Below are 243,793 nucleotides of genomic sequence, written 5' to 3'. Positions count from 1 at the left end.
ATAGTACCTGATATTATTTGTAATTATCTATTGTTATATATTTATTTATTAACACTGAAAAGGTCTCTAATATCACAGGATATATTGTCTAATCTTTATTGACACAGATCGAATCTGTAACATTGTACGGTTTATTACGAAATGAAGTCCAACCATATGGAATTTTGATTGTGTGAAATTATTAGTTTGTTTGAGGTGTCGCTATTCTTCTTTGGTCATGCTGTTTGGAGATACAGAACAGTGAATTATTGGATTTTGGTTACTCACTTTTCTCGAAATGCGATGTAACTGCGGTGTATTTACTTAAAACAGTTCTGCTGTTCGTGCAAAAAAAAAAAAAAGAAGTCTAGTTTATTCCTAGTAATAAGTGTGCTTATTGAATGCTGTGATATTAATAGCAATGCATTTTCTACGTAGCGAGATTATCTCTGATGAAACTGATTCTCTGGAATCGAAATGGAGTGGTTTTTATTTTTCGGAAACATCTGACTTATATCTGATAAGCTGCGCGAAATACTATACTTAGTGATATTTCTAGCAAAGCACTGATCTACGAATCTTGACTCAAAAACCTGACATGATTCATCGTTTCCCTTTCACGTGATTAATAGCGAGAATGTGTTGAATCATAATAATTGACTATTGATTGTATTCACGTTGTCATCCGTTATAGCATGCAATTAAAACACACATTTTATATTAATGGCAGTACTTTAATTCAAAATACTGCGAATCTTGGATTTGTAGCAAAACGAAGGTAATCCGATTTTCATTCATTTTTGTTTCCATAGCAGTGGTAACAATGTGTAAAGCAGAGTTCGTATTCAATTTTCCAGATATTTATTACATATTTAGGATCTATAAAACTAAAACATATTGCAAAAGAGTGCTCACATGCCTTTACGAAAGTGTGTAATTACATATAAACCGTTTGTTAATTCAGCGGCATCAAGGAAGTTTTTGCAGTATCTCGATATTTTACTGACAAGAACAGAACCTTGCAACATTTAAGATTTAAAAAAAAAAAAAAAAGTACATATTTTTGGAATAAGCTACATCCACTACAAGCTACCCATTTAAAAAAAAAAATGTACATTCAGGGCATTACTTCAATTTTCAAATGGCATATGGTGATAACAGTTACCTACAGGGGTGTTGTCAGTGTATGGCTGAATTTGCATAGAAAGTTAAGCTCAGAAATGATTAAGTTCCAAATTTGGTCATAATCATTTGAATGATCCTGTAGGTACCTTTCATTTAACTCTGATTATTGTAAATAACCCCAAAAGTAATTTTGGGGCATTTTTCACTGATTTCCAAGATTTTTATGGAGAACCCATCCATGCAAGGTTGGTCAACCTATAGTATGCCAGTACTGTAGATGAGCAACAAGGAACTTGTTCACATTTGACTTGAAAAGCTGTGGATTGCATTCCTTGGGAAACACATGGTGGAAAATTTATCTAGAGGGCAGCAGTGGAAGAGGTAAATGATGAAGCAGAGAAATTTGTTCTGTGGGTTTAGAGTTGAAACGTTAGTTCAACTCTAAACCACGTTAGTTGGTTAGATGCTGTATGTGTTTGGACTTGTACTACTAATTTGAGGATGGTATACTGTCAGAAATGGAGAGAGAGAAATTTTCTGTAAATTATTATTATTGTTATTTGGTAACCTCCATGGAGTCAACAGACTCATTATGGTAGGCTCATTCAACCAGCAACATGTCTATCATAATGAGCTTTGAAGTATTTACACTACTTGCACTCGCAATGCACTCAGGCAATGCATTCTACTCACTAACAGTTCTGTATGTAAAATAGCTCAGTGGATGTGGCGTTTGCCAACCACGGCGCTTGGCCGCACGAAGGAAGACTTGGTTTCGAGTCTAGTCGGCGACTAGAGGAAATTTTTCTAAGCCTTTTTTTGACCGGTTCCCGAGTTAGTCGATCTCTGGCATGGGCAAGCAGGTTTTTCCTCCCGGAAACTCGGGTTTTTCGTCCTGTAAACTCAAGAAAATCGACCGTAGAACCCACATTATTTCAGACATTAAATATATTGTGTTAAGGTTAGGGACCACGAGATGGCGGCACATTTGAGCCGTCTCTCTTCACTGAATACCGCTTAATTAGTGATAGCCTTGGGCCATCTATCTCTGATTGGTACCAGTGGAGATTGAATTGCCCACTCAGTCTCCAAAATTTAGATAGGGCTAAATGGCCTCGCCTACTCCCCGTATACGGGAATAAAAAGGCGTTAGCTGATTTTTTTTTTTTTTTTTAGCCTTTTCACCACATCTTTATACAACTTCCAGGGATGGCCTCTCATTCTTCCCATCCCAACATCCACTTTTTATAATTTCTTCTGTATTAATCTGATAGAATCCCTTAACTAACTTGAAGATTTCTATCATATCTCCTTCTGTCCACCAATCTCTGTAATCTACATTTCAAATGCTCTTCATAGACAACATTCCAGAGTCCAAGTCCTGACATCACTTTGGTTATTCATCTTGGACCCTCTCTAGTGTTTCTACATCACAGTGAAAGCTAGGTGACCCCACTTTTATAATGTATACATTTTCTATCATGACTGTATAAAACAGGCTACAGAAGTAATGAGATACAGTGCATATCCTTCATTTGAAGACAGTGAAGATTTTGAATCCATTTTGGAAAAGGCAATGATGACTGTGGTCTAGATAGAAAATTGGTTGGCCCTAGAATTCTCTACTGAAGATGTAAATGAATTACCGAACTCTCCAGTTTAGCAAGGTAAAATAGAAAGGTGTAAAAGAGGGGTGGGAAGAAACCATTAATGATAAGAATTGTGTCCACTAACAGTGAAATCAGAAAATGGTAGTACATTTGAAGATTTGGAAACTTTAATGTGAGGTTGAAATTAATACAGTATATCCCTGCTCTATGACTCCCCACTTTTATAATGTATACATTTTCTATCATGACTGTATAAAAGGCTACAGAAGTAATGAGATATAGTGCATATCCTTCATTTGAAGACAGTGAAGATTTTGAATCCATTTTGGAAAAGTCAATGATGACTGTGGTCTAGATAGAAAATTGGTTGGCCCTAGAATTCTCTACTGAAGATGTAAATGAATTACCGAACTCTCCAGTTTAGCAATTCATTTACATCTTCAGGAGCCTACAACTGAATTTAGTGAAATGGCGAAGCAAAGAATATCAAAGAGAAAGAAATTGAAGAACCTCTTACCATATTTACATTATAGAGACTTATCAAGCTTTGAAAAATTTTGATGTCTGCCTAAAAAATATTTAGACAGAATTCCTTAATAATAGTTAGGAATATCTTGTCACGCTAAATGGAAATAATTAAAAAAAAAAAAAAAAAGACCCCTTGTTTCAGAAAAAATGAAAACTACACTTAGTTTTTTTTTATTTTAAGAAGCTCTAAACAGTAAATTCCATCTTTTCACTTTTTCATAATTGAATGTGTTTATCATTTCCCTATTTAAGCTATATTTTCATTTGATGGCCATTCCAATATGGTATTATATAGTTTAAACTGTATTTCCAAGAATCTAACCTTATTTCATAACACTGAGTCAGGAAATTTAATTTAATTTATGACATCTCACTTAATGGCAGTTTTTCAGGACCAGTTAGGTTGTTAAAGTGAGGGAATCAATGATATAGCACATCTAATAAGATGTTGATTAGATCAGCTAATACGCTGATTGTGAAATGTTTAAACAAATTGGTTGGCATTTAAGAGAAAGGTGATCCTAATGGACACTTTAATTATAGGAATGTGGATTGAAGGAGGAGATAGTGTATGGGAACAAGGAGAGTCAATTGTTGAGTTTCTGAGGAACAACTATCTTAATCAGTATGTGATAGAAGAAACATGAGATTTTAGGGTGTTGGATATAGTAAGCCTCACAAGATGTGGTTGTGAATGAGGTATCAAGGCTACCACCAGTTAGTGAGAGTGATTGTGAGTTAGTGGTCTGGGAGGTGGTCAAAAAGGACAACAATATAATTTCTTGGCAAGTTTAATTTAATGGAATTTATAGAGCTGATAAGAGATGCATTACCTGATGCAAACACGAAATGGAGAAGACATGGGGTTCTAGAGGCTGGATCTGGTCATAGTAACCAATGTAACTATACTCTACTTAGGAGAAAGTGGTCAATGTGGTTTTGACTTGGGAGATTGCCAGACATGGAATTTTCTGTTAAGAAAGGATATGTATGGAAGTAGCTGATTATGACAAACTGAGGATTCAGCTTAGAGCAGTGACATGGTATAAGCATTTGGAAGCAAAAGATGTTAGCAGTTCATGGAAGATAGTCAAAGGGTGTTTGAAGAAAGCAGTATCAGACTATACTTAGAATTAGGAGTATAAATCAGGCATGAGTTAGATGGATAAATAGCATCATGAAGCAAGAGTTGCAAACAAAGCAAGTTGTGGAGGAATATAAATAGAAAGGTGATCGGCAACCCCATCACCAGACAAGGCACAGGCAAGAGGTGACCTGTATGGTACAGGAAGGCCAAAGCTGATTATGAGAGGAAGCCAGCTGATGTGGCCAAAAGAAATCCCAAAGAATTCTTTTGCTATGTAGCAACTAAAAGGAAGAATGATTATGGTAAGATGACTTTTAATGAATGCTGTGGTAGGGAGGTAACAGAAACAAATGAAATAGCTGAGTTACAGAGTAATCATTTTGCAAGTGTGTACTATCCAGGTGGAGACACACTATCTGATCTGAAATATATGGATGCCTGCTCCCCAACTCTAATACGAAAGGCATTAATATGGAGTTGGTCTACCATTTATTGGTATAACAGCCTTCAGTCTTCTGGGAAGCCTTTCCACTAGATTTAATTGTGCCTCTTGATAATTCCCTTCCGTTCTTCCAGAAGAGCATTAGTGGGGTCACTGATGTTGGACAGTTTGCCTGGTTCACAATTAGCATTCCAATTCATCCCATAGGTGTTTGATAGGGTTGAGATCAAAGCTTGTTAAGTTCTTCAACACCCATCTCCTCAAAGCATTCCTTTGTGGATGGGGGACATTGTCATGCTGATACAGGAAAGGGCCTTCACAGAGCTATTGCCATTGAGCATGAAGCACAGAATTGCCTAGAATGTTATTATAATCCACAGATTGTTAAGATTCCCCATCACTGGAACTTGGGGGGGGGCTGAACCATGAAAAACCAGTCCAAACCATGATTCCTCCTCCACCAAACTTGACATTTGGTACAACACACGTTCGGGAAAATAGCATTCTCCTGACATCAACCAAACCCAGACTCATCTGTCAGGCTGTCAGATGGTGAAGTGTGATTCATCACTCCAAAGAATTCATTTTCACTACTCCAGAGTCCAATGGTGGCAGGCTTTACACCACTCCACTCGACAGTTGGACTTGTGTGTGCAGCTTCACATCCATGGAAATCCATGAACTTTAGCTCCCAATGAACAGTTGTGGTGTTGGTGTTGCTTTTCAGAGGTATTTCAGAAGTTGATAGCAAGTGTTTCAGCTGAGGACAGGTGATATTTTTCATGCCATATACTTCAGCACTTGGCAGTTCTGCTCTGTGATTTTATTTGGCCCACCATGTCGTAATTGTGCTATTGTTGCTCCTAGGCATTTTCACTTCACAGTAAAATCACTTATAGTTGATCTGGGATGCAGGGCAGAAATTCTCCAAACTGAGTCATTGTAAAGGTGGCATCCTATGATAGTGCCATATTAGAAGTCACTGATCTTTTCATTGTGACCCATTTTTCAGTTAATGTTTATCTATGAAGATTGCAAGACCATGGCCTATCTTTTATTTCTGTGCGAGTCATGGTTGTGATACATAGCCATATCTACTGCTATGAAGGGGGTGTTCATGTATGGTTGATCAGATAGTGTATTCCAGTGGCAGATATGATATTGACTTATGGGAGAATAGAGATAGATGAATTGCAGATGCTTACGATATTGCAGAACCTTAATGCAAACGTAGCAGAATTAGATGACATATCAGCCTATATTACAAAAATGTACAAGGAAATTGGCATCTTCTTTGACCAACTTTGATCTAGGCCTGAATTCTGGGAAGGTGCCAAGGGAGTGGAAAGAGAGCAAAATAGTTCCATTGCATAAAGGAGGCTTCAAGACAGAAGTTGCAAATTATAAGTTCAGTCAGCATCTAAGGAGTTGTGATTATGGTAGTGGAGAAGTTGGTAAAAGACAGAATTTAGGACTGATGAAAGTTGTTTCCAGAGATCTGTAGTAACTTTTCTAGTGCTTGAAATTTGAATCTTGACTTGAAAATCTTAATTGCTTTTTCTATGTATTCAAAAGCTTTATCAAGTCCCTTGAGAGTGAAGGAATGAACAGGAATTTTAGCTGTTTAATCTCTTCTTCTTCCTTCAGCTTCTCCACATTTGCTATTTCAAGGTGTTCTTCATTTCCGTGTGTAGAGGCTTAAGTGCTGTGAGGACATCATGTTGGAGGCTTAATGGATTTTTTACAACACTCAAAAAGAATTAAAATAGAATTTAATACTTCCTATATTTCGTCCTAGTCACTTGGACATCTACGGGGATTACAAAAACAATTAATGTAACATATACACAAATAACAAACAATACTAAGCCCAACCACGTGGGTGACACTAAAGTCCTATCTAGGTAGAGCGCCCTCTAAGGGCAGTAGTAGGTGGCCTGGAATGTAAGGTGGGAACTCTGGTGATGAGTGTTTCCCAAATCTTCGGAAGCTTAATGCAACCGTATTTATTGAGATTTGGTTGGTTTTTGAGAGCTGCTGCTGCTTCTAAGAAAAGTCTCTCTTGAATTTTCTGTGGTGGAGCATCATGGTTTTCTTCCATGATACCCTGTGGGTGGTGTCCAAAACATGGTCAGCCAAGCCTGAATGGCCATAGTAATGGCCAATGTTTTGGACACCACCCACAGGGTATCATGGAAGAAAACCACCATGCTCCACCACAGCAAATTCAAGAAAGAGAGACTTTTCTTAGAAGCAGCAGCAGCTTTCAAAAACCAACCACATCTCAATAAACACGGTTGCATTAAGCTTCTGAAGATTTGGGAAACACTCATCACCAGAGTTCCCACCTTACATTCCAGGCCACCTACTACTGCCCTTAGAGGGCGCTCTACCTAGATAGGACTTTAGTGTCACCCACGTGGTTGGGCTTAGTATTGTTTGTTATTTGTGTATATGTTACATTAATTGTTTTTGTAATCCCCGTAGATGTCCTAGTGACTAGGACGAAATATAGGAAGTATTAAATTCTATTTTAATTCTTTTTGAGTGTTGTAAAAAATCCATTAAGCCTCCAACATGATGTTCTTCATTTGTGAGCTCTCCATTGTGTGTTCTTGAAGTAGATCAGTAATGTCAGTTGTGGAACCTGAAACTGTAAGTAGTTAATAATATTCATGACTGCTTTTGTGTCATTGTGTACAATCTCTGCTGGTTCTGCTGAAATCCTTCATAATTATCCATAAATCAAGGATGAAGTACTACATCAGTAAACTTAGCACAGTAGTGCTGTATCATATAGCTATGTAAGTGGTTTGAAATACATATTTATGAATATTTAGCATTCATTTATTGCAATTAATGTTCATATTTTCAATTTTTTGATACGTTAAAAAAAAAAACATTAAGTGGAAACAGCCTGTATTCTGTATTTTTTGGCACATATGTAATTTAACATTATTGATAATTTTTAACTGTATTCAACTACAACACCATATTGAATATTAAATTGTAACAAATATTAAATATGTTAAAAATCTAAATTTGTTGCTTGTCATTTGCATTGTGTTTTTTTTAGGTTTTGTTTTTCAAATCAAAATAGAGAGCTTTGTAATTTAGTTGGTATAGAAGAGTCCTTTGGTTGGAAAGATCTGGGTTTGAATCCCATTTATGATGAGAGAACCTTTATTGGATGGTTTCAATCAAATGAGTTGGCTGGTCTCATAAGGAGGTTTTGGGTTTTTCATTCCTCAAGACAGGCAACCCATCCCTATGAATGCACATATCTACAGACATGGGATGTCTGCAATTGCAAGATGGAAGAGAATTAATGCTCACCGTCTTATCTTTCTAGTGGACATTATGGATCTCAGGTCCATAATAGTCAACCACCTGTATGGAGATGACACTTGACAGGACACAAAATTGGTTTCCTAGAGAAGAAAAAGCTATCTCCATTTGAGATGAACACATTCTTGTTTGAAAAGTCTAAAATGTTTTGTCCTTTTCTTTTTATTTAAATCAGGTCTGTTCAGCCAAGATGCATTTATCTTGTCATCTCGATTACATAAAATATACAACCACATAACAACTGCAATCGGGACAGTTGTAGCTATAAGGTTTCTAAATTTATTATTTAAAAAATGTCTAATGCATTAAAGTTATTTACAGTACTCTAAAGTAATTGCTAAATAATAATGTCATATTTTACAGATGAATGGTGTTATTGCATTATGCCATTTTTGTGAGGTACATGGACCTAGTGTATTATTTTGCACTCAGACTTTTCATAATGCTGGAGAAACTCATCTCTCATCAAAGGAAACTAGCAGAAGTGAGAAAACTGCAAAATCTTGGTATGGACCTCCAAATCTTCTTCAGCGATCATCTCAGTTAGCTGCAACAACTCAGTCATCCACAACGACGCCATCAAAGCCAGTGGATCCTTGTGAGGTAAAGTAGAACATTTATGTTATTCATTTATTGTTAATTAGTTTAAATAAAGCTTAATTATTATTATTATCTGACCTTCATGGAGTCAGAGACTCATCGTGGGAGGTATTCACTATTGCACACAATGCTCATCCAACCATGCCTTAAACTGATTCAATGTGTCTACATTCACAACATTCTCAGGCAATGCATTCCACTCACAACCACTCTCCATGAAAAGAACCTGCTCCTCCATGTTGGAACATGGTATTAGTAATGATTAGTTCGTGTCCTGAACAGAAATCCAACAGGTACTTACCATTAGTTTTGCTCTTTTCGCCGAATTTTACCAAAATATTTCAATTTTTATTTATTTCTTACTCTATTCAGATCACCAACAAGAACCAACTTTTTTTTTATACATCAGCTGTCTTCTCTAATGAGTCAAAGTTTCCTCCAGTTCTTGCTTAGCAGAACCTTCTGTGGGATCTTGGCATAAATAAGTTTCATTGCCCAGCTCTCTATTTTTATGTATGCTCATTACTTTACCTGCTCTTTCCTGGCATTCAGCAAAATTATCTTTGTGTTCACTGTAGAATACTATAGATATTCCTTTGTTTCTCACTGATCAGTATTGCCTCAGTATAACATCTTGTTTATTTTGAAGAATCTAATAAGTTTTGTCTTCTTTGTTTTGATATCATCATTTATGTTCACTTGGAATTTTTAAGAGATATCTCAACTTTTGTTGATGTTGAATTGTAATTTGTTTGTTCTAGTAGTGACTATTTACTATTTGCTCATATTCTTCATTGAAAAAAACAGAGCCTTACTTAACCAGGCAGTGTCCCAAGACTGCTTTGATATTTTATCTTGTTGGACCATCATTATCTTTTGGTTTATGCCTATATCAAGTACAGTTTGATCAGCTATATCCCAAATTTCCATCTCATCCTCATTCTTCAATATCCAGGTAGATACCTACTAACTGGGCATCACAAGAACATGAGGATTGGACATTATATCAGAAGCCTTGGTGAGTTCTCTACATTGCTCAAAAGGTCACATGGAGATCTTCTCTCAGTTATCTAGCTTCTCGAGCAACTCCTATCTAAGTTACTTAGCTTATTATATAAACCTAATAAATGCTATGATTAGGTTTGATTAGTTATGATTAGGCACTATTAATCTTATCTGGGTGTCTATCAGTGCATGTGTATGTTCACTGCATTTTTTTTTGGTTGGAATTTGAGTTGCTGCAAGGAAAAATCCTGCAAACTCCATATGAGACTATCTAACTCACTCTCATTTAAAAGCCCTTATAAAGATTCCTCACCTTGAACAGGTTTCAAACTTGGTTTTCCAAATGAAACATGGAACACCATTGCTACTAGCTGCTTTATGGAAGTTAGCATTTTCTAGGGTTGTAATTTTTAATTTCAATAGTACATTTGTGAAAGGTGTCTAAATCTATAGTACAATAGCATTAATACAATGGTCTGGCTAAGGGTTAGATAATCTAGACTATATAATTTAGAAAAATGTTCCATAAACCAAACAGGTTTTTTTAAGTCACTTCATGCCTCCAGTATACACAGGACTTGATGACAGAAAAGACTTGTATAAGAGGGATGGCCTGCACTTGAATTCATTTGGCATCAGGAACTTGGAAAAATTACTTCTTGGTATGGAATGGGGAAAAATGTGTGTGAAAAGTTCAACTATGGTATGCAAACATGATAAAGATATGAATGTCTTTGAACATGGTTATGTTTGTGGCGAAGGGATGGGAAAATATGCTTTGAGTTTGGACCTTTTGAGCGGCGGAGAGAAAAGAGAGTTCTAGAACAAGACCAAATAGATTGTGTATCTAATTATAACAATAGGCTAGGTGATAATTTATTATGTCTATACAACGAACTCAACCCCTTTGTTTCTGATGCCAGGAGCATCAGAAACAAAGGGGTTGAGTTCGTTGCTTTATTGAATATCCTGTGACCTAAGATTGTTGACATTAGTGAAACCTGGCTATCAGAATCAATATGGTAACTGGGATCGAGTATAATGGGTATATTATTTTTTATGACAGAAGAGGAGAAGGAGTGCTGCTAATGATATCAGATGACTGAAGTCCAGTAGAAATGCAAGAAAGCAATGATGGTAACAATGTCCCATGTAGTTGTGAGTTTGAGTCTATCTGGTGTGAAGTGGAGGCTAACAGAATGAAATATATGGTTGGGTGTTGCTAGAGACCTGGCAACTCAGTTGCAGGGGACAAAGAAATGCATTGCCAATTTAGAATTATGGGTACCAAACGAGTGATCATTATGGGTGACTTTAATTTTCCAAACATTGATTAGGTATAAGAGAAATCTCATGATCAGAAAGAAGAGAAATTTATTGAATTGTCACGAGACAACTTTCTCAAGCAGCATGTGAAAGAAGGAACTCAAGATCAAAGATGTTGGATTTGCTCATAGTGTCAGAAGTGGTCTCTGTTAAGACTATGACTATTTTAACACCAGTTGGTGACTGATCATGGCGTGCTTTCTTGAGAAGTATCTAATTGTTGTTATTATTATTATTAAGAGAGACCTCCACGGAGTCAAGGACTCATCGAGAGAGGACACATACTACATACACCAGCTATCATACTTATTCTTGAATTCATTCACACTGCTTACACTCACAACATCCAATGGCAGTCCATTCCAATCACACACTACCCTATGAGAGAAAAATCTAGCCCTCATTTCTTCTTAGTGGCATTCATTCTCAACTTCCAAGGATACCCTCTAGTCCTTTCCCCATTCGCAATAAATTGAAAAATTCCATCAACTGAAATCCTGTATGACCCTTTCAGAAGTTTGTAAGTCTCAATCATATCACCCCTTCTTTCTCCTGTTTGCTAGTGTCTGCAGTCTACAAATTCTCAATCTGTCTTCATAATCAGTATTCCATAATCCAGATATCATTTTTAACACTCTCCTTTGCAATCTTTCCAATATATCAGAATCACAATGAAAACCAGGAGACCAGACCTGCACATGATAGTCCAAGTGAGGTCCTATCAATGCCTTTTTTCCAAAACTTCACCACCACTCCTGACACACTAATTGGTCAATAGTTGGATATATTGGTCTTTGTGCCACACCCTTATGCAATGGAATTACTATACATTGTTTCCATTCCTGTAGAATCTTCTCTGTTCTGAGACTCAAATTAAGCAGCCTGGGCAAAGGAATAACCAGTCCAGCCGAACACTCTTTTAGCACACGTACTAATATCCCATCAGTCCCTATTGCTGAATTCTTATTTGGTTTGTGCAACAACTCTAATACCTTCTCCACATACACCTGAATTTCTTCATCAATTGTATTGATGCTCCAATTAGAATAGGTTACATGCTGAACTACAAAGCTGGAAATTATGATCAACTTAGGAGAATACTATCTTTGGTCCCATGATATCAGTTACTGAATGGGATAAATATCAGCAATGCATGGAAATCTTTGAAAAAACGCTTAAATGGGACAGTATATTTGAATGTATCCCTAGTGTTTGAAGAATAAATATGTTTGGAGTGAAATGGATGTGCAAACTTATTAAGCAAGAGATCCACAAGAAGAAAGATGATGTGGAAAGAATATAGTGAGAATAAGAGTGAGAGGAGTTATAAAATATATAAAGCTCAGGCCAGAAAAGTAACGAGTATTGTGCAGAAAGCTAAATCAGAGTATGAAAAATGTATGGCCATGCAAGCTAAAGGAAATTCAAATGAATTTTATTGTTATGCTGCAAGCAAAAGAAAGAGTGAATGTGAAATTAACTTTATTGAATGCAGATGGTACTCTAGTGTTGGAAGCTAATGAGATTGTTCAATTAATAAGTGCTCACTTTGCTAAGATATATATCAACCAGGTGTATGTAACATGGTACACATTGATACTGCTACATTGGATGAAGAGTTAGAGGTTCATGAAAATGAGGTTGAAGAGCTGTTGCATAACCTGGATAAGAATTTGCCAATAGGGACAGATGGAATATCAGCCCATTTGCTAAAGAAATGTTCAGCCAGATTGACTAGGCCTTTCACACGTTTGTATAACTTGAGTCTCAGCTCAGGAATGATACCACAGGAATGGAAGGAATGTATAATAATTGCAAAAACTGGTATATCAACTCGTCAAAAATACGTTGTTCAAAGTGCTCCATAAAGAAATTGGCGATAGCAGGAGAAATAGGATTGCTCATTGCTGTTCCTTCGATTTGTTGATATTACTTGTTTTTAAAGGAAAAATAACTAGAATGTATTACAAAATCAAATATTTTTACAATGTCTGAAGGAAATTCTTGTTGCAGTAATTCAGTGCTTTCAGATAAAGGAACATTAGTAAATAATGAAACATCTAAACTAATCATAATATCCAAAACGTCCAAATGAAGATCCGAAATTTTATTTTTGAAATCTAAAGTATTTTTTATATAAGTATCAGTTCTTCTAGTTGAAGAAGTGAGTAAATTTGATAAAAATTTAGAAATTTTATAAGTGGGACAACCTATACAATCTATAACTGGTCTCAACAGAATACCTGGGTTATGAAATTTTGGAAGACCATACAATCTAGGTGGACGACCAAAGGTTTTAAGTTTTTTCTTTTGTTCTTCATCCCATGTAGATACATTATCTATAAGAGAATTAAGTCTTTTCAATTGACTTCCGGTAGGATCCGATGTGAGGGGCCTGTAAGTTGAATAGTTGCGGAGTAATTAGAGACATTTTTCTCTCATATTCTTTTCTATCTTGAATAACTACAGCCTTCCCTTTGTCAGCTTTCGTAATAATTAAATTATTATTATTCTTCAGTGATTTCAGTGCTTTGAATTCAGAGTAAGATTGATTAGGATGAGGAGGCTTGGCATTAAAAAGAATTTTTGCACATTGAAAATGTGTCCTGTTGGCTGTTTTTTGGGATAAGGATTGAATACCTCTGTCTATGTTATGAAAAAAAAATCCATCGGGGTACCTTATTCAGACCAATGGTGAAATTATGTCCTTTTGATAAAACAAAAAGTTCACTGTCTGTTAGTGAATGGCCGAAAACATTGATAACTACTCTATCTGTATCACTAACATTAGTAATGGATCTAGGGGAGGCTCACCAGTGATTCAAACTTATGCTTTAACTTATCATGAGAAGTGTTAAAAACCTTTAGGTATGAAGTCGAAGATATATGCAAAATAGTGTTAAACGTTTCAGCCACTAATACAGATTCTAGAGCGTTCTTGATATCAACAATTTCTCTATTTAAGAGGGCGAGAGATTTTTTTAGCTTTGTGCAGCTGATAATTTAAAAGTGACCTACTGGCTTTTAAATAGATCCGATGAGCTCTTTGAGTAATTTTGATATGTCTTCCTCTTCAAATACAGAAAAAATAACCCGTATTCCTATCCCTTATGTGCAAGGCATTAGCAAATGCATAGCAAAAGTTTTAAAACCACTAAATATTTTTGTTGCCTTTTGACCATTCAGAAAAATCTCCACCTTTCTCACTTTTTCAAAGGACAAGCTTCCACATCTCAGTTATCCAGGTGTCTACCAGATTCCTTGCTCTTATGGATTATCTTATTTCGGACAAACAGGAAGATCTGCCTTTATTTGGCTAGAAGAATACCAGTCTTATATTCAATACCTTGAACCCTGAACAGTCTGGACATGCAGAACATGCCATCAACACTAGACATAGAGTTCATTGGAACAAGACAAGAGTCCTTCACAAAAGTCATTTCCTCGTGGAATGGCTTTATAAAGAAACATGTGAAACTTTATTTCACTCTCCTAACTTAAATAGATCCGATGGTTTATGTCTATCCCCTTTGTGGGAGATAGTACTTTATAAATCAGCTAATCTTTCCTAACTTTTTTAATTGTGTGTATATATATATATATATATATATATATATATATGTTAAAGATACCAAGCTATTTTAAACCTGGTTTTACTCCATTTCCCAATTAAGCAAACAGACAAACAAGTCAAGTTTGCACCTGCAAGTCTAGCTGATTCTGCACATAGTGCAAGACCAAGGCAACTCAAAGTAAAAGTAGAATAAGCTCTGATCACTAAATCTTGATATTTACCCTTAATGCAAAGCACATCTCCTGGAGGAGATGTAAGATGCTTTGTATTAAAGGCAAGGGGCCACTACCCAGACTGGTTTCGACCTTTATTGAGGTCTCTACATCTCCTCCAGGAGATGTGCTTTGCATTAAGGGTAAATATTAAGATTAGTGATCAGAGCTTATTCTACTTTTACCATGAGTTGCCTTGGTCTTGCACTACGTGCAGGGTCAGCTAGACTTGCAACACTTGCAGGCGCAAACTTGACTTGTTTGTCTGTTTGCTTACTTGGGAAATGGAGTAAAACCAGGTTTAAAATAGCTTGGTATCTTTAACGTTTATTACACCCAAGGTAAAATACTTTCTACATATATATATATATATATATATATATATTTATTTTTTTTTAATAAGTTAGGAAATTTATTGACCTTCTTTAGACATTAGCTTTATACATGTACTGAAGATGCCTGTGATATTCAGGCAAAAATTCTACTAATAAATAATATTTTACATGAGTTAATTCCGTTATTATAATTTTAATTATTATGTCTATTCATGGTATTTCCTTACTGAAACAGATTTGAACCCACAGTCTGATGTTAGACAGCAGATATGCTATCAGCTAACCAGACCAGTAAAGCTTAAGTAATAAATTGCACAATTTGCGTAATAATTGTTTCAGATCTCTAAGAAGAAGAATCGCAAACATCCATGCCCACAGCGGGATTCGAACCTCAGCAGATACGCTAACCACTCAGCCAACCAGGCCAGCAAACAAACAAACTATAACATTTAGGATTTGAATTATATATATGTATATCAATTTCCTTTGATTAAACATGATTACTGGCAGAAGACCAGAAAACATGGACAACTTACATTTCTTTATTTGAATTAGTCTGATCTAGCAGAGCATATTTTCTCAACTGATTGAACCAAGGTTCTTAATAAAAGCTCTTTTAAGCATGAATACTGTAGGAAAATATAATCCTGATTCCCCCCCCCTCTTTTAAGACACTGCTTGTATTTTTAACTCAAGTGTTGGTTTCATCTGAATCCTAATAACAATAATTATTATTATTATTACTTGACACCTCCAAGGAGTCCAAAGACTCATCGAGGGAGGGGCACCTACCTCTACAACTCTCCATTTTCACCACTCAATCCACCAGTTACAGCAAACCACAACTATCATCATCATCTACTTGCCACCACCATTAGCATTTTCACAGAAAATCGCAAACATCCATGCCCACAGCGGGATTCGAACCCTCAGCCTTTTGGCTGGACAACGATACACTAACCACTCAGCCAACCAGGCCGGCAATCTTTCTCTCACACCACATTCAAGCAGACAAAGTGGTTTAAAGCAATTAACTTATGCATTGAAATTCTTAATTTTAAGTGATACATTTAATTTACAAAAAAAAAAAATTGTGGTAGTGTGTTGTTTTAATAGTTCATATATCTATTAAATGTCTATTTAAAAGATTGCACTCACAGTCTACTAATGTCTTTCTAAAAAAAGAGAGAAAGAGAAAGGCAGTTTCTGGTAATTGCTATTATGCTATGGATCTTAAACCTCGTGTGTGGAATTGACATATGGGAGGGAGGGGTTGGAATCTCATGTGAAAACATGAGATTTTTTGGCATTGCTCAAATTTCAGAGAAATTTACATGCTCAAATTAAAACAATAGTGCTGCCCAAGTATTATTTTATGAATTACAGGTGCTCTTTCTTCTTCTATTTTATGACTAGACTCACTTTTTCCATAGATATTTTGTGAAATGTCACTCTTCTCCATTGCTCTTATTTTGCTGAAAAAATCTCATTTTTCAGAAAACCTTGAACAACCTAAAAAAAAACTTACAAATTTCAGAATTGTATTAAATTAGTTGAAAATAAGACATGTTAAAGATGTCTGTGGAGAAGACAATTCTCTCCCTTCCTCTTTCTCTTTTATACACACACACAGCCTTTCTTTCATTTTTAGCTCTGAAGGGAGCTCAGAAACATTATATGCTAAATTTGAGTAAAATCAAGTGAATGATGTGATCTGTAGGTATCTTCAAAGGAAAAAAATTTCATGCCTTCCTATCTTCCTCCTTGACTTTTTTTTTTTTTTTACTTGGACTTAACAGTAAAAGAAATAGTGATTTCATGTTTTGTTTATTTTAACTATTGTAAATTCACAACATAAAAATTATAAGAAAATAATTAATATTTAACTTCTTTCCTGATATTTTGTTGGCGATAAACTATGACAAACTGTTCTTTGTGCTCTGAAGATGCTGGGTTTAACACCAGCAAATAAGTTAAATAAATATTAATTATTTTCTTATTATTCCTGTGTTATGAATTTGAAATGGTTAAAGCATACTGTATTGGTGGAGCTGTACTGTTAACACATAAGCCTTTCTACTTGTTTCAGGTTGTTGCTTGAGGATTTTGTGTGTGTGTGTGTGTGTGTGTGTGTGTGTGTGTGTGTGTGTGTGTGTGTGTGTGTGTGTGTGTGTGTGTGTAAGATTATTTTTTGACATCTTCACCATTGCAAACCCCTACTGCACATACTACTCCCACAAGTGGGATAAAGGATAGGTAAACAATAATCCAGAAACCTTTCCATAGAGCAACTTAAAATAGCTTAAAAAAGCATACTTTTTTAATTACTAATTATATGAAGAGCCAAAGGCTTCAATTCGGCGACATAAACTTATTTAAGTTAAGGGATATTGCATCCCATATTGTTTCTTAGCCGAATAAGAAACACAAAGAGTTTCATGCCGAATATAGAAACTATATAAAGTTTGGCGATTCCAAGTGTAAGCAAATACCTGAATAGTGTAGCACCTGACCCATTTGGTAGTGCAAACTGAGGCAACTCATAGAAAGGGTGGAGCAAGATCTGATCACTATTCTTGGTATTTACCCATAATGTGAACTTTGCTCCTAGGAGCTGTATTACTGTTCTACATTATGAGAGAAGGTCACAACCCAGACTGGTTTCAACCTTTATTGAGGTCTCATCAGAGAGTAGGTAGAATGGGAGTTCATGTCTTTCATCATCAGCCTTTGGAGTATAAAGATTGCTGAGGGTCAGCAGGTAGTAATAGCGGAAGTTAAAGAAAGGTAGAGTATGGTAGTAAGAGATAATAAAGAGGCATCAGTCAAACTGTTTAGCTATGTAACCAAGAGGTTGTGGCTGAACAGTTTGTACATGACATCTCTTCTTACCAGTTCTAAAAAAATACTTTAAACGTACTTTACTTTACCCCACAGCTTAAACTAGATTAAACCAGGTGTCTGAAGATGTCATCTTCTAACACCTATTGCTCTATATAAAAAAAGATGACTTAGATTCAATTAAACCAGGTGTCTGTAGACGTCTCTTGTTCCTACAAGAATGAGAAATGGAAAGACAATTTAAACTTAAATTATATAGGATTGAATTTTGGAATTTGACTAATTAGCTTAGTGCCGAATTAAAGGGATCCATTGTTTTGAAGGGCGACTGAGGGGAGAAAAATCTATTGACGTCTGTTCTTTACAGTTTACACTGTAACATATCTGAAATAAACTTTAAAAAGAAAGGAAAATAAAAGAAAAAAAATTATTAATCCTGGAGTTGGTCTGAGGAAAAGAAACCTGATATGACTTTGAAAGAAATCAATGGAACTTCAAATGAAATCTCCCAAAATAAAAAGCGATTGACAGAGTGCGGGGGGAGAACCTGGCCCGAGTGATGCAGCTCACAAGGAGCTGCACCACCTCGATGTAAGCCTTCGCAGCTCGGATTCTCAGGTCTACCCCCTCCTTTGTGGACTAATAATCATAAACCTGTTGGGGCAAGCAAAAAAAAAAATTATAATTTTTTTTTTTTTCCCTACCCCCTCCTGCGTGACTCAACTTTCTCAACTAACTCAACTTTCCTAGCTGTCGTAACCTTTGGAAGTATTTACATCCAAACCACTCAGCGTCTTCTTTGATCTCTGACTCTGTTAACTTTCTCAAAGTTCTGCAGAAGTACTTACTCTTGATCTATGTCAGACCCAAATGACCCATTACCTGGTTGGGCACGGCCGTGGCTATGTCCTCGATATAGATATCCTTCCATTTCATACTTATAATTCCTTTCCGAAGGAGGAACGTTGGCCCATCTTCTCTGCACATTGTTAAGAATACACTGTCTGCGGATTCAATGGGTCCACTCCATTTCTTTATTATTGCAGTCCCATTTTTAAACATATTTTCACCCATAACTAGTTTGATTTCTTCTACAGAAAATTCTTCAGCCTCTTCCTGTTTTGGTCTCCATTTCGTCAGTTTTTGATTTTTCCGATGAGGTTGTGTTACCTGGTTTTGATTTTTTAATGTTCCCTTCTTTAGGGCTTCGTGACTGCTTTTGTGTACCTTCTTTTTTAGTAGTTTCCATTTCTTCCTCCTTTCGCATTCTTCCTCTGCTTCGTATTCCTTCTCTGTATCTAAAGTGGTAGTTTCTTGTTGGTTGTGTTCCTTTATTTCTTCCACTGCGGTTTCTGGGGTGGTGGCTTGATCCTTGGCTGTTTCTTCTTCCTCTGTTCTTTCTTTGCTTGTCATTTCTGCATTCTTAATTATGGGTGCTTCCTTCTTATTGCGTTTTTGATTTCCTGTTGCTATTGTGTTATGTGCAGCCTTCAGGGCTGGGAAGTCTTCCCGTTCTGTGTCATTAATATTTACTGCTGGTGTTGCTGGGGCTGGCGTGATGGCACCTCCCATCCTTTCTGCCTGGTTTCTGGATGGGCAGGTGTCTACTTTGTGATCCATGGTGCCACATTTAAGGCAAGCTGATTCGCATTGTTCTAATGCATGGCCTGCTTGAAGGCAATTTATGCACTTAAGTCTAGGGCACTCTGCCCCAAGGTGGGAAAAGGTGCCACACCTGATGCATTGCTTCTTTACACCAGGGTAATTAACCATTATTCTGGCTGATCCTAAAAAAATGAAGTTGGGGATGGGTGTTTTCATCTCCATGGAGATGAAAACCTCCCCTGACTTCCATTCTGGGATGTCCATGTCGTCGGATATTGTTACTTCTCTAACTGTTCCCCATTTGGAGAAGTACTTTTTTATCATTTCATCTCCTTTCTCCAAATATTCTAGGGGGAACCTATCTATTTTAATGGTCTTGAGGATACTCCCCACCATGGAAGGATCAAGTTTTTCCCCGGCACATTGAACTCCTTGACAGAGTTTAGATTGTGTTCCTTCATTTTTGACGATGATTTGAAATCCCCCCCCCATAAGGAGTAAATCCGAAAATGTTTTCTGACCCCACACAATCTATCAGGGCTTTCGCGAACATCCTCTTATCAATTTTCGTGTTAACCTCAAACCCGAGGGTTTTTACTCGCAGTAAGAATGCCGCCATCAAATAAAAGAAAGGGAGACCACTGGCCAAGATAGGAACAAAAAACCTCGAATAATAAAAAAAAAAAAAAAAAAAAAAAAACAATATTACCAATCCAGGCAGGATAATTCTTGAAGGGAAAACTTCAGGACGATCATACAACAGGGCTAGAACTGGAAGTTGAAGCTCTCTTTCACGGTCGCAGGAAACTGGCAGACTGGAACTTGTAGGTAGACCTAGTTAATACCAAGTTTGTAGTGAACAGAACTTACATCCCTTCTATGAGAATTGCCAAGAAGGTGTCCTAATAAATTACTAATTATATGAAGAGCCAAAGGCTTCAATTCGGCGACATGAACTTATTTAAGTTAAGGGATATTGCATTCCATATTGTTTCTTAGCCGAATAAGAAACACAAAGAGTTTCATGCCAAATATAGAAACTATATAAAGTTCAGCGATTCCAAGTGTAAACATATACCTGGATAGTGTAGCACCTGATCCATTTGGTATTGCAAACTGAGGCAACTCATAGAAAGGGTGGAGCAAGCTTCGATCACTATTCTTGGTATTTACCCATAATGTGAACTTTGCTCCTAGGAGCTGTATTACTGTTCTACATTATGAGAGAAGTTCACTACCCAGACCGGTTTCAACCTTTATTGAGGTCATATCAGTGAGTAGGTAGACCTAGTTAATACCAAGTTTGTAGCGAACAGAACTTACATCCCTTCTATGAGAATTGCCATGAAGGTGTCCTAATAAATTACTAATTATATGAAGCGGATACAAATCCTTTGATGTTTATCTGCCAGTAAGCGAAACTCTAAGAACTAGGACTAAGATCTATGAGTTTCGTACCGAAAAACTATCGGCAAATCCAAGTGTAAGTAACCACTTGGTAGTACAACACCAAGGCAACTCGTATCAAAGATGGAGCAAGCTCCTTCACTATCCTTGATATTTTCTCATAATGTAAAAACACAGCCCCTAGGGGATGTAATACTGTAATTATATTATGAGGAGAGGTCACTACCCAGACCGGTTTCAACCTTTTTTGAGGTCTCATCAGTGAGTAGGTAGACCTGGAAGATAACAAGGTTTAAGTGAAAAGAACTTGCATACCTTCACTATACGAATGCCATAAAGGTGTGCCTGTATATTATAACATAGAATAAAAGCCAAAAGGCTATTTTTCTGGCAACCTTCACCTTTGTATCCCCTTTAGCTTTTATTCTATGTTATAATATACAGGCACACCTTTATGGCATTTGTATAGTGAAGGTATGTAAGTTCTTTTCACTTAAACCTTGTTATCTTCCAGGTCTACCTACTCACTGATGAGACCTCAAAAAAGGTTGAAAAACGGTCTGGGTAGTGACCTCTCCTCATAATGTAATTACAGTATTACATCCCCTAGGAGCTGTGTTTTTACCTTATGAGAAAATATCAAGGATAGTGAGTGTTGGATCCTACTTCTCAATCTATACTTTGGATCCGACATGATTACTATTACGATGTTCTTAACTAATTGATAAGTTGTAAGTTGATTTCTAACTCAAATATAAAGAAAATTTATATTTAAAGACTGTGCCACTTTATATTTGAATTAGTTCAAGAATTGAAGATAAACCAAATCTCAACTACCCTTCCTTTATACGTTGTTATTATATATACTGGCCGAGTATATTTGACTTACTTAATTCACCCGCTTTGGTTCGAATATTTTATGAATAGTGCAGTAAAAGAGATTCAGGCAAAATACAACTTTTGATTAACAAAAGCAAATATTTAATTTTATAATCACAAATTATACACTTAAGATCAAAATACTAAATAAGTTATTATAAACACTTCAGCCTTTCTGATAATACTGTCATACAAACTCAGACAATGGTAAATCTGTTATCTCTAATACAGTCTTCTCACAGTTCTTAAAGTTCCAAATACGACAAAAATTGCAGTAACACTTCTTCACAAACAAACACTTTTAAATTTACACTTCAGCTAATTTCCGAAATAATTACTGTTAGTATAGGGAAATTCTAGGATGAAACTCGCACACTTCTCTGTATAGGAATATTAATGATTGGAATAATCTTACCAATGATCTTTTTTCTTCGCCTACTTATACGTAAACACTTTTTATAACTGTAAACGCTTAAACAGTATACGGCACTCATTAAAATAATTCCTCTAAGCAATAACTGAATTAATCATCGGTCACAATACACATAAACAAACGTTGTTGCATAAAGTACTACTGATCACTCATGAAATAAGGCAACACACAATAATTCCTTAACTTGAGGTTTTATATGCACAGTTGTTCACTCTTCCGTCATTCAATTAATTCTTTAGACACTACAATTCTAAACACAGCTAATGGTAAACTTCAATTTTACAGCCTCTACTATTCCCTAGTTACTCGATGCTTTATTTCAAGATTCTGTGTGGCCTTGACAGGTCGGCCCTGAAATTATATCTCAATTCAAGTATCGCTAGTCTAATTAATAGTCTCTTAGCTGTTTTCTGTAGCTATAATTGTTATTCTACAACTTATTAGTAACTGCTTCTCGACTAGTAGACTTTATTAGCTGCTTGAGTGACTTGCCGACTCGCTATTATCGCACTGTGATTCCCGAATGCTCCGATTCCAACCTAATGCCAATCCTCTCCTTTCTCTCTCTCTTAATCTATCTAATCTCCTGCGTTCTTCCTTTTTATATCCGTTCTTCCTTTTTATATCCATTCTTTCCACCTAAATTATTCTCGTGATTTCTTTCTAAAACTCTTTTCAATAAACCTCCCCACGTGCTGTTCCAAAAACGTGCTCGCTCACTTACATACGTCTCCATGACAACAAAACAAAACATAATAAAATTGAGGTATTGCATAGCGCTAAACTTCTACAAATAGGAATAAATAAAGAATATTTACATTTCAATTAATGCGCAGTTAAATTATCAAATATAAATTCTATATTAACATAGAAATAAGCTAAATAGCTTGATAATATTTTAACACAGAGTTTTTCTACTATTAATACATATATTCTTGATTAAATAATTAAATATTAGATAAAATTAAAGGTAGTTATATGAATATTAAATTATAAACAAGTGATTTACATTAAATAATATTTACAAATGTAGCCTTTGCCATGGTGGATTATGTTGGATTCTGAGGAGAGTATTAATAATTTAAATTTCTCTTCATTCAGAATCCAACAGTGAGGGAGCTTGCTCCACCTTTGATACGAGTTGCCTTGGTGTTGTACTACCAAGTGGTAACTTACACTTGGATTTGCCGATAGTTTTTCGGTATGAAACTCATAGATCTAAGTCCTAGTTCTTAGAGTTTCGCTTACTGGCAGATAAACATCAAAGGATTTGTATCCCCTTCATTATTATTAAGGTTGCCAGAAAAATAGCCTTTTGGCTTTTATTCTAAATTATATGAAGTGTTCACATTATGGGTAAATACCAAGAATAGCGATCAGAGCTTGCTCCACCCTTTCTATGAGTTGCCTCAGTTTGCACTACCAAATGGGTCAGGTGCTACACTATCCAGGTATTTGCTTACGCTTGGAATCGCTGAACTTTATATAGTTTCTATATTCGGCATGAAACTCTTTGTGTTCCTTATTCGGCTAAGAAACAATATGGAATGCAATATCCCTTAACTTAAATAAGTTCATGTTGCAGAATTGAAGCCTTTGGCTCTTCATATAATTAGTAATTTATTAGGACACCTTCTTGGCAATTCTCATAGAAGGGATGTAAGTTCTGTTCGCTACAAACTTGGTATTAACTAGGTCTACCTACTCACTGATCAGACTACAATAAAGGTTGAAACTGGTCTGGGTAGTGACCTTCTCTCATAATGTAGAACATTAATACATCTCCTAGGAGCTAAGTTCACATTGTTGGTAAATACCAAGAATAGTGATCGGAACTTGCTCCACCCTTTCTATGAGTTGCCTCAGTTTGCACTACCAAATGGGTCAGGTGATGCACTATCCAGGTATTTTCTTACGCTTGGAATCGCCGAACTTTATATAGTTTCTATATTCGGCATGAAACTCTTTGTGTTTCTTATTCGGCTAAGAAACAATATGGGATGCAATATCCCTTAACTTAAATACTTTTTTAAGCTATTTTAGGTCTTTAGTAATAGGTTGGTAATAGTTTTTATCATTATCATCTTTGGATTAGTTTATGATCTTTTTTGCAGACATTTTGGACCTCAGTATATGCAGGAAAAGTATTTACAGTATGCCTTTATTTTTACTGTGGATGACTTAACATGCTTATAAAAGAAACAAGACTTAGATTTTGAACTTGAATTTTATGGTTTTGTTTTATTTTTTTGTTGTTCCTAATATTTATGTGGTGGTTATACTTCCATAAGTAATTGTCATTATGTAAGCAGGAGCAGTTGCTTATAATTTAAAGTGATATATATATATATATTTTTTTTTTTGCATATATATATATATAGGGCTGTACATCAATGTCTGGTAGCCAGCGAGGTTATATTAGCAATGACCACGAGGCATGTGTCAGTTACATCAGCAGCCAACATCCTTTGCATCCAGAAGTATTTAGTATTGTTAGGCAGGCATGCGTACGGAGTCTAAGCTGTGAGGTAATAATCCTTTCCTTTAGTGTTACATGATGATGAGCATTCATTTCAGTAAAATTATGGATATGACTGGAAAGGCTGGAATAGAACTGACTGGAAAGGCACCTGTTGCTCACATCAAAACATGGTATGAACGTCAATTCAAGGAGGCCCGGCGGGGGGGGGCTGGTGGTAGGCCAGGTCTCCTTGAATTCTGATGACTCGAATTTTTGAAGACTAGACACTCAGGGTAGCCCCTGAGTTTCAAAACGTGACATAAAAAGGCTTATCATTTTATATATATAGGGTAGATATACACACACACTTATATACTCCAGATGATGACCTTAATAGGAAGGTCAAAATGTCAGGAAATTAAAGTAATTATTCCTAACACTGTTGTAGTCTCCATAATTTTACTGAAATGAAGTGAGGTAATAAATCTGTTTGTGGTTTATTTTTAAGTGGAAAATACAATTTCAGAAGTACATAATCAATTTTTATATTTGTAGACTTTTTTTTTTTTTTTTTTTGCTTCTAAAAATTAATATAGTTAATGTAATAATTATCTACCATTTATTTGGTGCCCAAGTAATCCAAACTTCAGTTTACTGCTTGAGTGAGTTAACTTGTCAACTGACGTTTGAAGCAGCATTTTGCAACCACATATACAGTGAATGGGCAATAAATTAGTTTCCGAAACTTTAATTCAAACAAACAAAATGAATGAATTCTCAACATTTTTAATTAAAATGTATTCTTCCTTAAAAGTTAAGATTATTAAGATTAAATTACCTGATGGGAATCTTGGATAATATATCAGAGTAGAATACTCTTTTACTTAGTAAACATATCTATTTAATGAGCATTTAGAAAACACTACAATCAGTGTGTTTAGCATATATGTTCATGAGCATGTACACACACAATGATATGAATGTTATACTTACAATATATTAATATATTGTTCATCAAATTCCTGATATGTACCTTCAGGGGATGTACAGGATAATTATGATAGTACTACATGAAAAAGTTACACCATTCTAACTTCTGATCAGCAATTTTCCTTCAATTTAGTCTATTATCTGTTAAGAATCCATTATAAGATCTTTATATTTCTGTCTTTTAAGGCACGTTTTACTGCATCCATCTACATCTTGGTCTTCCTCTGGGTCTTTATCCTGCCAACCTGGCAAAGAACACTTGTTTTACTAATCTTTCCTCTTCCATTAAGTGACCATACCACCTGAAATTAGCTCTATTAACACATTCCTGGATACTAACAATGGCAAGTTCTTTCCTGTTATCCTCATTTTTAATACAATATTGCCATTGATGATGCTATCTGTTGACTCCACTAATCTTTCTCAAAACTCTCATATCACAGGTCTCCATTCTTTGAGCAAGTGTTTTTTTTCTAATCCAGCTCTCAGATTAATAAGTTGAAAGTGGTTTGAAGACTGTCTTTTATACAGCTAATTTAGTGTTTGACTAATTTCTTTCTTATTCCATATAAATTTATTCAGCTGTTCAGCTGACTTCCCACTATAAAAGCTTTACTAATTCTGTTGTCTATTTCCACGTTCAATTTGCCATCTTCACTAAAAATTCTGCCTAAATTGATGTTTTACTTGTTCTTGTTCCCCATTCAGGATACAGTTGAAATTTTCAATGTTTTTACCTATTTTCATTGTCTTTGTCTTTTTGTTGCTGATTTTCATACCAAATTTATTACAACCGTTATTTAATTTAGTCAGGGAATCTTGCATACTTATGCTGGATTTATTCAGAAGTATAACATCATCTGCATAAAATAAAGAGCTAAGATTAACATTGCAAATTTTGATATCATATGTAATACTGCATTCCTTCATAATGCGATCCATATAGATAATGAATAACACATGGAGATAACATGTACCCTTGTCGCACACATCTAATTTAAACATCAAACCATCTTCCTGTACCTCCTTCAATACTAACTGTTGACTTACAGCTTAAATAGAAACTATGTATTGCTCAGTATAATGTCCCATTTACACTATATAACTAGCATTTTGAAGTGCTCTCCTTTTGGTACCTTGTCATATATCTTTCCCAGTTCTACAAAAATTAGATACAGATTCTTGTTATATTTTCACGATGTCTTTAAGTGAAAATTGATCCTGACAATCTCTTTTTTGATCTAAACCCAGCTTGTTCTACTCCAAGTTTCCGTAATTTTTCTTAACTATTTCTCAAATATACTTGCATAAATCTTGCCAGCAATACTCAGTAGGGAAATACCTCTGTAATTCTTAAATTCAGTGTTATTTTTCTTTTTATAGGTGCATACTATGAGATCTCTGCTCCAATCATTTGGAATTCGACCTTCTGAATTTTACAATGCAGGCACTGTAAAACCTTTATACCTCCATATTTGAGCATTTCTGGCTGAATTTCATATCCTCCAGCTGCCTTTCCACATTTCAGATTTTTTGACAACTTTTTCTAATTCAAGTATGGATAAGACTGCTAAATGAAACAAACCATTTGGAATGTTTGTTTCATTTAGCAGTCTTGCAAAGTAATTACTCCAGACATCTGGAATATCTTTATCTTCAGTGTTCATGTCACAATTATCATCTCTTATTTCTTTTACAGTACTTTTGCCTCCGTTTCACAGCTTTTTTCATTTTTTCTTCAATGATGTTTTGTGTATTTGAGGCTATAGTTCACCTCTAAAGCTGCAAAACTTTGATTTATTTTAAAACTTTCTTACACACTCTTTTTTTCAATATGAAATTCAATTTGATCCTGCTCAAAATGAGATGGTGATCACTTCCTTCAAATCCTCTGTATATTCTTGTGTCCTGAACCAATGGTGAAACATTGCTATTAACTACAACATAATGAGACTGCTTATTTCTTGCATCTTCTCTCCATGTAAATTTATGCACATTTTTATGTTGGAACATGGTGTTAGTATTAACTAATCTATGTCCTGAAGATAAATTCAGCAGGCAATCACCATTATTATTAGCTTTGTGCTTTTCTCCAAATTTTCCCAAAACATTTCTATGTCTTATAATCATTTCCTACTCTGTTGTTTAGATCTCCAAGAACCAGTTTTTTCATTGTGTCAGCTGCCTTCTGTAGTGACTCAAAAAATTTCCCTCTTTCTTCCTTCTGTGGATCATAAGCACAAATAAGTCTTATTGTCCAGTTCCCCATTCTGATATTTTCTCACATCACTCTACTTGATATTGCCTGCCATTCAAGAAGATGATTGTCATATTTAATGTTGAATACTATGTCTATTCCCTGTTTTCCTTGATTGTTATTGCCTGAATATAACATTTTCAGAGAATATATTGTTTCATAAAACAAAAATAATAATAATTTGGTTGTGATCTACTGAACAGATTTCACAGTCTGCTGATGGTGGTGGTACAACCCCTAGTTTGGAAAACACTGGTCTAGACACTTAGAAAATATGCCTCTGCAACTTGCTAATGTCAGTTTCACTCACATGTCACAGACTAAAAGTAACTAATTTGAGTATATTAGGTTGCAGTTGGTTAGAGTAATATTGGAGTGGCAACATTGTAGAAATTACTAAATAAAATAAGTGACAAGTATGCTTTACAACAAGTATGTTAGATTAACAACAGCAGAAATGAAGTTTATGAGAAAAACTGCAAAATATACCCTATTTGATCACAAAAGAAACGAAGATATTATGAAAGAATTAAATCAAGAACCATCATCATCATCATCATATTCCTGCCATGCACCCTCAAGGGGTGTACAGGATATGACAGTACTACATGAACAAATTACATCATTACTAACTTCCTATTTACAATTTTCCTCCAAATCAGTCTGTTACTTGTCAAGACTCCAACATTATCAGATCTTATATTTCTATCGTCTAAGGCACTTTGTACCGTATCAATCCACCTATATCTTGGTCTTCCTCTGGGTCGTTTTCCTGCCAACCTGGAAGAGAACACTTGTTTTGCTAATCTTTCCTCTCCCATTCTATTTAAGTGACCATACCATCTGAGATTAGCTCTGCTAACGCATTCCTGGATGCTGACAATGTCAAGATCTCTCCTAATATCCTCATTTTTAATATGATATTGCCATTGATGCCATCTGTTCACGCCTCTAATCTTTCTCAGGACTCTCATATCTGCGGTCTCTAGTCTTTGGTCAAGTGTTTTACTTCTGACCCAGCTCTCAGATCCATAAGTTAAAATTGGTTTGAACACAGTCTTGTATACAGCTAATTTAGTGTTCCGACTAATTTCTTTCTTATTCCATATGAATTTATTCAATTGACTTCCCACCATACCAGCTTTGCTGATTCTGTTGTCTATTTCTATATTTAGTTTACCATCTTCAGTAAAAATTGTGCCTAAGTAGCTGAAATGTTTTACTTGTTCCACAGGTTCTCCATTCACAACACAGTTGACATTTTCAATGATTCTGCCTATTTTCATTGTCTTTTTATTGCTGACCTTCATACCATATCTATTACAACAGCTATTCAATTTAGTCAGAGAATCTTGCAGACTTATAGCGGATGTATTTAGAAGTACAACATCATCCGCATAAAGCAAAGTGCTGACATTAACATCTCCAATTTTGATATCAGGTTTAATACCACATTCCTTCATAATGTGATCCATATAGATAATGAATAACAGAGGGGATAATGTACATCCTTGTCTCACACCAGATTTAACATTAAACCATCTTCCTGTACTTCCTTCAATTCTAACTGCTGACTCACAACTCAAATAAAGACTAAGTATTGCTTGATATAATGCCCCATTGACACCATATAACTGCAGCGTATTGAATAGCTTCTCTCTTGGCACCTTGTCATATGCCTTTTCCAAATCGACAAAACTTAAATACAGATCTTTGTTATATTCCCATGCTTTTTCGACTATTTGTCGTAAAGTGAAGATCTGATCCTGACAGCCTCTATTTGGCCTGAATCCAGCTTGTTCTTCACCAAGCTTTTCTTCCACAATTCTTCTCAACCGTTTCTCAAGTATACTTGCATAGATCTTGCCAGGAACACTCAGTAGGGAAATACCTCTGTAATTCTCACATTCAGTTTTATTTCCCTTTTTATATATGGGTACTATGAGAGCTCTACTCCAATCATCGGGAATTCGTCCCTCTGTCCAGGCTTTCTGAACTATGCAGTGCAGCCACTGTAAGACTCTTATACCACCATACTTCAGCATTTCTGGTCAAATATCATCTACTCCTGCTGCCTTTCCACATTTCAAGCCTTTGATGGCTTTTTCTACTTCAAGTATGGATATGTATTCCTGACTGCATGCCTGGTCAGTGTTTTTTATCACTGTGCTGTCATCACTACTTGTTTCATTTAGCAGTTTTTCAGAGTAATTACTCCATACTTCAAGGATATCTTTTTCTCCTGTTTTCATTTCACCTTTATCATCTCTAATTCCTTTTACAGCACTCTTTCCTCCATTCTTAAGCTTCTTCAACAACCTCCAGAACATTTTGCCACCTTCTTGATATTTATTTTCTATATTCTTGCCAAAGTCCTCCCATGACTTTTGTTTAGCTAGTTTTACACACTGTTTAGCTTTCTTACATTTGTCTCTGTATTCTGTAAGAGTAAAAGCTGACTTATTTGCCAGGAACTTTTGATATGCTTTCTTCTTTTCCTTCACTGCCTCTTTAACTTCCTGTGTCCACCAGGGAGTTCTGATTTTTTTATCCTTGCACACAACCTCACCACATGCCTCTCTGGCAGAATCAATCAATGTTTCCTTCAGAGTTTGCCACTGAATCTCCAAGGCTTGATTCCTGTTCTCAAACTCTTTCATTTTCTTTTCAATAATATTTCTGTATTTTAGTCTACAGTTCACATCTGAGAGCTGCTCAACTTTTATTCGCTTTAAAACTTTCTTACATGTTATGCTTTTCAATATGAAATTCAATTTTATCCTGCTCAAGACTAAATAGTGATCACTTCCAATTTCAAATCCTCTGTACACTCTGGTGTCCTGCACCAGGGAGAAAACATCACTATCAACAATAACATAGTCAATGAGACTTTTCTTATTCCTAACCTCTTCTCTCCATGTGAATTTGTGCACCTTTTTATGTTGGAACATGGTGTTAGTAATAACCAGTCCATGTCCTGAGCAGAAATCCAACAGATATTTGCCATTATTATTAGCTTTGCTCTTTTCTCCAAATTTTCCCAAAATATTTTTGTATGTCTCACAATCATTTCCTACTCTACTATTTAGATCCCCAACAAGGACCAACTTTTCCTTTTTCATTGTGTCAGTTGCTTTTTCTAAAGCCTCAAAAAATTCCTCCACTTCTACCTTAGTAGAACCTTCTGTGGGACCATAGGCACAAATAAGTCTCATTGTCCAGTTCCCCATTCTCATATTTGCCCACATTACTCTACTTGAGACTGACTGCCATTCAAGAAGATTAGCCTCGTATTTTGTGTTGAATACTATGGCTACTCCTTCTTTTCCTTGATTGTCATTGCCTGAATATAACATTTTGTATTTATTGCTCAGAAAGATCTCACCAGTTTTGGTCTTTTTTGTTTCAGTCACCCCTATTATGTCGATCTGGTACTTATCTAATTCCTCAGCTAGCTCCATTTCTTTGCCATTCAGGCTTCTTACGTTGATAGTACCGATCTTTAACTCTGGTGATGTTGAGTTGGGGTTTGTTTTCAGATTTGTTCCAGTAGCTGACTTTTCGCTGTTCGCCCTGGTTCCCTGGCGAAAACAACGGGGGCCTTGTTTAACCGGGCGACGCCCCAGCCGGCATGAAATTTTGTCATGTTGTACCATCATTTTTTATTTTGGTTTAACCAATAAGAATACAATTTGGTCGGCTAAATCCCAAATTGCCAGCCCATCCTCGTTCGTTCAGTATCAAAGTAGATACCCAACAGGGTGCACCACGAGAAGGTGAGGATTGGACATTAGGTCAGAAGCCCTGGTCGGTTCTCCGCATTCCTTTAAAGGCTATGTGGAGGTCTCCTCTCAGTTATACAGCTTTGACCCTTAAGCACCCCAATCAAGAACCAGTAATAGAAAAATTAAAAAATATAAATATAAATGGATGGAACACGTTCAAAGAATGTGAACAGAAAGATTACCAAAACAAGCCTTAAAGTACAAGCCATTAGGAAAAAGAAAACCAGGACATTCTCTTAAACGATTCAACGATGACTTCAAAGGCCAGAACAGGCCATGCTAGGCCTAAATCCTTGATACGTATGATGATGATGACAACTATGCTTTATCTTATAATTCATTTCCATAGTACATTCAGAAATTCTGTAAGCAAAAATTTGTTTGCAAAGTTACTAGGCATGCACACTCTCTTAACCAGTGTGCACATGCACATAGTAGGAAGCATTGCTGCTTTCCTTAAATACCTATTGACTATTTCCCATGCACTATTGACACATATTTGGCAGTTTCTTATGTCATGGCACTGCTCCAAGCTTCTTCCTGAGTTTGCCATAATCACCAGCATTGTTGTTCCATTTGTATGCTTTTGTAATTGAAAATTTCATGTGCTTAGCCACCTCTCAGGTCTAAACTAATAAACTATACATCCCAGTTGTAGATGAAGTGGTTACCTTAATTATGGGCAAATTCTCTGATCCATACTATCAAACTCCAGGCATCTTCCATCACATGTTGTTTCGGTTAATTCTCTTTCCATTTCCTTCCTTTCTTTTCTCCTCCTAATCATGTCCCATGGTTGAATTTCCTATAATGATTACTCACTGCTCATTGAGCTAATCTACCAATGCATTTCATCAATTGTCAACCAACTATATATTTGGCGTTTTTTTATCTTACAGAAAATAGCATAATATGCACTACCTTCCACTTCTTGCTGAATTTCTATACTTTCTGGCTGAAATTCTTTTGCTGTAATTAGCAGTTTTCCTTTTCTCCCACTATGAAAACTTAGATAAATCTTCCACAGAATTTTGCAAAGGAAAATCAACTGTTTGTTAATTCACTTAATAAACATTAATTACTAAAACTCCATAGTTCTTTCTCAGGTGCTCAGTATTGCTCTTTTTGTCATATGAGTGTGCAAATCAACCAGTATAAGAGAGAATTTTATTTTACTAAATGAAGGGCAAAATGTCAGATTTTTTTGCTGAAATCACATTATTTTCTGACATGGTTCAATGAAATTAAAGTATTTATTTAATTACATAAATAAAGTATTTATTAAAGTAATAAATTACCTATTCATTGGCAGTGTATAAGACACTGGCAATCCATCCATGATAAAAATTTTCCAAATTTTTATCATGGATCTTTTAATTCTAATTCCTTTTATATCTTTAGGTTTAATATTCTAATTAACAGAAATATTTTTCATTGTACTCAGAAGCATTGTCTAATTTTTTTTTTTTTTTTTTAAACTTTAAATATTAGGTGTGCCCAGGTCGAGAAGGACCAATATACTTTGGTGATGATCACAGGGGTCATATTTTAAGTCATACGTTTTTTATGAAAGACAGTCAGGCCAGAGGATTTCAAAGCTGGTATAGCATTGTAATTGTAATGATGGATAAAATTTTCTTACTTAATTCTTGGCAGTTTTTGATAAAGCATTTGCAGCAGCTGATTCATGAACTTCAGGCCAAAGCAAAAAAGGTAATTTATTAATGTGACATTATTATTAAAACTTGTATCAAGTTTTGACTATTATTATTTCCATAAATTGGATGACTCATGCTAACTATTCTCTCCTTAAACTCATTCTTTGACAAAGTACTCATGTTCAGTGGCAAACCTCTTCAACTCATTCATAACTCTCCGAGCAAAAAATCTAGTATTCGTGCCTTCCTTAACCAGATTCTTGCATAACTTCCTAGATTTGATCGTCATCAATGATATATTTTTTTCATATTGTCTACTAATAATCTGATGTTATTTGTTATAGCATATATTTGACAAAATACCATGGTTGATCTCTAGAGAAGGATTACATGATGATGTGATCCTACTTCAAGGATCTGTGGTACGAAATGTGCTATAGGTTTAAAACTATTCATGAATGTAATTAGGATTGCTTAAGAGTCAAAATAGATAGGGAATAGATAGTCAAAATAGTCAAAAAGTAATGTAAAAAAATTTTGGTATCATTTTTGGTTACATTTATATAAACATGGCTTTTTTTTGTCTCTTCAAGCCACCATAAGTGGTAATGTTAAACACCAAGAATGTAATTCATCTTCCACCCAATAGTATTACAACCATAGGCTCCATAGCTCAGTTGATATAGATGAAGTCCTTTGGTCGGAAAGACCTGGGTTTGATTCCAGTCTATAATTTGAGGAACCTTTATCTGCTCTCACTAAAGATGAGTTAGCCAGTCTCATATAGAGGTAGAGGGTTTTTTCACCCTGGGTTTTTCATCCCTCACAACAGGCATACCAGCCCTTGAACACACGTATTTATAGTCATAAATACGTACTAAATCCCTCTTTAGGAAGACTCAACCATTCCTAAGGGACCGATGAGAAATGGGGGGAACCCCATACGAATAAATAAAAGTACTACAACCTCCATAGTGACAGTGTTGTTTGTAACATTTACATTTCCCATTCTGAAAGAACTGTTAGTACTTTTTAGCTAAAGGATGTTAGCTTATTTCATATGGAAGTTGCAGGATTTATCATCTGTCAAAACTGTAGCCAATTTGAGAACACCCATTACCTGCAAATGCATATATGCCTGTTTTTCATATGTCATCTATACTGTATATTTTGAGTAAACAGATATATTACTAGTGTCAGTAATTACTAGTGTCAATTACATGTATAATTGACACTTAGAAGAACTTATAAACTTCAAAAGAGGGTCTTTTCATAAGCTACCTCCATGACATTGGTAGAAGACTATATTACTCAAAATCATCATCAGATATTATCAGCTCATGCAAAATTCAAGGGGATACTTCAGCCAAGAAATGCATAGGAATATCCATGAAGTTTGCCCTAATATTGAAAGGATGCTATGGAAATATTAGCAGTCCAATGTATAAATAATCATCCTGGAATTCAAAGAGCTACACAGCCTTGGCTTTTCTGTGGAAGAGCATTGTATGCAAACTACATAGCAGCCATAGTAATCAACGGTGCAAACTACACTTGTATGAAGAATGTTATGAGTGTTCTGTAGATCATGATACACCCTTTTATTGATAAGTGTAGGTGTGGTGTGAATGCCTGAGGAATGCCTTATTGACTGTGGTGTTTGAGAGCAAAGATGTTAAATTTTCTGATACTGTTTCTCCTGGTATGAACTTTGGCCATTGGTTTTAGTACCTGGAAGAATGAATGCATGATGGATGCAACACTTCTTGATAATGCAGTGCTTCTTAGGTGTAGGTGTGATGAATGCATGAGGAATGCCTTATTGACTGAGTGTATCGGTCTGACTGTTTTATGTTGAGCCCATACACGAGAGGTTGGTTGATCAACCTATAGTATATTAGTACCATATATGGGTAGTGGGTTGGGGAAGGAGAAACTTGTTTACATTTGATTTAAAAGCCTGTATATTGTATTCCTTGGGAAATACATCAAGGGGAAGACTGTTCCACAGTACAGCAGTAGCAGGGATGAAGGAGGAGGAAAAGAAACTTGCTGTAGGTTTCAAGGTGTACTGTGAAAGGATGTTGGTTGGCAGCTGTACATGTTTCAACAGGCTTAGTACTGAGTGGGGGAATTATTGATGCTATTTTAGATGAACATTTGCTGTGGAAATATTTATAGAATACCCAAATTGCAGACCAACCGTCTGTGTGAAAGTGTGTATGTGGGTGGGGGGTTGGTAGGAGATGGGCCATTTATCAAAGCATTCTGAGGGAGCTTTTAGGAGCCCAACTCCAAATGTGAGAGCAGTATTCGATAGCTGGGTTGATTTGTGATTTATATAAGGTTAACAACTGTTTAGAGATGAAGTAACGTCTTGAGCGAAAGAGAAATCCTGGTTTTTTAGAAGCTGAGGATGCAATGGTTGTGATATGTTTATGCCAGGAGAGGCCTGATGTCAGGGTTATTCCAAGAAGAGAAATCTCAGCTTGTCTGGAAATTTGAGTGTTATCAAAAATAATACTGGGGGAAAATGGTTCTTTTTTGTGAGAAATAAGACAGAATGGATTTTACTAGCATTGAAATTGCACAAGTTATCTAAGCTCCATTGGAGGATGGCTTTGAGATAAGAATTGAGCTCAGTGGTGGTTTATGTTTTTCCCTAGCAAGGTTTGTCAAATGAAAGGGAGGAGTGCAATATGCTGTAATCTGCAAAGCTGTGTATTGGGTTGGAGGTCAACTGAAGTAGGTCATTGATATACAGAAGGAAGAGGATTGGTGAAAGAACAGAACCTTGTGGAACCTGGCATTAGTTGAGTGGTGAGAGGATAAGGAACCATCTACCATCACACATAGTGTGCATCCAGTCAGAAAGCTGGAAATCCAACTGCAGAAGTCCTGACGTAGTCCAAATGATAGGAATTTGCTTAGTAAGCTTTTGTGCTAGACCTGGTCAAAAGCTTTAGAGATATCAAGTGCAACCACTTGAGATTTGCCAAATTTCTTGATGGCATTCGTCCAGAGATGGGTGATATATGAGAGTAGATCTCGTAGTTGTTGAAAGTTTTTCTACTTGGTTATACTATACATTAAAGTTACCAAGAAATTATATACTAAGACAAATGAGGTGAAGTCATACCACCTTTACCATGAGTTGCCCCAGTCCTGAAAATACTTCAGGTGCAAACTTTGTTTGCTTACACTTGGATAAAGGATTAAACCAAGTATATAATTTCTTGGTAACTTTAATGGAGAGTAAATCTCCTGTTGATCAGCAGCGACAGAATCCGTACTGGTGATCGCTTAATAGCTGGGTGCCTTCAAGGTATTGTAGGAGTTGAGAATTGATTGTTTTCTCCATCACTTTAGCGAGGATTGAGGTGAGTGAGATAAGGTGATAGTTAGATGGCAGTGATTTGTCACCCTTCTTAGGAATGGGTTGAATATAGGCCAGTTTCTAGGCTTTGGGATAGATACCAGTTTGATAGCAAAGATGTTAAATTTTCTGATACTGTTTTTCCTGGTGGGCTTCCATAGCTCAGTCGGTATAGACGAAGCCCTTTCAGAAAGACCTGGGTTCAATTCCTGTCCATGGCATAAGAAACCTTTATCTGGTCTCTTTCGACTAAAGGTGATTTAGCTGATCTCATACAGAAGTAGGGGAGATTTTTTCACCTGGAAACTTGGGTTTTTTGTCCCCCAGAACAAGCAAACTAGCTCTGTGAATATACTCATCTACAGACATAGGACACACTGGGAGGCATATGGCCAACCACCTTATCCTCAAGACGAATCGCGGTTGTGAAGTCCACAGCTAAAGCATTGTGAAGTCCAATGGTTCATGAAAAAGCTTAAGACAAGACAAGTTTCTCCTAATATGAACTTTGGCCATTGATTTTAGTACCCGGAAGAATGAATGCATGACGGATGCAACACTTCTTGATAATGCAGTGCTTCCTAGGTGTACGTGTGGTGAATGCATGAGGAATGCCGTATTGACTAAGTTTATTATTCTGAATGTGGAGTTTGGTAGCATTGTGACAGTAATATAAAACAGAACATTATTTCATTACCAAATTATACTGGATATCTTATAGCAACATAGTTTGAGGAAAGTTATGTTAAAAAACTTGACTGGTCTGCACAGAGTCCTGATCCACACTAATGGAACACTTTCGGGATAAACTGGAACAGTGGGTATAGGCCAGATCACTGCATCAAACAACAGTACACAGACTTGTGTTGAGGGAAGACTGGTCAAAATACACAAATAATATGAACATGAACTGTTAAGTATATCAAGAAAGTGGAAAACATAAAGTGAAAAGAGGTATACACATTACTGAGGTATTTGCAATTTAGGTTTCTCTAAATACACTGCTCAAAACAATTAAGGGATATTTTAGTTTCTGTCGGATAATTATAAATTTTTGCAAATAATTATAACTATTGGGTATTTGATACATGAATAAATATTTCTTACTTAGGGTGTAATTGACGAGATATTGTTTAAATAATTGATATTAATTACAAATTTAACAAATTGTATAATTTGTTAAATTATACAATTTGTTAAATACAAAAAAATTATCTACATTTTTTGTGTGAAATCATTTTAACAAGAATAGCCAAAAACGCTTTTGTTAATTTTTAATAGGGCATATGGTCTCCATTAACAGCCAAAACAGCGGTACATCTTGATTGCATGGACTGGATAAGATGATCAAACAGTTCTTGTGGGATATTTCCCCAGTCTTCTTTGAGAGCAGTTTCGAACTCTTGAAGTGATCACGGTGACACCAGTCAAACAGAAACATGCCTACCTAAAGCATCCCAGGCATGTTCGATTGGATTACAATCTCCAGTGAACGGGCAGGCCAGTCCATTCGTTCAATAACATCTTCCTCAAACCGTTCTTGTACCAAATTTGCATGGTGTGGACGAGCATTGTCATCCATAAAAATTAATTCTTGGCCAATTGCAGCAGCATATGGGCAAACTATAGGTTCCAAAATCTCATCGCGATACCTTTGGGCTCTTAAGAAACCGTTTCTGATAAAATAGAGATCAGTAGTATGGCCATCTATACTTATCCCAGCCCATACCATCAGACTCCCACCTTGATGTTGAGATCTTTCATGCACAAACTGTGGCTTATTTCTTGTTCCACTTTCATGCCATATCAAGACACGTTGGTTATCTGGGATGAGGCCAGGTTCAGTCTGCAACTGAACCTGGCCTCATCATTAAAAAGTACACGAACCCAATCCTCATTTGTCCAATTGCAGTGTTCCTATGCCCAAATTCTTCAGTCTCTTTTTTGATTTTCAGTAAGGAATGCAAGCCATTGGTCTTCGAGCATAAACCTATGGCATGAAGACGATTTCGAACATTTCCTGTCTCCAGAAAGCGATTCCAAAGTCACGAAATTATGCTTTGAGATACACGACACGCTTGAGTGACAACTTGCTGCATTTGTCCAGCTTCTAATCGACCAATGGCTCTAAAGTCATGGATTTCAGGATATGTTGCTGCTCTGCCATTTTTAACAAAATAATGGGTGGTAGGTGACATAAGTTTTCAATTGAAGTGATAATTATGCACTGTGGAAGTGAGCGCAACAAGCCATGCTTTATACCCTCCACATACTAATACAGCTAAGACCCGTTTCGACAAGTCTTAACAAGATTTTGTATGCAGTTGTGTGTTCTACACTGTTGTATATTAAGAATATTTTAAAATAAATGTGTTACATTTGTAAATTATTTTTATAATTTATAAGAAAACCAAAATATCCTCTAATTGTTTTGAGCAGCATATAATGCTTTTCCAATATTTATTTCAACACAGTGTAATATACCTTGCTCATAGTTTTAATAGCTTTAGTGTCATCTGGCTAGTTATATCCTGGGCTGCTATGTAAAGATATATACAGAGGATTTTGCTGCTGCATTTGGCTAGTCTGCATGCAAGTTCCATCAGCATTTTTGATTTCTAAGGTATAGTCTAGTTATGTGCCATAAAGTCTGAATTCTATCTTGGTTTTTTTCAGTAAGATATTAGCGTTTGTTTTTTAAGCACCTATTTGTAATGATGCTGTTTTGGCTCGCACCACTTTTTGATATCAGGCCTGGTTGGCTGAGTGAATAGTGTTTCCGCTTTTCAGTCAGCATGGTACGGTTTCAGATTCTACTCTAGCATTGATGTTTGTGCCAGTCTTTAGATAGTAAATGAATTTAATTTCCTTTGAGACCACTCTCTCTGCCTTCCTCTTGGTGGCTGGAAAAAAAAGTGCTGTTGGCTCTGTGGAGTGAAATTCCTGGATTACTTTAGCCCACCATGGTAAATACCTGATAAATGTACAACCTTTCAGGTGGAATTCACTTCATACGCAAAAAATTAAATCATAAATTATATCATAAGAATAAAAAAAACTGACTTACATTGCTATGCTCTAATGGAACACATAATTTCTCAGCATTTTGAATTATTTTGCCTAATTTGGGTGTTTCTGGCCCAGTTTCAACCAAAATTGAAATCTTAGACACATTTTCTAAAGACCCACGTATAAAATCCATGTATGAAAAAATGCACCCATCTTATACTATATTAATTATTTTTCACAAAAGAAAAATAATTAATATAGTATATTGTGCATAATATTCTGTGATAAGAATTAATGATTATTTTTATTGGTATTCTCAAATTTTAAACATAATCAAATTCCTGATGTGTACCTACAGAGTGCATAGGATACTACACATACTGGCCACTGAATTAGAAACTTTAATTTTATGTATAGGCATGTGACTGCTGATACCAGTCCTCTTCAATTCCCTGGGCATAATTCGGCAAGATATGGGTCGAAAACAGCCTGCATTAAATGCTTCAATTGCTGCACACAGGAAGTTTTGTTTGTCCATGCAAGCCTTCTCAGACAAGAGCGATCTTGTTCCCTGCTTCTTAGACAAGTAATATGGGTTATTTTTCCACTGACTAACATCCATTATATCTCACCTTTTGAGAAACCAGTTAGTTCTTTTGATTTTGATTTCAAAATCATGGCTCCAGCCAGATGGGCACCCACAATAAGCTCTTTATTGAACTCCAAAAGAGTTTGATAAAGGACATTTTTTCCCCCATTGTGATCAACACTATTGATCATTACCAACCAGCAGCAGCATTCCTAAATATTGTCTAGAACACTTGATTATGCATGTGACCAAGTATTTTGCATATATGCTGCATAAATGATATTTATGACATCTGCATAAAGATTTCTAATTCAGGGTTAGGGCGTGTACGGTAGTGCTACATATTATTATTATTAATCTCCTATCAACAATTTTCCTCCAAATTAATGTTTGTCAGGACTATGGCTTTGTCTGAACTTATATTTTGTTTTCTAGGGCACTTCTAACTGCATCAATCCACCTAGATCTTATTCTTCCACTGGGTCTTTTTTCAAAATCGTGGCTCCTGCACCCACAATAAGTCCCTTATCAAGCTGATATCAAACACCTGTTTTGCTAAAGTTTACTCTCCCATTCTGTTTAAGCAGAGAATGTTTAATTGATCATATTACCATACTACTTGAGATTAGTTCTGCTCATATCTTCCTGAATGCTAACAATGTGAAGTTTCTTCCTGATGTCTTCATTTTATATGTGATTCCGCAAAGTGCCATCTGTTCACTCCCTAATTTTTCTCAAAACTCTCATAACCTAACTGTCAAATCCATAAGTTAAAATTGGTTTGAACACTGTCTTGTGTATTGCTGGTTTAGTGTTTTGATTTCTTTTTCTTCTTCTTCATTAGTCATTTTCTTCCACTGCTGGACAAATGCCTCCTCCAAAGTCCTCTATTCAGTCTCCTATTTTGTGCTTTTCCATGCCACTGAGTTCTATTCATCTCTTTAATCTCATCCCTCCATCATCTCATTGTTGAAAGTTTATTGAAAGTTTATTTTTCACTTGGTTAGAGTATAATAAAATTAGTTTAATCCTTTATCCAAGTGTGAGCAAACAAAGTTTGTGCCTGAAAGTATCTTCAGGACTAGGGTAAGGTGATACAACACCAGGGCAACTCGTTGCAAAGGTGGAGAAAGCTACCAACACTCCTATCTCAGTATCTCCTATAATGCAAAACACATCTCCTTGCGGATATGTCTATTGTTATGCATTAAGGGAAGGGCCACTACCCAGACTAGTTTCGACTTTTATTGAGGTCTCTTCAGTGGGAGCCAGGTCCTAGTGGAGATACCAGGCAGAAGCATTAGCAGGTCATCTCTACCTATAGGAGTTGCCAAATGGTGTGCCACCCTTTTTTAATAAATTACTCTGGATTTAGAGAAAGATGTTGAAAGTTTATTTTTCACTTGGTTAGAGTATAATAAAATTAGTTTAATCCTTTATCCAAGTGTGAGCAAACAAAGTTTGCGCCTGAAAGTATCTTCAGGACTAGGGTAAGGTGATACATGGTGTTGTATCACCTTTCTTCTAATTCCATAGTAAACTTTATGCGATGATGCAAGGAATTAATACTGTTTAAAAAGGAAGGTAAAGCGTTTTTGCTGTGAGGCCAAATAGTAAATATGTCATCTATATATCTTACCCAGAAAGATGGTTGATGCGAAGAGGACTTTTTCTAAATGTTCTAAATAAAAGTTGGCTAAAGCCGGAGAAAGAGGACTTCCCATGGCCATTCCTTCTACTTGGCTATAAAATTTGTTTTGACATACAAAATATCCAGAATGTATTATGAAATCGAATAGTTTTATAATATCTTGAGGAAAGATGTCAGCAAGTAATTTTAAAGTTTCCTTGAGAGGTACATTGGTATATAAAGATTCTATATCAAAACTAACCATAAGATCTGTAGGTTGTAATGAGACATTTTTTAATTTTTCTAAGAAATCTGAGGAGTTTTTTTAAAAAAGAATTAGAGTTGCCAATGTAAGATTTCAATAATTTAGCTAGATATTTGGCTATATGGTAAGTAGGAGAATCAATACACTCTACTATTGGATGAAGAGGATAGTCAATCTTATGTTGTGTCAATCTTATTGTGGAGTGAGTTCGATGGGCAAAAGGATCTATATAAGATGGATGGCTTGCATTTGAATGGTTACGGTGTAAGAAGACTTGAGAAAGTGTTGCTGAATGTGGTGGATGTGCAAATTCAGGGAAACTAGATTTATTAAGGGGGGGAGGAGTAGATATACAGTCCTTAGGGAGGCAGTTGAATGTAAGAATGAATATAATATGCCCGAGCAAATAAGGACAACAAATCAGAGTGGGATAGTTAATTTAAGGCATCAAGGTAGGGTTGGGGCTAATGGGGGTCTTAAATTCATGTACACTAATGCTAGGAGTATTTAGGAACAAGAAGGAAGAAAATCTGAAAACAAACCCCAACTCAACATCACCAGAGTTAAAGATCGGTACTATCAACGTAAGAAGCCTGAATGGCAAAGAAATGGAGCTAGCTGAGGAATTAGATAAGTACCAGATCGACATAATAGGGGTGACTGAAACAAAAAAGACCAAAACTGGTGAGATCTTTCTGAGCAATAAATACAAAATGTTATATTCAGGCAATGACAATCAAGGAAAAGAAGGAGTAGCCATAGTATTCAACACAAAATACGAGGCTAATCTTCTTGAATGGCAGTCAGTCTCAAGTAGAGTAATGTGGGCAAATATGAGAATGGGGAACTGGACAATGAGACTTATTTGTGCCTATGGTCCCACAGAAGGTTCTACTAAGGTAGAAGTGGAGGAATTTTTTGAGGCTTTAGAAAAAGCAACTGACACAATGAAAAAGGAAAAGTTGGTCCTTGTTGGGGATCTAAATAGTAGAGTAGGAAATGATTGTGAGACATACAAAAATATTTTGGGAAAATTTGGAGAAAAGAGCAAAGCTAATAATAATGGCAAATATCTGTTGGATTTCTGCTCAGGACATGGACTGGTTATTACTAACACCATGTTCCAACATAAAAATGTGCACAAATTCACATGGAGAGAACAAGCAAGGAATAAGAAAAGTCTCATTGACTATGTTATTGTTGATAGTGATGTTTTCTCCCTGGTGCAGGACACCAGAGTGTACAGAGGATTTGAAATTGGAAGTGATCACTATTTAGTCTTGAGCAGGATAAAATTGAATTTCATATTGAAAAGAATAACATGTAAGAAAGTTTTAAAGCGAATAAAAGTTGAGCAGCTCTCAGATGTGAACTGTAGACTAAAATACAGAAATATTATTGAAAAGAAAATGAAAGAGTTTGAGAACAGGAATCAAACCTTGGAGATTCAGTGGCAAACTCTGAAGGAAACATTGATTGATTCTGCCAGAGAGGCATGTGGTGAGGTTGTGTGCAAGGATAAAAAAATCAGAACTCCCTGGTGGACACAGGAAGTTAAAGAGGCAGTGAAGGAAAAGAAGAAAGCATATCAAAAGTTCCTGGCAAATAAGTCAGCTTTTACTCTTACAGAATACAGAGACAAATGTAAGAAACCTAAACAGTGTGTAAAACTAGCTAAGCAAAAGTCATGGGAGGACTTTGGCAAGAATATAGAAAATAAATATCAAGAAGGTGGCAAAATATTCTGGAGGTTGTTGAAGAAGCTTAGGAATGGAGGAAAGAGTGCTGTAAAAGGAATTAGAGATGATAAAGGTGAAATGAAAACAGGAGAAAAAGATATCCTTGAAGTATGGAGTAATTACTTTGAAAAACTGCTAAATGAAACAAGCAGTGATGACAGCACAGTGATAAAATACACTGACCAGGCATGCAGTAAGGAATACATATCCATACTTGAAGTAGAAAAAGCCATCAAAGGCTTGAAATGTGGAAAGGCAGCAGGAGTAGATGATATTCGACCAGAAATGCTGAAGTATGGTGGTATAAGAGTCTTACAGTGGCTGCACTGCATAGTTCAGAAAGCCTAGACAGAGGGACGAATTCCCGATGATTGGAGTAGAGCTCTCATAGTACCCATATATAAAAAGGGAAATAAAACTGAATGTGAGAATTACAGAGGTATTTCCCTACTGAGTGTTCCTGGCAAGATCTATGCAAGTATACTTGAGAAACGGTTGAGAAGAATTGTGGAAGAAAAGCTTGGTGAAGAACAAGCTGGATTCAGGCCAAATAGAGGCTGTCAGGATCAGATCTTCACTTTACGACAAATAGTCGAGAAAGCATGGGAATATAACAAAGATCTGTATTTAAGTTTTGTCGATTTGGAAAAGGCATATGACAAGGTGCCAAGAGAGAAGCTATTCAATACGCTGCAGTTATATGGTGTCAATGGGGCATTATATCAAGCAATACTTAGTCTTTATTTGAGTTGTGAGTCAGCAGTTAGAATTGAAGGAAGTACAGGAAGATGGTTTAATGTTAAATCTGGTGTGAGACAAGGATGTACATTATCCCCTCTGTTATTCATTATCTATATGGATCACATTATGAAGGAATGTGGTATTAAACCTGATATCAAAATTGGAGATGTTAATGTCAGCACTTTGCTTTATGCGGATGATGTTGTACTTCTAAATAAATCCGCTATAAGTCTGCAAGATTCTCTGACTAAATTGAATAGCTGTTGTAATAGATATGGTATGAAGGTCAGCAATAAAAAGACAATGAAAATAGGCAGAATCATTGAAAATGTCAACTGTGTTGTGAATGGAGAACCTGTGGAACAAGTAAAACATTTCAGCTACTTAGGCACAATTTTTACTGAAGATGGTAAACTAAATATAGAAATAGACAACAGAATCAGCAAAGCTGGTATGGTGGGAAGTCAATTGAATAAATTCATATGGAATAAGAAAGAAATTAGTCGGAACACTAAATTAGCTGTATACAAGACTGTGTTCAAACCAATTTTAACTTATGGATCTGAGAGCTGGGTCAGAAGTAAAACACTTGACCAAAGACTAGAGACCGCAGATATGAGAGTCCTGAGAAAGATTAGAGGCGTGAACAGATGGCATCAATGGCAATATCATATTAAAAATGAGGATATTAGGAAAGAACTTGACATTGTCAGCATCCAGGAATGCGTTAGCAGAGCTAATCTCAGGTGGTATGGTCACTTAAATAGAATGGGAGAGGAAAGATTAGCAAAACAAGTGTTCTCTTCCAGGTTGGCAGGAAAACGACCCAGAGGAAGACCAAGATATAGGTGGATTGATGTGGTACAAAGTGCCTTAGAAGATAGAAATATAAGATCTGATAATGTTGGAGTCTTGACAAGTAACAGACTGATTTGGAGGAAAATTGTAGATAGGAAGTTAGTAATGATGTAATTTTTTCATGTAGTACTGTCATATCCTGTACACCCCTTGAGGGTACATGGCAGGAATTTGATGATGATGATGATGATGAAGGAAGAGTTTTTGGCCATGGTTAGCACTTCCAGACCACAGGTTATTGGTATTAGTGAAACATGGCTGACTGTAAATGATATAGCTAGTGGGATTGAATGTGATGGGTATAGTGTGTTCAGGAATGACAGGGAGAATAAAATGGGGGGAGGAGTATTGTTGATGATAGCTGATGAGCTGCAGCCAAGAAGAATAGAAGTTGAATTGCAGGATTGAGAAAAGAGCACATTTGAGGCCATTTGGTGTGAGATTGTGGCTAGCAGAACTAAATATACAATTGGGTGCTGCTATAGACCAGGTGATGGAAAAGATGGTGGTGACAGTATGCACAAGCAAATAGAAGAAATGAGTGGAAGGAGGGTGATTATTATGGGAGATTTCAACTATGGTCGCATTGATTGGAGTGAGGAGAGGACACACGGGAGGAAGGAATTGGATTTTATGCAGTTATTAAGGGATAACTATCTGCGACAGCATGTAATGGAAAATATTAGGGGTCAGAGAGTGCTTGACCTAGTAATTACATCTGAGGATTTGGCTGTAACAAATATGACCACATTGCCACCAATCGGTGAGAGTGATCATAGGGTCTTGACTTGGGAGGTGGCAAAAGGTGTAGAATTTTCAATTAAGACAGGGTACATGTGGAATTATCGGGCTGGAAAGTATGACAAGCTTAGGAGTTTGATTGGTTCAGTGCCATGGCATGTACAACTGCAAGGACTAGAAGTCAATAGTGCATGGGAGGTAGTTAAGAAGTGTTTGCATGAAGCAATGGCTGACTGTATACCTAGATTCCGAATAATAAATCAACTAGGGGTTAAATGGATGAATAACACCATTAAGCTTGAGCTGCAAAAAAAGAAACAACTATGGAGGGAATTTAAGGAGAAAGGTGACCGGCAGGCACATGAACGGTATAAAGCGCAGGCCAGAAGGGTAACGAGTGTGGTAAGAAAAGCAAATAACGATTACGAAAGAACATTGGCCATGCAGGCTAAAGAGAATCCTAAACAGTTTTTTAGATATGTAGCAAGTAAAAGGAAAAATATACATGGCAGAATGATTTTAAAGAATGCCGATGGTAGGGAGGTAACTGAATCAGTTGATATAGTTGAGTTACTGAGTGAGCACTTTGCAAAAATATATCATCCAGGTGGTGACATTGCAGAAACGAACGTACCAGTAGATTATACGGGAATTGTGGTGAATGAAGTGGAGGTGAGTAGTCTATTGCATAACCTCAATGTTAATACATCTGTGGGATTGGATGGTATACCAGCTCGTATTGTATGAGAAGCAGCTAAAGAATTGTCAGTACCCTTGACCATTTTGTTTAATTTGAGTCTTGGGTCTGGGTTAGTCCCGAGGGGGTGGAAAGAGGGAAAAATAGTTCCACTGCATAAAGGTGGTTCCAAGACTGCTGTTGTAAATTACCGACCGATTAGCATATCAGGAATCATTGTCAAGGTCTTAGAGAAATTAGTCAAGAAAAGAATACAGGATTGGATAGATGAAAATGGGATATTGTATGGGGGACAACATGGTTTTGTGAAGGGTAGATCATGCCTCTGTAACTTGCTCACGTTTTATAACACAGTGATGGCTGAACTGGATAGGGGTAATGGGTTTACAGTAATACTACTAGACCTTGCCAAGGCTTTTGATAGGATACCACATAGAACCCTAATCAGTAAACTGGAGCAGATAGGGATAGATATAGGGTTGGTGAGATGGATAGGAGGGTGGTTGAAGGAGAGATACCAGAGAGTGGTTTATTCAGGAGTGGAGTCTAAAAGACAGCTTGTGACTAGTGGAGTGCCACAGGGCTCTGTTCTTGGACCACTGCTTTTCAATTTGTTCATCAATGATATAGGAAAGGATTTGAGAGGAAGTGTTCACTTGTTTGCTGATGATGCAAAGTTGGGTAGAGCAATTATGAGTGCACAGGATGTCAAAATTTTACAGGATGATTTGGATAGTTTGGAGGACTGGACTAGGAAAAATGGATGTCAATTTAATGTGGCAAAGTGTAAGGTTATGCACTTTGGGGTGAAAAGAATAGCAGCAGTATATCGCATTGGTGGAACCGTACTCCAGGAGATTGATGAGGCCAGGGATTTGGGAGTGTTGGTGGATAGGGAATTGAAGTTTAGGGGGAACATTACAAAAGGGACTAAAACAGCTCACCAAATCACTTGGCTTCTGAAAAATACTTTAACATGCAGAGACAAACAAGTTGTTGTTCCTCGTATCGAGCCTTGATAAGACCTCATCTGGACTACTGTGCCCAGTTATGGGCACCAGGGTTTCTTCATGATGGGGAGGAAGTGAAGAGGATCCAGAGACGAGTGACCAAAATGATAGCAGGTCTGTGGAATGAACCATATGAGAACAGGTTGAAGATTTGTGGGTTGCAGAAATTGGTCGATAGGCGAAGGAGGGGTGATATGATTGAGACATTCAAATTACTGAAGGATTTCTATAAGATTGATCCAGAAGATATTTTTGAAAATATGACTGGTGGTGGGAGGACTAGCGGCCATGAATGAAAGCTGGGCAAGAGCGTGGTTGACAAGGGTGTTAGAGCTAGGTTTTTTACTTGGAGAGTAGTGAATGAGTGGAATAAGCTTCCAGAGTCTGTTGTGGGTGCTACGACCGTGAATGAGTTCAAGGCAAGGTATGATAGATACTGTGTGAGTGTCGAATAGTTGTTCTTGACATGATGTTAGGGCCTCCCTCGATGAGTCTGTCGACTCCTTGGAGTTTCTCGGAACAATAATAATAATAATAATTATGGATTTTTGGAAGGCCATAAAATCTAGGAGGTCTTGCAAAATGAGTTTTAAGTCTTTCAGTTGTGTCTTTATCCAAACTGATGACTTCACCTATTAACAAATTGTCTTCTCATTTTCTTTCTCCTAAAGACAAACGCTCAACTTTATCTCTTCCTGGAGTTTATCAAATTCCGTGCAACTGTGATCTCTCATATTTTGGACCAACTGGACGTTCTCTTGAAAAAAGAATCCAAGAACATCAATCATCCATTCTTCACAACAAACCTGAAAAGTCTGGATTGGCTCAACATGGGATTGAAACTGACCACAGCATCCTTTGGTCCAGGACTCACCTCTTACATAGATCCCATTATAGGTTCGAACGTTTGTTCAAGGAAAGCGTGGAGGCCTTGCTCCATCGCCCCAACCTGAATCGTAATGACTGTATATCTATATCAAAAATCTGGGAAAGTCTAATCAAGATTACTCATTAATTAATTGTTTTTTTTTTTTTAAATAGCAAATTCAATCATGTTTCTACTTCAAAATATTCTGTTTCATACTTAGTGATATAACATCACGCAGCGTGTTCTAATTTTAACGATCTATTGTTAGTATTCTAGCTTGTATTTTTTAAACTGTTCTTGTAATACCACTGACGATGGTCTGCTATTTCCAGACCGAAATATTTGGTTAAATAAATATCTTTCTTGTGATTACGTGATTATATCATTCAGTCTTATGTCGCAAGTATCCTTGAAACAACAGAAAGTTATTTTCTTAAAGAAGATTTGGGCAATGTAGTTTGCACTGACTTATGTTTATTTTCTATGTACATCTTGCAGAGCTCACAGCTTTGTTTACATTCTGGTAGGCTTGCATACTGCAGTCATGGTTATGGTCAATATCTATGAGTTGTTTTTAAGTATCAACAGCTCAAAACTGCCTTATAAAAATTTTTCTATAAGGCAGTAGACAATTAGTCAGCACACTCTTGTTTAATGACAGTTTGAACCATAATACTTACTATGCCCACATTACATGTACATTCATTCTGTTGCCATGATAACTGCAGCTGATTTGCAATCATTCTGTCACCATGGTAACCACATCTGAAGCTGCTTATGAAGTCGGGTGTCCTTTGAAATTATAAATAATACAATTCCCAGCAAAAATGCTGTGTTAATTGAATTTTTAACCCATGTTCAATAAATTTTGGTATCAGTTTATTATTAACTGTGTTAATTTGTAAAGCATGTTATTAAAAACTGTGTTAAGTGAGGAATCCTATATAATTTTCAAATTGGCCCAGTCATAGAATGCTGTTTGTAACATTTCTATTGCATCAAAAGCATTCTTTAAATTGATTGATCTGTATGCTCTCCGGAAGCGGATATGCCACTTAACAAATTATTTTCTCTCTCTCTCTCTCACACATTCCATTTCTGTTTTATGCCTTTTATATAGGTATTATCATGGATAGTGCTCTCCTGTAGCTATCATAAATCATCCATTTCCTTCTGTTCTTGTAAATGCACAAACAGCTGTCAATCAACATTCCTAACAGCTCAAACTTAATGAACCACCTTCTCTTCTTTATTTCCATCCATTGCTATTGTTTGGGACAGCCTTTCCATTTGACCCATGGACTAAAACCTCCAGCATTTCAAGTAACACATCAGCAGTTTTCTTTTCCTTAACTGCGAGAGTGAACTGAAAAGTTGTGATAATCACCTTGAAGGAATTGAGGTAGAGCAATGTTACTTACACATTATTTTACATATTCCCCTTGAAGTGTTATACACCTGTTACAATGCTGCTGCATCATTTGCAATCCTTTGAGAAAAAAAAGTCTTGTTGCACAAATGATTCCTCGGCTGCAGATATGATTTCATCATCTGTGGTAAGTTTGGTTCCTTTTGAGTGTTTCTTTAAATTTGGGAATAGGAAATAGTCTGATGGGGCCAGGTCTAGCAAATAGACATTGAAAACATAAGTTTGAAAGCATTTTAGACATTGAAAGCATAAGATGTGTATTGTCTATTGAATTTCACAAGCAGTGTGAGCAGGTGCATTTTCCTGCAAAAGCAACATGTCTCTGCTCAGTTTCCTGCAGCGTTTTTCCTTCAGAGCCATTGAATAAACTGTTCCTGTAACAGTTTCACCTTTTTTGAGGTATTTGGTAAGGATTACATCATCCATATCCCAAAAAACAATGCCAGCAGTCCCTGCTGACTTTTGGGTTCAGAACTTCTTTGAATGTGGAGAACCTTTGTGTCTCTTGATCATAGTGATGAAGCCATGTTTCATCAACAGTCACAATACAAATCAAAAAAATTTGCACCTGATTTCTAAAAATGACCCTAAATCCCTTGAGATCACAGCACACATTCTTTTAGTCGGCATTCAAACATTTGGAAACCCATTTCACTAAGAGGTTCTGCATGTCCAGATGTTGGTGGATAATGACCCCAACTCATTCCCTGGATATCCCCAGAGTCTGCAGTTTTTCGGCTGGCATTCGTCTATTATCAAGGATTACTGCATGCACTACATTGATGTTTTCAGGTGTGATCTCTGTGGAAGACCTTCCTGACATGGGGGCATCTGTTGTCTCGGGATGCTCAGTTTTAAACTTGGCCACCCACCTGGAAACTGTTGAAAATGCTGCTGCACAGTCTCCTAAAGTCTCACACAAAGTCTGGTGAATCTCAGTCACGGACTTTTCTTGCAGCACAAAGAACTTGGTGACAGCCTGCACCTCTGTGTCTTCGAATTTCTTCAAAACCTCTGGCAAGATGTCTTATATATCTTAAAAGAAAAAAGAACAAATTATTACAATTTGATGAAGCATGGAAGTTAAAGGGTTTTAAGATATGTTCTTTGTTGTGGTTATATCAGGTTGCTTTAATATAACATTTCATAATATTCTGACATGTTCTTTAATGGAACATTTTAGCCTCCCCTTCCTTATACTTGTCTGCACATGGCACTGGTATGATAAAGGACTTGTGATGTCTTTTGTGTGAAGTTGATAAGGAAGGCTATAACAGAAGTAGGGAGTGAACAAATAACAGAGGTAAGATGGAATGAACAAAGAGGGAAAAAAAAATTGTTCTGTGAGTTTAGAGTTGAGCTATGAAGAGATGTTTTGTTGCATGTGTTTTAAAGATTTAGATGGTAGTAGGAGAAACACTGATGCCACTTTCAGTGAATAGTAATTGTAAAAATATCTGTAGAAATGTAAGCAGCTGAAACTGAACCATAGGAAAGAGTGGAGTGAATTGGTGAGAAATAACTCGTTAATCAGCCTAATTGCTCTCTTCTGTACTGAGTCAAGAATTTTTAGGAATCTCTTTTTAAGGACTCCATCTCAAACATGAGAAGAGTATTCATTGCTTGGAACAGTTTGTGATTTGTTTAGAGTTGATAGTTATTCAAAAATAGAGTAATACCTAATGCAAAATATAAATTATTTTTATTATCATCTGAGCTCCATGGAGTCAGAGACTCATCATGGGAGGTACACACTATTACACATAATGCTCAACCAACTCTGCCTTAAACTGATGCAATGTGTCCACATTCACAACACACTCAGGCAATGCATTCCACTCAAAAACTACTCTCCATGCAAAGAACCTTCTCCTCACACCCTCTTTATGCAGTTTCCTGCAATGGCCTCTTGTTATACCTCCTCCCCCTCTTCCATTCTATCGAAAATCTCTTCCATGTCAACCTGATAACAATCCTTGACTAGCTTATATGTCTCGATCATATCCCTCCCCTCTTCTGCTATTCACGAAGCTGTGCAACTTACATTTTCTCAATCTGTCCTCATACTCCACATTCCAAAGACCACTAACTACCTATGTGAATCTTCTCTGGACCCTTTCCAACATATCCTCGTAACCATGAAAACCCACAACCAAATCTCTGCACAATAATCCATATGAGGCCTGATCAAGGGCTAATACAATGCCATCATAACCTTTCTATTTCTGCATGTCAGGGGTTCTCCACATCATTGCCATTATCTGATGTGATGTAGTCACAAATTGTGCAATGTGAATCGCTCCTAGATCTCTCATCTTCTTTACATCCTTTAAAGTTTTCCCACCAAGTGTATATTTTGCATCCCATTGTTGCTTACCAAATCTCAAAACCTTACATTTTGTAACATTGAACTGACAGTTCCACCTACCTGCACATTCATGCAATCTATTCAAGTCCTCCTGTAAGGCCATAACATCTGCTTGACTCTGCATTGCTCTGCCTAATTTGGCATCATCTGCAAAGAGATGCATATCATTAGTTAAACCCATCCCAATTTCATTAACATGCAAATTGAACAACAAAAGTCCCAAAACTGACCCCTGTGGTACACCACTTGTTACCATCCTCTTTCTTGTTTCTTCACCCTCATATACAACTTTCTGATACCTATCCGACAGCCAGTCACTGATCCAACTCAGAAGTCTGTTATCCAATCCCATCTGTTTCAATTTATGTAACAGCTTGTCTTGTGGCAGTCTATCAAAAGCTTTTGCAAAATCCACCACTGTATATGCATCTCCCTTGTCCAAGGTATTTATCACCTTGTTCAAGTACCTAAGTTAGTTAGTAAAACATGATCTCCCTTTAACAAACCCATGCTGACAATCACAGAGAATACTGCTTCTATCAACCCATTTTATTCTACTTCACCAATCTCTCCAGTACCTTCATCACAACTCCAGATATACAGATTGGCCTATAATTTGTAGCTACAGGCTTGCGACCACCTTTATGCAGTGGAACAATTTTGCTGTCTTTCCACTTCCTTTGAGCCTGTGCTGTTGTAAGACTCTTATTAAACATGCATGCTATTGGCATGCCTGTTTAATACTACTAGTTTAATACTATGGCTACTGCGAATTCCTTGGAACATTCCCTTAAGATGCGTGACGATATGTCATCAAATTCTACTCCTTATTGACATCAAGGTTCTTTATTTTCTCAAATACCTCCTGCTCACTCACAATTAAGCCATCCTCTTTTTTTTCCTGTACACTTAAGTTCATCATGAATCCACCCTGATCAGGATGAAACACCCTTATAAATTATTCACTGAATAGCTCAACAATGTTTTCCGCACCAGTTACCATTCTACCATTTTCATCCATTGACATCAGCTTACCATGGTTATGCTTCTTTCTATTGCCACATATCTAAAAAAACTCTCTGGGGTTTTTCTTTGCCTGATTTGCCGATTTCTGCTCATACTGCACTTTTTTTCCCTTAGTACTGAGTCACTTTCCTGACTTGTTCCTTATACTCTTCATGTAAGTAATTATTACCATAATTCATCTTGTACTGGCTCCAAAGTACTTTCTTCTTCTTCTTTTAGATTTCATGCTTAAGCTCCTCATTCATCCATTTTACACCAACCTTATTCAGCCTTTTGGCTTGCAGAATACATTCACACATTGATGCTGTTATGTATTTCTTTGTCAGTTCCCAAGCAGCATTTATTTCCTTATTGCTGAACTCCTCATTCCATGCTATAGCTCCAAGCTGTCTCCTAAGCTTGTCACAATCGCCAGCCTTATAATTCCACATATATGCTTTCCTCACAAAAGTCTGCATATGCCACAACTCAGATGATCACTTCATGATCATTTTCACCAACTGGAGGAAAGTTTGAAACCCCGCTCACAATTACATCCTCTGACGAAATGATCAGATCTAAAACTCTTGTGATCCTCACATGCCTTCCTTTACATGCTGCCTGAGATGGTCATCTCTCAAAAACTCAAGAAATTCATTTTCCTTATTTCCAAATGCTGTCTTCATTCCAATCTATACCTCCTTAATTGAAATCACCCATAATTAATTACCCTTCCTTTGTTTGCTAATTCAAGTTGGTTATACATTTCTTCATCACCACCCTCTACATTTCCAGGCCTGTAGCAACATCCAACTAAATATGTCCTCTTGTCAACCTCCACATTACACCACACTGCCTCATAATCATTACCACTATTTCTCTCTTTCATGTCTAATGCCGGCCTGGTTGGCCGAGTGGTTAGCGTATCCGCTCTCTTCAGCCAAAAGGCTGTGGGTTCGAATCCTGCCATGTGCATGGATGTTTGAGATTGTCTTTGGTAGTGGTGGTGGTAGGGGGTAGATGGCGTTGGTATAGTTGCGGTTAGTTGTAGTTGGTGAAGAGTTGTAGAGTAGGTTCCCTCCCTCGATGATTCTTTGGACTCCCTGGAGGTGTTACGTAATAATAATAATAATGTCTAACTTATGTGGACATAATTCCCTCAATTTCAGTGGCAATCTCTCCCTCCCTTCCTGTCCTTTCTATCCTCATGAAAAATACTGTATCCTTCTATTTCTATTTCTGTTAGAATATCATCTTCATTCAACCATGTTTCACTTATTCCAATGATTTTTGGGGTGAATAAACTTAATGAAACCATTTCATCTCCTTTATTTCTGATAATTCTGATATTTGTAAAAAACACAGTAATTCATTTTTAGGTTTAATAACCTACACCTGAATTTAATCTACACCAGTCCTATCTAAGCCACTTTTTGGTTGTGATTTTTCCACCACACCTGCCAAATCACATTTTTATCACCATTTACTGCATATTCATGCTCAGTCTCAACTTCCTCCACCCATATCATAACATACTTCATCTTCATACACACATTCACTGCCACTTTCAACATCCACTCTCCCTGTGCCATATCTCTCTGTCCACCTGATCTCCTCCCAATTTCCCTGTTCCTCTTGCATTCCTGTTCTTTCTTCATCTCTCACATTATTGTTGTTTTCACTGCCAAGCATTTCTGTCTATTTAATACCACTTCTGATTTTTCACTTCATCTCTTGCTTCTGATCTCTTGCACGCATCACACACTGTACTTCCACACTCTATGCTTCCATCCAGCAACACTTTCTCCTCTGCACTCACTCCAAAGCCATTCAGATGCAACCCATCATGCCTGTATAATTTCATTCTTCCCACAAACACATGCCATATTCCACAAATGTACTCCCTTCTCCTCGCACAGCTCTGCTAGCATACCATTCATGATTTTGGCTCTTCATCACAGCTCATTATTGTCATGCCTCTACAACACACTGACAACCTTTCCCACTACACTATTATCTTTCACTGTTCTCAATAACCTCCTTAGATATCCATTTAGATAATTTTTCCCCACAATCACTACTAACTCTCTTGCTCATTTCTTCTTCATGTCCAACACCTGAATTATCCTACTCATTCTCTCTCCTGGATAGCAGACCTTATGAACTCTCTCATTAACTAACCTTCTAACTATGGAATCTCCATATACTGCTATTCTGGAATCACTTGTCATCTCTTTTACTCTTTTTTCCATTTTCAATAACTTTTCAAATTTTCAAATCTTGCATTCCAACAATTTCACTCTCTGATACTCCCTCAGTCTTGATACCTTTCGTTCTGCCGTACCTTACTTCCGTTTCCTCATTCATACTTTCTTTCACTTCCACATTCTTTTACTACCTCAGTTTCACTAGCTTTCATTTCATTTCTGTTTCTTTCATATATGCCATCTTCTATATTTCAGTTTGTTTCGCATTCATTGCCTAGTGGTCATAATATATCACACTTCCTACAAATCCATACTTTCTCTCATCTCCCATTCTTTCTCTCTCTCTCCACAAACAACAAACACATCTCTTACACTGCCATTGCATACATATTACACTTACAACATGGAATTATTTTTTGAAAAGTCTATGTCATTAATGCTACTTGATTTTCGCAGCACTCACCTAGTCGCACTGGTCGATCCCCATATGGTTGACCTCGTAAGTACCACCATTGTTATATTTAAAGAAGGCAATTTCGACTAAAAAAATCATGCAGATATACTTTGTTATCAAAAATAAATAGTACAACACTAAAATTCATGAAATGTTACCAATTATTACTCAAAATAGCACTTATCTTTCTGGAGCTCACTACACAATTTATGGCCCTTGTTAGCATTGAATTTGAAAACCTAAAGTTAATTCTCTTTAGGAAATACATGAAGAGAGGGAGAGAGAAAACAGAAAGGACAACAGTAGAGAGGTGTTGAATAACTGATCTTTCTGTTTTATCAGATTCAAAGGAGAGTGGGGATGTTACTGTACTGGAGGGTCATGATAGTAATGATTTGTTATATTTAAGAATAGGTTGAATATGAAGTAATTTTCAACCTGCAAAATAAATACCAGTAGAATAGGAGAGTATAAAAAGATGATCCTAAATAATAGTCAGCTATAAAACAAACTTCGGAACAGTTGGAAAAACGTCATCCGGACATAGAGCCTTTTTTTGATCAGACAGGACTCTTCTGCTCTCTATCTCATGAAAAAGGAAGAAAGGAACATTTCAAGTTTGGAATAGTAGGAAGACATTAATGCAAGAATTGGAGGAATATGAAGTAAAAATTTTAGCAGAATTATCTGACTGCTAAAGTTGCAGAAGTACGTTTGGCAAAAGTTACAGCAAGTAGCTTTGTCAAAATACAAGAAAGCATGGCTGTTTAGACATAAGAGTTTCCTGCTTTTGGTCCTTTGATTATCAGTTTTAATGGTAATTTACATTCAGTTATTTTGAGCTTGAACATAGGCAGTAGAGAAAGAAAGATTTCAATAAAAGCCAGTTATAACATGCTTCATTTCTCTTTAACAGTATCGACATATTTCTTGGATCCCTAAAGCTGGATGAGAATTTCAAATGTTTCCATTTGAAATTCTCATCCATGTAAGAATTCAAATACATGTAAGAATTGTTTCAGTGCAGAATGATTGAACAGCATATGGACAAGAGTGGCTGTGTGAGTGTTGCTCCGTGGGAGAGGGGGGGGGGAGATCAACACTAGATTGTGATCTGAACTGCCTGTAGGATAAATATCCAGAGTACACTTAGAAGGAGCATTGCTTCTAAGTGTAAGAAAAAGAGAACAAGACTATTTGAAACCTAATTAGAATTATCTGGTAGTTACCCGAATAATTTCAAATGATTTGTAGTAGAAAATGCCACAGTATCACCATCTACTAAATCAGTGTAAGTGGAAAAAGGAAAGCCAGTTCAAATTGTGAATATTGCTGTTTTTGAGGAAATTGACTTCACTATTTGGAAAATTTGACTACAGAAAATCAGATTGAAAGAAATAAAGGAAACAAGGAATTGGAATGTTCAGCAGGTTGATGGCAATAGGAACTCAAACAGAGACAGACAAATTCAGTGCTGGTCACTCTATTCGATTAATATCCTCAGTTTCCAGAAGTATCTCCAAATAACTTGTGTACAATATAGTGTGGCATTGTCATCCATAAAAATGAATTCTTTACCTACAATATCACGGAACGATCAAACATGATGTTAAAGAACTTCGTTGCAATATTGTTCACCAGTCATACTCCCTTTTCTCCAGTACTTGTAGCTCGGTGCATCTATTAAGCATAATGCCTCCCTACACCATATCCGAAGCACTGCCATATCTATCCCTTTCAAGAACATTCTCATGATGGTAAGCAGTACCACTTTCATGCCAGATCAAGTCATCTAGAAACGGAGGAAAGACTAAAACCATTTTCATTTGTAAAGAGTACATTAGCCCATTGGTGTCTTGTACAATTTTTATGGATAAAGCCCGATGAAAACATTCTCTACTATGAGCTGTGGATAAAGGGAAGCAAACCATAGGCCTTTGGACATATTATAGACCTATTTGTTGCACACATCTTGCCACAGTTTGTTGAGATATCTGTGTACCTGTGATTGAATGGAGCCAACTTGCAAGCTGACCTGCCATGGTATTTTGATTGCATTTTGCTGTTACAACCAAAAATCTGTCTTCATGCTCTGTGGTAGAGCTAGCGCAATCTCTCAGAAAACATCTGGAACACATTCCTTTGGTTTGAAATACTGCCCAGAGCGTGGATACAGCACTGTGTGAGATTCCAAACTCTGGCAATATCAGTAATTCTGTGGCCTACGTCAAGCTTTCTAATAATTCTTCCCTGCATGAAATCATCTTGATGATGTGCTTGACATTACAAGACATCCAAGTTTGCAACTTTATTCCATCAAACACAATTTGCTTAGTGCAGCCTTTTATCATGTTGAGTACTACCATGTGACCCTTTGTGCATGATTCAAAGATATGTATGTATACCACTTTCTACTCGAAAATATGATACAAATTGCCACAAGCTGATTCATCTGAATTTGCAGTTGTAATTTCAGAAATAGTGTTTGTTCTTGGGTTTCGGATACCAATGTATGAGAAGAGATAATGAGGTATATGAGTATCAAAAGAGTGAAATGAAACCAGTTCTCAAGAAGGTAATATAACTCTTTAATTTTTATGTTTCAGAGAGATTAATTCTTGAAATAAATAGTTTCTTATATTTGTCACTTTTTTTTTTTACTCTTATTATGCTAATGACTTAAGTTTACTCATGTATTAAGTTTGATAACTTTACCTTATAACTGTTAAGATAGTAGTTTTGAATAACATTGAATGTTATAGTTTACTTACAATTATATTTTTACCCTAATAATTAATGATTTGTTTCAGATGAACACTCTCAGTTTTCATCAGGATTTTTTATACTCTAATGTTATTACTGATATTCTTCTATTTTTTTAAAAAAAAGAATTAGAGTTGAAATATTAGCAAAAGAAATAAAAATGACAAAGTACTCAGAATAGACTAATATATAGATAGATTGCTACAGTTTGGAATGATTCGAAAGACTGAAATGGAAGAGCTCATTATATCGGAGACCTGACAAATAATACAACAGGTTTGAAGAAAGTTAACAGTAATCAAAACATTAGTCCTGAGATCTTAATTGTGTTACTGTTATATCTCGCACACACTCCTCAAAGATATATATAATTCTTGTTTTAACACTATAGTCATAAATTTTGCAAAGTTTGGTTTTTCTTTTGCAGTGTGAAAATTACTTGAAAATTGGAACAATTGAGTTAGAAGCAAACAGGTAGTCAGGACATGGAAAGATCAGAATTCTTTCTGATTAAGAAGCAGAGGTTTGTCACAAGAATTTGTTAGTCAAATAGCATCATTAATTACTTCAAAAGGATTACCTCTGAAAAATTTCTGGTTTGCCAATTATTTTTATAATTTTGTTCTTACCTTCAATGAGTAAACTACAATATTTTCTGGCATATACACACTTAAGAAAAACTAGGGGAAATGCTTGTACATGCTATACTGATGAAAAATGTGTGAGATACTCAATTTTATATGTACTCATTTTTAACACCATTGATACATTGTGCCATTTTCATTTTAAATTATCTCAGTAGTACTCTGGGGGAAAAACTCCCATGTCCCTCTATTGAAAAACTTGGGTTAATGTTCCATTTTGAAGATGAGGGGTCATTATTGAGTATTTCAAGTGGATGTGAATTAGCTGATCTCACATGAAAGGCAATGGAATTGATTTTTTGCTTGATTTCTTGGTGTTCATTGCTTAATTTTAATGCCATAATATTAAACAACTCTTAAACAAATTATATCATATTTCTTTTATGGGAGGAAATATTACTTTTATATAGCACTTATTATTATTATTCTTGAGAGAGATCTCCAGGGAGTCAGGGACTCATCGAGGGAGGCCACATACTACATGCACCAGCTATCATACTTATTCTTGAATTCAATCACACTGCTTGCACTCACAACATCCAATGGCAATCCATTCCAATCATGCAACACCTTAGGAGAGAAAAATCTAGCCTTCACTCCCTTCTTGGCGGCATTCATTCTCAGCTTCCAAGCATGCCCTCTTATCCTTTCTCCACCCTCAATAAATTTAAAAATTCCATCAACTGAAATCCTGTATGACTCTTTCAGAAATTTGTAAGTCTCAATCATATCACCCCCTCTTTCTTCTATTTGCTAGTGTCTGCAGTCTACAAATTCTCAATCTGCAGTCTCAATTCATAATCAGTATTCCATAATCCTGATATAATTTTTAACACTCCTTTGCATACTTTCCAATATATCAGAATCACAACAAAAACCAGGAGACCAGACTTGTGCACAATAGTCCAAGTGAGGTCTTATCAATGCCTTGTAAAGAGACAAAATGACATCCATATCTTTACATGTGAACATTCATTTCAGCATTGCAATTATCTTTTGAGTTGTATTTGCAATCTTTGCTGCATGGCCCCTGAACTTCAACTTCCTATCTACTGACACTCCAAGATCCCTAGCTTCATCAGTTTCTTCGAGCATAATCCCACCAATATAATATGACACTGGATATCTAATCACACCAAAGTGAATGACTTTACATTTACTGACATTGAACTGACATCCATTTTCACATGCCCACAATTCCTATTCAAATCATTTTGCAAGTACTGCATATCAGTAGCATTCCTGATTACCCTACTTATCTTTGCATCATCAGCAAATAGCTGTATGGTGCTTGTCAAATCCACTTTTGAAGTGTTATAATAAGTTATATATATGATACAGATTTATTTTAGTGTTAAAAATTTGTTTTCTTTAGTTAAAGTTTAATGCCAAATACTCTAAATTTTATTTGACAAGAAATTCTATTTTTGTTTTTATTCTTTACCTAAACATGATCAAATAAGTTTGTATGCGAAGTAATGTCACAACTATGCTAGCTACTTATGTATGAAAGCCAGGTGACTTCACTTCAGATTACCATAGCAACTATCCTATAATGTGTGCAGTACACATCCTTTTGGATATGTATATTGCTGTGCATTATAGGAAGGATCACACTCATATGATATATTGGTTATGTATAAAACACAGATAGCTGATAGATAAATCAAATTTCAATGTTTTCTTGCACATAGTTAGGTTGATAGATCAAAGAATAAAAAATTTCTCAGAGAAAAATAATTAAAAAACTGCAAATCCTCAAAAAAAGATGAATGCATTCCATTCTTGAATTTTAGTATACATTTCGCTGTCACTAACCTGTTCAAAAATTAGTCTCTTTTTTTTTTTTTATCTTATCAAGATATTGTGAGTATTTAAACACAATACTTGTTCAACCTCTAGCAAAATTTGGTTGTCTACACATAAAAAAAGCAAGTTGTGCTGTGGTGTTGTCAAATAATATGCATATATATTTTGTTGACATTTAAGAAACACATTATGCTGTATGAAATATGTATGTTATTGATCAAAAAAGTATGGTAATCATAAGTTGTAAAATGCCATTTAGACTCTCAAATTTTTTTTTGAAGATATTAACTTTTCATTTGATTTTTGCTAAAGGTTTATGACACTGAACAGTCTGAAACCTCCCAGCGTGCTGTTCGTTTGAATAGTGTCACAAGGATGACTCCAGATAATTTTCGACGTCAGAGAGGTAATGTAAAAGCACGATCTATAAAAGAATTAACAAATGATAAAGATGTGTTTCCATATTTACATTTGTGGTTCACCTGGATCTTGCAAGCTGGTGCCAGTCGCATAAAGGAAAGGTTAATGGAGGGCTTTCCTAGTGAGGACACAGTTATTGATTTGGAAAGACAAGAAGGTAAATATTAAATGAGGTCCTTTCATATAGTCAGTCTAGTATGCTCGATTTCCTTGGTGATGCGCATTTACTTATTTGAAGTATTTTAATTCTTGGTTAAAATCATGAATTAGTTGGGAATAATTTCAATTTTCTTAAATCTAAAAAACTTTGGAATAATGACAAAATTCTCTGTTGACTAAGAAATTTTAGCTAATATGCTTAAAAAAAAGTATTGGTTATATTTCTTGTTTATTTCTCAACAGGCTTGCGATATCAGTTTTCCTGATCTGTGAATTTAAAGTTAATTGAAATTTCAGTTAACCTTAAATTTCTTGAAGTAACATTTAAATAAATAAATATCAATTTAAAAAATAAATAAAGCTTACCACAGGCAGTTCAGATGTAATTAATGAATGTTCATGGTATTGTTAAATAAAATATAATCACTTAAACCTTGTTTGTTGTATTTATTATACAACTAGTGCCATGGATACAATGCTATTATAAAGAAAATTTGCTTCAGCAAATCATCCAATATAACAGTCTGTTATAATCTTAATTTCTGCCCCATTTTGTTACAACTATTTTATCTGTGCCTTTTGTTATAACCTTTTTATTTTATTATGTTACTTTGTCTCACTCTCGTTCACTCACTTTTAACTTATTTATTTGTTTATTACTTGCATAAATTAATTAAATGAGTGTGAATATGTGAGAGTCTTAAACTGTAATAAAATAAAAGTTATTCCTCTTTTCACCTAATCAATACTCTCGTGTCAGTGGCTTAAACTTATAAGTTAACATAAACTCAAATCTTTATCCTTCATTGGCTTTAGATACCTTCAGATTCTTAAATTATTGGGATTAGTGCATTAACATTTAGCATCACTGTGTTTTTTCACAAAAATTAATGAAGCTCATTATATTTTCAAAATGCTTAATTTAACTATAATATAAACATAGGTACAAGAAAAGACCAGTAAAAAGCATTCCATGTGAATCTATCATGAACTTAGTTTTCCAAAAATCCTAAGAATCCTTTCTCATATCCCATCTATAGTACAGTTTAAAAGCCATTTCTACTAATAAACACTTAGACATAACAAGCGCGAGCTCACTTAACATTAACAATGGACTGTTATGTTATGTATATTTCACTATACATAACTGTCCATTGATTTGTATTAGGCACTTATTTGAAAGTATCATAAACAATATGACATTTACACAACTGAATAGGGAACAAGAATGCATTACTTGAATTGTCCAGGAGCAATTATACATTCTCCTAGGTATTTTTGGGTGAACTATTGTCCATAGAATTCATTCTTGCAGGACAGTCCTTGTTCATTTCTTTATCTGAGCGATAATGTTCTTCTCCTTCCGGGTGTCTTCCTATTTCTCACTTCCTGCCGATTTCTTTGTCTTGATACCAATTCCCCTTTTCTCAGAATTCCTTCCCAGGCAATGTGAACAAACTTGGCCGGCTACGAATGTCCTTCCTATCAATGAATCCTTCTCCTTACTGCCAACCTCTCAGCGACAACATGCGCAGATCTTCTCTTGATCATCATCTTTACATGGTGATGATCCGAGAGAAGAAAGAGACAAGCTTCCTTCTTGAAGCAAAAACTTTTATACCTCAAGTCTTGCACCTAGTACTAGCATGCTCATCTCCTGAGATTCCCATTTCTGAGTCACGTTAACCATGAGATATGCTGACATCACAACTCATGCAGTACCAGTTTGAATAACATAAAATTTTGTAATAGAATTATATCATACATACAAAATAAAATTGTATTTTTATAAACAATGGTAATGATAATTCCTTTTATTTTTTTTTTACTTCAGACAAAACTTGTAAAAACAAATATGACACAACAACATTCATGTGAGATTTTACAAGGCTATTTCTTATTATTTCTTTTTTTTTTTTTTTAAACAGTTTTCAAGTGTGATTGTTTTTGAAGAATTAAAGTATTCGATTACACTTAATGAGGAAACAGCATAGAAGGTGAAAACATATCAGTAGGCCCTGTAATTTTTTTGTAATGTGAATTCCATACACAAAAGTATACTTATAGTATACTTATCATATTAGAACATTTGTAGGGCAAGAAGTCTTCTTTTTTATTTTTATGTGAATTCCACATACAGGTTATACACCTCAGTAGCTTTCATGATATTTGTGACATACTATAAGAGTTTTTATGTAGCTCCCAACCCATGAGAGGTTTATTTGTGAACCTATAGTACATTCATATCGTGGATGGGTTAAAGATTTTTTTATATAATTTTTTATTGATATGAATTTTTTTTTGTATTTTTTATTTATCTATTTTTACCTGGTCCAGAAACTATGATCTAGAGTCTAAACATGGAATTTTTTTTCAAGCACGTCAGGCCTCCAATAAGCAGGACAGTGGTCTCACACTGGGTGATGAAATTCATTTCCCACCTAAACTCAGTTACAAATCAATGCCCATGTCTGGATTCAAACCCACAGCCTGTTGGTTAGAGAGTGGATACAGTAGCCACTCTGCCAGTTGTGCCGGCAAAAATATGTATAAAAATATGTTAAATCAGTAATGATATTGAAAATTAGTGACAGGTATTTTGCACTGAAAACAACCTGTCATCAGTGAGAAATGAACAAGCAATTTAGATTGTAGGGTTGTTTGCAAATTGAGATTATATTAAAGCTTACCAGAATATCTGAAGATTGTAGGGAAATATCTGTTGCTCTTTTTGAGGAATTGTGTCTGGAATGTCAAATGTATTATTGTTATTGTGCAGGCACCACTATGGAATCCAAACATTTATTATGGGAGACCAAACTATCCACACAATCTATATTACCTCTCCTTGAACCCATTAACAGACAAAGCACTCACAACTGACTCTGGCAAACCATTCTACTCATTCACAATTCTCCAATCAAAAAATCTAGGTCTCACACCTCTACTAACTACACCTTTATTCAACTTCCAGGGATTGACCCCCCCCCCTTGTTCTGTTCACTCTAAAGTACTGAAACATTTTCCATGCATGTATCCTATAAAACCCTTTAAGCAACTTAAATGTTTCTATTATATTATCCCCTCTTTTTCTCTTATTCACCAACTTCTGCAATCCACACATCCTCAATCTATCTTCATAGGGAACATTTCACAGACCACTCACCATCTTAGTCACTCGCCTCTGAATCCTCTCCACTCTTCCTCATTCCCAAGAAACCCAGGAGATCAGACTTGAGTACAGTAATCCAGATGTGGGCATATCAAGGCTTTATAAAGAGTATTAACAATTTCTACTTATAAAAAAGATAGTAAATTACTAAGTCATGACCAACCCTTCACAAAGCCATGTCACCCCCTCATCCAGTATCATATTTTTATTCAAGAGATAAGGAAACCAAGTAATACCAAGTATTCTCATACCAAGTAATCTTATGGGCTACCTTAGCAATATGTCCTCTAAACTATAACTCTGTCTACCACCATCCCTAAATCTCTAGCTTCATCTATTTTCTGGAGTACAGTGCCATCAGTGTGATACATGGCTTGTAATCTATTATCCCAAAATGCATAACTTGACATTTCTCGACATTAAACTGATACGCATTAAATTTTATCCATGCTGACAGCCTATTTAAATCATTCTGCAGGTTATCCACATTGCCTTGATTAACTGATACTCTACCTAACTTCACATCAGCAAACAAGTGAATATTTCCTTTCAGGTTATTTTCTATATCATTTATATACAAATTAAATAGTAGTGGTCTTGGCACTGAGCCTTGCACCACTAATCACCTGTTTTTTCACCTGGATTCTGCTCCTTTGTATACTACTTCTTGATTATCTTTCCAGCAGTCATGCTCTTATCCACATAACCAGTGTCTTACCTATCCCCACTTGTTCTAATTTGCATTAACAGAATTCCATGTGGTATTCTGTCAAATACCTTTGCAAAATCCAGCAGAATCATCGTGTAGCCATTTCCTTTATCCAACTCTGCTATAATGCCTTAGTAAATTACTAAGTCATGACCAACCCCTCACAAAGCCATGTCACCCCTCATCCAGTATCATATTTTCATTCACCCATTCTTGAATTCTGTTTTTGACCAATTTTTCACCATCTTGACATTTGTCCTCTTTCCATTCCCTTGGAACTCTACCATAGCTGAGATTTAAATTAAAGAGCCTAGTCAGAGGTATTTCCAGTTCTGTTACACATTCTCACAAAACCTGAGCTGATATCCCATCTAATCCTACAGCTGTATTTACATGGAGATTCTGCAATATTCTAAAAACCTCCAATTCATCCACCTCTGTTCCCATATTAGTATCTGTCACATATATTAAAGCCGTGACCTCACTAGGATGATATACCTTTGCAAAGTGGTCACTCAGTAACTCCACTATTTTATCTGCTTCGGTCTCGAGGTGACCGAAGCAGATAATGAAAGAACTCTTTGGGATTTCATTTGGCCTGCTTGGCTAGATTCTTCTCATAATCTGATTTTGCCTTTCTTGCCATGCTAGTTACCTTTCTCTTTATATACTCTCCACACTATTTTCTTCTTCTGCAGTTCATGCTTAATGATATTACTCATTCATCTAACTCCTACCTGATTAACCCTCTTTATCTTAGGTATACAATTTAATATTGCTTTCTCTAGATAACCCTTAACTATATCCCATGCACTACTAACATCCTCTTGCAGTGTTTTATGCCATGGCACTGATTTAAGCTTCTTCCTAAGCTTGTCATAATTACCTACCTTGTAGTTCCACATATACCCCTTGTTGACAGAATATTCCGCATGTTGTACAGTCTCCCAAGTCAAGACTGCATGGTCACTTTCACCAATCAGTCACTTTCACAATGTGGTCACCTTGGTTATGGATAGCTCTTCTGATCAGGTCCAATACTCTCTTACCCCTAGTCTCCTCCACATGCTGCCTCAAGTAATTATCTCTCAGTAGGTATAAATTCCATTTCTTTCCTGCCAAGTGATTGTTCTTCATTCCAGTCGATATCTCCATAGTCCAAGTCCCCCATAATAATCACTTGATCTGCATTCGTTGTACTAATTTTGCAATTCATGTCTTTCAGATCATCTGTGGAACTCGGTGAACAAAGCTCTCTAGACACCTAACACCAAAACCATTTAGATGCAGTCCATCAGCATTGTACAAATCCTTCTTTCTGTCAAATACAGGCCACAGATCCACAAATCCTACATCATTCTTTCAGCACAACCCAAGCATAGACTCAAGCTGGCAATGCTCTCCTCCTCAGTTTACCTCTATCATCACGTGGTAGGAGACTTACAATCTTCACCTTCTCGCTCGTCAATACACCTCATAAATGGGAAAGTTTTGCTGCACTTTTTATAAGAGTCAATATAGGTCACAATGGGTATCACAGAGCAGTCTTTATGTGTTTTTGGAAGACACCATGTACCATCTGTGCACAGACAGAGACAGATGGTGCATGGTCTTCCAAGAAAATATGTAGATAGGAGATTTATAATAATGTAAACTTATCACATAGTGCTGCTATAGTAACCTGAACACCCCTGGTACATATCAAGAAACTGATGATGATGTGCCGACTGGAGGATATTTTGTTTTTCACCATTCATCGTCATACCTCCATGCTGCATAGATGATATATTTCCTATCTGGCCTCAGTCTACAAATGAACTAACCATTTTCTTACAATAAATCAACAGTCTGCAGCTGCAAATTCAATTCACCATGGAAAAGGAGGGTTGCTAAACATCTTAGTTCTTGGACTATTCTTAGACATCCTACTTACCCATACAATCCTTCATCCGAAGATACCACAAGAGAAATTACTTTTTTTTTTACTCCATTTTTATTGACAAAAAACAAAATTTAAATGATAATTCTTTTTTTTTTTTTTTTCATTATATTTATGTCATTTTTATTGAGAAAATGATTAAAAAGGATTCCCCATGATGAAATTTAGTATTTAATTTAATGAAATTTGCTTACTTAAAATTAATCAGGTCATTTTTATTTAAGCCATTTTAATAGCAAAATGAAGTAAAACCAAAATTAATTTTGTTTCATTGTCCTAATGAGTAATATTGTTATACAAGAATGTTATCCTTATTATTATTATTACAACAGTATGGCACAAAAAAAACAGTACTGAATAACACAACAATATATGTTATGGAGTAAATGGGTTTATTAACAAAGAAATATATGTTTACACTTGATGATATGTAATTATTCGCAGTCTGATGAACAGACTGCTCACAAACATGTTTTTTGCAAGACACATCCTATGCAAATCTTGGGCAAATGTACATCCACAACTATTGATGGAATCTTGGTCAAATAGAGCATTAATGACAGGAGATTATTCTTCACAGTCTGATGAACAGACTGCTCACAAACATGTTTTTTTTTTTTGCAAGACACATCCTATGCAAATCTTGGGTGAATGGAACTAAGGCATTCTCAATGTAGCATTCACATTCAAGGTCATGGTTACATCTACCTCTTCAATGAAGTAGGGCCCAATTATGCCATGGCCAGAAATCACACACCTTGCGGTGACCTTCTCACCATGAAGAGATTTCTCTTGGACAAATTCAGGTCTTGAGAAACCAAGAAACCTGTAGTTTCATCTGTTTACATGACTGATTAGATGGGAATGCACTTCATCCAAGAACCAGACATTATGGAGGAATAATGGATATTCATAGACCTGCATATGTGCACAGTATTCGTATTCCTGCCATGCATCGTAATTCATTGCTGTTAAACACTGACCCACCTCAGTGATGTACATAAAGACACCCAGCACCTTAAGTATTCTCTGTAGTGACTGCCCTAATCACCCAACTTTTACTGCTTTTTTTGGCATTGACCACATTTCAGAGACTGTAACACTTGCTCCAGCACACACACACACACACACCTGTGATTCTCATTTGTGTTAACAGTTCGTGTCTCCCCAAATGCTCTTTGCATTGAGGCAGAACACTCATAGTACATTAGAACCTCTTGATTAAGGTGATGATGACAACACTATTGCCGTGGGCATGCTTATGGAGGCGATGAACAGACTACTCACAAACATCTCTTAAGCTTGGACCATTTGTTTTACCAACTCTGTGTGAATGAAAATAATGCCCACCAATAAACGTCTTTTCTTCCAACGTCAACACCATTGCTACAGCTAAATGTAATGGTGTAGACTCTACATGTGCTCCTCTATTAATGTACGTGCAGTCTAACAGTATATAACAGTACTTTTTTCTTTTTTTTTTGTACTATACTGTATAAGAAACTTCCAGTGATTTAGGGATTCATTGAGGAAGGCCACACATCAATCACACCATGACATACATTCCCTTGAATTCATTTATGCTATCTGCACTCATAACTTCTAAAGGAAAGTCATTCCAGTCATGCACCACTCTATGATAGAAAAATCAAATCTAGCTCTTACCCCTTTCTTGACTGCATTCATTCTCAACTTTCATGGATGCCCTCTTGTTCTCTCCCCACCTTCCACAAAATGAAAAATTCAATCTCCTGGTAAGCTGTATGACTCTTTCAGAAGTTTGTAGGTCTCTATCATATCAACCCCCCCCCTTCTTTTTCTGTTTACTAATGTCTGCAGTCCACAAACATAATCTACATTCCATATCCTGATATCTTTAAGTCTCCTTTGCATCCTCTCCACTGTATCTGCATCACCTTGGAAACCAGAAGACCAAATCTGCACACAGTAGTTCAAAGAGACAAAACACCTTTCTTATTCTTACATGTCGGTATTCATTTCAGCATTGCAATTATCCTCTGAGTTGTATTTGCTATATATGCCTCTGAAATTCAACTTCCTATTTACTAAAACTCCAAGATCCTTAGCCTGGTCAGTTGTTTCTAGTTCCTGCTGTCATAATCCTGCTGATATAATATGCCATTGGTACACCAAAGTGCATAACTTTACATTTACTAACAGTGAACTGATAGCCATTGTTACATAACAAAAATTCCGGCTTGTTCAAATCATTCTTCAAATGCTGCATGTGACTTGTATTTCTGATTAACCTGCATATTTTTGCATCATCAGCATATAATTGTATGTCACGAGTTAAATATCATAATATACAAAGATTGAATAACAGTGGATTAGGTGCTGATCCCTGGGATATACCACTGGTCACCTTAGTGTAGACTCGCATTCCCCCATATCACTCTTTGATATCAGTCACTCAGCCATTCTCTTATCCAAACTAGTAATTTATCTAATCCCATATCCTCCAATTTATGCAACAGCTTCGATTCTGAATCCTTTCAAAAGCTATAGTAATGTTCAGAAATATATGGTGTATTCATTTCCCTTGTCTAACTCAATCATGACATTATTATTATTAACATCTGACCTCCATGGAGTTAGAAACTCATCTTAAACTGATTCAGTGTGTCTACATGTCAGATGATAAGCAGCATATTGTCAGTTAAACCTATCCCAATATCATTAATACACAAATTGAACAACAGTGGTCCCAATACAGACCCTTGCAGCACACCATTAGTGATTTTCATCTTTTGGAATACTGCACCTCCATATACAACTTTCTAATACCTATCTAATAGCTAGTCACCAATCCAACTCAGAAGTCTGTTATCCAATTTCATCCGTTTCAGTTTATTTAACAGCTTGTCATGTGGCAGTCTATCAAAAGCTTTTGCAAAATCTAAGTATACCACTACATCTCCCTTGTCCAAGACATTTGTCACCTTGTTATAGTACATAAGTAAGTTAGTAAAACATGATCTCTCTTTAACAAGCCCATGCTGACAACTACAGAGAATACTGCTGCTGTCAACCCATTTCTGTATCCTAGTTCCCATCAATCTCTCCAATACCTTAACTCTGGATATGCATATTAGATTATAATTTGTTGCCACAGCCTTATCACCACCTTTATACAATGGAACAATTTTACTTTCTTTCCACTCTCTTGGAACCTGTGCTATTGTAAATTTACGAAGTTAATTCAAACATGACCTTCCCTTATAAGCTCATTTTGTTCATTGCAAAGTATAGATTCTCTGTTAATCCATTTCTGTATGCAATCTCTTACCAAGTTTTCCAAAATCTTCATCACCATTCCAGAGATACTGGTATGTTGGTAGGCACATCACTCTTTGTGCCACCCTTGTGCAATGGGATTATTATACATTCTTTCCACTCCTATGGAATCTTCCCTGTGAGACTCAAATTATACAGTCAATTCATCTTTTAGCATCCATGCTGATATCCCATCAGTCGCTGTTGCTGAATTAATATTTAGTTTGTGCAACATCTGTAGCACCTCATCCTCATATACCTGAGTTTCTTCGTCCAATGTAGAAGTAGCAGTAACATCGAGCTCAATGACTGACTCTTCTGCATCACTCACCTGCATACTTTCTGAATTGATAAGAGTTTTTTTTTTTTTTTCATATTCGTGCTTTCCTTTACTTACAACATAATGATAAAATTCTTTTTGGGTTGTCTTTTGCTTATGTAACCAGTTTCAATTCATACTCATACTTCGTTTTCCATGCAATAGTTGTAATCTTCTGGCCCGCACCTTATAATTTTGATACCAGACATCATCCTTATTCATATGGTATTTCTTCCATTCCATCTTTTCATCACACATTTTGATATTACATCATTTATGCATTTTTTAAATACTTCCAATATCCAAACACTACCAATATTCCTCTCATCTAGCCGATACCATGGGATCGAACCTAGTATTCTCCTCAGCTGGTCATCATTTCCTGCTTTGAAGTTCAGCATATAATCTTTTCTAAATGGAATATCCATACAGTTAGTTACTTCCCACATCAGTACGGCATGATTACTAAAACCAACTGGAGAGAATTGTTACATCATTTACTGAATCCCCCTCTGACATTATAATCAGATCTAACACTCTTTGACCTCAAATTCCTTCTATCACCTGCTGCTAAAGGAAGTTGTCATGCAAACTCAATGTATTTGGCTTCTTCTTTTTCACTTTTACTTCTACTCAAGCAATATTCAGGTAATTAAAGTCACCAATGATGATTAATTATTTCGTACTCATTAATGTTATTTGGCAATGGAGTTCATCATCACTAACAGCTGATTCACTAGGTCTGTGGCAACATCCCACCATGTATTTGATCTTGTTAGACTCCACATCACACCAAATAGCTTCATACTCACTGCTGCTTGGAAAACTGTTACTAATATTGCAGTCATAGCTATCAACCCTAACTGGACTGAAATCATATAATATCATTAACTCCCCTCCCCTTCTCTCCTGTCTTGTCTATCTTTCCTAAAAATGCTGTACCTTTTACACTCAACACCAGTTAGTAAATCTGCCTCTGAGAGCCAGGTTTCACTAATCCCAGCATAATGAGGCCACAACATTTTCACTAAATTTCCTTGTACTCCTGGCATTTGTGCACAGACATAATAAGATATCTCTGGGCTTTCTTGTGCATTCTCTTTTGTGGATTATGTGATCAAGATGGGCAACTTTCAGATATCTGTTCATATCTAACTTCACTTGTGCAGACATCGATACCCATACTTAATAAACCCAAACTAGAGACAAAGAATACAAAGATCTTTTCATCAAAATCACCCCTATTATTGTGATCATATGTATCATTAATATAGTTGCATAACTTAGCTCTTACACAGAGATTATAGTCTAGTTTCCCTGACTCTCTGTATTAGATCTCATAATTTCTCAAGACTCCTGATACCAAATTCATTCAAGTGTCAACTATTCCTTTTATATAAATCCCTTCATCCTTCAAACTCGCTCTACACATTCAAGAATTTGCAGGCATTCTTTACAACACAGTCTACACATCGAATCGTTTGCATTACATTTTATGCAATATATATTTTTATTATTGTTGTCTGTGATTGTTTCCTTTCCTGTTTAGATTAACGAATCATTATTTATAAATCATTGATAACAATCCATTAAGTTTTTGTTGAAAAAAAGAATATGTCATCATCATCATCATCAAATTCCTGCCGTGTACCCTCAAGGGATGTACAGGATATGATAGTACTACATGAAAAAAAATTACATCATTATTAATTTCCTATCTACAATTTTCCTCCAAATCAGTCTGTTACTTGTCAAGACTCCAACGTTATCAGATCTTATATTTCTATCGTCTAAGGCACTTTGTACCATATCAATCCACCTATATCTTGGTCTTCCTCTGGGTCGTTTTGCTGCCAACCTAGCAGAGAACACTTGTTTTGCTAATCTTTCTTCGCCCATTCTGTTTAAGTGACCATACCACCTGAGATTAGCTCTGCTTAACGCATTCCTGGATGCTGACAATGTCAAGTTCTTTCCTAATATCCTCGTTTTTAATATGATATTGCCATTGATGCCATCTGTTCACGCCTCTAATCTTTCTCAGGACTCTCATATCTGTGGTCTATGGTCAAGTGTTTTACTTCTGACCCAACTTTCAGATCCATAAGTTAAAACTGGTTTAAACACTGTCTTGTATACAGCTAATTTAGTGTTCCGACTAATTTCTCTCTTATTCCATATGAATTTATTCAGTTGACTTCCCAACATGCCAGCTTTGCTGATTCTGTTGTCTATTTCTATATTTAATTTACCATCTTCAGTAAAAATCGTGCCTAAATAGCTGAAATGTTTTACTTGTTCCACAGGTTCTCCATTCACAACACAGTTGACATTTTCAATGATTCTGCCTATTTTCGTTGTCTTTGTCTTTTTATTGCTGACCGTCATACCATATCTATTACAACAGCTATTCAATTTAGTCAGAGAATCTTGCAAACTTGTAGCGGATTTATTTAGAAGTATAACATCATCTGCATAAAGCAAAGAGCTGACATTAACATCTCCAATTTTGATATCATGTTTAATACCACTTTCCTTCATAATGTGATCCATATAGATAATGAATAACAGAGAGGATAATGTATATCCTTGTCTCACACCAGATTTAACATTAAACCATCTTCCTGTACTTCCTTCAATTCTAACTGCTGACTTACAACTCAAATAAAGACTAAGTATTGCTTGATATAATGCCCCATTGACACCATATAACTGCAGCGTATTGAATAGCTTCTCTCTTGGCACCTTGTCATATGCCTTTTCCAAATCGACAAAACTTAAATACAGATCTTTGTTATATTCCCATGCTTTCTTGACTATTTGTCATAAAGTGAAGATCCGATCCTGAGCCTCTATTTGGCCTGAATCCAGCTTGTTCTTCACCAAGCTTTTCTTCCACAATTCTTCTCGACCGTTTCTCAAGTATACTTGCATAGATCTTGCCAGGAACACTCAGTAGGAAAATACCTCTGTAATTCTCACATGCAGTTTTATTTCCCTTTTTATATATGGGTACTATGAGAGCTCTACTCCAATCATCAGGAATTTGTCCCTCTGTCCAGGCTTTCTGAACTATGCAGTGCAGCCACTGTAAGACTTTTATACCACCATACTTCAGCATTTCTGGTCGAATATCATCTACTCCTGCTGCCTTTCCACATTTCAAGCCTTTGATGGCTTCTTCTACTTCAAGTATGGATATGTATTCCTGACTACATGCCTGGTCAGTGTTTTTTACCACTGTACTGTCATCACTGCTTGTTTTATTTAGCAGTTTTTCAAAGTAATTACTCCATACTTCAAGGATATCTTTTTCTCCCATTTTCATGTCACCTTTATCATCTCTAACATCTTTTACAGCACTCTTTCCTCCATTTCTAAGCTTCTTCAACAACCTCCAGAATATTTTGCCACCTTCTTGATATTTATTTTCTATATTCTTGCCAAAGTCCTCCCATGACTTTTGTTTAGCTAGTTTTACACAGTCTTTAGCATTCTTGCATTTGTCTCTATATTTTCTAAGAGTACAAGCTGACTTGTTTGACAGGAATTTTTGATATGCTTTCTTCTTTTCCTTCACTTCCTCTTTAACTTCCTGAGGTCTTTAAACTTTCCATTTACTAGGCCAGTAATCTCTCTCTTGGATTAAAAAAGAAATAAAAGGAGAAAAAATAACTTTATTATTATTATATGGCCTCTCCAACAAGTCCAAAGACTCCCACTAATTGTTATTGACACAATGCTTATACTTCTTATTCGTTGACAAAGCATTCGTGACTACCTCTGGCAACCCATTCCAGTTATTTATCACACACCAAGCAAAAAATCTAGTCCTTCATACTTGCTAACCACACTCTTACTAGCTTCTAGGAATGATCCCTTGTTCTCTCCCATTTAGTCATATATTAAAATTTCTTTAGTACAACCCCTTTAATAACTTATGATTCTTTCATATCCCCTCTTTTTTGCATTGCTAAACTTTGTAACTCAGAAACCTCCAATCTGTATTCATAGGGAACACTCCACAAACAAGCAATTATTTTGGTCACTTATCTCTGAATCCTTTCTACCTCTTCCCAAGAAACTCATGGCATCCAGATATGTGCATAATATTCCAGATGTGGTCATATTAAAGCCTCTCTGTAAGGCTTTAATATGCAGCCATGTTAAAACCTTATAAAGAGGAATAATACTTCCTGTATTTTTTAATACCCAAGGTCCTTTGAGATATTTTACCAGCTTTTGCAAATGTATGCTGAATGTCAGCTCTGTGCACCTTAAATCATTAAATTATTAACCTAATCAATTTCTTACAGACCCTACTTAATATGTGGCTGTAATTTTTTTCATCCTACAATGCATAACAATGTGCTATAATACACTGAATTAGCAGGCATTATCCTGTGTCCAGACTACCAGTCTATTTAGTCATCCTGTAGATCTCTGCATTACTTTTAATTATTGCTCTTTTTCATTGGCAACAATGGATATTCCTCTCCCCCTTCCAAATCATTTCCAGTATTATTATATACAAATTAACAGCACCAGACCTAATACAGAGCCCTGTGGCACACCACTGTTTTTTCCTGCCTTCTCTTTGATTCAGCTCTACATATACTACTCTCTGGTGTGTGTGTGTGTGTGTGTGTGTGTGTGTGTGTGTGTGTGTGTGTGTGTGTGTGTGTGTGTGTGTGTGTGTGTGTGTGTGTGTCCATCAGTCACCTTATCCATACCACCAGCTTCGTGTCAATCCCTGTTTGTCCCATAGTTCATACTGTATCCTATCAAATATCATTGCAATGGACAAGTATTTAATAATATTTTTATAGAAGGAATTCCATGCAATTTCTCTTTTATGATTGTTCAGTTTTAGTCAGTACTAGATACAGTGCAGTATTTTCATTTATTTGATGTAAATATTGAGAATTTTGAAAAAAAATGCTTTATCAGTTAGAAAAGAAATTTGAGATTTTACAGTACTATTTGTCCATAGTGTATTTCACTTACATTTTTGCTTGTAGAAACTGAGGAAGGATTTATTAAAATTCACACTAAAAAAATGTCAGAGTGCCTTCCATTATCAAACCAGCAAAATGAGCCTGAACAGGAACCACCCTTTCTTGAAGAAAGGGATTCTTGTGAAGTTATATCTCTGAGGGAGTTGCAAAAGGTATGCTTACATCTTGATTAAGTACAACTGCACTTTTTTACCCCCTAAAAATGCATAATCTAAAATGAGTCTATGGTTTATAATTAAAATTTAAAATCAGTATAAGAAAGCTAATTACTGATATATATCAAAGAAATTAGTATTGGTTCTTGAAGAGATTTTATTTCACTTTATTAAAATAACTCTCTTAAAAGTAATGATTATATATAGATCTTTGATTTGTTTTCAATTATTTTTAGAAATGTTTTATTTTCAAAATCACAAAGAATAACCAGCTCCTAAAATTGAGAAGTCTAATAAGTGGTGAAATTCAAATTCTTGGGTGTCACAACTCTCCATGACTATGGCTGTAACCACAATTGTTGCAGTCATTTTTGTGTGGTGGTAGTTTCTGCTTCTGTGAAATAGCTTATGGCCACATCACTGAAAGGAAAATAAGTAATATGTATTATTACTGTTTTTCATGCAAGAAAATCTTACTCCCTTTACATCCTTACATCTTCTGAAACGGAGGTAGAGATGGAAATGAAAGAAGAGGAAAAGCAGTTGGTTTGGTACTTTTGGAACTTGTAAATGAGTGTTGCCTAGCAGCTATTTTTACAGTTTTGGAAGAAGGTGGAGGAAGGATAGTGAGCAGTTCAGCAGAGCATTGTTCATGAAAGTACCTGTAGAATAGGCATATGGCAGAAACTGAACATCTACAGAAAAGAGGGATTGGAGCAGATCTGTGAGAGAGGGATCATCAATTAACCAGATTGCCCTCTTCTGAACATCATCAAGCATTCTTAGAGAGGATTTGCATGCACTTCCCCATATGTGTGAGACAATATTCCATGGTGGGGCTGATTTGGGATTTATATACTGTTAAGTGTACATGATGAGAAATAGTACCTTGAGTTAATATGAGCAGAAAAGTACACAGTTTTTTTTGTTTTGTTTTTTTTGTTGTTGCAGAAACTAAAGCTAAAATGTGCTTATACCAAGAAAGGCTGGAGGTGTAAGTCAGCCCAAGAAGGGAGATCTGATTATGTTTAGATACCTGAGTAATATCAAAAGTTATCTAATTTCTTGCAAGAAAGATAGAGATCTTTCTTGCAAGAAATTAGTGTTTTGTTCATTGAAGTTTACAAGATTGTCCTTGTCCCATTGAAGTATAGCAAAAGATCAAAGTTTAGTGTATTGTTATGGTAAATCTCTTGAAACTTCTAATGATTGGGTACTACAAAGTTTGTTAAATGAAAAAGAGAAATGGAGTGTACTGTCATCAACAAAATTGCATATGGAATTTGAAGTCAGTGAGAGCAAGTCATTTATGTACAGGAGGAAGAGAGTGGGTGGAAGTACAGGTTCCTGGTTGAGAAGAAGCTAGTTAACCAGTTGTAAAGGATACAAACAGACTATAGGATGATAGTTTACTGAGCATGCTTCTATACCAGAGGCATGCTCAGTAAACTGTTGAGAGCAACCAGATGAGTTGCACCAAACCTTTCCATTGCTTGAATCCAAAGATAGGCAGTGTGGATGAGATTAGCTGTTAATCGAGAATTATGAAATTTAGTCACTAATTAGCTAGTTTGCCTCCAGGTGATGAAAAATTTGCTCTTGATGAATTCTCTATGTTTTTAAAGAACTGAAATAAGAGCAATTCGAGATTTGTTGGGTGACTTTTCTCACCCTCTCTCCTTTTTTTTTAATGGGCTAAACATTTGTAGGTTTGTCTCCATGCAGTAAAATAGATGTCAGCTGAGTAGGAAAGATTAAAAAGGTGAAATGCTAGCTTGTAAAGTACAATCTGAATCTAAAACACTAGAATCCCCCTCTCCTGGATTCATACACCAAAAGCCAGCTATCAGCTATTGTCATCTAAATCACATCTGCCCTCAATTTATTTTCTTTCAATTCCAGGTTATACGTTCACCACCAAATCTGTCATTACTGTACTTTTCCATGTATAAGACGAACCCTACTTTTTCGAACCCAGAATTAAGAAATCACTATTTTAAACATCTCCACTGTCTAATCATACACTCAGTGGAAAGAGGTCCAAACTGTCTCTCTGAAGCTTTATTTCCATGTTGTTTTGCATAATTGATGACTTTTAACTTGAATTTTGAAGAATATGACAATCGTTTTTTATTTTCGGACATTTTTATGGGCTAGTGCTCAAAATATTATTAATGCATTAACTTACTCTGCCAACGAGCTGCAGGCGTATGAATGCTTTCAGATTGGTTTATTCAGAATCAGCTGTTAATGACGTCAATCAACAGGTTAACAAAGGCTGGTGATTGGCGGAAGCCTGTTTGTGGAGACAAGGTACCAGCAGTTTCGCCATGGCAACTGTGGGTCTCTCAACCAGTTACCCCTTGTGTATAAGATGACCCCCAATTTTTGGTCTAAAAATTTTAGTAAAAAGTATCGTCTTATACATGGAAAAATACGGTACATGGGAATTCATCTACAGTATCTTCTTTTTCTCCCAAGCAATTCTCTTTCCATGTTCCATGTTTGTTTTTGTTTCTTGTTTTAAATGATTCACTGAAGAAGTTCACAATGTGTTGAAAAAAATTCTATGAATAAATGATTATTATTATTAACATCTGACCTCCATTGAGTCAAAGGACTCATCACGGAGGTCTCTACTATCTCATGCAAAAGATCATCAAACTGTGCTTTAGACCCATTCACAGTTTCCACACTCACCACACTTTCAAACAATGCATTCCACTCACCAATCACTCTCCATGCAAAGAACCTGCTTCTCGCTCTTCTGCTCAATCATCCCTCCTTATACAGCTTCCATGGATGGCCACTAGTTCTACCCTTGCCTCCTTCTACTCTATGAATTATCTTCTCCACATTAATCTGGAAACAATCTCTCACCAAACTGCAAAGATGCAATATGATTGAGACTCACATGTCTCAATCATATTGCATCTTCTTCTCTTGATTGGTAAACTAGCTCTGTAAATTGCATTCCCTTTAATGTATCCTCATAATACGTTGACCTGACACATACCTTCAAGGGATGTTCAGACAACTAAGACAGCACTAGATTAGGCTTACATTATTGTTAACCTCCTGTTCACATTTTTCCTCCAAATCAGTCTATTACTTGTGAGCACTTCAATATTGTCATATCTAACATTTCGTGATTCTAAGCTGCTTCCTATTGAATCAGTCCACCTAGACCCTGGTCTTCCTATAGATCTCTATCCTGCCATATTGGCATCAAACACCTGTTTTGCTAACCTTTCCTCATCCATTCTAATTAACTAGCCAGTACCCCCCCCCCTTAGATTAGCTCTGCTTACACATTCTTGGATGCAAAGAATGTCATGTGTTCCTTCCTAATGCTTTCTATATTTAACATGATTTTCTCATTGATGCCATCTGTTCACTCTACCAGTTTTTCTCAGAACTCTCACATTTGTAGTCTTTTGTCTTTGATCAAGTACTTTATTTCTAACCCAACTCTCAGATCCATAACTTAAAACTGGTTTCAACACTGTCTTGTATACTGCTAATTTGGTTTTAGCTAATTTCTCTCTTATTCCATATAAATTTATTTAGCTGGCTACCCACTATACCAACTTTGTTTATTCTGTTGTCTATGTCCAGATTTAACCTGCCATCTTTACTAAAACACTGTGCCTAAGTAGCTGAAATATTTTACTTCTTCTTCAATAGCAGTGCTTCCCGAACATATGGATGTAAAAGGCCCCTTTGGAAAAATTAAAATATTTCACGGCCCCCATCGAAAAAACAAATCGTAATACAGACATAATAAATTTCTAAACCAACACCAATGTGTGATTTTTTCCATTGAAATATTAAAAAATTAACAAAAAAGAAATAATAAAAATTAAATGTGTTTCTTTTAAGATAAAAAAAAACTACTTCATTTTAAAACATTTTAAATTTGTTTTCATTATTTCACGGCCCCCTCAATAAAAGTAATGGTCCCCAAGGGGGCCGTGGGCCACAGTTTGGGAAGCTCTGTTCTATAGGATCTCCATTCAGAATGCAGTTGAAGTTTTCTAAGCCCTGTCTATTTTCATAGTTTTGGTCTTCTTATTGTTGCCAAATTTGTTACTCCTATTATTCAATTTAGTTAGAGAATCCTGGAGACTTGCACTAGTTGTGTTAAGGAGTACAACATCATCTGCATAAAGCAAAGAGTTAAGTTTGTCATCTCCAGTTCTAATATCAGGCTTGATGCCACTTTCTTTCATAATGTGATCTATATAGATGATGAATAACAGTGGAGATAATGTGCATCCTTGTCTTACTCCTGATTTTATATCAATCCATTCCTGTATTTTCTTCAATTATAACTGCTGACTTACAACTTAAATATAGATTATGTACTGCTTTCTATAATATACCATTTACCCTATATAATTGTTGTGTTTTCAAAAAAAAAGCTTTTCTCTGGGCACTTTGTCATATGCTTTATCCAGTTCCAAAAACTTAAATACAGATCTTCCCACAATTTCTCAACTATTTGTCTTAAAGTGAAAATCTGATTTTGACAACCTCGATTTGGACTGAACTCATTTGTTCTTCTCCAAGTTTTTCTTCCACAGTCTTTCTAAACCTCGTTTCTAGTATGCTTGCATAAATCCTACATGGAACACTTAGTAGAGAAATTCCTCTGTAATTCACACATTCAGCTTTATACCATTTTTTATAGATGGGAACTATTAGAGCTCTACTCCAATCATCTGGAATTCAGCCTTCTGACCAAGCCCTCTGAATTATGCTGTGTAGCCACTGCAAAACTTTTATACGTCCATACTTAAGCATTTCTGGTCAAATATCATCTACTCCAGCTGCCTTTCTACATTTCAAATTTTTGATGACTTTTTCTATCTCAAGTATTGATATGTTCTCCTCTTTGCATTCCTCTTGAAAATGTTCTAATATTGTTCTGTCATGCTTGTTTCATTTAAGTATTTCAAATTAATTACTTCAGACATCCAGTATATCCTTATCTTCAGTTTTTCATGTCACCTTTATCAAGTTTAATTCCTTTTATAGTTACTTAAGTATAAAGAGCTAATAAGCTTCATTTCGGCAATGAAAACATTACTTTAATTAAGGGGATATTAAATCCCACATAGTTTTAAAACCGAATAAGAAACTCAAAGATTGGAATCAGAGAGTTTCTTGCCGAATATAGTAAACTATAAAGTATCGGCAACACTAGCGTTAGCCAATGCAAGTGATCCTAGTACGTAGTACAATACCAGGGCAACTCGTTGCAAAGGTGGGGAAAGTTCAGATTGCTATTCTTAGGTATTTTCCATAATGTAAAAACACATTTCCTAGGAAATGTATGCTGTTATTACATTATGGAGGGAGGTCACTACCCAGATCGGTTTCAGCCTTTTTTGAGGCTTCATCAGTGAGTAGCTAGACCTAATACCAAAGTGTATAGCGAAAAGAACTTATGTACTCTGCGAACGAGTTTTCCAAACAGGTGCAACCATTAAGTTACTTAAGTATAAAGAGCTAGTACATAAGTTCTTTTCGCTATACACTTTGGTATTAGGTCTAGCTACTCACTGATGAAGCCTCAAAAAAGGCTGAAACCGGTCTGGGTAGTGACCTCCCTCCATAATGTAATAACAGCATACATTTCCTAGGAAATGTGTTTTTACATTATGGAAAATACCTAAGAATAGCGATCTGAACTTTCCCCACCTTTGCAACGAGTTGCCCTGGTTTTGTACTACGTACTAGGATCACTTGCATTGGCTAACGCTAGTGTCGCCGATACTTTATAGTTTACTATATTCGGCAAGAAACTCTCTGATTTCAATCTTTGAGTTTCTTATTCGGTTTTAAAACTATGTGGGATTTAATATCCCCTTAATTAAAGTAATCCTTTTATAGTACTTTTTACTCCATTTCTGAGCTTTTTTAATAGTTTTCAGAACAGTCCACTTCATTCCTGATGTTATTATTATTATTACATGACACCTGCAAGGAGTCCAAAGACTCATTGAGGGAGAATACCTACTCTACAACTCTCTGTCTCCGCCACTCAGTCCACTAACTACAAAGAACTGCAACTACCATCATCATCTACCGCCCACTATCACCACTAGTATTTTCACAGACAATTACAAACATCCATGCCCACGGCGGGATTTGAACTCGCAGCCTTTTTGCTGGAGAGCGGATATTCTAACCAGGTCGACAAATCTATGTTTTATCTTTGTTCCCACCAAAGTCTTCTTATGACTTTCGTTTAACTACTTTTAAATAGCTTAGCTCTCTTACATTTTTATCTATTCTTTTAGGGCATCTGCCAACTTATTGCTAGGGACTTTTTGGTATACTTTCTTCTTTTCCAGTACTGCTTCTTTAGCTTTTGAAGTACTGCTTCTTCAAAAGAAGCAGTACTTTTCCAGTACTGCTTCTTTAGCTTTGCCTACATACCCTCCTAGCTGATTCAGTTAATGTCTTCTTCAGAGTTTGCCATGAGACTCCAAGGTTTGGTTCTTGTTTTCAAACTGCTTCAAATTTTCTTCAATAATGTTTGTGTAGTCGAGCCTACAGTTTACCAGTAAAAGCTGCTCAACTTTAATTCATTTTAAAACTTTCTTATATACTATTATTTTCAATGTAATATCAATTTTTATCCTGCTTAGCACTGTGATGGATCACTTCCAATTTCAAATCCTGTGTACACTCTTTTATCCTGAATCAGCATGAAGATATCACTATCAGTAATAATGTAGCCAATGAAGATTTTCTTGTTTCTTCTCTCCACGTGAACTTGTGCACATCTTTATGTTGGAACATGATGTTAGTAATGACTAGTCTGTGTCCTGAACAGAAATCCAGCCAATATTTACCAATATTATTAGCTTTGTCCTTCTTTCCAAATTTCTCCAAAACATTCCTATATACTTGGTGGAACAGAAATCCAGCCAATATTTACCAATATTATTAGCTTTGTCCTGCTTTCTAAATTTCTCCAAAACATTCCTATATACTTGGTGGGATTCATTTCCTACTCTGCTGCTCCAATAAGAACCACTTTTTCCATTTTCTTCATCAGCTGCCTGTTCGAATGACTCAAAAAATTCTTTCTCTTCTTTGTGTCAGTAATGTGGTACTTTTCCAAATCTTCTGAAAATTCGATTTCCTTTCCATTAATATTCCTTATATTGATTGTTCCTATTTTCAGTTATTTTGACATTGGATTTGTTCTTCTTTTTCTTCTAGATGTTGAGTTGGAGCTTGTTCTAGTAGCTGACTTTTCACTGTTTACCCGTTCCCTGACGAAAACAGCAGTCCCTGTTTAACTAGGTGACACACACAAGCTGGCATGAAATTTCATCATGTTCTGCCATCTTATGCATTTGTAGTTCAAGCCAATAGAGAGTACAGTTTGGTCAGCTAAGTCCAAATTGCCTACACCAATGCCATCTACCGCCCACTATCACCACTAATATTTTCACAGACAATCACAAACATCCATGCCCATGGTGGAATTCGAACTCTCAGCCTTTTGGCTGGAGAGCGGACACGCTAACCACTTGGCCAACCAGGACGGCAAATCTATGTTTTATCTATGTTTATTTTCTATATTCCCACCAAAGTTTGGTTAGCTAAGTCCAAATTGCTAGCACATCCTTGTTCTTTCAGTACCTGGATACCTGCTGATGAGATACACCACATGAAGGTGAAGATTGGATATTAGGTTGGAAGCTCTAGTCGGTTCTTCGCATTCTTGAAAGGCAATGTGAAGGTCTCCTCCCAGTTATTTGGCCTTAAGTAAGCTCTAGACCTGACACTGACTAGTAAATCTTCTCTGGACCTTCTCCAATACATCCTCATCTCTTCTCCCCCCCCCCCCCGAAAAGCAAGCTACCCAATCTGCACACAGTAGTCCATATGCTACCTGATCAAAGCTTTATACAAGGGAACCATGCCCTCTTTGCTTCTGCATGTCATTGTCCTCCTCATTATCATCATAATCCATTGTAAAGTTCTTACAATTTTAGCAATGTGATCTCTAAACTTCAGGTCTCTGTCCACCATCATTCTCAGATTTCTCATCTCTCCATTTCCTTCAAAATTTCTCCACTAATTGTTAAATTTCAAAACCTTGTGCTTTGCAACATTAAATTGAAAGCTCCACTCATTTGCCCACTCACATGGTCTATTCAGATCTTACTACAAGGCCACAACATCTCTTTGCTTCTCATAGCTCTTCCTAACTTTTGCATCATCCTCAAACAGCTGCACATCTCCAGTTAAGCCAGTTTCCAATGTCATTAATGCACAAGTTAAACAATAATGGTCCCAGATTCCTGTGGTTGTCTAACAGCCAGTCACCTATTCCATCTGTTTTAGCTACTGGCTTATCACGTGGCAGTCTATCAAAGGCCTTTGTACACCACTGTATATGAATCACTTTTATCAACTGAATTTGTCACCTTGTTGTAATACATAAGCAGATTGTTGAAGTATGATCTCTCCCTAACAAACCCATGCTGACCATCATAAAGAATACTGCTATTATCAACCCACTTCTGAATCCTAGTCCTCACCAACTTCTCTAATACAACAATGACTCCAACTTCTATCATTTATAGCCTTAGTCTTATTTCCCACCCACCCCTCGGTTTGTGCAGTGGAACAATTTTTCCCTCCCTCCACTCCATTGGGACTTGCCCTGTTGCAAGGTTCATGTTAAATATTTGTGCCATAGGTGCTGTTAATTCCATAGAGTATTTCCTCGAAACACATGCTGATATGCTGTCAAATCCTATTGCCTTATTAATTAATATTAATAAGGCAATAGGATTCAAGTTTACTTAATTCCTCATATATTTCTTGCTCACTCACCATCAGTCCCCCCCCGCCGCCGCCATATCCTCTATACTCCATCTTCTTCTGTGGTTGCGATCATGAGGATGAAATGCACTTATAAACCAATCATCGAATAATTCAGTTATGTGTCTGGATTGGTTACAAATCTGCCAGTATCATCAACTAACATCATCCTCCCATAGTCACTTTCCTTCTACTTACCACATATCAAAAGAGCTCACTAGGATTTTTCTTAGCTTGATTGGCTAATTTCTTTTCATACTGTACTTTTGCTGCCTTTACCTTCCTGGCTTGCTCTTTGTACTCTTCATGCAACTGATCATTGCCAACATTCATCTTGTGTTGCCTCCACAGTGCCTTCTTCCAGATTTCATGCTTAATCTCTTCATTCATCCATTTTACTCCTATCCTATTTAGTCTTTTCACCTTTGGGCAATACACAGACATTGCTGCTGTTAAATAGCTCTTGATCAATGCGACAGCATCTGTATCCTTCCCACTCAATTCCTCTTCCCATGCTATAGCCCCCCCCCCAGAATGTTTATATATATATATATATATATGTGGAACTACACAGCCTTGTAGTTCCACATATGTCCCTTCTTTATAGAATTTCTCATGTAATTGGTTACAAGCCAGGTGATCACTTCATGGTCACTCTTGCCAACCTGGGGAAGATTATACACTCCATTCACAATCACGTCCTCTGATGATATAACCACAACTAAGACTCTTAATCCTTGTGTGTCCTCCTTTACATACTGCCTAAGATTATTGCTTTCTTAATAACTTGAGAAATTGATTCTCCTTATTCTCTAATGCTATCTCTTCATTCCAATCAATATTGCCATAGTTAAAATCACCCATAATGATCACCCTTTGCTTTCTCGCTAAGCCAAATTGTCTATACATTTCTTTGTCTCCACCTTTCATATTCCCTGGCCTGTAGCAACATCCCACCAAATATCTCATTCTAATAACCTCTACTTCACACTATTTTGCTTCAAAACCATTGCCACTTTTTTCTCCTTGTATCTCAACCTTGCGCAGACGTAATTCCCCTGCTGTCATCATCAGCACTCCCCAACCTTCTTGCCTTTCCTATCTTTCCAAAAAAACATCATATTCCACCATGTCTATTCCCATCAAGATGTCATTCTCATCCAACCATGTTTCACTTTTTCTATTTTCAGGTACGTAAACTCAGTCAATGCAACAATTTCATCTCCCTTATTTCTGATGCTTGTGGCATTTATAAATAAACATAACAATTCATTTCTTGGTCTATAACCAGTCCCACCCATGCTTTTCCCCATCTGTGACTTCTCCCTACTTGTTGCTGTCTGCTCATCTTCTGCCCTGCAAACTCCTCATGTATTCCTGACCATTCCATTCCTATGCTAACCATCCACATATATGCATTCATTACCACTTTCAGAATTTACTCTTGTTATACCATGTCACCCTGTCCAATGTACATTCGTTTTCTCACATTCTCTTCTCCATTCACAATCACTTCACTCTCACCTAATCCACTCTCCTGCTCATTCACAATATCTTTGAGTTCCACTGATACCTTGTTTGCATTACTCATTACACTTCCTTCCAGCAGCAACCTTCCCAAATGACTCACTCCAAAACCATTCAGATGCAGTCATTCTTGGGCAACACTCCTACCACACTGTTGTCTTTCACTCTCCTCAATAATTTCCTGATATCCAATCTCACATTCTCCCTATGCCCAACCAAATAATTCATCCCAACCACTAACTCCCTCACATGCTTACTTCTCATATCCAGTGCCTCAATCACCCTGTTTATTCTCCCTCCTGGAAAACATACCTTGTGTACCCTCTCATCCACCACACCTTTTATAATAGAATCTCCTTATAATGCTATTCTTGAGTCATTTACTACTTTTTTTTTTTTATCTCCACTATCTTTCATTTTAATTTTTCACACTCTTCCATTCTTATCGTGTAATTCATTCTGCACACATCATTTCATTCTTCAACTCTTGCATTCTAGCAATTGTTCCAGCTGTTGCTCTGTCAGTCAGACATTCTTTCATTTCCACAGTCATGCCAACTCTCTTGCTTTTTCAATCAGACTTACTTCTGCTTCCATAATTATCCTGATTTTCCTTTTTTAATAATTTCTGTATTCACAATTACATTCCACACTCATATTCTCACACTCACTCTTTTGGCTGTCATTCTTAGTCTTACGTCCATCATTATCTTTTGCTTTTAATCTGGCTTCACTTCCAGTTCCTGACTTTCATTCAAATCACTGCAATCCATTAACATATCACACTTTATACAGATCCTCATTCTCTCACTTCTCTGTTTCAATCTCTCAACAAACACATCTGCTATATTTGCCCATGCATACATATTACATTCCCAGCAACGAGCTATCTTGGTAAAATCCACACTACTTAGCACACTTGATTTTTGCACCATGTGTCTGGATGACCTTGTTCATACTGCCATTTTTTTGTCTCTGTTAACTGTTATTCTGAAAAAAAGTACTTCAGATTGATTAACTATGAAATGTAAACATACCACACTCGATCATAACTAAACCAGACTAAAATTACACTAAAGTTATATCACTAAGAATTAATATCGAAACTTATCTTTTTTTCGCAGACCATACTTCGCAGGAGACTGAATTGTATGCTCTTTAACAGTGAGCATACAGTTCTCATAAAAAAAAGAATAATAACGAATAAAAGTATATAATAGTAGTAATAATAATAGTATTTAATTTTTTATTAAAACCGAGGTAAGTGCAGTGCTTTAATTTTCTAGTTTTCTAAAAATAAATAAATATAAAGTAAAATACAATTTAGCTCCTCTAACAGTTAATTACATATGTACCATTCTTATCACTTGAAGGTTCTGACACTTCTCCAGGTAGTATGAATTCTTCTTTTGCTAATATCTTCAAAGCAAATATCAATTATCTACCTTTTCCCATCCACATTTAATGCTACATGTTTGTTAAACTCCTCCTTTCCACACTGTGCTTTTAATATAGGTAAACAAGAGTAACAGTGAATAATATAACAGTATATTATAATTGCCTTAAAAAGTTTCATTTTGAATTATTCCTTAACCAGAATTTTGTTACTTTTACACATAAGAGAACAAATTCTTAAACATCCTAGATAACTATTGGGATTTTTGGTTCAGTGTGCTTATTATAATTATCTGGTTAATAATTACAGTCAATAATTATTAACCTGCTAATGGTTGAGTTACTCAATATCAAGGCTGCATCCCTGCCTCCATGCATTTCGGTCACTTGCCTCACTCAGCAATTTGCATATTCCATATATATATATATCAAATGTAGCATTGTAGTTGTCATTGTTAGAGAGGAACCTATGTTCTGTAACTTGTGCATAAACTTAAGAGAAAGTTAATGTTCTCTCTCTACATCTAATGTGAAAATTTATTAATTTGGTGAAAGTTTCATAGCAGTATATGCATGTACACAGTAAATTATATGTGAACCATAGTTGCTTTTCATTGTGATAAAAGGGTTGGCTTCAATAACCATCCTTATATGCATTTATTACCTTTACCACTGCAACTGCCAGCCTGGTTAGCTAAGTGGATAGCATACTCACTCTCCAATCAACAAGTTGCAGGTTCATATCTTGCCATAGGCATGGATATTTGTGATTGTCTTTAGGTTGGAGATGAATTTCATCACCCGATGTGAGACCACCACCCTGCTTATTTGAGGCCTGAAGTGGCTTGTTCCATGTTTGTTCTCTAAAACCGGGTTTCCAGACTAGGTAAAAAAAATAAATGAAAAAGAATATATAAAATTAATAAAAACAGGGAAAAAACTGTTACATAATTTAATCCTTGTGTTTTTCCTTTTCCTCTTTCTTCTGGCCATTCATCTCTCTATTCATCACCATCATCAACAGTGCCCATTCATGTCTGATGCTCTTTTCACCATTTTTTGCCATTTATCTTTCTCTCTGTCCATTGCCAGATAACTCAAATCCTGCAAACTCTTTCCGCACCACTCCTTCACATCAACTGCCCACTCTTGTCTCGGCTATCCTCTTTTGTTTATACTGTACGTTGTATCAAACATCAAGGTTTTAATATTTTACCCATCCTGCAGATGTGCCCAAAAAGCTTTAGTTCCTTTTGAATTATTTTCTGCATTAGATTCTCTTTGCAGTTTACTTTTTATACAGTTCATTTGCTGCTTTGCACCCATTCATGTTAATTTAAAAGCCAGTATTCTTTCTCTCACCCCATAGAGTGCACTTGTGAAAATGCATGTTTCCAGCAGTCTCAGCATAAGGCAAAGCTTACTGGTTTACTTTTCCATTGCCTGTAGGTTTGTGTTTGTTATCTGAGATCTTATCTCTTTCTTTAAAATCTAAATCATGCCTCATGTTGCATCCTAGATATGCAAAGTTCTCAATCTCTCCCAGCTTATGTCCATTGACCTTTATTTGCTTTTTCATCCTCTTCTCTTCAAATATTATTAATCAGTGAAATTTCCATTACATTCTCCTTTATGACATCCATTGTTCTTTCCAAAAACATGATAAAGATGCTTGATGATATTGGGTCTCATGCCTCTTGCTGGAACCACGATTTCTCACAACAGCCTCTGCATTATCATTGGTATTCTGCAATAGACATGTCTGGTTCCTGTCCATGCCTTAAGATTCAAGTACAGCCTATGCCACTTTCTGATTTATACTGCTGAATGCTCTCAGAAAGTCAACAAAATAGGCACGAATATTTTTATGTAGAGCTTTCTCCACAATTAATCTTAACATTAATATTTGGTGCACAGTACTCCTGACTCTTCTGAATCCTGCTTGCTTATATAGATTTTGTTCCATTAGTTTCCTTATTCTTTTTGTTATCATCATAAATACTTTTCCCACATGACTCAGAGTAACTGTTTCTATAGTTTTGCAGTCCATTTTGCTTCCTTTTTTGTGAATGGGTATTAGACTTGACTTGTCCATTTTTTTTTTGGGTGCTTTTCTTTCATCCCATGTAATGTTACACAACCTGTGTAGTTCATCTATTACCTTGCCATCATATTTCAGCATTTACCACATCATCTCATCATTCCCAGGGCTTTTATGGTTCTTTAAATGCTTTGCAACTCATCCCTCAGTGTATCTGTCTCTCCCTCTGTGCTTAGTGGTAATATTTCCTTCAGTTCATCAATTAACCTCTTTTGGACCCCAACATCTCCCTATGTCTTATATAACTCTGAGCAGTATCTTGTCCATCTCTCCTATTTCTTCTATGTTCATCAAGATTTCATCCTTTTCATCTTTAAAGTTTTCTGATTCGGGCTCCATTTCTTGTTAATGTTTCTAACATCTTGTATACTTGTTCTATATTCACCATAGTGTATATTGATATTCCCACAGTGTTTCTCTAACCACTTTGATTTGTCTCTTCTAACAACCTTCTTCATTTCATTGATCTTGGTTCTATAGCTCCCTTCCATTTCCACAGAAATACTCTCCTAATTTTTAATGCTTTTTTTTTCTCTTTTATTAGCTTTAATGCCTGTGAGATCCACTTCTTCTTTGACTTCTCTCTCTCTGGGACTGTTTCTTGCACTGCTCTCCACTGGAAAAAAGAAATAACAGTGCAGCTGTTTCTATCTTCCAGTTCCTTTTCCATAATGGATTTCATTTCTTTCCTCAAGCGCTATCCCTGTAATTTCCTCACTCAGTGCCCTTATATCTCTCTCTGACACTGAAACTGCCTTCGTCTATCATTTGAGTTTCAACTTCATGTTGGCAGTTACTAATCTATGATCCAATTCAATGTGTTACTCCTTGAAACGTTCAATTACTGCTGGATTGATGTGGCCCATCTTATGAGTATCAGCTCTAGCATGTTCTTCCATCAGGTGACTGTCATGTCCACTTTCTGCAGTGTTTTTGCTGGAATTTTCTATTGCAAATTAATGTGTTATGCTTCAAGTCAAACTCAAACATTCTCTTTTCCTCTTCTATACTTTCTCCACATTCATGTTTGTTCATTATTATTATTTCCATTTCCTCATTGTCTGTTTCAATCTTGGCATTCCAATCTCCTCCAATAATCAGTGTATCCCTATTTGGTACTGATTTCAAGATAACTTCAAAAAGTTGCTATAGTTGCTATTCACCACTTCAAAAAGTACTGAAAAAGAAATAAACCTGGACCACTTTGTAATGTTAAATGGTCTTACTGCAAATCTTGCCATTATTCTTTCAATTACTTTTGTATTTCAGTAATTTTTCTTCTTCTTCTTCGCGTTATTCCTGCTTCCTATGCAGGGTCCGCGTGTTACTTAGATGCGACTACCTGTTAGTACTTCTCCCAACCGACCCGTCACCTGGTCTGCCGCTGAGGGGATATATTTTTGACTGTAGAGGTGTATGTTCACGGTTTGCCTGTTTGCGGGATGAAAAACGCCAGATAAACTGGCGGGAAAAAACCCTACTGACCGCGCCCAAGACCGGCTAACTTGGCTATGCCTGAGGAAGATCCTCAAATTCCTCACGTCTACAATGGGAATCGAACCTGGGACACTCCTTCCCCAGGCATATGGTTGCGAAGCGCAAAGCCACTAGGCTAACCGCACAGTCTATTTCAGTAATTTTTCTCTTTTACTGAAATAGAATCCAACCCCTGCTTCTGCTTCATGTTTTGTACTATTGCTAGATCAGACCACATGATTCTTCCATCTTTTCTCTCTCTTGACTGTCCAGCACATCTCTACTAATCAAAGGATGTCACATTGGTATTGCACATATTATCTACCTTGAATGGTCACCTTTCATAAAGTTTAAGACTTAAACTGAAAAAGTTTGAAATTTTTAGTTTTTTTTTGCCTCATGGGAAGTGAATAAATATTTTAATTCATGAGGCATATTCCGGTAATTGGACCACATTTTTTTTTATTAAGCTAAAAGCACAATAAAGAAATAAAACCCAGCAAGTTTCGTAAGTCATTTGACTTGCATCTTCAGGGGTAAAAGGTAACTGAAAGTTAAAACAACAAAAAAGAGAAATTAGTAGTTCATACTATACAGTTGTAGCCTTCTGACTGTTTATAAAATTAAAAAATCAGAATGCAGATTCAAAGCAGTGCTAAGTTTAAACAATGCTGGATGATGCCACATTCTGTTGTTCACGATCATAATGTCCGAGGTCTGACTGAGGTATATTTTTTATCAAAGCTGACCAAACTTGGTGTAGAATTAAGCCTTGGATTTTTTGCATTGTGCTGGAATTCTAAGCATGTTTGCAGCTTTTTTAAATTTCCTTATGTAACAGTTTTTTTCTATATAAGACATGTTTGTTTTCTGCAGAGTACATTGTGGCTGGTGGAAGTGGTATGGAAAGCTAGACCTGATTTGTGTTCTCTTCTGTTTTGTACATCCTTTTGGTGTTCGTTCACGTATTTCCCCAGATCTTCCTGTCTGTCCTATGTAGCAGATGCCGCAAGAACAATAAATTTTTAAACACCTGGTTTTTTAAAGGATGATGTAGAGGTTTCGGGGGATATAGAAATCTTAAAATTTTTTCCAGCGGCAGAAAGGCTACTTTGATGTTATGTTTGTTTAGTAATTTAGCCATCTTGTCTGTAACATTCTTGATATATGGAAGTGTGATGATGTTTTTGAAATCTTTTTCTGTGGGATGCTTGTAGGAGGTATGTGGAGGATTTTTTTGATAGACTTGGGTTCATAATCATTTTTTTTTTGAGGATCTGTGTTAAATATTCCAATTCTTTATTTCTCTGTTTTTCTGTGCTGTAAATATAAGCTCTGTCCCTTAGGGTTTTTATTAGACCTATTTTTTGCAAAGGGTGGTGGTGTGAGGCTGCATTAAGAAATCTTCCTGTGTTGGTGGGTTTTCTATATATTGAGAAAGAAAGTTTATTATCTTTTTTTCATTGACTTCTAATAGGATGTCAAGAAAAGGAAGTTTTCTAAGTTCTTCTTGTTCTAAAGTAAATTTTATATTCTTATGTAAATTATTCAGGTAATTTTTGAAAGCAATGAGTTCATCTGTTGTTCCTAGCCAAATGATGAAAATGTCATCTACATAGCGTAGCCAAATTTTTGGTTTTTTATGATAATTGATTAAAGCATTATTTTCAAAATGTTCCATAAATGATTAGCTAAAGCCAGAGAGAGAGAGGGAAGAGCCATTAGCCAATCCTTCTTTTTGTTCCCAAAATTTGTCTTGATACATGAAAAAAAGTATTATTTATGCAATGTTTATAAAGATCTACGCTGTCTGGAGGAAAGAGGTCTTCAAGGAGATTCAATTTCGTTTCTTGGAACATTTGTAAATAGGCTGATAACGCCCAAACTTGCTAAGATGTCTGAAGGTCCAATGTAAACATCTTTTACCTTTTATATATCTTTTATATTTTATAGTCAGATGGCTACAACTGTATAGTATGAACTATTAATTTCTCTTTTTTGTTGTTTTAACTTTCATTTACCTTTTACCCTTGAAGATGTAAGTCAAAAATGTATGAAACTTGTCGGGTTTTATTTCTTTATTGTGCTTTTAGCTTAATAAAAAAAATGTGGTCCAATCACCAGAATATGCCTTATGAACTTCTGAACCACAGAAACCTCTACTTACAAACATTTTAAAGTCTGAATTGTGCAGTGCAGCCACTGTAAAACTTTTATACCTTCATATTTGACATTTCTGGTCAAATAGCTATTAAACAGCCTTTCTACATTTCAGGTTTTGATGCCTCAACTGTTGATACGTACTCTTGACTTCATTCCCTCTAGAATATTTTCTTCCGCTGTTCTGTCATTACTTGTTTCATTTAGCAGTGTTTCTTGGTAAAAGTAATTACTTTCAGAGTAATTACTCCAGACATCCAGAATATCTTCCATTTTCATGTCACCTTTATCATCTCTCATTTCTTTTATAGTACTCTTTCCTCCATTTCTAAGCATATTTAATCTTCTTCTTCAGCTTTTCCCACTTAAGTAGGGTTGCTGTTCATGGTGAGTCTCCTCCACAACCTCCTGTCTTGGGCTGTAGCCACATCCAAGTTCTTCATCCTCAAGTCCTCCTCCACCATCTCCCTCCATCTCTTCTTTGGCCGTCCGTGCTTCCTCTTCCCTGCACATCCATCTGCATGATCTTTCTTCCCACATGCACTTCCTTCCTCCTCATCACATGACCAAACCATCTCAACCTTGCCTCCTGTATCTTTGCTCCTAAGTTTGTAACTTTCACCATTTCCCATACATAGTCATTTCTCAAACGATCCTTTCTGGTCACACCACACATCCACCTAAGCATTCTGATCTCTGCTATCTCCATCCTGCTGATGTTTTTCCTCAAGGCCACAGTTTTCATAGTATACGCCATAGCTGGTCTCACTACTGTCCTGTAGATTATTTTGCCTTTTAGATTGATCAGCACCCTCTTATTGCATAGCACTCCAGCCATCTCTCTCCAGTTCCTCCATCCTGCTTGTATCCTGCATCCCACTTCCTTCTCAGCCTCACCATCCACTTTCATTGTTGAACCTAAGTATCTAAAGTCATTGACCTTCCTGATGACATTTCCTTCCAGCTCCAGATCTGTCTCCTGGCTGCCATCCACTTTGCAACACATATAGTCTGTCTTACTTCTGCTCAGTCTCATACCTCTCTCTTCCAGTACTTTCCTCCAACTTTCCAGTTTAGCTGCCACTTCTTCTCTTGATTCTGCACACAGCATGATGTCATCTGCATAGAACATAGTCCAAGGTGCATCTTCTCTCACCACCTCCATCACAATAATAAACAGGAATGGACTTAATGCTGACCCTTGATGCAAACCAACTGTCACTGGAAAATTCTCTCCCAAGCAGGTTCGAACTCTTGTCTTCACATTTCTGTACATCTCCTGCACCAACCTGACATATTTCTCTGGTACCTTCTTCTCCCTGAGACAGCTCCAGACTTCTTGCCTTGGCACTCTATCATACGTTTTCTCCAGATCAATGAATACCAGATGTAGCTCTCGTTGCTTCTCTCAAAACTTTTCCATCATCTGTCGTAACCCAAAGATATCATCTGTTGTCGATCGACCAGGTATGAAGCCAAATTGCTCCTTTGCAATCTCCACCTCCTTCCTCAGTCTTCTATCAAGAGCCCTCTCTAGGATTTTCATTGTGTGGGACATCAACTTTATTCCTCTGTAATTCTTACAGTCCTGTGCATCCCCTTTACTCTTGTAGATGAGGACAAGAGTACTTTCCCTCCATTCCTCTGGTATATTTTCCTGTTGACAAACTTTTAATAACAGGTCCCACAGCAGGTCAATTTCCTCTCCCCCCAGTGCCTTCTAAGCATATTTAATAGCCTAATGAATAATGAGAACAGCCTGCACCCCACCCCATATTACACCTCATTTTACACCAGTATACCTCTCTCAGTTCTAATAATTATTAATAATTATCAGTCAGCTATTATAATAGCTGACTTACAGGTAGTGTGAAGGCTATATATATAAATATTCATGTTGGAGGCTTAATGGAATATTATCAGCACTGAGAAAGGATTAAAACTAATTTTAATGCTTACAATATTTCGTCTAAGTCACAGAGATATCTTCAGGGATTACAAAAAACTTTTTGTAACAACATACACAAATACAATACAACAGTGAAGTGAGGGATGGGGAAGGACTTGATTATTTTTTTAATTCTGTAATCATTGTAGCCATTGGAAAGAATCACTTAGCTCCGGAAACAGCCATTAACATCAGACTTGACGTAGCTAACATCCTCTCCCAGTCATCACCTCCAAAAATTAATTTATCTTCCAAACAACTCTCTGCCCTCAGAAAATGATGGAATAAAGAAAGTATCATCATCACCAGAGCTGATAAGGGTAATGCCATGGTCGTTCTTAACGCCTCAGAATATAATCGAAAAATAGATATTATTCTCCAGGATCGCACTACCTACATATCACTTGACCACAATCCCACAAAATCTCAAGTTAAAAAATTAAAAACCTACTTAAAAAAGTGTCCTCCTAGTCTCCTAACATTACAAAAAAACTCAAACCTTTCGGTTCTCGTTCCCACCGTATATATGGTTTACCTAACATCCATAAACTTAATTCTCCCCTAAGACCTATAGTAGATGCCACTCATGCTCCTTGCTACAAATTGTCAAAGCAGCTAGCTAAGTCTCTGACCCCCCCCCCCCCTCACTGGTCTTATCACATCTTATGTAAAAAACTCTACCCATTTTAAAAACTTAATTGAAAATCTTACTTTAAATAATACAGACGTATTGGTCAGCTATGACATCATCTCATTGTTTACCAATACCTAATTGACACTTTAACACTCTTAAAAAATGTTTTTCCTTCTGATATCTTAGAGCTCTTTTCCTTTACCATCAATTCTGATTATTTTTCTTGGAAGAACAAAATCTACAAACAGATAGAGTGAACTGCTGTGTTACCCCCTCTCACTCCCCCTTGCCAATCTTTACATGGAAAATTTTGCAAAACAAGCCATAGACTCTCCCCCCTCTAAATTCTTCATATCTGATCTCTCTAATCCTTTCATATCTGGCTAAGTTATGTAAGTGATGTGTTCTCTATTTGGCCTCATTGCCTAGACATATTAGACTCCTTTCTCAGTCAGCTCAATAGTCTACATCCAAGAATCCAGTTTACGATGGAAAAAGAAAATAACAATAGTTTACCCTTTTTAGACACTAGTAACATGCCTTCCTAATGGTAAGTTTTCTTTTCTTACAAGATACATTCACAAACTCTCCCACCACCACCACCGCTCTCAGCAATATGGCATTATTAAAACTCTATCCAGTAGAGCTCACAATCTTTGTTCCAGTGAAACTGCCCTTTCAACTGAACTCAAACACATACACAACACCTTCCTTTCCAGTGGCTACAATGATTACAGAATTAAAAAAAATCAAGTCCTTCCGCATTCCCCGACCATCTCTTCAGAAGGACTTCAGAAATGCCATCACCATACCTTACATTCGTGGTACATCAGAAAAAATAGCCAGAGCATTAAAAAAAAAGTACAACCTCCATACAGCTTTTAAGTCCCCACTGTAAACTTGCTACCCTTATCTGTTCCACCAAAGATCAGCTCCCTCCTCTCTCAGTGCCTTGAGTATATAGAGTACCTTGTTCCTGTAAACTGACTTACTTTGGACAGACAAGCAGATCAGCAACCATCCGATTAGAAGAACACAAGTCATACATACATCTGCAATCACGATTATGGTCAATCTGGCCTTGCAGGCCAGGTTTTGGATACAACCCACAGGATCTCCTGGCAAAAAAAACACTATGCTCCACCATAGTAAATTCAAAAAAGAAAGACTGTTCTTTGAATCTGCATCTGCACTCAGGAATCAACCTAATTTAAACAAATACAGTTGCATAAAACTTCACAAAATTTGGGAAACATTAATTATCAGAGATCCCTCTTTACATCCTAGGCCACCTGCAAATGCTCATAGAGGGCACACCACCTAGATAGGACTTTAGTTTTCACTCATTGTTGTATTGTATTTGTGTGTGTTGTTACAAAAAGTTTTTTGTAATCCCTGAAGATGTCTCTGTGACTGAGATGAAATATTGTAAGCATTAAAATTAGTTTTAATCCTTTTTCAGTGCTGATAATATTCTATTAAACCTCCAACATGAATTCTTCACAGCACTTAAGCCTCAACACTATATATATATATATATATATATATATATATATATGATTATCTGTTGTATTATTTACTCGGTATGAAGATATGTTCATATTTTTTACTAACTGTATTCCGAGAATTAGACAAACAATTAATTTTATTTAACACACAACATGTTTCGTTGGAAAGCCGACTTCTTCAGGCGTGAGAACATTGAAAGCAAACATAAAAATACCACAAAGAAACATTGTACCACTAAAAAAATCGACCGACTATAAACTACAGTTAAATTTGAACTGAAGCTACAGTCTGGGCTAAAGTTCTATTGTTAGGCATCTGCGGGCATGTGTCTTCACGAGTGCACAAGTATCTGATAGCAGAGCTAAACGAGTCTGGTAAATTATAAATAAAGTTACTGTTTATGTGATGAGAGTGAAGGCCTCCACATGAGATAAACTGGACCACAACCTTTAAATATGCCACGACGAGGTAGAATGCCACATAGTTGAGTATAAAGAAATTGTCCTGGACTCTCATCACATAAACAGTAACCTTAGTTATAATTTACTAGACTCATATAGCTCTGCTATCAGATACTGGTGCACTCGTGAAGTCACATGCTTGCAGATGCTTAACAATAGAACTTTAGCCCAGACTGTAGCTTCAGTTCAAACTTAACTGTAGTTTATAGTCGATTTTGTAGTGGTACAATGTTTGTTTGTGTTGTTTTTATGTTTGCTTTCAATGTTCTCACGCCTGAAGAAGTCAGCTTTCTGACGAAACATGTTGTGTGTTAAATAAAATTTATTGTTTGTCTAATTCTCGGAATTCAGTCAGTAAAAAATATGAACATGTGTATATATATATGTGTGTGTGTGTGTGTGTGTGTGTGTATATGTATATATATATATATAAACACCCATGGCAACAGTGGAATTTGAACCTGCATCCTTTTTGGTTGGAGAGCAGATATGCTAACCACTCAACCAAGCAAGCTGAGCAGTCAGTGGAAATGGAAGAAAGATTACTGTAAAAGGAATCAAAGATGATAAAGGTAACATAAAACTGAAGATAGATATTCTGGATTCATCATTCTGAAAGAATGTTAAATGAAACAAGTAGTGATAGAACACAGTGGTAGAAAATATTGAAGAGGAATGAAATAAGAAATACATATCAATATTTGGGGAAAAGCCACCAGAAATCTGAAATGCTCAAATATGCAGTTTTGCAGTGGCTACACGTTCATAATTCAGAGTGGTGAGTTTCAGATGATTGGAGTAGAGCTAGTGAATTTCAGATGATTCTGCAAAATGGCCTAAAACTGCATCTTTCACCTCATTGTCATCTGCAAATTTTCTTCCTCGAAGGTCTTTCTTCAGTTTTGAGTAGAGGTAGTAGTCACTGGGTGCTAGATCTTCATGTTGGGTGGGTATTCAATCTCCTGGAAGCCACAGTAATTCACTGCAGTCATCACAACAATAGCCACATGTGGACTGGAGCATTGTTGTGAAGCAGGCGAATACCACGACTTAGCATTCCTCGTCTCTTTCCCTTTATGGCATTGCACAATTTGTGAAGGAGTGAAGCATAATATCCTGCATTCACAGTGGTATTCCTTTCCTTAAAGTCAATCAAGAGACAATCCCAAAAGATTTGTTGCCATGATCTTCTTGGTGGACTGAATGACCTTGGCTTTTCTTTGGGGTGCTTTGCCTGGTTTGCACCACTCCATGGATTCCCTTTTGGAAAGAGGATCATAATAAAGAACCATGGTTTCATCCCTGATGACAATGGATTCCAGCACTTCTCTCCAATTCCCTTTGCATAGCTCAAAACTTCTGGGAAAGGTCACACAATGCTCTTTCTGAACTGAAGAGAGAAGTCAGGGTACCCACCTTGCGCTAACCTTCTTCACGTGAAGCTTCTCATGAATGATGCGAAAGACGGTTGTTATAGAAAGCCCCCTTGCTGAGATTTCTTTGAGCTTCAGCTGTCTGTCATTGAACAGTTCCTCCTCAACAAGAGAGAGAGAGAGACATTTTCCTCAATCATCATTTCCACAAGCCGACCATCATGAGGATCACCTTCAATGCTATTTCTTCCTAGGTGAAACTTTTTAGTCCATTCTTTCATGGTAGAATATGAAGGAGAAGCTTTCCCATAAACACCATCCAGTCATTGTTTGATAGCACTTGGAGAAAGCCTTTCTTTGGTGAAAAACTTTATCACAATGCGGTACTCAATTTTTAACATTACAGACACTTAGCATGCAATGTGTTAATCAAATAAGTGCCTCTAACTGAATGACACAGGTAGAAAGTTGAAACTGGTACACTAAGCTCCCCATAGATGGTGCTATCTGTCACACATGGTGGTGTTTTGAAATTGACGCAAATTCTGTATGTCAGGCCGGAAACTTTTGGAGCCTACCTCCTATATGTATGTTTCTCTCCCTCTCTATAATTTGAAGTAAAGGCCAAAGCAAATAATAATGGTAAGTATTTACTGAACTTCTGCTCAGGACATGGATTAGTCATTACTAAAACCATCTTTCAACATAAAGATGTGCACAAGTTCCCTTGGAGAGAAAACACAAGAAATAAGAAAAGCCTCATTGACTGTCATTGTTGATAGTGATATTGCTTGTTCAGGATACAAGAGTGTAGAGAGGATTTGAAATTGGAAGTGACCATTACTTAGTACTAAGCAGGATAAAAATGGATATCACATTGAAAAGAATAGCATGTAAGAAAGTTTTGAAAAGAATTAAAGTTGAGCAGCTTTTACAAGTACGAAGACTTGACTATACAAACGTTATTGAAGAAAAAATGAAACAAATTGAAAACAAGAACCAAACCTTGGAGTCTCAGTGGCAAACTCTGAAGAAGATATTGATTGAATCAGCTAGGGAGGTATTTGGTGAAGTTGTCTGCAAGGATAGAAAAATAAGAACACCATAGTGGACACAAGATGTTAAAAAAGCAGGTCCTGAAAAGAAGAAATCATACAAAGGTTATAGCAAATTATTCAGCGGATGCCCTAAAAGAATACAGAGAAAAATGTAAGAAAGCTAGGCTGTGTGTAAAAGTAGCTAAACAAAAGTCATGAGAAGATTTTGATAAGAATATAAAAAATAAATATCAGGAAGGTGGCAAAATGTTTTGGAGGCTATTGAAGAAGATTAGAAATGGAGGAAAGAATACTGTAAAGGGAATCAAAGATGATAAACAGAAGATAAAGATATACTAGATGTCTGGAGTAATTACTCTTAAAGACTGTAAACGAACCAAGCAGTGACAGAACCATACTAGAAAATTTTCAAGAGTAATGCAAAGAGGTGTACATATCAATACTTGAAGTAGGAAAAAAGCCATCAAAAACTTGAAATGTGGAAAGGCATCTGCAGTAGATGATATTTCAGAAATGCTTAAGTATGGAGGTATAAAAGTTTTGCAGTGGCTACACTGCATAATTCAGAGGGCCTTGATAGAAGGTCAAATTTCCAATGACTGGAGTAAAATTCTCATAGTACCCATTTATAAAAAAGGGAATAAAGCTGAATGTGAGAATTACAGAGCAATTTCTTTACTGACTATTCCAGGTTAGATTTATGCAAGCATACTTGAAAGGAGGTTGATTGAGCAAGATTGTGGAAGAGAAACTTGGAAAAGAGCAATCTGGGTTCAGGCCAAATAGAGGTTGTCAAGATCAGATTTTCACTTTAAGACAAGTAGTTGAGAAATCGTGAGAATATGACAAGAATCTGTACTTGAGTTTTGTAGATCTGAAAAAGGCATATGACCGGGTGCCCAGAGAAAAGCTTTTCAAAACACTACAATTATATGGAATGAATGGAACATTATACAGAGCCAGGGCTGGATTAACCATTAAGCAAAATAAGCACGTGCTTAGGGCACCATGGGAGGGGGGGGCACCACAGAATTTCTGCTTTAGTTAGATGACGAATTTAATTTAAATTAACGAGAGCCTGTGTAGCTCAGTGGATGTGGCGTTTGCACACGGTGCTTGGCCGCACAAAGGAAGACTTGGTTTCGAGTCTAGTTGGCGACTAGAGGAAATTTTTCTAAGCCATTATTCAACTGGTTCCCGAGTTAGTCGATCTCTGGCACAGGCAAGCGGATTTTTCCTCCCAGAAACTTGGGTTTTTCGTCCCGTAAACTCAAGAAAATCGACCATAGAACCCACATTGTTTCAGACATTAAAAATACGAGTGTTAGGTTTAGGGACCACGAGATGGCGGCACATTTGAGCCGTCTCTCTTCACTGTGTACTGCTTAATTAGTGATAGCCTTGGGCCATCTATCTCTGATTGGTACCAGTGGAGATTGAACTGCCCACTCAGTCTCCAAAAGTTAGATAGGGCTAAAATGGCCTCACCTACTCCCTGTATACGGGAATAAAAAGGCGTTAGCTGATTTTTTTTTTTTTTTTTTTTTTAGTTTTTCATTGTTTTTATCTTTTCTTACTGTTACCTACTTTGTTTCAATAAATAATGACATGTAGAAGGCCTAATAAAACTCTAACCACGTGCATGACTGTTCATTTACACCGTATTATTGCTCATGACGCTTTCTGGCACTACCATTGCGTCAAATGAGGTAATTTTTTATAATTAACATAACCATTTTATTTTTTATTTTCCTGTCTGTTTTAGGTCTTGTTTTAATAAATTATATCTTATAGAAGGCTCCAGAAGCAAATATAAAACAAATCACATGGTTCTCTCAGAAACGTGCCTCCGGTAAAAGTCCTAGCTTTTGCAGAAGTGCGACTACGGTAAAATAAGAGTTAATTAAAGCACAAAAGCACAAGATTCAGCTGTAAGCTGAAAATTAAATTGTTCATATGATTTTGCCTGCGATATGTGTAACTGTGTTGATTGCCACCTAATATTCAACAAAATAATCTTTTTATTTCTGTATTTAACAGATCCCAAGAACCAAGATGAAACGTGTTCAGTTAAGTGGTGCACAAAAGCGAAAACTATCAAAAAAGAAACAAGAGGAGACTTTGGAATTAGATTCCAAGACTGCAAAGCTGACTGATTTCTTCACACAAGTTCCACAACATTATATACCAATCTCCGTCATCAGAAGTGGACACAAATACCACTTTGATCACTTCAAAATCAAAATATGGTGATGTTGGAATCATCAAGATGTCACAAGCAGGTTCATCTAGCACATGTCTCACTACTGACCTCACTTTGTCTGTAAATTCTCTTGATATCTCTACTGCAAATGTTGATGCAAGTTGCTTTACAAAACATTCTGAGGTTGAAATAATTGCTGAAAATGAAAGTTTAGTGGGCCATGGTGATGGTGGTGAAATGATTCAGTCTGCAAAAGATGAAGTAAATATAGCAAAAGATCCAGGGTTGTGGCTTGATTTTTCTGCTGATGACGTGGCTTATTGGACTGCTTGTGGATCCAGTGACTGCAAATACCACAATGGGCCATTTGACAAGTCTTACTGACATTTCAGTAGTGGCAAACCAGTAAGATACTGACGCAGAATCTTTTTGTTGGGACAAAAGCCAATAGTGAGGAATACAAGAGAGAGTGGTTATTGTATTCACCATCAACAGGATCAGTTTATTGTTTTGTTTTGTAAACTCTTTGCTTATAAAAATTTCTCACATTTTGTTACAAGAGAAGGGTTCAGTGACTGGCAAAATACTATTGTAATTGATCAACATGAAAAAAGCACTACTCACCGAGACTCTATGCTAACATGCTTAACTCGCAGACAAGGTGTAGGGTTGGGACAACAGTTGAAAAAACAAATTCAGGAAGAGTATGATTACTGGGAACATGTCCTGAGGCGTGTCATAGCTGTTATTCGTACGTTAGCTGAACGTGGCTTGGCTTTTCAAGGAACAGAAGAAAGATTTGGATCATTGCAAAATGGGAACTTTTTAGGGCTGCTTGAGCTCATAAGTCTCTTTGATCCATTTTTAGCAGGTCACATTGTGAAATATGGAAATTGTGGCAAAGGAAATCCTTCTTATCTGTCCAAAGCCACCTGTGAGGAACTCATTCAACTGATGGTTCAAAAGTTCATGCTTATTGTTGATGAAGTAAAATCTTCATCTGTCACATATCCCTTTTTAACCTTTCTGGAAATGAAAAGCCATACCAGTGAGGAAATGGCAAATCAGGTGTTGCAGTACTTACATAAAGTTTGTCAGCTAAACTTTTCAAAATGTAGGGGTCAGTCTTATGACTACGCTGCTAACATGTCTGGGCGTTATAAGAGGATGCAGCAAAAAATTTTAGAAACAAACAAGTTTGCTATGTATGTGCCCTGTGCAGCTCATTCACTAAATTCGGTAGGCCGAAGTGCTGTTGACTGCTGTCAAGGGGCGGTTAATTTCTTCTCTACAGTGCGGTTGCTCTATACCTTTTTTTCAGCCTCAACCAGCTGGTGGACAATTCTTAAAGGTTGTATTGGAAATGAAAATGTCTTAAAATCCTTCTCTGATACCAGATGGGAGGCACATGCTATGGCAACAGCAGCAATTTTGAAATCTTTCCTTCAAATTTTAGAAATGTTAGACTGTATAGCTGAAGACCAGTCACAAAAGGGAGACACTAGAAGAGAAGCAGATAATATTGCAAATAAGATGCAAGAGCTAGAATTCATTTTTATGTTGAATTTTTGGGATGAGAGTTTGCAAAATTTTCATAGAGTAAGCCAAGTTCTACAGAATGAGGATGTCAACTTAAAAACATGTGCAGATCTGTATGGATCATTAGCTGACCAATTGAGCACTTCGCGAAATGAATTTGAAAAATATGAAGCAGCTACAAAGGAAGTGCTACCAGATATTGATTACTAGGCAGCTCAAACTCGCAAATGTATCAGAAAGAAGGTACCCAATGATGGAGATGCTCCAGAAGTATATCTGAATGCCAGAGATAAATTTCGTATCACCACCTTTTACACAATTGTTGACAAACTTGAAACTGAGATGAGAAGAAGAGGAGAGATATACAAAGAAATATCAGAGAGATTTTCTTTTCTAAGTGATGTGCCACATAATGCTACTTCAATGACTTCATCATCTACTGAAATTGAAAGGTATTCTCAGTGTTGTCAAAAGCTGATTGATGCTTACCCAGAGGACTTGAACACTAATTTCTCAGCTGAGCTTCAGCAATTTCACTCGTGTGTGTACCATAAGTTCAGTGCAACTTTATAAAATAATTGTAGAAGACAATATTGAGTGTGCCTTTCCAAATGTAGACATTGCCTTTCGTATATTTTTAACATTAATGGTCACAAATTGCTCAGCTGAGCATTCATTTTCTCAGTTGAAGTATATTAAAAATCCCATCAGATCAACTATGCAACAAGGCAGTTTGAATGCCTTATCTCTACTAAGTATAGTTCAAGGTGATTGTTCAAGGTAAAGTATATTGTATACAAGGTGAACAATATTGTTCAAGGTGAGGTATGATAGATACTGCATGAATGTTGAATAGTTGTTCTTGACATGATGTTGGGCCTCCCTCGATGAGTATAAGGACTCCTTGGAGCTGCCCATAATAATAATAATAATAGAAGCAGATGTGTTACGTAAGATTAATTTTGAGGATCTGATCAAAGACTTTGCAATTAAAAAAAAGTAGGAGAAAACTTTTCAAATCTAAATAAAGTTGAAGTATACAAAAATAAACATTATTTTCCATCCTACACTAAGTTTTGTTTCATTTTGAAAAATAAAAATTTATTTTATGGTTTATTATTGTTTATATTTTGAATTACATACATATGGAGCAACAAAATCTTTTAAGTGCTTAGGGCCTTTATGGGTCTTAATCCGGCCCTGCACAGAGCAATACATAGTCTATATTTAAGTTGTCAGTCAGCAGTTAGAATTGAAAGAAATACAGGAGGATCGTCTGATGTAAAATCGGGGTAAGACAAGGATGCACATTATCTCCACTGTTATTCATCATCTATATCAGGGCTTTCCCAAACACGGCCTACAGACTGCATGCAGCCTGCGGTTCAATTTTGTGTGGCCCGCCTGTGGATTTTGATTTTCATGAGCGAAAAAATAAAATAACAGTTTGAACCAAATGTGTATTAGAAATTTTAATTCTATCACTAATCAGTAATCTTGAGGATGGTTATTTTATTTGGCATTTTTACATCACTATATACCCACATCTTTTTCAAATATTAGATGTGTCAAATAAGCGTTCTTACACTATTTTGTTCTAAAGTTCATGCTCCGGGCACTCACGTTCCCTGTGAGCGCATGACTGGTTTGTTCAGCTGTCAAGGTTGTGTCGCTGCTGATCACTAATTACTAGATATGCTTTGGATGCAGCCCTCAGATAAATCTTTTTTTTTTTAATGCAGCCCTCGGATTATCTAAGGTTGGACCACCCTGATCTATATGGATCACATTGTGAAAGAAAGTGGCATCAAGCCTAATATTAGAATTGGAGATGTCAAACTTAGTTCTTTCCTTTAAGCAGATGATGTTGTTGTATTCCTTAACACAACTAGTTCAAGTCTCCAGGATTCTCTAAATTGAATAACAGGAGTAACAAATTTGGCATGAAAATCAACAATAAGAAGACCAAAACTATGAAAATAGGCAGGGCTTAGAAAACTTCAACTGCATTCTGAATGGAGATCCTATAGAAGAAGTAAAATATTTCAGCTATTTAAGCACTGTTTTTTTTAGTAAAGATGGCAAGTTAAATCTGGACATAGACAACAGAATAAGCAAAGCTGGTATGTTGGGTGGCCAACTGAATAAATTTATATGGAATAAGAGAGAAATTAGCTAAAACACCAAACTAGCAGTATACAAGACTGTGTTCAAACCAGTTTTAAGTTATGGATCGGATAGTTGGGTCAAGCACTAAAGCAATTGAACAAAGACTAGAAGCCACAGATATGGGAGTTCGGAGAAAAATTAATGTAGTGAACTGGTGGTATCAATGGCAATCATGTTAAAAATTCGAACTTGACATTATTAGCATTCAAGAATGTGTTAGCAGAACTAATCTAAGGCGGTATGGCCACTTAAATAGAATAGGCGAAGAAAGGTTTGCAAAACAGGTGTTTCATGTCAAGATGGCAGGAGGAAAAAAAACCCCAGAGGAAGAGCAAGGTCTAGATAGATAGATAGATTTAGTCAGAAGTGCCTTAGAAGCACAAAATGTTAGATATGACAATATTGGAGTGCTCACAAGTAATAGATTGATTTGGAGAAAAATTGTTGATAGGATATTAATAATAATATAAACTTAATCATGTTGTGTTGTCGTAGTAACCTGAATACCCCTTGGGGATGATGATGATAAGATGATAAATTTATTCAGAGAGTGAAAAGAAGGTAAAATTGTTCCACTGCATAAATCTGTATATCTGGAGTTGTGGAGAGGGCCCTAGAGAGATTGGTGAGAAGAATTGGGTTGGAAACATCCGAAGGCCAAAAGACTGAATAAGGTAGGTGTAAAATGGATGAATGGGGGGGGGGGTGCTTAAGCATGAAATCTGGAAGAAGAAGAAGGTACTTTGGAGGCAGTACAAGATGAGTAATGGTAATAATGAGTTTCATGAGGAGTGTAAAGAACTAGCAAGGTGAGTGACTCAATTAGTAAGGAAAACAAAAGTGCAGTATGAGCAGTAATTGGCAAATCAGGGAAAGAAAAACCCTATAGAGTCTTTTAGATATGTGGCAAGTATAAGGAAGAATAATCTTGATAAGATGATGTTAATGGATGTAAATGGTAGAATGGTAACTGCTGCAGAAGATATTCTTGAGGGTATTCGGTGATCAGTTAATAGGGGTGGAATCATGAGGAACTTAAATGTAGAGGAAATAGAGGATGACTTAATTGTGAGTGAGCAGGATATTTGAGAAAATAAAGAACCTTGATGTCAATAAGACATAGGATTTGATGACATATCACCACACATCTTAAGGGAATGTTCCAAAATTGGCAGTAGCATTAGCATGCCTGTTTAATGAGAGTCTTACAACAGCACAGGTTCCAAGGAAGTAGAAGGATGGTAAAATTGTTCCACTGCATAAAGACTATAGGTCATAAAGCTGTAGCTTCAAATTATAGGCCAATCTGTATATTCTGGAGTTGTGGTGAGAATACTGGAGAGATGAGTGAGAAGTAGGATACAGAATTGGTTTGAAAACAGCAGTATTCTTTGTGGTTATTGGCATGGGTTTGTTAAAAGGGAGATCATGTTTTAATAACTTATGTACTATAACAAGGTGACAAATACCTTGACCAGAGGAGATGCATATACAGTGGTGTGCTTGGATTTTGCAAAAGCTTTTGATATGCTCCCACACGACAAACTATTAAATAAATTGTTGGATCAGTGACTGGCTGTCAGATAGGTATAAGAAGTAGTATATGGGGGTGCGACATCCCATAAGAGGAAGGTCACTAGTGGTGTACCACAGGGGTCAGTTTTGGGACCATTGTTGTTCAATTTGTATATTAATAATATTGGTATGGGTTTAACTAATGATTTGCAGCTGGTTACAGATGATGCAAAATTGAGGAAAGCAATGCAGAGTCAAGCAGATGTTATGGCCTTGCAGCTAGATTTGAATAGATTGCATGAATGGGCAGGTAGGTGGAACTGTCAGTTCAAATTTGGTAAGCAATGATGGATGCAAAGTATACACTTGGTGGGGAAACTTTAAAGGAGGTAGAGGAAATGAAACTGGTGGTAGACAAGGACCTGAAATTCAGGGACCACATTGCACAAGTTGTGAAGACATCATATTGGATAATGGCAATGATGTGGAGGATTCTGACATGCACAAACGAAAAGGTTATGATGCATTTGTATATGGTCTTAATCAGGCCTCATATGAATTATTGTGCACAGATCTGGTCACTGGATTGGAAACAGTCCAGTGAAAATTCACAAAGATTGTCAGTGGTCTTTAGAATGTGGAGTACGAGGACCAATTGAGATGATATAAATTGCAAAGCTTCTTGATTAGGAGGAAAGGGGGGGGGGGGATATGATTGAGACATATAAGCTAGTCAGGGTTTGTTATCAGGTTGACATGGAAGAGATTTTTCATAAAATAGGAAGGGGTGGGTAGAACAAGAGGCAATTGCTGGAAACTGTATAAAGAGGGTGTGAGCAGAGGAGTGAGGAGAAGATTCTTTGCATGGAGAATGGTTGGTGAGTGGAATGCATTGCCTGAGCTTGTCGTGAATGTAGACACATTGAATCATTTTAAGGCATAGTTAGATGAGCATTGTGTGCAATAGTGTGCACCTCCCACGATGAGTCTGACTCCATGGAGGTTGGATGTTAAATAAAAATGATGATGGTGTTAAACTGTTTGAAACACTACAATGATATAGGTGTCAAAGAGACGTTTAATATATATATATATATATACACACATTTCTCTCTGTCTCACTGATAACTGTATAATAGGTCTCAATGAGACATTAAAAAAATTATACATAAATTTAGATTATTTGCAGATGATGTAAAGTTGGGACGAACTATGAGGAGTAGAGTAGAGTAGATGTGACCTTACAAGAAGACTTGAACGGATTGAATGAATGTGCACAGGAGTAATGATGCCAGTTCGATGTTGCAAAATGTAATTGTTTTAAAATTTGGGAAACAAGGATGGAATGTTGAATTTACACTTGGTGAGGATATGTTGTTGGAGGTGGAGAAAATAAGAGATCTTGGGGTGCTGGTGGGTAAGGATCTAAAATTTAGAAGACACAGTGCCAAAATTGTGAGGACAACACAGTGAATTTTGGGAATGGTGTGGAGGACACTGACTTGTGTAAGTAAGGAGATTCTTGTTCCATTGTATATGGCTCTGATTAGGCCGCACATGGACTACACAGATTTGGTCACCTGGATTTCAAAAGGATTATGAGATGTTGGAAAGGGTCCAGAGACAACTGACTAAGGTAGTTTCTGATTTCTGGAATGTTGAATATGAGGAAAGGTTGAGAAGATCCAATTTATAGAGTCTAGTGGATAGGAGGAAGAGGGTTGATATGATAGTGTGTACAAGTTGGTTGGGGGTTGTTACAGGATCAGTGTTGAAGAGGTTTTTCATAAAATGGTGGGAAATCAGGATAGAACAAGAGGTCATCCCTGGAAGCTGTATAAGGAGGGTGTGAACAAGGGCGTGAAAAGCAGGTTTTTTTTTGCATGCAGAGTTATGAATGATTGGAATGTCCTGTCTGAGAGTATGGTGCCTGCAGAGAATTCGAATGTGTTTAAGGCATGGTATGATGAGCTGTGTGTATAACAAAGGGATCTCCTAGATGAGTCTTTTGACTCCATGGGATCTTAAGGTAATAATATGTGTTTTTTTCTTTCTTTCTCTATCTCTATAATATCTCATTAACGCTCATATAATTGTAGTGTTTAGCATTTTATGAACAGTTTAACATCTTATAGTTTTTTCCAGATCATCGAAACTTAAATGCATATTCTCATGCTTTCTCTGCTGTTTGTATTAAGATTAAACATCCTGTCCTGACAACTTTTTTTTTAAGCCTGAACCTCAACTTATTATCTTACATGTTTTTTTAGTTTCTTTTTAATTATAATTGCATAAATCTTACTTGAAAACACTGAGTATTGTAGTTCATCTGTAACTCTTACATTATTATTATGTTAGTACTATGATAACTCCAATTTACTTCAATCATCTGAAATTCAATCCTCTGACCATGTTCTCTGAATTATGTGGTGTAGCTACTGTAGTTGGTGGACTAAGAATAAATAACTTACGTTTTGCAGATGATATTGATCTTCTGGCAGAAAGCGAAGAAGAATTACAAGAGATAACCAGCCGCATTTTCGGAACATTAAAAAAATATGGATTATACATAAACCTACAAAAAACAATGATAACCTCAAAATCAGACGTTGAATTCTTAAAGATACAAATTGGCAATAAACAAATTGAGAATGTAAACAAGTTCACTTTTCTAGGAAGCACGTTGAGTCAAGATGGTCATTCAAAAACCGACATTAAATACTAAATTGCTAAGGCAACCGTGGCCCTACAGAAGTTAAAAACATTGTGGAGAGAGAATAGAATAGCAATCACAACCAGACTAAGACTAATTGACACCTTGGTGAATTCTATCCTCTTGTGTGTTGTGAGGCCTGGACTTTATTGATGGAAGATGAGAGGAGACTCCTGTTTTTTGAAATGAAAACTTACAGAAGACTTTTGAGAATTCCCTATACGCTCACAAAACTCAATGAAAATGTTCAAAAACTGATTGATTCAATAGACAGGAGAAGAAGAGAAAATATTCTGACAGTCATCAGAAGAAGACAGATGAAATGGTTTGGACATGTGGAGAGGGCTAATGGCATTCCAAAGCAAACACTATAAGGAATCATTCCGGGACCAAGGGTTAGGGGCTGACCTCGATTAAAATGGACTGATAACATCAAAAAATGGACAAATTCCTCCCTTTTTCAACTGACATCAAGAACAAGAGACCGAGATAATTGGAGGAGGCTAACAAAGAATATCACCTACCAGCCATGAATGACCCAACAGTCCATTTAGGACTACAGGAGAGGAGAGAAGAGAGCCGCTGTAAAACTGCATTTCTCCATATTTGAACATTTCAGGTTTCTGATGACTTTTTCTACTCCAAATATTGATTGAATATTTCCTATTCACTCTTCTATCACTACTTGTTTCATTTAATATTCTTTCAAAATAATCTTCACCTTTATCATCCTTGATTCCTTTTAAAGTAATCTTTCTTCCATTTCCACTAACCACTCTTCCTGGTTGGTCAAGTGGTTAGTGTATCTGCTCTCCATCCAACAGGATGCAGGTTCAAATCCCACTGGACTATGTAAAAAATCAATGAAAATGGAAAAAAAGTTATAAAAAATTGACATAAAAATAAAAAAAAAATACTTAGCTGGCTCATGGTACTAATGTACTATCAGCTTACAATCTTTTGCAAGTGGGAGTCATATGCATGTATTGGGGTGGGGGGGGAGGGCTAAGCTTTTCAGTAGACTCCAAAACATTTTGCTTTCTCATTTAAGATAAGAAAGGTTTTCTCAAACCTTTCTTAGTAAAGGTCGAAATCGAAACCACTATCACTAGAGAATGGATCTCTCACAATGCATTGCATATACATGTCTGAAAGGGGGGGGGGGTGCTTTGCATTATGGAATACTAAGGCAATTGATATAAAGTAATCAGCTTCTATATATAAGTAGTACAGTTATTGAAGATACTTCAAGTGCAAACTATGTTTGCTTACACTTGGACAAAGGATTAAACCAATAATGTCATTTCTAGGCATCATTAATTTATATTCTAGAGTTTTCCTATGGCTTTTTTAGTTACTTTTACACATAGCTTTCTTCTCTGTATTCGCTCAGCAGCACTCCTGCTGACTTACTTGCCAGGAACTTTCAATATAATTTCTTCTTTCCAGAACCACTAAAACTCAAGTCCACTATGAAATTCTGATTATATTTGCAGACAACTTCACCACATACCTCCCTGGCTGAATCAATCAGTTTACTTCTGATTTTATCACTGGGTCTCCAAGGCTTGGTTCTTGTATTCAAACTAATTTTGTTTCCAATATTTATATTTGTGTGTACAGTTTTCGGTATAATAGTTATTTTTATTCTACTTGAAAACTAAATGATCACTTCCTATTTCAATTACTTATATGCTCTTGCATCCTGAACCAGTCTTAAGATATTACTATTGGGATTCATTTCCTGCTTTGCTGTTTATGTCTCCAACGGTATCCAGAAAATTCATTGAATGACAATTCACTGAAAGACAAGTTATCAAAAAAACAATTAATCAAAAATCCATTCATCGAACAACAGTTCATTGAAAAAAGCAATTAATTGAATGGCAGTTACTCGAAATAGCAATTCATCGAACAGCAATTAATAGAAAACATAATTTATATTTATATTTGTGTTTGAACTGACAATTCATTGAAACTACAAATCATCAGATGAACAGTTTCTGAAAAATTAATTATAAAGCAAGTGAAATGTATTAATCAAAAACAACTACAATTTTTAATGGATTAACTTGTGAATTGAAGTGTAGCATGGTATCCCTTTTATATTTGTTACGTAGCTGTGTGTGGCATTTTTTTTTTTTTTTCCCTTCAGGGATATTCCTTTAAGTCAGTATGTATTTTATGTAAAAAATAATTATTATTATTCCCCCCTTATCATCCTCTCTTTATCCAAATGGCTGGTGGGGTGGCAATGCTATTTTTAGGGAATAATTAGAGAACAAGATGGTTTCCCATTGTCTTCCTTATCCGGTAAGTGTTTTATGTCCATAGATGTGTGTTTGTGGAGTCCAGTTTGCAGGATGAAATGCCCAAATTTCTGTGAGTCAAAACCTTGCCGTCTCCATATGAGACTGCATTACTCACCTTTAGTTGAAGAGGACTGATAAAATTTTTCGTGTTATGCACAGAATTCAAATCACGTATTGATAACTAAAGAGCTTCATTTATACTGACTGAACTATGGAAGTTTCATTATTATTAACAGCAATAGAAAAAATGTGATGCCTGCACACACACACACACACACACACCAATTATGTGTGAATTTTACTCCGGTTTGGTATTTGAACTTTTTACAAAAATTGCCAAATCATTCCATTTTTAGTTCAGCTGTATTTGGGGCTATAAAGGGACAACATATCAAAATTATATATTGCAATAATTCTGACTTAGTGGAATACATGCAAATGTCAGAATTTGTAAAAAAAAAACACAAGAAATCTATGTGGTTAGTTCCAACAGGATCACTTTATTAGAAACTTTGGTAAAGAAGTTTTGAAATGATAATAATAATTTTGCTCTAGCTGGAATTTAATGATTTTATAGTTATGATCTATATTAAAATTTGTCAGTTTTAATATAGATCATAACTATAAATCTTTAACAGTGATTCAATCTGATCATTGTTGTAATGAAAAAATGAGGTGGTCAGTGACCACCTACATATATTGTCTACATCTTGGGTGCCATTAAGTATTCTTATTGAACACTTTAAAATAATAGTTTTCAAGAAAATTCATCTTCCAATGAATTCTAAAAGAATTTATCAAAAAATTGGTGAATTGTTTTTTTTCAATCAATTGCATTTGCAACAAATTGTCATGCGATGAACTGTCATTTGACGAATTGTTTATTTGATAAACTACTTTTTTGAATAATTTCCATTTGTTAAATTGTTTTTCGATTATTCGACGAATTGCTTTTTTGATTAATTGTCATTCAGTAAATTGACATTTGGTAAACTGTCTTTTGATTAACAGTTTTCAATGAATTTCCATGGAACTGTCTCCAACAAGAACCAGTATTTTTTTTAAATTAATTCTCTCTGAATCAAAAAACTCAACTTTTCTTTTAGTAGAACTTTTTATAGGCCATAGGAACAAACAGGTTTGTTTAATTTCCCATTTTATAATTTTTTTAGATCAGTACTTGAAGTTGCCTACCATGCAAGAAATTTTTCGTATTTAATGTTGAATACTGTAGCTTCTCCTTCCTTTTTTGGATCATGGTGGCCTGAATAGAACATCTTAGTTATTATTTAGGAATCTGCCTGTTATAGTCTTCTTTGGCTCAGTATACTAAAATGGTGTTTTTGCAATTGTGTTTGCTGTTAACTCTTTTCCATTAATGCCATCTTATGTTGAACTGATTTTCAATTTCATTGAGTTTAAGGATGATCATGATCTCAGTGGAATTTAAAATAGGTAACTGATCTTTTCCACTGTTTACCCTTGTTCTTTGATATTTATTTAACCATTCAGTATTATGTTGATCATGTTCCATCCTGTTTGTGATCTAATCCAATAATACAGTTTGTTCAGCTAATTTAAATTACCATTAGAATTAAATTTCAACCCTCATCCAATTGTATACATAATTACATGGTGCACCATGTGGAATTAAGAATTGGATCAGAAACTCTGTTTTCTGATCTTACATTCTATAAAGAATATAAGGAACATGAAAAATCAAGGCACATGAGAGGAGATCTCTAAACAGCCTATAAAGGCTGTTTAGAGATCTCCTCTCATGTGCCTTGATTTTCTCACGAAAATTTGTTTTGATTCTGATACCAAATTTTAGTAATATCCAGTCAGGAATAATTTGCTCACAGCAGGCACAGATAAAATGAATCTAATAAGTGCTTACATTTTCCAAAATTTGCCTAGGAAACGACTGTTTTGCATAACTGTGCACTAAAAGGTACTAAGTATTTCTACTTACCTCTCCTACTGAAGAAAATGAGTCATGATTTTGTATTGTAATTTTTATGCCTATTCAGTATTATAGGAAACATAAGCCACAAATGCTAGTCAGTGTCATATTGTTAAATATCTACAAACCCATAGACAGAGATCTGACTAGGCCTACACACAAAAAAAACAAACAATCTAATAAAAAAAGTGCCTCTCTGGACGGAAGAACTTAAAAAATGCTTACAATCAAAACATCTTTTGATACCAAGAATATATAGTGTTCCAAAGATCCACAAGACAGATATACCTTTAAGACCAATAGTAGATGGAAGAGATTCACCGACTTCCAACTTGGCGAAATACCTCACCAACATGATCTCACAACATATAGGAAAAACATCTTCCTTCATAAAAAATAGTAAACATTTTACTTAAATATAAAGAGCTAATAAGCTTCATTTCGGCAATGTAAACATTACTTAAATTAAGGGGATATTAAATCCCACATAGTTTTAAAACTGAATAAGAAACTCAAAGATTGGAATCAGAGAGTTTCTTGCCGAATATAGTAAACTATAAAGTATCGGCGACACTAGCGTTAGCAAATGCAAGTGATCCTAGTACGTAGTACACTACCAGGGCAGCTCGTTGCAAAGGTGGAGAAGTTCAGATCGCTATTCTTAGGTATTTTCCATAATGTAAAAACACATTTCCTAGGAAATGTATGCTGTTATTACATTATGGAGGGAGGTCACTACCCAGACCGGTTTCAGCCTTTTTTGAGGCTTCATCAGTGAGTAGCTAGACCTAATAATACCAAAGTGTATAGCGAAAAGAACTTATATACTCTGCGAACGAGTTATCCAAACGGGTGCAACTATTAAGTTACTTAAATATAAAGAGCTAATAAGCTTCATTTTGGCAATGAAAACATTACTTAAATTAAGGGGATATTAAATCTCTGATTCCAATCTTTGAGTTTCTTATTCGGTTTTAAAACTATGTGGGATTTAATATCCCCTTAATTTAAGTAATGTTTTCATTGCCGAAATGAAGCTTATTAGCTCTTTATATTTAAGTAACTTAATGGTTGCACCCGTTTGGATAACTCGTTTGCAGAGTATATAAGTTCTTTTCGCTATACACTTTGGTATTATTAGGTCTAGCTACTCACTGATGAAGCCTCAAAAAAGGCTGAAACCGGTCTGGGTAGTGACCTCCCTCCATAATGTAATAACAGCACACATTTCCTAGGAAATGTGTTTTTACATTATGGAAAATACCTAAGAATAGCGATCTGAACTTCTCCACCTTTGCAATGAGCTGCCCTGGTATTGTACTACGTACTAGGATCACTTGCATTTGCTAACGCTAGTGTCGCCGATACTTTATAGTTTACTATATTCGGCAAGAAACTCTCTGATTCCAATCTTTGAGTTTCTTATTCAGTTTTAAAACTATGTGGGATTTAATATCCCCTTAATTTAAGTAATAGTAAACATTTCATAGAAAAAGTGAAAGATATACATATTGGTCCAACAGACATCTTAGCAAGTCTCGACATTATCAGCTTGTTTACAAACGTCCCGAGACAAGAAATTTTGAATCTCCTAGAAGACCTCTTCCCTCCGGACATCTTGAATCTTTTTAAACATTGTATAAACAATACTTTTTTCACCTATAAAGATAGAATTTGGGAACAAAAAGAAGGGCTGGCCATGGGTTCATCATTATCACCAGTATTAGCAAACCTATTTATGGAAAATTTTGAAAACAATGCTCTTAAGAATTACCATAAAAAACCAAAAATATGGCTATGCTATGTGGACGATATTTTCATCATATTCAGTGGAACAACAGATGAACTTATCAATTTCAAAGATTATCTCAACAATTTGCACAACACCAGAAAATTCACTTTAGAACAAGAAAAAGATAAAAAACTTCCTTTTCTGGATATTCTATTAGAAGTTAATGAAGAAAGTAAACTCTCCTTCTCAGTATATAGGAAGCCTACAAACACTGGAAGATTTCTAAATGCAACCTCACACCACCATCCTTCACAAAAAATAAGCTTAATTAAAACTCTTCGAGACAGAGCATACAATATCTCCAGCACACAAGAACGATGTAATGAAGAACTAAAATACTTAACACAAATCCTCCAACAGAATGGACATGAAACAAAAACCATCAAAAGAATCCTTCAAATGCCTCCAACTAACAACACAATAAAACAGGATTACAAAAATGCAATCTCGCTTCCTTATATCAAAAATGTTACAGACAAGCTAGCCAAATTAATGAACAAACACAACATAAAAGTAGCCTTCCTTCCTATGGAGAAAATCTCAAGATTCCTACATCCACCAAAACCACCTCATCATCCTCTTAAAAATCCAGGCGTCTACAAAATCCATTGCTCTTGCGGGATTTGCTACGTAGGACAGACAGGAAGATCTGGAGAAATGCGCATGGCTGAACACCAAAAAGACGTACAATACAAAAGAGAACAAAAAACGGGTCTTGCTTTCCATGCCACTTCCACTGGACACGATGTACTCTGGCAAAAAACGATGATGTCATACATAGAAAACAACAGTTATATAAGAAAATTTAAAGAAGCTGCTAATATGCTAAAAAACCCAACCCAATGCAATAAAAATCAAGGTTTAATTCTCCATCAAGTGTGGTCAGCTCTAATAAAAAAATCTACCTCAATCTGAGCTCGGACTGTATGAACAAGAACAAGCACACGTGACATCATCCAGTATTGTTCAACGTGAATAACGTTATATATCTGCATTCTGTTATTTGAGTTTTATGAATAGCCAGACGGTTATAATTTGTATTTATTAATTTCTCTTGTTTAAACTTTAAGTTATACTATTTACCCCCTGAAGATGTAAATCGTACGATTTATGAAACTTGTCGGGAACTATTCTTTCAGTGTTTTATAGAACTGAATAATAAAAAAATGTGGTGTAATCACTGAAATATGTCTTTTGAACCAATTAGCCACAGAAGTTTATGCCTGCAATCTCTTACATAGTTTTCAGTGGTTTCTTCAGTCCTTAGATTGGCAAACAGCGTCATTCTTTTCTTTTCTATCTACAAAGCTAAAATAGAATTCACTCCTGAAGACAAAGGAGATGGTTGGAGAAACACACAATAACTTGCAAGCAGCAAATTTAAATTTAAAGTAATAGGACTATAAGAAACAAATAACTGCTGATGTAGTTTCACTAAGATAATTATTAGACAAGTATACAGTAAGCTTTCTACTCGTTTAATAATTATTATTAGTAGAAAGGCTTACCATATTTATTCAAATATAACTCTTGCGTATATCTCGCACCCCTAATTTTACTTTACGAAAAAAGAAATTAAAAAGTTTCACATATACCTCGCACACAGAAAAAGATTAAAACTTTTAGAAATAGATGGTAAATGTTGTTATGGCAATTTCAGATATTTTGAAATTCGGTTGAAGAGAATCAGCATTTTAACTTGACAATCGTTAGCTTGCCTGAGTCATGTGATCTTTTGCTAAGACTGCACCAGTCATATGCATAGAGATGGAAGTGAACTTTCTACGACGAATCAGAAGTCACAGGCTCAGAGTGTAAGAGACATCCAAATAAACAACAAGTCCCAGTCAGACAGTAAGGTAGAATTGACTGAGAGAAATATGGGCCATGGCCAACAGTCAATCTAAATCAGATGAGACCTCCTCATCGAGGAAAAAGGAATGTCCAGATGTGAACAACTCTAATGAATTTAAGATGCCCGTAAATACTGAAATTTCAAACGAAGAACAGAATACCATCTTCAAGGGGACGCTGGACGTCGACTATGTCGGCTTCGAAGGAAAAGGTAGGAAAAATGAGAGTGACAAGTTCATATCTCAGAAGGAGAACAATGGGCATAAAAATACAATTTGTATAAACAAGACTGTTAAGGATGACTTTGAATATGTGTTTTTACCAAGACACAAAGTTGAATTGAGACCCAAGCCAAAAGAGAAAAGGTTCTTCCCTCAGAATTTAAGGGATAGCAAAAAAAAAAAAAAAAAAAAATGTTTTTGAAAAAAAAATTTTTTTTGAGAAATGGGAGACCATTGTTCAATCTTGAATGGAGAATTTTATTTTTTAAACATATTGATTTATTCAGGATTCAACAAGAATTAGAAAACAATTAAGAGATACTTGAGCTTTAGTATAGAAACTGATTGTGAAAAGAATATATAGAATGAATAATTTATGTAAAGATACACAGCATGAATCAGATATGTCAATTATTCTGTGTGAAGAATTGTTTTTGTAAGTTGTAACGACCATAATATGTTTCTATGTGAAACGTATGTAATCCAAGGTTCAAGATGCTTGGGCAAGCATTGTGCTTGCGACAGTGTAAATTATTGGAAAGTGGCTCATGCTCGAATTCGAAGAAGACGCAAACCTAAGGAGACGCGGTGACCCGGATGGACTAGCGGAAAAGGAAGATGAGTGTCGGGCGAAGATTCGTAAGAGAAAAGAGGGCGCTAATGGTGCGAAAAAAAAGGGTTTGCCCCCCTTGCAGAAGGCTTTTTTTTAATCATCGTTTTTTGCCCTTGCTCGTGTCTTAAGCGTTTGGATTATTGACCTGCTCTTCTCGGACGAGCGGTTCTATCTTACCTCATGATGAATCCAGGATAGCCCATAGATGTTCAATATTGGCAGCCGTAGTTCTCATATACATGACCGCTGAGACAGCGATGTGGAATAGGGCAACTGACAACAGAGCCAGACCAGCGTGGACAGATCACCAGCCATGCTGAAGAAGCAGACGAGACGAACACCATGTATGGCCACGTGCATAAAGGTAGTTCTATGATGTTCCAGACCCAGTTTCAAGGAAGGAGAACCTAGCACTGTATGCAGAATGTGGATTATCTTGGTAAAGTAATGTTTTATTCACCTTTATGTTAAAAGAGAAGCATGCTGTAAAATAAGTGTGAATTGCAATTAAGTATTAAGTGTGAACGGACATTCTAGTAAGGAACTTTAGGTGATTAGCGTTAACTGCATAGGTTTATCTCTATTGGTAACTTTGTCTCAGATTGTGAATTAGGTAGAGTGTTATAATCGTGATTTGTAACTTTTAACATAGCTTGATAGGATAAATTGGGAAGATTAGAATTTTGATAAATGTATTGTGTATAGTCAAATGAGTGGAGTCTCAAAGGGAGCTTATGTTAGATTTCCAATTAAGTTCTAAATATCAATAATAGCTCCTCACCTGAGTATGACTTTAATCTAATAGTGAGAATGAATGTAACTGTGTACAATTTAGTGATCTTAATAAAATGTTCTTTATGTTTTAAACTGAAAATAGCCTGTGCCTGAATTCAACTCATTGTTCATAAAATTCGAAACTTAATGCGGAGTATATTTGAATATATAGGCCACGATTGCAAGCATCATTGAATATAATTAGTTTAGATAATTAGGTGCTGAAGGATAAGCATAAAGATAATCACCTCTGTATAATTTCTGAGAGAAGTTCCCTGGTTAAGGATTCCTCCTAACCTAAGGATACTAGCTGGCGCAGTGGAACAAATAAATTTGCCAGTATCTGATGGGGGAAACAACTCTAGACAGTAATTACAAAGGATTTGTCTCCAACAAGGAGATAGGCCCTTTGTCCGAGAAATACACGTGGTTACTCTTAGTATTCAGCCAAGTAGATAGATAGCCTTCTGAGTCTAGCACCATAGCTTGTGTTAAGATAAGATTTTCAGGGAAGTCAGAATTAAAGTAAATTGATTAACACAAGGACGAGATATTAATAGATAATAAATACAATAAAAAAGAAAAAAAACAACAAAATAACACCAGTCAGCGTTGCCAATTTAGCTCTTTTGGAGCTAGATCTAGCTTCTTTTTTTTCTTTCCTAGCTCCAAAAATTTTAATCTAGCACCTAGCTCAAAATCTAGTTCCTTGAGAACTAGTTTCAGCTCTTTTTAGTTGTTATTATAACTTACTGTTAAAGAAATTGTTTTAAAAGTTTTCCAGATGTTAGCATTTGATAAAGAATTGTATTGTACATTTGGTGCAAGTTACACATTGCAAATGCATGATGACATCAGTCACATGGCCCAACAGTCTGCCATTTTGTTGCCTTAAAGTTAATGGTACCACTACAAGTTAGTCTTTGCACAGTGTTCTGGCCAGTAGTTACGATAGTGAGCGGGAAGTTTTCAAAGGCTGATCATAATTCGTTGCAGTAAAGAGTTATATACCCTTCAAAAATGAGCAAAGAGAAAAATAAAGCTTACAAGCAAAAATTTAGGACGGAGTGGTTGCAAATGGGAATGTTTAGTAAATGGTTGTGTGAAATTCCTGGTGATGTTACAAAAGGCCACTGTAAGTTTTGCAGATGTGATATAGCTGCTAAATATTGTCAGCTTGTAAAGCATAGTGAAACTGAGAAACATCTTGCTGTAGTTCATATAAGGCTGTTCCTATTACAAATATGCTTGTGTAAAAGTCTGAGACTGCAAATTTTGAAGGTAGGTTAGCATTATTTCTTTGTTGTCACTCATCATTCAACAGTTGCAATCATCTAGTAGATCTTTGCAAAAATATCATCCCAGACAAAAAATTATGCTAAAGGTAAAAATGCACCGAACCAAGTGCTCAACCAAATATTTTAAGTGAGCATTTTGAAGATGATCTAATTGCAGACATTGAAGATGAAAATTTCAGCTTGCTAATAGATGAATCGAATGATATCACAGTGAATAAGATTTTAGGAATGGACATCATTTATTATAGCAAGAAATTCAACAAAATTATGCATAATTTCTGAGCATGGTTGTTCTAGAAAAGTGTGACTCTAGTGATATTGTGGCTGCACTGAAAAAAGAGCTCTTGACCAAGAAACTGGAGATTAAAAATCTCATTGCAATGGATACACACAACAGCAGTGTTATGGTTGGTGTCGATAAGTATTAATTAGATGTGTATGCCATTCATTACAACTGGCAATGTCTCACAGTTGTGCAGAATCTCTCCCAAGAAAATTAGAATTTTTAGTTGCCAAAACATAAGTGGTTTTCACATTCTTCTTCAAGACAAGCAGCATACAAAAAGCTGTATCAAACTATCAACGAAGATGATGCTCCTCTGAAAATTGTAAGCAACTGTGCAACAATGTGGCTCTCCATTGAACCTGCAGTAGGCAGAATTCTCAGCCAGTAGTTGGAATTAAAAGCTCACTTCGAAGTCGTGAGTGTGACTGAGAAATATTACAAAGCTCAAATTTTGTGGGAGATGTACAAAGATGAAAGGAATCTGTTGAACCTTTTATTTTTGCATCCTGTTCTAGTTCAAGTTCAGCAAGTTAACAAAATTTTAGAATCTAACTGTGCGAATAAGACGAGATTAATTGAAGACCTTTCTCATTTGATTCGCTCTACTGCTAATATGTTAGTGCTACCATCATCCACAGTCGACCCTCTAGAGTCAGAGATTGATGACTATTTGGATCCCAATCCAAATCTTGGTTACATATTTGAAAGAAAAATTTCAGAGTTGATGATACAAAAGAAAATAACGCAAAATGATGAGCAAAAGCTTAGAAGTATAGCAAGACAGTTTCTTCTTGGTCTCTTCAAACAGCTTAAGCAAAGGTTGCCTGAAAACTTGAATATTTTAAGAATAATGTCTTCTTTTTCTGTTAACAATACCCTAAAACATATAAAAGAACCTGTTACTCCCATCTTAGAAATAATGCTGAAAACAGAAAAAGATGTTGTTCTGCTGTTGCTTAAATACCAGTACAATATTATCCACTTAAATATAAATGGACAAATATAGAAAACACTTAGCTATTCTGGACTGAAGTATGAGAATAAAAAGATGCATCTGGAATGAATCCATATAAAGAAATTGCTCAGTGTGCAATAAATTTATTAATACTGCGAAATTCTAATGAGGAAATTGAACATATTTTTAGTTCCATGAATGTAGTTAAAACTAAATTAAGAAACAAGATGGAATTGCCAATGCTGACAGCTATTTTGTCAAGTATGGCCTCAGACATAACAAGTGCTTTACAGACTATCATTTACCAGCATCTATACTGAGTAAGATTGGAATGATGGCCACATATAATAAAGCTGAAAATCTAAGTGAAAACGTGGGTGAATTAAGCTTAAGCGCAGAAGACCACATGGAAGATGTATTTAGCCACTTATATGCAAGTATCACTTCAACATGAATAAAGTAAGTAACTTAAAAGTATCAGCTACTACTTTTAAAATTTTAGCTTCAAATTTTTATTTTTAACTCTTTTTTTAAGATTTAGCTGTTTTTAGTAATTTTCATTTGGCAACACTGCAATCAGTAGAATAAATGTGGGAGTGAGAGCATTGACTTCTACTCAATCTTGGATTGTGTGAGGATGGATTAAGAGACCATCATTAGAACTATTGCACAACTGGATTTTGAGAGCCTGGGACATGATTTTGCAAGAAATAATTAATTTAATTTTAGAATCATTGTTGCTAAAAGATTCAAATATATGGTGTGATGAAGGCGAGTGGCCGATTATGTAAATAACATGGATAATTAAAATTAAATGCATTCATTTTATAAATAATTTGAGTAATGAATACTGGAGATTTAATTATAAATGTCAATTTTGTTTTTTCCTGAAAAACTTTAGTTTTTGAAAATCCCTGTATATATCTCGTACCACGATTTTTTAACTGTAATTTTGGAAAAAAAAAGTGCAAGTTATATTCGAGTGAAGGAGTATTATTCAAGGCATGGTCTGCTTGACCGAAAGTGCCATAATGATAATGTGGAATGTATTTTTTTAAAAACATAAAAAAAAATAGAAAATACATTTGGCTCTATCGCTATGGCAAGTCGAGTCTAGCAGACCATGCCTTGGATACCCCTTCACACAGGATCAAATGGAAGAAAACAAAAGTGCTACACAGAAGTCATAACTCAGAGAGATTGTTTTTGGAATCAGCAGCAGCTTTAAAATATACTCCAAACCTCAACAAGTATGGCTGTATCAATTTACAAAAAATCTGAGAGACAGTCACTTTAAGATCTAATTAATACTTGTTTTCTCTTTCTTTATCCAACAATAAATGGCACCAATTAGGATCTTAGTTCTGCTGTTACATCAAATTGTTGTTGTTTCATGTACTGTGACAAACTGTTCTTGAAGTATCTTCAAAGCAGTATATGTTTGTGAACTGCTCTGAACATGCTGGATATAATACCAGTGAAATATAAACTAATAAGTTAATAAACATTAATTCTTTTCTTCTCATTTTGTGTTGTGAATCAATACCATAAAATAAATTAGCATAAAATAATTATTTTATTTTCCACCAAGGGTCAGACTACGGTACTACAGTTGACCAAGCAGTTATTCTCAGCTGCTGCGGTATGTACCAATGTAGCTTGTGATCCTGTGTGTGTGTATTCCTGAAGATGACCTTCATATAAAGAGTGAAACATAAAATTTAAATTTTAATTAAGAAGTACGTTCTTAAACATGATAGTGTATTAGTTATTCATAATGATTGCTGATCACCATGCAACTCTGAAAGAAAATAATAGTGAAATTAGTTGATCCACTTTATTTTCATATCAAAATATAGATTGATATATTGTTTACTCATATAAACTCTGAGAGATTTTTTATGATTATATTAAAATACGATAAAATAAATTACAGCTTGTTGGCAAGGATATATTTCACATCTTGGCATATCATATAGTAATTGGCAATCAGATCATCTTCAGAGCATCCTCCAAATCATTCGTTAGATCCCTTATTGTATGCTTGAAGGTGAGTATATTGAGGCATTTCTTGTCAAAGTTCTGCATGGTACATATATATTCTGCATAATTATTTTTCTTTTTTTGAAATTTTTAGAAATTCACAGAAACAAAGACTAAAACATTATTTTTTCAAATATAATTCAAGTATGTAATAGAAATTTTATTATTTCTTGGTACATATGGTAACTGAGCATATTTTTTGTTCATTACTCATGTTGCTCAAAATAGTCTCTATAGGTATTGTTTATGAACTATAAAGTTTATAAACAAATATGAGTAAAGTAGCTTGTTTGTATTTAAGAAGTATTTCATATATATTGAAGTTTTTAATATAAATATGTAAATAGTAGGCATAACTATCATTAAAGAGATGGGCTCACTTACATTAAAAATAAAAACATAAAAAAAAAGGTATTTAATGGGAACAAAACTTTCAGACTTGTTTCAAGACCATTATCTATTAGAGGAAAATAAAAATTAATGATTGAAAAGTGTAATGTTTGCTATAATATCGTAAAATAAATGTGAGAGGAGAGTTTGATCTGTAATCATTAGAATTCAAATAACGTGACATTCAAATTATTTAATAATTTAAAAAAAAAATACTTAATACAGTCATGAGGAGTATTAAGTAGGATAACATCCAAAAATGGGGGAAGTTTTAGGCAGTCATTCTTGTGTATATTCTTTGAATCCTATGTCTAGTAGAAAAATTGTCTCACTATACAATTATGGAAGAAAGTGAATTCTTGTTTTTTTTTTTTTTTTTCTAAATGCATTTGAGTAGACCTACCTGCCTGCCCATACAAGAGACTGAAACAGCAAGGAATTTCATGAAGACACTTGGATAGGAAAGTGGGAGATACCGTAGTTTCCCCTTATTTGTGGGTTCGCTATCCATAGTCAATCCCGGTCTGAAAATATTAAATGGAAAATTCCAAAAATAAACAATTTATAATTACATAAGGAAAGTGGATATTAGATCCAACATATTTCAGAGCCGAATGTTTGTAGAAACTACGAAAGTTTTGTAAGTTAACCTGAGAGCTTAAGAGAATACAATCCTTGGCATCCCAAGTTGCCTTAGTTTGCACTACCTACTTAAGTAGCTAAATGCAACTTGGGGATGCCAAGGATTGTATTCTCTTAAGCTCTCAGGTCAACTTACAAAACTTTCGTAGTTTCTGCAAATATTCGGCTTTAAAATAATGTTGGATCTAATATCCACTTTGCCTATGCAATTTTATATTGCCAAAATGAAGCAGTATGACTCTTTCTTTTGGTAATAGACAATTTGGCTGATCCCAGAGGTAGTACATCATCATCAGCACAATTCATTCCTAAGGTAGAGAAAGCTAGACACACCTTGCAGCCTTTTGGAAATCAGGAATAGCACACCTTTCTGAGTAGTTCTTGGTTATCAAATCGACTGCCGTAGTATTGCAGTGCTTGTGTTCACGTAACCCTTATTTTTTCTTGATAATGGCCCAAAGTGCAAGAGTAGTGATTCTAGCAATTTGGATATGCCAGAGAGAAGCCTTTATGGCTTCTCGACTTCATAAAATAATAAATAATAATAATAAAGTATGCTGAGGTTGCTAAGATTCCATTCATATTCAGGTAACTTTTATTACAGTATGTTGTTATAATTGATCTATTTTATTATTAGTTATTGTTGTTAATCTCTTATTGTGCCTAATTTATAAATTAAACTTTATCATAGGTATGTATGTATAGGAAAAAACGCAGTATATGTTGGGTTTGGTACTATCCATGGTTTCAGGTATCCGTGAGATGTCTTGGAATGCATCTTCTGCGGATAAGGGGGGGGGGACTACTGTACTTGCTTTACTTCTGTATACTGAAACTACCATTAAGTTGTTTTTGGATGAGAACATCCAGTAATGGAAGGTTCTTCTCTTCTATTTCAAGAAAACATTTTACTCTTGAATTATTATTTCAAAAGTAAACTTGAATTATTTTTTATGAAGAAACACATCAAACTCAGATAAAGAAGAGTTCCAAAATGCAAAAAAAGCATAATAATCCTTTTCCTGTTGCAAGTAGAATTTGTTTTGAAACTGCATATACTTTATTCAAATCTGTAACTCCTCAGCCTAGTTCAAGTAGAAATGAAATTGCAGCTCTGTTATCTCTTAAACATAACAGCAATACAATTATGAGTACTGATAAAGGATGTATTGTTGTTATTCAAGATTAAATTTGAAGTAAACTCAACTAATAAATGATTGCCTAAAACTTTCCCAACTATATCTATAATTAACTATTCAACCATAAGTAATGATTTACATTGGTCAGCATAGAATCAGGAATAACTATAATATTAATAGGTAGTAACTTCTAGTGAAGGAAAAAATTTTAAGATCTGGTTGGAGATGCGTAAAGGTTGATGCTACGCAACTGGAAGAAATTTCAACAGATTCACAACAAAAACCTGCCTAAAAATTCTGTGTTGTCCGGAGAACAATTTGACTCCGACAATCCCTCTTTACTGACTCACTTCAGCCTCTGTCTTGCACACACAGTTTCAGCATTGTCTGTTCTACAGGTCACTGCTCAATTGAACTGGCAACTATCATGCCTCTACTTCCTGTTGGACCTGTTAAAACAAGCAGCAGCTTACCCAGCATCCTTTTTTCAATGAACACACTGAACCTTCTTCTCTTCTTTTATTCCTCTGTCTTCTGAAAGAGCCGCCTTCCTTATAAAGTATTCCCAAATAACTACCTGTAACTCTTCAAGAAAAATGTCAAACTTCTTTTTCGATCCTTACCTGCATTCCACACGACACTGGTGTGCTTTATAGGGGATGTTTGACCTTTCATGCATAAGATCAGCTGCAAGAAATCCATAAAACCAACTGGGACTACCCTGACCCTATGCATAATTTTACCATCTTGTGATATGGATTATACATTGCATGTTCCAGCATGAAGTGTGTATAAATTCACATGAGGAAAACATGCACAAAAGTCCTTACTGATTATGCTATTGTTGATATTTTTTTTTATGTTGAGCCCATACACGAGAGGTTGGTTGATTAACCTATAGTACATTAGTACCATGTATGGGTAGTGGGTTGGGAAAGGAGGTACTTGTTCACATTTGATTTAAATGACTGTATATTGTATTCCTTGGGAAACACAACAGGGGAAGACTGTTCCACAGTACTGCAGTTGCAGGGATGAAGGAGGAGGAAAACAAACTTGTTCTGTGAATTTCAAGGTGCACTGTGAATGGATGTTGAGCAGCAGCTGCACATGTTCTGACAAGCTTAGTACTATGTGGGAGAATTATTGATGCTATTTCAGATAAACATTTTCCATGGAAATAATTGTAGAAATACACATATTGCTGAGACCAATTGTCTGGACGAAAGTGGGGTGTGGGGGGTGTGAGTTAAGAGATGGATCATTACTCATACCAAATTCCTTGTGAATGTGATATTTCTTATTTTGGACAAACTGGCCGTTCTGTGGAAAAAAGAATTAAAGAACATCAATATTATATTGATTACAACAAACCTCAGAAGTCTGGTCTAGCACAACACAGTATTACCACTACCCATAATATCCAGTGGGATAAAGCTATTCTCCTTCATAGATGCAGGTTCAAATATGAACACCTCTTTAAAGAAAGTTGTGAAGCTTTTTTTACACCGACCAAATTTAAATCGAAATGATTGCCTCTCTCTCTCTCGAAGATCTGGGAGACTTATTTTATGTAATCATTAAAAAACTAATTATCTTAAATATTAATTATTTATTAATTTCTTTCATTTCCTAGCTCGTGACAACATTGTATTTTAATAGGTGATCCACCGAATGTTCGTTTCTTGTATTCTATTCCTATCTGTTTGTAACACTGAAGATGTACTATTAGTTTTAGTATGAAATATCTACCTTATTTATTAATTAAAGTTATTACTGTGGACTTACGTGTTGTTTTTAATAATTAATAATTACTGTTTATAGCATTGTCTTCAAATGGTTTTAGATTTTTTGTAGTTCCCAGTCACGAAACGCTATAAATGTATAGTACATTAGTACCTTGAGTGGGCTAAGGATATTTTTATTCTAATTTTTTATTAATTTCAAAAAAAAAATTTTTTTTTTTTTTTTGCATAGTCTCCAGAAACCCTGCTCTAAAGACAAAACATGGAACTTTTTTCAAGCCACTTCACGCCTCCAATACACAGGGCAATGATTTCATACCAGGTGATTCACACCCATCACCCACCTAAAGACAGACACAAACAAACTCCATACCTATGATGGGATTCGAACCATCGACCTGTTGGTTAGAGAGTGAATATGCTAACCACTCAGCCAATCAGGTTGGCGATAAGAGAGCACACAGAGGATTAAAAATGCTAAGTAACCACCTACCTAGTGTTGGGAACGATAAAAATTAGTATCCTATGGAAAAGAAATTGTCTACTAAAGTTCTGAAAAAATAAAAGCTGAACAAAACAACTCTCAGATATAAATTGTAGGCTGAAATAAGTTTAACCATTTGAAAACAAGAACCAAACCTTAGAGACCGAGTGGCAGCTTGAAGAAAGTTGATTGAATGAGTTAGGAAAGTAGTTTGTGAAAAGAAATCATATGTGCCCTTATAGCATATAGAAAAAAATGAAAGAAAACTAACTTGTCTAAAAGTAACTGAAGAAAAGTCATGGAAAAATTTTGGAAATAATATAAGATATACCATGAAGGAGGTGGCAAATTAGATGTTGGAGTGATGTGTGGAGAATACCATGAAAGTTTTAAATTGAGAGAAAACATATCATAGAAAGATTCAAATATCATAAAGGTGATATAAAACTGAAGATAAAGCTATTCTGGATGTTTGGAGTAACTGGTTGGTTGTGTGAATAGCATTTCTTTCCTATCAGCAGGCTGTATGCATAAATGTGTGGCAATATACACATCCAAAAGGAAATGTGCTGTGCATTATGAGAAACTAGGACAATTTGATGTGAAGTCGATTGCCTCTATATGCAAATAGTGTAGCGTTGACTCTGCTTCACATAGCAAATTTTGTTTGCTCACTCTTGGGTAAGGAAGTAAACAATATAATTCCTTAATTAAGAGGGAGATGTTAAATCCCGTTTTATTTTATAGCCGGGTACGAAACTTTGTTATTATCTTTGTAGTTAACAATATTTAACAATATATAGTACACCACTTCGGCAATTCGATAGTAGAGGTATGTAAGTTTCTGTTCACTTAAAACCTTGATATTCTAGGTCTACCTACTCACTGATGAGACCTCAAAAAAGGTTGAAACCAGTCTGGGTAGTGACCGATTCTCATAATGTAAAACAATATATTTACATCTCTTAGGAGCTGGGTTTTACATTATGAAAGAATATTAAAGTTAGTGAGGGAGCTTGCTCCACCTTTGCATGGAGTTGCCCTGGTGTTGTACTATCCAAGTGATCATTTACTCTTGGTTCCGCCAATTGCTTTTCGGCATTGAAACTTTACGGATGTCGATGGATTTCGACCCGAGTTTCGTACCCGGCTATAAAATAAAACGGGATTTAACATCTCCCTCTTAATTAATAAATTCGCCGGTAAAATAGCCTTTCGGCTTATTATCTTTGTAATATAATTCCTTGTCACATATAATTTGCTATAGACATGGTTATTGATGCTTATAATGCCTTTTAGATGGCAAATTGATTTAATTGCTTGTGAGAACACCGCACAGCTTATTTGAGTTACTTCAAGTTCCATGTTTGATCTCAAGAGCAGAGTTTCTGGATTATCTAACATTTAGCCCAGTCATGTTATTTATGTATTATAGCTATATATCCTTTTATGGGTGGGGATATGCATTTAAAAAAAAAAAGAATTGAAAAGCACATGTTTAGGCTAAGATTTAGACTCATAATTAAATTTAATGGATTCAATAAAGCACAGAAAAATGATTAAACAGCAGGTTTATTTTTCTAATATTTTGTATCTATCACAGATAAATATTCAAGAATACAAGATCAAAATAGTAATAATGCACACAAAACTACGCATACAATAATTGAAAGAAATTAGACAATTTTGGACCTAAAGTTCTATGAAGACCATCTATGGGGTGATGTTGGCTAGCCTTAGCCACTGGGCAGGAGGCCTACGAATTAGTTTCCCAACTCTTGGGAAATCGTTTCGTCAAATCTTTTTGACAAAAAAGTTTATGACAACTTGTAGAGGCTAACTCTATGGCTGAGAAAAAGATTTGTGAAGGTTGTTATATTTTTAATATGTTTATCCTTTATTTTCTGATATTCTTGTTGAGCAGAAATATTGGAAAGAATAGAAGAGTTCATCTTGCAAAGAACTAATGGCTGAACAGTAGATAAGTATGAGTAGCAGTGATCTCTTCACAAAGCAAACCTAGCTCATCTGTAGATATGGAATGCTTTAAGTGAGTGAAATTTTATTCTAACTTGACACAGGTGGGTATAATTCCAGTGATTTTCCTGCATTTTTTTTAGGAAGGTTAGCTGATTGAGTTCCTTGGACAAATGTAGTTTCCACTTACCATACCATTTAGCTTTGCATACTATGTCAACTCCACTCAGAATTAGTAAATGTGTGTTTTAGGCTTAGGGGCTGGTTTACACTCAGAAATAAACAACAGGTTTAATTCTGATATTTCATCTCTGTCACAGAGATATCTTTAGGAATACAACATTAACACATTGTAATAATACACTTTTACAGCACCAAAAAGATCAACAAATTAGCTTACCCTCTCTCCATCCATTCATCTCTTCACATGTCTCTCAACATACAGCCTACAGTAATGCTGTTACTGTTCCCTATATCTGGGTACCTCAGAAAAAAAAAAACAGAACCTTAAAGAAATACAATCTTTACACTTCTTTCAAACCTCATTTGAAGCTGGCTCAAATGAGGTTTGAAAGCAGTTTAAGGTTCTATTGGGAGATTTACCAACATCCACCTTGGTGAACACAAGAAATCCATCCATTTCCACAACTATGGTCAGTGGAGTCTAGCTGACCATGCCTTGGATACTTTGCAAAAGATCAGATGGAAAAAACTGCTATGCTTCATCACATCAAATATAAACTTGACTTTGTTAAAATCACAGCAGATTTAAAAAAAAAAAAACAGTTTAAATAAATATAGTTGTGTTAAACTTCCCAAGATTTGGAAAACTAATTCTTAGATTTCTCACCCAACAGCTAAGGGTGGCCAACAGCACCCATATAGAGTGACCCCTCATAGGACTTCAGGCTCAAAATAGCCTAATTGATTCCAATTACCGTTTTTTTTGTGTGTGTGTGTGTGTGTGTGTGTGTGTTACAATTTTAAAATTGTATTCCTGAAGATATCTCTGTGACAGAAATGAAATATCAGAACACTTAATTCTTTTCCATTTATTTTTTCCATAAAAAGTATTTATTCTATTAAATTTGATTGTGACTTTGAAAAGCTATTAAATAAAGTAGCTGGCAGGAGAACTGTGATAGAAAACATCCAGGAAGAATGTGCTTGGGAGTATATTGTAGTGTATACTTGATAGAAAAACCATTTCAAGGATGAAATTTGGAATGGCAAACACCATAAATCAGTGTTTCTCAAACTTTTTTTAGTCACGGAACACTTTTCATCTCACAGTACATTTACAGAATCTTATTCTTTAAATAACATTCTGACAGTCTGTACTGCATCATTAGCATTGTGTAAACATGCAAGAACATGTCAGCAAAAGGCTACTTTGTTTCATCCACCTGAACAATGCATGATATTAGCTTGCTTCCCCCAAAAAAACACACACAAACTTTTGTACTCCAGGTTAAATTGCATATGAATGGCATTTTAGATCACCATGCTGTTACTTTTTTGTAGGTGACATTACCTCTACACACTTACTTCTCTGTGCAAAGGCTGTGCCAAAATAGTGTCCCACAGACTATCTAATTATTAGTCTATGTTAGTATATTAATAACTGAAAAAAAAAAAAATGTCAAAAATTATAATGATACAAAAGTGATGTCCACTACAAATATGCAATATTTATTTTATTTTCATCTCATCTCATCTTTTAATTATTAATTATGATTTTTCATGGAACTCTAGTATTCTGCAGAACACAGTTTGGAAAACACCGCTGTAGATAATATTCAAGCTGAAATGTCTAAATGTGGAGATATGAGTTTTTTATTGAATACACTGCATAGTTTAGTTTTGGGCAGAAGTTGAATCCATAATGATTAAAGTAGAGTGTTAATACTACATCTTTAATTTTATATTTATATATATATATATATTTCAAGAAAATATTAAATAAGGTATTAAGAGAAAAACTATTGGCTGACTTCTTGGCATTAGTCCTCTCCACCATTATCTTTGGATGATGTTACCTTGGTGACATCAGATGTGATGAGGAGAAAAGCATAAAATGTCAGAAGTTGTGCTCAGTAGCCTTGATTGCAGTATAGGCTGGTGCAAGAACTGGGAATTTTGACCTGAGCCACTTGAGACGTTCTGACTTTTTATTTCAGAATGTTTTGAGACACATATATTCATTAGAAATACAATTTTTCGGGTTTTTCCCTTATTTCAGCAGAATAATTTCAGTCATTAATTCAGAGCAAGTGTTTAGATTGGGAGAGAAAAAAAACAATAAACAAACCATGGAAAGGAAATGACAGATTTGATGATGACTAGAAAATGATAAAACATTATTTTGATCATTTTTTGACATGATGTGTACCTCAAGAAGTGTACCAGATTGGGCAACCCAACAATTAAGATGATTTCGTGACTAGTTTCAAATCAACAACCTTCTTCTAGGTTTGTTATTTGTAAAGCTCTCAAATCAGTTCAAATTCTAATACCTGCTTTAAATAGGGAAAAACAAATCTATATAGTACATTGATGTACTTATTATCAGTTGAAATATGAAATTTTCTCTTAAGTTTTCTGCTTGTTGTTTTTAACTTCTTGTAAGACTTATTTTGAGAATTGATAAACTATTTTTTAGATATCAAAAACCTGGGATTGAAATCCTAAAGAAAAGTCGGAATACTTTCTAGACCTTTTCTACAAATTTGAGGTAGTTTTTTTCAGTGAATGCTACACTTTCGTTTACTGGAAGAATATGGTTTCTTTGTTTTATTTTTGTAATTTTACTTATTCTTGTAGTATAATTATAAAACAATACAGGAAGATTATTTTAAAATAATTTTCAGGACCTTCTTCCTCGTGGTTGCTATCATCCAATTTTTTATTCTTCTACATATGAAGATTCATGGAAGTGCAATTTTTTGGGTCTCTCTTCTGATACTGCAATACCTGATCATGTTTTGTCTTCAAATCTTCACATCTGTGTGAATGTTACAGAAAAAAAGGAAGACAATAAAGAAAATATTGACAAACCTTCCTATAGCTTCTCTATGCATACTGTTGCAGCACTACCAGATAAAAGTAGGTTATTTTTTTCCTCATATTTTTTTTTTATCCTATAATCAATTAGATGTATTTTTAATGAATATTGTGCTTTAGGATTATTGTTTTAGCATTATTATGGTTCATGACAATATGAAGCACTCAGGTCTAATCCAAAGGATATTGTTTAAGTCTGGAAAAAACTGAAATATTCAAACGTCAACTATTGTACATACCAAATGTATGACTTTATGGACCTCTTTACTTTTGTTGATGTCTTGTGTACAAAATACATTTCTTCATTAGTCTGTTTCCTTGTTAAGTATCTTGAAAATTATTTATAGTGAAACCTACTGTTTATTTACTATATCATACAGAAGCTGTGGAAAGGCTGAATAGAAGATTTACAAGGCAATATCAGGATTATAGAATGTAAATTATCAGGACAGACTGAGAGTGTGTAGACTGCAGACCAGTAGACAGAAGAAAGAGTGGCAATATTATAGAGGTCTATAAACTTTTGAGAGGGCATTATAGGATATCGGTTAATGAAATTTTTCATTATATGGAAGTCGGGGAGAGGATAAGAGGCATGTGTGGAAGTTATGTTTGTGTGCAGTTAAGAAAGAGGTAAGAGCTAGATTTTTCTCTCATAGAACTGTGAATGAATGGAACAGTTTGCTTGTTGAACTTTTTGTAACAACACATGCAAATACAATACAACAGTGAGTGAAACTAAAGTCCTATCTAGGTGGTGCACCCTCTATGGGCTTTTGCAGGTGGCCTAGGATGTAAAGAAGGATCTCTGATAATTAATGTTTTCCAAATTTTGGGAAGTTTTATGCAACTGTATTTGTTTAAATTAGGTTGATTCCTGAGTGCAGATGCAGATTCAAAAAATAGTCTTTCTTTTTTGAATTTACTATGGTAGAGCACGGTGTTTTTTTCCAGGAGATATAGGTTGTATCCAAAACCTGGTCTGCAAGGCCAGATTGACCATAATCGTGATTGCAGATGTATGACTTGTGTTCTTCTAACCAGATGGTTGCTGATCTGCCTGTCTGTCTGAAGTAAGCCAGCTTACAGGAACAAGGTACTCTATATACTCCGGGCATCATCTCTTCAGAAGAACTTCAGAAATGCCATCACCATACCTTACATCCATCCGTGGCACATTATAAAAAATAGCCAGCTCATTAAAAAAGTACAACCTCCGTACAACTTTTAAGCCCCACCATAAATTTGCTACCCTTATCTGTTCCACCAAAGATCAGCTCCCTCTCTCAGTGCCTGGAGTGTATATAGAGTACCTTGTTCCTGTAAACTGGCTTACTTCGGACAGACAGGCGGATCAGCAACCATCCGATTAGAAGAACACAAGTCATACATCTGCAATCACGATTAATGGTCAATCTGGCCTTGCAGGCCAGGTTTTGGATACAACCCACAGGATCTTCTGGAAAAAAAACCACTGTGCTCCACCATAGTAAATTCAAAAAAGAAAGACTATTCTTTGAATCTGTATCTGCACTCAGGAATCAACCTAATTTAAACAAATACGGTTGCATAAAACTTCCCAAAATTTGGGAAACATTAATTATCAGAGATCCTAGGCCACTTGTAAATGCTCATAGAGGGCACACCACAGGACTTTAGTTTTCACTCATTGTTGTATTGTATTTGTGTGTGTTGTTACAAAACATTTTTTGTAATCCCTGATGATGTCTCTGTGACTGAGATGAAATATTGTAAGCATTAAAATTAGTTTTAATCCTTTCTCAGTGCTGATAATATTCCATTAAACCTCCAAAATGAATTCGAAAGGAAGGCCATGGAGACCTCAGAAAAAAGATATTAGATGGATAGTGACACCGGAGCAGACCAATATGGTCTATTATGATGATGAACAGTATACATAAATATATATGGTTATTGACTTTCGTATCTTAAATAATTAGATGCACACACACACACACACACATACATTTTTTTCTAATGTGAATTCCACTTGCCAAAGTTTGCAAATCTATTGTGCATTAGTATTATGAGTGTGTTTTTTAAGGGTTAAATACTGTACAAACCCTACTCTGAAGACCAAATATAGAACTGTTTCAAGCCATTTCAGGTTCACAGATAAATTTGGTCTCACATTAGATGAAACTCATCTCCCACTTAAATATACACTAAATATATATACTACAATTTCCACTTCAGGCATATTCAGTTTTAGAAGAAATATTCAGGGAAAAAATTACTAGATCTATTAAACTTAAAATATTTACATGGAGCAAAAAAATGTAGATGCACAGAATCTACATTTTTCTTTTTTGTAAAAAAGTATCCTCATCAACTATCTTTTGCAATTCAAATTCTTTAACAGTTTTCTATGATTTTTAAGGAAATTTACAATTATCTCACCTTTTTAACTAGTACACACAAACATAAAACATGTGAATATAATATATTGCCACTAAGTGGAATTACCAGAGAAGCAGAGTAGGCTATTTTCAGTTATTTATGTGTCTTAACATGTTCACTTCGAAAGTGTTTTGCACGTTTATCATACTGACGGGACTTCTCATTACCATTTGTGTACTGCTTCTGTGTTATTTGGGCAGTCTGAACTGACACAAAGTTTATACGGCATGTTAGTTGCAACCCTTTTGGTAGAATATTATTGCTGCTTATGTGCCTCTTCTGCATCAGGCTGGCAGGCAGCCTCACTGACACAAAGTTTAGGTGGCTGTTAGTTGTAACTCTTTTGGTAGAATTTTATTTTAAGTTAGCATTTGTGATCTGTCTTAATGATATCGAAAATGTCAAATGCAATCAACTGAACACTTATTTCATGTAATTGAACATTTGGAAAATGTTAGGACAATTGTTTTTAGTTAGATACTGTGTTTAACAATACAATAAACGGTTTTGCTTAGTCTATGCAGCATAGTTTCTGTGGGAGGGGACATGCTTCATTAGTTAAGTGCCGTTTTTATCCCAGTTGTCTCTAATTGCACTATTTGTTGACGAATATATTACACAGACTGCAAATGTCAAAAGAGAAAAATGTAAGCGAGCTAAGCTAATTGTAAAGGTAGCTAACAGAAGTCATGGTAAGAGTATGGAAAATAAATATCAGGAAGGTGGCAAAATGTCTCGAGTAATTACATTGAAAGACTGTTAAATGAACCAAACAGTGACAGAACATTACTAGAAAATTTTCAAGAGGAATACAAAGAGGAGTAGATATCAATACTTGAGATAGAAAAAAAACTGTTAAAAACTTGAAATGTGGAATGGCAATTGGAGTAGATGTTGTTCAACCAGAAATGCTTAAGTATGGAGGTATAAAGGTTTTGCAGTGACTACACTGCATAATTCAGATGGCCTGGACAGTAGGTCAAATTGCCAATGACTGGAGTAGAGTTCTCATAGTACACATCTATAAAAAAAAAAAAAAATGTGAGAATTTCAGAGCAATTTCTTTACTGACTGTTCCAAGTTAGATTTATGCAAACATACTTGAAAAGAGGTTGAGCAAGATTGTGGTAAAGAAACTTTGAAAAGAACAAGCTGGGTTCATGCTAAATAGAGGTTGTCAAGATCAGATTTTCACTTTAAGACAAGTAGTTGAGAAATTGTGGGAATATGAAAATAATCTGTACTTAAGTTTTGTAGATATGAAAAGGCATATGACAAGGTGCCCAGAGAAAAGCTTTTCAAAACACTACAATTATATGGGATGAATGGAACATTATACAGAGAAATACATAGTCTATATTTAAGTTGTCAGTCAGCAGTTAGAATTGAAAGAAATACAGGAAGATGGTTTGATGTAAAATCAGGGGTAAGACATGGATGCACATTATCTCCACTGTTATTCATCATCTATATGGATCACATTATGAAAGAAAGTTGCATTAGAATTGGAGATGTCAAACTTAGTTCTTTGTTTTATATAGATGATGTTGTACTCTTAAACACATCTAGTGCAAGCCTCCAGAATTATCTAACTAAATTGAATAACAGAAGTAACAAATTTGGCATGAAAATCAGCAATAAAAAGATCAAAACTGTGAAAATAGGCAGGAACATGGAAAACTTCAGCTGCATTCTGAATGATGATTGTATAGAACAAGTAAAATATTTCAACTATCTAGGCACAGTTTTTAGTGAAGATGGCAGGTTAAATCTGGAAATAGATGACAGAATAAGCAAGGCTGGTAAGGTGAATACTGAATAAATTTGTATGGACAAAGAGAGAAATTAGCCAAAACGCCAAACTAGCAGTATACAAGACTGTGTTCAAACCAGTTTGAAGTTATGGATCTCTGAGAGTTGTGTTCGAAATAAAGCACTTGATCAGTGACTAGAGATCACAGATATGAGAGTTCTGAGAAAAATTAGGGGAACGAATAGATGGCAATGGCAGAATCATATTAAAAATGAAGATATTAGAAAGGAACTTGACATTATTAGCATTCATGTTAAAAAACGTTTAATTTTCTTGACCAAAAAGCTCTGGAAAGACTTTTAATGGGATTATATTGATCAAGTGCATATAATAAATAACTATGTTATACCAACTAGTTTCACCAACTAAGACTGTTGGCATCTTCAGGGTACATAACTGATGTAAGGCACTAAAAAGTAAAAAACTGTTATAAACTATAATCAACCAATTCCAATTATATTAAACAAAGAACAGAGCGCGTACAATACATGCATAGAGCATGCATGATATCACTTGTTGTTATTTAGGAACGTTCTATAGTTGGCACTATAATTCAGTTCTGGTGACTTGAAGGATCTGATAAGAGTCTTCCAGATCACGGGCAAGATTTGTCCTTGGTTCCTGTTAAGGTTTTGTATAAGGTTCTAACCCCGATTTTTCTTCTCTGTTATTATTGACGTCACCTATGTGTTCTTTTTGCCTAATTTCAAGGCTCCTTGAAGTTTGGCTGATATAATTCAAGCCGCACGAGCAGGGTATGTTATAAACTCCAGCATATTTGGAGAAAGGATGGCTATCTTTTGGAGATCTTAAGAGTTGTCTAGTTTCTGTGGGTTTAAAGGCCACTCTTATTTTATGTGGTCTGAAGAGTCTAGCAATCTTATTGGAAACTGTCCCTAAGTATGGAATCACGATGGTAGAAAAATAACATATATCATCTTGTTGTCTTTGTTGGGGTTCAGAGAAAAGTATCTTGTGGACGAGTCTTCGAGGAAATCCATTCATGCTAAGGTTGGTGGATATCAGGGATAGTTCTTCCTGGAGGTCTTGTTGATCTGTTTTAAGGAGGGAGGCACGGTTCTTCAACATGTGTACAATACTAAGTTTCTGAGAAATGTGGTGGCAGGAAGTGAAATGTAAATAACGTCCTGTATTGGTAGGTTTGCGGTAAACTGAGAGGTTGATACCACCATTCGGAAGCTTCTTAAAGTGTCCAAAAATGATAATTGGTTATCTTTTTCAAGTTCTAGAGTGAATTTGATTGCGTGGTGTAGAGAGTTGATTTTGTTAAGAAAGTCGAACAGGTCATTTTTTGTGTGGTTCCAAACGATAACAATATCGTCCATGTATCTCCACCATACTGTGGGTTTAGGGTCTGTTTGAGTTAAGATTTTACTTTCAAAATCCTCCTAAAAAGATCAGCACAAGATGGAGAGAGGGGGCTACCCATTGCAAGGCCAGTCAATTGCTGATATATGGTTTTATTCCATAAGAAAAAGTTAGATGTTAAACAATGACGGAACAGAGAAGTAATGTCTTGTGGGAGCAAACTTCCTAAAATGTTGATGACTTCCTCCACAGGGATGTTAGTGAATAGAGATGTAACATCCAGGCTGGCGAGTAAATCCATATTGGAGATAGAGATGTTGTTCAGTTTCTCAATGAAATGTTGCGAATTTCGTATATAAGTATCCAAATTATGGATGTGTGGTTTGAGGAGGCCTGCCAAGTGTTTAGATAACAGATAAGTTGGCGAATTGATTCCATCCACAATCGGGCGTAGTGGTATTCCATTTTTCTGAACCTTAGGAGCACCATATAGTCTTGGTGTTAGTGGATGCATGGATTTCAATCTTCGTTTTTAGTCTATAGACCAGTTCACCATGTGACATATTAAATCGTTGGTATCATTGTGGTTCTTTAGTGTTGGGTCTGTGACTAGGACACGGTAGGTTGATGTATCCAACAATAAGCTGCTAATCTTATCTTCGTAATCACTGGTGTTTAAAATCACTGTTGAATTTCCCTTATCTGCCTTCAATATGATAATGTCTTTCTTTTTCTTCAAACTATACAATGTTCTTTTTTCTAGATTAGTGATGTTTTTGTTTGGAGTTCTGGAAGATGAGAGGATGATACTACTTTTTAATCTAATATCATTAGCTATTGGTTCCGGTAACGACGAGACTGCCTTTTCTATATTACAAATGATATCCACTTTAGGGACATTATGAGGTGTTGTTGCAAAATTAAAACCTTTTTTAAGTATACTGATCTCTGATTTTGTTAATACATGAACCGATACATTAAAAATAACTTTGCTGTCTGGTAGAGAAGGTTTTGACTTAAAATGTTTTGTATAAAGATCATTAAATTTTTTGATTTGGTTTCATTTGCTTGTTGTAAAGGCTTTATCAAAAATCTGATAACAGTCTAAATCTATTTGGTTTCAAAGAAATCTGGTATGCTGTATCCGTTCACATAGAAGTGCCAAAGATGTTTTAAAATAAATATGTTTCGCTCATCTTGAATGGAATTGTTCTTTTAAAAATAGAAACTTTGGAATAATCTTGTTGTTCCGACATCTCTTCAAAAAAAGTGAGGTGATTTAATTTATCGGATCATGTATTAACAAAACCAGAGATCAGTATACTTAAAAAAGGTTTTAATTTTGCGATAACACCTCATAATTTCCCTAAAGTGGATATCATTTGTAATATAGAAAAGGCAGTCTCATCATTACCGGAACCAATAGCTAATGATATTAGATTAAAAAGTAGTATCATCCTTTCATCTTCCAGAACTCCTAACAAATTCCTTGCAGATGTAAATTATTCATAATCCATTTTACAGTACTGAAAGTATTTTTATTCACACCTATTCTTTCTCTTCCTTATATCTGCCATTCTTTACATCTTTTACCAGATCAAGTATACTAACTAATAATCAAATATATCATTCTCTTTAATTAATGTTTAATATATTCTGAAAAGAAATTCCTTTTCACCTATCCCCCTCTCCTCACTGCGGGATTAGTTAGAATCAAGAAAATCGTTATGAAAGACGATCGGTTTGACACAAAATCGCAGGAACAAAATTGCTGGTAATTTCACTCGCTTCACCAGGTAGTTGGGTTTTTTGGTGAGCAAGCTACTACGCCCCGACCTGAATATGTTAAACATTAAGTCTAAGATACAATGAGTTGATTTTAGATAACTTTTCCAAAGAAAAAATGTGTGGCTTATAATTTGGTTGATTGTTTAGATTATTTCACAGAAATTAAGGTAATAAGGTAGGCATATATTATGTTTGTAAATTGCATTCCCTCTTTGACTAATTTGTATGTTTGGGAAGATGAAAAACCCCAAGTTTCAGAAATAGAAACTCTGTCAATTTGAGAACAGCTAACATCTTTAGTTGAAAAAGCTTTCATAAATTTATTTTTGGGATACTTTGTTGAATGTTGGGATACATTTCATAAATGTAAGTATCCCAACATTGAACTCAGATCTTTTCAATCCAAGGAAGTGATTATTCACCAAGAAATATGGCAATTAGTGGTCACTTAAGAATCAAAGCCGGATAACTGAGAGGAAACCTCCACATCACCTTTAAGGAGTGTGGAAAACTGACTGGACTTTTGAAATAATGTACAATCCTAACCTTCATATAGTGCACCCTGTTAGTAAGTATCCACTGGGTATTGAATGAACCAGGATGTGCTGGTAATTTGGGATTTAGCCAACCAAATTGTACTCTCATTTGACTTAACCCATAAATAAACATGATGGTACAAAATAATGAGATTTAATGCCAGCTGGGATGCCTCATTACACTAGGCCCTCACTGTTTTTGTCAGAGAACCAGGGCAAACTGTGAAAAGTCAGCTACTAGAATAAACTCCAACTCACCATCTAGAAGAAGAACAACAACAAACTTAATGATGGTTCCTATCTTCAGAACAACTGAAGATAGGAACCACCAACATGAGCAGTATGTTATATTCAAGCAATAACAGTCAATGAAAGGAAAGAGTAGTGATAGCATTCAGTACCTAGATGTGAAGATAAACTTCTTGATATAGCAATTTCAGGTAGTTATTTGGTCAAACTTCAAAATGTGGAAATGGACAATGAAACATTTGTACCTATATCCCACAGAAAGTTCTTAAGAAATGGAGAATTTTTCAAGTCATTAGAGCAGGCACTGACATAAAGAAAAAGGTGGTCCTTGTCAGAGATCTGAACAGCAGGAACATGAATTCCACCAGTCATATAGAAAAGTTTTTAAAAAAATTTTGCTGACAAGGCTAATAATAATGATGAGTACCTGCTGGATTTATGCTTAGAGTATGGACTTGTTTACTAATAGCATGTTCCATCATAAAGCTTGCACAAGTTCATGTGGAGGGAAGACACAAGAAATAAGAAAGGCCTCATTGAATGTGCTATTGTTGATAGTGATCATATGCGGAAGATTTGAAATCGGAAGTGATCATCACTTTGTTTTAAGTAGGATAAAAATGAATATCACATCGGCGAGAAGAGTTAAAAATGAGTGGCTTTTACAGGTAAACTGTAGACTCAATTATATAGACTTCATTTAGGAAAAGATGAAAGTTAGAAAACAAGAACTAAACTTTGGAGTCTCAGTGTCAAACTGAAGAAAACATTAATTGATTGATTCAGCTAGGGAGGCATGTGGTGAAGTTGTCTGCAAAGACAGAAAAATAAGAACACCTTGGTGGCAAGAAGTTCAAGAAGCAATCCTGAAAGAGAAGAAAGCATACCAAACAGTCCTAGCAAATAAGTCAGCAGATGCCCTAAAAGAATACAGAGGAAAATGTATGAGAGCTAGGTTACGTGTAAAAAGTAGCTAAAGAAAAGTTATGGGAAGACCAGTAAAAATATAGAATATAAATATCACAAAGTTGGCAAAATATTCTGGAGGCTATTCAAAAAGCTTAGAAATGGAGGAAAGAAGATTGTAAAAGAAATGAGATGACATGAAAACTGAAGACAAGTATCTTACCAAAAACACACATTAGGGAAATTCCTCTATAATCCTCACATTCAGTTTTATTTCCTTTTTTATAGATAGGTACTATAAGAGCTATTTCAATCATCTGAAATTTGACCCTCAGATTAGATCTTTAGAATTATGCAATGCAATCACTATAAAACTTTTATATCTCCATATTTGAGCATTTCTTGTTGAATATATCTACTCCATCTGCTTTTCCATATTTCAAATTTTTGACATGTACAGTACAATTGGTTACATTCTTCTTGAATATTTTCCACTACTGTTCTATCACTTTCATTTATGTCTTTCAAATTAATTACTCCAGTCGTTATTACTTTGAAAGATATAAAAATAAGAACAACTAATATCTTTAGTTGAAAAATCTTTCATAAATGAAAGCATACCAAATATACAACTATTGTGATAGAATGAAACAGTGATAGAACATAATGGAAAATATTCAAGAGGAATGCAACCAACTGTACTGTACATATCAAAAACTTGAAATGTGGAAAGGCAGATGGAGTAGATATATTCAACAAGAAATGCTCAAATATGGAGATATAAAAGTTTATAGTGATTGCACTGCATAATTCTCAAGATCTAATCTGAGGGTCAAATTTCAGATGGTTGAAATAGCTCTCATAGTACCCATCTATAAAAAAAAAAGGAAATAAAACCGAATTTGAGAATTATAGAGGAATTTCCCTAATGTGTATTTTTGGTAAGATTTATGCAAGTATACTTAAGAAAAGGCTAAGAAAAATAGCGTAAGAGAAGCTCTGAGAAAAACAAGCTCGGTTCAGGCCAAATAGAGGTTAGCAAGATCAGTTTTCACTTTATGACAAATAGTAAAGAAATCATGGGAATATCAGGAACAGTACTTAGTTTTGTGGATCTGGAAAATGCAGAAGACAGGGTGGTCAGAGAAAATGCTTTTCAAAATGCTCCAATTCTATGGGGAATGGAGCATTATACAGAGCAATACATAGTCTATATATTTAAGTTGTAAGTCAGCAGTTAGATTTGAAAGAAATACAGGAAGGTGGTTTGATGTAAAATCAAGTGTTGTAAGACCAGGATGCACACTATCTCCACTCTTATTCATCATATATACTGATCATGTTATGAAAGAAAGTGTCATTAAACCTGATATTAGAATTGAAGATATCAAACTTACTTAGTTCTTTGCTTTATGCAGATGATGGTGTACTACTAAACATCTAGTGCGTCTCCAAGATTCTGTAACTAAATTGAATAACAGCTCTTAATCTTCTCCACCACCTCCTGATTTCCAAGAAAACAAGGTGACTAAATCTGTACACAATAGTCAAGATGTGGCCAAATCAACATCCAAATAATCCTATGAGCTATTTTGCCAACCTTTGCAATATGCCCTCTGAACTTCAAATCTCTATCCACCTTCATCAATTTCCTGTAATCCAGATCATCCCTAAGTACGCTACTTTACATTTTGCAACATTAGATTGATAACCGTTGTCCATTATTCACACTGCCAATTTATTACAGTCATCTTGTAGGATATCTACACCACCTTTTATCAACTATGCCCTCCCCAGTTTTACATCTTTATCAAACAACTGAATATTCCCTCCCCTCCCCACTCATATCTTCCACTATATCATTAATATAAAAATTAAAGAGTATTGGTCGTGGTACAGAGCCCTGGGATTCTCCACTAGTCATGTTCATTTGTCCTGATTCCACCCTTTGATGTCTAGTAGCTACTCCACGCCACCCTCATATCCATTCCTATATGCTTCAGTTTGTGTAATAGTTTTCCAGGCAGTATTCTGTCAAATGCCTTTGCAAAGTCCAGCAGTATTATTATTATTCGTGACACCTCCAAGGAGTCTGAAGACCCATCACGGAAGGATACCTACTATACAACTGTTTCCACCACTACACCGAACCTCTACCAATCATCTCCATCTACCGCCCACCACCGCCACCACAACTAGTATTTTTTGTCTGTAAATTGTGTTTGTTCTGAAGGGCCAATTTGTCTGTATGTGGAATGAAAAATCCAAATTTCCAGGAGGAAAAAACCCTGCTACCTCTATATGAGATTGGCTAACTCACCTTCGATTGAAAAAGTCCCCATAAAGATTCCTTCCGTTGTGACGAGAATCGAACTTAGGCCTATTCCTTATACCTATTAGTGTAGCTATTTCCTTTATCCAGTTCTGCTGTCACTTTATTATTAAACATGAATAAATTACTAAGGCAGAACCTACTTTTTCCAAAACTATGCTATCCCTTATAGAGTATCTTCTTCTTCCTATGTACCCATTCCTGAATTTTACCAACTTTTCCAGTACTTTAACCACCACTCCAAAGACATTAAATGGTCTGTAATTTGCTACTTCTGTCTTGGAGCCACCTTTGTATAATGGAATTATCTTACCTTGGAACTTTGCCAGAGCTGAGACATAGATTAAACAACTTCATCAGAGGCACTGCCAGTTCTCTTGCATATTCTCATAGTACTCGAGCTGGCATACTGTCCAGGCTCACTGCTGTACTCACATTGATAATTTTCAATATGTTGAGTACAAGAAGTGAAAAGTAGGAGAATTTAAGGAGAATCTTTTCATCCCAAAGTGCATTACCTTTTACTAACAGACACTCTTGATTTAATAAAGTCTTACTTCCCTACTCCTCCCCCCCCCCCCCATGTGGTGATTGGGGTTAAAGAATAATCCCAATGTAGCCCATGCATGTTGTAAAAAGCGACTAAAATGGGTACCCAGTCCCGGAGGGGATAGAGCCAGGTTCCCTCTTGTAAGGTTGGGTCCAGGGCTAACAACTCTGCCCTGTAAAAACTCAACTTGTTAAGAAAATCAAAAGGAAAATTAACCAGACAGACTTCACAGAACGACCTGAATAACGGAAAAAGGATTATGAATATTGGTTTGGAAGCTGGAATGTCTTGAGCCTGAACAGACCAGAAGCAATACGGAGAGTGTGTGAAGAACTTCAGAGATAGAGTGAGAATAACAGCATTGCAGGAAGTGGCATATTTGATACCAGAACACATACTATTTTTTATAGTAGAGGAGATAAAAAAGCCTTTGGTATTGCATTCTTGGTTGATTAAAAATGGAAACACTTGGTTTTTGATTTTAAACCAGTTAATGAACGAATTTGTGTACTGAGAATAAAGTTTAAGATGTTAAATATTTCACTTATATGAGGTGTGACAATTTAATTCCCGGAATGCATCTGTAAAAAAACTATGTTCGGAACTATACATTAGTGGCCACTGTCACCTTCAGAGTAGTCCCCTTGTTTTATACACTAGTTTAGACGGTGTTCCCATTTTTGGAAACACGCCTGGAACTCCTTTTCCAGAATACTCTTGAGTTCCTTTATCACATTATGCTGGATATCAGTGATGTCAGAAAATTTTCGTCCTTTTAGCACAGTCTTTAATTTTGGAAACAGCCAGAAATCACAGGGAGCTAAGTCAGGTGAATAAGCAGGATGACCTAATTCAATAATCGATTTTTTGGCCAGAAACTCTCTCACGATGAGCACACTATAGCTTGGCACATTGTTGTGATGGATGATCCACTTGTCAGGCCACATTTCAGGTCTTTTTCTCTGAACAGAATCTCGTAATCTTTTCAGCACCTCTAAGTAGCATTGTTGGTTGACCATTTGTCCCTGTTCAATGAATTCATAGTGCACTATCGCCTTGTGATCAAAGAAACATACCAGCATGGTCTTGAACTGTGAACATGATACATGCTTTTTTCAGACGTGGAAAACTCAGGGTTTTCCACTGCATGCTATGGTGTTTTGTTTCAGGATTGTACTGTAAGCACCAGGTTTTGTCACCTGTAATTATTCTCAGAAACATGCTTATTTGCAAAAAGATCAATCACAACTTGAAGCCGCCTGCTGCTTCTGTTCCATACCTAATTCTTCAGTTAAAATTACCCTGACTGTTTCTTGATTCATTTGCAATTCGTCAACCATTAATCGCACAATTAATCATCTGTCAGACCATACCAAATCTCGCACTCTGTTCACATTTGCACGTGTCATTTTTGTTTTTGCCTGTCCAATTCTGGAGTTGTCGTTCACATCTTCTCGCCCACCTTTGAATCTCTTATGCCACTCAAAGACACTTGACTTTTTTTTTTCAGAGCATCCACACCATATGCCACCTTCAACAGCTCCAGTGTTTCAGTAGCAGTTTTGCTGATTTTCACACAAATGATGTTAACACGCTGTTTTAAATTTCGATCACATTTTTACGCCAAAGTTTACATGCAGATCTCTATTGTTTTTGCAATAGCAACTAATAGATGGCTCTATCACCTTGAGGTTTATGCACGCATTAGTTAAAACATGTACAAAGATGATTACTCATGTGACTCCAACCAAATCACCACATGGGCAACACTATGTAGCCGTTCTAGGAATTAAATTGTCACATCTCATATGTATACATGCACCAACCGAGGACTCTTGTGAAGAAACGAGGTGAACTTCTGTGAATCACTGGAGAGATGATTGATATGATCAGTCACCAAAACATGGCGTTAAAATTGTTCTAGGAGACATGAATGCCAAAATAGGAAAGGAAGAGACCTAACCAACAATTGGAAGAGATAGTGTCATGAAAAAAGTAATGAAAATGGCACAAGACTAATTGATTTTGCAAGTGGCAAAAATATTATCCTATGTACAATCTGTTTTCCACATAAAGTGCCTAAAGTTACTTGGAGATCGGCAGATGGAATAACTGAAAATCAGATCATGTAATGATTAATAGACATGTGACAGATATCATTGATGTAAAAAGTTTTAGAGGAGTGGATTGTGATATGGATCATTACTTATTAAGAATTAAATATAAATAAAGAATAAAAATTAATAAGGTGGGTAGAGGGAGGAGAACATCAAGATATGACATCCAAAAATTAAAAGATGGAAAAATCAGACAAAAATATGTTGAAAGATTGAGAGAAGAAATAAATGAAGAAAAAGAGGATGAATATGTCAATGATATGACTATAGATAAAAAATGAGAAAGGATTAAGAATAAAATTACCAAAGCTGGAGAAGTTCTGGGATTCAGAAACAGTGATAAACAAAATGAATGGTATGATTCGGAATGTAGAGAATGTGTTGAAGATAGAAATACAGCTTTTCTAAAGATGCTTGAATGGAAAACTCGAGAAAATGAGAATGAATATAGACAAAAACAAAAATAAGCCAAAAAGATGTGCAGAAGAAAGAAGCGCGAATGGGAAAAGGCAAGGATAAATGAAATTAGGATTTTGAAGAATACAGAACAAATTAAGAAAATGTATAATAAGATAAAGGAAATTAAAGATGGATTTCAGCCCAGAACAACTTTCTGCAGAGAACTTGCTTGGTGGAAAGGAGGATATTTTGAGACGGTGGGCAGAATATTTTGAAGATCTCCTTCAGGACAAAACAAGCTTGGAAACTAACGTTCCAGAAGAAGATGAGCTTAACGAATCCCTAGCAAGTATAAGAAAAGCTGAGACAGAGGAAACACCAGAGCTACACGAGGTGGAATTATCCGTAAAGAGAATGAAAAATAATAAATCACCTGGTCCTTTATTATTTAAAATAATAAATTAAAATTATAAAGGCAGAATACCAGTCAAGCTATTAAAATATAGTGGGCAATCACTATTTAATCAAAATCCATGAGTGCTTGTCAGAGGTATGGGAAACTGAGTCTATGCCTACTGAATGGATAATGCTATTATCTTCCCTGTCCATAAGAAAATTGACAAGTCTCTGTGCCAAAATTATAGAGGAATATCACTGTTAGCAGTGACTTACAAAATATTTGCAAGGATACTGGCAGCTAGATTGCAGCCTTTTATAGAAGAAATGCTGGGTGACTATCAATGTGGCTTTAGATATGGTAGATCAACAATGGACCAGATTTTTACAGTATGAATGATAATGAAGAAATGCTACAAGTTTAATATTAATCTGCACCATTTGTTTGTGGACTTCAAACAAGCCTATGATAATATTAATAGAGATAAGCTATTTAAAGTCATGAAGGAATTTCGAATTCCACCCAAATTGATAAGATTAGTTAAAATGACACTCAGAAATACCATGTGTAGAGTGCAAATACAGGGTGAACTCACACCCTGTATTTGTGATTGTGGAGTGATTGTGAAGATTTTAGAGAAGTTGGTAAAAACTGACATACTGATAGAAATGGATTGACAGACAAGCTATACTTGCAAAGAACAGCATGGGTTTACTAAAGAAAGGTCATGTGTGAGCAGTTTGCTCTTATTTTTGGCTAAGTTGGATGAAGGGAATGGGTACACTGTGATACTGTTGGACTTTACTGTGGCATTTGATAGGATTAGATACCACATGAAAAGGCTGTTGCATAAACTGCAGAATATAGGATTAAATTACTTTAAATTGTTAAAGGGAATGAATACACTATGATACTGTTGGACTTTGCTGAGACATTTGATAGGATACCACATGAAAAGTCTGTTGCATAAACTGTAGAATATGAGATTAAATTATAAACTGTTAGCTTGGATAAGTGAGTGGCTGATGGAGAAGTATCAGAAAGTGGTATATGGTGGGTGTGAATCTGCCACATTTAAGGTAACCAATAGTGTGTCCCCGGGATTGTTCTCTGGACCTATTGTTGTTTAATCTATATATATATATATATATATATATATATATTAATGATATGGCTGTCAGTTCAGTGTTAAGTATAAAGTTATGCATTTTGGTGTGATCAGTTATCCACTGGCTTATTATATTAGTAGGCTTATGCTTGGAGTAACTAACAAGGCTAGAGATCTTGGATTTATGGTGGATAGGAAGTTGAAGTTAACATAGCAAAAATTGCAAATACAATTCAGAGGATAATTGGAGTCGGTAGGTGTCGCACTGATATGATCGTCGGCTTGTCGAGAGCTCCTGAAAAGTTCAGTAGTATTTTATGTTATCATTGGCAATTTTACTAGAATTTTACATAGTATTGTTTGCTTTTCGTTTCTTAGTGTGTCTGTGCGATTTTTGTGTGTTTTCTGTGTTATTTTAATTATTATTTTTAAGATATGATAGCATCCATATAGCACCGATTAAAAAAAAAATGGCGGCCAGGTTGCCATGTTTGTTTAAGAGTTTTGATATAAAAGAGTTTATGCAATGTGCTGTCTGTGAGATGTATGCTTTGCGAAGAGCGGTTGGAGTCTGGTTAGTTGGTGATAGTGGAGTTAATATGTGCAGAAAGTGTAAGGAGAATGAGGATCTAAAGCGTGTTTCGGGTGGCGAGAGTGATATCGTTAAAGAAAGTCAGAATATAGAAAATAGTAATGTGATAAGGAATTGCGAGGTAGTACCAGATAGGTGTGAGAGCATCGTTGAAAGTGTAAATGAAGGTAGAAATACAGAACGAATGGATGATTTAAATGATAATAAAAATGGTGAGATAGATGCAAGTAGTGAAATCGCACAGCTGAGTGGACCGATACACAGAGCAAAGCGGCAACTGGAGCGTATGCAAAAATGTGTACCGAACGTACTGACTAATAAATGGCGAAAGTCTGATATGAAAAATAAGAGAATGTTCGTAAACGTAAATAAAATGAAGGAGCGGGTGCTGTACGGAGATTCGTTATTAAGAGGTGTGATAGTAAAGAGTTTGACAAATTCGTACCAACCAGGTGCGAACATAAAGGACATCAGCAAGCCTATTTGAGTGCAAAAACAGAGGGTGAAAGAAATGATAGTCGTGGCAGGAACAAATGATTTGAAAGAAGACAAAATGGAAATGATAGAGGATGTGAGGGAATTACTTGAGGTAGCAAAAGAAAAGAGTGAGAGAGAGTTAGGATGGTGAGTATTTTGCTGTGGTATGACAGTGAAGTGTTTAGAAGGAGGGCCATAATTGCCAATGACTTTATGTGTGGGTTATGCATGGAGAGTGGTGTGGAATTTGCGGATGTGTGGAGTGAGTTTGATGGGCGAAAGGAGTTATATAAGATGGATGGGTTACATTTGAATGGATTTGGTGTACGGAGGCTTGAAAAAGTGTTGATGAATGAAGTGGAAGTACAGACTCAGGGAAACTAGATTTATGAAAGGGGGGGTAGATATGCAGACTTTAGGGAGGCAGTTGAGTATATGAATGAGTATAATATGCCCGAGCGAGTACGAAGGACAACAAATCAGAATGGGATAGTTAGTATAAGGCATCAAAGTAGGGATGGGATTAAAGGCCTTCCGCAATTCATGCACACTAATGCCAGGTGTATTAGGAACAAATTTTTGACCTTGGTTGGCACTTCCAGGCCACAGGTTGTTGGTATTAGTGAAACATGACTGACAGAAGATGATAAAGCTAGTGGGATTGAATGCGATGGGTATAGCGTGTTCAGGAGTGACAGGGAGAATAAAAAGGGGGAGGAGTGTTATTGATGATAGCTGATGAGTTGCAGCCAAGGAGTATAGAAGTTGAACTGCAGGATAGAAAAAAGAGCACATTTGAGGCTATTTGGTGTGAGATAGAGGCTAGCAGAACAAATTATACAATTGGGTGCTACTATAGACCAAGTGATGGAATAGATGGTGGGGATAGTATGCATAGGCAAATAGAAGAAATAAGTGGAAGGAGGGTAATTATTATGGGTGATTTCAATTATAGTAACATTGACTGGAAGGAGGGTAATTATTATGGGTGATTTCAATTATAGTAACATTGACTGGAAGGAGGAGAGGGCACATGGGAGGAAGGAATTGGATTTTATGCGGTTATTAAGGGACAACTATCTGCGACAGCATGTAGTGGAAAATACTAGGGGGAAGAGAGTGCTTGACCTAGTAATTGCATCTGAGAATGTGGCTATAACGAACATGGCCATGTTGCCACCAATTGGTGAGAGTGATCATAAGATCATGACTTGGGAGGTGGCTAAAGGAGTGGAATTTACAATTAAGACAGGGTAGGGTACATGTGGAATTACCGGGCTGGTAAGTATGACAAGCTTAGGAGTGTGCTTGGCTCAGTGCCATGGCATGTAAAACTGCAAGGGCTGGATGTTGATAGTGCATGGGGGGGTGGTTAAGAAGTGTTTGCAGGAGGCAATGGTTGACTGTATACCAAGAGTCCAAATAATAAATCAAGTAGGGGTTAAATGGATGAATAACACTATTAAGCTTGAGCTGCAAAAAAAGAAACAATTGTGGAGGGAATTTAAGGAGAAAGGTGACCAGCAGGTGCAGGAACAGTATAAAGCTCAGGCCAGGAAGGTAACAAGGGTGGTAAGAAAAGCAAAAAGCAGATTATGAAAGAAAATTGGCATGCAGGCTAAAGAGAATCCCAAACAGTTTTTTCAATATGTTGCAAGTAAAAGGAAAAATGTTCATGGCAGAATGATTTTAAAAAATGCTGAGGGTAGGGAGGTAACCAAATCAGTCGATATAGTGGAATTACTGAGCGAGCACTTTGCAAGAGTATATCATCCAGGTGGTGACATTGCAGGAATGGAAGAACAAACAGCTTATACTGGAATTGTGATGAATGAAGTAGAGGTAAATAGTCTAATACAGAACCTCAATGTCAATACATCTGTGGATTTGGATGGTATACCAGCTCATGTCGTACGTGAAGCGGCTAAAGAATTGTCAGTGCCCTTGACCATTTTGTTTAATTTGAGCCTCAGGTCTGGGTCAATCCCAAGGGGGTGGAAAGAGGGGAAAATAGTTCCGCTGCTGTTGAAAATTACCGGCCAATCAGCATAACAGGAATCATCATCAAGGTCTTGGAGAAAATAGTCAAGATGAAAATACAAGATTGGATAGATGAAAATGGGATACTGTATCGGGGACAGCATGGTTTTGTGAAGGGTAGGTCATGCCTCAATAACTTGCTCACGTATTATAACACAGTGACGGCTGAACTGGATAAGGGTAATTGTTTACAGTGATTCTACTGGACCTTGCTAAGGCCTTTGACAGGATACCACATGGAATTCTAATCAGTAAAATGCAGCATATGGGGATGGATATAGGGTTGGTGTGATGGATAGGAGGGTGGTTGACGCAGAGATATCAGAGAGTGGTTTATTCAGGAGTAGAGTCCAAAAGATGGCCTGTGACTAGAGGTGTGCCACAAGGATCTCTTCTTGGACTACTGCTGTTTAATTTGTTCATTAATGATATAGGAAAGGATCTGAGAGGAACAGTTCATTTGTTTGCAGATGATGCAAAGTTGGGTAAGGCAATAGTGAATGCAGATGATGTCAAAATTTTGCAGGATGATTTGGATAGATTGGAGGTCTGGGCTAAGGAGAATGGATGTCAATTTAATGTGGCAAAATGTAAGGTTATACATTTTGCGGTGAAAAGATTAGCAGCAGTTTACTACATTGCTGGAACTGTACTCCAGGAAATTGATGAGGCACGAGATTTAGGAGTGTTGGTGGATAAGGAGTTGAAGTTTAGGGGGCACATTGCAAAAGTGGCCAAATCAGCTCATCAAATCACTTGGTTGCTGAAGAATATGTTGACAAGCAGAGACAAGCATGTTATTGTTCCTCTGTATCAAGCCTTGATAAGACCCCATCTCGACTACTGTGCCCAGATTTGGTCACCTAGGTTTCTTCTTGATGGGGAGGAGGTTGAGAGGATCCAGAGGCGAGTGACCAAGATGATAGCAGGTCTGTGGAATGAACCTTATGAGAACAGATTGAGGATTTGTGGGGTGCAAAAATTGGTTGATAGGCGGAGGAGGGGAGATATGATTGAGACATTCAAATTACTGAAGGGTTTCTATAAAATTAATTCAGAAGATATTTTTGAGAACAGGGCTGGTTGTGGGAGGACTAGGGGACATCCATGGAAGCTGAGCAAGAGTTTGGTTAGTAAGGGTGAGCTGGGTTCTTTACTTTTAGAGTGGTGAATGAGTGGAATGGGCTGCCAGAGTCTGTGGTGGGTGCTGTGACAGTGAATGAGTTTAAGGCGAGGTATGATAGATACTGTATGAATATCGAATAGTTGTGATGAACATGATTTGGGGCCTCCCTCGATGAGTCTGAGGACTCCCTGGAGTTGCCTGTAATAATAATAATAATTGCAATGTTGAAATGAACTTTAACATGTAAGGATATAGAAGTCATTTTGTCTCCTTACAAGGCTTTGATACAGCTGCACTTGGACTACTTTGCTCTAATTTAGTCTTCTGGGTTCAGAGAAGACTAAGAAGTTGTGGAAAGGCTTCAAAGAAGAGTTATAAAAATGATATCAGGATTATGGAATCTAGTTTATGAGGTTAGACTGAGAGTATGTGGGCTAGAGACACTGGTAGGCAGGAGAAAGAGGAGTAATATGATAGTCTATAAACTTCTGAGAGGGTGTTATAGGATATTAGTTGAAATTTTTCATCATATGGGGAGAAGACAAGGAGACATTCACAGAAGTTTGTGTGCTTTTAAGAAAGGGGGGGGGTGTTAGTTTTTTCTCTCACAGAACTATGAATGAGTGGAACAGTTTGCCCATTGAAGTAGTGAGTGCATCTAGTGTGAATGACTTGAACAGCAGGTGACAGTTGGTGTGGATGATGTATGGCCTCCTTTGATGAACCCTTGATTCCCTGGAGGTCTGATAATAAATCCAGAAGCAATTTCATGTACTTCTTTCTATATTCTCTACTGTTGACTTAACCATCTATGCCCCATCCTCCTGATATTGTGTAAGTGGAAAAAGAAGACTATGTGGGGTAGAGATCATTTTCCTGTGATATCTGTTATTCTGGCTCATGAGAATAGTCTTGAAGACTGTTTTCATAATGTAAAAGAGTTTTCTCATGAGAACAATTACAGAAACAGTCTTGTGATATCTGTAGTGGAGTATTTATTATGTACTCCATCACAAATATCACAGTGGAAAATTGATTAAGCCAACTGGAGCATCTTTTCACATACAGCAGATTTGATCTAGCAACATCACATTATAGAGTATAATTTCAACTGCAGCCATTGTATTTCCAAAAACATGTTGGTTTCCACTTTTCCCAAGACCTTGGCAGTGGAACTTTAAATACATGGCAATTAAGAAAGTGCAAAATAAAACATAGTTCTCAGGTATCCTATCATTATAAATTTATTTTAAACATGCCCAAGCTCACTACATCAGATATCAGAGCAAAAAAGAAAGAAATATGAATCCAATTTATATCTTCTATGGCTATTTTTTCAGTGTTTTTTTTTTTTTTTAACACAGTCTGGCTTCTGAAAAGATTCTACACTACATCACTTTATATAGGTGGGAACATTTATTGGAGATATTTAACAAAATGATTGTGTGGTGTCAGTTTCCTTTGATATAGAAATGGCATTATGATATTGTTTAAGATTTAGGATTTTAAGACGTATAATTTTGGACTTAGAAGGCATCTTCCCCTTTTCTTAAACTTTTCATGTAACTGAACCTTCCAAATGAGATTTGCTGTTTTTCAAGGTCTATGCAACTAAGAGTAGGCTGACTCATAAAGAACTGTTTTAAGAATCATATTGTTTTCTATCAGCATGAACTTAGATGGAACAACTTCTTCCAACCATAAGCAGTATCTTTTATAAAGATTTGTTCATAGAGGTTTTTTGCATTTTGGGTAGCATTAGAATCATAAAATGACAATTGCAACAAGTATTGACAATATTTCTACTTGGGTACTGGAAAATACATTCAGGTTTTTGCAACAGGAGGCTGTCTGTTTGTATATATTTTTGTTAAGAGATGTTATTATTCCAGTTTTAACAGAGGCAAAGTTCCTGTGGCTTAGCTTCAATAAGAAACTTGAAGTTCTTTCCACACATATATCAGTTAAGGAATAAGTGCAGGAGACAGCAAAGAAATTCTCAGTTCCCGTTTTCCATCTTGTGGGGTGGGGTGGGGATTGTTTTTTTGTTTCATCTTTAAACCATGTGTACCTATCCATTCCAAGCGTGATTGTAGGTTTGTAGGTTACAAACTTATTCTTCTGCCAGAGACGACAAATATCCTCTTATGATTGACTCCATCAGCATATCTCCTACTTCATTAGGAAGAGTGGTAGTTTATTTCCAGTGTTGGACCAAATCTAGCCTTCGTTCTTCCTTTGACACCAACAGTTATCTTTGCTTGATAAAAGGAAAATCTTTACCAGACTCCAGCAAAGACAAGAGTATGTTTTGTCCTGGGAACAGTTATATAATGCACATCAGACTGCCATCTGCTCCTTTTGGTATGCATATCAAAGAACAGATTCTAGCTCTAGGTATTATGTTAGACAATATTGCTGGCACACACACACACACCATCAAACCTTTGGCATACTTTTACCCATGCTATTTCTTATTATGCAGAAATAATTGACACTTCCTTCTGTTTACCAGCAGCTCTTAAAAACATAGAGCAGAATACCATGATTAGTTTGCCAGTTTACATAGATAGTGTTAGATTCATCAGCGAGATTTGCCATTCTTCCCAGACCGTGTAATATATAATTAGATCAAACTGAATGCATGAATTTTGCTGCTTAGCTACATGCCATAGAGCTTGCTAATAAAATTAAAATACCACTGAAAGTGTATCTTCTATTATAGCCTTGCTAAGTTCATTACAAAGATTACAGTCTTTGATATATAATACTCGCACTAGTACTTTCTCATGGATCCAACAACTCTCATTATACAGTATAAGTAAACTTCACTTTTCTAACACGTTTGTTGGATCCCAAGCCATACTGGCATCAATATAAATGAAGCTGCAGAGACTGCAGCTAGGTTTGCTAATCCCTTATCAGATCACTACCTGACTGTTCCCTATACTATTACAAGCAAATAAGACAATTAATATCCAGTTATTAATTATGACTTTATAGATTGTACTGGATAAAGCTTAAAATAAAACAGCGAGTTCAGTCTGTGCAGTGGTCATAAAGAAGTTGTTCTTTCTAGGTTCTGCATTGAGTATAGTCACATCATATCTGCTTTCAGTGGAATGACCTTATATACTCAGGCAAATTTTAGCTGAAACAGACATGTATATACCACGTTTTTACATGTTGTTAATATACATAAAAATAATCAATTATATTTTGAGTTTTAACATTCATGTTCTTAATTAGCTCCTGAAATAAATAAGCGTGTATGCGTGTGTGTACTAGGGGGGGGGGATCTGACGCCTATGGCACCCAACCCCCTGAGTTCTGGACTGGTAGGCCTTTCTCCTTGAATTCTGATGACTCGAATTTTGAAGACTCGAAAGGGTTTCCCCCTGGCGCCTACATCGTCCAACCCCTGCAAATTATTCTGAAAAAGCTATGAAAAAAAAAATTGAGTTATAAAAATTTTACTTACTTTGCATATGTTACTCACGTGCCACCTAACAGCACTATTCCACAAGGCAAACTACCTATGTGGTGCATACATACATGTATCTTCTTCTTTACTATTGAATATGGACATGCTCTTTATTTGTATTCATACACCTTTCTAATTTTTAGTGTTTGTTGGCACTTGAATATAGTGCAATCTTGACTAGAAAAAGAAACAAGTGGAAAAAGTAAATCCACATGTAAACACATGAAAATTGATCTACAAATAAAAATGAAAATTATAAAAAAAAAAAATAATTATCTGATAATTATATTTTAAAAATTCTGTACTAGGTACATAATGTCCTGCTTCTTATTTAGTTTTCAAAGTTGATTTTTACGAGTCATGACACGTTAAAAACGTCTTTACCATAATTTCCCCTCCTATGTGTGTACACAACATCTTCATGTAGGACACATCTGTAATATAACAATTCCATAATGTAGCACTTTTTGGTAAAGTTAAGTTTTTAAGTAGAAAGCAGTCAAAGAATAGATCCTAATGCTTCATGGCCTTAAAAAAAACTTCAGAGAAATAGGTAACACTTTTAGTCTGCTATGGGGAGCTTTATGAAGAGAAGAAAGAAGCTACTGTTCAGTCATCTCTTGATAATTTTATATGGAAGATTGAACAGCCAAATTTACTTTTTTTTCCCTTCCTATTTTCTGATGTTATTTATACTTTATTATATTGCTTTGCACTAGTAATTACATAGTGAAATTTAATTTACATGCACATCCTGTGAATGAAACTAATAGAAATAACCTTTAAAACATGTAAAAGCAATAGGATGTGATTAATGGGTGAGGGAAGTTAAATCTGACTTACATAAAATTCAAGTTATGTAAAGTTTGTTAAATGTAACTTATGTAAGTTGGGAATTATTTATATATGACATATGCCTGACATACAATTTTTAATCTTGGACATGGGACATTGGTCAAAATAGCCAGTGCTAAAAATTTGCCATCCTAGTTGTCCAAATGGTTAGCATATCTGCTCTTCAACTAAACTGATGCAGGTTCATATCCTTCCATGGGCACAAATGTGTGTGATTGTCCTTAGGCGGGAGATGAATTTCATTGCCAGATGCAAGATCCCTACTCTGCTTGGAGACCTGAAGTAGCTTAACATTCCATATTTGGTCTCCACAGCAAGGTTTTTGGACCGTGCAAAAATTTCTATAAAAATACCAAAAATATATAGAATTCAATTTTAAAAAATGGAAAAAATGCTTAGCCCTATCCCCTCCCTCCCCCACAGACACACAGTATTAATATACTATATGTTTACAAAAATCGTTCATGGATGAGAGTCAGCATAAAATCTGCCTCTAGTACTAAAAAACAGGAAATGGTAGAGAAGTCAAGTTGTTGACTCTATTCAGGTAAATATGAAGTATGTGAATGTACATATCAACTGAAACTTGATCTTGGCAAAAATTATATAGTGATGCAACAGCCTGTTTTCTTATGATTATTACAGTGCCTCAAGTGCTATGTGAAATGGAAAGAGTTATTGCAGATTCTTCATTTTCATCTTCTGCTTTGGAGAGTTTTCTCTTTACTCTGAAGGAGATATGGATGAAGTAAGTGATATGCTCACTGTCTGTAATTGCAAAATTTATGTTTATATTGCCTTTCTGATTTATGCAATAAATACCTTCTGAAAATATCATAATAATCAAGAGCTAATTTTATGTAAGAAATGAAGTTAAAATGGAAGTTGGATGCCTAGATAAAGTAATCTTCAGATTCATGTGGAGTTATTTGCTAGTTTGTTTTATTTTAAAGATTTTATTTTGGGTTTTGTAGTTGTTAAAATTATGTAAAAACTAGGTGATAAATAGTTTTATAGAGTTGTTTTAATGGATCTAAGTCAAAAAACATCCTTCTTTATGATGTAGTTCCTTATCTTGAAGAAATTATTAGAATTCAATTATGTAGAGTATAAGGAACTACTGTATATTGTGTTTCTTCCACGTCGAAGAAATACAACATAAATCAGCATAAAGACATGTACTTACCATAAAATATATAAATGAGTAGAAGGTCAAAGTGATGCAAGGTGACTGAACTGGATCATTGTTGTACACAGCTGTATATGTGTTGATTCAAGAGTGGCAATGCCATCCACTCAGCTAACCAGGTCAGCGATAGGTATAATTCTTTTAACTTATTTGTAATATCTGAATGAAAAATACCCACTTTCTTAACTCAGCTCAGCTAGCTAGCTAAGCTATCAGCTAACGCCTTTTTATTCCCGTATATACGGGAGTAGGCGAGGCCATTTAGCCCTATCTAACTTTTGGAGACTGAGTGGGCAGTTCAATCTCCACTGGTACCCAATCAGAGACAGATGGCCCATGGCTATCACTAATTAAGCGGTACGCAGTGAAGAGAGGCGGCTCAAATGTGCCGCCATCTCGTGGTCTCTAACCCTAACACAATATATTTAATGTCTGAAATAATGTGGGTTCTACGGTCGATTTTCTTGAGTTTACAGGACGAAAAACCCGAGTTTCCGGGAGGAAAAACCTGCTTACCCGTGCCAGAGATCGACTAACTCGGGAACCGGTCGAAAAAAGGCTTAGAAAAATTTCCTCTAGTCGCCGACTAGACTCGAAACCAAGACTTCCTTCGTGCGGCCTAGCGCGGTGGTGTGCAAACGCCACATCCACTGAGCTACACAGGCTCTTTCTTAACTCAAAACTTAGTTTTTGGAATTATAAAGTTGAGTTACCCCAAAAACTGAACTTATTTCTGAGCATATGAGTCAATAAAAAATTAATACATAAATAAATAAAATTTAGGCTATTATTGGAAAGAACCTATATGAAGTCAGCCTATATACACACAGAGAGAGAGAGAGAAAGAAAGAGAGTGCATTAGGTGTAACCTATTATCACTTTAGAGATACCTCACATCTCAATATCTTAATACTTTTTAAAACAAAATTTTCAAGTCCTCAATACCATACTTTTTTAATCCCATATCACAGTTTTTCTCTCCACAGATATCACAACTATTGTTAATATATCACCTCTCTTGCTATTCTTTAAACATTTTAACCAGCCTTGGTATTTTTGTTTAAATTATTATTTATATGAAATTAATTGAGAACAACATGTTTAATTTTCTGTGAATAGTAATCCATGTAAATTTGTCTTTTCCAAACTGATTAAAGAATGCATGCTATTTATAGACCTAATGCAGTTACCTCATAGCCTTAATTGCTTTTCAGCATCTGAATGACCTGGAGCTATCACTGTCATGTCAGGCTAAAGTAAATTTCCGAACTCTTTCTCAACACAGTTTACACAGAGTTAACCATCTGTAGAGGTCTGATCTGATCCTTTATACAGTATTTATAGCAGCTTTTGTAGAGCTAACAAAAAGTACTTTTAAATTTTAATCTTGAATCTTATAAACTTATAATGAGAAAATGAGATGACAAACTATTGGATCATCTCTATTGCTGTGTTAATACTGTGCATTATCCTCACCTACTGCTTTTATTGTACCTTCTACTACGTTTAGTTTTCATCTCAAGAAGCACCTGATCCTTATAGTATCAGTGCAATTCTAAATTCTATTCTAAGCTATTCTATTGTGAGATTGACTACTATTCTACTATTGCCTTTATTATGTACTGTACTTCTCTCTCATCCCCACACAGTTTATGTGGTGATGAGAGAGAGAGAGAGAGAATAAAACTGAAAGTGACATTAAGAATACTTTTAGTGCTCATAAACAAAACAAATAAACAGCTTGCATTGGAATTGCTTTTTATGAAACTAAAGTGTAAAAGTTTGGTTGTGTGTGTGTGTTAATTTTTTTTTATAGTTGTACAGCTTAAAGATTCAAAACTTGTGGTATGCTAGTAGGAGCAGTTAAAAGTACATTAAAAGGAAGACTTATTAATATTCAACAGAATGCAAATTGTAAATTCTTGATAAAGACTGATGGACAAGGATTGGTCCAAAAATAATCAAAGTTTCAAGAATAAATGAATGAAAAGTTATTCTGGCAAGGAACCATCCATCCAAAAATTACATTTTCGAAATTAAATAGTATTCAAAAATACATGTACAGTGAGATGATTATCAGTAGATGCAGAATTTAAGTCATTTCAATAATTTTTAGATATATAATATTCCAAGATATTCAGAAGAAACTGCCAATTAAAAGCTGTAAATTAACAGATTTGCATAAGAAGTGAATGTGCATGTCAGCTGACTATTAAATTTCTGAGAGTTGGTTCATCATTCTCAGTCTCTTTCATTATGATTAATCATCTGTTTGCAGTTTGTAATCCATCAGCTTCATATAAAGCATTGCAAAGTTGCCCATTCTCAGTTCTCTGCAGATAATGTCAAGTGTTGAGGATCATGTATAAATCATATATAAATAAATAACCATGGTTGAAAGTTATTTTGCTTATAAAACTGCAGCAAAAAAAAATAGTTATATTCATTCAACAATAGTTTAGTTTACCAAATCTGAAGAATGCAGATATGTAGCATATAGACCTCACACTGGTCACCCAAAGCATTATTGCTTTGAGTGACCAGCATGTGAGGTTAATGTTCATCAACTCAGTCTAGATCAAAGAATAAGACTAACATCTCTCCATTTAGTTACTTCAGAAATGAACATCTGATGATGAGATAAGCATTACTCATGAGAATCATCTTTGGCTGCTTTTTTGTTATATACACATACCTTTAAAGTTTATGAAATTTAAAATTTCATAAAATTTTACAAGGGATAAAGTCTAAAAATAAAACAATTGGACTCTTGTAATGTGGAAGAACGTACAGGTACCCTGGTCATACAACACATTAGGTTCCAGAAGGAAAAGTTGGGTCTTGTGATTTTAGAAATAATAAAAAAATAGATAACTTACAGTAGCAAACAAATTAATCCGAGCACACATTTTAAAGAACAATTTTAATTTCTCAAGTGTAAAAATTAAACTCCAACTTTACCTAATAATTTATATGTGCTTCTCTGTTCTTAACAAGTTCATTAATTCACTTAGGCATGGACTCTACCAACATAGAACACATTTTCTTATTTCTGCATCTCAAAACCATACTTTTTTTTTTAATGGATTGTATTAAGTTATCCTTTGCATCACAATTTAATTTTCTCTTTTTCACTATGGCCCATAAATTTTCTATTGGGTTAATGTCAGGAGAATTACCTGGCCACTGAAGCAATTGGATGTTATGATTTTTGAGGAACTCTTTCATTTTTATTTATTTATTTATTTTTGAAGTGTGGCATGGAGTGAGATCCTGTTGGAAAACGAATTCTTTGTCTTTCTGAATCTGTGGAACTACTCTTTTCTGCACTTTTTTTATGTATTGGCCACTTTTCATCATACTGTCAACAGGTACAAGTGATCCTGGACTGTCATGTGTAAAACAATCCCAGAACATCTGAGATTTTTAGCTGGGTGTTTAGGAGCTTGTTGAAGGCGGGTGGGTGGAAGCAGTCTTTTCAGCCACTGATTTGCAAACATAGGGTACCTGCTCTCTTTGGACAAAGAAATGGCTCTGATCTGAGGATGCAACTATCTTCCACTTCTCAACAGTAAAATCTTTGTACACCTTTGCCCACTGGAGCCTCTTTTTCTGCATAGCCTTCATCAACAGTTGTTTCTTTTTTGGCCTGTGGGCAGTCCTCCCCTGCTTCCAACAGTCTTTGACGGACTGTCATGTCAGCAACATTAATCCCACTAGCTGGCATCTCCATTTAAGTCTACAGTAGACAATCTCAGATTCATTTGTCTTTTCCTAATTTATAAATAATCTTGAGTAAGTCTAGTTTCCCTTATTTGCTCATATTTTCTTTTTCAGTCAGGAGAACCTTGTTCTCCTGACTGAAACCTCTTTAAAATAACTTTGAGTCGTGTATGTGTGTGTGTGCTGAGAAAGAGTACATATTTTCAGACACTTTCTTGGAGATCTATTCATTTTATAGCTACACAAAATGAATAAAATGCTACATATGTCAACTTGTTTATACTATTATAAATGCAGAACACTATTAATAAACATCATAGAGCTTTTAATTAAAGCAGTTAAAACATGTAGCACTCAACTAAAATAGTGAACCAAAACCAAAATTATTGTGAACTGCAACAAAAAGTAAACCAAAAACTGACAAAAATTTGGCTTGTTCATATTAATTTGTTCACCACTGAACCTAAAGGAAGAAAATATTAAAATTTTCATCCATGTATCAAGGGCATTCTTAGCTTCTGCCTTCTTTATAAGATTTTGTCGTGTCTAGATTCAGCAAAGGAGAGCGGCTTTATTTAGTGTTAATTAAAAATTACTTCAAATCCCAGAACTGTCTGAATTTGCAGAACATAGTAGGACTTCCAGTACAGGGTCCTCTAGAAAAAGGACTGCACAAAGCAAATTTCTTGTAGAATGATTTATATTGTAGAAAGATTGGGGTACATTCCAAAGTAATGCCTCCATTGTGATAACTCCTTATTCAAAGGAGATATACCAGTGAAATTAAGAAAAAAAAGAAAAAAAAATTGAAATTTCTACTTTATTTTTTGCACTCTTTCTCAAAATAACCCACTTCCTTTGCATTTTCTCCACTATTAACAATTTTTTCAAAGAATTCAAATAAAATGCTTGGTTTGGTTTTGAAATTTGACCTCTGTTTTTGATCTATTCATCATTTTAGGAAATAACCAGAAGTATGGAAATATCAAGTTAGGAAATAACCAGAAGTATGGAATCATATCTAGACAGGTCAAAGCAGAGGTTTGGAAAATAACCTGAAGACTTATTACAGCGGCATTGAAAAACATGTTAATACAGTGAAGAAAATGTATTGAAAGAGATAACGATTATGTTAGAAAATGGTGCATAAACATCTCTTGAGTGGGGAGCTATCGCAGTGGGGACATTAGTTTTGGATCAGCCCTTGTATATAGAGTTCTGAGGTGCTGCAACATAACTCTAATCCTGCATGACATGTATGATGGATTGTGTTCATTCTCATTGTGGGAGATAGTGCTCCTTAACACTGCTTGTTTCAGTTAATTAATTTTTTGTTATTGTTGTTGTTTTGCAGATCATTAAGACTTGTGTAAAATGAGATCATGCTTCTCTATTCCAACTCATTTCATATTAGCATTGTTGAATTTTCTGTTATGTATGTTAAGTGCCTTCATAATGTAATTGGAAGAACAATAGTACATTGTACCCTTAGATTGGAAAGGATCTGAGTTCGATTCTCGTTATAATGAGCAGACTCTTTATATGGGCTTTTTCGGTTGAAGGTGATTTAGTCAATCTTGTTTGGATATAGCAGGGTTGATGATAAACCCAAAAACTTGGGGGTTTCATCCTGCATACCAGCAAATTGGCCAGAACACGCTCAGTTTACCAACCAAACATACTATTGATGGTGGGCATTAGATGACATTGCATATAGATGAGGGTAGTGGAGTTCTTTGTAGTTGGGGGATTAAGTAAGTAGTGAAGATTGTGAAATTGTGTGTAGTGGAGTAAAATGCCCTCCCTTGGTGAGTCCTTGGACTCCTTGAAGGTTCATGTAATAATATGCTTACAAATTCCAGTCCGATTCATACTGAGGATATTCTTGATACAGACAAAAATTTTATAATAATATTTCCTTCTTTTATGCAAGTCATCCATTTTTTTTTAATTCTCTCTCTCTCTTTCCTTCCCCAAACTTGTCTACTTATGTTTCTGTTAGTAAAACAAATGGCAGTTTTCTTGGCAATTGCTGGCATTGTTATTGAATCAAAGATTGTCATCAGCTGTGAGATTTTTCAAGCTAGAAGAATAGTTTAGATCCTGAGATAATATCTCATGTCATCAGGTCTAAAAAAAAAAATACAAGAATAGTTGTGAACACTGCTGATGGGATTTCCCATCAGTCTTATCAACATCTGCATAACTTAGATAACAAGTTAATCTACAGTTTCTCTACTGGATTTAATCAACACAGAATAGATTGCAAAATTTATAAGCAGTGATCCATAATAAAGAGAAAACTGATAAACAGTGGTTATAATATAAATGGAATTATATTTGTTTTCTTGGACATATTTGAAGTGCTTAGTTTATTAAATGTCAAAAAGATAGTAATGTGCTGTAAAGGATAGCATGAAGCTCCAGATTACTTAAACTTATATAATTTTTTTCCATACAAAAAATTAAAATCATTTTATGTACTTGCTATCTATTGTAAAAATGTTTTTTCTTCTACAGTTGTGTCCATTTATGATAGTATATTTGAACAGATAGGAATATTATTAATCCATTGGCCAATAATTTTTTCATCCATTGAGGTTATAATACTGAAGTGATTCTGTTGCCATTGTATTGTTAACTGCTTTTAACTAAGGAATTCCAATTTTTGGATGAGTTGATGGAGGCTTATTGCTAAAATTAGTTTGGCCAGTTGAAAGTTAAAACTGAAAGAGGATGCTGAGTTTTTAGATTGCAAAATATATAGCAAAACAAGGATGTGTATGGGCAAGTGGTTAAAAAACCAGCAGATGTGTTTCTTCAGCATTTGGAGTTTGTAGGACTTAAGAAAAAAACAGTGTGGAGAAGGCTGTTCTAAAGAATATAAATAAATTATTCTATCTCATCTGTTTCTTTCATGTGAAAGAATACTGGCAAAAACATTTATAAAAATAAATAAAATGAAAGAAGAGAATGAGAAGTGGGTGCAGCAAGTTTGTAGTGGAAAACTGTGTATGAATGTCGACTAATAGTTGCATTTTTTTTTTACCAGATTAACAGGAAGTAGAAGAATGATAGTGTCCAGTTCAGCAGAATACTGCTCATTAAAATACCATAAGAAAAGGCAGAAAACATAGCTTTGAGAAAGTTATTGAAGTGAGTCTGTGCTTTTAACTGGGCTTCTGGATATGACAAGCATTTTTAGGGAGGATTTTGATTTATATATTATTAGCAGTTGAATAGGGGAATTAATAAAAGAACATCGAGTAAGTTTTTGAAGAATGAGGAGGCAATAGATACGTTATGCTATAGATATGCTAGAGATGTAAGCCATCTCAGCAAGAGAAATTAAAAGGTGGTGAAGTGAGATATTTTTTATGAGAAAGAAGACAGAAGCATGATTTGGTACGAGTAAAGTTCACTAAGTTATCCATTCCACTGGAGAATAACAAGATCAGTGTTTGACTTTGACATTGACTATAAATCTTGAAGCTTAAAACATTTTAGCATTAATCAGACTTATGACTATGCAGTTTAACTTAAGTATCAACGCGGATAAAATCTAAAGGGAATAGAAGGAGGGTTTTGTCTTGCTGTTTCATTCCGTTATTAGGAACTCTTTTGCAACTTTGTGCAACAGAATCAATTCGTTGATTCGTAACACTGCAGAAAGATAAGTAAATTTTTAAAATTTTTGCTAATAACACTGAGTTAATCTATTATATTTATTTTATAAGTGGACAAGATAGACCAGGTTATTTAGATTTAAGTAAAATGACTATATTTCTTTAAACTGCATATTGTTGGTGTGGCACCTATGCATTAGCAGAACAATGGTGACTAGTAAGCTAAATTTGCATGATTTTATCCAGTGTAAAATTTGTGAGATGAAGATTTTTGAGATGTGGTAAGTTATCTAATCTTCTGGTAGGCAGGTGAATAATATGTGTGAGAAGGTTATTTGTATGAATATGTATGATAGTGATATACCTTAGCATCTCTACTAACTGGTCACTGCAGTTGGATATAATGAAAATAGTATAATACATTTTTGAAATAGCTTTCATAAGAAGTTGAAACAAAAATGAATAGTTTCACAAAAGTTCTTTTATACATTTTTAATTTTTATTTTTCAAGTAAAGTTAAGGTCTTGTTTGCCTTTTCACGTGGAGGCCAGCGCTCCGTTGAAGAAACAACACAATTACTTCAGGTTTTGGGAGCTCAAGAACAGGATAAGCAGGTAAAAAATTTTGTTATAAATCTTATTCATTCCATTTGCTTTAACTTCTTAAGTGCCAAGTTGGTTTTTTTTCACCTAGGCTAAGGTTAATTACCCCCTTCCAGGTTGCTTTATTATGAAATCTATATTTTCAATTATATAAAAAACAAAACAGATATAAAACAGTATATATAGAACTACAGTTGTCCTCTCTGCAACAAGCCTTTGTTGTGTGTGTGTGTGTACACGCACGCATGAACATTTCATTGGTTCTTATTCTGCTCATTCTGCAAAACATATTTACAAATAGTTTATTTGCAATCAATATACTTGATTAAATAGAAACTGAATTTAGCAGTTTAGTCCATCAGGCTTAGAAAAACATTCTCTTGCTATTCTCCGTCTAATATAAGAAAAATGTGGTCTGTGAGGGACGTTATTCTGAAAGTAATACCTCCATTAGATATATTCCTACCCAAAAGTGATGTTAGAAAGAAAAAAAAAAACGAATGGTTTGATGTCCCTACTTTTTTTCATACACCATTCCCACATAATATCCCACCCTTTCAATACATTTTTTCTACTGCATAACAAGTTGCAGAGCCATCATAATAAAACAGTAGGTTATAGGAATTATGTTCTCACCTCTTCTTTGACCTGTTCAGAATGGATGCCCTTGATATGTTGCTTCAGTTTAGGAAATAAGCAGAAGTCTGCTGTAGTCAAGTCCTGTCTATTGGATTTGAAGTTGTAGAGGATGCCCATAACTTCAAGTCTGGTCTCTTTAACAGCCATTAAGTGAAATAAGTTGTGGAATGTATTCCCTACAGGCTGTAAGGAATACATTCCATATTATGTCTGTCACCACCCTCTTCTTATCTATGCTTCATATCCATCCTCATTTATTGCCATTTACATAATTTGCATATGTAATCCTGTCATGCACATTTGCAAAGTCCAGTATTATCATAGCCACTATGATAATGTTAGGCTCTACACTATGATAATGTTTCTTTCATCCAGCTTAACTGTCACTTTGCTTTCTCAAGGGTAAAGCTTTACTAAACTCTACATCCTAAAATCCTTAACTTTTCCCCAATCACATCTTCAGATACTGAGAGATGTGTAACTGCTGCCTCTGTCTTGGAGCTTCCTTCATGCAAAGGAACCGTCTTCCTCTCTTTCCACTTTGGAGACCTTTGCCAGAGCTAAGATTTAAACAAATTAGAGGCATTCCTAATTCTCTTGCACATTCTCATAATACACATGCCAATATTAAATGCCTGCATAGTGCAATTGGAAGAAAGACATAACAATGCACCCTTCAACTGGGAAAGAACCTTAGTTTGATTCTCATTGTGATGAAAGGAATCTTTTTTGAGCATTTTCAATTAAGGTGAGTTAGCTGATCCCATACAGAGGTAACAGTATTTTTCTCTCAGAAACTCAGGTTTTTCATCTTGCACACAGGCAAATCGGTTGTGAGAACACACATAATTTACAGACAAAATATACTGTTAGTGATAGTGGTGGACAGTAGATAGCATGGTGCGTGTGTGTGTTGATGTTGTCGTGTAATTGCAGGCTTGAGGAGAGGTAGGGGTTGTGTAGTGGAGTAGTGTTCCCTCCCATGATGAGTCCTTGGAGGTGTCACACGATAATAATAATATCCCACCCAATCTCATGGCTGTATTCATAGTTATATTTCATAACATTCTAAGCTACTTCAGTTCATCAATGTGCCAGTTTCTGTCACATCAACAACTGCATTATCTAAGCCCAGATGATGTACCCTTGCAAAATAACCACACAGTAATGCAGCTATTACTTCTACTGCATCAGTACTCTTTAAAGTTATCCTTCCACAATTATTTTGCCTCTTACTCACTACATAGAAATAATTGGCTTACTTAGCTAATTTTCTGTCATAATATAATTTTTCCCTCCTTACTATGATAATCACCTTTCTTGCCTGTGTGTTGTATGTCCATGAGTCTGCTAGTCACCTTTCTCTTTATCTAGTTGATTGCCTCTAGGGATAGGTCAAAAATATCCTTAAAGTCACCTGGATATGCTGTCATCTCGCATTCCTGTACTATATGGTAAATGGTTTGGGTCTCGGCTCCACAGGGACAGTAGAGATTTGGTATCTTACCCCACTTTGAAAGTAAGTCTCCACATACACCATGGCCTGTATGAATCCTTTTTGCCTTCTTCCATATATTCCTGGGCAGGTCAAATCCAGATGGTTTTTGGATCTACTCACCATACTGTCATTCTGGCTAAGAAGATTACGGGCGGTTTTTATGGTAGGTCTTCTGGATTTTAGTCTATTAGATAAAGCATATGGAATAAATTCATGTATTGAGAGAGTTTGGTTATTTAAAATTCCTTTATATTCACGAAGCAAGGCTTCCTGTCATCGCAGTTCTGGAGGTGCAATATGGCTCAAAGTGGGGAGCCATTGTAAGGGTGTACTCCTAATGCAGCCTGTTATAAACGCAGAGTGAAGTTGAGTATCTAGTTTATTGATATGGTAACTATTAAGCCAGACGGGAGCACCATACTCTGCTGCACTGTAAACTAAACTCATTGCAGTGCACCACAGAGTTGTGGCACTTGAGCCCCGTATAGTACCACAAAGCTTCTGAACTATGTTATTTCTGGTGCGAACTTTAGCAGCGATATTGATCATATGCTGTTTATATGTCAGAGTTATTCCCAGATATTTAGGTGTCGGATTAAACGAAATTAATGTTCCATCAGCATATATCTCTGGTTTTTGATTTACAAGACTATTGTTCAGGTGAAAGCAAGAACATTCGGTTTTACCAGAATTTTGTGTTAATTTCCATTTTTTATAGAACTGCCATAAAGCCAACAGATCATTTGTCAATATTTCTTCAGTTCTTTTGATAGACATCGCTGATCTCCAAAGCTAGTTCATCTGCATAAGCAAACTTCCTGCTGGCTGTTTCAAGAATATCTGCAATGTAAAGGCTAAAAAGCAGTGATGCGAGCACTGAGCCCTGAGATAATCCATTCTTAAGCACTCTCTGTTTACTGATGCTTCCTCTGGTGACTACCCTGAAATATCGATCACACAGCAAGTTGTTTAGGAGATGACCCAATATTTTACATGGGATGACCTTAAGAAATTTATATATGAGTCCCTCCCTCCAAACAGTATTGTAAGCAGCTGTTAAGTCCATAAAGACTGCAGTAGTCTTCAGGCATCTTTGAAATCCTGCTTCAATGTAGGTTGCTAACAGTGGCGGCCCGTGAAGCTTTAAGTGGGAGTGCTGCCTATACAAAATAATTTTTAAAAAAATTCTTTTTTTCCTAATCAGTAACCAATTTAGTGCTGCCTATACAAAATAATTTTTAAAAAAATTCTTTTTTTCCTAATCAGTAACCAATTTATTAATAAATTTATTAATAAATTGGTTACTGATTAGGAAAAAAAGAATTTTTTTAAAAATTATTTTGTATAGGCAGCACCCCCCCACTTAAAGCTTCACGGGCCGCCACTGGTTGTTAAGCTGAGAATTTGATCTGTGCAGCCGCGATCTCTTCTGAACCCTGCTTGTTCTATTGGAACACGTCAAAATTTTATCACTGATCCTGTTCAATATTAGTCTCTCCAACAATTTGTAGGTTAGGTGGCACTTATAAGGGCTATGGGGCGATAGCTTTCAGTTCTGTCTGCTGGCTTACCTGGTTTTAACACAGCAATGATTTTTGTCCTTTTAAATTCTTTAGGAACGCACCCATTTTCAAGTATATCGTTAAAGAACTTAGCTAGCCACAATCTTGCATAAGGTCCACAGTACATCAGGAATTCATTATGAACATTGTCAAATCCAGGAGCCTTCCCCATTTTGATATTTTGAAGCACCAAGGATATTTCCTCACTGGAAAAAAGCAGAGAGAATTGTTGATTCTTTTGAGTTACAGACTTCATAGCCTTTAGTTTGCATTTTACCTATTTAGTACATTCTTTATCTATCGGAGCTTTAGAAAGTGAAACAGTATGAGCAGCTATCTGATTCGGATCAACAAGAGGAGATTTCTTTGGTACAGAGGGGCTTGAACCAAACTTTTTAAGTAGCAACTAGGCTTTTCTACTAGAGTGTTTGTAATCTTGTAATCTATGTTTTCAGTTATTTGAATCCACTTTTCCCTACGAGCAGCATTGAGACTATGGAGCAGTTTTCCTATCTCAGGATCCTTACTTTCAAGGAATTCCCGATATAGGGATTCACTTTCATTGGTCCATCCAGGCACGTATTCTTTTTGGTAGTCAAAGAATGTGTATTTTTGCCACCACTATAACTACTCGTGAACCATGCATAGTTTTTGTAAGTTGGGGGAATTCTTCTAAGGCATGCGTCTAGATCCGCAGTGAAGTTTTCCCAGTCGGCTTTTTGGAAATTCCATCTTGGTCTAGGAAATGATATCACTGGAATTTGGGCTCCTAAATCCATAAAGATGGGACGGTGCTGGCTATTTGGAAAAACCTCAAGAATATGTCTGAAAGTCTGTAGAGGCTGATTTTCACTATCAGTGGAGACAAATGTCAAATCTGGGTCAAAGTTTGTCATAATCTCCAACTCGGTAGTTCCATATCCAGGTTGGTAGTGCCAGCTGGCCTGGTTGGCTGAGTGGTTAGCATATCTGCTCTCCAGCCAAAAGACTGTGGGTTCGAATCCTGCCTTGGGCATGGATGTTATGATTGTCTGTGAAAATACTTGTGGGGGTGGCGGTGGGCAATAGATGCCATTAGTGTAGATGATGATGGTAGTTGCGGTTCGCTTTAGTTCGCTGTAGATTAATAAACTGAATTAATGTGAAACTGTGTGTTTACGAATATTAATTTCTCTCATAATCTTGGAATTAGATACTGATTTTGAGACATCAAAATAATTATTTCAGTTTTCAGTTTATTATCGAAATATTTAATTTGAAATTATTCAGTTTTCCCATAAGATTTATACAAATCATTTGATTTGCTTAACCCCTTAACGTACCAATTAAAAATCACAGAAAGCGGTTGTTTTTCTGCCAATTTTTTGGGCGACGGTGATTTGCTAGATCAAATTCATCATTATTTGAAAAATAATGATGAATTTGTGCAAACGAAATAGCCGATACACGCCATTGGCAACTTTTCTCGGCTGAAAGGAAATAGGCACAAGATTGTCTAGCGTCTATATTCGGTTTTATTTATATGTGAAACCAAAATTCAAAATCAATTTTGGTGCAATAAACAAAAGACGTGTCACAGACATCTTTGTATGTTAAGGGGTTAAATTTATATATGAAATTTAGTACATGGTATAACTGTATGAATATCACAATAGCAACACCTCGTCTCACTCCATTTCAAAATTTAGGGTTCAAAGAACATCCCTTTAGTTTTTCCTAAATAATAGAGAAGAGATCCATGCAATGTTTGGTTGCCATTGGCTTCTGCAAGATACAGATAATTTAGAGAAACAAGCTTTTCTTGAATATAATCAGATATGCAACATATAAATACAATTTTCATCACACATGGGCAAGATAATATGCCACAAATTTTGAAGTATGTTATACTGTTGTGATAGTTATTACACCCTCTGTCCAAAAAGAAACCGAACTTTTGATATGAAATAAAACACAGGCCAATTATAATTATTCAAATCATTTATTTCAATCAATATACTCTCCCTCAGCTTCAATACAGCATTTGGCACAGTCAATTAATTCATTAAATGAGTTTTTTATATCGGTTTTTGGGATACTGTTGAGGGGCGTGGTTACTGCCACTTGAACATTTTCAGTGGTGTCGTATTGCTTTCTTTTCATTGACAAATGAAGTCAGGGGAAGAGAAAGAAGTCACTGGGTGCTAAATCAGGTGAATATGGCGAGTGATTCAACACAAACTTGGTTTTTGCTCGAAAACTGTCTCACAATGTTCGAGCGATGAGATGGTGCATTATCGTGCAAAAGTGACCAGCTGCCTGCATCATGATATTCATGCTGTACACGACAAATTCTCACTATCAATCACTTCAAAACTTTGAGATAAAACTCACCATTGACCATTTGGCCATTTGTAGATAATGCCTTTGGAATCATAGAAACAAATCAGCATTGTCTTTACTTTTGACTTCTCCAAGTGACATTTTTTTATGCCCCCCCATTCTGGTAGTCTCCACTCAGCACTCTGGTGCTTTGTTTTGGGCTCATACTCAAAACACCATGTTTCGTCACCAGTAATGATCGTTTCAAGGAAATTTGAGTCCTTACGAGCGGTTTTAATGAGGTCCTTGCAGTGTTCAATTCGATACATTTTTTGGTCGTCGGTCAACATGTGGTGAACAAATCGTGAATTCAATTTATGAAAGCCCAAATCCTTGGTCAAAATGTTGTGTACAGTTGATTTTAGAATCCCCAATTCATCTTCAATCAATCTCATGGACAATTTCGGGTTTTCTTTGATGAAATCACGCACTTTTTGGATGTTAACTTCGCTCAGTCCAGTTTTTGGACGGCCCGGCTTTTCGTCTTCCCCAAGCCTCACAACCACTTTGAAATTGCTTAAACCACTCATAAACTTGAGTATGGGATAAGCATTCATCACCATATGCTTTTTGAAGCATTTCATGCATTTTGGTAAAACTTTTACCAAGTTTAACACAAAAGTCATTCGCAGCTCTCTGTTTGAAACTCATTTTCCGACCGTTCGTCAAAACACAGTCACTCTTGGCACTATAACTCTTCTTCTAATGAAACAGATGTCATAAACAGTTGACGCAACATTAATGAAGGTTGCCACTTTCGACAACAAAAAGATGCAACAGGTGGCACCATTAGTTTCTTCTATTTTCGAAAAGTTCAGTTTCTTTTCGGACAGAGGGTGTATAATGGGTTTTCACGTGTAGTAAGTAGGCTGAAATGTATGAAAGGCAATAATAAAATAACAAGTAATAGCAGTACGAGTAAAAAAATAAGCTAATCAAATCAAACTCCACTATTGTTGACTCCCCCCCCCCCCGCGCTTTTTGTGTTTTGCCTTATTTTGTTTCTTTGCACTAAACATCAGTGTTATGTAATAGATGCATTATTGTTTTAGTTTTTCCATTTATTTAAAATCATACATACATTCACATTTGTATTGTATTGCAGGTTTTGAAGTTTTGGATGACTGGTTTAAGCACCCAGTATAAAACTCGGATCTTATCATCTTCCATGCAACAAGGAATTGCAAAGAGTGATCATTTGTAAAACCATTCTGCATAAATGGAAGATATATGTAGGAATTATTTATGACTTTTATAAGAATTGTACATTTAAATGTTACCAGTGTTCTACAATACCTTTTCTATGCAGAGTGCACCTTGAAAGTGCTTGTGTATCAAATGATCATGGCTTTATAGCAAACATTTGAATTAAGTGAATAAATTTCATTTTTAAAACATTCTTTTTTCAATGTACACAACACATCAGCATCATTGGCAGTCATGTAGATGAGTATATTTGTCTTCTAGACAGCTATTGGGGAATCAAGAGATTGGCCGATTAGGCTGATACACAATTTGCATGACTTTCCATGATAGTGACATACTTCCAGGAGGAACTGATGGTTGAGGAGCATTTGTCCATACAGTCTTGATTCTCTTTTCTTATTCTTTTCTTTTCGATCTCTAGCCATTTCTGTCATCTCTCTCTCTCTCTAAAACTTGATAATTGTAACCTTTTCTTCTAGGACTATACCCAAGTTCTTTTTTGGTCTACCTCTTAATCGTCTTCCTCCAATAATACCATTCAAGACTATATTTGATAATTTTTGAAAGGACATTCTCTGTAGGTGTTCAAACCATCTTAATTTCTGTTTAAGAATTATAGCTATGATATCTTCTCTGCAGTTTAATTCATGTTTGATTTGCTCATTTGTTTTGTGTTCTGACCAGTAAAGTCTTATTTATTTTTCTTAAGCATTTCATTTTTCGAATGCTCTGATTTTGAGAGTGTGCACAACTCCTTTTTTACTCTGAATTTCTGTTTTTATTTTATTAAATTTGGCAGTTGCTTTGGTATTGTTATAATAATTTGTAATGAAGGTTTGTAGTTCTGAATTTAACGTCGTAGATTTTAAGATGTTTATAATTTTGTACTTGTTAGTTGAATCAAATGCTTGTTTGAAGTCAATAAAACTGCAGTATATAGGTAAGTTTTATGCCTAGTACTTTTCAGCCATTCTTTAAATGTGTCATGCCCTCTCCTGGCAAGTGTGTTTCAGCAATACCTATTATATCCCACTTAATCTTTCTCTCTCTCTGGCTCTTTCTCCATTTCCATCTTTATCCTGGTTTAAGAAGAGTCCTTATATTCACTGTTAGAAGGTGCATTATTTTTTGAGCTAAGCACATAACATATTTCTCAACTGTTTCCTGTGATCTAAAAACAGTTGCATTAACTGTCCCCAGACATGATAACATTATCTTAATTTAGTAATGATTCTTTATTCATAGGGGTGTTGGCAGTTGTAATGCAGCTGGTTTGCCACTTCTCTGCTGCATTTGCCTTGTAGCTTAGCTGAGCATGATGGGAGAGAAGGCAGACTTCCAATCTACAAAAAGAACAAATTAAGATAGGAAAGATTCACTCCTAGCCCTCGAATACTCCAATAGCACTGGGGGAAGGAGTAAGAATATAAGAAAGAAAGAAGAGTAGGGGACCAGTCTACATATAATATATGTGAAATGGGAGGAGGTGGAGTAGACATGTAAATATGGCATAGGTAGTGTGAACAGTGGAAAAAGAAGTGAACATAAAGATAGTTGAATCTGGATAGTAGAATTAGCAGGAAGTGAAACATTAACTTTGACCCAATAAATGACTGACACGCTGAGGACTATAGAGAGAGAAAGAGGAAAGATTGCTGCTCAGGATTGTCTTTCAAGATAGAGAGCAAAATTTTTTTGCTTATTGCTATAGAATGGAGACATAACAGCTATTAAAAAATCAGATAGTACAATGAAAAGGACATACTGCAAGAGGTGATATTCAGAATGGACAAAAACAATATTGAATGGTATTCCAGAGATGGAAAGAGTTCTATTGGAAAATAAATAAATAAATATATATATATATATATATATATATATATATATATATTTGAAGGATGAGATTAAAGAGATGGCTGGGTCTTAGTGGTATAGAAAAACTCAGTATAGAGGAATGGAAGAATTTAAGGAAACCCTTCATCTAGCACTGGGCAGAAAATAGCTGAACAATAACAAGGATATGCTGCAATAAATGGGACATGTCAAGGCCAGAAATGGTAGTGGTTGGACTGTTTATTAACTCTCACAAATGAGTTGATAACCAGTGCAAGAATAGAAATGGAAATATATGGTTTTTCCCATGAGAACAGAATTAACAGATCTGTTAAGAACTGTTAATGGTAACAAAGGAAGTATTCCCTCTCAGCTTACATGACATCTACAAGGACTCATCATGGGAGAGCACTCCATGCAACACACTATCCATATTATTTAATCCTCATCTCTACACTATGCTACACTTCACTATTCATGCACACAGTGCCATCTGTCATCCACTAATAGTAATTTTCATCTTTTAAGTTATATGTATACTCTGGCCAATCTGTTTTTATGCAGGATGAAAAACTTGCATTTCCAGGAGAAAAGACTTTTCAATTGCCATATGAGATTTGCTAACTCACTTTCATTTGAAAAGTTCATGTATATTCCTCTCATCACAAAGAGAATTAAATTCAGGTCTTTTTCAATTGAAGGACATGAAGTACTATCATTCTTCCAGTTTCACTGCAGAAGCACTTAGTGGGATATCATTATAGGACTAGAAGTGTGGAGAATGATCCAAGTTAAATGTTTAGGAAATTAAAAATATAAAATAATTGGTTTGGTGAGGTGGAAAAGAGAGAGAGAGAGATTACGATCATTATGGATAGTTTAAATTAGAGATAGCATCTGAGACCAAGGAGAATGCACTTATTCAGTTTATGAGGGACTTCTGCATTAGCAAGTACATAAACAGAGCTTGTAAAGACCAAGATTCTTGAATTTGATAACAGCATTGTAGGATCTTATTGTGAACATAGTGCTGAATTTGAATCCAATTGGTGAATTGGCCATAACTGTTGTGTATAAGACAGCTATATGTAGGCTCCTTGTTAAGTTAAGGATATGCAAGGCAAATTGAGAAGAAATTATTATTAACATCTGACCTCCATGTATCAGAAACTCATTGTGGGAGGTACACACTATTGCACACAATGCTCATCCAACCATGCCTTAAAATGATTTAATGTGTCTACATTCACAACATAATCATGCAATGCATTCCACTCACCAACCACTCCATGCAAAGAACCTGTTCCTCACTCCTCTGTTAATGCCCTCTTTATAAAGTTTCCAGCAATGGCCTTTTGTTTTAACACTCCCCTCTCATTTTATGAAAAATCTCTTCCATGTCAACCTGATAACAACCCCTGACTAGTTTGTCTCAATCAATCCCCCCCCCCCCCTTTCACGAGACTTCGGAATTAACATTTTCTCAATCTGTCCTTGAACTTCACATTCCAAAGACCACTGACAACCTTTGTGAATCTTCTCTGGATCCTTTCCAACATATCCTCATCACCATGAAAATCCAGTGACCAGATCTGTGCACCATAATCCATATGAGGCCTGATCAAGGCTTTATGCAGTGGCATCGTAACTTCCTTTTTTTATTTCTGCATGTCAGGGTCCTCTGCATCATTGGTGTTATCTAATGTGATGTCTTCACAACTTGTGCAATGTGGCTCCTGAATTTCAGGTCCTTTTCCACCATCACTCCCAGATCTCTCATTTTCTCTACCTCCTTTAAAGTATCCCCACCAAGTATATACTTTGCATCTCGTTGCTTATCAAATTTCAAAACCTTACACTTTGCAACATTGGTCCACTAACCTGCCCATTCATGCAATCTATTTAAGTCCTCCTGCAAGGCCATAACATCTACATTACTCTCCCCAGTTTTGCATCGTTAAACCTATCCCAGTATCGTTTTGGGACCAATTGTTGTTCAATTTGTACATTAATGATATTGAGATAGGTTTAACTAGTGATATGCAACTGTTTGCAGATGATGCAAAATTGATGAGAAGTGTGATATCCCATAAGAGGAAGGTCACTAGTGGTGACCTTTCTCTTACAGGATACCACACTCGTATATACAACTTTCTGATACATATCTGACAGCCAGTCACTGATCCAACTCAGAAGTCTGTTATCCAATCTCATCTGTTTCAATATATTTACCAGTTTGTCATGTGACAGTCTATCAAAAGCTTTTGCAAAATCTAAGTATACCACTGTACGTGCATCTCCCTTGTCCAAGACATTTGTCACCTTGTTATAGCATATACGTAAGTTAGATAAATATGATCTTCCCTTAACAAACCCATGCTGATAACCACAAATACTGCCATTTTCAACCCAATTCTGTATCCTACTTCTCATCAGTCTCTCTCTCTAGTACCTTCACCACAACTCCAGATATACAGATTGGCCTATAATTTGAAGCCACAGCCTTATCACCACCTTTATGATGTGGAACAATTTTACATTCTTTCCACTCCCTTGGAACTTGTGCTGTTGTCAGACTCTTACTAAACAAGCATGTCAGTTTTACTGCCAGTTTCCTGGAATATTCTCTTAAGAGGTGATATCAAATCCTATTAAGGTTATTTATTTCCTCAAATACATCCTGCTCACTCACAATTAAGCCATCCTCTCCTATGTCTTCTACATTTAAGTTCCTCATGATTCCACATGAGGAACTTAAATACTTAATATCTAAAAAACTCTGTAAGTTGTTTTTTCTTTTCCTGATTTGCCAATTTCTGCTTGTACTGAAAACTTTTGTTTTCCTTACTAACTGAGTCACTCTCCTGGCTTGTTCTTTTTACTCTTCATGAAATTGATTATTACCATTATTCATCTTGTACTACCTCCAAAGTACCTTTTTCTTCCAGATTTTATGGTTAACCCACTCATTCATCCATTTAACGCTTACCTTTTCAGCATTTTGGCCTTTGGAATACATTCACACATTAATGCTGTTATGTATTTCTTTGTCAGTTCCCAAACAGCATTTTTTTCCTTACTGCTCAACCTCATTCCATGCTATAGCTCCAAGTTGTCCCCTAAGCTTGTCATAATCATAATCACCAGCCTTATAATTACACATATATCCTTTCCTCACAAAAGTCTGCATATGACTACCACAACCCAGGTGATCACTTCATAATCACTCTCACTAACTGGAGAAAAGTGTGAAACATCGCCATCATCAAATTCCTGCCATATACCCTCAAGAGGTGTACAGGATATGATAGTACTGAGAAATTTACATCATTACTAACTTCCTATCTACAATTTTCTCCATCAGTCTGTTACCTGTCAAGACTCCAACATTATCAGATCTTATATTTCTATCTTCTAAGGCACTTTTTACTGTATCAATCCACCTATATCTTGGTCTTCCTCTGGGTCGTTTTCCTGCCAACCTGGCAGAGAACACTTGTTTTGCTAATCTTTCCTCACCCATTCTGTTTAAGTGACCATACCACCTGAGATTAGCTCTGCTAATGCATTCCTGGATGCTGACAATGTCAGGTTCTTTCTTAATATCATCGTTTTTAATATGATATTGTTATTGATTACATCTGTAAACTTGAATTAATAACTACCTATATTTCAGCAATGTTACATTGCCATCTTCAGTGATCACAAAACAATGATATGTACATGCAGGCATTCACGCTAAACAAATGAAGCTGAAAAAAGGCAACTGAAGTCCGTCCTAGAGTTATAAAAGGTGCCCTGTAGCAGGCTAAATTGGGCTGACAGTCTTAGAATGTAAGATTCCCAAATTTGGGGCAGTCTCATGCACTGAAATTTGTTGAGGGTTGGGAAGTTTTTCAGGCTGATTCATGGAACAATTTTTCGTACTTGTACTTGCTGCAGTGTAATAAAGTAGTCTTCTTCCAGTGTATTCTGTGGTGGATGTCTAATGCATGGTCAGCAAGTCCTGAGTGACTATTGGTGGAATCAGATGGAGTCCTTGCGTTTGGATATTCTGATTTGGCTGTCCTGCCAGTATGGCTGTAGTAGAACTGTTTGCAACTGCAAAAGAACCTGGTATATTCTAGGTAGATCTAGGCAGAGGTGGCCGGTCTTTGATGGAGCTGATAAGAGATGCTAATTTCTTTTGTGGTTTGTATCTAGTTGTGAGGTTGTATTTTCTTAGGATTTTTGTTAGTTTTTCAGATGTATCCCAGGTGATACATCTGAAAAATGTAATGTAATGGTGATAGATTTAGAGTAATCTTTGCTATGAAAGGGGGGGGAGTTATGGCTAATTGATTTTAATATTTTTGGGGGGTTGTAGCCATTGGCTAAGTAGCCCTATTTCAGTTCACCATGAACTCAGACTGTTTCATTTGGCAAGGAAAATTCAACAAACAGAACAGATAGAGGAGACAGCCATGGATTATCTACTCTCCACCCCTGGCCAACTTCTTTATGAAGACCTTTGAAGAAAAGCATTAAACTCTGAGCAGTTCATAATGTTTTTACTTGGAGGATTATCAAATCCTCCAATGAAACATGCACACACAAAAATTTAAAGGATTTAGACATGAAGATAAGGTGACGTCATGACCAGTTCTCTAGAGAGGGGGGAACAATCATTGATATTTATTTGCAGTGCACAGGAAAAAAGTGGTTGAGCTTCATGTTATAAATGCATACTATACTGAAGTTGACATTATGTGAGATTCCGTGAAATTTCATCAAAAGATAGTTTATCAAATTTCAATTCTTTCAATGACAATTCACAGAACACCAACTTGTTGCACAAGAATTGATTTTAAAAATAATTGAAAAGATAATTCTCAGATCATCTTCTATGAATTGCTTTCATAATTCATAAACACAGTTATTTTGTTACAAAATATTGCTTTATAAAAACAGCATTTTGGATAAAGTTTTTGTTAAAATTATCTAAGATGCAATCCATATAGTGGGCAATCTTCAAGACTTTTACAAAATACTTTGTGTTTTAGAGCATTATTCTGCAATGTATATCTATTTCATAGCATACTTGATTTCTGTGAAATACCACTCTTCACCATGCATTCTGGACATGTTTTGGCCTAATTTTTTTTTCACAACAAATGATTTGATTGAAATCAAAATCAACAAACCAGAAGAATTATAATAGCAACATAATTATGCTCTTTCATATTAATAGATGAAACTTTTTCAGAAATTTTTCCAATAAAAATGATCCAATGTACATAAAATTGAACTACATAGACATCTTTTTTCATTTTTCCTAAATGCTGAAGAATATTAGTTTTGCTTAAAATGGTCTGATTTAAAATTAGAAAGACATATTTTTTGTTAAATTTGGTTTAACTCCATCCAGTCAATGAAATACAACACATAATTTGCACAAGGGCATTTTGTAAATTCTTATGCACCTAATAAATAATAATAATTGTTAAATATCTATAATATGGAATGCAGAGATTTCATGAGATACAAAGCGTCTGGTCAACAAATTGCCAATATTAATATTAAATATAATCATGTATTTTTTCCAAAATACAAAGTGCTAGTACTAATATTCTGATGGAAAGGTAAATGATAAGAGAAAAAGAGAAAAGCTAATAATAATGGCAAATATCTGTTGGATTTCTGCTCAGGACATGGACTGGTTATTACTAACACCATGTTCCAACATAAAAATGTGCACAAATTCACATGGAGAGAAGAGGCTAGGAATAAGAAAAGTCTCATTGACTATGTTATTGTTGATAGTGATGTTTTCTCCCTGGTGCAGGACACCAGAGTGTACAGAGGATTTGAAATTGGAAGTGATCACTATTTAGTCTTGAGCAGGATAAAATTGAATTTCATATTGAAAAGAATAACATGTAAGAAAGTTTTAAAGCGAATAAAAGTTGAGCAGCTCTCAGATGTAAACTGTAGACTAAAATACAGAAATGTTATTGAAAAGAAAATGAAAGAGTTTGAGAACAGGAATCAAACCTTGGAGATTCAGTGGCAAACTCTGAAGGAAACATTGATTGATTCTGCCAGAGAGGCATGTGGTGAGGTTGTGTGCAAAGATAAAAAAATCAGAACTCCCTGGTGGACACAGGAAGTTAAAGAGGCAGTGAAGGAAAAGAAGAAAGCATATCAAAAGTTCCTGGCAAATAAGTCAGCTTTTACTCTTACTGAATACAGAGACAAATGTAAGAAAGCTAAACAGTGTGTAAAACTAGCTAAACAAAAGTCATGGGAGGACTTTGGCAAGAATATAGAAAATAAATATCAAGAAGGTGGCAAAATATTCTGGAGGTTGTTGAAGAAGCTTAGGAATGGAGAAAAGAGTGCTGTAAAAGGAATTAGAGATGATAAAGGTGAAATGAAAACAGGAGAAAAAGATATCCTTCAAGTATGGAGTAATTACTTTGAAAAACTGCTAAATGAAACAAGCAGTGATGACAGCACAGTGATAAAAAAACACTGACCAGGCATGCAGTCAGGAATACATATCCATACTTGAAGTAGAAAAAGCCATCAAAGGCTTGAAATGTGGAAAGGCAGCAGGAGTAGATGATATTCGACCAGAAATGCTGAAGTATGGTGGTATAAGAGTCTTACAGTGGCTGCACTGCATAGTTCAGAAAGCCTGGACAGAGGGACGAATTCCTGATGATTGGAGTAGAGCTCTCATAGTACCCATATATAAAAAGGGAAATAAAACTGAATGTGAGAATTACAGAGGTATTTCCCTACTGAGTGTTCCTGGCAAGATCTATGCAAGTATACTTGAGAAACGGTTGAGAAGAATTGTGGAAGAAAAGCTTGGTGAAGAACAAGCTGGATTCAGGCCAAATAGAGGCTGTCAGGATCAGATCTTCACTTTACGACAAATAGTCGAGAAAGCATGGGAATATAACAAAGATCTGTATTTAAGTTTTGTCGATTTGGAAAAGGCATATGACAAGGTGCCAAGAGAGAAGCTATTCAATACGCTGCAGTTATATGGTGTCAATGGGGCATTATATCAAGCAATACTTAGTCTTTATTTGAGGTATAAGTCAGCAGTTAGAATTGAAGGAAGTACAGGAAGATGGTTGAATGTTAAATCTGGTGTGAGACAAGGATGTACATTATCCCCTCTGTTATTCATTATCTATATGGATCACATTATGAAGGAATGTGGTATTAAACCTGATATCAAAATTGGAGATGTTAATGTCAGCTCTTTGCTTTATGCGGATGATGTTATACTTCTAAATAAATCCGCTACAAGTCTGCAAGATTCTCTGACTAAATTGAATAGCTGTTGTAATAGATATGGTATGAAGGTCAGCAATAAAAAGACAAAGACAATGAAAATAGGCAGAATCATTGAAAATGTCAACTGTGTTGTGAATGGAGAACCTGTGGAACAAGTAAAACATTTCAGCTACTTAGGCACAATTTTTACTGAAGATGGTAAACTAAATATAGAAATAGACAACAGAATCAGCAAAGCTGATATGGTGGGAAGTCAATTGAATAAATTCATATGGAATAAGAAAGAAATTAGTCGGAACACTAAATTAGCTGTATACAAGACTGTGTTCAAACCAATTTTAACTTATGGATCTGAGAGCTGGGTCAGAAGTAAAACACTTGACCAAAGACTAGAGACCGCAGATATGAGAGTCCTGAGAAAGATTAGAGGCGTGAACAGATGGAATCAATGGCAATATCATATTAAAAATGAGGATATTAGGAAAGAACTTGACATTGTCAGCATCCAGGAATGCGTTAGCAGAGCTAATCTCAGATGGTATGGTCACTTAAATAGAATGGGAGAGGAAAGATTAGCAAAACAAGTGTTCTCTGCCAGGTTGGCAGGAAAACGACCCAGAGGAAGACCAAGATATAGGTGGATTGATACGGTACAAAGTGCCTTAGACGATCAAAATATAAGATCTGATAATGTTGGAGTCTTGACAAGTAACAGACTGATTTGGAGGAAAATTGTAGATAGGAAGTTAGTAATGATGTAATTTTTTTCATGTAGTACTGTCATATCCTGTACACCCCTTGAGGGTACATGGCAGGAATTTGATGATGATGATGATGAGGTAAATGATAAATCTGTAAAATCATACTGTGATATGATTTCTCATAAATTAGATGCACGTGGTGTTACTTTCTTATTAGATGCAAGTCCTCCTAGCACACTTAAGACATAGACACAAGTTGCTTCTTCAAGTTGCAACAAGTTGCACAAGTTGGTTGATACTTCTCGTATCAACCACTATTTTGATGAAGTTATTATTATTAAGAGAGACCTCACAGACTTAGGGACTCATCACCACATTCTATATGCACCAGCTATCATACTTATTCTTGAATTCATTCACAATGCCTATGCACACACAACATCCAATGGCAATCCATTCCAATCATGCACCACCCTGTGAGAGAAAAATCTAGCCCTCTTTTCCTTTCCCCACCCTCCATAAAATGAAAAATTCCATCAACCGAAATCCTGTATGACCCTTTCAGAAGTTTGTAAGTCCCAATCTGTCTTCATAATCAGTATTCCACAATTCTTATATAATTTTTAACCCTCTCCTTTGAACTCTTTCTGCTGAATCAGAATCACAATGGAAACCAAGAGATCAAACCTGAGCATAATAGTCCAAGTGAGGTCTTATGAAGACCTTGTAAAGAGGCAAAAATGACATCCTTAATTTTACATGTGAAAGTTAAGGGGCTATGTTTCAGCATAGCAATTATCTTTTGAGTTGTATTTGCACTTTCTGCTACATGGTCCCTGAACTTCAACTTGCTATCTACTAACACTTCAAGATCCTTGCCTGATCAGTTTCTTCCAGCATAATCCCACCAATGTAATATGACATTGGATATCTAATCATGCCAAAGTGCATGACTTTGCATTTACTGACATTCATTTTCCCATGATCACAATTCCAGCCTATTCTACAAGTACTGCATATCAGCAGTATTCCTGATTACCTTACTGATTTTTGCATCATCAGCAAATAGCTGTTTGTCAACTGTTAAATCCTTCCAATATCATTAATGAACAGATTGAATAACCATGGACCAAAGACATCCTTGTAGTACACCACTATCTTAAATTATCTTAAATCTTAATCTTATCTTAAATCTTGCAGACTCACATTTCCCATTTACCACTTTTTGATATCTCTGTCATTCAGCTATCCTCTTATCCATGTTCATATTTTATAATCCAAACCCATATTCTCCAATTTAATCAACAGTTTACCATGCTGTATTCTGTCAAAAGCCTTAGCAAAATCCAAAAGTATCATGGTGTATCCATTCCTCTTGTCTAGTTCAGTGGTAATATTGTTATAGAGTGTGAGCAAGTTGCTAAAACATGACCTTCCCTTAGTAAACCCACATTGCTCATTACAAAGTAGAGATTCACTGTCAACCCATTTCTCAATGCAAGCCCTAATCAATTTTTCCAAAATCTTCATCACCACTCCTACTAATTGGTCAATAGTTGGATACATCAGTCTTTGTGCCACTCTTGTGCAATGGAATTATCATACATTCTTTCCGTTCCTGCAGAATCTTCCCTGTTCTGAGACTCAAACAGCCTGGTCAAAGGAATAGCCAGTTCAGCTGAACACTCTCTTGGCATACATGCTGATATCCAATCAGTCCCTATTGCTGAATTCTTATTCAGTTTGTGCAACAGCTTGGAGAAGTTGACAGGAGTTCCAGGGAGAGTTGTGTTTTCTTTGTACGGGTTTGGCTCCCTGGAATCGGTTTGTCTGGAGATAGGGATGCTATCCTCATAAAGCACTGCTCCTCCTGTGGTGTCTGGAGTGCTCCTGTCGGCCCTTGAAAATCCGAGGGAGAGAGTGTGATTTTCGTGCTGGACTGTACCCATATCTGCAGCAGGTCTCCAAGGTGAACAGCCTCTAGTCGATAGAATAATGTAGGTAAGGGAAGTCAGCAAGACAGATCTGTAACCTCGGGACAAGGATTGGCTCTGAGGACTGGGCTGGTCAGGCTGGGGTCCAAAGCGGGTATGGCACTGCACTGGGACAGGGTGAAACTGTCCAGTAATGGAACAGTTGAACCTGGACCAGTGTCAGGGTCTTCTCATGGAATGCCTCAGCTGTGTGGCATACCAGATGGCCTGTCTGGCACGACCGTTTTGGCTGGCAACTAACAGCCTACTCAGAACTGACACAGACCAGGGGAATCCGACTGTCTAATTAAAGAGAAGCTAATTGAGATGGTTGTTGAGATATGGTGATGTGATTTCTGCCCAGTGCTGTGAATGTTTAAGTGAAAGAATATCAATCAAGGTCGGGGGGGGGGTAATCTGCAGGAGTAAATATGACTCTCCTTGAGGTAGACGTGTCGGATGGAGGTCTGGTCTGGCTGGTGAGGTTACCTACTACTTCTGTCGTTATATCATTAGGGGAAGCCTGATGAGTGCAAGATTGCACAAACCTTAAAATTCCCACTGAAGCTCTTTCGTGAGAGCGGCTTCAGTAGAAGCTTAAAGAGATATGCCTGACCGCATTGCATAGTCTGAGAAGGACTGGGCCATTGTGCTGTATTTAACGTGGGGAATTGCCATCCCACCCATGCACCTACACAGATTCCAAGATTATCGTAGGAAATTGGGTTTATCTGACTATCGTTGGTATCTTGGACTGGAGAGGTGTGCTCCATAATTCACACCCTGCCCCCCTGCCTAATTTTAAAAGACAGAATGAGTTACCATCCATGGGATTATGACTAAACACCTCTAAGTCAGAATCCTGTCTAGCCACTGCAACGATACCATTCGTGCCTCACGCATTGAAAGGCAGTGCCAGCTGGAGTTGCTTTTGTACTGTTATTGTGCGATCGCTCTGGCAATGAGGCCACCAGAACGGAAGCATCAAGGCAGCCGTTGAGATTATGCAGCAGCTGCTTCCTGTGCTGCACCATTCAGGTGTGGCATGCAGGCACCAAATCATCCACAGACGACTTAGGTACTGGTCTGGGTGTCGTGCTCAGAAAAGCAGCCACCATACTGCGATCTATTGAGACTCATCCTTGTCCTCACACACCTGAGTTTCTTCATCCAGTGAAGAGTTGGTAGTGAGCTCAGTGTTGCATATGCCAGGTTGATATGTCAATCGAACAACCTCATTTGCATTCAGAAGAGTTATTCTTTCTTTCTTTTACATGAGGTTGATATGTCAATCGAACAACCTCATTTGCATTCAGAAGAGTTATTCTTTCTTTCTTTTACATGCAGCATATCGATAGAATTTTTGTGAGTCATCTTTAGCTTTCATAGCCAGTTTCTTTTCATACTCAGTCTTAGCTTTCTGTAGAACAGTTGTGACTATTCTAGTCTGCTGCTTATAATTTTCATAACTGACATCATCCTTATGCATGTGATATTCCTTTCACATCATCCGTTTCTTACGAATCTCTTGCTTAATAAGATTACACATCCATTTGACTTGTACCCTATTTATTCAATGAACTTTCAGGACACATTCTGATATTATATCATTTAAGTATTTTTTAACTGATTCCCATGCACTGTCAATATTTTTCCCATCTAGCAACCAATACCATTCTGCTGAACTCAGTATACTCCTCAGTTGGTCATAATTTCCTGCTTATAGTTCAGCATGTAACTTTTTCTGAATGGAACATTCATAAACTTAGAACAACTGGAAGCAGAATAGTTACATCTTTAACTGAAACATCCTCTGACACTATAATCAAATCCTTAACCTTGAGTTCCTTCTGTCACATGCTGCTGGAGAAAGTTGTCTCTCAACAGCTCAATAACTTCAGTTTCATTCTTCTCATGAGATTCTATCAATATATGGATAATTAAAGTCTGCCATTATGATTATTCTTATCACACTCATCTTGTCTATTTGGTGATGTAATGGTAAATGCTTCTCAACGATTCCATCTGCTCAATATACAATACCCACTTATATCCTTTTATCAGAAGGAGATCCAAAAAGTCTAAATTAGACACAAAAAGTCTCCTGGCCCTGCTGGCATTCCTCCAGTTGTCCTGGAGGGTTTTGTACCAGAACTGACTCCTATCCTATGATGCTTGTGTATATACTCTCTTACTCTGCTGGTATCTATCCCACAGCCTGGAAACTGGCCCTATATATATATTTTCAACCTATTCACAAGAAGGGTGACAAATCACTGCCATCTAACTACTGCCCTATCTCACTCGCCTCAATCCAATCTAAAGTAATAGACAAAACCATCAATTCCCAACTAACTACCTTGAAGGCACCCAGCTATTAAGCAACCACCAGTACAGATTCTGTCGCTGCTGATCAACAGGAGATCTACTCTCATATATTATATTACCCATCTCTGGGCAAATGCCATCGAGAAATCTGGAAAATATCAAGTGGTTGCACTTGATATCTCTAAAGCTTTTGACCAGGTCTGGCACAAAGGCTTACTAAGCAAACTCCTATCATTTGGACTGTCTCGGGACTTCTGTAGTTGGATTGCAGCTTTCTGTCTGGACGCACACTATGTGTGATGGTAGATGGTTGCTTATCCTCTCACCACCCAACTAATGCCAGGATTCCACAAGGTTCTGTTCTTTCACCAACTCTCTTCCTTCTATACATCAATGGCCTACTTCATTTGACCTCCAACCCAATACACAGTTTTGTAGATGCAAAACTGTGTATTGGATAAACCTTACTCTGCACAATTTACTGAGCAACCTCCAATGGGGCTCAGATAACCTCTGCAATTTCAATGCTAGTAAAACCCAGTTCTGTCTTATTTCTCACAAAAAAGATCGATTTTTGCTCGGTGTTATTTTTAATAACACTCAAATTTCTAGACAAGATGAGATCTCTCTTCTTCTTGGAATTACCCTGACATCAAACCTATCTTGGCAAAACACATCACAACCATTACATCCTCAGCTTCTAAAAAACTAGGATTTCTCTTTCGCTTAAGACATTACTTCACCTGTGAACAGCTGTTAACCTTATACAAATCCACCCAGCTATGGAATACTACTCTCACATTTGGAGTGGAGCTCCTAAGAGCTCCCGCAAAATGCTTGTTTAGTACAGAGGAGAGCAATTAGATTGATTAATAACCCATATCTTACCAACTCACTCCTATCACTTTTGCACAGAGGTCTGGTTTGTGTAATTTGTGTATTCTATAAATATTTCCATGGCAAATGTTCATCTTTAATAACATCAATAATTCCCCCACACAGTGCTAAGCCATTGGAACATGCAGCTGTCACCCAACACCCGTTCACAGTACACCTTGAAACCCAGAGAAGAAATTTCTTTTTCTCCTTCTCCTCCATCCCTACTACTGCCATATTGTGGAACACTTTCCCTTGATATGTTTCCTAAGTTTCCCAACTCACCACCTATATACAGTGCTAATGTACTATAAGTTGATCAATCAACCTCTCGTGTATGAGCTCAACATGAAAAAAAAATAATAAAAGAAACTCCAGCCAAACCTGTTTAGTAATGTTTGGAATTTTTTAGAAACACAATTGTGAGCGTTCTAAACTTGTGGTGCAGGAAGCTCACAGTGGAGAGAATCTACTGATGTACGAGAGAAGGGGACACTCAGTCATTTTCTGCATGTTCTTATCTCTTTAATGTAGTCTGTCACACTTTTTCTTGAGTCTGTTTTCATCATTTAGATTAGTCATTAGTGACATCACTTATGCTTGATTTCTGAGTCTCTCATTTTGTTGCAATCAGAATTGATCGATAGCAAATGATAATTCTCCACCAGACATCCTGTAAGATCACTTCTCTGGATGTCAGCGATGCTTAATTTCCAGTAATACATGCTATAGCTAAGTAATTTGGCGTGCATTCCTTTTCTCTCACTCTCTAGTTATTGTCCAATATCAAACTTATTCTTTGCCAGGAAGATTAATACATGATAACCTCCATCTAATAAGAGTTCTCATTCACATCCCAAACAGCCAAAATGATAACCTAGCACTTGTCAGTCTTGATCAAGAAAAGGCTTTCGACTGAGTAGAACACAAGTACCTCTACAAACCCCTAAAGGCATTTGGCTATTGTCCTCTCATTATTGAAACAATCAAATTGCACCAGGACTGATTCTTCGATTGAATGTACCTGGTCAAATGAAAGACAGATATACCTAGGCATACACCTTGGCAACAACACCAAAATATATAATACACTGAACTGGACACAGCTGCACAACTGCTTTAAACAGGTGCTAGGAAAATGGAACAGCATATGTACATCTTCACTTACAGGAAGTCCTAATCATCAGCCAGATGGGTGCGAGAGTGCTATGGCATACCCTTAAAGTGCAGGCATCCCTCTCAAGACTTTCTCCATAACTTTCAAAAGGCAATCATATTTCCTCTGGAACAGTACTAACTGGACAATTTACTCTGCAAGCTGCTCAATAAGGGAGGTCAAGGCCTAATTTCTCTTGAAAACGAGATATTTTTCAGGATCATCTTTCTGCTAAAGACACTTCAGTCAAATCATACTTATGTAACCACCTTCAATTACATTATGAAATCATCCACCAGAGGACTTGCACTGTCTACAATCCTCCAAACAGCCATTTCTGCATCATCACCACCTAAACAACTACATTTTTACAGAGATGCTCTACATCGGTGGAAAAATACAGAACATCATCACACACTGACAGGATCAACAGAGTCAGCTTTACTTATAGAACCACTGTTTTCAAGCAGAAACATAAGTCTCACAACTTGCCAGCACTTTCTTTTCCCTACATGGAACTGCGAAGGAATAAGAATCATAGGGATCTCCTAACCCAGACCTTAAAATGGTAAATATTCACGTGCCTACCATTGAAAAACCGAAAAGCAATATCAACAGATGCAAGCTGTTATCATAAAAAGGCTTTTCGGATATCGCTACAAGGCATAGGGCTAACCACCTCGAAGTGTTTGTGGTTTCAAATCGTAATAGGCTATGCCCAGTGCTTTTTTTTCTGGAATAAAAGGTGCCGGTACTCACCATGAAGATGTTATTACAGCAACTTCCACACTTTTAACATATCCTCCGATATACCCTCGTCATCTCGCTTTGTATGCTGCACTTTCCTTATGATCGTAAATCTTTTTTCTTAATGACATTAATTGTTGTTCGCGAGATTCTCCAAAATGACTGATTTTACCATTTTCCCACTCCGCCGAAATTTTCGTTCCCATGTGTTTATCGATGGCAAGACTTCCGACACCATGACACACTTTACAGCCCAAGATTTTATTCTTAACATACAGCCACTCGTTTCTCTTTTGCAGAAGTCATTTTTCTGCAAAAGTGCCCAACATTCGGGCCAATCATTATCAGAATCTGCTTCCTTTTGAACATATGGATCTTTGGTCTTGGTTTCGTGATCCTCTTCACCAAGTGTATTTTCAGTGCTAGTTTTCTGTTTTACAGGATCACAAGTAGATTCAACAATTTCTGCTTCTTCAGCTTTCCTTTTTTTTGCTCATTGGCATAAAGTAACTACAGTACTTATTTTACCCATTTTGAAGAATGATTGCACTGATTTAACTTAGATTAATTCAAAACTCACGTGACTGCTGCAACCTGCCTATTGCAGAGTGAATATAGAACTGATAAACTGATATTGGAAGCAATCTGAAGTGAATACAACTTCCTGTTTCCGGTTGCGTACCAACCTATGAAACAGGAAATCATGGTAACAACTTATAATTAAAACTGAAAATTCAATTTTTGAATGCAGTACCATCTACCGGAATATTTATAATACATTTTGCTGTCAATAAATTGCAAATTATTAAAAACTTAAGGGAAAAAAGGTGCCGGTATTGAGTACCGCCAGAAAAAAAGCACTGGCTATGCCTAATACATGCATAAGGAGGAGTAGGATATCGCTATGCCTCAGGGAATCTGAATTCCTTTTAGAAGCCTCACTTCCAATTCTTCCTTCCAGCTACAAGAAAATGTACCACTTCCTCATGCCAGTGTCTCCAACTTCGCCCTTCGCAAATATTCATCCATATTTCTCTCATCTACAAACCTGCATATGCCACCCAGTTTTCAGTGGGATCTCCCATGCAAACCAAAGTGTACCAAACCAGATTCCAACATCTTAAAGAATCAGATCTGTGTCTCTTCTGTGAAGTTCCAGTTACCATGGAACACATATATCTGACCTGTCCTGCAAAAAAAGCGATGATCATCTGTGCCCCTCAGTACTATCTCTGGCATTGGTAACTACACACACAGCCAAGACGACTACTGGTATTTAGTCCATGTAGAAGAGAACAGACACAGATATATGCAACTTCCTCTTCATTTAGGCTAAGACCGTCATCTACAGCTACCTTAAGTGCATAAGAGATAATCATCATACATTAATCACTGAATCGGAATAGACCCTCATGTGGAACCTCTATGGAAAACTACAGGCTTTTGCTGGAATATGATTATCACAAAGAAACAAGAACTGTATCCAAATTCATTGAGGAGTGGAACCCAACTGGTAATCTGTTCTGGATTGCAGATGACCATACACTTCAACTGAAAGACAGCTAAGAGTGATATTGAACTATAAGGGTTACTCTTTTACTAAAAAGAAAAATCCTCTCTACTGCTCGTATCATTTGCCTGCTGTCTAATGTACAGCATATCCAAAAAGAAAATCCTTTTTCTCTGTAATATATTCATATAACATGAAAATAGTCTTTTTTTTCTTGCCCATCTTCTAATGTATATTTTATGAAGTTAAATAAAAAAAAATTCTATCTACATACTTATTTAATACTGATTTTTCCTGAGGCTCTCCTCATAAAATAACCATAGCTCTCAGATACACCACAAGAATATCTGAGCTTGTATCACAGCTCCAGGAGATACATTTAAAACTAAAAAGCAAAAAGAACAGAGCTGAAGTCAACAGGTGCTAACGCATACATTAGCTAATCAATGGGCTGGAACACACAATACCATGAATAATGAAGGAAATCAATCCATAGTCATCTTTCAAATCCACTTTATCATAATGGCTTTAAGAATTTTGTCCCTAAATGCAAGATGATGTGCATCTACCTTAAGCAAGTACTACAGCATCATGGCGATCTAATTCTTTTACAAGAATCAAACATCCATTCAGCATCCAAACTGGCAGCAAACTGGACATCATGGCCTTAAAAATCCACCACTCATCTGCTCAAATACCATGGAGCAGAAGTCAGCTTTGGAATCCATCATCAATCCCCCCTTTCTCCCTGCAAGCAGATTGCTGTAGTATCTGGCCATGCATTGTATGCCCAGCTTGAAACACACCAAACCACAAACACTCCATATTTTCAATATCTACTTACCACAGCAGGATGCACTGGCAATGGAAGTCTTAGACTTCATAAATGCCCATCTTTCAAAATTTGATCAAGAACATGTCATTACTGGAGACTTCAAGTGCACTCTTGACCCCAAAATGGACAGGCTAAACTGCACTGAGCATTGTACCTCCTTAACTAACACACTGCAGGAAATGGTGAATAACTGAACTTGTCAATGCCTTCCAGCACCAATATCCAGAAAAGAGGTCCTAAACTTGGAGATCATCTACTACAGCATCTAATTGACCTCTCTATCAGGCTCGACTGGACAGATTCTACCTCCCTAAACACACTGTTCCTCTGATAAGAAATATATTTCATATTCCATCCTACATCTCAGACCATTGCATCATTAAACTGGGACACTCATTATCCTACAAGGCATACAAAACAGAAAGCGCCTACTGATTCTTTAATAACACACCTCCTACAATACAGAATATGTACAGAATCTGTAGGTCTTGCTATTCAACTTTATTGAATCAAAATATACAACAAAACCTATGAAAACATGGTGGCTTAACCTGAAATCTCAACTGAACAAATCTACAGCAATCAAAAACATCAAAAGAGGAACATCAGCATTAGACAACTTGAACAGCAGCTTTAGTTCCTCACTGAAGAAAGCCCTGAAAAACAATCACATCCAAGCCGTACAAGTAGTATACCTAGAACAATCTGCTGAAGGTGCCCTCCTTAGATCATGGTACACAAATATAATCATGTCCCCCACAAAATACTCTGCCCTAGAAAAAAAAAAAAATGCCAGACAGCAGCTTGCATCTCAGCCATTAGACTATATGACAACATTCGGAAAAGCCGAATAAAATTACATTCGCAATAGTGAAATACTACAAAACAGCATATACATCCATAGGAATCTCTACTGATGCTATCCATGAAATGCCGAGAGGAACAAGAAAAGTCTCTTCTGCACTACAAGACAACCTGGAGAAACTCATCACCTTGGAAGAACTGAAAACAGCATTAAATTTCTGCCATAGAACAAATTCCATGGCCTGTACGAACTTATTTCTGAGTTCTAGGCATTCTGGGATCACTCTTTAAATTGCTGCAAGAGCTTACCTAAATGGGCTTCCACAGTCTATCCAACCTCGGTTACACTGGTCTGTAGTCTCTCTTCTTTGGAAGAGAGACTACAGAGACCTTAGAAACCAGCGACCTATATATCACTGATTAACGCAGGCTGCAAAAACATCTCCAGAGCAATCGCAAACCGTCTGAAGCCGCACTACCTGATGTCATTGGCCAGTATCAAACCTGTTCAGTGCCAGGAAGACTAATACATGATAACTTACATTTAATCAGGGATCTTATCCACATCGCAAACAGCCAAAACGAAAATTTAGCGCTAATCGAACTTGACCAGGAAAAAACCTTTGACAAATAGAACATGAATCTTCCTCGAAGTACTTGAGAGTAATTGGATAATGGCCTCTCATCATCCAAACAGTCCGACTACTATACAGAGAAGCAGTTTTTGTCTAAAAATAAAACCGGCTGCTCACCCGTACATTACGAAACTCTGGATAAATGTACACATTAGCCATTGAACTTTTCTTGAGTAAAATATGCAACACGATGATTACCAAACGAACCAACATACAAAAACTGCACATGAAGATCGGCATACGTAGATGATATCAAGATCATCATACTCAATGATGAAGAAATGAAAGCAGTCCTCACAGTTCATACACTAGCTTCTGGGGAAAAGTTAAATTCTGAAAAGTCTTCTGGCTTGTGGACAGGTAAATGGAAACCTAGAATGGACTCTCCAATCAAATGGAACTGGTCATGTGAAAGACAAAAATACTAAGGTATCTATCTACCTTAGTATTTTTGTCTGTTAATACTTTGGTGTGCCATAGCATACTAACAGTGCCATAGCCACCTCAATGCTTCCTCCATCAAATTGAGAAGATAAGACGATTCCTCTGGAATAAAACCAACTGGACACATACTCAGTACTTTGTAAGTCACTCAACAAGGGAGACCAGGGCCTGGTCTCCCTTGAAAAGAAAATCACTTCCTTCAGGATTATCTTTCTCCTTAGGACACTCCAGACCTATGCAACAATTCTCGAACATATCCTGAAAGATGTCACCAGAAGACTTGCGTTATTCACAATCCTTCGAATGGTTAATGCACAATCACCTCCCAAACTGTCTCCATTCTACCGCGATGCTTTACAACGCTGGAAAAGCACAAAGTCTCATCCCACACTAACTAGATCATCCCAGGGAGCAGCACTCAGAGAGCCAGCCTCTGTTCTCAAACTGAAACATTAAAAGTCTCATAACTGACTAACCTTTCCTCTTAGCTACCTAGAGTTGTGCCAGAAACTGGAGTGGAAAACTTTCTGAAGTTTAAGCTGAAAACCACCAAAGCAACAGAGCAATATCAACAAGCTCAAACAGCCATTATGAACGCCTTTTCAGACATTGTACATAAGGAATTCGAATTTCAACAAGAAATTCACAAGAACCCACCTTTCAAATCTTGTGCCCTGAAATCTTTCTTCCACTTCTGTCTATTAATTTCAAGAAAGTATACCACCACCTTACTCCAGTACATCTTGGTTCGCCTTTTGCAACTGCATCAGTATCGGAATCCTCAAACTCACCTGCTTATCTACAGACGCTTCCCAGTTTTTGATGGGATCCGTACAGAACAAAATGGACCAGGCCAGATGCAGACATACAGTGGAGGTTGTGACACAAAGGCTTACCGACCCCAACAAAACTCCACAAATTCCAAGTTAGACATCGAATCTCTGTCTGTTGTGTAATCCCTCAGGTAGTTTGGAGAACACCTAACTGACCTGTCTTGTCAATAAAAGAATCATCGCATACGCACTGGACACTCCCTCTAGCGCCTATAACACCCGCACAGCCATGAAAAACTACTGGCACCTATTACACACACACAGGGAGAGCAGAGAAGACACAGAATATGCAACTTTCTTTTCATTGTGGCGACAGTTTTTACCTAAAGAACACAAGAGAAAACCAGAATCTCTGAGCTACTGAAACCAAGCAACATCTCGTGCGCAGCCTACACAGGAAGCTGAACAGCCGACTGCTACTGGAATATCATCTCTAAACCAATTCAACACAGACTGGAACTTAAATGGTACTCTGACTAGAGAAGATGACGTGCTCTCCTTATGTAGAAGAAGTAGAAAATGTACTTGTGGACTCCAAGAGAACTGTGGTGCCTCCTCTGTCTTTAAAACTGTACTACCTTTTCGTGATAATGTGAAAATGTTTCATACTTGTGCCTGTTGCTTATGCTTTTGTTTTATTTTTATGTTTTATGTTATACAGTTTTATGTATTAATAACATGTAACCAGTGGCAGATTAAGGATAGTTGGGGCCCCTAGGCAAATTATATTTGGGCCCCCTCCCCCCAAAAAAATAATAATAAAAGAATTTTTAAAAAAATAAAAGTTAGGTGGCAAATAAATGAAATTTTGTACTTTTGAACTTCTGAATTTTTCTGCCCGTTAAAGGATTAAAGGATGATAAATAAAACTTTTTATTTTTTTTTAAAAAAAATTTATCAGTTTTTTTTACAATTTTACAAAGTTTTTTTTTTTACTTGCATTAAACTCAAATAATGAAAACACGAAAAGTCACACTGAAAAGTTATTTTTGAATCAAACACCTCACTCTTACACGATTCAATAACAAATGAAGTTAAGGAGCAACCAGGCGACACTTCCTATTTCGGCAATGCAATCAGTTTTCGTGACCTCGAAGCTGTCAACAGCGCCGTGCGCCGACATTGGTAATGCGGTTTAATTTAAAGCCTAAATAGCGCGCGCTGTTCAAAATACAAAATACGAAGCTTCTCAACTAGCGCCGACATTGGTATTGCGGCATTATTTAAAGCGTAGATAGGGCGCGCTGTTTAAAATACGTATTAAAACGTAATAATTGTTTTGAAAAAATTTCGCTTAAAATAATCAAGATTTTTATGATTTTTACTGAAAACATTAATCTATTTTAAAACACTATAGGAAATGTCTTGGCTTAGGGCCCCCAAAGCTTGAGGCCCCTAGGCACGTGCCTCATTGCCTTAATGGGTAATCTGCCACTGCATGTAACATGTATCAATATGCGTTTTAAAGTGTAAATATATTGTTCGTTTCGAGTTAATCAAATGTATATTTTAACAAGATTAATTTTTAAAATAAAGAATACTGATTATTTTAGTGGTTAGTTCCAAATGGTCAACTGTTAGTGTTTTTCGCGGGGAGGGTTGCCCTTTTTTGGGGGTAGAAGATCCTTCATGACGATTAGCGGTTTAACATAACTTTAATAAACAAAATAGTTTGAATTTCAGATTTGCCTGTATTTGCTACCTAAAATAAAATATAACAGGAATTCAAACATTGGCCTTGCACTTAAAAATAAAATAAATTTTTAAAAAGAGTCTGCCATATTGTTGGCTGAGTGGATAGCGTCTCTCTGCGCTTTCCAACCATTAAGTCCTGAGTTCATCCCCTCCCCACATTGGTATAAAATTGTTACTGAATGTGTTCATGTGGTATAATACGCCCACAGATACGAGACCCTTAGACACTTCTGCGCATGGAGAATCCAGTCCGATAATAGGGTAATTAATCCGTATTGTGGAATGAGTGTTTATTATTACACATCGGAAAATTAACTTCTCTTTTATGATCATTGTAGTTTTTAAAGTGGTAAGTATTTTACGTATAAAGCACGTGATTTCGCCTGTTGGTGACAAATTAGTTCATCACCTTATTTCTTTCTCCCCTTCAACATGAATTGACTCTTCTTGGCACCGACCCAACGACAGCTATCTAAAGTGTGGGCGTACTATAATGGATTTCATCGTTTGGAGCGAAGAACACCACCCTGCTTATTGGAGGCTTGCAAAGTTCCATGTTCGGCCTCTAGAGCGGGTTTAATTCTTAGTCCATCCGCAGTACTAATGGACGATAGGTTTACTACCTTTCGTAGGTAGGATTCATTTTTAAAAAAAGTGGGGAAAGGAGGAGGGAAGCTTCACTGTACCTGTCTTTGAGTGACATCTATTATAAACTAGCATTTCCCAAGTTTCACACTGGAAATGGTTTTTTCAGTATAATATTTTTTGCCAATCACTTATATATACATGGCATGCATACATGCAATGCCATGTGCGTATAATATATGTATGTATTCCTGACTGAATTAAATACGATTTATGATGCCAGTAAAAAATATTTGATATTTTTAATGGTGTCTGATATCAGATAGGCAACAGGCCTGAATTAAGTGAGTTTTTTTAATTAGTATGTAAATGTTATTAAACGGGGTGCGTAAGGGTCAAAACTGTATAACTGGGAGGAGACCTCCACATAGCCTTTAAAGGAATGCGGAGAACCGACCAGGGCTTCTGACCTATTGTCCAATCCTCACCTTCTCGTGGTGCACCCTGTTGGGTATCTACTTGGATACTGAACGAACGAGGATGGACTGGCAATTTGGGATTTAGCCGACCAAATTGTATTCTTATTGGTTAAACTAAAATAAAAAATGATGGTACAACATGACAAAATTTCATGCCGGCTGGGGCATCGCCCGGTTAAACAAGACCCCCGTTGTTTTCGCCAGGGAACCAGGGTAAACAGCGAAAAGTCAGCAACTGAAACAAATCTGAAAACAAACCGCAACTCAACATCACCAGAGTTAAAGATCGGTACTATCAACGTAAGAAGCCTGAATGGCAAAGAAATGGAGCTAGCTGAGGAATTAGATAAGTACCAGATCGACATAATAGAGTTGACTGAAACAAAAAAGACAAACTGGTGAGATCTTTCTGAGCAATAAATACAAAATGTTATATTCATGCAATGACAATCAAGGAAAAGAAAGAGTAGCCATAGTATTCAACACAAAATATGAGGCTAATCTTCTTGAATGGCAGGCAGTCTCAAGTAGAGTAATGTGGGCAAATATGAGAATGGGGAACTGGACAATGAGACTTATTTGTGCCTATGGTCCCACAGAGGGTTCTACTATGGTGTAAATGGAGGAAATGTTTGAGGCTTTAGAAAAAGCAACTGACACAATGAAAAAGGAAACGTTGGTCCTTGTTGGGGATCTAAACAGCAGAGTAGGAAATGATTGTGAGACATACAAAAATATTTTGAGAAAATTTGGAGGAAAGAACAAAGCTAATAATAATGGCAAATATCTGTTGGATTTCTGCTCAGGACATGGACTGGTTATTACTAATACCACGTTCCAACATAAAAATGTGCACAAATTCACATGGAGAGAAGAGGTTAGGAATAAGAAAAGTCTCATTGACTATGTTATTGTTGATAGTGATGTTTTCTCCCTGGTGCAGGACACCAAAGTGCACAGAGGATTGGATTTGAAATTGCAAGTGATCACTATTTAGTCTTGAGCAGGATAAAATTGAATTTCATATCGAAAAGAATAACATGTAAGAAAATTTTAAAGCGAATAAAAGTTGAGCAGCTCTCAGATGTGAACTGTAGACTAAAATACACAAAGATTATTGAAGAAAAAATGAAAGAGTTTGAGAACAGGAATCAAACCTTAGAGATTCAGTGGCAAACTCTGAAGAAAACTGATTGATTCTGCCAGAGAGGTATGTGGTAAGGTTGTCTGCAAGGATAAAAAAATCAGAACTCCCTGGTGGACACAGGAAGTTAAAGAGGCAGTGAAGGAAAAGAAGAAAGCATATCAAACGTTCCTGTCATATAAGTCAGCTTCTGCTCTTGGAGAATATATAGACAAATGCAAGAATGATAAACAGTGTGTAAAACTAGCTAAACAAAAGTCATGGGAGGACTTTGGCAAGAATATAGAAAATAAATATCAAGAAGGTGGCAAAATGTTCTCGAGGTTGTTGAAGAAGCTTAGGAATGGAGGAAAGAGTGCTGTAAAAGGAGTTAGAGATGATAAAGGTGACATGAAAAACGACAGAAAAAGATATCCTTGAAGTAAGGAGTAATTACTTTGAAAAACTGCTAAATGAAACAAGCAGTGATGACAGCACAGTGGTAAAAAACACTGACCAGGCATGCAGTCAGGAATACATATCCACACTTGAAGTAGAAAAAGCCATCAAAGGCTTGAAATGTGGAAAGGCAGCAGGAATAGATGATATTTGACCAGAAATGCTGAAGTATGGTGGGATAGGAGTCATACAGTGGCTACACTGCATAGTTCAGAAAGCCTGGACAGTGGGACGAATTCCCGATGATTGGAGTAGAGCTCTCATAGTACCCATATATAAAAAGGGAAATAAAACTGCATGTGAGAATTACAGAGGTATTTCCCTACTGAGTGTTCCTGGCAAGATCTATACAAGTATACTTGAGAAACGGTTGAGAAGAATTGTGGAAGAAAAGCTTGGTGAAGAACAAGCTGGATTCAGGCCAAATAGAGGCTGTCAGGATCAGATCTTCACTTTACGACAAATAGTCGAGAAAGCATGGGAATATAACAAAGATCTGTATTTAAGTTTTGTCGATTTGGAAAAGGCATATGACAAGGTGCCAAGAGAGAAGCTATTCAATACGCTGCAGTTATATGGTGTCAATGGGGCATTATATCAAGCAATACTTAGTCTTTATTTGAGTTGTAAGTCAGCAGTTAGAATTGAAGGAAGTACAGGAAGATGGTTTAATGTTAAATCTGGTGTGAGACAAGGATGTACATTATCCCCTCTGTTATTCATTATCTATATGGATCACATTATGAAGGAAAGTGGTATTAAACATGATATCAAAATTGAGGATGTTAATTTCAGCTCTTTGCTTTATGCGGATGATGTCATACTTCTAAATAAATCCTCTACTAGCCTGTGAGATTCGCTGACTAAATTGAATAGCTGTTGTAATAGATATGGTATGAAGGTCAGCAATAAAAAGACGAAGACAATGAAAATAGGCAAAATCATTGAAAATGTCAACTGTGTTGTGAATGGAGAACCTGTGGAATAAGTAAACTTTTCAGCTACTTAGGCACGATTTTTAGTGAAGATGGTAAATTAAATATAGAAATAGACAACAGAATCAGCAAAGCTGGTATGGTGAGAAGTCAATTGAATAAATTCATATAGAATAAGAGAGAAATTAGTCGGAACACTAAATTAGCTGTATACAAGACGGTGTTCAAACCAGTTTTAACTTATGGATCTGAGAGCTGGGTCAGAAGTAAAACACTTGACCAAAGAGTAGAGACCGCAGATATGAGAGTCCTGAGAAAGATTATAGGCGTGAACAGATGGCATCAATGGCAATATCATATTAAAAACGAGGATATTAGGAAAGAACTTGACATTGTCAGTATCCAGGAATGCATTAGCAGAGCGAATCTCAGGTGGTATGGTCACTTAAATAGAATGGGAGAGAAAAGATTAGCAAAACAAGTGTTCTCTGCCAGGTTGGCAGGATAACGACCCAGAGGAAGACCAAGATATAGGTGGATTGATACTGTACAAAGTGCCTTAGACGATAGAAATATAAGATCTGATAATGTTGGAGTCTTGACAAGTAACAGGCTTATTTGGAGGAAACTTGTAGATAGGAAGTTAGTAATGACGTAATTTTTTTTGTAGTACTCTCATATCCTGTACACCCCTTGAGGGTACATGGCAGGAATTTGATGATGATGATGATGATGTTATTAAACTTGAATAAACGATAGTTACATTTTACCTTGTAATTTATTATTTTTATTTTTTTATATATACGGGTTGCGTATTTTAATTTTATATTTTCTCCAAGGAATGTACAATTACGGTCCTCAGAAACACTTTTGGAAACGCTCTTTCCAAAAGTGTTTCTGAAACACAGTTTATTTATTGTGATATGTAATATATGAATGCGAGTCATTTTCAATAGCCTTTGTCAAAATTTGCCACTAAAACTGTATGATTTAAACCAAACTTGAAATACCTCGATAAACTTTCGAAGATCGTAAATACCATATTTGAATAAAACTCGTTCCAATTTGAGCGAAGTTATTATCGGAGGCGAACAAAGCGAAACGAATCATGTGAACAATAATGCAATTTTGCAAAACTCACCTAAATATTACTTGATCGTATAGAAATCCATGATGATATGTATTTACGGCTGAAGCAGTTAAAGTTACAAGGCCAGTATATTATGTCTGTTAATTGCAAACAATTAATTGTGTCTATTAATTATTCTAGCCGGTTTGCCTGTTTTGCAAAATGAAAAATCCAAGTTTCTGGGAGGAAAATAAAATCATCCGCTATCGTATGACACTGACTAACTTACTTTTAGTTGAAATATATCCGTTATAATGATTTTTCTTATCTTAGACGGCATCCAAACCGAGAGCTTTTCAATTAAAGGGAATCGTCGAAACCGACTGAGCTGCAAAGGCTCAGGTATGAATGCATTGATAGAAATTCACATCAAATAAAAGGCATTGGGAAAGTTAGGGAATAGTTTTGCCTATTATCTTTTTTATGCTTTAAATCCAAACTGCTGCCACCCTATTTGGTTGGTTGACTGGCTTGGATATAAGGCCTGTAAGGTTTATTTACAAGCCTGTGTGCGTGTGTGTGTGTGTGTGTGTGTGTGTGTGTGTGTGTGTGTGTGTGTGTGTGTGTGTGTGTGTGTGTGTGTGTGTGTGTGTGTGTGTGTGTGTGTGTGTGTGTGTGTGTGTGTGTGTGTGTGTGTGTGTGTGTGTGTGTGTGTGTGTGTTTTCTTCTTCTGACCGCTTTGTTAATTTTGTGATAAAAAAAAAACGAGTTTCCCAGAGGAGAACCCTCCTCCGCATGAGATAAGCTAACTTACCTTTAGATGAAAGGGCCCTTATAAAGTTACTATGTGTGGAGAAGGGGGGGAGGTGCGCGCGCCTGCATGAGACACAATACATATGCAGGTGAAAAAAAAAAGGTTCGACGTGATTTTTATCGACAACTGCTAATTACCGCTCTCTCTCTTTTCCTCTCTCTCTCTCTCTCTCTCCCACTCCGAAAAGAGTTCTGAAATCAGAATCCTACGATTTTTTAAATAATAGTAATAGAAAATGTGACTCTATAGATTTTATAAGTAGCGAATTATTCTTATTATTACCAGAGACCTTCATGGAGTCAGGAACTAATCGAAGGAGGCCACATATCATCTACATCAGCTGGCATGGCTCTTCTTGAATTCATTCATACTACCTGCAGATGCACACTACCTTTGCAGGTGGTAAGCTACCTCCAAAGACAAACCTTTTAGAGCAAAATCTAGCTCTCATTCCTTTCTTAACTTTTTTTTTTCGTGGATGTCCTATTGTCATTTTCCCATGAAATTAAAAATATGTCTACTAGTATCCTATATGACATTTTCAGAAGTTTATAGGTCTGTATCGTATCATCCATCTTTCTTCTGTTTGTTAGTGTCTGAGGTCCACAAATTCCCAATCTATTATTCATGTCGAAGTTTCTGGAATGGAAAACTACGTAGTTTTCTACTCCAGAAACTTCGACATGGGTAATAGTAACAGCTACGGAGATGAAAATTCTCAGTCTGTCCTCATAATCTACATTCCACAATCCAGATTTTCTCTTTCACACTATCCTTTGTGATCCTGTCCACTCTATCAACATTACCTCGGAAACCATAAGACCTGATCCGCGCACATAGCCCAGGTGAAATCGTATCAAGACCTTCGTAAAGAGGCAAAATTACGTCACTATCCTTGCGTATCAATATTCGTGTCGGCATTACAACTATCCTCTGAGCTGTATTTGCTATAAGGCCCGTGAACTTCAACTTTCTATCTCTTAAAACTTCCAAGATAACTGACCTGATCAGCTTCTTCTAGCATAATCCCACAAAATTCAATAATGTATTATAGAATATCTCATCAGACCAAAGCGCAAAACTTTACATTTGCTATTTAAAGTACCCTGGACCTCAGGTTCAGTTTGTTCCTTCGAGGAGAAAAAAGAAAAACGATAATACATAAAAATATATATCAAGCGTTTAGTTTAACGGAGCTCCCTAGTTAACCTACTTATTTTGTTACAGTTTATGTATAATTAAGACGTGAGATGTGGTTTTAAAATAAATTGGTAAATGAAAGCATCACTTATCAAAATTAAAAATTGAAAATTAGGAAATGAAATGGTATGGGAGACCTACCTTCAAAACTCCAAAATCTAGTATAGTAATTCTACTCTTTCTAGTATATGAACATAGTTTAAAACTAACCTGTGTAGTATAAATAACATCAAAATTTTGTTAAGTTACCTGAGTAAGTTTGCTTCTCAGTAAGTAACTAACAAGCAAAAATCCGTTTGCAATATATAAACCCAAACATAAAAGACGAGTATATACGTTAATTTAAATTAATTAAATAATAGACCTTAGAGAGGATATATTGCGAGACGAAGAGGCCATGAGTGAATAAAAATGCTGTGTTTTTATGTGATTATCTTTTTTTTTTCTGTAAGAACTAAGCTTGGCGGTCCATATTGATTAGATAGATTGTACATCCATTTTTCTACCGTAATTGGATCAAATCATTCGATATCATTAACAACACATCCCTTCCACTCCTAATGTTTGATATTTGATAACGTCATGTTAAAAATATTAAATAAAGCAGCTAAGGTCTTTTATTTCTTTATAGGGAGTAGACAAGGCCTTTTTAACCCTATCTAGCTTTTGGAGACAGGGTAGGCAGTTCAATCTTTACTGGAAGCCAATCAGAGATAGATGGCCCAAGACTCAATCTGTCTTCATAATCTACATTCCACAATCCCGATTTTCTCTTTCACACTTTCCTTTGCGTCCCTGTCCACTGTATCTGGATTATCAGTCATTATAAGCAGCAACCGATGAAGAGACTTTCTTTTTTGTCGATTTTCTTGAGTTTACGGGACGAGAAACCCGAGTTTCGTGAAGAAAAAACCTGCTTGCCCGTGCCAGAGATCGACTAACTCAGAAAGGCTTAGAAAAAAGTTCTTCCAGTCGGCGACCAGACTTGAACTTAAATCTATCATCGGGCAGCCTAGTGCAGAGGATGCAAGTGTCACTTCCACGGAGCTATACCGGCTTAACGTTGATGTTTGATGTTGGTAATGTTGATGTTTGATAATGGTTCATAAGGTGACGCTTAATAATGTTTGATTTCATTATTTTATAACTTGTTTGGTTTTAATAATTAAATCAGTCATTATTAAATGAAACACAATGAAATCAAGTAGCAAGACTTTGTGATAATGAGGCTTTCAAATATAAAACAAGTTAATAATTAACTTGTTTTATATTTGAAAGAGTACTAATCTGGCATAGCTGAATAATTTCGAAGGTAAAGATGATGCACTATTGGGGTAACTTGATCATTTGAGCCAAAAATATTTTGAGATTAGAAAATGTTTCACCTAAAGAACCAAACTAAAGAAGCACATTTGGAAGTCAATGAATTAAAAAAAAACTGGATTTAAGTGGTTAAGAACAAAATACCTAAACATCCTGTAGTATGCATAACAATCCAGCAACATTATGGTGTGCTGGCTATGTCGATTCGTCATCAGATTTAAGATAACAAAAACTAATTACGAGATTACTGAGTAATTAGTTAACCGAAGAAGTTAAGAGGTTAGAAAGAAATGGAAATAATTTATCTTAATTTAATTGTATCAAAGGCGAAATTAATGTGGTCTGTCTGTGTTTATTGTATATTGATTGATTCTTATAGAGTTTCTTGGATATCAGTAAAAGTGGCATCAGAGGGTGTCTGATTATATTGATATCAGAGAGTGTTCCGATTATATTGCAGGTAATGATATTTCAGCAGAAGTATTTTTGTTGCTATTGCTAGTGTGCCATTTTTGCAGTGGGATGTAGTCTAGTCTAGGAATATTGCAATCGCGATAATTCTTAGTTAAACGTGACTTTAAGGAATGAATAGTTGATCCAATATAGAACACACTGCATTCGGATTGGTAGTTAAATTTGTAAAACATTATGTTATAGCGATACCTCATTCTACATCATTGTGGTTTTGTGTTCGTAAGTTTTCTAATTTATTATTGGTAGAGTGAAGACAATGTATTATTAGAATATATAAGTATACATTTGATGGCTTAGTAGATGTTATCAATATATGAGAAATTTTAAGACTATATAACTTTCAGTGGAAGACCATGTGCGTCGCGCTAGGCTGCCTATTGAATGCCGAATTAAGTTAAATTCTAGTCGCCAAGTGTAAGCACTTTCCAAAGTCTTTTTTATTGGGTTACTCGATCTGTTCCACAGGCAAGCAGTTTTTTCCAGAAACTCGTTTTTTTCGTCCTGTAAACGCTATTTAAGAGACAGTAAAATATAGTGTTAGGATTCGGGACCACGAAATGGCGGCAGTGAGCTTGTCAACTGCCTCTCTTCACCGGATATCATATAAATAGTAATAGTTTTGGGTAGACTATCTCTGATTGGCTATCTGTGGAGACTGAATTTCCCCCTCAATACCCAAAAAGGTTAAATGGGGCTAAATTGGTATCAAATTTAGGAAGTTTACAGATTTATCTACCTAATATTCGGTAGAGAATTTTAATCAGTGACTAAAGGGGTTCAATGAGTGGAATAGGTTTGGTGGATTTTTCGTTACCAATGCATAGGACATCATCAAAATGTCTACCATACTTAGAGATGCCAATGGAGAAGGATGGCAAATAGAAATTTTAAGTCCATAATGATGGGAAAAAGTTCAGCAAGTTGACCGCTAATTTTTTGGTCCACAGGAATACCTAAAATCTTTTAATACTATCATTATATTTAAAGGAAAGATCTGTATAGACCTGTAGACATAGCTTTTACATCCATAATGCTCTCACTCAAAGAAAGATGTATAAGTTTAATTCCAGTTGCCAACTACAGAAACTTTTTATACCTTTCTTTGACCACTTCATGAGCTAGTGGATCTCTAGAAGAGGCAATTAGGATTTCTTTCTGTAAAACTCGAATTTTTAATCCTGCAACTCAAGAAAATCGACCACATAAGTCACACTATTTCAGACAATAATATACAGTATTAAGATTAGTGACTACGAGATAGCAACAATTGTCTGCCATACTCCTCTCCCACCAGCCAATTAAATCACTAATAATCTTGGGTCAGCTATTCTGCAATTGGCTAAAGATCGTGACTAGCTGCCAACTACACTTCAAAACTTAAGGCTGAATGGCCTCGCCTACTTCCTTTATGGAATAAAAGGTAGTAGCAGATATTTTTATTGATCTTAAGAAAATCGACTGTAGAAATGACAGTATTTCAGACAGTACTATATATGGCTATGGTTAGCCAACACGAGCGAGACGATAGACGTTGTCTGCCATACACTTCTCCAAAGACAAACCATTTGAGAGCAGATCTAGCTCTCATTCCCTCCTTGACTGCATCCGTTTTTCACTTTCCATAGATTCCGTCTTCCCATTAAATTAAAAATGTATCTACTGGTATCCTATATTACTCTTTCAGAAGTTTATAGGTCTCTATTGTAGACCTATAAACCTATAAAATTTGTGGACTGCAGACACCACCAAACAGGAGAAAGAGGGAGTCTGCAGTCCACAAATTATCGATCTTTTATTAAAATCGCAGATAGCCTTTGGCCAGCTATCTGTCATGGCTAAGAGTGGAGTTGGGCTGCCTACCAGTTTTCAAAAAGTTTCTTTGGACTAAACGCCTGCTCCTTTTGAAGAATAAATGGCATTATTTGATTTAAAAATAAATAAGATAAAAAGAAATAATTAACAACTTTTATTCCCCAAAGGAATAAAGTAGAAGAGGAGATGAGATCCAGGAAAGATAGTATGTAGATAACTGCTATCATTGCATTGTTTGATTAAAACCAGATTTTCGGAGAGGGAAAAATCCTACTCGGTAATCCAAGCAGAAATCGATTAACTCGGAAACTGGTTGAAGGAAGGCTTAGCAAATGCTCCTATAGTCATTGATGAGGAAAACTTAGTATAATCTTTCTTCTTGTAGCCTAGGGCTATGGATGCAAACACCATTTTCACGATAATGCACAGGCCTAAGCGGATTTTTTATTTGTTTAAAGCGATTTGGCGGGATTAACATCTTAATCAATGAAAGGATATCTGAAGTAGATGATTTTGTTTCTCTTGTTAGGATGTGTTCATTTATACGCAGCATGGGAACGATGTCTAGATAGGGGAAAATGCCATCAAATGAAGACAAAATATTGTCAGGCATTTCTTTCATGTGTCTAAAGAGTTCGTTGGTATTTTTAGTCACAAATTTTTATTTATAATTTTTATTAATTGTGAGATAAATTTTGATAACAGGCTATTGCAGTGTGTTTGTTTGACATTAAGTCATATATTGGAATGCATGGTTTATGTATCTTTAACTTGTTCCAAAATAGTAGAAATACGGTAGCTCGATGAGTGGTTTTTGATGGCGTGTTTATGAAATAGATACTATTTTTGTCTTCTTTGAGCTGATGTAAAAGTTTTTCAGTTATGTTTTTAAATATTAGGAGTGGTGTCTACTCTAATTATATTGTAATTATTGGAATCATTGACGATTCTAAGATTTTATTTTGGTGATCAGTTTTATCAAGAATAACAGTAATATCGCCTATAAAGTCAATAATATTGGACTTATTTTTGACATTTTTATAGTTTGTGAGAGATGGAGTGGAAAGATTTGGTTTGAGAATGTTGCTATTAACGATATTGTTTATCTTTTTGAAAGACATACTCGTATCTTTATTGGTGTTATTCAGTACTTTGGTTTGTGCTTCAATAATGTATTTTTTTCTAGAAAAATTTTGAGGGGGAAATAGTAAAATTTTAGCCCTCTTTGTTTTAGACCTATATTGGCTGAAGAAGGCATGTAGTTGGATAGATTCAACTGTAGTCGGATGGAATCTGTCCAACTACATGCTTTCTTCAGTCAATATAGGTCTAAAACAAAGAGGACTTAAATTTCACTGTTTTCATCTTTACTGTACTTATTCCATTTGACAGCATTGACACGGAAGAAGTAAAGGTGAAAGTGTGGAGAAGCAGGACGTCTCCATTGGTGTTGATAAATGTGTTAGATTATTCGATTTTTAATGATCCTTTTTTAAATGGCTGGATCCAGTTAGAAAAGTTTTGCTATTCTTTGAGGCTTATTGATATTTAAAACGATTTTTATTTCTATGGATAGTTATATGTCTGAATTTTTATGCTATATGTGTTATCTGGTCCTTGTTTTATGAGACATTTAGAGGTATGATATCCAATTTTATTGTTACCGAGGGAAGATTTATTACTTGAGACCTTGGGAAATTTGCAAACAACATTATACAAAAGTCGTCTTTTTTTTTTCTTTTTTTTTTTCAAAAAGTCAATATTATCTAGTTTCTTCTTACTAGTATTTTAAAATACTAGTAAGAATATTTTAAAATGATATTGGTTATTGTTGTTTGCAGGATATCTGTTGAGCTCTGTTGAAATGGCGTTTATTTTCTTAGTCCTAGAATGTCAGAAGAAAGATCGTTGTAAGTTCTATTCTAGTTGCTGATTGTAGACATTTTTTTTCAGTCGTTCCCAAGTCAGTCGGTGGCACCAGCAAGTAAGTTTTTTCTCTCGGGACTTCTTGCTTTTAACCTAGCAAATCATGTACGTTAGACGCAGGGACCACGAGATGGCGGAAGTTGTCTGCCACACTCCTCTCTGGATGCCTATGAAAATTATTGACACCCTGGGTCAGAAGTCAGTGACTGCTAACAGTGAAGTTGGCCGCACACAGTCTTCAAAAAGTTAAAGATAAACAGCCTAACTCCCTTTCTGGAATAAAAAGTGTAACTGGTTTTTTTTTTCCCCTGCACCAGTTGATACAAGCGATGGGGAAGGGAGGAACTAGCGAGGTTTTGTGAGGAAAGATTTTTGAAATAGCCTATGGGGAAGATATATTGAATATATCAATATTTGAATATTTCAGATTTTCTGAAACCACGTTTCATTGTTACCGTAAAGCCTTGCTATGTTTTTACTGTATTATCTAATATTAAGAGCTACATAAAATGTAGTTTTAGAATGTTCTAAATAAATTATATCATTTTCAGGTTGAAAAGTTAGTAATATGTGAACGAGATCATTTGAGATGAGTCAATAACCGAGGTAGCCAAAGGCTATGAGATTAGTGTTTATGCTGTCAGTTGTACGTGTGCAATTCAGTTCGTTTTTCTATTTCCAATAGAGCTTTTTTCCCTCCCAGAAACTGGGTAGCGGGTATAAAGCCCTATCCACTTGAGACAACTAAATGATCTTGATCTGAAAAAAAGCCTAAGAAGCATTACTCACGTCTCTTCAGTGGCGGGACTTCAAACTCCGTTATGTACATGTTACTGCGCGAAGGCTACACAGACATAGTTTCGTTATCACGTTCTTCGCGCGATTCGAACTTCCGACCAAAATAAAAAGTTAATTAGTGAAGAAAAAAAAATATGTATAAGTTATATATATATATATATACAGATTTGATATCGTCGTTTGGACATTGTCTTTACGACTTATTCTCACTCAATCTATTACCTCTTACTTATCCCTAATGTTGCCTGTAATTATATCTTCCCCCCCCCCCACACACACACCCACCCCATCCCTTCTGCAATCAGGTTCTTCAGCCATACTTCATTCTGGGAATTCAAATACTTTTTTTGAGAATATATCTACAATGCGACGAATCCTGGTGCAGGTCTGTCGATTTCCTACAGGGTTGCCATGAATGTGAGTTCAGCATTCTCCACGACACGGCAAATTTGATAACTGCCAACTTGCTAATTCGGGATATACAATTCCCAAACTGGCGCCTGTTTCGTTACAACTGTTTCTTGTTACTACAGACAGTATCCATGGCATGGATCAAAATTTAGCTAATCTTGCTTCGGTTTCCACGTATATCGGAGACCTTACGGCAAAATCCGTTAAAAAAGTATTGGGGCAGAGGACACAAAATCCAACTTTAGCAGTGCTTCTAAATTATCGTAGGTTAAAGGCAACGAATAAACAGCTGTTAAAGAAAGGAAGATACCGCCTTCGTCTCTCCGCTGTCTGGTAAACGGTCTCGTCGTCACAGCCGACCGTGACCGCCTAAACACGAACACAACAGTTTATTTATGATAGCAGCGCGAGCCAGCAATATTCTCAAGAGCTACTGTTGAAGACAGAACGTTTGTTGTCCAAGATAATGGCTTCTCCCCCCTTTCTTTTTTTGCGGTAGAAGTTAAGCCTGTTGCGAGGAAAATTCGCAACGATTCATATTCTAGACAAAACATCAAAAAAGAAACGAAATAAGCTCGCGTTATATGTTTATTGCATTCAGTTAGGTTCTGTTTCACTACGTTAACTAATCCCGTAGTCCCCCACATTACTAACGGGTTCGCTATCCGCGGTTTCAGTTATCCGCAGTCAACCCTGGTTCGAAAATATTAAATGGAAAATTCGAGAATAAACAATTTATAATTACATAGGCAAAGTGAATATTAGATCCAACATTATTTCAAAGCCGAATGTTTGCAGATATGAAAGTTTCGTAAGTTGACTTGAGAGCTTAAGAGAATACAATCTTTGGCATCCCCCGAGTTACCTTAGCTACTTAAGTCAAGTAGTGCAAGTTAAGGTAACTCGAGGATGCCGAGAATTGTATTCTCGTAAGCTCTCAGGTCAACTTATGAAACTTTCATAGTTTTCACATTGGGCTTTGAAATAATGTTGGATCTAATATCCACTTTGCTTATGTCATTTTACATCGCCGAAATGAAGCCATGTGGTTCTTTCTTTTAGTAATAGACAATTCATAAGTTTTAAATTGCGCACCGTTCTCAGTAGTTCTCGGTTATCAGATCGACTATCGCAGTGCTTGTGGTCAAGTAACCCTTATTTTACTTAATAATTTGCCCCAAAGCGCAAGAGTAGTGATGCTGGCAATTTGGATATGCCAAAGAGAAGCCTTAAAGTGCTTCCTTTTAAATAAAAAAGGTGAAAATTCTCGACTTCATAAAATAATAAATAAATAATAATAATAAGAGGTTGCTAAGATTCCATTCACATTCAGATAACTTTTATTACAGTATGTTGTTATAATTGTTCTATTTTATTATTAGTTATTGTTGTTAATCTCTTACTGTGCCTAATTTATAAATTAAACTTTATCATAGGTATGTATGTATAGGGAAAAAAACATAGTACATATATAGAGTTCGGTACTATCCGCAGTTTCAGGTATCCGCGGGATGTCTTGGAACGTATCCCCCGCGGATAAGGGGAGACTAGTGTATTTACTTTACAGGAGTGAAACCGTGCGTAGGAGAGAGCATTTTGGCATCACTTCTGAATGACATTTGATCCCAGAAAAGATTCTAATAGGTAGCTGATAAGATCTTTCGTCAGGCTGGTGAAATTTAGTTGACAATTTAAGATTTATACAAATACAAATAAAAAATCCTCTAATGCCTTTTATTCAATAAAAGGAGTTAAATGGACTCTTATTGCCCTTAACGACTATTGTAAATCGGTAGTCAGCTGGTCATCCTCCTCAGTCGTCAATGATGCCTGTGTTCATGGATGCTAATGATTTTTTGAAATCATCTAGACGGTAGTACAGAAGATAGCTGCTGTCTCATGATTCTAAACTCTAACTAGTATTATACCTGAAATAGCGTGAGTTCTATAGTCGATTTTTCTGAGTTGCGTGTTCAAAAGCGCGAGTTTCAAAATCCTTGCCATCGCAAAAGATCGACTACTCGGAGGGGAACCAGCTGAACAAAGAACAGAAAAATTTCCTGGGATCGAATTTATAATGCTCTTTTCATCAGAAATGTTTTTAAATCATGAATACTCCTCTCTTGGCGATTTCTTTGTAAATTTAGAATAACATCGAATAGAATGTTATTTATTACTAAGCAAAATAATGAAAAAAAATTCTGACAAACTGAAGTTTCAATGCTCAGTCAGCATGTGCTATATTTGTTAGCTTTATGTGTAACAGGAAGCAGTATCAACTCAGGATTCACTAATAGCGCATATTGAACCTTATGTTTCCCAGGAACAAAATCCTCTTTTTTGCCTTTACAGTATCTTGTTGTTATTCTGCTTGACTATCCATAAGAAAAGGAAACACCAATGTTTGTAATCCAAGCAACAAGAAAGAAAGGTGCGATTACCTTCGAATCACTACACACCTTGTACAGAATGCATGAGGAACATTTTGTCGTAAGCTTTCTTCATACCAATAAAATGAACCATGTGTACTAAATGCGTTTTGTTCCAAGCTAACAAAAACGTTCAAAATGAATTTGAAGGAATCAATAAATAGTACATATATACAAACGCACATGCACACAAAGCGTGGGGGGGGGATCCGTCTCAATTCCCCTTAACATATTGGACTCTATCAAGGATCTGCTTATATGCCATAAAACGTCGTCAATTTCTCAATACGAGATCCTCTTACCTTTAGCCAGAAAATTTTATTCTCTTGTCGCATGGATCCCAAAAGTTCGGCTTGTTGTTTTGACAGGTTCTGATTCCGTATTAGATCGCTAAGTTCACTCTTAACTACCCCGCAGAAGGAAAGTAACTTGGAACAGAAGCAGCTGCTCTTTCGTGCAGCGTTGTCCTTTTCTTCATCATCATTACTAGGAATATTATCACCCCCATCCACTCACACACACACACACACACTAGAACAGAAGCAGAAAGATCTTCGTGGGGATAACCGCTACCTGCAATGAAGCCATTGCAGGTTAATTTTTAAAATCAAAATTTAATTTTGTGAAAAATAGCATTCTTCAAACTTCATAGTTTAATGCCACTGTCGGCAAACAACATACTCTTCGTTTTTCTTTCTTTTTTTTATCGGTTATCAAGTTTACGTAGCGTGTCATGTAGCATACACGCCGTGACCAAATTTTATCTTGATCTTCCAAATGACAACCAAAATGCAATTCACACAGCAACCGCGATGGTGTTCCTTTCTCCATCTCACAAATTCAAAAGAAAGTAAATGTGACATCATAAACACCCATGTGTTAGGTATCAGTTGTAGACTGTGGGATCGCGTTCCAATTACATTTATTTTCTTCTGAATTTGTAAAATGGAGACAGGAAACCCCATAAGAGCTGTTGTATGAATTGCATTTTGATTGACCTTTGAAAGATCAAGAAAAAATTTGGTCACGACACTCCTACATTTATGAAAATGGACTTAAAATTTTTAAGTCTAAATCTGCAACGAAGATGTCGAAATTAATGTAAGAAGTTAATGAAAAGTAATCGCCTTACATCTTGTTGACTTTTTTCGACTTTTTTTTTTTCAAACTGGATGCAAAATTTTATATTTTTCTGCCGATAAACGACATCTTTATGAAATTTTATATTTCCTATAAATAAAATTAACGCTGTAGTATAATTAGAGTTTATTAAAAATAGTAAAAAATAATAACTAAATTGTCATACATAATATATATCTCAATAGCACTCCAGAATTTAAATATTGTTGGTTTTGTAAAAGTATGTTGAGAGCTACATCAGTGACATCACTGTTACAGCATGATGATTAAAAAAAAAAAAAAATGAAAAGGAACGAGACAGCTGATAAACCTAGATAATATATAATTTCTTTTCTAATTTAAATAATTTTATATACCGATAATTAGTTCTTGCAAATAATATTACCTTATAACCAGTTAAAACGACGAATAAAGTGCTATTAAAAACACAAAAAAAGCAAATAATGAATAAACAGATAATAAACTTTTCAACTGAAGGTGAGTTAACCGCTCTCATACAGTGGTCGCGAGGTTTTCCAACAAGAAATTAGGGTTTCTCATTCCGTGAAACAGGCAAACCGGACAGTTTGGTTAAGTTTAATCATGGCCAAAGCTCCTATAGCTATGAGGTCAATGTGTAATGTTTGTTAACTGCGTGTATTCTTATAGTTGTTCTGCTTATTTTCGGAATGAAGAAGCCTTCCGCATCCCCATGAGACTCCCTAACTCCTCTTCAGTTTAAAATAAAAAAAAATAAAAAAAATAGAAATTAGGCAGGTGAGTGACTACCGCTGGTAGTCACTCACCTGAAGGCATAATATTAAGTCTTTAACTGAAACACCCTCTGACACTATAATAAAATCTAACACTCTTTGACCTCGAGTTCCTTCTCTGACATGCTACTTGAGGAAACTGTCTCGCAACTCAGTTTCATTCGTCTCATGAGATTCTACTGCTACCTAATCAATATTTGGAGAATTAGTCTCCCATTACGATTACTCTTTTTGCACTCATCTTTTCTATTTGATGACGCATTTCTTCATCACTAGGAACCGATCCACCAGCTCTAACAACACCCCACTATGTAATTGATTGTTAGATTCCACCTCATACCAGACGGCTTCAAACTCATTGCCAACTCTAACTTGATTCAAGTTATCCGATATCATTAGCAGCATCCCCTCCTCTATATCCTTCCTAAAAATACTGTACCCTTTACACTCGATACCAGTTAGTATGTCTGATTCTGATAGCCAGGTGTCACTAATGCCTACAATCTGAGGTCCCAACATATTGACCATGGCGACAAACTCTACCCTTTCGTTTCTGATACTTCTAGCATTCGTGTACAAACATAATAAGCTACCTGCGTGTTCTTTTGTGTACTCTTGTCTGTAGTCTGCTTGACATGACACAGTTGGACAACTTGCATAATCTTTATTCTTCTCTGTTGCTTTATATATGTAGTCATCTTTACACACGATTGATGGGGTCCGAACCGGACGAACACAAAATCGAAATCGTTCTCTCCTCGTAATCATTTCCGTTGATAATGCCTATTCCCGTCATCAATACAATTAGATAACATTGTCGATCTTACACACACATATTCTCGCCATTCCTCCCATTATAATTTCCCTTACTCTCTGTGTTAGGTCTCATACCAGTTATTAGTTTTTAAAGACGCATTCAAGTGTTGGCCATCTCTCTCTCTCTCTCTCTCTCTCTCTCTCTCTCTCTCTCTCTCTCTCTCTCTCTCTCTCTCTCTCTCTCTCTCATACAAATCCAATCTTCCCTCAAACTCACTCCACACCTCCAAAAACTCGCATCCATTCCTTCTACACAGCCTACGCATCGAATTGTTTCTAATCATAGCCCTTCTTAATTCTTTTTTTTTTTTCATATAAAGATAATATACTTAAGATTTTCACTTTCTCACTTTTCACTTTCGCTTCTTCCAACAACCCTTTCAGATACAGCCTCCGTAGTGCAATTGAAAGAACAGCGGAACAATGCGCCCTTCGACTGGAAAAAGACTTAGTTCGATTCTTGTGGTGACGAGGGAAATCTTTATATGGGCTTTTTCAATTGAAGGCGAGTTAGCCGATCTCATACGGGGATAGCAGGGTTTTTCTCCCGTAAACTCGGGTTTTTCATCCTTCAGAAAACATGCAATTTACAGACAAAAAAAAACTGTTGTTGGTGATAATGGGGGTTGATGGTAGTAGTGTTGTAGCAGGAGACTTAAGTGGAGAGAGAGAGAGAGAGAGAGAGAGAGATGTATTTAGCGAAGAAGAGTGCCGTCCCACGATGAGTCCCTTGCACTTCCTGGAGGTGTCACGTAATAATAGTAATATCCTTATATATGAGTGTTTGTTGCAATTTATTCCTAACAGCTCCACCACCCTGTAATCTGTTATTCTTTATCTAATTTAATTAAATGAATTTGATTAAATGAAATTTTATTCTACCTTGCATTAAATGCATATCAAACTTGTAACTCAGAATATTTTTTTCAATACAGTAAACATTTCCTCAGTACATGCAACAACGTGTAGGCATTTAATTATACAATAATTAAGTATTATGATTAGTAAAGGGCAAAGTAAAGCCTCTTCTAGCGAAATGTGAACTCCATCTACTCGTGGCATAGCCTACTTTCCCAAACTGAGATTGATGACTAAGACTCAGCGGAATAACGATCTAACATGGAGGACTTTAGTTTATTTGCTCATAGTCGATACGGAGTCTGTAGCTCAGTTGATATCAACGATGCCTTTAAGCTGGAAAGATACGGGTTCAAGTTTCCTTCCAGAATGCTAAGAACTCTTCAAGGTTTTTATTTGTGCTGAGCTAGCCTGTTCAAAATTCAGTTTTCTCCTGGAAAGTTTTAAAACAGAAAAACCGAAGCAGAAAACTTTTAAAACAGAAAAAGCAGAAGAACACAGCAACTTACAAAGATAATGCACTGGACTTATAACCCTTAATTCCAAAACAACAGTAATATAAGTATACTCAGAAATATGCAATGAAAGCATTACATTTTTAGTATGGAATGTTAGAGGAACAGCTCATAAAGATGGAGAACTAGAAAAGACTAAGCAATATAATATAAAAATAGCTGCCATATTAGAAACAGGAAAAAAAAAAGGATTAAAGAACTTATGCTGATAATTAGATATTTAAAGATTGGAAAAATAACTGGCTGCGAATACTAGAACAAAATATGCAGTTTTATGCTTCAGAAGAACATAAAGAAGAATCTCAGGAATTTTACTAACAGGTCCAAAAAATAATTAATACGAATTAAAATGATTATTTTAGGTAATTTCACTGCCAGAATGGATAACAAAACCAATGCCGGCAGGATTGATCGAATGGTTAGCGTATCCGCTCTCCAACCAACAGATTTTAGATTCGAATTCCACCGGACGTTCTATGAAAGTCTTTTGAGTAAAATTTATCGCCTGGTGTAAGACTACCACCCAGACTATTCGTGGCACGAAGCTAAATAAGTTCCATTACTGACTAAATACATTATTGTGTGCAGCTCATTGCATACTAATTTATAATATAGAAAGAAGGTGAACAGCACTTTACAATCTTGACAAGATTGTTATTTTATTTAAAAAAAAAAAAGGCTTGAATAATAAACAATAGAACAAGTTAATGTTGTATTTGTATTGGTTTTTTTTTTTATTTAAAGCAGAATATGCATTTATTTCTATTGGTCTATTATTTAAAGTAGAACAACAAAAACAAAACAAGTTAACAAGGTCATTAAGTTTTAATTATTTTGGCTGTAATATTAAAAAAAAAATTCCAAAATGTAAAACGAATAAATTTACAAATATTTTTGTAAATTTTTACAAATGGTTGTATACTATATTATATTTTGTAAATATGAAAAAACACAGGATTAAAAATAATTACCACGGAAACATGAACAATGAAAAGAATTGACCAACATAAAATAACGTCATGATAAATGGTAGTTTTAAGAAAACTAACGAAATGATACAATAAACTAGACAAGACAAGGCAAAAAAAAAAAAAAAAGAAATAGAAATTTTATGATGACTCGAAAAAAGAACCAAGTTTATATGCAATTGATAACTATACATATGAATAGACTAATAATTATACAAAACTATAAAATCAAACGTGCACCACAGTAAAAGTTAAATTTAAATTTAAGTTTAATTTTTACACTGGTAAACGTGGACGATGACCAAGAAAAAACGGTGAAGTTATTATAATTCGGTAACCCATGACTTGAGAACATAATCGGTGTAAATTAAGCGAACTGATTATTCTGTTAGAGAAAATTATAAACTTCAGTTAAGTTTATAAATCACTGTAAGTAAAGAAGTTTATAAAAGTTTATAAATTTATTTACTTACAGCGATAAAAATAAGAAAATAAATTTATAAAAGTTTATAAATCGCTGTAAATCGCATATCCTATTTACTGCTTTCCTTTTTAGTAGCTTATAACCTCTTTCAATTAATCTAAACACCTCCTCTAAGAATGTATGTTTCGGCTGTTTTCTTCTTCTTTTCCCTACTATCTTCCCTTTTAATATGTTTGTAATCCATTCGTTGTGTCTCCATATGTGACTCGGGGAGTTCAACTTTCTTTGATTGTCTTCTTCAGTACTTGGTTCCCTTTTATTTCACGCAAGACTTCTTCATTGGTTTTTCTTTCTCTCTAATTTACGCCTGCAACACTCTCCAACTGTACATTTCTGACGCTTCAGTTCTTTTTTCAGTCTTCTGATGGTATAGTCTAAATCTCACAACCATATAAGAATATGTTCCAAACAGATGTTTTTATAAATATTTCCCGTATATCTTTACAAATCTGATTCGCAATATAAGATCTATTTTTATTTAATACCTCTTTTACCATAGCAATTCTACATATTTTCAACTTACATTTTCAGTCTTGTACAACTTCTCCAAGATATACGAACGATTTTACTTGTTCAATATTCTTACCTCTAATCACTATTTTATCTATCTTATTTTGTTCTTTTGCACTTACCCCTCCCTTTTTTTTTTTTTTTTGCATGTTTGGTCTCTAGAGCAGGATTCTGGACAACGTAAAAATTAATATACTTACTTTTTAATATAATTAAAAATATAATACTTTAATATAATTAAAAATATAAAAATTATATAAAACTGATAAAAATGAAAAAAATTCTTAGTCTACACACGGTACAAATCTACTGTACCTGTATCTGTAGGTTTGCTAATAACCTTTCGTGCATCGGAACCACATAAAAAAAAAAAAAAATAAAACATAATCTATCCTGGATAATATTTGTTTTAAATGCTGTTCATTCTCATCTAATACAATTCTATTATCAGCAAAGCGGATCATATATATATACTGTATATATCTGCATTCCACCTACAGTTATTCTTTCATTCCTTCTTTTATTAATTTCATTGCATTCTCTATATAGAAGTTGAAAAATAAGAGCAACAACTTTGTCTTACCACTTTCTTTACTTTTGCAGATGCTTCATTTTCCTGTATTCGTATCTTTATTTTCAGATTACTATACAATTTCTTAATTAATCTTCTATCTTGTCAGTCGATTCCAATTTCCTTCATTATTACTATTAAATTACTACATTTTTTTATTTTTTAAGCTTTATGTTTTTAAGTACTTTTACGTTTTTTAAGTACTACATTTTTTACATTTTTATTTTTTACTTTTTACTACATTTCAATAGATTTTTACTACTAAATTATATTTATTCCCTATAGAAATCACTTATATTCTTAATTTGTTTTCATTATGAAAAGAAAATTATGAACTAAAATTTCAAACACCGATTTATGACTTTTAATTAACATGTAGTTTCATAAATTAGCTAGCAGTTTAATTTAAAAAAAAAAAAAATATATATATATATATATATATTCAATTTCCAAAAAAACTAATGTTTTGGTTTTTTGCAACCACAGAAAGTGTCTGCGCACACAAATGGCTGTAAAATGTGAGAAATTTATTAAACACATGAGTATGTCAATTTACACAAAATACTATTTGTTTTTAAAAATCGATGTTAAATGTAATAACTTAATTCTATAACTTATTGTATAACTTTTGATGCTAAGGAAGCAGATGCATTGAAAATCTATGCTGGTCATGTTTTTATTCGTCAGACTTTTTTTTTTTTTTTTAATACTTACGCAAGTTATATTAAGCAAAAATAGAAAAATAATCGTTATAAAAGGACTCATATAGTCCCCTAGGTAATTGCCTAATTTTGATTAAAGAATAAGTAAGCAGGAGCGTTGCGAACGATATCAACGCTTCCACCTATGAAGTCGGGAGGGTTTTTGAGCTAGATATGTTGTATGCGAATGCATGAACCCCCTCAGAGTCAAAGGACAATTTATTATTAATTTTATTATTTTTATGTGATCTTCCCAGGAAGAGATGCAATTCAAAAAAGTGTAACTTAAGGATCAGTAATAGAATATGTTAACAGACGGCTTTATTTCAGCCTACTGAATTATATTTAAATCTTTAATATAAATCTTTCGTTTTCCCTTTTCTTAATTACTGTATATCAAGAAGGAAAGCAACTAAAAATGTTCACAATATTTAGATCGTGTTTCCCTTTTCTACGTGGAGAGTATTTCCAAAATTGATATACAAAGATACAACAAATATTCCAGACCCATAGACATTATAATAGTTTTCTTTTGTACTTTTCAGATGAAAAAAAAATAATAATAAATAAATAAAATCGCGATCATCAACCTTTCGCAAAGTTCAAGTAATCCAGCAACTTAAACAAAGAACTTTGTTTTGTGTCTGTCTCACACACTACGAAACTTCAAAGTTTGCTACAGTAGCGGTTGCCTCCTATCCTGCGATCTCAGGAAACACTTTTAGGGGACACAAACAGAGATCGAACGATAATCTTTCCTCCCTCCTCTCCCATCCCAAGATGAGCGAGGACAAACAGTGTTGGTTTCAACTTAGGATCGCGTTATCTCAATGAATGGTATTCCGAACTTGAAGGCTTTCTTTAGTTTCAGAAATTACAGCTGTAGAACTTTGTTAACTTTCTTACCGAACCCTGCATTACATCCAATTAAAGTGTGCATATTTTACATAATGACGGTGTACTTAAGAAAGTGATATCCTTGATGACGTCACGCGACCTGTCACCTTACAGTCTCTGAGTAAAAATCAAAGTGGTGCTGTCTTGCCTCTAGGAATAAAAACTCCAGAATAGCATAGTATACAGTCGCTTGATCTTTAGAGTTTTAAGATAAAGTATATATTGCAGTGCAAAGTATTTTTAAAAATTGCTTAGTTCATAATTGTCTTTATCAAGAAGGGGAAAACGACGTGAGAAATGAATTATCGGCATTCGGTATTAAAAGCTTAAACAAAACATTCAAATAAACCATTCCTGTAGAAAATAAAAGCATGCCATGCTGGTAAGCAATTCGTTCAGTTCATATATGTAAAGATAATTTTCCTTGAAATTAATTGTTAATTTCTGCATGTAATCTACAGACATTAAAGGTGACGTTCACAAAGTGTAAATAGTTAGCATTTCCTCTCAAATATTGGCATTAACATCTTGTGTTGTCTCAACAACGCAAGTTCATCGAAATAGATAGTTATATAAAAAGTTTGTGTTTTGTCTCTCATAGCAGTTGGCGACTAACCTTCTCCATGTTTCGCATATGTAGTGACCTGCTCTGTAGAGCACAGCTAATCCCAGAGATTTGGAGATTAGCTGCGACAGTACATGATATGGTTCGTGATTGACAACATCACCTGACGACGGCTATTGTCTGCAGGGAGACTGTTTGTAACGCTCCAGATAGCATCACCCAGGGGACAAACCGCCAAACACAACCTCGCAGACAGCAAGCACTGCCAAAGGATGTGACACGCCACGTTGTGGGCAGCGGACTAGAACTGCTCCTTGTCACTAGCTTGTACCTCCCCACATACACTTGCGTCTTCTCTTCAACCGAAACTGCTGATTTTAGGAGATGGAGTGAACAGGAGCTAGGAACTACAAATGAATGACAACCGTAAAAGATAGATTACTACGACCAACAACGTATTAACACCCAAGTGATGATTTTATGGGTAGAAGAATGTTTGTTGACTTTGCTCAATGGAAATTATACCCTTGTATAAAATAAATATTGCAATTCTCACTTTACATTTGTCAATTCTGACATCTATGATACAGCAAATAGTAAATTCTACGTTAAACATCAATCACCAAAATGGACATCCATTTCGAAATATATCCGTAGAGGAGCCAAAACAAAGTCCTCAGATCTTTTAAGACATTTAATATTTCAGTAGTTTTTTTCAACAATGCCCTTCTAAATTTTCTAGGTATTCTCTGGATTCGAATTTGGAATGAGGTCGTAAAAGAAAATGTAGTTGACAAATGATCTAACAATGTGTCACCGCTATGATTCTTCCTTTTTTTTTTTTTAATGTGAATCCCCACCCACGAACGTTTATAAACCTATTGTACATGTAATATGACAGGTGGGTTAGGAAACGATAATCCAGAAACCATCCTCTAGAGACAAACATGGCGCATTTTCAAGATTCTTGTGTATCCAATAATAGGGTGGCGGTCTCATATCGGGATCTTATTGAGGATAAGTGATTAAAGGTTTGCGCTTTAAATTAAAACATTTTCAAAATTTTAACAACTCATACTGTTGGAAATAATTACCATTAAACTTCTCCGTTATTGTTAAGCTTATAATTTGATGTACTCTTATGCCTCTTACTTTCAACTCAGTCTTCACTTAATCACTTCAGACATTGTATCTGCCATTTTTGTTTCAAATACCTGCTTTATTATTATTATTATTAGTAGTAGTAGTAGTAACAGTATTGTTATTATTGCACGGCACCTCCATCGAGTCTAAGCACAAATCTGGGGACATTCATCCCACAAAAACACATTTCTCTTTGGAAATTCCACCCGCGCGTATATCTGCTTTTGGCTGTTTGCAGGAGGAAAATCCGTAGTTTTCAGGAAGCAGAACAAAAACTTTGGCAATCTTTCATCTCGTGTTCTGTTTAAATGACTATATTATTGCAAAGTGGAAACGCTATCGATTCCGCTATTGGGGCTGCCAAAAGTTTGTTTTAATCTGTTAACAAAAAGTCAATAGATTAAACATAAGAATCATTTTGTCATCACCATCATATGATACAATAGCAGTGTCTCTTTAACCGAAATGCTTCTAAAGTTATATGCAGAGTATACTTCAGGGTTCTCAGCGCTTCACTGTTTTTAGATGGACCCTTCGGAAATTTTGCCATTTTAGGTTAACATGACAAAATGATTTTGACTATCTCAGCCATGCACAGATCAGTCAAAATCACCAAGTTCTTAATTTTCATTTATTCTAGCAGTACATCTCAAATAATTCCTACATAGAATAATCGGGGATGGAGGGTGAACTGTGCCGTATAAAGGAAGTGGTGAATAAGAGAGTTAGAAGTATTTTTTTTTTTTTACGTGTAGAGTGGGGCGAGTGGAATGCATTGTAAATGCTAAGAGTGTGAATGAGTTTGAGTTTCAGTATGATAGATTTGTTACAGGCAGAAAAGATTTTCCGTAAGGCTGTGGACTTTTGTAATTTATGTACACTTATTCACATTGTAATGCATACTTCTTATATAATATATGTAACTGTTAATGGTATAGAACTCTCTCTCTCTCTCTCTCTCTCTCTCTCTCTCTCTCTCTCTCTCTCTCTCTCTCTCTCTCTCCCTCGATGAGTCTTTGACTTCAGGACAGTTGGTTTAAAAATACAAATAATAATAATAAATAAATTATTTAAATTAAGGGGATATTAAATCCCACATTGTTTTAAAACCGAATAAGAAACTCAAAGATCGGAATCAAAGCATTTCATGCCGAATATAGTAACTATAACCGTATCGGCGATTACTAGCGTAAGCTAAAGCACGTAGTTCAAGTACGTAATACAAACTAGGGCAACTCGTAGCAAAGGTGGAGAAAGTTCTGATCGCTATTCTTAGTATTTTCCATAATGTAAAACCCATCGCCTAAGAGATGTATGATGTTATACATAAGGTGGGAGGTCACTACCCAGACAGGTTTCGATCTTTATTGAGATCTCATCAGTGAGTAGCTAGACCAAAGTATAATACTAAGGGTATAGCGAAAAGAACTTATATACTCTGCTATACGAGTTGTCAAAAAGGTTCACCCATAAATTATTTAAAATAAAGAGCCAATATGCTTCATTTTGGCGATGTAAACATTATTTAAATTAAGGGGATATTAAATCCCACATTGTTTTTTTTTTTTTTTTTGGTCTAGCTACTCACTGATGAGATCTCAATGAAGATCGAAACCGGTCTGGGTAGTGACCTCCCACCATAATGTATAACGTCATACATCTCCTAGGAGATGGGTTTTACATTATGGAAAATACTAAGAATAGCGATCAGAACTTTTCCACCTTTGCTACGAGTTGCCCTAGTTTGTACTACGTACTTGAACTACGTGATTTAGCTTACGCTAGTAGTCGCCGATACTTTTATAGTTTACTATATTCGGCATGAAACTCTCTGATTCCAATCTTTGAGTTTCTTATTCGGTTTTAAAACAATGTGGGATTTAATATCCCCTTAATTTAAATAATGTTCACATCGCCGAAATGAAGCCTATTGGCTCTTTATTTTAAATAATAAATAAATTTATTATTTATTTATTATTCGACAAACTGTCGAATACGGACCGTCGAATAAAGGTGAGTTGCTCTCTTAAACCAGTTGAAGATCACCCCGTATGTTTTGTTGACGTCGCCCTGTCTGCAATGATGTAATTCAGTAATGTTAAAATTATATTCTGTGAAAAATTTGTTTTTCATGTGTTTTCTTTATCCTATTAAAAATGTCTTTTTATGCAAATATGGTAGGTGTCGCGGGTTATTTGGATTATAAAAGGGGTTCGCGCGACTCGAAAAAGACTGGGAAACACTGGTTTAGGCAGAATCCAATGAAGTTGTCATGGTTGCGCAACTGAGCCTAATTCAAATTATATACTTTTTTTTTTTTTTTTTAACAAACCATATCTCCTTCAAAGATATCTCCTTCGAGTTTTATGGAACACATTCTCAAATGGGAAGCAATTGAAACAAAAAAGATCCATTGGTTTACATACAGGATTTGAAAAAGTGCTATCTCCTAGTTATTTTTTAAGACCGCCTGCATAATATTACAAATAATAATAATAATAATAATAAATCTTCAGTCTTTGTGAGATTTGTATTGCAATTTATAAGAAGACATACGAACAAAACAAAAACAAAAAAAAGAAAAAGGGAAAAAAGTTTCTGGTCCATGCCAGCAATAGCGTATGTTTTTACTGCTCTATCTCACGCTACACTAGCGGCAGATGGACGAAATAGATTTCTTTTCATAGCAAGATTCATTTCCAGCAGTTATCGTGACCTACATCAGTCTGGTGAAATGTCTGTGCTCCTAATCAGTCGTGTAATGGTAAGACAGAAGACCTCACACACGGCCAAAAATGGCCTACCGATGAGGTGATAAGAGACAAGAAGCCATTGTGAAGTGCTGATCTTTATCTCTGCATACTCGGAGGATTCATCGTCACATAGGAAGCTAGTTCGAGCTCACTGGCGATGTCAAAGTCGTAATTAATGTAGATGGAGTGAAGACCTTAAATAAAATTAAAAAAACAAAAAACAAAAACGGATAAATAAAAATACACAAAGTTGTTGGCGTGTGGAAAGTAGCGTCAAGTGACAAATGGAGGCACGCGCAAAGGCGGCTCCACTTGTTTTGAGAAGTAGTTAACACACTAAACATGCTTAGAATTCGCATTAAAGGGTTTCTTTGCAGTTCAAATTACACCTATCGAAGCAAAGGATTACCTATGAATTGCACATGCTGATATTAGCTTAAAATACAGAGTGATAAATCAAAAATAAGAAAGCGTAATCAGCGTTCAAATATAACGGAAGAGTGTTCGTTTTCAGCAGTTTGACATACCGATTTCATTTATTTTATTAGAATACAGTATTTACACTGTCTGATTATCATGGGAAGGTTCTCATATGCCTTGTTTGAATTACATAATTCTGTCCATTAGCTATGTATACATCAAATTATTATATTAATCAAATGATAGAATGTTTAGAGTGTTTGAGACTCTAGATTATGGATATGTTTGAACAAATTATAAATATAATTTGAGTATTGTGTAAAATTCAATTCAGAACAAATGCAACGTCGAAGTCAAGAATATAGTATGATATAATGACGTTTTTTTTTTTTTTTTTTTTTTTGTTATGATGGTGTGTTGCGCTTTCCTTATTTTGATTGATTCACAATTGAATTAATTATCAAGAAATATGGAAGAAGAGAGAAGGAGGAGTTGCGATGGTCACGTGCTAGTTCGTCGGTATTCTTGAGGAACAAAGATAAGCGTTATAAGACGTTCACCCTCTAACTCCGACTCGTGAATTCCGCACCGCTACAGTATTTTGGATGCACTCAAAAAAACAGCCCTCCCTGGCATGGAAGTCGAATCGGTCATGGATCGCCGTATGCTTGAGAGCAGCCTCCGCCCCTCCACTTCCATTGGGTGTCCATGCAAAAGGCGGATGTCACCCGCCCTCATTGTCCTCCGAGTCGATGCAAAAGAGACTCGGTTAATGTTTAACTGGCACATTGTCATCACCTCTCAGAATATATGAATGTTCAAATCTACCACGAAGATACACCCGCAGCATATAAAGAGAGAAGTTATCTAAAAATGGTTGTTTTAATTCAAATTATTTTAATATAAATTGCATATCAGAATACACCCCCCCCCGAGCTATTTGCTGTTTCACTTATGAAGTGCACAATTGCCAAAAAGTGCCGAAACAAATTTATTGAGTTTATAAACTCCATAAACTTGTTTTAACCAAATAACTTCTAGATTTCTAGAAGTTATTTGGCACTGAAATTCATTGCTAATCAAGTTTAATGTGAACATTCGATATATGCAGAATTAATGAAAGGCAAAATTTTTGGACAGTAACAAAGGTCCAACCGGTTCAAAACATAGCGAAGTATTCAAACAAAACTAGATTGCATAAAATAAATAAATAAATTAATTAATTAATAGAATTTTTCCTAATAATTAATACTAGAGAAAAAGTGCAATTTAAAATATAAGTAATAAAATAACAACAAAAATAGTTACGATTATTATAATACTTCGAAATTATCTATGAAATGTGTCAAGATGCAACTCTTTTGCAGTCTTTACAGGAGCCTCTGTGCAATGACCGACATGAAATGTTACTGGTGTTTTTAAACCTGCTAAGACAGTCAAAGATAAGTTACTTGATCTTAGATGGCGTCTAAAGGAATTTTCATTCAAGAGAAAACTGACGTCCCATGGCTCTAGTAGTTGTATTTTAGCATTTCAATAAGTAAACTTCGACGACTATGCTGCTTTCATTTCTATGCTTCATTTTCCTTTGATGAGATTTAAGGAACTGGTAAAGGAATCATGATAATTTCTACTTTTTAAATCTGCCCGAAAGGTGCTCTCGAGGAGATCCTATTCAGAATTTTGATCCGAAAGTCTAATTATCATTCCCATTTCTTCAAATAATGTTGCCTTTCCTCATGTAGTATGATACTGCATTAGCATGTCGATACTGAATTGAGTCATTTACAAACAGAACTGTTTAGAATGTAATGATCAGTCACAATGATCAATGAGTTCTTTTTGATTATTATTTTTTAATTTATTGCTACAACAAGGACTCCTCGTCTAAACAAGAAGAAACATCCTTACAGCACACCAGTTTCACCACTCTTTAACGCATGGAATGACTTGCTCCGATGAAAATAATGTTGTATTGGAAGCTACGATTCCCCAAACACGTCGGTTTCAAGAGTGAGTCGTGACCCATCCATAAGGATTACATCGTGGCCTCTCCCATAGTCTTAATCAATTTCCTTTCCATCCTCACTCATCAACACACTGATGATTTTTCCATTGGTCCCAATCGTTGCAATCCACTAGATCCAGTCAACTTCGTATCCATCCTATGGCTTTCTATCTACTGCCCAAGTATAGCGAGCGCTGCACCATACAAGTCGAGCATGAGCACAACACTGTTTGCAGCTTTCTTTCATGGAAACCAGAAATAATGAAGTATTCTTCTAACACAGTTCTCTACAGGCGGACTTCTTTAAAACTCCTAATTGAGAGAATCCATTTGAAGAAACACACAAGCCCCAATTCAGAACTCATCACTCTCGTGTCTTTATTCTGTCAGTTTATATGATCTTCCTGACTGTCTTCGATTTTATTATTCACCATTATTTTCCTATCATTTGACGAAGTCAGCCACTTGACAACTGTTCTGATTGTATTGCAATTAGTAATGTACTGCAGTTGCACTAACTGAATGAAGACTAACACACACGCGCACAGCGCTCTTACCTCTGCTTGTTTCACTGAGAGTTAGAGAGTGGAATGGGCAGAGGAAAGAGCGCTATGGGCTGAGAATTAGAGCATTGTGTTTTCAGCTGAATCGTGTGTCACAATTCGAGTGTACTAGAATATTAGAAATGTGGAATATGCCTCAGAGTCAGCTATATCTGAAGTTTATCTTGCCATCTTTCCTAATCAAGATTTATTTACCATTATATGGAAGTTGGTTCAGTTTTCAGCTTATTTATTCATTATTTATTACAGGTGTCAATATCATGAAGAATACCCATTTATTTATTTTTAAAGAAAATATAGTGAAATAAATTACTGTTGTCAAATCAAGGTAGGAAACTTGGTTTGTTGTACATTCTCATCCGGTCTCCCAACTTCTAAGAGGTTAAAAAATAATATCCACTATCCGCTAATGCCTTTCGTTTCCCAAAAGGAATAGGGTCACTTTATTCCTAACTTTTTTTGTTGTTGTTGTTGTTTTGTTTTGAAGGTGGATAGCCAGTCAACCTCCACCCTAGTCATCACTGATAGCTCAATACTATCAATGATCCAAAGGCATATCGGAAGGAGAATGTGGCAGACAACTGGTGCATTTCATGCCATCTTATTGTCTGAAACCTCGATTGGAACCGAGAGTAGAGATCAATATAGATCATGGGATATATTTTGTAGCTATTCTACCACAACAAACTTAATAGTATATAAACGTGCCCTGACACGTTTAAATACTATTAAGCACGTTACATGAAACATTAGAGTCAAACACAATCATGGATGTGAGATCTACAGTTGATTTTCTTAAGCTACAAGGTTAAAAACCCGAGGAAAAATTACTTGTCCGTGCCAGAGAGCGACTAACTCGGAAAGCCGGCTGAAAAATGACATAGAAAATGTTTCTCTAGTCGGCGGCTAGAATTGAAATTAATGATATTTCTGTAAATTGTTACGCTCCAAAAATAGTTAATATTTATTAAGCATTTTTAAGTTTCTTAAATTTTAAAATCGGAAAGGAAATAATTACTTTTTTCCGGTAATTTCTAGATATAATTACATTGAGCTTCTATTTAAAACACAATACAGTACAATACAGTACATTAAAGTAGAATACAGTACTGAAAAGGCTTCCCCATGGTTAGCAACCTAATAAATTTAGTACTGTAAAATTTACTTTTTTTAAATTTATAATTACTATACTTATTAAAATTCATTTTGAGTATTAACATGAAAACATACCTGGATATTCTTTGAGGGATAAATGATTCGCAGTTGCGATCGCTGGCCTACATCATAAAAATGATTTAGTTATTTAGAGATGTAGTTTTATTTACATTTTTAATAATAATAATAATAATAAACATATTTTATTTATGATAAAGTATACATATTATAAAAACATGAAAATATTCATTTACCAAAAATAATAATAATAAAATAAAACAATAAAGAAAGAAGTAAAGTGGATTGTGAATAATCGCGGCTCCAATCTTCATAAACAACAGACCGATGTTTAACCCATACATTGCATGACATTTTATCGCTGTAATTCTTAATAATATCATCATTCACACATTATGATCATCATTTTATCCTCGAGTTTTATCCATTTTGTAGCCATTTTACCCTATACTAAGGAGAAAATGGTAAACGAAAAGTGTAGAGTTCTGTATAGATCATGTTAATATTCATGTCACAAAAAAATGTTTATATCGCTTATCATTAATGTAAAACTGAACATATCGGCCACTGAATTAAGAAACCTTTCTGCATATGTACGTAAACGTCACTTATGCAGCGTATATGCAAAATACTTGTTGAAGTGCGTACCACGTGTTCTAGGCAACCATTTAAGAATGCTGCTGGTCAGTAATCGTCAATAGTGTTGATCACAATGGAAAAAACAAAGGATCTTTCGGCGTTCGATAATCGGCATATTGTGGGTGTCCGTCTGGCTGGAGCCACGATTTTCAAAACAGCAGAGCTGACTGGGTTCTCAAAAGGTAAGATATTTCGGGTGTTTAATCAGTGGGAAAGAAAATCAGGAACGAGATCGCTGTCGGCTGAGAAGGCTTGTACGGACAAATAGGACTTCCTTATGCAGCAATTGACCGAAGCATTTATTGAAGGCTGTTCCCGACTCACATCTCATCGAACTATCGCAGGGAATTGAAGAGGATCGGTATTGGCAGTCGCATGCCTATACGGAAACCAGCGAATAAAATAAAAGCTTCTAATTTTCATTGGCCGGGTGTAGCAGACAATTATATATTCCAGTACTAGATAAACAAAACTCCAATGTCATGTAACGCATTAAGACAATTTAAAATTATAACAGATTATAACACTGCTAATTATGTGAATGAAGAAATAAAAAAGAAGGAAAGAAAAAAAAAGAAAGAAAGAAAAAACTTCATAGCGTCTTAAGACACGATCCAACAGTCTGGAAGAATTAGATGACTCTTTCGCCACATCAATGTAATGCATATATATAAGAAAGATAACAGGAGATTATAATAATTAGAGCTAGCAAGAATCCATTTATGACCGAACGAAGACATGCTACCAAAAATACGCAAAATTACCAACTGTGACATCAACTTTAGAAAGGGAAAAACCTCCACGTATCCAAAGACTATTCGGTATATATATTTTTAAAAAAGAATATATTGAACACGGGAACAAACTTCAATTAGCAAGAACTCGAAATAATCGCAACTATTACAATAATAAAATACAACAAAATACAGAAAAAAATTAAAACCACTCGGGCAATAATGAATGATATATTTAACAAAACACTACCTCCCCCTGAATCAATAGAATTTTGCTAAACACGGTCAGATAGATGCTTATTTCTTAAGTAACAAGCAACTAGTGAATTGATTTAATGACACTTTCAGGAAACAAATGGTAAATTTAAGGCGAATACCTAATCTTGGAAAGCCAGATACTAACACTATTCAGATATAAAAACAAGATACTCTTTGGTTCCCTCAGATAACAGTCTTGGATGCAGGTATCTCAAAAATGTATTTTATAAAATACATTTGGTGATATCAAAATGCACTCTCCGTCTTATCACCAATTAGAGTCTAATTTCTAAACCTAATTTTTTAGAAATACAAAAACCATTAAATCTAAAAAACTGCAGTGATACCAAATTTTAGGTTTAATTTAAATAAAACAGAAAAAAACCTGATGCAGTTAACAATTACAGGACTATAACCGCACCATCGGCAATAGACAAAAATTATGGAAAGAACTGTCAATGGCAAAATAATCATATATATATCTTGACAAATCGAGTGTAATATCCACAAATTTCACAAAAATAAAGGAAAAATTATCTTATTTGATGGCGTCTGATGATAAGATCCACTCAGCTCTGAATGATCAACATTTTGTTGTTGCACTAGCTCTTGACTTTTCTTAAGCGTTTGAAACTATAGAACATTTTAGGTGAAAGATCAATTTCATCGCCCGGTGAGAGACCACCCTCTACGCTTAATGGAGGCTGAAGTGGCTTAAAAAGTTTCATGTTTGGTCACTAGAGCAGGGTTTAAAGACTATGTAAAAATAAGAAAGAAACTACAAAAAACGTATAAAATTGATAACAATAAAAAAAATCCTTAGCCCACCCACTACAAATGTATTATAGGTTTACTAATAACCTTTTGTGGGTGGGAACAACATAAAAAAAAAAATACTAGAATTTACTAGAATTACTGGCATAAGAGGAAGAGTACACAACTGTTGTGAATATCTCCTGAAAAATAAAACTTATATTATAAAAATAAATAGCACATATAACAACAAAAGTGAGAATGACTATGGAATTCCACAAGAGATAAATTTATGTCCATGCTTGTTCAATATTTTTTCTAAATGATCTAATCAATCTTATATATATATTTTTTTTCAAAAATAATGTAAAATATAATATAATATTTTATATTATTTTAGAAAAGTTTGTGTCCCTTTTGTAATTATGTGAAAATTGGAAGAAATGTATTATAACAATTGTATTTTTGACAACGAGGAAATTTTACATTTTCAAAAACCAGAGTTTCTGGGAGGAAAACCCCGCCATCTCTATATGAGACCTGCTAATTTACTAATTTATGCACCTTCAGTTGAAAAACCTGAAAAATAGTAATAAGATTTCAATACAAACAAAAAAACGAAATTCAGAAAAATTCTTTAAAATGTTAGATAAGTCTTATGAAAGTAATTGTGCTCATAATAGTGAACTTCGCAAGATTAAAATTACAGAACAAAATGCAAACGTTTTTGCTCAACGAGAGGAAATCATATTCAAAAGGACTGCTTTAGAGGTAGTTGTGCCTTTATTTTACGACAAAAAAAAATTAAAAAAAAAACTGGGCTGAAATTATTTTTGTCGTTAACTGAATGAAACTGTTGAGTTTTTATTACTTGAATATGCATGTGTAATAGGAAAATTTGTGTGTGTGTGTGTGTGTGTGTGTGTGTGTGTGTGTGTGTGTGTGTGTGTGTGTGTGTGTGTGTGTGTGTGTGTGTGTGTGTGTGTGTGTGTGTGTGTGTGTGTGTGTGTAAATTAGTTTTTTTACCTTGGGTAATGTATATTACGGTTACTAAGCAATTTTATAAACTTAGTTATTTTACTCTTATCCCAAGTAAGCAAACAGTTAAGTTTGCGCCTGAACGTAGTTCAAGTCTAAAAGTGGTGCAACTCATAGTAAAGGGGGAAAAGCTCTGTTCACTATTCTGAGTATTTTCCATAATGTAAAGCACATCTCAATAAGAGATGTATACTGTTATACATTATGGGTGGGGGGGTCACTACCCAGACTGGTTTTAACCTTTTTTTGAGGTGTCCTCAGTGAGTAGCTAGACCCTAAATAACAAGGTTTTAGTAATACAGAGCCTTATCAATTTTACCTATACAAGTTGCAACAAGGTGTTATTATTTTTAATAAAAATCTCTGGAGTAGATATAGATGTAAATTAGTTTTTTTTTAATTTTTTTTTTATAACTATGTTTATAAAATTACTTAGTAACTCTAATACATTACCCAAGGTAAAAAAAAAAAAACTAATTTACATCTATATCTCCTCCAGAGATTTTTATTAAAAATAATAACACCTTGTTGCAACTTGTATAGGTAAAGGTGATAAGGCTCTGTATTACTAAAACCTTGGTATTTAGGATGTAGCTACTCACTGAGGAGACCTCAAAAAAGGTTGAAATCGGTCCGGGTAGTGATCCCACCCATAATGTATTGCAGTATACATCTCTTATTGAGATGTGCTTTACATTATGGAAAATACTAAGAATAGATGATCAGAGCTTTTCCCACCTTTACTATGAGTTGCACCACTTTTAGACTTGAACTACGTTCAGGCGCAAACTTAACTTTTGCTTACTTGAGATTAGGAGTAAATTAACTAAGTTTATAAAATTTCTTAGTAACCCTAATATAATATATATTATATATATATGAAATATATATATATTATATATGAAACATTTTTTTTACCTTGGGGATAATATATATTAAGGATACCAAGTAATTTTATAAACTTGGTTTTTTTTACTCCTTTTCCCAAGTAAGCAAAACAGTTAAGTTAGCGCCTGAACCCCTGTAATTCTCAGTTTTTTGTAACTTCAATTTTTTATTACTGTGTTCTACCTTTAGTGGATACCTGAAGAAGGCTGTAAAAGGCTGAAACTAGTTGTATCATTATCATTAAAATTTAATATTTTATCTCGGTTTAAAGTCATTTAAAATTTATTCTTTAAAATGTATAATTTCAACCGAGTAGAAGATCAAGAATACACACACACACACACACACACACACACACACACATATATATATATATATATCTTCTTCTAGTGAGATGTGTGTATATATATATATATACATATATATATATATATATATATACTGTATATATATACACACATCTCACAAGAAGATGTATACTCCTAGGTAAAGTTGATAAGGCTCTATATTACTAAAAACTTTGGTATTTCAGGGTCTAGCCACTCACTGAGGAGACCTCAAAAAAAGGTTGAAACCGGTCTGGGTAGTGACCCCCCCACTCATAATGTATAACAGCATACATCTTCTAGTGAGATGTGTTTTACATTATGGGAAATACTAAAAATAGTGATCAGAGATTTACCCGCCTTTACAACGAGTTGCTCTGATGTTAAAAAAATGCAATACATAATTGACACAAAAAGTTGTATTTTTCAAGTCGTTCTATCTAACGTGCTATTGTTTGTTGCCTGCGTGCTTGCAGGTTCTCGTGAACGCCAGTATTGAACAACTGCAGTATGGCTATCAGGGATGTTATAACTCAATTTGCTGTTCAAATGTTCAGGATTAAGTTGGATTTCTCTGGACTCCACGATTTTCCTTTCTAACTCATCACTACAGCGAAAAATGTTTTCGGATTTATCCCAGCAAACTGAGTGACTCTGTAGATCGTCATGAGGGTTATTAGAGAAAAGAACATGACTGGATAGCGCAGATGCATGTGATCTTTTATAGGAGATGTCTGTCTTATGCTCCTCAATACGCAGTTCAACAGATTTGTTAGTCTGTCCAAAATAAGGAATATTACAGTCGCACCATAACTTGTAAATACCTGGATATTTCAGGTTATGATGAATAGGCTTCGGATAGCTTATAAGAGAACGGACTTTAGGGAGTGTAGTGAAAAACGTCCTGATGTATTTTTTAAGGACTTTAGCCAATTTATTGGAGACTGAACTAATGTAAGGTATTGAGATGCTAATCAGTAGAAAATCAGTAGAAAATCAGTAGTTTCCGTAGTACGCTGTCTAGGAGGATCCGGAAGAAATTTCTTAACTAGTTGTATCATTATCATTAAAATTTAATATTTTATCTCTGTTTAAAGTAATTTAAAATTTATTCTTTAAAATGTATATATATAGAAAGTTTTTTACCTTGGGTATAATATATGTTAAAGATGCTATTTTAATAATTTTTCTAATATATATATATATATATATATATTAGAAAAATCTTCTTAATTTATAATGAATTATATGTATCTGTGGACTATAAACAAGTCGTTCTTAAATTATGGGTCGCGACTCGTCCGGAGATCGAGAAAAAAATTCAGGGAGTAGCAACAAACATTAATAAACGCAGACATTGATAAATTAAATATTTATTATAGAAGTATTGGAATTATTACACACTACAATCTTTATTCTATATTTGTTTAGTTTCTATGACTAAAGAGATATGGAATGAAAGCGAGTTTATTGCAGAAAAAACGTCTTCAAGTATTATTACACGGAATGATTGTTTAAAAGGTGTCTCGAATAATAATAATAATAAGGTTTAACAACCTGTACTATAAACAAGCATATAACAGTGTACATCGAAACTTCATGGGACAATGAGACTTTTCATAATACACAAAAATATATAAATATATGACTGTGTTATTGCTACACCTTCTGCAAAGTATGTTTCCTACAAGAACATTCATCAACTTTTGAAGTAAAATCTAGACTTCGACAAGGAGATGCTCTCTCTCTCTCTCTCTCTCTCTCTCTTTGGAAACAGTCATTACACAAAGGAGGATGGAAATGTTCAACCTAGCATTGGAAACAGAAATGAACAAAGGAGGATGGAAATTAATGGGATGAATATCCTGTTGGCTTATGCTGACGACACCGTTATCCTTGCCAATTCTCTCGTCAGAATGTTATGCAAACTACGCCTATTTCAATTAAGGCAAGTAAGCCTATGAATATTATTGTAAATCAGGAAAATACTAAATACTCGTATCTACTCATAAATACACGTCCTTTTGGGGGTAGGGACTTACATCATAAACAAATAAATAATATAAATACGAAAAATTCAATGTTCTATAAGAAGTAAAGAGATTGAATGGTTTTGTCACTTTTGGAGAGCAGATGACCAGTTATTCAAATAAATACTTACAAATAAAATTGGAAAGAAAAGACCTGCAGAAAAACCCAAACACAATGGATGGATGTGGTAATGAAAGACCTAAGACAGCTAGACGAACACTTTATACCAGATTCAGTCTATGACAGAGACAGATGAAAAAACCTAGCGATGGCAGTATTGGACTTAAACATGTTGAAGAAGAATGTGTGTGTGTGTGTGTGTGTGTGTGTGTGTGTGTGTGTGTGTGTGTGTGTGTGTGTGTGTGTGTGTGTGTGTGTGTGTGTGTGTGTGTGTGTGTGTGTGTGTGTGTGTGTGTGTGTGTGTGCGTGTGTGTGTGCGCGCGTGCGTGCGTGCGTGCGTGTGCGTGCGCGCGCGCATAAATTTCGCGTGCATAAATGTATAAGAACTTTTTCTCTTCTTTGGATATTACGATCAACCAAATAATTCACTTCTGATAATAAATTATACAAAAATAAACAAAAACATTCTGTTGTATCGCTCAGGTTTCAACAATTTTCAGAATGATCTTTAGCCTAAGAATCTCATTAATGCAATTTATTTAGCGTATGGTAAAACACTTGAAACTTGCAAGGCATGAAAACCAAAGTTAATTGTTTCTGACCTCTCTATAAGTAAACACTTCTTTTAATACTTCTAATTTTTAAAAGTTTCATAAAGAAGGTCTGGCAACAGACATGACTTCTATTTTAAATATTTATTTTAGAGAGAGAGAGAGAGAGCAAAAGGGGGAAATCTATAATTACAGTGGAACGAATTATAGAGGGGCTATTAATTAAATAAACGAAAATACTGGAGATTTGCAGAATTAACATTTATGAACGCAATTTTGTCAAATATTTTTAGCGAGGGATCGCAACGTTAAAATATGTGTGTATCCGCACTGCATTCTGAAAGCATTACTTGATAAAGATTCCCTAAGGATGGCCTATTTAGAATACCTCTGATTTTTGAAGGTGTTGTAGTCCGAAAGGGGTTAAAACTGAGGAGATGGGGGGGGGGGTTGTAGTTGAAACCATTCTAGATTTATGACTTCAGGCGTCAAAATATTGTATAATTATAATATGATGATGCTCTATCATTGCAATTATACAAAAGTGTTTGTTTTGGTTGTTGAAAAAAATAAAACAATAAATAATTACTGTTCTCATTGTTCTTTTTTAGGGTGGAGATAAAAATTCATCGTCAGGTGTGAGAACACAATCCCGGCTTATTGGATGCCTGAAGTAGCTTGAACGGTAAAATGCTTTTTGAAATTAAACAAACGCTTAATTTCAAAATTTATAAGCATTTCTTCCTAAATTGCCATTAATAATAACAAAAAAATTATTATACTACGACTGAAGAAGTAAATATATCTTTTACAGATATTATTACTTTGTTGATACTAATGGAATAAAATTTTATCTTCTCACAAAAAATACACAACAATGAAGATGAAGGCAAATAATATGCATACCTTAACTGATAATTTTTATTTATAATTTTATCACTGATTTCATGTAATCCAGTGGTCTTCAATTACATTAGCTGTTGTAATTATGTGTTTTACAATTTCAAACTGTAGATACTATTCTGTCTGTTGGTCATTGTCTGCTCTGCAGCCAATAACTAACAGACTGGACTTCTATGCTCATTTCTGCAAGCACAAAATGCATTTTCCCTCCAGATCTAATCAGGGTTGGTTTGTTATTGAAATTAATCCAAAGCAATCTTAGACCAATGTATATTACGCCTACAAACTGCATGTGTTCTCTCGCCGGTTTTACTTATATATAAATGTTCTGTAATGATGTAACAGGAATCGAACTCATATCTTTGTTCACAACTCTGACGCTATCGGTAGCTTGATAGTTAGGTTTAGATTAATATTATGAAGTTTTGTTTATATTAAACAAAACTTGAGATGTTGACATTTTAAAACACCGTTAGTATTATATGTCTGTTCTGTAAATAAACGTAAGAACTAAAATCACAGAGCCAGGACCATACTTATGCAAGGCACACGAGGCTCTAGCTGGGGACCCCAAAAAATTAGAGCCAATTTAAGGGCCCCAAATGATAAGAAGGCTCCCCGGACACTTAGCACCTCGGGAAAAGTCTAAGTACGGCCCTGTACAGAGCTCTCTCTCTCTCTCTCTCTCTCTCTCTCTCTCTTTTGCTCATTCTTTTGATGTATGAAAATACATCAGTAAACTCGACCATTTAATGCTACACACACACACACACACACACACACACACACACACACACACACACACACACACACACACACACACACACACACACACACACACACACACACGGACAATTGCAATAGGATTTTTAACACGAAACAGCCTCATTTACGATGACATTGTAGTCAAATATTTAAATGCTGAACCATAACATAATAAATAATTATAGCAAGAAATTCTGGAATATAATTTGACCCAGAAACTATATCCTTCCCTTTCCAACACCGCTTATAAATGACTCATTCTGTATATTCAGATCCTCTTAAAATGCAATTAAGCTATTCTAAAAATAAAACTGCTTCTACAACACATATATAAAAAGAATGAAACATTAATTTCACATGTCGAAGAAAAAGCGTTTTGAGTACGTTTCCATTTTTCCTAACACTGCCTTACAGCTTTCACCACTTCGTCCATTTATTTCTACGCTTTTGAAAAGGATCCATTTGTATGGATAGATGATGGCAAGATAAAGTTCTTCCTTCACTACTGGATTATATGATGAGTAGGGATGTTGCTTCCAACACCCCAGGTATTAGCGATGACAGGTAACTCTGACTGATGTAGTTTTCCTTTAGGCCTTCACAAAGGACCTTAGTGAAGAAATCAGTAGCGATTATTATCTCTTGCGGTAGCGTTTCCGTTTTGCGACTGTCACTATAACAGATTGGGGTGGAGTTATTTCGGATCTCAGTATCAAGACGCTGTTTAAAGATGGCTAACGAAGCGAAACAGTTAGGGTTAACGTGCAAGTTATAGTATTACTTAAATATTGTTGTTAGCGAATCGTATAAGATCGGGTTGGATGTGACCTTGGCACTTGTTACGTACAGGTCATTTATCACTGTCACGGTCGTTGTTTTAAAAGCACTGTTGAGAAGAGCAATCACGAGTGATGTAAGAGGCTGGATGAGTTCCATCCGCAGTGTGATGGACTGTTAGTCTGGGATTGATCGCCATGTCTCTGTGGGTTACACATTTCCTCCGTGGTACTCTGCACACTAAGATCGCTGTTTAGTTCTGTCTGTTTGGGCATTGTCTCTTCCGACGCTTCCTGATAGCATTCGTGGCTAAGATAACTTCCCTGTGTACGTCTAAATATTTGTGGGTCGTAACAAAACATCAACATCACAAATATTTAAGAAGTTATCTCCCGATTTCCAGTTTACTGATTAGTCACTGATACGCGAATAAATGGCATTTTGTTTTGAGGTTCGTTGTCTCGCACTGAGCTACTAGGCATAAGATTTTTTTTTTTTTTTTGTTTGTTTGTTTGTTTGAAGCAAGTTATTACAAAGAATGAACGTTTTACTGAATGTTCATTCCTTGAGATAACTTGCTTTCACTTGAGGCAATCTATTAGTTCAGAATAGGTAGTGTTTTGAAAGAACAGTCATTGGCAAATGATCATTTGAGTTAATTGCTTGCGAGATTAACTTTAAAAAAATGTAACAAATAGTTTTGCTTAATCGAAATAAATTCGGGCTATGAGGTTGTACGCTAAAGTTAGCACCCAGATGCGTGACAGCCATGATATCACAAGGTATATCACGCATATATTATGGCACTCCTCTCCCCTCAAAGCGCTCAATGACTAAGAAGTTATCTCCCGATTTTCACTAATAAAAAAAAACGTGTAGGTTCGCCCAAACCACGAGCTGGCGTAACGGCAAACAAATCGTGAATAGGGAAGAGCATACACTCTTCCTTACCTTACAATGTCCGCAAACCCTCATTATGGCTTCAAAATATTTTGAACCCATATTTTTCTACACTATTAAATAAAGTGAAGAGTGATAAGGCACGCAAGAACAAATGACTGTAGCGAGTTTGACTCATGAAAGTAGTATCGATCTCAAAACATACGAAATTGTTATCATCACTAGTAAATATAGAAGAATTTTTAGGCAAGTTTTCAGGAAACTTGAGGATATAATATAGCAAAAATATATTCAAATCCTTTTCCCTGCAAAAGAATCAGTTTGTCCTTTTGAAGAATACCATTCCAAACTGAGAGAAGTCTACATAAATGTTACTGGCGACTTATACAATTTCGCGAGTTTCTAATTAATAATAATAATCAAGGAAAGTAATAATAATGCGGTGCAAACCAAATGCGTTAATAATAATAATAATCTGTGGAAAAACGCAACACACGCAAAACCGGAGTTTTAAAAATATCAGTACCGCATGTGTTAGCTTCAAATTATTCCTTTTTAATACATCATTTTGTATTTACGTGATTTTGTGCAATCAATAATAAACAAATATCACAGCACCTTGCATTTACTGGATTTACGATTCACTAAATAATTGTCCACTATTGCGTTTCTGCACATTACATCGTAATCTTGTCATATCATAGTCGACTTTATACACTGTAAACAAATGGCGAACTAAATGACTTCTTTTTTTTTTATCATTGTCATTTTTAGAAGATA

General features: G+C 35.8%; 1 protein-coding gene across 1 annotated transcript; it reads left to right on the top strand.

Moving 5' to 3' along the window:
* The first annotated feature begins 210 nt into the window (after positions 1-210).
* On the top strand, positions 211-176,184 carry BHD (folliculin). The gene is made up of 11 exons (XM_090405342.1): positions 211-757; positions 8,483-8,722; positions 24,718-24,864; positions 33,321-33,542; positions 62,002-62,266; positions 76,726-76,874; positions 125,522-125,635; positions 134,876-135,110; positions 160,233-160,335; positions 168,637-168,739; positions 175,893-176,184. Exons 2-11 carry the CDS (start codon positions 8,483-8,485, stop codon positions 175,989-175,991), a joined length of 1,677 nt encoding a protein of 558 aa, XP_090261468.1. The 5' UTR covers positions 211-757; the 3' UTR covers positions 175,992-176,184.
* Positions 176,185-243,793: the final 67,609 nt, after the last annotated feature.

The sequence above is a fragment of the Typopeltis vanoorti genome, chromosome 15, assembly GCF_054136105.1.
Source record: "Typopeltis vanoorti isolate ZY-2024b chromosome 15, IOZ_Tvanoo_1.0, whole genome shotgun sequence".
NCBI classification, from domain to species: domain Eukaryota; kingdom Metazoa; phylum Arthropoda; class Arachnida; order Uropygi; family Thelyphonidae; genus Typopeltis; species Typopeltis vanoorti.
This window is presented reverse-complemented; position numbering and strand designations above follow the sequence as displayed.

Coding starts and splice junctions, on each gene's coding strand:
- BHD (XM_090405342.1), top strand. CDS start 8,483: ATGAATGGTGTTATTGCATTATGCCATTTTTGTGAGGTACATGGACCT. Junction 24,865..33,320: donor TACGGAGTCTAAGCTGTGAG/GTAATAATCCTT, acceptor TTTAAATATTAG/GTGTGCCCAGGTCGAGAAGG. Junction 33,543..62,001: donor TTCAGGCCAAAGCAAAAAAG/GTAATTTATTAA, acceptor TTTTTGCTAAAG/GTTTATGACACTGAACAGTC.